This window comes from Argiope bruennichi, chromosome 10 (assembly GCF_947563725.1).
Source record: "Argiope bruennichi chromosome 10, qqArgBrue1.1, whole genome shotgun sequence".
Classification (NCBI taxonomy): Eukaryota; Metazoa; Arthropoda; class Arachnida; order Araneae; family Araneidae; genus Argiope; species Argiope bruennichi.
In genome coordinates this window covers 78,304,463-78,569,577 of record NC_079160.1, presented here as the reverse complement: position 1 = coordinate 78,569,577, position 265,115 = coordinate 78,304,463, and the positions used below count along the sequence as shown (strand labels likewise).

General features: G+C 27.9%; 1 protein-coding gene and 1 long non-coding RNA gene across 3 annotated transcripts; both read right to left on the bottom strand.

Moving 5' to 3' along the window:
• Positions 1-2,201: 2,201 nt before the first annotated feature.
• Positions 2,202-2,725, bottom strand: LOC129989137 (cuticle protein 10.9-like). The gene has a single exon (XM_056097468.1). It carries the CDS (start codon positions 2,677-2,679, stop codon positions 2,269-2,271), a length of 411 nt encoding a protein of 136 aa, XP_055953443.1. The 5' UTR covers positions 2,680-2,725; the 3' UTR covers positions 2,202-2,268.
• Positions 2,726-51,647: 48,922 nt separating this feature from the next.
• LOC129988897 (uncharacterized) lies at positions 51,648-237,404 on the bottom strand. 2 transcript variants are annotated; one of them, XR_008785698.1, is made up of 7 exons: positions 237,333-237,404; positions 210,903-210,955; positions 157,284-159,172; positions 120,608-120,691; positions 106,157-106,327; positions 85,040-85,140; positions 51,648-51,775 (listed from the first exon to the last, which is right to left on the bottom strand). It is a non-coding gene; the product is annotated as an uncharacterized LOC129988897 (long non-coding RNA). The 2 variants fall into 2 exon arrangements; XR_008785697.1 differs by lacking the exon at positions 85,040-85,140.
• Between the last annotated feature and the right edge of the window lie 27,711 nt (positions 237,405-265,115).

Below are 265,115 nucleotides of genomic sequence, written 5' to 3'. Positions count from 1 at the left end.
ATATGTATATAACTTCTAAAACTTTCGCGTTAATTTTTATGTTTATCGCTCTGCAAAAATAATCAGAAAGAAGGGGCAACATCTGAAAAAAATGATGTAAAATTCGGCTCATACATATAATTCGATTAATACAACTGTAAAATTTTAATTAAAAAATATTTTTTTTTTTTCATTTTTGAGACATTAATGAAAGTGGAGAGCTAGTAAACTTTCCACAGATGAATTTCATCAGAAATTCGATAGAAATCTGCAATTTTGGTGACCACACATAAAAATTTCATTTTTTTAGATGTTTGTTTTGATATTTCATCAGAGATGCAGAGAAATTATTTAAAAAGAAACATTTTTAGAATCTAAAAGAAGAGAATTTGGAAATTCAGTAAAATATGTTGAATCTTTTAATAATTATAATACTTCTTACTTGTATGCTTCGCATATTAGAATTAAGGAGCGACGAAACGAAAGGATCTAATTTGAAATTGACCGAATAACAATTTAAATTATTTAATACTGTATACTTGATTCGTATTAATAAAATGACTCGCTTAAAATTATTTCAGGATATTCCTGTGTATATACATATATTCTACACATTTGATTCCAAAATGACGCAATTTAAATTCGATATCTTCATTATAAATAAATTAAAAAAAATTTAGATAGCCAATATTTTTATTAAATTCCTAAACAAATTCTTTACCAGATAATACATTGTTTGAATCACTGTTAGAAATTTTAGACTTACTGATATTTAAGTAACCAATGATTTAAAATTTTTATACCAGTGACTACGATTACTATTCTAGAGCTATTTATATTTTTTTTTTTTTTGAAATTGATATGCAACAGATTTTTATATTTATGTAAAATTTAAAACATAAATTATATCATTAAATAACTTTTTTCAAGATAGATTTATGATTCAAGTTACTCGAATTTTCAATATTTGTTTAAATTTAGTTTTATAATCTAATTAAAAACAAGCTTTTGCAAAAATTTATTTTTATTACTAGTTTTAGTAACTTATCTATCTAAAAAAGAAATGACAATACTAATTTCTAAAGATTAAAATTTAAATAATTTTGAATGTGAAACCGATATTTTGAGAATAGCGTAAGAGTATTTTTCATTTTCAAAAGGATACTAAAATATTTTAATCTGATTAATCGAATTTTTATATTTTTATTGATTCTCTTCATATCCTGGGGAATGTTGCAAGAAACTTTAAACTCCTTCGAACTTAATTTTATATTCGTAATAGTTTTCATCATATACATAAGAATATTTAATTATCCTCATGATCATTGGAATTATTACATTTTCATATTGTAAACAATTATCCTAATATGATCATGAATTTCTCAAGATCTTAATCATATCGGAATATATTTAAATTATATTTCTAATAATTTCTTCAAATTATATTTCTAATAATACTCATAATATATTTAATAATGTTGTAAGAACTTTAGACTCGCCTTTATATTTTTAATAATTCATTTTGATATAATAGTTATTTTTATTTTTTTCTCATAATTTATCATTTTTATCTCATATTTTTAATAATTTTCATGATATGCCTTTGAATTTTTAATAATTTCAAACGTTTCTTTCCTTGATATTTCCAATAAATCTTATGATTAAGAACTTCAATAGACACTTTTAATTAACCCTTTAAAGGGCCATTTTTTTCTAGTCATATTATGTTAAAATATTTTTAGACTTGAAATTAGAATAAGAAAAGGGATTCATTTAGCTTATTAGATAAATTTAATTTATTTAATTAATTAATTTGGTTAACAAATAATTAAGTAACAAATCAAGACACATCATTTGGTGTGAGATAAAGAACTGAAGCATCTAAGTTTCTGTCTTTCTAAAAAAATTGTTAGAACTGATGCCAACCTACATAATTTCATACAAAGATTGATAAATTTGGTGGGAAGCATACTTCCCACGGCCCTAGAAAGGGTTAATAATTATATATTTTCAATCATGTTTATATAGACAAGAGTTAAATTTTATAAATTTTGCTTCTCATTTATGTTTTAATACAATTTTTTCTTTATTTTCTTAATCGAAACTCCGAAGGATATTTCATAATATATTTAAAATAAACATGAATAAACTGTTAAAAATGTTTAGTTGTAATAATATTCCGTGACTTATAGAAAAAAAGAGACAACAATTTATGTCCCAAAGATCTTTATTTGCTGTCAACAGATGTTATACTTGAATCAGACGGTCAGTTTGGCAAACGGTTACAGATCAGACGGTCAATTTGGCTACAGGCACTGCTGCTCTGAGTCCTTGAGCAATAGCAGCTGCTGGTGGGAGTTCAACAATGTAAACAGCATCTGCGGCAGCGTGGTTCGAGGTTCCAGGTTCGTTGCTGCGGATCACGGCCTTGTACCCGTCCTTGTCGGCTGTGTACTCGACATTCCTGTAGACTCCGAGAGGATCCTGGTATCCGTAAGCACCCTTCACAGCTCCTGTGCCGTCAGCAACTTCATTTTTGTGTTGGCTCATACCGAGGCCGTCAGCGAAGGCATATCCGTACTGATATGGTCTTGGTTGAAAATTCTGGATGGGCAAAACTGGAACCACTGGTACTGCTGGTCCTGCGAGGGCCGCAGCACAGAGGGCAAGGACGAAGAATGCTACTGAGATGGAAGACATCGTTGGATGAGGATACCTGGAGCAGGTTACAGCTGGGACGTTTGTGTCTGTGTGTGCTGAATCTGCTGATGTGAGCCTTTTTATACCTAAGAAGGTGCATTGTAGGCTTTCTTAGAAAAGGGCGTGGTTTTAAAGATATGTCTTCTTGTTTAGAAAAAAATAGAAATATTTTACAGAAATTCCAAGAAATTGCTATGGGGAATCCACATGGATGTCAAAAAAGGTGTGTCGAAATTTGTTTTGAGAGCGATATTTTGCATTCTTTTCTATTTAAAAATTCGACGCCATTGACATTACCATTTTGTTTGCTTGGCTGGCGTTGGAGGAAGAAAACAAGGTCTGTGTGCATCTTTTGTTGGAGGTGTCTTCCATGAATCTATAAGCATATTTTGATGCTTAGTGTATTATATTTTGTAAATGTCTTTGTTATTATTCCACCAGTTTTTTTTGCCTTTATATGAAACAGAATTCATTTCAGAGCAATTTTTGTGTTGGGTAGAAGAATTCATTTTCTATAAGTCTGGGAAGATCCTAATATTTTGAGAACTTGACTTTTCACGTTTTTTGGTAATCCGATTTTTTTTACTCAATATTTATTTTAGTTGGAAAATTTTTCAGTGATTGATCATTTAAATTATTTCTAAGAGTGATATTTTTGTGAAATTACTTAGTCATAGCTTTATCAAAAAGGAATGGTGGTGATTATAAGCTTTTATATTGTATTCAATTAAACTTGAGTTAAGAATTCATCGCTGAATTTTATATCCCGTACATTCATACAAATAGTTTCACAATTCATAAGAAATTTTATCTGGTTTCTAACTTGTTCATAATAAATTTTTTAAACTGGAATAGCATTTCTCATTTTAGAGTTATGTTTTTATCCTTTTTAATGCTTATCATTTCACTAATGATGCATAAAAGTCGAAGTGTAAATGTCATATTACGGATAAAAGAAAAAAAAAATTGCTATTCATTATTAGGAATTTTTATACCGGGAGAAGAATTAGTAATTTTCTGTGTGTTTTATTTAATATTTCTTAATATAAATATAATTATTTAAAGACAATAAACCGATTCCCGCTAAATTCCAATAATTCTTCAATTTTGAAGAAACTGATTAATATAAGGAAGAATATTTTTGACACTTAAAGCAAACAAATACAATCTGTACCAATAATAAACTGAAAGTGTGTTTGTGTGTATACGCATGTGTTGACTCTTGTCCCTTGACTTTGAGTTACCAAACTTGACACATATGCACGACAATGAGAATGTGTACCTCTGAGCGTTTTTTTTGGAGATTTTAATTAGAATTTTAATCAAGAATTAGAGAAAGTTTGGCATTTTTTTTCTTGGTAACTTCCGAAAATATTTTCCAAAATTAAAAATATATATATAATACTAGCCGCCTTTGGCGACCAGCAGGTTCACCAATCTTAATGTTCGTTAAAATTTTAATAATTAAATATTTTATGCAATTCCTACTTTAATAGCTTCTTCATTAAAATATTTTAAAACTTCAAATTTGAGAGTCATATAATTCTCTCATAATATTATAAACGCCTTCAGTCATAACGTAATATGTATCTCTCTAATTTTCTGTTAGTTCCCGTAGAATTTATACTATAAATTAAAGTGGAAAGGATTAATCTGCAATTAATATAATAATATTTTTTACTGAAACAGTAATCATATACAAACAAAGTGTTTTTTTGTAATATGATTACTGAAAACAATCACTGAGCGTTTAAACTTTATGGGCACTAAAGAATATCTTTCCTAATTTATGAAATATTTCAAGAATTAGTCAACAAAATATTCTCAGATTTATTATGACCAGAACGATTAATTGACAATGTTTAATTTTAAATGCATCAAACACTAAGAAAATAAAACGAATCGTTTAAAATAAAATCGTTTTCGGTTGAAAACAGGTTAAAAAAAACTAAAAAAACGATGTACTTAAAACTATAAGCGTATACAAAAAATATATAACTAACATAAATACAATTTAATTACAAAAACATGCAACTAACCTAAAAATAATTTAAATCATCCGTTGATAATGGTTGTCATGTCAACAATCAGAACACAATGCGATTGCTTGAATTTTCAACTCCAGTTACGGTAGCGCAAATGCGTGAGTTTTTCTACGCCAGTTGGGTTAACGCTATGCAGATTAGAAATTTTTAATTTCCTTTATTCTGTTTTATTTTAATTCAAAAATACTTAAGAATGAATCTGAAAGATAGATTAATTAACAATGTTTAATTTTAAATCCATCAAACATTAAGAAAATAAATAGAATCGTTTCAAATAATCAGCCGGAAAATCTTAAGCCTAGCCTCATGACTGTTGGGAAAAAAAATTGAAGTCGTACTCATTTGGCGGTGGGGAAAATGAAAAGATTTTTTTGGCGGGAAAGTTAGTTTTTAATTAATAATTAAAATTCTAATTAAAAATTCAAAAAAAAAAGAGCTATCCTATCTTTTAAGTTAGATCAAACTGCACACGGTGTGCAAATTTGATTAAAATCGGTTAAGTAGTTTAGGAGTCCATCGCGGACAAACAACGTGACACGTAATTTATATATATTAAGATTTATAATAATAAAAATTTAATCGCCGTGCAAATTGTTTCCTAAATTTTTTAATTATTTAAAAAATCTTTCCCCTTTAATTTTCAACTAGTACATTTCTGCCTTGAAATTAAAACCGTTTTCAATATTTCATCAAATATTTATCAACTTTCTTCCGTTGTAAGGAGTTGAAGTTGATGGATACTATTTAATATCTGTATAGTTTATATGACAAATAGAAAGATGAAGTTACTTTCTCTCGAAATTTAGAAAACAAATGAAACTTTTATTTACGTTTGTAAAGCGCTGTGATATTATGAGTCTGTATCCATTATTAAGGTTCACTAATAAAGTAAACTTAAATAAGACAAAAAAATGGTGTTAATGTCAGACAAATTGATGTAATCATGCAAATGAAGATATATCTAAACGATTAATACGATTTGCCAGGAAAATAACCAATATTCTAGGCAAACCAGCTGGTCGCAAAAAGAAAATTTTATCTTAATATTTTTATTAATTTGCAGAATAAATTATTCTGATAACCAAAAAATTAGCGAGAACAATAAAAATAGATAACTTCCGATTAATTATTAGTAATAATCAAGAAATTATTAATTATTAGTAAGAATTATTTTTAATCATCTTGAAAGGTAAAAAATATCTTTTACAAATGCAAGGAGGTAAAATTTTTTGAAAACAAAATTGTATTAATTTAGGGTAATGCGAGATAAACATGAAAACCGATTAATTCAATTAGGAAAGTAAATAATTATAAAAAATTAACCTTCTGTAATAAAAGTTTTTGATCAAAAGGGAATTTACTTCATTTCAAAGTTATAATTGTTTAATATGTGGAATTCTGAGATATTCAATATAAATTAATAATTACCAAAAATTTTCTAGAACTTTATAGAATTATATAATAAGTAAGTTAGCGAATAAAATGATTAAACATTAATTGAATTAAAAACTGAAAAAAGTCAAAAATTTGTTAAAAATTTATATACGCTTTTAAAAATGTAATCTAGAAAGTGCTTTATTAATCAATTATAAACTGATTCAAAATTAGTCAGAAATGAAATGTTACTAAAAAAGTTTATATACTTCATGTTAAAATTGTAATAAATATAATAATAATATTAAATATAATATAATATAATAATATTAATAAATATAATAATAATATTAAATATAATATAATATAATAATATTAATAAATATAATAATAATAAATTATATTAATATAAATTGTAATAAAATTTTAATAATATTTAAAGATTAATTATGAAAATATCTGAAGTTAATTTGAAAAACCAAATTCGCATTATTGATGTAAATATGCAACATTATGAATATAAGACTAAACAAAGGTACATGAAATTAGCTTGTTATTAATAATTTTATCATGAGGAAATGCGGAGAAATTTATCAACGATAGCTTGGAGCAACTCAATACAACAAACATAAACAATTAATTATTCTAACTATATCAAATTATTCTAAAGGTGTGGCCCCCAAAGCACACTTCCGTTTATTATGTTTGAAATGAATTAAATATGCTTTATTGTCACTATGTGGAAGTTGCAGTATCAGAAGTGTATTAATTTCATTTTCATTCAGATATTTGAGGAAATCTCACGTTCTATTTCTGATCCACCCCTCCGGAAATCCAGAGCGAATTCCGTTTCCTGCAGCGGCCCCTACGTAAGAAACCCACTTTTAAGGAATATGCCCTCTGCGTTCTTTTTTACGAAGGACGAAGAGCAAAGTTCATTGTTATACTTGCACTTGACAGTGCCGGAAGTTCGACGACCCCAATAAGGAGCGCACCGACCCCTCAATCTCTCAATACGTTACTTTTTTCGCAATAAGCATTACTTTTTTGCATAAAAGGATGTGTTTTATGTTCTCGAGAGAAACATTCGAAGTGCGTTTTATGTATGTCATGGTGCCGATTGGACAATGCTTTGAAGACACTTAAAACGATAAAAAAAAATTGTTCACACGTGAGATATTAGAATAATTCGATAAAATGAATAGATGAATAAAAAAACACTTTTCGAGCAATTTTTGCATCTTTTGAAATCACTTTCATATCAATTAATTCATGAGAAATTGGAGGAATTTTATTGTTTGTTGAAAACAAATTACTATAACATTATTCGAAATCGGAATAGAAATATAATTAATTCTGTTATTTGAATGTTTCATAAAAAAAATTAATTTGTGAAAAACTAGAGTAATTTGACAGTTCATTAAAAAAATTGCGTATGCTTAATCGAATCTGTGTTTTAGACGCATTTTTCCCAACCGACTGAAAAAAAAAATATACGGAATTGCACTTGTAGTCACAAAATGCCGTACAATATCTGATATACTTAAATCACTGTGTTTTTCAGTTAACGGTTTTATAAGTTTCTGAACTGACAGACGATCAACCCCATGATGGATTTCTCCCAAAATTTGACAGATGTCTGCACTATACATATTAAATATGTGTACTGAATTTTATCTCTCCAACTCTCTTCATTTTATAGTTATCGTGCTAACTGTTCGGACAACCGGACAGACTTCCTCTGAAGGATTTTGTTAAAAATTTGATAGAAATATCCGAACTTGGTGTTAAGACTGTACACCAAATTTCATTTGTCAAGCTCCAGATGTTTTTGGTTTATCTTTATTACATATATTTTCTAAAATGATTTTTTCAAACTCAGCGAGGTTTGAAACATGGAGATTCAAAAAAATCAAATGGGCAAATATTTTTCGCCATTACAATATTTTTTCTATTCTACGTATACAAGAAAATAAAAGTGAGTAGGCTTTTGTAAAAAATCGTTGTCAGAATTGTAATAGAAAGTGTAATTTTCAATAATACATCACAGCTATGTAAAATTGTCTGAATATTTCGAATTATAATGATAATAAAAATGGTGTTTTTTTTTTTCAAAGTTTAGACTTTTGTTATTCATCATTGTTTGCTTATATCAAAATCAAATAAATTGTTTAAACAAAAATTCAAAAGACAAAACTTCGAGTAATAATTTAAAATGAATTTTTTCAAAAATCTAGATTTTTTTTTATCAACGGATTCTATTATTTTCCAAATTATAGGCCACTAATAACATTCATTCAAAAGTAATCAAAATGATTTTTTTGTGTGATATTCAATCGGATGTACGAGATTGGGTCTATAAAAATAATATCAATCATACAAACGTGTTTTTTCAATATCATTTTATCACTTAACTTTTGATTTTTCTTCTAATAAGTTCTAAAACTAATTTCCGGGGGGAAAAAATTCGATCTTAAAATTTTTTTTAACGGAGACAAGATAGCTAAAAAGTATCTACAATTTTATAAAATAATTTTAAGTAAAACTAACAAAACTATGTATTCTTGTACTTTTTTTTCAATGAATAAAGCATTAAAATTCCTTTTAAATAGAGTAAACAATGAATGACGTTAAGTTATTAATGTCATCAATAACTTAATGTCATTAATAATCATCAATAATTTAACATTCTTATTCAATATGCTTCATTGCAGAAAATGGTATGAATTAACGAATTTAAATGCTTAAAGCAGATGCAGAATTGATTTTGATTTAATTTAATCGAAATCAAGATCAATGCGTCATCAGGTTTAATCGCAAGAGGTCATCAAAGCTATTTCCAATGCATTTATATTTTAATTTAAGATCTCTTAAAATGACACCATGCGTGTAACCCATAGTATGCATATGTAATGTTTTAAACATTAAAAAATTATTCTATTTTTAGTGGATATAAAAAATCTCAAATATATGTCTTAGATACTCTTTAAATTTCTATGGCATGAAATGTATAAAGAGAAAATATTATAATCACTTAAAAATTCAAACTCGATGTTTTGAACGAATTTTCACGTTTCAAGCTTACGACTCCAAAAAACACATTTTTTAGAATTCTGTCTCTCTGTGAAAATGTTAACTCAAAATTTTTTTGAGGCACATGGATGATAATGGGTATGCAAACTTTACTTTAAATTAAAAAAAAATAAATTCTGTAAACTTTTGAACTAAATCTATTCAGAGGAAGTCAGTCTGCCCCACTATCCAGATCAAGGTAACACGATAAATAACAAACGAAAAGAGCTTGTTGGATCAAATTTAGTGATCAAATTAGCTACAAACTTACAAATGAAAAGGTACAAAACGTCGTTATAACGTAACCGTTAACATATTTGCCTATGCCGCTATGAGAGAACGTAGCGAGACATCTAGGAATGTGACTGAAGTCTCCGGCCGTAGATCGGAGCATGCGCAGGAGAGAGCAGAGGCTTTTATAAAGAACGCTGTTCAATTGAAGTGACAGGTATTCTACTTGTTGAATTCCTCGAACCCAGAAGAACCATTAACTCCGATGTGTACTGTGAGACACTCCGAAGACTACGCAGATTCATCAAGAACAAAATACCGGGGCTACTCAAGGAGGGTCTGGTTCTTCTCCATGATAAGACACGTCCCCAGGGTCACACATGCGGAATTGGCCAAGTTCAAGTAGGAGCAGTTCGACCTACAGCCCGGACATGTCACCCAGCGATTTTCATGTGTTTGGTCCTCTGATAAAACATCTGAAAGGGAATCGTTTAAACTCGGACGGCGAACTCAAGGATGCTGTGAAAGATTAGGTGGCATCACGGCCGCAGGAATTCTGGGAATAAGGAATCCTTCGAATCGTTAATCAATGGGATAATTTTGCTCAGGCTTATGGTGTATACTTTGAATAAAGTCTTCATTTATACCACGGTGTCGTTTCGTACCTTTTCATTTGAACACCCCTTGTATGTTTATTAGAGAGTATGAAAGAAAGTTTAAGGAGGATCATTTCTGGCAACTTAAAAAAAATTTCTTTAAAGTGTAAAGTTACTCTTCGGTATCTTGTATTTTAATAATACAAATTGATAGTCATATGCTTTTTCTCTGATCTTACGATTGTTATTTTAAAAATTATTTATTTCTATGATAACTTCCCCATAAATAAACGTATTTGATATTTACTCAAAGCAGAATACAAATTGAAAACAAAAAACGCATATAATAATAATAATAATAATAAAGTTATAATATTTTTTTACAGAATGAACATCAATATATGGTAAATAAATACATAAAAAAAAATTGAAAATACAAAATGTTTTAATTTAACCTGAATGAAGCATGCATATAAAAATGCTTTTAAATATAATCCTTTTATATGTAATTTTGGAATGAATTGAAAAGAATCGAGATTAATAATAGAAAAGTTCTTGTTCCTCGTGTGTTTGTTAACCAAGTTTGATACACATGAACAATTTGGGTGCAAAAGCATTATTTCATATTTCTTCTATCAACTTCTATTAATTTTTGAATAGCTTGACTCCATTCAAATGGACATTGACTGGCAGAGGGTTGTTCAACTACGAAATGATTTTTTTTAAATATTCTGTGAAGGGGAGGGTCTAAAATATCATAATTCAGTAAATTCTCAAGGGCGATTCTTTTCCTTTGATGATTACAATCTATTCCCCAAGTGTTATGATAGAAATGTGAAGGAAAAAAGTTTTTGGCTCTTTTCAAGGGACTGATCTAAAACAACATATAAATGAAAAGCCTTATAATATAAACCTTAATGAACAAATTTGAATATTACAAATTCAAAGTAATTAATGCAAATTTATTTTAAAAGTAACTAATGTACTAATGCAAATTCATTTTAAATTAAAAAATTTACTAATATAATACAACAGAATATTGAAAACACTAATTAATTTTGAAAAATAATTCTTTATCACAGAAGTGAGAAAAATGATATTTTTATTGCATATCTTATGGACCAATTATACGTTTGTTCTTTTATATGATTTATATTATCAATAACATGCTGATTGTTTATGAGTATTAAGCTCAGTATTATAAAGGGAATTAAGTTCATTGTATTGCGACAAATGAATAAAGTTCAAAGTTTCTCCTTCAAGTTATCGCGCCTTTAAAGGATAATGAAATAATTTCTTAACAATTTTCTTCCTTATCATTTAAATAAGGATAAGCTAATTTGTCTTATATTAAACTAAACAATTATGAATAATACCGAAGTCATGATATCGGTATTAGAATTCACATATTTCTTGAAAATAATTGCTGTTCTTTACATTTTGTTTGTCAGTATTAAACACAGTATTATAAAATGAATTACGTCCATCGAACTTTTTTCACTAGTGCTTTTACAAATCAATTAAATTTTTTATCGGAGTGTATCGCTTTTATAATGGAAAATGAAATATTTTCTTAACAATCTTCTTCATTATCACTTAAAGTAGGATAAGATAATGTGTCTTTTATTAAATCCATCAGTTGTGAATAATTCTGAATTACGATGTCGGTATTAGAATTCACATATTTCTTGAAAATAATTGCTGTTCTTTACATTTTGTTTGTCAGTATTAAACACAGTATTATAAAATGAATTACGTCCATCGATTTTTTTTCACTAGTGCTTTTACAAATCAATTAAATTTTTTATCGGAGTGTAACGCTTTTTTAATGGAAAATGAAATATTTTCTTAACAATCTTCTTCATTATCACTTAAAGTAGGATAAGATAATGTGTCTTTTATTAAATCCATCAGTTGTGAATAATTCAGAATTACGATGTCGGTATTAGAATTCACATATTTCTCAAAATTCTTTGCATTTTGTTTGTGAGTATTAAGCATAGTATTACAAAATTAATTAAGTTCATTAAATTTTTTTCACTAGTGTTTTGACAAATAAATTAAGCTCAAAGCTTTTCACTGGAGTCTATTGTGTTTTTAAAGGAAAATGAAATGACTTCTTAACAATGTTATCATTTGAATTAAGATGAGATAATTTGTCTTTCATTCAATTCATCAATTTTAAATAATTCCGAAGTTCTGATATCGGTATTAGAATACACATAATTCTCGAAAATAATTGCTATTGTCAGGCGAATCCAGTCTTTTTCAGCATTGAAAATTACATATAATCGAAGTTTTACACCCTATCAAAGGGATAATTTATAATGGTTATGAGTGGTATATAAACGTAAGCGCTTTCTAAATGAATAATAATAATAAATCCTGCTCATCAAAAATTGTTCTTACACACTAATGAAAGTGTTACCCACCCCCCCCTTTCTGCATTAAATTGTAGATTTTCTGTAAAATCGTGCTTAGATTTTTATTTCCACTCATGAGAGGTGTGTGTTTCATAGTAAGGTTTAGAATATTCATGTATTAACCATTAGCGAAATATATTTACGAAAGTTATCTTTAACGTGAACGTAGTGTTTTTCATGCATCTAGTGTAAAATGTATGGCGATTAATCACAGATATGCGGTTAAGTACCAGAAAATTAAATATGTATTTTGAACAACTCGTTTTCGAATGATTGAAACCAAAATCTTATTTAGAACTATAATTGCAGTCACAAGATCGCATACCAGATTTCTTGCATTTAAGTCACTGTGATTTGAACTATCTCGTTTAAATGCCTGTCAAAGCACAGACCGACTGCCAACATTTCAGCAAATTTAATTTAAAAGAATTTACACAAGATGCTAAAACTGTAGATCAAATTTTTTCCATCTAGCTTTTTACGTTTGTAGTTATTCCTACAGTGCATCGTGTATTGCGCACGTTTTTATTTCCATTTATAAGCTTCACATTGTTTCAAAGAGCGACCATGTGGGGTTTGTTGCATTGTAAAAATATATTGGTAAAAAATGACTTTTATATTTACTGTAGAATTGTTACAATGTGATTTATGTCAGTGGGATATTGTTTAATTCATAATGTAACCTTTTCACCTTTTTAAAAAAAATCACGAAAGGAAATAATTAAAAAAATTTAAAATAATTTTCTTAAATTATATGCAGGTATTCAAAAAACGCATATTTTTTTGTATAAAAATAAAAAAGTCATGCATTCTGGGGTTTGTTATTATGTTAATTTATATTCTAACAAGCGGACGGAAAAGCTTCTTTTAAATGGATTTCGTTTAAAATTAGATAAAAAACTTATAAATTTGGAGAAACTGCATACCAAATATTTTATTCATACCAAATGTTTTAAATTTTTAAAAAATTGTATTGATTTTTTTATTTAAAAAAATCTAAATCTTTATTGTCTTTTGAATCTAAAAATTAATTCCCACAATTTCGGAGGAGTGCATTTTAAAACAGTAAATTCTGAAATAATTTTTTTTAAAAATTACCTTTTATTATATCGCTAATCTATCCTATACCATAGTTTCTTGCATAAATTTCCATACACACATACTTCATGCTCAAATTCAGCGTATGAAAATCTTTCTCGCAAGGAATTATAGATTTTCTACAAAAAAATAAGCCCCATATTTCCACCGAGATTTTTCAGATTAATGCCGGATTCTTCATAACATCCTCACCATTCAAAATTTCAATATACTAAAGGATTCTTTTTCTTCTTTTCTACCTTTTGAAAATTCAAAAGCTTCTTCATAAAAAACCTTCATAAAGAACATATATAAAAAATAATGCAGTAAAAAAATAAATAAAGGATGATGCCAATAGTAGCATCTAACTCATCAGAGATCGTATCGATGACTGTATACGCCAATGCAAAATTTTTCATTTCAGAGCCTTTTCTTTGAAATATATACCGATGTCTCTTTTTGATCTATAATGTCTGAAAAACGTAGCCAGGAAAAACAGTAGCCTATAGAAAACGGAGGGAGGGGTTATAAAAACTGTAGAAAAAGATGATGACAGGGGAGGTAGGCAAAAAAGTCGGGATCTATTTTTCAATAACAAAGATATGAACTTGTTTTTATATAGTTCATTTTCAATCCCAGTATACATTTATTCATTATTATATGAGGAAAGAAGGAGGGGGGGGGTAGAGATATTTATAAAATTGCTTTGACTTATTTTTTGCTTTTTCGTATACGATATATACAAAGAGAAAATATTGTAACCGTCGAAAATTTCGAATTCAAGATTGATGAATCTCTACGTTTTCAGACTTTCTGAGTCAAAACGTATTTTGGAATTTATGTTTGTCTGTCTGTGAACACAATAACGCAAAATGTTTTTGAGCTAGATGGATGAAATTGGCATGTGATCTCTACTTCAAATTTTCAGATTTCGATCAAATGTTGAATAAAATCCCTTCAGAGCAAATCTGTTTATCCAGTTATGTCAAAGCAAGTTAACATGATAATTACAAAAACGTAGAGAGCTAGATAGATAAAATTTGGTACACGGATTGATTTTCTAGAGTTTAAATATGTATAGAATTTAAAATCAAACTCGTCAAGGTGTTGATCATCTGTTTATATGTACTTCCCCAAACATGTAAAAGAAATAACTCAAAAATGAAGTTATTTAAATTTATGAAATTTGGTATGTGATTTTGGAACTACAATTGTAGTTTTGTGCCAAATTTTGGTTTTAATCAATCCGGAAAAAAAGAGACATCAAAATATGCATTTGATTTTATGGCACTTGTGTATTAACCGCAATCCAATGGATAATTGGTGGAGGCCCACTAATAGATTCTTTCAACCATTTTTCGCCATTGACATACACAAGTATATTTAATAAAGAATACGCTTGTAATTTTCGGGAAAACAATTCCAACTTGTTTTATATGTTAAGGCTTCAAATACTTCTCCCAAAATTTAAGTGCAATGCTTTCTCTCACATACACATTCATGCAGCACTTTTTTTTTTCGTTTTGCAAACTAAGAAAAATTTAATCAGTTGCAAATTTAAAAAAAAAAAAATTAGTCTAAAGTGAAATATTAAATTATTCAGGCTAGATTTAATTGGAATTAAATACAACTAGTATTCTCTGAAGAACCAGTTGATTGCCCTCGTTGTCTAACTAACAATAATGTTCAGAGAAAACCAATAAATTCTTTCTTAATTCGACGAATGTGCCATTTTGCAGTTAAAAATATCGGTGACCCCCCCCCCCGGGGGCAACTCGTAATTGAGGATGAGAAACTTCTAGCATGATGATTGGCTCTCGCCACCTTGGTGGTTCTCGAAAAAGGTGGGGGTCTGGCTCCTCCAGTCAATGATGGAAGGCATTTCCTTAGGGAAGGGTTGTACCGCGGCCGGTGATGGCTTTTAGGGCTCATTCACAGTTCCCACCAGTGTTGCTGTAGCGGCGGTCCGTTCATTCAACTTTTTATCCCTATGCCTTCGCGGTGTGTCGGGGTGGCAGTGATATGATATGATATGTCTATATTGTTGGAAATCACAAGTTAAATTCAAATAAATATCAAATATTATTTTAAGAAAATAGCTTAAAATGTTTTATAACCTTTTTTAAGATTTTCTAGTTCATTTGAATTGCTGTTAAGTGGGTATTGATTAGATTACCCAACATTAAAAATGTATTTAATAATAATTTGATTAATATACATAAAACCACTCTCAATGCGATGAAGCATATATATATTCTATAAATGTAACAATGTTTTGTGCTTTTACCTATGACTTCAACAACTCATTACTTTATTCTTTGCCATTTATTGAATTTGCCCTGCATGAACAAACGTTGATTTTTTTAATAAGTATCTATTAAAAATTCTTTTAATGGGTCAAAACGAATGGCAATTCACAAGAAGTAACAATAAGTATCAAATAAAAGTTCTTTTAATGAGACGAAGCAAATGGCAACTCACAAAAGGTAACAAAGATTTATATGTTTGCTTATGACTCCAACAATTTGTCGAATCCACTCGTCCTTAACTGTACAGTAATTAGATTAACTCAGCAACAAAAGGACTTCGATTAGTTTGATTAATATCGCCGAAATAGCAATCAAACAACTTCTAATGCGCCGAAACAAACGCCCTTAAAAAACCGAGCCACCATCAAGAACTCGGGCTCTCCTGTTGAGTAGCACTTCAAAGAAGGTGCCAACTAACCATCCCTTCTATCTTTCGCCAAGAGCAAAGACAAAAAATTAAGAGAAAGAACAAACAGTAGCAATTAAGGGCAGTGCGACAGGCCCATCAAATTCGAAGATCCATTCATCTACCTCACCGCCCCTCCAGTTAAAGTTACAGGGAATGGGGAAGGGGGCAGTGAAAAAAATCGCCAAAGAAATCGCCTCCTTTAAAAGAAAAGTGCTGGACAAAGAGAAGAAAAACGCAATAAGAACTAAATCTATTGTATTAGTTAATTGGCTCGTGAAGGCTCTGGACAAATGGCCATCCTCGATACTCGAAGACAGAGGCGTCTGTTTTAAGGACCCCTAAAGTGGACAAGGAGCCATCTACTGGGTAGATCTGGACCTCTTTGTCTTTCGTCTCGTGCCTGTTGTCCACCCTCCCTGCTTTGTCGATTGTCGTCTGCTATCAACGTCACTTTTCTAAGGGGATGTCGACTGATGGCAACAGTTTTGTTGGAGATTGGAGATCAACAAGGAACTTGGGAGTTGGAAAGATTTCGTGTATATCTTGTCACGAGCGCGAGTTTTAATGTGTAAGTTTTGTCGATGAAATAACTGATTAGAAATATTACTCGGAAATGTGATATAAACAATGTTGCAAATATCAAACAAGAATTTAAAATTAAACAGTGCCAGAAAAAAAATGGGTTTAATTTAGAGAGTTAATGAATCAGTCATTCGATAACATCGCAAATAATTGCAAATAAATGTTTCAATATTAAATAACTTATTGTTTTTCAATATTAAATGACGACTTATAAAAGAACGTGTTTATGTGCATGTATTTCCACGTTCTACAGAATACATCATTTGACCTAGAGATACTAAATTTGGTATAGATATGTATTAAAAGTTTATAGATATATAGTAGAAGTTATGAATGTTCTAAGCAATTTTTTAAAACTTTAATTAATTAGAAATTAATTGAAATTTTTATGGTTTCCACCATAAGTTTGGTAATCATTAAAAGGAAAATTTTATATGCATGTGTTTCCACATTCTACGGTATATATCATTTGACCTAGAGATACCAAATTTGGTACAGATACACATTAGAAGTGCATTGATATACTTTAGAAGTTGTGAATTTTCTAAGCAATATTTTGAAACTTTAATTAATCAGAAATTAACAACGAGGTTTTCCACCATAAGTTTCGAAAACACTGAAAGGAAATGCCCGTATGCCTGTGTTTCCACGCTTCATAGAATACATCATTTGGCCTGGAGATACCAAATTTTGTATAGATATACATCAAAAGTTTATAGATATATATAAGAAATTGTGAATATTCTAAGAAATTTTTGAAAACTTTAATTAATCAGAAATTAACAACAATTTTTATGTTTCCCACCATAAGCTTCGAAAACATTGAAAGGAAGTGTCTGTCTGCCTGCTTTCATAGAATACATCATTTGGTTTACAGATACCAAATTTAATATAGATATACATAAGAAGTTGCGAATGTTCTAAACGATTTTTTGAAACTTTAATAAATTAGAAACTAACCGCAATTTTGACGATATCTACTATAATTTTTGAAAACATTATGGCACAGATTTAATTTTTTTACATTATACGTTAGAAGAACATGAAGATATACGTTAGAAGTGTATGCACATTATAATTGTGGATGTTCTAAACGATTTTTTGAAACTTTAAAGAATTAGAAATTAACCGCAATTTTGATGTTTTCCACAACACGTTTTGAAAAAATGAATAGAAAGTATTTGTATGCATGTGTTCCACGTTTCATAGAATACATCATTTGGCCTAGAGATACCAAATTTTAAGTAATTTTTCAAAACTAAAATTAATTAGAAAGTAACCACAATTTTGATGTTTGCCAGCCATAAATTTTGAAAACATCATGACACAAATTTAATTTTTATACTGTTTTTAAATTTAAATATCATTCATTTGTGATTTGCAGTAAAGTTTTCTTCTAGATATCGACTATTTCATAAAAATGTTTGATATAATTTTTAACAATGCCTTTTATTGTCATAATGAAATTCTGAATGTTTCCATTGTTTCATTAAATATTTGATAGCTTGATTTTCTTTCAGTGTTGATAGGAAGAAGAAATATTGTATTTTATCTCAACTGTTTATATAGAAATTAAGAAAGTGAAATCCCATTACCTTACCAAAATTACACAATTAATGTTATAAGAAATTATTTAGAATCTCAAGTTTTTAATGACGCTGTAATGTCACTGGACTTGATTTCATTCTTTAAACAATTCCCTTTTTGACAGAATAGCACATAATAATAATAAAAAGATGCATAAGAGGTTTAATGTACATCAAATCTCTTACGAAACTGATATTTCCGGCGTTTACCCACATGTCGCTGAAGACTGCTAGCTGTTAAATAAAGTAGATTTAAGACTGTTAAAATTAATTTTTTAAGCAAATAAATGAAATTTTATATTAAGTATTCTGATTACTAATATTATGAGAGAAAATATAGATAAGTCCGAAAAAATATTTTTTTAAATTTCATCATATTTTAAAAATATTTTATCTATAAATTTACATGTGATCATAATAAACAAAATCTGTCGATATTTTATAATTTAATTTAATTTGTCAACGTGATTTGGAATCATAAAAACTTTTTGGGCAAATTTCAATTCTGTTAAAATGACCAAAACTTAAGAGCTTGATTTTACATCAATAACCACATTATCGAATTTAAAAAAAATCATATGAATCACAAATGATAATCCAAATTGCGAAAGAAATAATACTTATCTGGTTTCATGGTTTCAAGAAAAACTTTTAAAATTTCAACCAAACATCATTTATTCCCACAGATCATTCTAAGTTTTAATTTTGTTTTGGTATTCCTTATCAAAATCATTAGAGTGTACATGATGTCTAAAGAAATGTTAAATATTTTTCTACAATTCCAAAATTATTATTTTCTGTTACGAAAGCTATCCCTCTATAACGAAGCTAAAAAAACTTTTACTCATTTCTGATATCAAACATTCATAAGTTAAAGAATTAATTATAAATGTGCTTCGAAAATTAGTTGTTTTCTCCAAACAAACTCCCCCCCCCAAGGTCTAATAATGTTATTTTCAAAATTTTCCCTCGGAAAACTCTTAAAAATTAATGAGAGAATCGATAAATAAATAATCTAAAATAACATTTCTTTATTTTAAATTCAAAGATGTTCCTTTTATATTAATCCTATTTCCTTAAAAGCACTAATGAATGTAATTTATTTTTAGTCATTTCAAAATAGTTTTAAAATTGGAGTTTTACTTTAAAAAGAGAGCGTGGCGACTTCCGGTAATTTTCGCAGAAGCTCAAAGTCTAGAAGTCCTTACCGATAGGTAATCAACAATGGGAAAATAGCCATTTAATGGTCTATTAAAATTTTAATTTTTTTTTTCTGATTTAAAATTTTATTTGTGAGGAATTTTTCAGTGATGTTTCTCGCGATAATGATATCTATTTTTCTAAAATTATTTTCTGGATCCAGCGTAATTATTAGCTTTTAATAAATATTTATACTACGTCTTGAATGATAGTGATAGTAATTGTATTATTGACAAAAGAAATTACCTGGCAGATAAAGGCTTGTGAAATTTATTATTTTGTTTATGACTGACTGTTGTAGGGTTATTTAAATAATAGAATAAGTATTTAATATGCAAAAAAAGTTTAAATTTGTAGTATATTAAACCTATTTATCTACCTGAAAAACGGAAGAGCACATCGGAATTTCATTCAATGAAATTCAGATGCCCTCCAATATCTGTTTATGGATTTCCTCCAAGTCTGAATGCCATTCTTAAACTTTGTTTTTATTTTTTCTCATATGAGGCATATAAAAGAAAAATACTGTAATCTTTAGAAAAAGACTCAACTCGCGATTTCGAAGAATTCCCATATTGACCAGTTGAAGTTAAAAAGCACTTGTGTTCGCATGTATGCTTGCTTGCGATGAACTAGATAATTGACAACGAATTAATTCAATAAGAGAAAGCTAGATGAATGAAATTTAGAATAAGTATTTAATATGAAAAAAAAGGGATAAATTTGTAGGATATTAAACCTATTTCTCTTCCTAGAAAATTGAAGAGGACATCGGAATTTCGTTCAATGAAATTCAGATGCCCTCAAATATCTGTTTATAACTATTTTTTTTTCTCATATGAGGCATATAAAAGAAAAATACAGTAATCTTTAAAAAAGACTCAACTCGTGACTTCGAAGAATTCCCATAATATTATGCCGTTCAATTTTAATCCTAAAAACACTTGTGTTCGCATGTGTGATTGATTGCTGTGAGTTAGATAACTGACAACAAATTAATTCAAATAAGAGCAAGCTAGATAAGTGAAATTTGACAACTATGGTCTTTATACAAAAAAATGTTTATTCTTATTAAATTTTAAAAGAAATTTGCCTAAAAGAGACTTGTTTGTTTGTGTCTCTTTGTAAGGAAAATAATTTTATAGAAATAGTAATGGACACAGTGACCCTAGCCTTGGTTTCAATTTTGGCGACGAATTTGGTAATTATGGTGAAAAAATGAATTATCCCGAAAGAAAAATCCTGCGATAGTTCGATTAAGAATCGACTTCCAGCTTTTGTTCTAGAACATTAGATGTTCTATCGTGGAAAGGCGCTGGTGTACAGAGACGAGTCAGTCAGTTCTTTCTGAACGCATTGCTCGGTTGCTGTTGTTTTTTATCAGTTTGCTGCCGGTGTGCTGCTGTTTTGTGTGCACTTCGGTAGTGTTTTGCTATTGTATATTCATGTAGAATAAAGACTTTATCCATTACTGAGTTTAGTGTAGTTTTTCACCTTTCACCCCCTGAATGAGTTTTAGTCTTTCTTCAACAATATTTAGCTTTAAAATGTGGCATCGACACATTTATTATTATCCCTAAACGTACGTAAAACTATAATCAGGAGCACCTACACTTCAATGTCCCCGCCCCCTTTTTCTATCATTACATCATCGGTAGATCAGTGTTATATGTAAGCGCAATAACCCAAAAGAAATAAAAATGTAATCCAGCCAAATTAATAAAATTTGGCGTATGGTTTTATAACTATATTTATTGATGCATACACTGGACTCTGTCTTTATTTGAACATTTCGCTAAACCTGTCCATCTAGTACTATGAAATGTTCAGAAAAAATAGAGAAGAGCATTAAAAAGTAAAAATAAAATCCGGTATAGCCTAGTTAGTAGGGCGTTGGATTCACGTCGCTTGGGTTATAAGCTCGAATCCCGCCGGCCGAAGACTCCGTGTACATGGTGGCTGGTGCACGTGTAAATATGTCGTAGTCACAAAGTCCTCCAAGCCGAGGCAATATCCCTTGGGGTATTGGATGAGAGGTGATCGTTCTCTGATTTAGGTCTAAATTACGATCTATGGATGAGCAAATGAAAAGTACGAATAAAGTCCACCCAGTAAAAAGAGTTGTGACGCATGAGTAGTTAAGACGTACAATTTGTCTTAGATGGCGCTACTGAAACAAGAGTCCCTTAAACTCGGCTTAAAATCTCTGACTTCCTCAGCGGGCTTGTCTATGACAAGTGCCTTAAGCAAAAGCCAAAAAGGGTAAAAAACACATTTCTTGCAACAATCAACTATCACGGAACGTTCAAACAATAAGCTTTTCCGATTCTTCAATATTTATTACATACAACATTGCCTACCATACGCTTTGTATATTTGTGCAATAAAAAGTCCAATTTATCTATCAAAATTCGTTTAAAAATAAGCCTTCTATAATCCTTAAGTATGAATATTTTGTGGATTGCTGAAAAACAAATGTACCAAATTTTATCCTAAATCCTTCAAAAGACTAATCGTCCATTTATCTGTTAATCTATATAGATGTGAGCGTGGCAACTCAAAAAAGAAACAAGCTTTATGGAGGAATTTTAGTATGTGCTTTTCAGATCAAAACTCAAAAGCTTTGCCAAATTTTAGACCGAAGTTTTCCCAAGTGTTAGACTATTTGTTTCTCCACGGGATTTTAAACGAGATATCTCAAAAACGTGAAGGATCAGCTGAATGCAATGTATCAAATGATCTTGATATTAAGAATACGCATATGTGTCAAAATTTGCCGAATTAAGTAAAAGAAATGTGCATTATATCAAAATGCGCCTATAAAAAATAGGAAATGAAAAAATTTGGATATGAATTTGGATTGGATTTTAATATGAAAAAATTTGGCACTCACCAGTACCAGGTATATGGAATCGGGTTTCGGATAATCAGCAATGAGAGGAATTTTGATACCAAAAGATTTGATGTGCATCAAGACCAGATATATACATGGTAAGAATATGGAATCAAGTCTCGGATAATTAGACCTGAGAAGGCTTTTGATTCCAAAAGATTTCGCGTATACCAGGAACAGGTAAATGGAATCTGATTTCAAATCATCAGCAGTGAGAGGAATTTTGATACCAAAAGATTTGACGTGCATCAAGACCATGTATACGCATGGCAAGTATATCAATTGCGTCTCAAACCATCAGCTATGAGAAGACTTTTGATACCGAAATATTTGAAGTGCACCAGGACCAGATATACGCATTGAAAATATATGGAATTCGGTCTTAAATCTTTGAACTTCGGTCATAACATAACCCTTCCATAACACTGACCGATTCATCGAATTGACATCCTCTTCGAGGCAATTGGACCCAGCCACAAAGTGGTCAAGCTTCCACATGTGTCTGTTGGGCAAGTGATTCTGTTTCAGCCTGAAAAATACCATTATACTAAGCTCAAAAGTTCATAGATTTATTTCCCCTCATCGAATATAATTAGTACTTGAAGAAAAAGGAAGAAATAGTCTACAGGCTCATTTGGACTTATAAACGTATAGAAAAAGAAAGAGAGCGTCTAGATTGTTGATTGAATATCAACTTTCTTTCCAGTAATTCTTCTTTAAAATTTTAATGTGCTATTGTTGCTGAAACTATTGACAAATTGTATGAAACTATTTGGAAAAAAGAAAAGAAAGAGTTAAACTTCTTTTACCTTAAAATTTCAGATATTTTTCGATTATATTAAAAAAAAACTTTGTCTTTCCAAGAAAACTACTAGAATACTGAGAATTTCCAATTGTTTTCAAATCAAAAACATATTATTTACATTTAGTATGGATACTTTTTAGTTTGTCAAATTACAATGCTTTTATTGAAGAAAAATTATTACTATTGTTCTTTTTTATTAATGTCTTGGATGATAACCTGGCGTAGCTTGGAATGAAAACGCTTTTATGTATAACATTTTTAAAGTAAAAATTAATTTTGTATAAAATATTATACTGCAAATAATTCATTTACTATACCATATCACTTAAATAATTACCTGTGGATCTTGGTCAGTGTAATCGTTAAAGTTGAAGGATATATAAATTTTTTTAGACATCGTTAAATTACAGTTTTAAAGTTTAAAGCGTGAATAAAAATTTCTCAAAGATTTAAAACAGAAAGTTTAAAAATAGAGAAGAATAAATTAGAGTCTTACGGTTACCATATTTCAAAATTAAAAAAATAATATTAAAAATGGGTGAAAAATTACACAATAGGGAATTTGGTATCTCTGAAAAAGTAAAATTTTGAATTTTAAGATAATCTTCATTAATTTTAAAAAAAGAAAACATTTAGAATAAACTCTAATTGAATATTTAATTGAATTTTGCGCTTTGTAAAGATGGCGGTATTTTTTCTGTTAGGAAAAAACAAGTGTCCGCAGTTTGATTGAAGTCAGTTTAATCGCTTAGATGAAGATATGGAACAATGCCACATTAGCTTTAATTTATATTAAGATTGTACCAATTTTAGCCGTAGGTAAATGCCTAATATTTTAGCAATGAATAAATGAATTTTAAACACTGTAGTTATTTTCTTACAGATTTATTAACAGAAAAATGTATGAAAGCAACTTGAAATTAATTGATTTATAATTTTTAGTGAATCATTATTTTTGTATTTATTTCATTGTATCACTTCCAATTCAAACCCTTTCTATTCCAATGTATTTTAAAGATCAAACAGAAATAAATATTTTCGACCCAAAATCAATATTAAAACGGTTCCAGATACAAAAAAGCAAAAAAAAAAACAAAAAAAACAAATAATTTTTAATAGCATGAGTGCCATAAACAATAATATTTTATATTAAAGTTCTAGACAAAAGAGACAAATCTAGAAGCAGTAACTAGTCCCTCGCAAACGAGTGCTGTGTACGCGTCTTTTCGAAATCTTTTTATTTCTTTACCCCCCCTTCCCCCATTTCCACTGTGCCCTCCCCCTCTCGTAATTTTTTACTCCCTATCTCAATCCATGGAACCTTTTCGTCGCTAAGAATTAACCGAATTAGAAGAAGTTTGTTAGCGCCAGGATTCTTTACAAAGGACTCGATAGCAGAAATGCTTCGCCATAAAAACTCTATACGGAGGGGTGAGATAGAGCGGGAGAGGTGGGAGGTCTTAGGATATTTGACACTGTCCGAGACCTTTTGTCTATCTTTTTATTTTTATCGTTTTTATTCTTTTAGATCTCCTCCCCTCCACCCCCTCCAACTGATAAAGCGATGTCTCCACTAATAGTCTCCGTGATTTGGTTTTTCTCTACAATTCCTGCAAGCCAGTTTATAGAAAAAAAAGACCCCCCCCCTCTTTGGATTTTCATTTATTTTCTTGTTTGTTTTCTCTGCACTCGGACCCTGAGTATAGATTCTAGAATGGAAAAAGAAGGGCAAGGGGGAGGGAGAAGGGTCGGTGAGATCGGAAGAGAATTGACCGTATTCTTTTATTCCCTTCGACAGTGCAAATGGAATTCGCCTTAGTTTTAACGTTTTGATACTTTTTTCCGTTTTTTTTAGTTTTCCCTTTCCCTATGAGGCGATTCTGATTGAGAAAGCATTGAAAGAAAATGTTTTTTAGGGAGAATAGCCTAAAGTGTAACTCTTAAGAGTGAGGTTGATTTGGAAGGCCTTTTATTTATCTTTTTTTATTTTTTATTTGGTCTTATCCCACCTTTGTGTGGACATCAGAGAGCTGCAGAAACAAAGCGTCAAAGCGTTTTCCTACAGTCGTTCGATGTATCCGGTTTAGAATTGGACGTCGTGAGGAATGTGAGTTCTTTTAAGTGGTCGCAGGAAAATCTGTTTTCAAAATATCCGAGGCAATAATTTATATCAGCGTAAGGCTTATAATGTTTGTTAAGAGAGTTAGATAATAGCTTTGGATGGTCATTATTTTGTTTGCTTTATAGGTATTCAATCATCCATCTGAAATTTAAAAAAGAGAATAAAGAAGATATGTATTTTTCAATTTACGTCTATTTTCTTTCTTTTTTTCTTTTTAAAGATAGGCCTATTTCCTTCCTTTCTATTTTTAAAGATATGGATAATAACGCAAAGAAGAAAGCAGGGTAATCCAAACAAAATTAAGTTTGTAGCACAATATCCAAGCAATTTTAGTACTAATTACTCTGGTAGCACAAGATATGGTGCGATATCTTGATTATGTTTTTCGATATTCTGAATGTCCAAACTCTGTCTAATAATATTCGTACAGTATCATGAAGATATAGGATTAATATTGTTGGACATTTTGTTTTATTAGCGTAGGTATTAAATTTTATAATAATTACTTAAATTTATTACATTTTATTTATAAATTGAAAGTGAACCATTTGACAAGAAATTGGTCTTGTTACAATATATGCATAAATTATATTTACAAATATTTTATTAAAAAAATCAAATTATTATTATAATTCAAGTACCATAGGAATGAGCATAACTTTATATCATAAATTAGAAATATATTAATCGGGAAATCTGTAAGTTGGTAATTTACGATATTTTTAAATTACATGTTTAATTTAAAAAATAGTTACAACTTAAAATTTTATAATCAGGAATATGAACATTTATTTTTTATATAAACAAAAAGAAAAACATATTAATTAAAACAATTTTTAAAATGTTAATTTGAAATAATTTTGAAGGAATGTTAAAAGAATAAACTTGTCCAGGACATAAACCTGGTTTCGCAGACACCAGACAAAAATCCGCAGTCAGACTGGTGGGTATACGATGAAAAAACCCTTGTAAATTCGACTGCTAAAGAGCTTTACTCTACAAAATTTAAAAATAAATGAATAGATAAATAAAAAAACGAATACATAACGTAGCTTGCTGAAAATTGCATATGCAGTAAATAGTAGCACACGAGCTGGAAAAAAAGTAATAAACAATTATTATATTATTACAAAGTGCTTCAAGAAAACTCGTAGAAGATCGGAGCTTTAAAGGAACATTTCGCTAATTCAGCTCTTGAGTTAATTTTAACTAATATTGATTTCACTATGGACTGAGGCTCGTCTGTGCGTCTCCGCTTCTTATAAGTCATGTGACGGGGCATCAAATATTCTAGAACAAATGCTGAAACTCGAGCCCTAATTTAGCCATTGTCAAGTTTCTAGAATATTCTGGGACCTTTCCTTTTCGTCACCAAGTTCATTAACTCGGAATCCATTCTGTAGGCATTACTATGCCAGTAAAATTATTTTCCTTTTCTGGAAATTTATTGAGTTAGGAAACAAGATTACAAATTCGTAACAATAATTATGTTTTTTTTCAAAAATGTAATTATTTAGTATGAAATAGCGATAGACACTCACTGAGTTTTTCCAATGGATTTCAATTGTTTGTTTCACTGTGTATAAGAACATTCCATGTCGAGTCAAATCTCATGATATTATAACAGTTTTAGAAACGTAATTACTCATGCAATTCGTCTTCTAATTGCGTGTTATTGTTTTTTGAGAGAGAGAGTGTGAGTGAGATTATCCAAATTCTACTCAAAATTCAGCAGATAATAAGCTGAATCTTTAATTTTTAACTTTCAACAAAGGTAGAAAGTCATTAAATTTAATTTATATTGAAAAACTTGATTTTGAAATATACTATTTGAAATTATGTAAATAATATTTTTAAAATCATTTGCTAAATTTAAGAAAAATTGCACAAAATTAAGCTGCTATAATTAAAAAAAAAAACGATTTTCTGAATTCTAAGATAATATTAAATCATTTTTGAGCTGCAATATTTTTAAAACTTCCTTCAGAAAAACTTATAAATTTGCTTTAAATTTGAATTTATTAAAATTCTACTTAAAAAATAACATACGTTATCGAATGCATTTTTCCACTTGAAAAAGTACATCTGTGCCAAAATTTGCTAACCGTAGTTCTAATAATCTATCTTATAATAAAATCAGAGGAAACGCGCACACACATTCACTTTTTTAATATTACTAGGAATAGAGATATTAAAACTAGAAAGATTCCTACAACTGTCCGTAAGACAATTTTCAACAATTTGTTCTTTCGGGTAATTTTTCGACAATTTTGTTTTGTTTTTCCTGAAAATTTTTCATTTTTATTCTAGTTGGTAGATTTTTAGGTTTCCTTATTTCTAAATCTGATTGCCAGGAATGTGTGAAATTCAGACACCCAAACTTTATTGAATTTAGATATCCAAGTCAGAATCACATTCGATTTTCGCCGATCGAGTAGCTATAATTACTTGTTATAACAAATATATTTTTAATATAATAAAATTAAATTATTAAAAAGCAATTTATTCGCAAAACATCAATAGAATTAAATAAATAAAAGTATGTAAGAAGAAAAAATTTATATACTTACTGCTGATAATTAAGATGTGAAATCATTGAAGTAAATTGTGTTGCAATAAAGGCTTAATTTATTTCCAAAATTCGTCATTTAAAATAAAGAGATAATCAGGATTCTGAGAAAAGACTTTTTCATAAATATGCTGCCATAAGTTCGGTATATTTTTATTTTCTCATTAGAAGATATCGACTATCATTTGCTCGATCACCATATTCATAATGTTAATTTATAGTATTTTTCCGTTAGCCAGGAGCAAATGTCGCCAATTTTGAACCAAACTCAAAATTTGGCGTAAGAAATTTGACTAAATTCTACATGATTTGGCGATTTTTCGCTTGCACTCGGCTAACGGATTGTGAACCAAACGCGAATTTGGCGGAATTCCACATTATTTGGCAATTTTTCGTTTGCGCCCGGCTAACGGAAAAGTACCTAATTTATTTATGTCAATTAGCTTTCATAAACATCTTGGCTCACCAAATGAAAATACTATTTCCATAATTGTTCTGTAACAAATATAAAGCAATCTGACTAGTTAGAAATAACTACAAATTAGTAAAATTACTTGGCGAATAAATCTGTCTAATTGCTAAGACAGGGAGCTTTTCCAAAGTACTATTGAAAGTTTTCAGACATCGTCAGAACAACTGATGATACATCTATGGGTATAAAACTTTCGCATGAAATTAAAATTTTCAAAATTAGTACAGGGGTCGTGGCAATGGAATTCTATCATTTCTTAGTGGAGAATATAGAGTGAAACATATTTTTTTTTTCAGTTTCTCTTGAAAATTTATAGCAGTAGATGGCAGACGAATACTAAGGACATATTTGGAGATCATGAGCTTCCACGTAAAACCAAAAATAGTGAATTCATGTAACCGTATGCTCAACATATAATATTTAATTGCCCTTCTCTAAATGAAATCACATGGCAATTCACTTATACTCAATATAAATTGTGGTTCTCTTTTCAAGGGGTCACTTGAGAACTTTCCTTATAAATTTAATATCTTTTCCTTTCATAATTAGAGTGTCATTTTCAGAACTGATTTTCTAATTTCAAGCCAAAAGCCCTATAGAGAAAAAGAGTCGTATCATATGAAGGAGAAATGACCTTCTTACATTCGGAGTAAAGGGTCAAGAAACGAGCTTTCCTTCCATTTTTAATGGTAATGGCAACCCATTATATCTACATATTTTAAATAAGCAGAAAAATCTAAGGATCATTCTCTAAGCACCAATCATAGGTCCGATTTCGCCAATTAAAATTTCACACGAGTGCTGAATGATCCCTGCCCTTTATTATTCCTAATTTTTGAACACATTTTAATTCACTTTATTATGAACACAATTCACTGCACTGATAAAACACAGTCTCTCTGTACAATGTAATTCTTTAAGGAGAAAATCTCGAAAGATTTCTTCAGTCCCATTCACTGTACCGATAACGCCAGTTTTTATTTCATGTGAAAATTCATGACCTTAAGATATTTCTTCAATGTTCGTCTGTCTCTCTTCTTTATTCATTTCAGAGAAATATAGCAATATAATATCTTGAAGTAGCCCCCAGACTCAGCAAATGGTCAGATATCTCCAATAATTTGATATCTTTGCGTGCATAAATAACCTATCTGAAGACTCAATGTTTATTATGTAAATATAACAAAATGGTATTTTCAATTGATGTGATGGAATGTAATCCCTCAAAATTGTTCCACGATTCTAAATATATGGTATAAATAAGGTGGGGGAACTGATGGCCACCAAAATCTACTAGATCTAATTATTATATAAGTAATAATAGATTTGGAAATTCATCTTTTTATTATTATTTTTTTATAGAAATCTCGAAGAAGTTTAGATAAAACTATCAGTGAGCTATCACAGGCACTAAAGAACCTATTGGCTAAGAGATTTTGATGAGGTAAATAACTTGTCACTGTGGTTTGACTATGACTGTGACTGTGGCTTGACTACAATTATGACTATGGTTTGACTATGATTGTGTCTGTGATTTTAACTATGGACCAATTACTCTCTCGTTTGTACGCCTCTGCTTTTTATAGCACATGCAACTAAACAATGAATCTTCAGGAACAAACGCGGGAACTCGAGTTACTATTAGAGGTATCGCTAAAATTCGATTAGTTTCGAGAATGTCGCTATTCGCTATTCATAATGTTTTTGTCGCCAAAGTCGTAGTCAAGATGATAAATAGTCGCCAAGTTTGCAGCCAAGAACGGCGGTCGTTAACCAGGCATCTATTTACTTTTCGTAGGGGATATATTTCTAATATATATCTCTTTCTTATCAAGAAATTGAATGCGACGAGAAATAATATTATATATTTGTAATAATATTAATAGGATTTATGGAAGAACCAAACAAGTAAGACAAACAAAATTTGAGAAATGATTTTATCATCAAAATTATAGATCTGTTAGAATTATAGATGTTTTTCGTTTTTAACAAACATGGACCGGACCTGAAATGTATGAAGAAACATATTTTATCAAATATCTATTCGAAAAAATCTATAATGCAGCTCTATGTATTTGCCCTTTGACATCAAAGTCGAATTATCGTCTTTTCGTTCAAGCGGGCCAAAAAAAAAAAAAAAAAAAAAACCCGCACATTTCTAACGCATAATTTCTTTTCTATACTATCTAGAAACTATATTTTGCTCTAAAATCAGCTTATTTTCACGATAGTGAAAGTAAGATGACAATGAATCGAATTTCAGTGATAGAAAGATCTTTCAATCGATCAGTTAGTACTCGAAGGGTCAGTGAGTGGAGATCGAAAAAGCATATTCCATAATCTTCAACACTACACCACTAAGCATATAACTTATCATTATGAAAAAGTAGACAAAAGAGATAAAGAAATGACATTCCCATTGGTTAAATTTCTTAGCTATTTTGTTGACATTCCCTAAAGATTATTAGTTGTGTTTTCAAAAGAATCTATAATTTCATTATATAGATTTGCCCTTAATCAACAAAATTATCACCTTTAAGTTCAAAATGGTAGGTGAAACCAAAAATTATGAAATGCGGTTTTCCACTATTAGACACTGAAGGAATTGCACTTGACTCTGAAATATGCGAATTGATTAGTAGTAAATCAAAGATAATAATGGTTCAAGTTTCGAAGACAGAAAGTACTTTCAGTCAATCAATTTGGACCCAACTGGTCAGTCAGAAGAAGTACAAAAAGTATTCTGGATTCTTCTGTAAAAGCTAAACATGAAAACATAATTTTGGGTACATATGTTAGAAAGTGGAAGAGGAAAGATCCAACAAGTTAAATTTCTTAAATAAGTTGTTTTACATTCCTAAAAATTTAGATCACAGGTCCATAATTGAAAGAATGTACATGAAACTACCCTTTAACCCTTTCTAGGGCCCGTGGGAAGTATGCTTACCACCAAAATTATCAATCTTTGTAGGAAATTATGTAAGTTGGCATAAGTTCTGACAAAATTTTTTAGTAAGTCAGAAACTTAGACGCTTCAGCTCTTTATCTCAGACAAAATGATGTGTCTTGATTTGTTATTTAATTATTAATTAACGAACTTAATTAATTAATCAAATTAAATTTATCTAAAAAGCTAAATGAATCCCTTTTCTTATTCTAATTTCATGTCTAAAAATATTTTAACATAACATAATATGACGAAAAAAAAAATGGCCCTTTAAAGGGTTAACACCATCTTCAAAATTACCGAGTTTTAGTTCAGGTATGCCGAAGAAATCAGAAATTTTGCATGAAATGCATACTTCCATAGCTAGATTATTGAGGAATCCTATTTTACTTTTAAGTATCCGGAAAGTAAATAATAGTAGACGATATATCGAGTTTCGATGACATAAAGTGCTTCCGATTAATCATTTTAGTCTCAAACGATCAATGATAAAAAGTATTAAAAAAACACACACATGGATTCTCTTTTTTCTACAACGAAATTAAACAAAATGTTGATAAAACACACACCCACGTATTGAATTTCTTTCTTTTACATCTATAAGTTTTAAATTAAAGTTGCAAATACGAAAGATTGTATAGGGTTTGTAATATGAAATTGCCACCTTTTAGTTCAAGCATGTAGAAGATGCCAGAAATTATGTGTCAAAAGCATACTTCCATTGCTAGATTACCGAGGAATACCTTTTAACTTTAAGGTATTTGGAGAGTAAATAATAGAAGGCAATATATTGAGTTTCGATGACATAAAAAGCTTCCAATCAATCAATTCGGTTCCAAACGATCAATGAGAAACAATAAAAAAAACCTAACTCGAATTATTTTTATTTTACTACGAAGTTAAACATAAAGTAGATAGAAAAATACTCCCTCTTCTTAAATTTCTTAAATTTTTTTTATATTTCTAAAAATTTCGGTCAAATATGCAAACATGAAAGATTGTATAAGGCTGTAATATGCAAATGCTATCTTCAAAATTGCCTCCATTTAGTTCAAGTATGTAGAAGAAACCAGAAACGAAGTTAAACATAAAGTAGATAGAAAAATACTCCCTCAGCTTAATTTTTTTATATTTCTAAAAATTTTGGTCAAATATACAAACATGAAAGATTATATAGGGCTGTAATATGGAATTTCTATCTTCAAAATTGCCACCTTTTAGTTCAAGTATGTAGAAGAAACCAGAACTTATGTGTCAAAAGCATACTTCCATTGCTAGATTACCGAGAAATCCTATTTTACTTTAAAGTATCCGGAAAGTAAATAATAGTAAACGGTATATCGAGTTTCGATGACACAAAATACTTCCAATCAATCAATTCGGTCTCAAATGATCAACGGGAAAAGATTTAAAAAAAAGAAAACAAGCTCAAATTCTCTTTATTTTACTTGAAATTGAACGTAAAGTAGATAGAAACATTCCCACCTCTAAATTTTTGTAACATCTTTAAAATTTTTTATTAAAGTTGTGAATTCGAAAGATTGTATAAAGCTGTAATAAGGAATTGTCATAGTCAAAAGGGGAGTTCTTTAAGTTCAAGGGGAGGGAGGGGAGAGAAGGGTAGAAGAAACCAGATAATGCGTGCGAAATGCATGCTTTCCTTATTAGATCATTGAGGAAAAAATTTTACTTTAAAATATCAGGAAGATAAATAATAATAGACGATATATCGAGTTTCGATGACATAAAGTGCTCCAATCAATCAATTTGATCAAAAATGACAAATAAGAAAAGATTTTAAAAAATCTCACTCTAATTTTCTTTATTTCACTATGAAGTCAAACATAACGTCGACAGATAAACACTTCAACATCTTAAATTTCTTAATTTTTTTTTTTTTTTTTTTTTTTTTTTTACATTTTTAAAAATTTCAGTTAAATTTGCAAAGTCGAAAGATTATATAGGGCTTTAATACGTTATCATCATCGTCAAAATTATCACCTTTAAGTTCACTGTGGTAGAAGAAACCAGATATTCTATGCCAATTGCATAGTTTCGATACCGGATTGTCGAGGAAATGCATTTTGCTTTAAAACATGCGCATTTGCCCAAAAGTAAATGATAGTGGACGAAGGGTCGAGTTTTTGTGACAGAAAATGCCTCCAATCAATAAAACTCTCCTTTTTACAATTTCACAGGAAGGGAGAGGGAAAAAAGAAAAAAAAATCTTTCAGAGAATTTTAAGGAATAAACGAAAAGAAAAAGAAGTGCGTTCAATAATCGAAGAAGAGCAACTTCTACACCAGCACACGGACGCAAAAAAAAAAAAAAAAAAAAGACAAATAAATAATAATAAAAAAAAGCAGCATGGTAAAGTAAAATTCCAGGATTGGACTCCGGACAAGAACGCATATTTTGTTCTTCTTCTTATAATGCTAGAATTTAAAGAATAAATAATATATATAATAAAAAAAAAGAACAGAAAGGGGGGGGGGTGAATCCACACACACAGCATTGGATTTCAGGAAAACTAAATAAACAAAAGGAAACTTTTTCGAATTGGAAATGGCAGCGAACCTTTAGGAGGAGGAAATAGGGGGTCTTCTAACCGGTGGAGGGGGGCGAGTGAAAGAGAATTTTACTTCACGTGGTGGTGAACACGTGAGCGATCGTTTGGTGGAGAAGCTGACCAGAGGAACAGACGATGTGGAAGGGAATGCCCGTAGAACTAAAATGGCCTGCGCCAAACCGTTACGGATAATGGTTTCTTGCTGCTTCCCCCCTTTTTTGCCCCTCGCATCTTCGAATTCTTTTTTTTATTTATTTTCCCACCTCCTCTCACCCAGGTCACGTGCTCTTTTGACCATAAAAGAGAGAAGGAGTAAAGAAAAAAAAAAGTCCAGTGGAGGAATTTGAAGAATGAGGCCATCGCGCATGAATACACGGCAATCTGAATGTGCCCAGGAAAGGTGGATGGGAGTTGATGGGGAGGGATGCTGATCTTGAGCTTCCAAGGGATCTTCGGAGGCAGGGGTGGGAGAAATAGCACCCGAAACCGGTCATTCGAGCACTGTATATACATACGTAAAAAAAATCGCCTTGAAATATAACCTCACGGTCTTGTTAGATTATGGATATGTAGAAAAATGTGGAGAAAGGTATTGATTTTAAGAAAGAGAAATCAAATGATACTGGATTTGTAACCTTTTGTTTAAAATGTTTTAAAAGTAAATCTTAAAAAAAATCAGAATGAATTATTTGAGGGTTTAACATATTTAATGATTTTTTTTAACGAAAAAGGAATATAAAGTAATAGCTATAATTTGTTCCAAAAGTTTTACTAATTCTTATCTACGAGTACACAAGGTAAATTCATAGATTCTAAATCAAACATTTATTGACATTCATAGATTCTAAATCAAACATTTATTGACATTCATAGATTCTAAATCAAACACTGAATCAATCTTTAACATTGCTAGCAAATTTTTGCTTTGATGCTGTACATTTTACAAAGACGCTAGGATTTTATATTTTTATTTTATTATTCTTTAAAATAGAAGCAAACTTTTAATTCAAACTTTTTGCCTGGTTTTCTAAAATATTGTGTAAAAAAAAACACTTAATCACTGAATTTGGATCCTATGTAAAACTATAATTGAAACATAGAGTTTGAAACGCAATTGTCTATATATTGACATTAGTATAGTTATTTAGTTAGTTATTTAAAGATAAATGTATGAAGAGTTAAAAATAATTGTGCTGCATTCTTTACTCTCTCTAGTAATTATATTTTTATAAAAAATTTAGAATTATTAATATTTGTCAAGAATAATGAAATACTAGCCGGAATTAATTTAATTATATTAATGTCCATTTTTGAATAAACATTAGGGCTATTTTTTGTATGACCTTGTGATTTCTAACTTGGATATTGGACAAATATGGCATGTGACTTGGCCAGTCCCTTATTCAAATATATTACATTAACGGGAAGATTTTTGATATGCCAGATTTAATGCATATCAGCCTCACATACATTAAGAGATCTTCTTGTGGAATCGGATCTCGAGCCTGGATTCCCACGGGCAACAATGCCTGTACTCTACCACTATACCATCTCAACTACGCCCTAAAAAGTGAGGAAGATGTACCAAATAAATACCAGAAATTAAAATATTTTGAATTTTTTTAATTAAAAATTTTATGCGAGCAATAATATTTTCGAAAAATCTATCAATTATGCTCTGGATTCCGAAAAATCTATCAATTATGCTCAGAATTTCGAAAAATCCATCAATTATGCTCTGAACGAAAAATCCTACTGGTTTTTGAAAATTGGAGATTTGCATCAGATAGATAAATAAAAAAAAATCCCCAAGAAGAAGATATTTTTTTATAAACAACATTCCTCATAATGGCAGGGAATTTTTTGAAAAAATCTCATTAAATTAACAAATATTATTTTAACCCTTTCTAGGGCCATGGGAAGTATGCTTCCCACCAAATTTATCAATCTTTGTATGAAATTATGTAGGTTGGCATCAGTTCTGACAAAACTTTTTAGTAAGTCAGAAACTTAGATGCTTTAGTTGTTTATTTTACACAAAATAATGTGTCTTGATTTGTTACTTAATTATTAATTAACCGAATTAATTAATTAATCAAATTAATCTAATAAGCTAAATGAATCCCTTTTCTTATTCTAATTTCAAGCCTAAAAATATTTTAACATAATATGACTAGAAAAAAAATGGCCCTTTAAAGGGTTAACTTGAACTGATGAATAATCTCCCCCATTTTTTACTTTGTTGTATATGCAATATAAAGGAATATTGTAATCATCCAAAAATATGAACAGATTTTGACGGATCTCCACATTTTAGACCTTCCTGAGAGAGAAAGATATATTTTTTGGAATTAAAAGAACACGATAACTCAACTCGCTTTGAGCTCGACGAATGAAATTTCACATATGGATTTAAGACCAAATTAGTAGATTTCTATTAAATTTTGAACGAAATGCAATCCTATTTAATAACAAGTACAATGTATATCTCCAAAACGCAAAGTGCTAGATAGATGAAATTTGATAGTTTGGTATCTAAAACGTAGATACTTAGCAAGCTTTGAACTAAATTCAGCAAGTGATTGACCATCTGTTGATATGTATTTTCGCATACATGCAAATTAATAACTCATAAACGCAATGTCCCGCTGGTGTGGCGTGGAGAGGGAGTGCCAACTCAGGTGTTGTCCTCGTCATCTGACCGCGCTTCAAAATTACGATTTCCGTCCCCAAACAGCCCTAGTGTTGCTTCAAAAACGGTACGTTAATATAACCAAACCAAACCAAACATAAACGCAATGACTTAAATCAACGAAATTTGGTAAGTTACTTGCAATTAACTACAACTCAGTTCCATGTCAAACTCTTGTTTCAATCGGTCGGAAAAAGGCATCCAAAATATATATTCTGAAATCCAAATTTGACTTTTTGGATATTTTTGACTGCATGCCAGGGATTTATTGCCTAAACTCTCTCCAAGGATCACACGATAGATTCAGTAAAAATACTTGATTCACGCTAAGGATCTATATTTCGTAACTATTATTCGCCAATTTAATGCAAAATAATCGTTGAATTTTCCAAGATTCGCCATTCTGAACTGGAGCAGGGACATCAGAACTTTTTTAGAGAGTCTGCGAGATAATTTAGGAAAGACCACCTTCTCTGATTTTAAATAAATGATTACATTGAAAACATTAATAATAAGGAGAGTTGTATATTCGAATTATAAAATGTTTGTAAAAAAAGGCTACTGCGTTCCAAACCTGCAACATTATTATTCCAAACAGACTTGTAAATATGAATATTTAGATACTGACTGAACAACATTTGACTACGTCAATTCGCCTACAACATTGATTCTTTTGTTCTACTAAACAAAAGAAAAAAAAATTTCTTTTTGACTTTCATACAAGAAAGCAAGCAACCGTAGCAACAACCTTTCTTTGCAGAAAGCTAAAGAGGGTGCCTATCATAATTTCCCTTTGACTGAAACGAGAAGAATATGTTTATACGCGAGTTACTTTTCCCTGCAGTAGATGCAGCCAGATTGCATGCATTCCTAGCTGCATATTCCCAGCTGAATTCTACGCTATTCAAATAAGAAAATACAGGATGGATACCAAAGAATGGAAAAACATGCAAAAATAGATTAATAAAAGATTCTGGATCTGATACACTGCGATTGCATGGCAGAATAGTGTGCAGTAAAGTTTTGAAATTTTTTTCATTCCAAAGAATATCTTTTGATTACATATTTTATCTATCTTTGTTAAGATACTGGTTTTCTGTCTGTTAAACTATTAATATGGAATATATTTGTTTAAAAATCCACTCTGTTTATTGATGAGAATGAAAATATCAATTGAATGTAAAGAGTCTACTATATATTATTGCAAATGCAAACTAACAGCGACAGCCCCCCCAAAATTTTCTCGCTTACTCGGTAATAAAGATATTATTTTCGCTCTCCGTGTAAGATTTTGGATTTTGGGTAAGGTTTCGAAGGTTTTGAATAACAGCAGCCAACAATAGTTATAAATTATAGATCGTAGGCATGGTTCTAACATTTTTTGCAGAATCTTTCATAAATTCTTTGGAAATTTCTTTTGAGTTATAAATCTCTGGCATATGACTAATGCACAAGTACCAGAAAACCGAATGTGTATTTTAGAAGCATTTTTTTAATCACCTATTGAAGCCAAATTTGACATGGAACTATAATTATAATTCGAAGATCCCATACCAAATTATATTTCTTTAAATCATAGTTTTTTAAGCGATCGTGATTGTATGTGAGACAAAGTACAGATCAGTTGTTGGTTTTGTTCGTTACAATACTCGTTTTCTGTTTATTAAATTATTAATACGGAATGTATTTGTTTAAAAATTTCCTTTGTTTATTGGCAAGAATGAAAATATCAATTGAATATAAAGAGTCTACTATTACTACTTACTGCACGCACAAACCAGCAGGGATAACGTCCCAAAACGTTCAAAAATTTTCTATTATCCACGCTCTGTGCTTAGATAAGGTTTCAAATGCCTTGCATAGTAGTAGTGAACATTTGTTATGAAATATAGATCATAGGCATGGATCTAGCATTTTTGCAGAATCTATCGTGTGGTATTTGGAGATTTCTATGAATTAAAAGAAATTTCTGATTGACCGGGATAAAAGTTTATTATTTATACCGACTCTCTAATTGTTTTACAATCACTAAAATCATTTTATCTTCATCCTCATAATAATCTTTTGATTTTCAAAACTCTAGATATTCTTAACAAACTGACTTCTCGTGATTTTAATATTTTATTCTGTTGGATACCCTCTCATGTAGGAATTCTGGGCAATGAGGAAGCAGACAAGGCTGCTAAATTGGCAAGCATTTCAGCGATCACATCTATTCCTGTAGGCGACTTAAATAAGCACACTAAAATGTTTCTTTATTCCAAATGGCAAGCGCAGTGGGACCTTGAAACTAACAATAAACTACATGTTATAAAACCTCATGTACAATCATAGTCTTCATTACCGAATCGAAAAGCAGATACAGTGTTAACCCGTTTACGTATTGGGCATACTAGACTCACCCCATCTCCAATTTTTGCTAGGTGAACAACCACCTCTATGTTCTCAGTGTGACTGTCGAATGTCTATCCAACATATATTGTCAGAATTTTCAAATTTCAATGCTCAGCGTATGCTATTTTTTCAAAACACGAACACTCCATTACCTTTCTTACTTGGTGGCAGGGCCGCGGTGGCCTGGTGGTAAGGTCTCGGCTCGTGAGGCGTAAGATTTCAGGTTCGAGACCCAATTCCACAGAAGAGCCGTCGTGTAAGGGGTCTGTTGCACATCAAGGCCAAACGTCCTTTTGCTGGTGTGGTGTGGAGAAGGGAGTGCCAGCTCAGGTGTCGTCCCCTTCATCTGACCGCGGTTCAAAATTACGAGGTCCGTCCCAAAGTAGCCCTTGTGTTGCTTTACAACGGGAGATTAATTTAACTAAACTAAAACTAACTAACTTCTTACTTGGTAAGACACCATTTGCTTAAATTTTTGCATTTTTAAAGTCTATTAAATTTTATGCACTCATTTAATTATAACATTTGGGTATTTTTGTACACTATCCATTTTTGATTATTGTTCATTGGCATGATTTTAACTCTAATTTGGTATAGCATAGTCAAAACCATGGCTCTTGTGCCAGAAAAATCCAAACAAATCCAAATTTGGAGATTTCTTTTGGGTTATAAATCTATGGCATGTGACTAATGTATAAATTCCAGAAAATCGAATATGTAATTTGGACACTTTTTTTTAATTTCCTATTGAAGCCAAATTTAACATGTAACTATAATTATAAATCAAGATTTTCTTTTAAATCAGTGCGTTTTTAAGCGATCGAGTTTGTTTTTAAGACAAAGTACAAATCAATAGATGGCCACGTCTTCAATAAATTTGGCTGAAAATTTATTGAAGACGTGGAAAATTTGATTAAACTCTATATTTTAGATGCTGAAACTATGAACCAAATTTCATCTATATCGCTCTTTTAAGTTCTCGTCTTCACTTATATGTGAACAGCCGGATAGAGGCACTTCGTTCCAATGGAGTTGTTGAAAATTTGACGGAAATTTACAAATTTAATGCGTCTGCCTCAAAGCATTTTCGAATTCTCATGTTCACAGAAAGACAGGCATAATTTCAAGTATATGTTTAGGGGATTCATGAAGATTTGAAAGATGAAAATTCTTCAAAATCTTGAGTTCAATTTTTTGACGATTACACTATTTTCTCATTGCATATTTCGTGTGCGAAAAAGTCATTAAAAAGAGTACATATAACGAAATAAAAGTGCATAAACCTCTTGCCAAAAATTCTACTTTTCAGTTCATATCTAAAGAAATTTTTGTAATTATTATTTTGATATGAACACTGGAAGAAACTCACAAATGAATTGTTTCTTGGAAAAATTAAATTAGTTAAAAATTAAAAATCACATCCATAAAAACAGCATAACAAATATTGGATCAAGTTAAATTCCACAGATTTATCAAAATTAGAATAAGAATTGTATGGAATTAAAATTGCTGTAATTGAAAAAAAAAGTGTGTGTTTTTTCTCCATATTTTAAGGTAGGGTAGAAATGATTTTTGTGACAAAATATTATAGGAAATTACATCTGAAAAACACTAACAGATTACTTAATCTTTAATTAAATAATATTTAAATATATATATACACTATTTAGTTGTTTTCTCCCGTGATATTTAAAAATTTATGAAAAATCCAAATATGTTCTTCTCTTTAACTTCTTTATATAATTTCATTTGAAAGCAAGAAATCACTTGCAAATGTATATTCAAATATGTAATATACTCTAAATATTTAGATGTGCTTAAAATGATCGTTTAATGTGACGTCAGTTTTAAAAGTTTTTCTATTGATAATCCAAGAAATTATTATATAATGAAACGATTTACGTCATCTTAAATTTCAAAGAATTTTCTTTTATAATGGACTAGTTCAACCAGCATGAGGTTTTTTTTTTCTAATTTTAATGACCGTTTTTAAATTGAGGGTGATACGTAATAATTAAAATGTACTTAAGAATTTTCTTGGACGTAAATTACGCAGAGTGAATAAATGCAGCAATTAAAAATCCTCTGGCCGCCTATAGAGACCATCTTGTATTTGTCTTTGTCTTAACAGATTTTTATTGACTTCGTAGGCTGTTAAAATTTAATATGGAATGCAAGTTGCTAAAGGAAAATATTGTTATATTAACAACTTAAGATAATCCAGTAAGCTTTTTATGATATAATAGTTTTCGAAAATAAGAATATTAATTTCCATAGGCAAATCATAGCGATTATGTATCAAGTGGCTGGCCAAAAACATGCTCATTGCCACAATTGTTCTGGTCGTCTGTATAATGAATGACTCCTCCTTTGATAACTAAATTAGAGAATAGACAGATGGCTCAGTACAATTAGCAGGTCAGAACTACAAGTAAGTTCTTTGGTAATCAATGTAATAAGTCTGTTTCCGCGTTCCTTTCAAACTTTTTTTTATACTCCTCTTATACTTTTATAGCTAGCATCTTCTTTCTTCTGATTGAATGTAGGTTTCGGCGTGCTCTCTACCGAGCATTTCTTGTAATATTTTTCAGCTCCATTAATTAGTTTGTGAAGGTTTGAATTAAATGTAACTGTTAATTAAATACATCTGTTGAATTAAAAGGAACTGTTAATTAAATACATCTGCTGAATTAAAAGCAGATGATGTCATAAAAATGTTTTATGATATTATCGGAAATGTTAGTACGGCGTTTGTTTACATTTGACTGTTGGTAATATGTAATTAGATAGTTTCATCATTCAACGGTATGTAATAAGAGCGGAAGTAAATGTAATGATAACTTGGAAACATTATATTGCACAAATCCCAATTTCACATCACTTTAGTATTCAAAAAATTAGTTTTTTAGTTATATTAATTCTCGTTCTTTTTTTTTTTAAATCTATTTTTGGTTAAATTTATAGTAATTTGCTATAGGAAGGTTCATGCAACAGATTTTTTTAGCATTAATTCGTTAACGAAATTCTGAATACTCTGTTAAATTGCGTATCCGCATATAGTTAGTTTTATAATATATTACTTAATTCGAAAATCAATTCAAAAATTCTTATTTGAAAGTTATTCAACTTTCATAATTCTCTTACAAACTTTTGTTCAAAATTTATCGAAAGTATTTCCAGTTTTATATTATTTTGAAATAATTTCATAAATTTGATTTTGAATGGATGGCGAAATAGTAATATTAAAAAGCTGATAATTAAATAAACAATACTTTTTATTTCCATAATGTTCGTAAAATCGCGTTCTTCAATTCGGCCATTTGAGTTAAACAAAAATCGTTTGCATCGAATACAACGGCTGATGAAACCTATAACATTATCATATCACAATATGTCGGCGAAGAAGTTCTTTCTTTCTTTTTTTTTCCAAATAGAGGAAGTATGAAGCGCCTGTGTTCGTTAAAATTTCCGAACCAAATTTTGTTGTGGATTGTTATTATATATATATGGATTATATATATATATAGGAGAGAGTATTAAAAAACGAACTTTGATTAAACTCTCTTATTTGGAATAAAACTCAAATTTTTCAGCTTAATAGAAAGACGTATCAAAAGCTTCAAGGATATCTTATATCATTTTTTGAAGACCTTTTTTCAAAAAATGGCAATAGATCAAGCTAAGGCAAATTCAAGTCAGCGTAAGGGGGGGGATATGAGGTCTTCAAGGAAACGCCTTTCTATTTAATATTTCATCAGAAGCGAAATATTTTCATTTTCAAAACTATAAAGATATTTTCATCCCTTTGTTATAGAAAAGAACATTGCTAGATGTAGTTGCTAGAAGGAAAATTATGTAAAGTTGAGTAGAAAGCCTTTTCGATATAAAGCGCATGAATTATAAATTTGTTGTTGTTTATATGTTTGACATTATATCAAAGGTCACAGCTATAGTTTAGTTTTAAATATTTTAAATGAAAATTTAAAACAAAAAGCGTATTAAACAGATAAATTATTTGAAAATAATTACAAAAAAGTATTATTATTATAATTACATTAAATTAAACATTACTTATAATATTTATAATTAAATATTATTATTACTTTAAATTAAACATTATTGATAATATTTATAATTAAATTTTATTACAATTTCATTAAATTAATTAGGTATAAATATCCTTTATAATTATTATAATAAAAGGCAGCATAGTAATTTTAATAAATAAAGATAATTATAATAAATTAAGACATTTGAAAATACTTTTAATTTTTCAATATACTTTTTTTATCCCTTATTCAATTTTTTTTTTTTTTTTTGATATTCGATTAATTTTTTTTTGCATCAAGATATTAATTAGTTATGAGAGATTATTTATTTAGTTAATGATTTCAATTGCCAATTTAACTTTTTAATCAATATTTTAAAAAGTTATAATTATTGCTTTTCAGGGAAAAAAATGTTTGTTAAAATTTAGAATTTCGAATATAACATTTTTGAAAGAATTAATTTTATTTCATTCTATATATTTTTGTTTTGTAATTGTTTTAGCAAACAGTAGATATATTTTAGTTTAATAGTAAATTATTGAAAGTTTGGGTTATAAATTTCCTTTTTTTGATGGACTTTAGAATTGATTATCTGAAACCTGTTTATCAAAAAGGTTTATCTGGAATTTTAGAAATACCAATTATGAAGCTGTTATTAATAAAGACAACATTCTTTATGATAAGTTTAAATGAAATAAAATAATTGAAAATTGACGGAAATAGTTTTTTAATTAATACATTAAAGGGAATGATTGTGAAAACTAGTATTTAAATTTTGAATTTAGCTTACAGTATAAACGGAAAAGGGTAGGGTTTTTTTTTTGCCTTTACTTTTAATTTGCAATTTACAAAAAAAAAAAAAAACCTTTTAGATTGAATATTTTTTTAAATGAATAACAAGAATCCTACAGATCGTTGCATTAAATAAATGATAAGTTAAAAAGTTTTATATCTGTTTCCATTCAGTTGCAGTTGAAATTATTGAAACATTCGTGTTGATTGTTTGAAATCTTGTTATGCATTTTAAATGTGATAATATTAGTACTGTGAATCACAAAGTAAAAGATTGAATTAATTTTTCATGAACAAAGTTCATTTCGATGTTTTCCTTCTTTATAGAGTTTCCTTATTATTTGCAAATTATGTAAGTGCAAATAAAAGAAATTTAAACGCAGAAGTAAATTTTTAATGATTATTTTTATTAAGATGAACAATAATCGTTAAAATATCCACACTGATTTTTCAAATTCTTTTATTTCATTTAATAATAATGCTTTTATGAACAATATTGTGGAATTTTGAAATCATTTCCTAATCTTTATATTCAGAATCTAGTCTAGTACTTCCTTTCTAGTTTGAGTTCAATTTTTATTTTCCCTTAAAATGCATCGAAGGAAAATAAGAAAAAGCTTAATTCTATATATAAATAATTGGTCACTAATTGTTTTAATTGAATTAAACAATGTTAAAATATTAAAATTCTTATTGTTTTTTTTTCTGATAATACCATATTCATGAACAAAAGAGTGGAATATAGAAATAATTTCATAACGTTTAAGTTCAGAATAAAATCCAACGTTTCTATTCTTTATACAGCTTTCTTATTGTTTGTCCATGAAAATCTAAGTAAAAAAAGGCTTAATTTATTCATAATTAAATTATCAATTATTGTATTTATTGAATTAAATGATAATTATTGATACATTCACGTTGAGTTTTTTCAAATTCTTGCTGTTTTATTTCATATGACATTATCTTTTGCATGAGCATAAGAGTGGGATATTTTGTAGCATTTGTATTCAGAATTCAACTTAATATTTCTTTTTTTAATAGAATCCCTTTATTGTATTTCCCTATTAAATGTATCCAAGTAAAAACAAAGTAGCTTAATTCTATTATTAATTGTAGCTGGTCAATGATCGTTTTATTGAGTTAATTTTTTACTTGAATTCTTGCTATTCAATTTTCAATTATAATTATTTTCAAGAACTTAACAATGGACACTAAAGTGGTGTTTTAGAACATAAATCTTCTCAATCCTTCTTTTTTTCCCCCGTTAAATTCATTTATTACTTGCAAATGTTAATAAAAAAAGAGGAAACTTAACTGCAGTATGGAATTCATTTCTTCTAACAAGCGAAACCGTATCACATGCTTCACTTCGTTTTGCTGAACTCAAGCATGTAAATAGAAAATTATAACCCCTAACTCCTTTGCAAGGACTGCTCGTTTAAAAACGTGACAAACGCTCCAACACACGCCTACGAATACATTTCTTCCAAAATTTCTCCGACGCAAATGTCTCTTCCTAAGAGTTTTCCAACAAAAACTGAAGAACCAGAAAAAAGGCTCTTTTGTCTATATTGATATGTAAAACAACAGAGAAAGTCTTAAAGTTCCCTCAGGGTCTTCTAGCTATTCCAGCTTAGGGGTCTAAAGAGGTGAAGTCTCGAAGGGGGCGGGGTTTAGAATTAATGGATAGAGAAGACATACAAATGGATACATTTTCTACAGAGAGTTCTGCATTTTTCTTCCTTCTTAACACTTTTTTTTTATCTTTTCCAACCATCCACCAAAGAACTTTTTTTCATCTTACCCCTGGAGGAATTGACGATTCTTTGTGTCCATTTGCCTCTTAGTCCTTCTTAAGCTTTGCCCCCCCCCTCTTTCCTCTTTTTTTTTTCTAAATTTTTTTCCTAAATTCTACTTTTAGTATGTATGTATTGATTGAGAGTTGGGGGTTGTGGGGGGATGGGCCTATAGGAACATGCATCGTTGCACGAAGGTGAAGAAAAAACGTTTATGCTCTAGATTTTTTTTTCTTCCTGAAGAAGATGAACAAACTGCGTTTTTTTTTCTGCCAACCCCCACACCCCTGCGTCCTTTTTTTCCTTTTAGCCAGTTTCCGGGGAGTATTGTCGCTTTGGGGGTATGTTCGAAAGATTTTTAGGCCTCATTCCGAGTTCGAATGCAGAAGGCAAAGACCCCTTGAGCTTATAATGATAACACGGATGGGAGCAAAGGCCAAAAAGTACAGAGTGGGAAGAACTTTTAAAAAATTCAAATCGCGCGGTAATTCCTGTATGGTGGAATTTAAATGTTTTAGAGCTACGGTAAATCCATGCACAAAGAAGACCGACTTCATGATATTCAAGCTGATTTTGTGAATGAAGCTGGGTGTGAAATTCTTAATATGCTGAGTACAGAAATATTTCCTTGAGGCGGGATTTAGGGTACAAATCATGATATCTAAACAAAGAAGAATTACGATGCTGACAATTATTTTTTGCGATAACATAATCATCATGTAAGCCGAGAAGAATTGACAACACTTTGGCTACAGTTGATGATACTCAAGTTGATTTTTGAATGAAGTTGGGTGTGAAATTGTAGGTATGCTGAATACAAAAGTACATCCATGAAGCATTATTTAGGACATAAATCATGTATCTAAACAAAAAAGATTATATTAGTTATGATGCTGACAGTTATTTTTTCTGTTGACAATTAATTATGTAGGCTGGGAGGAATTGACGACAGTTGATGATATTTAAGCTGATTTTTGAATGAAGCTGGGTGTGATATTGTAAGTATACTGAGTACAGGAGTACTTTAGGCATTATTTAGGGTACAAATCATGATATCTAAACAAAAAAAGTTATTAGTTATGGTGTTGACAATCATTTTTTTTTGTTTTGACAACATAATTCATTATGTAGGCCGGTAGGAATTGATGACACTTTGATTACAGTTGATGATATTTTTGATGAAGTTGGGTGTGAAATTGTTAGTATACTAAGTACAGGAGTACTTCCATTAAGCATTATTTAGGACACAAATCATTATATCTAAATAAAGAAAAATTATATTAGAAATGATATTAATAGTTATGTTTTGCGTTGACAACATAATTCCCTATGTAGACCCGAAGGATTTGACGACATATTTTTCCCCATCGAATTCTCAATTTATTTAGAAGCATCAAAGACCGAAAATAAATGTGGTACCTTAAAAATCAAAATTGATGTTATTTATTTTGTTGATAGTCTTCATTTTGGGAATTATTTATTTTATTGATGACATGATTTACTATATAGCCTTAAGAGAATTGTGGTCCTTTAGAAACATTTAGAGCCCAAAAATAAACATTACATCTAAAAAATAAAACTCAAAATTATTCATTGCGATGATAGTTATTATATTTATTTGACTATCATGTTGAAACATTAGTTATAATATTATATATATGGAAAAATGTAGACATTTCTTCTCATCCAGTCTTCCCTTATTCATATGTGAATTTTTTGAATACTTTGACAAGCACAAAGTCTCTTCTAGAATATTTTTGAGATGTAATTCTTAATGAGTAAATTCACTAAATAAACTGAATATTCCCTCACACGATAAAATTATTATGATATAAAACTATTTCATTATGTTTTCAGTTTTTGAGATCTTGTGGAAGGATATTTTTTAAATATGTGGGACATTCGTGCATAATTCTATTTGTAAGCTCTTTGAAGTCACAGTTTCCCAATGGAATTCCCCAAATTTCAGGTACACACATTTTAATATGGTGGTGTTTCTCCACATTTGTTTACCATATCAGGTCAAATCCTTATGCCAAGGACATATGGTAAAAAATGTGTGTGATGTCTTTTGTTTATTAAGGCTGTCCTAAACGTCTATGTACAACCTAATATATCTCAAACGTAGCAACTTCCTATGTCAGTTGATAAGTTGCCTTACTGAAGAACATTCAGGGGAATTCTACCTGGAGAATGACTTCACTTTGAGGCAAAAGAAGAAAATAATCAGCAGTGATCGTTAGAGAATATGATTAGGGAAAAGAGTACTGTTAGAGACTACAGTTTGTTCCTTCAATATCTTCCTCAGTTATGTCATGACATCATACATTAAGTCACTAAATGGCACCTTTTTTTTTGTTATATGTCACTAAATAATTTGGGATTGTGAATACGGTGGTAAAAACGTAAATTTGTCATGAATCCATCTATAAATATTCATGCGGATCTCTTTTTCTTTCTTAATATTTCGCAGAAAAAATTGATCCATCAATTATTAATCTAACAGAAATAGACGGTTTTAATATTTTTCTCTAAATGAATAAAAATATTTTTTTTTTTCATTTTGCTATTAGAATGGAATTATTGAAGAGATTTTTTTATAATTTATTTGGAATTTCTTCATGATTCATATTCTTGATGATTGTTCAAAGAGAAAAGTATCTCGCAAACTTAAAGCTTATTTGAATTTAGAGTGATATTCTTTATTCTGCAGTCTCTTTAATTTTTGATATCGTCTTATTACTTTTATTTGTTTCAATAGTAAGTTTAATTAACTGCTTTATTATTGAAGATTCTTTCAAAAATATGTATTCTAAAATCTGTAATCTTAACAAAAAAAAAATGGGTTATGTATTTTATCGAATAATCTAGAATTCTGTATGTAGTACTTTACTACAATACATGTATTATGGATTCTTTTGAACAGGTGAGGTTCCTGTAAGCTTTACTACAAAACATGCATTATGGATTCTCTTGAATAGTTTAGAATTCTGTATGCTTTACTACAAAACATGGATTATGAATTCTTTTGAATAGTCTAGAATTCTGTATGCTTTACTACAGAACATGTATTATGAATTCTTTTGAGCAGTTTAAGTTTCTGTAAGCTTTTCTACAAAACATTGATTATGGATTCTCTTGAATAGTTTAGGATTCTGTATGCTTTACTACAACACATGGATTAGGATTCTTTTGAATAATCTAGAATTCTGTATGATTTACTACAGAAAAATGCATTATAGATTCTTTTGAATAGCCTCGAATTCAGTATGCTTTATTATAAAAAATAGATTACAAATCCCTTTGAACAATCCACGGCTAACAAGCCTTGATATAAAAATCAGTCATTCAAATTCAAATCATTATCATTGTGTCAAATTTTACTAAACTTGTTTAAGTTTGCATTCTTTCACTGTATCACAAATTAACCACAGAACTTATAGAAAAAATAACTTGCTGAAATTTCAGATGGATCTTTTCTTAAATTTTATAGTTACTGATGTTGCATATTTCTGCAATTTTCTCTTAATTTGTTTTGTTTTTACAAGTCTAATACATCCAATTAAATCATGAATTTTATTCAGTATTTTTATTGGATTGGGTAATATTATAAAACTATCTCGTTATTCCTCAAAACTCTTGATCGATTTTTTTTTTTTTTGATTTTTAGAAAGTTTAGTTCAAGATCTTTAAAATTTTCAAACAGGTTTTTATACAATTTATAAAAAAATCTTAAAGATTCTAAAAATGAATATTATTTTTAATATAAAAAATACTCAATATACATTTATTATTCGATAAATGTATGCTTTATCAAAACTCAAACCATTACAAAATTAACTCGTTATTCATAAAAATTCTTGATTGATTTCCTTTCATCTTCTACAGATTTAGCCCAAGGCATCTACTTTTAAAATTAGTTTTTTTTAACAATTTATAAAAAAATCTTAAAAATTCTAAAAATGAATATTATTTTTAATATACAAAAATACTCAATATACATTTATTATTCGATAAATGTATGCTTTATCAAAACTCAAACCATTACAAAACTAACTCGTTATTCATAAAAATTCTTGATTGATTTTCTTTCATCTTCTGCATATTTAGCTCAAGGTATCTAAACTTTTAAAATTAGTTTTTCAAGAATTTATAAAAAGACCTCAAAAATTCTCAAAATGAATATCATTTTTAATATACAAAGATATTGAATATACATTTATTATTTCATAAATGTATGTTTTATCAAAACTCACACCATTAAACCAAACATCCATCGAAACCATTTCGATATATTCTCTAAAAGGTTTTTAATCCTTTGTGCTTGCATAAAAACACCCGAAGCATATTTTAAATTCATGCAAAAAGGATTTGATAGGGAAAAAATCCCTCTGCTTTTTTTTCCCTTGAAGCAGATCATGTCAAACTCTCCTCTGGAAAACGAACGGATTGAATCCTTTATGCCTACAAGTTATTATTTATAAAAGAAGAAATCCCTTTAAACTTGGGTTACATCACTATATCCCAGTCCCAACCACAAAAAGCTAAAAATATTTGATTTTCTGTTCTTTTTTCCTACATCCCATGTCTCGCTTTCATCACTACCTTCTCTCAGAAATCAAACCCCCATTCGGCATAGAAAAGGATCTTCGCCATTATTCTTTATCGTACAAAGTACCAGTCGAATCGTTTGTTATGTTCCTGTATTTAAAGCAAGGAATGACTCCACCGTTTGGACGGGAGTGGGGGATTGGAAAAAAGCATATTTTCCCTCCTCTCTCTCCTGCTCTATACCCGTGTCCCGTTCTCTAATGATATAAAGCGAATGGGAGGGGTTACTGATTATTAATTTTATCTCGCATCTCTCTCTGCATCCCAGGCAAGATAAGAAGACGAGAGAAGATAACAAAGAGATGCGCTAATGATTCTTGGAGGTAGAAAGGGGCGGAGTTTGCATCCCATCTGTGAGCATGCGCAGCAGCCAAAGACCGTCCTTCCAGAAAGCTGGATTGATGATCATTGCAGACAGAGTAGCGAATGTTTCAATAACAAATTGTGCGGCCCCTGCTGCCGATATTTCTTGCCCTGCGCCCCCCTTCTTCAACATTCTCTTTCTAGAATGCTGCCTGCTGTACATTATTCTGCCTTTTCTTTTCTGTTTTTTTATTAGTATTATTACTTAAAATGTAAGTAGTGCGTGGAGGTGTTTCAGATTCCCTGTTTTCTAAAATGCTGACGCGGTGATAAATAGCGAAAGGGTGCAGCAAGATCAGAAGTTGAAGTACTTTTTTTCTTCCTTATTTTGGAAAGAAAAAGAGGTTTAGTGCATGGGGGCATGGGCGAAAAGAAAAAAAAAAAAGGAAATAGAGTTATTGATTCTGGACATGTAGTGATTGAAGCAGTATTTTTCCAAAAGCAATCTCTTAAAGATTGTCTTCGAATGTCTCTGTGCAAAAAATTTCAATTTTGTGAGATATATTTTTATTTTTTTCCGTTTGCGAAATTTATAGCAAGCATTTAAAGATTTTTCATCACGGGGCTGACCGTCTGTCTACGGTATGCGAATGCGATAACAGTAGAATGCAAAGAATTTACCAAATGAAATTTGGTGCATGGACTTTTTTACTATGATCTGTATTCAGTTTGATTGCAAATGCAGAAAGGAAACTGCCTCAAATTGATATTGTGTTATCTTTATTGTATTATGAAGCATAAAGTGTTTCATAATATGTTATTATACAAGGAAATCGGGAATAAAGTACTTCTGCTGTACCTAATCAAATTTATATTCCATTGAAAAAAACAATATATAAAATGACTGCGTTTGAGTAATTAAAATGTATCAACACAGCATGTAAAAAGGCATTTTAAAAAATCCAAATCTACTTTATGAGAAAATCATAAGAAACTATTTTTTTTTATTTTTATCAAAAGTCACAAAAGAATAATTGCCATAGAGTAACACTCAAAATAATTAGAATCTTATACATATGTAAATTCTTAATAACATCCTTAACTTTTTTCTTCCAATTTCGGACTTTACTCCTTTTAACCAATCTCAACTCCTCTCTGAACGCCTAAATCATGAGAACCTAAAAAAAAATAATGAAACATGAGCATAATGAAAAATGGTAACATAGAGAAATGCATCTATATTTGTAAAAATTTGAAACTGATAATACAATTTTACAACAAGTCTTTGACTATTATATAGTTTTATTATGTTGTGGCGATCCTGCTTCCATCAAAATGACTGTATTCGAAAAACTATTTTCCTAACTGCGCACCGGAAGTACGAAGCAGTTATCTACGATCAAGCGCGCAAGCTGTGCGAATTAAAAAGAATTCTTAGCGAAGTGTGCGAATTCCGGTCTTTCACAAAAATCTGTTGTCTGTCGATGTGTTAGCGTTAAAAATTAAAAGATGTTTATTTTTATATAAAAAAAGTCGTCGCTCATTCTTTATGTGTGGATGTAACTTAACTATCCCAATTTGCAACCTTCTCCACTAAAACATCCCACATTTGGTGACCCGAAAAGTGAAAGGATAACTTTCCCAGTTTTCTTTATGCATTAAATGGCGCCATAGCGCATTTCTTCCTAATGGCGGTAAGCGTATCGTTGAATATTGTTTCTATTTTCACAGCCTAAATAATTTCCATCGGAACTTCTGTTATATAATTTGGATTAGCATTTTCATATTATTTACTCTGATTATCAGTATATTATTTGTATTTTCGTATTTCAAAGCAGTTTTGTGAAATTATATTTATAACGTGCCTTTGATTTCTTGAATAAAACATGCCAGGAGATACTCCAAATTCCGCCAACAACGACGCAACAGTTTCTCGTGTTGGCGTCAAACTTCCGCCTTTCTGGAAAGCTAACCCTGCATTATGGTTTGTTCAACTTGAGGCGCAATTCGCCTTGGCGGGAATTACTGCTGACGATACAAAATTTAATCACGTTATTTCTGCAGTTGATTCTGATATTTTGAATTGTGTAAGCGATATAATATTGAAACCTCCTGATACTGATAAATATCCAACATTAAAAAAACGTTTAATTGAGTTGCATTCTGAAAGTGAAGCTTCGAAAATACGTACGCTGCTACAAGGCCTAGAACTTGGCGACCAACGACCATCTCAGTTATTAGCTCGTATGAAAACATTGGCGGGCGATACTGTTGGCGAGCCACTCTTAAAATCTCTTTGGCTCGGAAGACTGCCAAACAGCACACAAACTATTTTAACTGCTTTGAATGAAGATTTAGCTGGTTTAGCATCAGTTGCAGATAAAATAAATGATTTGGCTGGCCATTCAAACATTAATTCCGTTACTCCTCAATCTTCGAATAATCAAATAGCCCAACTTGAAAAACAAGTCGCCCATTTGACGACTTTAGTTGGCGAGCTTACTACAACAATGCGCCAATCACCCTCTCAAAGCAGAAATAGAAATCGACCTTTTAAAAACAGTCGTAGTTGCTCTCGTGATCGCTTAAAAAAATATAAAGAACCTGCTGATGGCATTTGCTTTTATCATACAAATTTTGGCACAAAAGCAAAAAAATGTAGTTTGCCTTGCTCTTTCAAGAATTCGGGAAACTAAATCGGCGGTCGTCCACTGGCCTTGGCCACGATCGCAAAATTAATAGAATTATGCTGGCCGATAAAGTTAGTAAATGGAAATTTTTAGTGGATACAGGCACAGACGTATCTGTTTTACCAAACAATTATGCTCCAAAAGCTGATTCCTCTAATGAATTACTCCTCTTAGCTGCTAATGGCACAAAAATAGCTACTTTTGGTAAAAAACGCCTTACGCTAGACTTAAATTTACGGCGAAATTTTACTTGGTCTTTCATAATTGCAAATGTGAACCAACCAATTATAGGTGTTGATTTTTTAAAACACTATAATCTTTTGGTTGATGTTAAAAGTGGTTGTTTGATTGATGGCATAACTAAATTAACCACTCAAGGCAAATATGCAAACACAGATTCATTAACTTCTGGTATATCCATTTTGCTTGGTGATTCAGAATTCTATGACATTTTATCGCAATTCCAAGACCTCACTAATCCATCTCAACCAACAAAAAGCAAAGTATCAACTAAAATACATCACTTTATTGAAACAACTGGTCAACCAGTATTTTCGAGACCTCGTCGCTTATCTCCCGAGTTGCTAAAAATTGCACGTCAGGAATTTGAATTTTTAATGTCTCAAGGTATTATCCGTCCTTCTAGTAGCCCATGGGCAAGTCCTCTACACATGGTGAAAAAGTCTAATGGAGAATGGAGACCGTGTGGCGACTACCGTCGTTTAAATTCAATTACCGTTCCTGATAGATACCCAGTTCCTCATATTCAAGATTGCACTCAAATGTTTTTCAATAAAACCATTTTCTCCACCCTGGATTTGATCCGAGCTTATCATCAAATTCCGATTAACCCAGCGGACATTCCAAAAACAGCAATCACAACCCCATTTGGTCTTTTTGAATATGTTTATATGCCCTTTGGTTTAAGAAACGCGGGACAAACCTTTCAACGTTATATACATCAAGTTTTGTCAAATTTAGATTTCTGCATTCCTTATTTTGATGACATACTGATTGCATCAAATAATGTAGAACAGCACAAACAACATTTAAAAACAGTATTTGAACGATTATCTCAGCACGGATTGAAACTAAACCCTTCAAAATGCGTCCTTGGGAAGCAATCGGTAAAGTTTCTAGGTTGTCTAATTACATCTGAAGGCGTGAAACCTTTACCGGAAAAAGTTCAAGCCATTTCTGATTTTCCCAAACCTCAAAATATATCTGAGCTAAAGCGTTTCTTGGCCATGCTCAATTTTTACCGTCGATTTTTGCCTCATGCCGCTCAGACTCAAGCTAGCCTACACGAACTTTTAAAAAACTCTAAAAAGAATGATAAGCGACTTGTTCCTTGGACTGACCTCACTACAGAAGCTTTCGAAAAATGCAAATCTGATATTGCAAATGCAGCTACTTTGAACTTCCATTCACCTAACCAGCAATTATCTATCATGGTTGATGCTTCAGACTCAGCCATCGGATCTGTCCTCCATACAACTACGTCTAATGGTCAACAACCTCTAGCATTTTATTCCCGAAAACTTACGCCCTCAGAACGTAAATACAGTACGTATGATAGGGAACTTTTGGCGATATATGCAACTATCAAACATTTTCGACACTTGTTGGAAGGCCAAAATTTCATAATATTTACAGATCATCGACCTCTTACTTTTGCTTTCACCAAAAAATCTGACTCTTCTTCTCCAAGACAACTAAGATACCTTGATTTCATTGCACAATTCAGCACCGACATCAGGCACGTATCGGGCTCAAAAAACGTTGTAGCTGATACCTTATCTCGTATTAATGAAATACAGTTACCAAAAATAGACTTTTCTGCCATGGCGGAAGCACAAGCATCTGATGAAGAACTTCAGACTATTTTGGCAAAGAATGAACTGTCACTTTGTTTAAAACCTCTCTCAACCGACCCCAATTCATCTAAACTTTACTGTGATGTCAAGCAAAACAAAATTAGACCTTACGTCCCAGAAATTTTCCGAAAGAAAGTTTTTCTATCTTTGCACAATATTTCCCACCCAGGTATCCGTGCCACTAAACATTTGATTTCAGAGAGATTCTTTTGGCCGTCCATGCAAAAGGACATTTCAAATTTCACCCGTTCATGTCTAGATTGCCAAAAATCTAAAATAGCTAGACACACCAATAGTCCTCTTAAATCTTTTCAATTACCTGCAGCCAGATTCGATCATGTTCATCTAGATCTCGTAGGACCTCTTCCACCTTCAAACAATTGCGGATACCTACTTACCTGCATAGATCGTTTCACACGATGGCCTGAGGCAATTCCCATTCCTGATATTTCTGCTGAAACTGTTGCGCGTGCATTCATAACTCATTGGATCTCACGCTTCGGTTTGCCTTCAATAATCACGACAGATCAAGGACGACAATTCCAAAGCAACTTGTTTTCTTTGCTCAGCAAACTCTTGGGTGTCCAAAAGATCCGAACGACCCCATACCACCCAAAAATCAATGGAATAGTCGAGCGATTCCATCGATCTCTTAAACAAAGCCTCCGATGTCATGCATCTACGAAATGGACCGAATCAATTCCTTTGGTTTTGCTCGGACTCCGAACCGCATTAAAAGAAGATCTACAGTGCACATCGGCCGAACTAGTTTATGGCTCAACCCTTAAACTACCATCAGAATTTTTTGAATCCCCTTCAATTAACGTCGAGCCTCATGAGTTCCTAATAAATTTACGGACCTTGATGGATCAACTTAAACCTGTTGCTACTGCACCTCATGACACCAAGAAAGTATTCGTTCATCCAGCTCTGGACACTTGCTCACATGTGTTCGTGCGCCACGATGCTGTTAAAAAACCTTTACAAGCGCCATACGATGGACCATACCTCGTACTCAAACGAACTGATAAAATGTTCACAATTGAAAAGAACGGCAAACAGTCCACGATCAACATTGATCGCTTAAAGCCTGCGTTCTTCGAGAACTCTCACCAGTCCTCTGCACCAGCAATATCACCACCAGTTGCAGTTCCGACTTCACCAAAACCAGTACCTGAACTGTCTCCATCGAGTCCTGTGTCACCTACAAATTCTACTCCAGTACCTTATGTGACCAGATCTGGCCGACGAGTTCGCTTCAACACTCGTTACCTCTAACTTCAGTGCCTGCTGCACTACTAGAGGGGGGAGTACTGTGGCGATCCTGCTTCCATCAAAATGACTGTATTCGAAAAACTATTTTCCTAACTGCGCACCGGAAGTACGAAGCAGTTATCTACGATCAAGCGCGCAAGCTGTGCGAATTAAAAAGAATTCTTAGCGAAGTGTGCGAATTCCGGTCTTTCACAAAAATCTGTTGTCTGTCGATGTGTTAGCGTTAAAAATTAAAAGATGTTTATTTTTATATAAAAAAAGTCGTCGCTCATTCTTTATGTGTGGATGTAACTTAACTATCCCAATTTGCAACCTTCTCCACTAAAACATCCCACAATGTTTAATTTCACTTAAATCTCTTATACATAACTTGATATCAGCAATATAAAAACATGTTGTTTTAATAGCCTTACACATGTTCTGTTTACTGTGCCCATGAACTTCCAAATATATTAAGAACATCAAAGCCCCATTAAAAAGGGTAGTTATTTGATTAATATTCATGGTATTGAAACGTTACTTTCTTATTTATCAAATTACGAACAAAATAAACCTAATCCTTCTTCTTTAGCTTTCAATAATCGTAGAAAATCCCGCGATGAATAATATGATAAAATAATCAAATATTTCAAACCAATTTTAAAATAAAAAAAAGAATTTTTTTAATTTCAAAATTCAGAAAAAAATAGTATGCTACATAATTTGGCATAAATTAGAATATTACTTTTTTGAGTAATTATATTTTTTTATGTTATTGCTAAAAGCGGAAAACGTTTAATTTTTTAAAATTATATGGGATAAACTAAGCAAATCTTCTTAAAAATTTAAAATTTATTCAATTTTGAAAAGTTTTATAAAAATTAAAAAAAAAACAGATTTTATTGAGATTTATATTTTTGTCTATCAGAATTTGGCATCTTTAGGTCAAACAGTTTTGCCTGCGCAGCGCTAGCAGGCATACATATAAATCTTCTTCAATTATTAATAGAAATAATTATACGAACTTGAGGCCGTTAACAATATTATGTACTAGTTGATTTTGACGTCAAACTGCTTATTAATAATATTGATTAATATTAATTTCACATAAATCGTTTTGATATAACTTTATGTCTATGATGTCACCAAGTTGCCTAACATTGAAGCCATGTTATTTTAATTGCCTTGCGTATGTTCTTTTCAATGCGTACACGAACCGTTTTAATAGAGATACTCCCCTGAGCTATTAATAGCGCTCTTAAAAACATAAATGTGTGGCTCAGCAGGTATGGGTTTCGATGAAATATTTGGGAAATGTTTTAAAGTTAAAACGAAATGTTAATTAAAAACAAAATATTATAAAGCAAAAAAGTGATATAAAAAGTTTTAGGCAGTTTTGCGAAGTCCAATAATGATAATTTTACTTTATGAAAAGGAAAATTATAAAAAAAATAAATAATTCAAATTTGTTTTATATAAAAGAGACGATAAATCAAGAAAAGATTGTTTTGTAATAATAAATAGAAAAAGAATCGCAATGTAATTATTACAAAAGAATAATAAATATAAAACAGCTTTATAACAAATAATAGGAATCTGTTAAATATTAGACATTTAATCCAATTCTTTGGCGAAAAAAATTAATTCCCTAGAGAGTAGATTTATGATAGATTTTTTTTTGGGCATTCTTTCTCTTAGGTAAATTAAGTAAAAAGTAATGAATTCAAAAAAATGCTAAAATAAGAAAGGGATGAAAGAAAATCAGGCCAATTTACTATACCCAAAAATTATAAACTTCCTGAAAATAAAAATGATTTCACTGAACAATCCTCTCAGGTATCATTTAAATTATGAAATATATTCAGTTTTATACTTTAGTTTTGAATTATTCTGCTTTTTATTTCTGTATTTTTTATGAACATGCTTCAATTCATCTGACATGTCAATGGATTAGTTGAAGTTAGTGCTTAGTACAATGGATACGAATATGAAAAGCATTAAATTTGTATTTATTTTATGTCTTATTAAAATATGAAGTTTAATAATTTTATTTGAGAAAGTCTTTAAAGCTAATCTACTATAAAAGATATAATTAAAATTTTTCGCAAGTAATAATTTCGGAGAGCCAGTTGGTCGCCAAAGATGGCTAGTATATTTAAATAAAAAAATTTCATTTTAAGAATATTCTCAAGGTGAGAAATAATCCTTTTTTTCCAATTTAATTCAAGTAATTATAACCTCCGACAAACACACATATTTCTAAGTATGACAATTTGTTCCTTCAAATGATATATTTCAATATGATTCTTTTATATCCACATACAGAAAGACCCAGTTTAAGGATATTCAGAGATAAAAATCTGTCTAATAATAAATAGTTAAGATAATCATAAAAGCTCCAGATGCGGAAAGATACATTTTAAGGATATTCCAGGATAGAAATCTGTTTAATAATAAATAGCTATGATAATCATAAAGGCTCCAGATGCGGAAAGATACATTTTAAGGATATTCCGAGATAGAAATCTGTTTAATAATAAATAGTTATGATAATCATAAAGGCTCCAGATACGGAAAGATACATTTTAAGGATATTCCGAGATATAAATCTCTTTAATAATAAATAGTTATGATAATCATAAAGACTCCAGATGCGGAAAGATACATTTTAAGGATATTCCAGGATAGAAATCTGTTTAATAATAAATAGCTATGATAATCATAAAGGCTCCAATGCGGAAAGATACATTTTAAGGATATTCCGAGATAGAAATCTGTTTAATAATAAATAGTTATGATAATCATAAAGGCTCCAAATGCGGAAAGATACATTTTAAGGATATTCCGAGAGAGAAATCTGTAATAATAAAGAGTGCTAATATTAATAAAGGCTTGTTCCTCCATATAAGTTTTAAGTCTTTGCTACATTTTCTCCAATTTCAAACTCAAATTTCTCAAAAAAACTGGATGTAATTATTAAATAGATGTAATAATAGCATAATCATTAATAATACAGAAAAAGTTTTAAGTAAGTTTGCTAAGTCAAAAATTGAAAATTCTCATCAATAATATAATATTATCAATCATCATATCAGTTCGAACAGTGATAAAAATTTCTCAAATACAAGGAAATTATATTAGAAAAATTTTATTTTGTAGAGGCGAATAAAACAGATAGACAAAAAGTAAAAATAAATAAATAAATACTATATTGTTATAATATGATTGTGTTATTTTCGAAAATGATAAACCTGCCTGAAATTCATATATACATTACAAAAGGAATTCTATTTTAAGTCAAATAAAACAGGCAGACGATTGATGAAAAAATGAAAATTATATATATAATTTTTTTGTTATAAAATACTGATATTATATCCAGAAAGTGTAAACAAATTTAGGCACAGAAAAAAAGGGAGATTTTTTTATGAATTTGAATAAAACAAACAGCCGGTACAAGAAGAAAAGAAGTTTATATTGTGATATTCTAATATAACATTTCTATTCTCACTATATTTGATCATACTAAGATGCTTCAAGTTTTATTTGGAATATTCTATCAACAGAAGCAGCATCAATAATATAATAACTGTTGTTGATTTAAAATATTGGCTCGATTGTCCTTTTTGAAAAAAGTCCACAAATTTAAGGCATATAGTATATTATGAAGCGAATTAAAATACGTCATTGCTGTTATCATCATTTATTGTTATAAGATAATGCGTTATATCCAGAAACGATAAACAAATACTTCAAATAAAAAAAAAAAGAAATTATTTTTCATGAATTTGGAAGAAACAGAAAATCGGTAGTTATATTGTGATATTCTAATATCATATTCCTAATCTCACTATACTTGATCGTATTAAGATGCTTCAAGTCCAATTTGGAACATTCTATCAACAGAAGCAGCATCAACAATAGAATAAATGCTGTTGATTTAAAATAATGGATCGATTATCCTATTTGAGAACATTTTTTTAAGGTATATAATATATTATCAAGCGAATTAAAATGCTGCATTGATGTTAACATCATTTATTGTTATAAAATAATGGTGTTATATCCGAAAATGATGAACCAATCCAGGAACATAAAAAAGGGAAATTATGGTTCATGAATTTGGATTAAACAGACAGTCTGTAGTTATATCGTGATATTCTAATATTCCAATTTTCACTATACTTGATATACTAAAATGCCTCAAGTTCGTTTAGGAATATTCCATTAACAGAATATATCATCGATAATATAATAACCGTTGTTGATTCAAAGTATTGAATCGATTGCCCTATTTTAAAGCAGTGCACATATTAAAGGTATGTAGTACTTGATTAAGCGTATTAAAATGCTTCATATCGGTTGTCTTCATTTATTGCTATAAGATAATGGTGTTATATCCGAAAATGATAAACGAATCCAGGAACATAAAAAAGGGAAATTATGTATCATGAATTTGTATAAAATATACAGTCTTTAGTTATATTGTGATATTCTATTATAATATTCCTAATCTCACTCTACTTGATCATACTAAAATGCTTCAAATCCTATTTGGAATATTAAATTTACAGAAGCAGCATCAATAATATAATAACTGTTTTTGATTTAAAATATTGGCTAGATTGTCCTATTTGAAAAAAATACAGATATATAAGGCATATAGTATATTATTAAGCGAATTAAAATGCTTCATTGCTTTTCTATATGTATGCCATTTGAAAAATTCCTTCAATTCGATTATTGGCTTCCAAACGACTTGAGAAAAATCTTGGTAATACGATAAAGTGAAAGAACTTACATCTGGAAGAAAAAAAAATCGTCTACAATTGCGAAACTACTGCTTGTTAGCGCATTTGGAGAAACTACAGAGCCAAAGCAAGGTTAGGAAGAAAAATTACAGAATTGGAAGAAGTGAGTCTAATAAAAATCCAATATCGCCACTCTTTAGAAAAATAAGTTTGACACCGAAAAATATGATATGGAATGTTATCCGACGACAAATTTGACAAATAAATCGAATTATCGGAAACAATGTTGACGGAGGAACAAAAAAATAAGAGGGGGCTGGGGGGTGGAGAAAAATTCCTACGGCGCATGACTCGTTTTGCCCCAGGGGCGACTAAAGCAATCCAGCAAGAGTTGTTGGCAATCCTGCATAAATATCATCGAATCAAAGTTCGAAACCGTGTACCGCTATAAATAATAACAATAAAAAGTGAGAAAAAGATGCTGTAAAGGGGTATTGGGAGGACATAAGAGAAAAAAGCGTCAAGTCACAGCAGATTTCTTGCACAAACAGAGGGAATTTTTTAGGTAGAAGAAGATTCTTTCTTCTTTTTTTTTTCCCCGCCTCTTTTAAAGTCTCAGTTGGATAGAGGAAAGATTTAGGGATTTTTGTCATTTCTTATTCTAAGTTTTGCATCCATTTTTTTTTGGTGTTGTTTTTTGAGAAGTTTGCGTTTGAAGTTGGGGAAAATGTAGGGCAAATGCATAAAACTTCTGTGGAGGAGCGAACCTTTATGAGCGGTTATTTCTCATCTTAGAAGTATCCTTAAAATATATCTTTTTGTATCTGGATATAAAGAAAGCATCCTGAAAGATATCATTTGAAAGAAAGAATGGCATACTCAGAAATGCGTGTTTGGCAAAGGTTATAATTGCTTAAATTAAGTAGAAAGAGGGCTTACTTTTAAGTATGGAAGTATTCATAAGATATCTTTATTTATATAGATAAGCTAACAATCTTTGATGACCAACTAGCTCTCCGCTATTACATCTCCTCAAAAATTTCAATTAAATCTTTTATACGTAAATTAGTCTTACAAGTTTTCTCAAAACATTATTTTAAACTTCAAATTTTGATAGACAAGAAATTCATACTAATTTGAAACCCTACAAAATTACATTCATTATACAAAACTCTTTCTTTATTCAAAATCCTTTAATCTTTAATTTTAAAATGGTAAACAATAAAGTGCAACCAATTCATTCACATATTTGATGAATCGAAGTATGTTCATAAAAAATATGATAAAAAGTAGAATAATTCAGCTCTGAAGAGTAGTACTGAATATATTTCATAATTTGCGCAATATCTCAGAGGTATGTTCAATAAAAAGTTATTTGGTATAATAAAAAAAAATAGTTAGAAAAGAATCAATTTATTTCGATATGTCCAATTATACAGCTGAAGAAATCAACAAGGTTAGAAAATGAAAGAATTTTAAAAATGTTACAGGATTTCTCCTTTTTTAAATAAAATCATTTTAAATCACCTCAGAATTATAAAAATTTCAAAAATTTGCTAAAAGGATTGCTTTTGCAGAGATCTATTCAATACGGAAAATGGTTGAAATTTAAATACTTTAGCCCACAATAACTAAAAGGAAAATATAAGATGAAATATTTATTGTTATTTTGAAAATGATTTTAGTTTGATTGCAAGCCGAGGAAATATACGTAAAAATATATTTAAATATAAATTAGAATCAGAGAAATAATTTTATTGCAACTAAATTGGTCCAAGTAAGAAGGCAATTTTACTGGCACTTAATGTTTTAAGATGGTATTAAAATCACTTTTATGTTACATTACTTGCAGTAGCTATAGAAAAAAAAGTATTAATTTCAGTTTATGTTTAATTCCTTAAAATTCCAGTAAGTATTAAAAAATCGTTCTGAGGTGTACATTCCCTCTACCGAAAGTATATTTGTGCTAAATTTAATAGATGTAAGACAAATTGTCTATCGTGTTGAAAGCCAATCTACATAAACAGAGAGAAATATAGGAAGCATGTAGAAAAATATTGCTTAACCATGCAGAATATTTTGAAATACATTTTTTATTGAAGATTATAATTGTTTGGATTTAATCATATATGAATTCTCTGATCATAGAAGTATTATCAGTAGATATTTTTCTTCTTTTGGGTATGAAAGAGAAAAAAAAAACACCTTCTGAAATATTGCTTTAATGAGCAGAATAGCCCATTATGAAATTAGCTTATTTGTTATTTATAATTGCTTTGATGATGTCATTCATGAATTTCTAAGACTGGTACCACAGTTAAAATATGTTTCTTTTTATTTCGATATTTAAGATGAATGATCGAAATTATGTCTTGAACGAGCTGAATGATGCATTCTGAAGTACATTCCTTTGCTGAAAATTATCATTGCCCTGAATAGATCGTTTTGACCTTCCCATACTGAAAGTGCCAAGAAAAGATATTTGTCTTTATTCAAGGATCAAAGAAGAATCTTCAAAACTATCCCTTAAATAAGAAGAGTGGCAATAATTCGTTTGTTGAGGTTATTATTGCTGGGTGTATGCTGTTTATTAATTTCTTTTGTTTGAAATATAAAAAGTTGTTTCACTTTACTCTGATATAGGTGAAGAATTTTCAAAATTATCGTTTGAACGAGTAGAATGCAATATTCTGAAATACATTTGTTTGCTTAGAATTATGTTTATTCGGATTAGATCAGTTATGATTTTCTCGCATTCGATTTTGCTCTTTGTTCGGTTATCAACGAAGAATTTTCAAATTTCCCTTAAATGAAAAAAAAGAAAAAGTATATTTTGAAATAGTTGCTTATTGACGATTATTTTTGCTTAAATGAAACTGTTTATGAATTTTGTTAATATTGGCATTATTATTAGTAGATATTTATCTTTATTAAAACACCAAAGAAAATTTTTCAAGACTATAATTTGAACGAGCAGAATGAAATTTTCTGAAATACATTTGTTTATTGAGAATTTTCATTGTCTGAATTAGACCAATTATTATTTTCTCGTATTGGATATTGCTCTTTATTCAGCTATCAAAGGAGAATTTGCAAATGCCACTTAAATGAAAAAAAAAAAATGATATATTTTGAAATATTTACTTGTTAAAGATTATATTTTCTTATATTAAATTGTTTATGAATTTTGCTAATATTGGCATCTTCACTAGTAAATATTTATCTTTATTCAAGCATCAATGAAGAATTTTAAAAATTATCACTTGAACGTTCAGAATTTAGTAATTTAGTTTGTTAAGTATGAATCTTATTTGATTTTACCTGATATATGTTAAGCATTTTCTTATTTGATTTTGTCTGATATTTTATATTTTCTTATTTGATTTTACCTTATATTTGATAAGTATTTTTCTTATTTGATTTTACCTTATATTTGATAAGTATCTTTCTTATTTGATTTTACTTGATATTTGATAAGTATTTTCTTATTTGATTTTGCTTGATACAATCATTTTTCTTATTTGATTTTACGTGATATTTGATAAATAATTTTCTTATTTGATTTTATCTGATATTTGATAAGTATTTTTCTTATTTGATTTTACTTGATATTTGATAAGTATTTTCTCATTGGATTTGAATATTTCCACGATGTCAAATACTTATGTTTTCCAAAGATGCTTATTCCTTCAAATTTCTGGGACGATAATTCCTTCTTACCTTTGATATTATGTTTAATTCTGTATTTAAACATAAAAGCCTCCTCAAAAGCGGATGAAAAAAAAATCATAAGTTTTTAAGATTTGACATAAAAATCACAAATGACTAAAGAAATAATGAGATTTGAACCTATGATTTGCAGAAACTTCTGATATTTTCTAGTAGGATTTAGTTTATTATTATTATTTAAAAAACATTTTTCAATATTTTCGGAATAATGCCTTGAAAAGAAAATTATTGAGATATATTTAAGAAATAATTTTCATTTTTTAAAGGTTTGATTTTACAATAAATAAAGAAAAAGTCGCGCTCAATTCTGTTTAGTCTGCTGTTATGCAAATCTGTAACTGTATAAGAAAAATATAATAAAATATTATAAAAATCAAGATAAAAAGTCTGAAATAAATAGATAAAAAGAAATTTGATTCTTAACATTATTTTGAAGAAACAACATTTTACGAAGAAGTAATTTCAGATATATTTAAAATAAATAAATCTTAGCATCCCTAGAAAATTTCAGGACTGTGATTTCTTTCTTATATTTTATCAGGGATAAAGAAATTGTATATGTCTATTCTAATATGAAAGAATACTATCCTATTTAGACTAAAACATTCAACTTATTCTAAGTAATAATCCCAGGCAAATTTTTAGAAGCTGCTACTTTTCAATACTTATTTTGATAAGGTAAAACACTGAAAACTGGAATTCTCACTGTCCCAGAGGACAAGCAGACATTATAAATATTTCTTTTGCATTTAAAATTATTCTTCTAGCATTTATATAGATAAAATAATGTGCTGATTTAAATATTTCCGATTTTAAGAATATTTCTTGCATCACTATATTTTTATCGTAAATGAATTCATAAAAGCAGGGAATGTATAGCAATAAAAATTGTTTAAAAATTATGTTCAGCTTTAAAATCAAATGTTTCTATCTATTTTCAGTTACTTTTAATTTTAAATATTAAGTTTTCTTTAAGGAAATCTGAGTAAAAGTTAGGCACTTTCAGGTAGAATATATTTTTAAATTCGGTTTTATTAAATAACATAACTTTTTTTAATGATTTTATTTAAAAATTGAGTTATATCTCACGTTAGCTTTGTTTAATAAGTTACTAGGAATTGTTACGTGATATGTATTAAGTAATTATCAATATCCTTTAACATATCAACTAAAACAATTGTATTCGGTATGTATTTTTGACTACTATTCAATTAAAAGTAAGTAGTGTAGCTAAAATTTGTGTAATTATAAAATATATTAAATGTATCACTTTAAATTAATAGATATTTTTAGTCATAAGGGCACTCAACGAAGATGTTAAGTTAGGAAAATTTATATCTTTCAGTTTATTATTATATTATTATATACTCGATGCAATGCATTTTGTATCGAATATACCCCTCAGAAGGTACTGCACCTGCTTTCCTTGGTAACGCTGACACGACATCATCATCATCGTCGAATATACCTAAATCATTGATACTCATTTATTTCTGAATATTTTTCATACAATTATATCAAAATTCAAAACTAGTCACATCTTATAAATCCTAGAGAAATTTTCATTAATATTAGACCATTAATATTTGTATAAGATTATTTATTATTAAATAGAAAATTTATTATTAAATGATTACATAGGGGACTTAAAAATGTTTTACTTACCAATAAAAATATAAAGTTTATAATTAACGCAATATATTATAAAGTTTTTAATTAATGCAGTATTCATATATTGAATCACTTCGAAACAAAACTTTCTTAAACAAGCGTTATTTAATCATTATTAGGCTATGCTACAAATTCTTTGAAAGATATCAAAATATATTCTTTGAAATGCACCAGAAAAATATTTTCTTAAAAAGTACCTCAAAAAAATTAATTCATTCATTGTTTTTTTAAAGATTTTTCTTATTGCTCAAATATTGCATTCGAAATTATAATCATTTTATGTAATGAATACCTGAATGCACATTTTTCATTTAAGCTTTAATTTTGGATCAATAGAGCCGAATCTGATTGTAGTGCATTAAGTCAAATTGCACTTAAAAAAATGACGAAATAACTGTTAATAAAGTAAAGAAAAACAAATTAAACTTGAAAACATTCGGCAAAAAGTAGGAAAGAAAAAAATCTTTTTCTTTCAGCACATCTTTTTTTTTTTTTTTTTTTCTTTTTTCCTTCTTTTTCTAAAAATGAACTGAGACTTAACTACGGCGCCGGCATGGACAGTAAATTCACGTACCTCTGCAATTAGGACTACTTGGTAATGACCGCAGGAGAGTATGCGCCAGGCATCTTTTTCTTCTTTTTTCTTTTTTTAAAAACTTTTCTCCACAATGACCCCCTCTCTTTCTTGATGACCGGTTGTGAATTCGAGCTAGTCCGCTTGACCCCCACTGATCTTGAAATTACAGGTTGGTGGGTATATGGGCTCCAAAAGCCAGTGGCCAAATGTCACCTCTTTCCCGTTTTTCTGTTCTTTGCCTTTTACTTATCTTTTTCCTTAAAGACGTCCGTAATGGTACATTTGGGGGTTGAAATGTTTGTGAACAAGAAGGGGAAAAAAAAAAGAAAGAAATCAACTTTTCTGTTGTGCTTCTTCATTTTACTTTATATGGTCCCAAGTCCGTCCCGAATACCATCACGTTCATTTTGCCATAGGTTACCAGTCGTTATCTCTAATTTTTGTAGAGGTCATTAGGGTCATCTACGATTAAATCATTAGAGGCAATCTGTGAGGATAGGACACTCTAATTTGAGCTTTTTTCGCCTTATCGAAACAGGGAATTCTTTTAATAATCGTGCCTCATTAAAGAAGTTTTTATGCGTTTTGTGGTGGTTGTTCGTGGACTTTGAGGACAAAGTTTAATTTTTTTGTAGAAAAGAAAAAGATGTGATCATGAGGAGTTAATGGAATAATCACGTTGTTTTTCAGTTGGCTAATTTTCGAAGTAATCACGCTTTTAGTGAGCTAATTTGGGTTCCAGAAGTGCCATTCTTGTTGGTTCTCATAGAGTCAAAGACTTCAAAACTGCGTAGGTAGAACTTAATGATAAAACTGCTCAAGGGCATTCATAAATAATTTATTAAGATTGTTATAATTTATTTTATTTTATTAAATCCATTTTCTTTTTAATGTGGACTCCTTGTTAATAATGATATATGAGAAAGTTTTATGTTCTATTTCTTTCTCTTCTGAGAATTAATATTCATAATAAGAATAGCATTGCATTTTAAAAATAATAATCGTACCCTATTAGAATTTTTATATCCAATTATTTTTTGCATAACTGAGCGTATAAAGAAATATATTCACAATTGGCAGTAAAAATAATTCAATAAAAAGCCAATAAAAAATCATTAAAAAAAGCAACTTTGATACAGAAACAGAATTTTCTTCTACGTGTAGACAGATTTGTCTCCTCAAATCTCTAAGAGCCATATCATTGTTTAATGCAAGAATTAAAATTAGTGGAATTAGTCTCCCACAAAATTTCTCGCATACTCTTACGTCCCACGGAACGACTTGCACGATATTGGCATAACATTGTTTGGCTTCAATTCAACTTTTCATTGAATGAATCGTGTGATATTTGGCGAGATGGCGTATCGGAAATAGAATTTGTGTCTTCGAGGTGTTTTTCCCAACCGATTGAACCAACAATTTGACACAAAACTGCACTTGTAGTCACAAAATCCCATAGCATATTTAAGTCACTGCGTTTTTGAGTTATCACGTTTATATATTTCTGTAAATACAGACCGACAGAAGGTTAACCTGTAGTTAATTATAGAGGTCTACACTACAGATGCTAAATCTGCGAATTTTATCCATAGTACACTCTTCATTTTATAATTGTCGAGCTAACTTATATTCGAACAGCCGTACAAACAGACTTCCTCAGAACGGATTTTTCTTAAAATTAGATAGAAATCTATAAATTTGTTATAAAGACCGTATACTAAATTTCATCAAGGAGTTTTTGAGTTATCTTTGTCACAGACAAAGATTTCAATATTTTTTTTTTTTTTTTCTAAAAATATGTTAAAAAAAAAAAAGAACTCATGGAGGTCTTAAACGTGAGATTGGTCAAATTCCCGAATTCGAAGTTGTTTTATGTTTATAAAACTTTCTCTATACTACATATACAAGAAAATAAAAAAAAAAAAATGTCTTCATTCCCTTACATAACTGAATGAAGAAATATATTAATTTTTTAATAAAATTATTGAACTGGAATATATCTGGATATTAATGTTTTCAAAAAAGAAATATTAAAACTTAGGAAATTCAGACAAGGGCGAATTATGAATAATAAAAATACATGTTAGCTCAATATCAAATTTTCATTAAATATATTACTTTTACAAGATTACCACGACTCTTTTGAGACGTTTGTAAGCGAAACCTTTCCAAAAAAGGCTATTCCGTATTTAGTTTTCAATGAAGTTGTGTCGAATACACCTACAGTAGATCCTTACAAATATTCACAAAACATACAAGATGATAGATAAATTTTCCATATCCTGTTGAGTCCATTTTTGGATTATCATTACTCTAGAGATTTCGAATTTAGTTTAGATAACTTGAGCTTAAACTGTCATACATTAATCGTATCTTAAAATCCACCAACATTCTCTATAAAACTGACTTTGAGGTTTAAAAAAACCCCTAGAGATTTCGAATTTAGTTTAGATAACTTGAGCTTAAACTGTCATACATTAATCGCATCTTAAAATCCACCAACATTCTCTATAAAACTGACTTTGAGGTTTAAAAAACCCCTAAAGATTTCGAATTTAGTTTAGATAACTTGAGCTTAAACTGTCATACATTAATCGTATCTTAAAATCCACCAACATTCTCTATAAAACTGACTTTGAGGTTTAAAAAAACCCCTAGAGATTTCGAATTTAGTTTAGATAACTTGAGCTTAAACTGTCATACATTAATCGTATCTTAAAATCCACCAACATTCTCTATAAAACTGACTTTGAGGTTTAAAAAAACCCCTAGAGATTTCGAATTTAGTTTAGATAACTTGAGCTTAAACTGTCATACATTAATCGTATCTTAAAATCCACCAACATTCTCTATAAAACTGACTTTGAGGTTTAAAAAAACCCTAGAGATTTCGAATTTAGTTTAGATAACTTGAGCTTAAACTGTCATACATTAATCGTATCTTAAAATCCACCAACATTCTCTATAAAACTGACTTTGAGGTTTAAAAAAACCCCTAGAGATTTCGAATTTAGTTTAGATAACTTGAGCTTAAACTGTCATACATTAATCGTATCTTAAAATCCACCAACATTCTCTATAAAACTGACTTTGAGATTTAAAAAAACCCTAAAGATTTCGAATTTAGTTTAGATAATTTGAGCTTAAACTGTCATACATTAATCGTATCTTAAAATCCACCAACATTCTCTATAAAACTGACTTTGAGGTTTAAAAAAACCCCTAGAGATTTCGAATTTAGTTTAGATAACTTGAGCTTAAACTGTCATACATTAATTGTATCTTAAAATCCACCAACATTCTCTATAAAACTGACTTTGAAGTTTAAAAAACCCCTAAAGATTTCGAATTTAGTTTAGATAACTTGAGCTTAAACTGTCATACATTAATCGTATCTTAAAATCCACCAACATTCTCTATAAAACTGACTTTGAGGTTTAAAAAAAACCCTAGAGATTTCGAATTTAGTTTAGATAACTTGAGCTTAAACTGTCATACATTAATCGTATCTTAAAATCCACCAACATTCTCTATAAAACTGACTTTGAAGTTTAAAAAACCCCTAAAGATTTCGAATTTAGTTTAGATAACTTGAGCTTAAACTGTCATACATTAATCGTATCTTAAAATCCACCAACATTCTCTATAAAACTGACTTTGAGGTTTAAAAAAAACCCTAGAGATTTCGAATTTAATTTAGATAACTTGAGCTTAAACTGTCATACATTAATTGTATCTTAAAATCCACCAACATTCTCTATAAAACTGACTTTGAAGTTTAAAAAACCCCTAAAGATTTCGAATTTAGTTTAGATAACTTGAGCTTAAACTGTCATACATTAATCGTATCTTAAAATCCACCAACATTCTCTATAAAACTGACTTTGAGATTTAAAAAACCCCTAAAGATTTCGAATTTAGTTTAGATAACTTGAGCTTAAACTGTCATACATTAATCGTATCTTAAAATCCACCAACATTCTCTATAAAACTGACTTTGAAGTTTAAAAAACCCCTAAAGATTTCGAATTTAGTTTAAATAACTTGAGCTTAAACTGTCATACATTAATCGTATCTTAAAATCCACCAACATTCTCTATAAAACTGACTTTGAGGTTTAAAAAACCCCTAAAGATTTCGAATTTAGTTTAGATAACTTGAGCTTAAACGGTCATACATTAATCGTATCTTAAAATCCACCAACATTCTCTATAAAACTGACTTTGAGGTTTAAAAAAAACCCTAGAGATTTCGAATTTAGTTTAGATAACTTGAGCTTAAACTGTCATACATTAATCGTATCTTAAAATCCACCAACATTCTCTATAAAACTGACTTTGAAGTTTAAAAAACCCCTAAAGATTTCGAATTTAGTTTAGATAACTTGAGCTTAAACTGTCATACATTAATCGTATCTTAAAATCCACCAACATTCTCTATAAAACTGACTTTGAGGTTTAAAAAAAACCCTAGAGATTTCGAATTTAGTTTAGATAACTTGAGCTTAAACTGTCATACATTAATCGTATCTTAAAATCCACCAACATTCTCTATAAAACTGACTTTGAAGTTTAAAAAAAACCCCTAGAGATTTCGAATTTAGTTTAGATAACTTGAGCTTAAACTGTTATACATTCATCGTATCTTAAAATCCACCAACCTTCTCTATAAAACTGACTTTGAGGTTTAAAAAAACCCCTAGAGACGGTCTATATTCAGAACGCTTTGCAGTTTAACAGTTGGAGAAATTACGTTTTGAGGCTGGATAAAATTATCTAAGAATTCAATTTAAGAATTCGGACAAACAGTAATATCCTTATAGTTATCAGAACTGCTTGTAGTCATGAGCGCGGTAAAAATTTGCGATTGACATCTTATAGAATAAAATTTTTGTTGTTCGATAATGCTATCTAGGAATCCTCAGATTCGGGCAAACAATTATGTTCTTATAGCTATCAAAAATACTTGTAGTCCGGTAAAAATTTGTCTTCGAAAAGATTTGAGACTGAAATCTTATAGAATAAAATTTTTGTTGTTCGATAATGCTATCTAGGAATCCTCAAATTCGGGCAAACAATTATGTTCTTATATCTATCAAAAATACTTGTAGTCACGAGTTCGGTAAAAATTTGTATTCGAAAAGATTTGCGACTGAAATCTTACAGAATAAAATTTTTGTTGTTCGATAACAAAACAATTATGTTCTTATAGCTATCAAAAATACTTGTAGTCATGAGTCCGGTAAAAATTTGTCTTCGAAAAGATTTGAAAATTTTTATTCCTATAGAATAAAATTTTTGTTGTTAGATAATGCAATCTAGGAATCCTCAGATTGGGGGAAACAATTATGTTCTTATAGCTATCAAAAATACTTGTAGTCATGAGTCCGGTAAAAATTTGTATTCGAAAAGATCTGAGACTGAAATCTGATTGAATAATATTTTTGTTGTTCGATAATGCTATCTAGGAATCCTCAGATTCGAGCAAACAATTATGTTCTTATAGCAATCAAAAATACTTGTAGTCATAAGTTCGGTAAAAATTTGCATTCGAAAAGATTTGAGACTGAAATCTTATAGAATAAAAATTTTGTTGTTCGATAATACTATCTTGGAATCCACAAATTCTGAAAAAAATTTGGATTCACAATCGAAATTTTTTGAAATAGAATTTTTGAGGAACGGTAATGTTTTTTATGCATCCTTAAATTCTGAGAAAGTTTTTATTCTTATGGACATTATAACCATTTTTTAACCAGGAACAATTTAATATGTATGTTTTGATACTTGAAAAATGATTTTGATTGGTAATTTTACAATGAAACAAAAATTATAGCTATTAAACTTAAGAGAAGTTAATTTTTTTATTTGATATTTAGACAAAAGTAAATGAATTACACTCAGAAAAATATGATTGTCATCATATTTCTGAAATTATGTATACCAAAATCAACTAGTTAAGTAAAAATTAAGGAGTATACAAGTAAATAAAAATTGAAATTTTGAATGATCATTTTTTAAAATTTGATAAAAATGCTTAAAGTTCGGAAGATATATTCTTTTCAGTATTTTTCTTCGAATATATTAAAAATTCGGCAGACTAACCAAAAGGATTATTTGTGCATTTCTTGGTTGTTTATAATCCAATATTAGAAAGTTTTGCCCTATTTGAGAAAAATATCAAATGCTTCACTTAAGCATCTCCCAAACACAGAATAAATAACCTTCCAGATATTTCTGCAGTTTTAAATATAAAAATAAATAAAAACGAAACGCAATGACTGTTTTAATAATGAAATTTTGACCGTCGGAATTTAATATTTTCTTTCTAAACTATAATAAGTTTATTTAACTTTTTTTTTTTACAATAACATTATGTAGCAATTAGCAATACTAAATATAAATGTTTTTACCTGTACCTCAATAGATTAGAAACTTAAAACTTTTCATTAATGACTTTAGAATATTAATTTTTGTTATTTTAATTCCAGTATTCTTCATTCCTATTTATAACTTGAAATCTACATAATCTAGTTAATAAAGTTCACTGTTATGTTCTGGAGAAAAAATTTTATTTTCGTTTTTAAATGGATCAGACATTCACACACAAAAAAAATCATATTTTGTGTGCTTTTCCCAATTTTTGAAATTTTTTTTGAGGGCTTTCATAAAAAGTATACAATACTCTGAAAATAATTGGCTAATTTTCCCCCACCAAAGTTCTTAAGACATACAGGCTAAAATGTGGAAATCATAAATGACAAAAATAGATTTAATTAAATAAATATGATAAAATTCTTAACGGAATATCTTATTCCAAAATGGCCCTCTAAAGAAAAGTATAGGCTTTTTTTTTGTTTACTAATTTTTGAAAGGCTGAACAGAAACACTGGCTATGAAAATGTTTATTTATCCTCTATCTATGCATGAGATTGCATTCTACTGGATAAATGGAATCTTTCATAAATACTGGCGTACTTTCCTGTACGCATCCTTTATTAATACGAACCTAACTTCTTTGAAATCAAAATTAAATCAGTTCATCACCGGAGATGAGTCCTTTATGATATATCTCCAAAGATTTGGCGTATGTTTCCCTGATCGTTGCATCTGTAAAGGTAAAGGTGATCTAATAAACCATTCTAGGCCGTATGAAACATAATATAACAAAATTATTTCATTTCAATATGTCCAGTTTATTAGCTGTGTACCTGGCGCCAACATATTGCACAAATAAAAGGACAAGATTAATAAAGATTAAGAAATGTCTACAAGAACTAAAATATATTATCCTTTGCGAAAATGTCTGTAAATGTCTTCATTAGTTATTCAGACATTTATTGTGAAATTTTTCACCACCCGTTGTATGTTAATTTCTCTTTTTGTTATGCCCCCATTTTTGTCCTAGACCCTTTTTTTATACCTACTATTAGCCGATAAGGTTCAATACGATTGTTTTAATAATAATAATAATGTAGCACTATTTAATATGTAATCAATAATTAGAAATAATTATTTCAGGAATAAACTAGTGTAAAGAAGAGAAATATTTAAAAAATTTGGGCTTTTTAAATTTTGGTTTACAAACCAGTTGATATTGCTTAAAAGGATATTAGAGTTATGGAAACAAATTCATATTTTACATACATTATTACAAATTTTTTAACCAGGTAAGTAAAATAAAATTCTTGAATTTAGTGCATTTTTGTTTGAAACAACGTAGCATGACAATGTCTATTTTATTGTTCAGTTATCTCCTTCCCATCCAGCTTGATAACATCAGCCGTTGCGTTATGCGTATGGGGATTTTTGCATCATGAAATTTACCAAAAGATTAAAAACAATGCCATATTGCTAAAAACAAAAGCAGAAATTTTGTTTTGAAATAATATCCAAAGAAAACTATATTTTAATTATAGCTTTATTGGCAAATGTATGCGAGTGAATAATCTAGTTTGAATTTATCTCTACAGTAAAAAGAACTTATGCATTTAATTAAAATTAAATCGAATTTTATTAATAATAAAATTATTGAAAAACTGTACAAAAATAAAAATGGTATCATAGAAGAGGCATGATATACGGTATATGCCATATTATTCAAAATGGCATAAAGATATATTACCATACAATAAATCTAAGCATAAAAACATATATTTCGAAGCTGTTGAGGAAAATGTTAAAATTTTGAATAGTTTCAAATTAATTAAAAAAACTAATTAAAAATTAAAAAAAACCTTTCTTAATGAGTGAGTTATTATTAAGAGATAAGCTGTTCAAGAAATAACTAGGGACTAAATTTATAGGCTATAATTCAAATAATCTATTCAGTATTCTGTGCTTGACGAATCATGCCACAGTTTGAATGTTTTCTACATTCCACAATTTTATAGAAATTATACTTTTTAAAAACATTATCATATAAAATTTTATAGAAATAAATTTTTTGAATTTCTTTTACACTTTCCTTAATTTGCGTTCAATTTTCAGATTGTGGGATTGCTTTTAATTTTACAGGATGGATATGATTAAAAAAAAAAATATTTCTCCCCCTCCCCCCCCCAAAAAAAAAAGAGTTTGGGAAAAATTTAAGCAATCCACATGTAAGTGAGAAATATAATTGATGATTAAGAAGTATTTTAGATCCACATATAATTATTTATCTTAGTCATATTATACCTTTTAAGGTAAGCCACACTTAAACAGTTAATTCGAGCATTTAACCTCAGAATTCTACACGATTTTGTCCCAAGAGGTCAATACCCAATGCCAACTTCGTGACTTAAACTTTACAAAAACAAGGAATTTAACACTTCAATCATATAAGTAAAGTAATTCTGCTAGTCAGGCTTTTATGTTTTCGCTTATATAAAGAAAGCAAAAGAAAAAGGGCTGATAATGAAAACGATGGCCGGGGGGGGTCATTTTATGGCTAAGGGGTGAGTCAGTGTGACATACAGCCCCTGGATCATTACCGACTGCTGGTAACGAGTCTGTTTTTTTCCAGACTAAATAATATGTTTCGAAGCTTAATCACTTGCTTAGTGACAAATGGTCGCAGTTAATTTCGTAATTTTCTATTTCCCGCAAACGAAAATTAGACTCGTTACCGTACCTAATTCAAAAGGAACCCATTTTCACTTAATTGCTGGGTCTTTACTTTATAATTTTTCTTTTTCGCTTGAATGTTTTACACGAACAGTAATGTGATTATGTTTCTTGTTACTTCTGCTGCTTCTATTTCCCAGTGTAATGGAACATAGATTCGTCGGCAATTGTATAATAATTCTTTAGTTAACGCAAACCAGTTTCGGAACGATTGGATTGAATGCATTACTTTATTCTCAGTTCTTTCTGTGAATGGTCTGCTGTTTGTTTCAAATGTTCCGTTCAGAGAATGAGAAAGAATACAAAATTCGTTTAATTCAGCGTTTTCGTGTTTCGGAATCAGATTTTCTGTATCAATTTTAATTGCAGCTGTCATTTGAGCGCAAGTTAAAAAAATAAACAACAACGACAAAAAGTACAATAAACTTTATGAACAGCTGCATACTATGTTTTAGATAATAACTGCATATGTAAACGATTTTTTTGGAGGACAAAATCTTATTTGCCTTAAGGTCAACCAAATGATCAAGAACAAGCAGATTCTAGTGAAAAAGGAATAAAGCTACTCCCTTTTAATAATTTCGTTTAAAATTCTCAACTCATCAATAGCCTTTGGAGTTCTAACTATTGCGTACTATATTTCATTCATGTTATATTCAGATGTGTAGTATGTTTTACTTAATGTATGCATAGATGAACGGTTTTTGGAGGGCAAAATCTCATTCGCTTTAGAGTAGACCAACTGATCAAGAACAAGCAGATTCTTGAAAAGCAATGAAAAAGAATAAAACTTCTCCGTTTTAATAATTTCTTTTAAAAGTCTCAAATCATCAATAGTATTTGGAGTTCTTATTGCTTAATATTTTTCATTCTTGTTATATTCAGCTGCGTAATATGTTTTAGATAATTGCTGCATTGGTAAACGGCTTTTGGAACGCAAAAATCTCATTCACTTTAGGGCCAACCAACTTATCAAGAATCAAGCAAATTCTAATGGAAAAGGAATAAAGCTAAAGCTAACATTTAATATATTTTTTGAAATTCTTAAGTTATCAATGGTATTTGGAGTTCTAACTAATGCGTAATATATTTCATTATGTTATATTCAGCTGCGTAATATGTTTTAAATAATATCTGCATATGTAAACGATTTTTTTGGAGGTCAAAATTTCATTCGCTTTAGGGCCAACCAACTGATGAAGAATTAAGCATGTTCTATTGGAAAAGGAATAAAGCTACTTCTTTTTACTAATTTCTTTTAAATTTTCCAGGTTATCAATGATATTTGGAGTTCTAACTAGTAAAGTGAAATCGGATTCATGTCATTTATATGCATCAATTTAGCTTTAAGTGAAATATTTTATTATTTATGAATAGAAAATACCATTTTTTAAAATTTTTGTTTTAATAATTATATATTTCAAACTTTTTGTTTAAATTTATCATTCTTTCGCTACATTTTTAATTATTTGATGATTTATAGCCTCAGAAATATTGACATAAATTTTATAGGTATAAAAGTAATTGAACCATGTACACAACTTATTCTATAAACGTAAAGACAAGCACATTTTCTATATTAGATTCTTGGTCTGAATCTATTTTTCATATTCGTTAATGAATTATGACATTCAAATCGAAATAAAAGCTATACAGTATCTTTTAAAAATAAAATGGATAGTTGCAACTTCAGGTGTCAGGAACTTAAGGATCTCGTCACGATCTTCATGAAAAAATTTCCCCAAAACCCAAAAGAATATATAAATAATTTATATATAGATTTAAAAAATAAAGCTTTAATTACAAAGAGTATTAATCAATTTAGGATTGATTTTTTATTAATTTTTAATAAATTATCAAAAAATTAGTATGGTTTTAATTACTTACTAATAACATGAATGCTTACAGAAATACGAAATAAAATGATTATACACAATCAATTTCTTTCAAATAGTTCTATTATTCAATTACAATTTACAGTTTTAGAATTCCAATTTTTCAAAATAACTATTAGAAGAAATTGAAAAACTATACTTCACCGATTATGCAAAATTCTGTAAACAAAGATTTCGTTTAGTCGAACCGATTATCAGTAAATCAATTTTTTTTTTAATAAAGCCATAGATGTTTTTTTTAAGAAAAGGGATTCAAAATTACAATGAAAGCTAACTTTTACAATGTGACGACTCCTAAAATCTCTTATAGAGATATTTCAAAAAGCTAATTAGAGGGGAAAAATAAATAGATAGTAGAAGAGTGAAAATAAACCATGTCCCATCTTAAATACTTTAATAGTTAGATGAGAAATTCGGTGCATTTTCATGGGAAAAAATAGCGTAAATATATCGGAAAGATCTCTTGTTATTGAGCTGAAGTTATTTATTTGAGAATATGTTGAAATAATTGGAAAAATAATTGGGAAACAGTGAAGGACAGTAATATTTAAATCCTTTTATTAGAAATTGGTTATGTGACCATTATTATTAGAGATGGATGTTTTGACAGCCTTTTTAATATATCATATGTATTTAATGACTTTTTATAATTCCCAGAAAAACTGCTCGGGAAACGAGCAAACCCCCACCCCCTTCTCCTAGTAATTCTCCCTCCAATGTATTAATTTTCAGTTTTAAGAAATGACACCATTTCATCCCCAATTTTTTCAAAACTATTCAATGCTACATTAAAAAATTGAATGTTAGTCTTTTAATAATTATTAATAAAAGTATTTATTGAAATGCTAATACATAGTAGTACTTTCTCACTTATTTTTATGATTTCTCTTTCGGAAAAACTAGATGAAAAAAATGAAATTATAATACTTAGACGTTATTAATCGTCATGAGCTAAAACTTAGTCGTAGTAGTACTTTCTCACTTATTTTTATGATTTCTCTTTTGGGAAAACTAGATGAAAGAAAAGAAATTACGAGTTAAAACTCAGCCTTTATTAGTCATTATGAGTTAAAACTTAGTCGTAGTATAACTTTCTCACTTATTTTTATGATTTCATTTTTGGAAAAACTAGATGAAAGAAAAGAAATTATAATAGTCATTATTAATCGTCATGAGCTAAAACTTAGTCGTAGTAGTACTTTCTCACTTATTTTTATGATTTCTCTTTTGGAAAAACTAGATGAAAGAAAAGAAATTATTATACTTAGTCGTTATTACTCATTATGAGTTAAAACTTAGTCGTAGTAGTACTTTCTCGCTTATTTTTATGATTTCTCACTTATAAAAATTTTCTAGAAAAACTAGATGAAAGAAAAGATCTTTTGGGAAAACTATATAAAAAAAAAGAAATTACGAGTTAAAACTCAGTCTTTATTAATCGTTATGAGTTAAAACTTAGTCCTAGTAGTACTTTCTCACTTATTTTTATTATTTCATTTTTGGAAAAATTAGATGAAAAAAATAGAAGAAATTATGAGTTAAAACTTAGCCTTTATTACAGAAGTTTTTAACTATATGAAGTGATTATGATATATGATAACTTGGTTTTACTGTTCTATGTTTTTGCAACTGAAGAAAAAGTTTTAAATTTAAGTAATTGGCATAGTAAATAAAATCTTCAGAATTTATTAAGGTTCTTTTAAAAAATGAGAATTAATAAATTTAAGTAATTGGCATAGTAATTAAAATCTTCAGAATTTATTAAGGTTCTTTAAAAAAATGAGAATTGAAAAAATTCATCTTTTAAATTGTACTAAAAATAGCCGATGTTTCAATACAAAAGTAACCGTGATTTAGAAATTTTCAGTTATTATCACAAAATATTTTTATACTTTTAAAGTAGAAAAAAAAAACGTTTTCTATTTTCACTCTATTTTTTTAAAAAAAAAGAAGAAAAAAAAAAAAAAAAAAAAAAGATGCGCCGCGCATAAAGTGCAAATATGTTAATAAAAGTTTATAAACGAAGAACAGATTTTATGAAATTTAAACTGTTGACATATAAATAAAATATTGGAGAAAAAATTTAAAACAACAGGCGATCATTTTTATTTAATTGTAATTACGAAAATGATGTTACTGATGCTGTTCGCAATAATAATTCCCATAAATAGACATAAAAATATTTTTAAAAAATCATCCTTAAATAAGTATATCACCTTTCATGATTATTATTAAAGCAGTCTATATTTTAAAAGATGTAAAATATAGCATTGTTTTGGAAGGTCATAAAATACATAAATCAATTGTTTTTGATGGAGAGAATACTTGTTTTATATTCGGCTGATGTTAATTATGAAGATATTTTGATTCTCAAGTATGCTATTATTAAACGATCTTTGATTTTTTTATTAAATTATTAGTTTTTGTGAAATTTTATCTTTTACAGTTGTTTATCAATCAAAGTATTTGTATTATCTGATATTAAAGAACCGGGGATGATTTTATAAAACATTTCCAAACAAATTTTATTGTCGTTTATTATCCAAAAACAGATTTTTCCCCTTTCTTAACCTTTTTTTTCCACAGCGGTTTTACAATTTTTTTAAGGTCTAAGATATACATTTCTTCACTTCAGTTTGTTTACTCTCCTATTTCCAGCGTTTTTTCTTTTTCGTTAAATTTTAGATTATTCCAAAAAAATTAAGCAATGAATGCAAAAGTATTCTTTATGCTATTAATACGCGAACAGGTAATGTTAAGACTGGTACCTTTTGCTGTAAAAGAATTCTTTTGAAAATTTTAACCTAGATAATTTGGTGTGAGTTTCCCATGAAGACTTTTGTTATTTGTCTTTTGAATACCTGATCAAACATTTTGAAAGCTTTTTTATATTATATCATGTCTCATCTTTTTTTTTTTTTTTTTTTTTTTAATTCGAAAATACATACAATGGAATAACATTTTAGTCCAATTTTTTTCACACTAACGGAAAAGGAACTGGTTTTTGAGGAGAAATATATTTGTCTTTTCCGAAATTCAACGATTTTAATAAAAAAGCCTTTTCATATTAATGTAACTCTCCAGGATACAATTTTAAGTACATTTTTCTTTTAAAAATATGCTTGTTTGTTTAACGAGACATACCTATCTCATGTTTTGAAACACTCTGCAACTTTTAAAACAAAGCAACAAAAAAAGTTCCTCATAGTGGACAATCCAATTTCTTTAAACTATCACCAAATACTCTTTTAAACCACGCGCTTTTCGAGTTCAACCCTTTTAGGCCCCAGTCCCCAAACTGGGCCTCGGAACTTCATTGGTTGTCTATTCTTTGTCAAACCCTTTCGTCCCCAGCCTCCCATCCACATTGGTCGTCACCCCTTTCTGTTCCTCATCCTTTTCCAGCGCTCACCTCTTCCAATCCCAGCTCTCCGTCCTCCGTTCACTCCATCCAATAGAGAAAATCTCCCGTCATCCTCCTGACGTCACAACCCATCAGCCAATCGGATGATCCCTTGCTCCTCCTGTTCAACCATCACCTGGTAGGCTCGAAGTTAGGATAGAGATTGTATAAAAGGGAACATTGTATTGAAGTTTGGAAACATCCGTTCGATTTCAGACCCCCTCTTTTCTCCGTGACTGTAACTGGTATTATATTACATGAGAAGTGATTTCTCTCTCTCTGTATCTCTTTTTTTCTTCTTCTTCTTTTTTAAATGTAGATAGGTATCATCGTTTTTTGGGAAATGAAATAGTAGATAGTGGAGTGCTCTTATCTAAGGAATAGGACGAAGTTTTAGTCTCTTGGACTTGAAACTGTATTTTAATATCCATAAGATTGTATGTATTTTTTGACCATCTTGAGTGGATGGACATATGAGAATTATCTACAACAGGCTGCGATATATAAAACAAGATTTTTTTTTCTTTTTTTTTCGATTTCAATGATCAGATGTCTTATCTTCGAAGAGCTACTGTTTTTAATGCTTCAGTTTGTGGATTTTCAATATTAAATATAGAGTACACAATTTATATTTTATATAGGTGTTTTCAATAAAATAGGATTTAATCTAATACTATTACAGATTAATCAGTGTAGGAGTTGTTTATTTTTTCCATCACCAGTACATCTTATTTTAACTACAGAAGTATTGCACTATCCTATTAAAAAGTAGAATCAATATTTTTTCAAATTTTTTATACATTACTAAAAATTAGATATTTTAATTTTTCGATTGTATATTGAAGAAAGAAAAACAACAAAGCAACGAAAACTCAGCTAATTATAAATTATAAGTAAAATAATTCAATAGATTCATTTGTAAAATATTTGTTATGGTTCCAAATAAAAAAATATTCTTAATTATTTTCAGACTATTAATGAATAATTTGTTAAAAAAATTGCTAATACAGTTATGTTTTTGAAATTCTTGAATGGGATCCGCTTATAATGTAGCATTTTTAACTTTGTGTCAAGGATTTACTTTCAGTAAATGACATTGATAATTAGTAGACTTTTGGACCACCTAACTGTACTCGAGATGTTTTTTTTTTATTTTTAACCTCAGTTAAATAATTTAGAAATAACTTCATATCCATGATACCATGAACCGACCAGCTTTTAAAGATATGTTACATTAATTATCTCACATATGCTCCTTTAATTATTTATATGAAGCTTTCTAATAGGGAAAGTCTCGTGACATTACCTCAGAATTAAGAATGTAAATGTAGGGTATATCTATTCTGAAAAATTTCATGGTATTGTGACTTCATTTTTTTTATTTGTCTTGTAAACTACTTGGTAATTAAACAAAATAATCATTCTTTAATTTTCACCAATGGTCGAAATTCAAGCGAACAGATAGTTGATGAAACAGCAAAAACGGTTTGAATTTCAATAAAACAAACTATTGTTGCAAATTAAGCAAAAAATATTTTTTTTAAAAAATTACCAAAATTCAGAAAAAAAAATTACACGACTATTTAAGTGATGTTATAAAAAAAGCAATTTTTTTAAATTTTGAAATGATGTAAAATTTATTTTTTTGCGATAATATTTTCGGAATTTATTGTGGAAAAGCATAAATTTCAGCGTAACTTTTAATTATTAAAATTTAAAAAAAATGTTGTGAGATGAACATTTTCGTTATCAAAGTTGTGCCCAGTTTGGTAGCTGTAGGTCAAACGGTCAAACCTGTAAAAAGCCATCAAACACACTCACATCAGCAAGTACACGATATTTGTTTTTATCAGTAACGATTAAGCGAATATTTTCTACCAAAAACTGTGTACCAAAAATGGAAAATAATAATAACAATTCTAACGATGAGAAAATGTAATGAAAGATCCATCAGTATAATGAAATTTTTCAACTCGTGTACATAGTTGTTGTTAATATGAGATAAAAGTGATTATTTTTGTAAAAATAATTATGTAATCAATTTTATTCATTGACATTACCAGTTATTGTTTCTTATATTGTACTACTAAAAACAGGTGAACAAATTTTCTTTTTGCATTCCATTAGTTTATTGATTATCATCAAGATCCATAAATACGCGATAATAATCAATATGATCTAAAATGAATACATGATGGTTAGTAATAAGAGTCCAGAATCTAAAACTTCAAGAATATCTAAGAAAATTATCTCTTAATGTTTTCTTATTTTTATCACTATTTTTAACCGCTGTTAATAAATTAATTTTTCGATTCAAAATGCTAGGTTCTTAAAACCAACAAAAAAATTATGTTGTTTTAGAAATATATGAGAGAAATTCCGTCAATAAAATAAACTATATTTAAAACATTTTACTATCATATTATATTTCGTGTGAAACGAATAATAATATTTCATTAAAGTAATTTTCTTGGCTTTTTGATGCCTTTTTTTTCTGACGAAGAATTTTTTTTTGAAATTCGGTTTCTATTTAATAAAAATACATAAACTAAAAAACATTTTTTGCAGTTATTTGCTTAAGACAGAATCGTATTTTTAAAAGTAAGAGTGAAATATATATAATTTTGAAACAATCTCACAAATAACGTTTACAAAATTACTATATATTTATTTCTTAACATATTATTTCGCACGGAGGCTCAGAAACAACATGCTCATTGATTTGCTCTTAAGGAAGATCTATAACTTGAAATGCTTTAAAATGAATACTCTAAGCATGCTTTCGTTTTCACATTTCTCGATAATAATTAAAATAATTTAATAAATACAAATTTCAATGAAAAAATTCAAGCATTTATTTAAGACAAAACCATTTATTTAAAAGTATAAGTGAAATAGATTTAATTTTTAAACAGATTAACAAATTTTGTTTACAAAATTTCAATATATTTGTTTCTTAACATTTTATTTGCCAAATAAACTCAGAAACAACATGCTCATTGATTTGCTCTTAAGGGAGATCTATAACTTGCAATGCTTTAAAATGAGTACTGTAAGCATGCCTTCGTATTCACATTTCTGGGTAATAATTAAAATAAATTAATCAAGATAAATTTAATTAATTAATTGAAATACATAAGTATATTATACTCTTGGTTAATACATGTACCCAAAAGACTTTTTGAAAACCCAAAGAAATTTTTAAGATTTTTCACAATATTTTCCAAAAATATGGTATGGATTTTTATGCCATTTTCAAATTCCAAGAACTCTTTTCTTTTTACTGATATAAATTTAATTTCAGTGTAATTTTTTTTCTCCATAAATTTGACAATTTTTAAAGAATATATTTTTTTGCTGAATTTTTAACAATAAACGTCATTGTCACAATGAAATGCAAGCCACTTTCAAAGTTTTATCGGATATTTAATTTGTATTTTTCTTTTGTTATTGAAAATTAAAGTAGAAAAATTCTGCTAATTACTTACTAAGAAGACGCTGTCCAATTTGAAACAGATAACTCGGACACTTAAGCTACTATGATGTCATAGGACTAGATACCATTAGGAGGGTTCACACATGTAAAATGCTATGGAAAAAATACTTTTTTAATGTCTGTCATAATTTGATACTCATAAATACATAATAAGGAAAATATAAAATATTAGAGTAAGAGAATTAATACAGTCCAGACATCACTTACATTTTGTGTGAGACTATTTAACTACAACAATCCGAACATAAAGCCTAAATCTTGCTTTAGATTATTTAATATTAGTGTATGGCTATTAGAATTAAATAAGTCTGAAGAAAATGAACGATTTTTCCGTTTTTTAATCTCTTATATGTAAAATAGAGTAATCAGCGTAGTTAAAGTGAAGTTCATTTTTTCTATTAGATCAGGTTTTTCTTAAATTTATTATTGTTTACAATCAAAAAGAGTATGACTCTTGTATTATTTTCAATTATTAACAATTTCGATCTTTTAATTTCAGCTCTTTTCGAACTCATATAACAGAATTGGGAAATAATTGACGACTTAACAAATCCTTATTTGACTTCATTTATTAGTAAATTTATTTTAATGACTTCATATATTAATTATTGTTTGAATTTCACATTTATTACGAAATTAAATATAATTTTAATAATAAAATGTTACATCAGTGATAAAACTCTTTTCATTAAAATTAAAATTATTTTTTAATTTCTTGTTATATTTTCAAAAGTTATTATTTAAAAATTTAAATTTATATGCTAATTTATTTCAAAAATAACATTCTTGAACTATTTGCCAAAAATGATAGCTAGATATATAATTTATGTCCAAAAATCAAATTTGGGGGGGGGTGTATGCTTGTAGAATGATGATAGAAAATCCTTCTTGATGCGTTCTTGAAAGCACGTATAAAAATATTAAAAAGGCACAGACTACAACAGACGGTTTTTTTAAAAAAACGCTAACTATAAAAGATTCATAGTTAACTATAAAATTTCAAGAAAATGTGCAAGAACAAAATGCCTTTCAAAACGACTCACTATCTTCAAAAAGGCTCCAACAGGAAGATAAAATTCATAAACTAAAATGTTTCCTTCTTTAGTATCTAAAAATACTAAGTTATTCCTCACCCCCCCCCCCTTTTCCACAGTGTATTATAATGTACTAGAGATCTGATTCCCATCCTATGAAAAAATATCTTCCCCCTCCCTCCAAATAAACACCAAAGAAGAATATTTATATAACATTGCATCACTTCAGTAGGTGCTGCAAAAAATATTCTAAAAAAATTTTAAAAATGTCTTCAGTTAATGAGTATTTCAATAAAAAAATTTTTTCTAATGTTCATTTAACAAGCCCATGTATTAGGAAATACAGAGTAGCCAATCTTCTAACAAATTCATAATAATGATGAAAAAAATTATATCTTCTAAAAATAAAAATGAATGTGTGTCTGTGCATTGGCACTCTACAACCAAAGTCGTTGGACCCAGAAATCCCAAATTTTGTCCATGTATATTTTGAAAGGGAGAAGAGGCATATTTTAAAAATTTCAATTAATTAAATTTAAGCTGAATTTATGAAGCGTAATTAAGTGGAAGCTTTATTTTGCAATACTTTCCTAAAATATTATTACACAAAAATAAGCTTTATACAATTTGAAAATTTAATTAATTGTCTCTTTAATGTTGTTAATTTAAAAGTCAGCTATATTTGTACCGAATTTCGGCAATTTTATTTAGTTATTTATTATTATGTCATTCTTGCCTAATTCCCAACAACAGATTATATTGCTGCCCTGAAATTCAAACCTTTTCGATTGTTTCATTAAATATTTAATAGCACGATTTTTTTCATCATTGAAATTTAAAGAAAATGAATTTTGTTTAATATCTGTGTAATTTATAATAATTTTAACGTTTTATATGTTAAGTAAATAAGTAAACTTATAAAACCACAAAAGTTAAAAGATAGGTGACTGGACATTTAGATTTTTAATAACGCTATGATATCATGAGACTGATTTCAAATAGAATGGAATTTATACAATGAACAGAACGTGTATACGATAATTAGAATAACTTTAATGTCTGACAATTTGACAGTATTATGAATATGAATTTATATTCAAACAATTTAACTGAAATTAGGCCTAGCAATACCCTGGCGAACCAGGTAATCAGCAAAGACGACTAGTCAACAATAAAAATCTAAGCATAAAATATTAATTTACTCATAATTTATTTTCCTAATCAAGGGAGTTGCTTCTAGAAGGATGTAACCACATTACCGTGTAATTTACAGAATTTATCAGAATTTTTTTCTTTTTTCTTTCTTTATTATTTTTTATAAATTTAATGGTTTTTTTTTTATTATGAAGCAAATTTACAAAATATTTCATAAAATAAAATCATTTAATCTGAATTATATAATTTTTTCACAATTTATTAAAAACCAATTCTTACTAACTGAAAATAACGGCGATGGATATTTTCAGGTGTCTGCCACTTCCTTCTTAATGTAAAGTTAAAAAAAAATATTGAAAAGGCCCCTAACATCTTCAATAGCTTTTCTAAAAAGAGCCTAACTGTAAAGGTATTTGGTTTCATAAAAGCTTCGCCATACAATGCACCTTCAAAGAAGAAATAAACAGGAAAAAACACTACTTAAGACCATCACCATCTTAAGAAAGATCCCAACAGGAAACTCAGATCCATATCTTCAAAACTTTCTCCTACAGAATCTAAAAGTAGCAAGTCCCCCTCCCCCTTCCCCAACAATCCCGTTGTAATGCACTACTGATCTCACACCCATCCCAAATCTTAACCCCCCCCCTCCTCAAAACCAGGTAACGTTCAACAACAATAATTGGCGATGCTTTTGGCGCACGCGTATCAACCCCCCTCTTTGTTAGACTTCCCCTTCTTTCTTAGGTCCTTGTCCTATGTATGGGAACTGCAAGGACACGCAGGTTGCTAGCCTATACCTTTTCCGGTGCCCAACAAATAAAGATCCTTCTAATCCCGATCTAGTTAAGAGTGTAGTTGGCGTCGTTCACAGATCAAATGACACAATAAAATGCCAATTGTGACGTCATCTGGTATTGTGGTCAATGCTACGACAGTGGTGGAAGTCGATCATGGAGAGAATTGCTTGTTTCTTTATTATTTGAGGATTGGGTTTGTGGGATTAACTGTGCGTTTCCGGTGTCGAGGCTTTGAGAGCTACAGTTATCTTTGGTGGTAGAATGAAATGGTTCGTTGAATAGAAAGTTTAATTTCTTTTTTGAGAAGTTTTTGTTTCATCATTGTTTGAGCTGAGTTAATCACATAATTTACCATAATAACTCAATTCACATTCAAGAGGTAGAGAGATTATTAAACTCTAAAAAAAAACGTAGCAGTTTTTAAAATTGAAAGAAGAACAACATTTTCGTGCGTGTGTGTTCTATAATCGAAAAACATCGGTGAAATGTATGTTTTTTTTTTAAATTTCGCAATTTATGAAATATGGATCCTTGAAAATAGGGATGTTTAATTAATAACCGTCGATTTGGAATAAGAATCAAATTTGTTTAAATAAGATACCATTTAAAAGAACACCCTCATTTTTTCATACTATAGTTTTAATCTATTCGATAAACATTTTAATGTTAGGAGTATTCCTATTTTAGTATTTTTCGGTTATGAAGCAAATTCTTTATACATTCTTATAAAAATGGATACAAAATATTTTTTATCGTTTATTTTATTAAGAAAGATATTCTGTTGATAAACTATAATTCAATATTGTATCATTGCAGAATTTTATCTTTCATGACTTGAAATGAATTTCATATCGTTTATTTTATTAAGAATATTTTTTATCTTAATAAAAATATTTTATCGTTATTAAGAAAGTTATTCTTTTAATACACTAAAATTCAATATTGTATCATTGTAGAATTTTATCTTTCATGACTTGAAATGAATTTCATATCGTTTATTTTATTAAGAATATTTTTTGTCTTAATAAAAAATATTTTATCGTTTATTTTATTAAGAAAGATATTCTGTTGATAAACTAAAATTCAATATTGTATCATTGTAGAATTTTATCTTTCGTGAACTGAAATGAATTTTGTTGCAAAGATAACACCGACTAAAAACGATTTCACAGCATTAGTGCCTTTCTTAACACCATTTTTAATCATTTTTTTATTTTTTTTAGTTTTCATGAGTGAAAAAATTAGTCGAATTGTTTTGAAATTATTTGTGAAAATGGCTTAAATTTTCAAGAGGGGGAAAAAAAAGAAGAAGAAAAAAAAGGAACAAAATTGCAATGATTCTATTTATGTCGCACAAATCTTGTTTTAAAGCAATTTATACATATTTTCTATTTTTATGCGATTAAATTTAACTACTTTTTAGCAGATTTTTTTTTTTTTTTTTTTTTTTTTTTTTTTTTTAGAAAAATAGTGTTTTGAAAATTTTGACGGTCCTTAAATAAAACATACTGGAAATTCTGCAATTCTTGCTGTATTGAAAATTATTATTGTCTTTAAATAAAACTTATTGAAAATTCTGCAATTTAAAACTATAATGATGATGAGGAGTTTGAGATGTAACTGAATATGAAAACGGTTACTTAGACATCATAAATTTTCCACATTATGCTTTTAATTGCATGTAATTTTTATACTGTAATACTGTTTATACTGTTACTAAAGTTGTAATAATTTATTACAGCACACCAGAATATTAGTACATTCACTAATTAACTTTTAGGCACAAGTTTTGTAAAGAAAAAAAAATTATGAAGCATTGTTAAAATCGATTCATCATAATTTTTATTATTTGAAATTTTAATAAACGTAAAGTAATTTATTATAATTTATTTATTGTAAAATTGATAATACTTTTGTCTAAACTCGAACATTTGCTCTCACATATGTATCCGTATTTACACCATAAATATCAATCTTTGTACATGCGAGTTGTTTACCTTTGTTATGAACATACATATAAACAAATCATAAAATTTTAATTAATTTAGAATTTAAATTTTAAAAGTAAATATAATAAACCACTTTCCTTTATGAAAATGTATTGCAATTTCTTAATAATAATAATATGATGTTCCATTAATGTTTAAATTTTTATTTTTAATTATACAGCAGAAAATAATGTTATCATTTCGGAACAAATTTTGAAAACTTAATTTTTTCTCTAATGCTTTGAATTAATGGTTATTAAAGTAAAAAAAAAATATGTTTGGCTTGTCATTCTTTTTTTTAGTTGAAAATATTCTGTGAACAATAATTATATATTTTGTAATAAAAAAGATCTGGAAGTAAATAGTCATCTGAAAATATTACCAGATATGAAAAAGGAAATAAAAAAAAATTACCATACTTCGTATAATTATTTTTTCATAAAGTAAAATGTAATTAAAAAGTAATAATATATCGCATTCTGTGTAACTAATCACTATCAAGTATTTCATTTCAAGTTTTATGAAACTTTTATATTATTACGATTATTATTATTATTTGAATCATTACCGTTATAATTATGACTAAAATTCAAAATATCAAACATATAGGAATTTCTAATTAAATTTTCGATTAAGGCAATGAACAAGAAAAAGGATCAATACTTTCTGAGAATATTTAAAACGTAATTTCCTTCTTTTCAGTCTATGTAGAAAAAAAATTTATTCATGAAATAAAATAAAAACTTCATTCATTTGAGATGGAGAAGGGAGATTTTCTTTCTTTTTTTTTTGCATTTTAGTTTATTATTACTTCACTTGCGCTTCAAAATTACTTTCAACTCTTATTTCCTTCGATGTTTACAGAACAATCTCGCAGAAAATTAACCTTTCCTCCAGCACACACATACTACGCCAAGAAGAGAGTGAACCCAGAGATAAAAGTAATAATAATACAAACACATACAAAAAAAAGTAAAAGAGAGAGAGAGAGAGAGAGAAGGGCAAACATCAAAAGAATGAAGTCGAAATATGCACACACATACCGGCAATGCAAATGAGATACAGGAAAAGCCACGCCTCCCAATTACAACTGGCGCAAATTTTTAAAAGAAAAGTATGGGAGAGAGTTAGAGAGGGAGAGAGGGGAGGCCTAGCCAGGGAACCTTTCTACTCTGGTAGCCAGTTAAAAATAACGAAGAAATATACTAAATGCTGCAGAGCCGAAATATCAAGAGAGTGGTGCAGCGAGCTCCCAGATTTATATGAGAACTTGCATTATAAGTAAAAGAATGGACCGCTGTAGGTGTGTGTAACATAAGCATATTAAATGTATGGCTGTACCTATAGGAAAAAAGAAAGTGTAGGGAAAAAAATGGATTTAAAAAGAATGGGGCATCTGTAGTAAAGATAGGCTTTTTAAGTCGGCAACACCACAGAAGGCTTATAAGAATGAATCGAATTTTGAAAGGTGGGGGGTGGTCACATGACTAAGTGACTTTAGGATGGTGGGTGGGGTGGCTATCGCTTGGCTTTTAAGAGTGAAGAAAGGATCTTTAAAAATAAGACAAATGGAATTCCGAAAGACTCATCGTTCGAACAATGTGCATTATAAAAGAATTATAGGATGCTGATATCATGAACGGTGGAATTTTTTGGGGGAAGGGAGTAATGCATGAATATAAATCATGTATTGTCTTTAACCTTATGAGAGATGGATTGTTTTTGAGAACAATAAAGGGAGGATATCTGCTGATATGTAATATTTGAAATTTGTTCCCTGAATGCAAATTGTTTAATTTTCAAACCTTTTACTGGGCACAAAGTTTCTAAGGGTTTTTTTTCTTTCCTTTTTTCCCACTCACGATTCCATTTTATTCTTAAGACTTCCTCTAAAATATTCTTCTAACCATATAAAAATATGTCCCAAATGCGCAGGTAATAATGAAAACAAAAATAGATGATTATTTAATTCTTCACGCACAAAAGATCAATTAGGTATAGCTTTTTAAATTTTTCAGTAGACTCTTCAAATAAAAATGATATTTTCAATGTTTTTTATCTGTATTTCAGAAGGGAATTTAAAAAAAATCCTATAGATTTTTTTTATGATCTTAATACTAAGCACAGAAGTTTCTTTAATTATTTATACACAAAAGGGTAATTAGTATAGTTTTTAAAATTTTTCATTATTCTCCAAATAAAAGTGGCCTTTTCAACTGTCTTTGTGCTTTTTATTTTTCAGAAGCTATCAAAAAAAGATCCAGTAGATTTTTTAGGATCTTAATATCAACGAAATCTCTTTTTATACATAAATGTAAGGGAACAGAAATATATGCGGGGATCTTTTTTATGATTCATCGGGATAGATTTAGTTTTAATTTTGAAAATGTTCAGAGCGCAATGAATTGAAGATCTTTCTATATCGTAGGATGTTATGATATTATGCTACATAATATTGACAAAGAAAAATTAAATTTTAAGACAAATAAGTTGGAAGCTCTGATTTTTTTTTTCTTTTTGCCTGTAATTATAAATGATTACAATAATTATTCCAAAACCATAGTTCCGTATTTGTTAAAATCTGATCACATTTTATTCAAAATGAAAATTATAAATTATCTGATAAACTTATAAATTATCTGATTAAGAGCAACAAAACAGTGTGATTCATAAAACTGATATTATCGAATAAACCAACAAGATATACGATGATACCTTGATTATTAATTATTTCGTCACCCGATAGAGCTTACTTCCGAACATCCAACAATATTTTAAAACGTCTGAGGAGGAAAATTTTAAAATGAGGTAATTTCCACAATAACTTCAATCTTAGATAAAATATTATCAGATAAATAAACCTACATATATGACGAATCAACGAAATTAAAAGTGGAAAAAAGATCCTAATAAATCAAAATTTGGAAGAAAATTATTTTTATACAAGAAGATAATAATAGCAGATTTATTCTTACTTTTTCCCCATTTTCCCTATCAAGTTATAATAAGGAGATTAATATCTGTATTTTTGGAATTACGTACATATTAAGACAATCTTTCAATTACTGTAACCGTAATTGTTTGGTAAATAAATATTGTGCTGGTAAAGGAAAATTATTAGTACATCTGTACTACTAATAAAGAGGAATATGTGTGTATTGTTAGTGTTTGACTTAAACAAATCACTGGACTTAGAATTACCAAACTTACCAGAAAATGATGAAAAATTCTTTTTTTTTTTCAAAGTTATTGCCAGAAAATATCCGAAATTAAGGGAAGGGGGAAGAAAGAAAGCTGACAGAGAAAAAAGAATTCTGGGGATTAAGACGTACCTAAATAAATAACAATAAAAATAATATAATCATAAAAATATGTCCATGCTGTAAAAAAAAATCATTAAAATAAGAAAGAAAAATAATTTTTTGTAGACATTTACATGTAATTATTTTTTTGTTATTTATGCGTAATTTAAAATCATTTTTTAAAAAACAGATGCCATTTTTAGCTATAAATGATGAAAAGTTAGCATTAAAATGTTTTTGATCCAATAATAATTTCCAGAGTTTTTGTCAGAAAATATCTATATTACAAATCAAATATATATATATATATATATATATATATATATATATATATATATATATATATATATATATATATATATATATATATATATATATATATATATATATATATATATATATATATATATATATATATATATATATATATAAAATAATCGAAAGTGAATTTTTTTTTTTTTAAATCTTGGATTAATTTATGCACACACATACGCTTGCGTCCCTGTACACGCACGTACACACACCACACACACACACACACACACACACACCACACACACACCACAAACATACAAATACAAAAAAAGGCTGGTAATTGATACAAGTTCAAGTCTCAATGGCATAGGACAATGATATTCAGGAAGATTAAATGTTATTATAGTTGGTTTTCAAAGTTGAATATTAAAAAAGTCGTATCTTTCATGCCAAATTTTTGGTATTCTTATTTTTAATCACAGTTGACTTTGAGTGATTAATTTTTACATGTTTAGACTTAAGTCAACGGTGGTAGGCAAGAATAAATAATCCTACATGTGGTATAGAACACACACACATATACACACGGACACACACATACCAAAGAGAGGGAGAGAGAAGAAGAATATTATCACAAGAATGCTGTAAAATAAAAAATAAAAAGAATAATAAAAAGAATGCTGTGAAGAAAATAAAAAGTATAGTTAAAAAAAAAAAGAAAGAAAGAAAATGAGTTTGTAATGACATTTATTTAAATTATAAATTAATTTCATTTCAAATTCAACTTATACTTTTAATAACGATTCAAACTTTCTTTGTAAATAATATATTTATAAAATGCTTCGCAGTTAAATTCAAATTCTTCAATATATTTAAGAGTGAACTTCCCTATTAAATTTTCCTGAGCTGACCAGAGCGGCGATTTTTAGCCATAAAACTAAAACAAGCGAACCACAACGAACCCCATCACAATGACCGATGGACAAGATCGTCTTTATTTCTCAGAGCGGAGGGCGTAATTAGGCTGATATTATCAAACCAGGTGCTATGTAAATGACCGCGGAACATCCGCTCACGCAAAAGTCCGCACACTTCCGGTCATTAGGAAAGTGGGAGGGGGAGGGGGGATGGTAGAGACGCATTCCGACGATGCGGTCACGTGATCATAAGTCACGGACCGGAGCTTCACACGCCCTCTCACGGATTCGGACTCGGACGAAGAGAAGTAGATTAATTTTGATAAGTTTGATAAAAGGTGGTCTTGCATGGCGATTCTAACCGACGTTCACACGGTCTACATAAAAAAAAAAAAAAAGATTTTTTTAAATTATTGCTTTTTTTAATGCCCTGATTTTAAATAGAAAGGAAAATTAGACAAGTTTGAATTTTAGTAGACAAAAAAAAAAAAAAAAAAGTCTGAAAATTCGAATTAAGAGCATCTTTTTTTTTAAAATTAGTTCATCAAGAAAAATTTCGCTATTTCTTAAAATTGGAAAAGATGAAATAAAGATTTATATTTAGAATTTTTCTTTTAAAGTTATAAAGTTTTAATTTAAAATAAATAATTAATAATATCAATGACTTTAATACTGAAGTAGTAATAATGATAATTTTACTTGTTAATTTCGATAAATACATGGCAATTCTAACCGACGTTCACACTGCCTATAAAAAATAAGATTTTTTTAAAATTGTTTTTTTTTTAATGCTCTAATTTTAAATAGAACGGAATGTGACTAGTTCGAATTTCAATGGACAAAAACAAACAAACAAACAAACAAAGATCTAAAAATTCGAATTAAGAGCATCTTTTTCTAAAAATGAGTACAACAAGAAAAATATGAATATTTTTTAAATTGAAAGGGAAGAAATAAAGATTTATATTAAAGTTTTTTTTGTTTTAAGCTACAAAGTTTTAATTTAAAATAAATAATTAATAATAATGATTTTTAACACTAGAGTAATAGTGAATTATAATAGTAAAGTAATAGTAAGTTAAATTATAATTTTATTTAATAATTTTAAAAATAATAATTTCGATAAATATCGGCAGTGCATTTTGCGTTTAATGTAGTCATAATTTTTATAGGAAAATTTTTGTTGTTTTGTAATTCTCCCAAAAGTAAAGAGTTTTAATTAATAAGGAGTCCTATAGATGCAATAACTAAAAATACCAGATGGGGAATATTTAAATTACAAAAATAATTCAGAAAAAAATTTATTTAATTTTTAATTATGCTTCCATATAAATTAAAAAATAAATTTGAATTATAGACATTTTTAGCATTATTTTAATAGGCAATTTATGGAACCAGAAAGAAACTGGCTTCGGATTTGAATTGAAAATCATCAAAGTGAAAAATTTCTCCATAATTTTATTTCAAAAATACGTTTATTCATGAAATAAACTTCACAGAAATTTTGTAGTTAAAAATTAGGCTCTGTTGATCAAGATTGAATTTTATGATTTTAAATATTAAACAATATAATTCACTTAACTTATTAGGGAGGGGGAGGAAATAAATTTCAGTAGAAGTTAAAAATGCTTAAAAAATAATTATTTTTTATAAAATATACTTTTGTAGAAATTTTTAAGCAAACCATGTCGTTAAGAATGATTTAGATACAAAAGAAACAACTTTTTTAAATGATTTTTTTTTATTTTGCTATTTTAAATATTGATCAGCATAAATAACCATGTTATTTAAGAAAGGTTAAAGGTTTTATAGCACATTTAATGTAGTTCAAAATTGATTTATATATAAATTAGTTTTGAGAGTTAATTATATGACAATAAAGTTTTATCTGATAACACAAAATTTAATCCTAAGTTTATAATTTTGCGTCTGGAAATAATAATAAACAAAAAAAAAAAGTGGACTGCTACGATCCGCGGAATACATACGAAAAAAATTGAGTGGCCGGAACATAGGCGGGAACTATGGTTGAGTTCTAACAGCCATCACCGGCTACAGTACAACCAACCCCGTGGGAGGTACAATCCATCATTGTTGAGGGTAATCAACCCATACCATTTCCGTATCCATCAGAGTGGTGACAACCAACCACCGTTTCAAAAACTTTTTATCCCTATATTTGAGATGGCCCTCGATGGAAGTGGAAGTATTGATAAGAAAAAAAATATTCTCTTTAAATTCCACCTATTAATTTTTTAAGAAATAGAATGTATATTTCATGAATTAAAAAAAATTATCAGTTGCTGACTAAGAATGATACTGACTTGGGAAATTGTATTTCTTAATATGATATTGTATAATATAACAAAATCTTCAAGAATCGTATTTTCCCCATAATTATACATATCTCGACACATTATAAAAGAGAATGTTTGTGCGTGCGTATGTGTTTTGGAACTGATCAGAACAAATCATATGACCTAGAACTACCAAATTTGGCATAAATATATATTGAATTTGGAGTGAACTGAGTTTGGCACCTCGAAGTGATTTTTTACAATTTTAATAAATTGAAATTAATCGAGATATAACGTTTTATTAAGATAAAAAAAATTATTGCACGAATCTTATTTTTACTCATCTCAAATTGAAAAAAAAAAATAAAAAAATACTTTCGATTTAATCATCGAAGTTTTTTTTCCCTAAATTTTGTCATGTTTTATAATTTTTTTCGCTTATATTTCAATAACTACTTTCGTTTTCGCAAAAAATTCAACCTATTATCACTGTTTCATGAACTGGAAGAGTGAAATTAATATCAATTTATCTGGAATGACATAATAAATAATTAGAAAACTTTTAGTAAAATTACAGCATTGCCACTTTTTTATATTTTTCAAGGAATCACAGAAGGATAGTGATAAGAAACCGGTGGAAAGCTTAATTCGTGAGGTAAGAAATTATATATAGTTAAAATGTTCTGCGATATTTCAGGGAAAACACAAAATATATTGCAAAATATCGCAAAGTATCAAAGTAGGGAATTTAAATTCGAAGAAATATAAGAAATATTCTATTTCATTCAATGATTTTTGACATCATATATTTTCGCCACTTTAAATGGTTAAATTTCTATGTAACGCCACCCTGACACTTGCTATACCTTTAGAAGTGAGTTAATTAGGATTAATGTAGGGCCTGATGCAATTATATCTTATGATTGGGATTTCGGGAACTACGGATTTTATCGGACAGTCGCAGTGCACTCCAACGTCTTAGTGGCTGGTACTCTGCGAACGATGAAACCAGCGTGTCTATTCTGCTCAAACTGAAGATGATCTTTCAGAACTACGACGTCCACCTTCAAATGGATCCCATCACACGTGAACATCAGTGGTAATGAGGTCGCTGATAGACTGGCCAAAGAGGGTAGAAAGAATGAAACTGACTCTTCGCTTACTTATCAAAAACTATACTCAAATGAAGGATCTAAACTCAATTTAATATGGCGTATTCCACCTTCGCATCAATGGTACATGGGGACACCCCTTGGTATTCTGCTGGAAATCAAATAAGACCGTAACTCCCAGACTGCTCTGGCTAGACAAAAAAGTGGCCACCTTAAATATCTTTCCTTTGAAAGTGGTAGAAAAATCCACCCCACTTGTAAAAAATTTTGTGACCATCCAGGTTCATTGGATCATATTCTGGGTCGCATCAGACTTTCTAAGAAAGATTTAACTTCCGATCCCCTTGTTATTATAGATTTATTGGTGGTCAACAACCTACTGGAATTGATTTGACATATGCCAGATATTTTGAGGATAAGTGACAACAGCAAATTTAATTGTATTCAAGTTCCATTCAGAAGCATCACCGTATCATAACTTTAAAGCATATGTAGACGTCGAAATATTATCTAAGCCGGCACACTCCACTTTAAACTTACATGCCACAACTCTTTGACGTCAGATTTAAGGAGAACCACGATTATATACAAGACGGGTTTGTCGTTAAATGCAGATTCAACCCTGATATCCTCTGGTCCGAAAATCGATAATTCACCATCAAATCACTGTGGCGTTTTGTAAAAGAAATGAAAAGAATATCAAATTTAAAATAAGAACTGCAAAAGATAGTTGCATTTTTATATTAACTAATCACCTTTGGTGACCAACAGTTCACCTATAATATTGATTGTTTTACTTTCAATTAAATCGCTAACGCATAATTTAACGTTATTGTCTCAAGAAAAAATATTTCATTGCATCAAAAGGTTTTGAATTGAAATCACTTATGCATAATTTGACGCCCTTATTGCCTCAAGAAAAAGTATTTCATTGCGTCAAAATGTTTTCAATAAACGTCATTAAGTTTTTTTGCTTACATAAGAAAATTTAGATCTACAGATGGTCAATCTTTGACAGATTTGGTTCAAAATTTGGCAATTATCTACATTTTAGATGCTAAAACTGTGATTAACATTTTTCTATGCAGTTCTTTAGATTTTGTCATTATCATGTTCATTTATACTCAAACAACAGATTTCGTTCAAATTCAAAGTTTGATAGAAATCGGGAGAATTGATGTTAAGATCAAATACCAAATTTTATCCGTCTAGCTCAAACATTTTGAGTCATCTTGCTCATAGATATACAAATAGAGCAACAGACATAATTCCAAAAATGGGTTTTTCAGACTGAAAGTGGCGATTCATCAAATCTCGCATTTTAATTTTTTCACGATTACACAATTTTCTTTTTGTATATTTTATATATAAAAAAAGTAAAAATCATCAACCCATAAAACGAACTATACTTATGCTGACAAGGGCAATCGATGATAAATAATTTTTCGTTACGGAATATGTGCTTTGACCTTCGCTATCTTTCACCCTTTACTTTATTTTGCATGCGAGTCATCTAATTTCCGGTTCACTTTTGATGGTTTTATCTGCTTTATCTTTTCTGATCCAAAAATAACCATTCGGAATTATAAATATAACCGTTTTAAAGTAATATTCATTCTGGAGATGGCTTGAACCGAAATTAAGTCCTAAATATAGAATGTAAAAAGTCATTCATTATCTCACAAGCAACTAATGGTTATTATATTTTCACCGGTGAGAAAAAAAATAGACCTTGATTTTTCCATAAATGCTAATATAAGAATAACACGAATGACATGTGGTTAAAAAAGATTGTGCTTTTATGTTAAGCAACAAATTTTTCATGATTGGCATCAATAGCTATACGTCGAAAATGTTCAAAATTACCTTTTGTTCTGAAGGTCTGTGACTCACTTGTTTTTGTTTCAGGCATAATTTTGAATAATTTACCACGATAATTTCGGGAATTGCTATGAGATGAAAGTCATTTTTTTATCATTTTAAAATTCAATCGATTTATCTATACATTAATATTAATTTGATTAACTTTGAGCTGTAATCACGTAAGAGTTCACATACATTTTCTAGTTAATACTTTTATTATTTATTGGCAGGAGAAATACATGGCATATAAATGAATAGAATAACTATAAAAAAATCATTTTTGTTGAACAGCAGTGTTTAAACAAGAAATAAAAAAACTTAAAAGAAGTTAATCTCTAAGTTAGAACCAGCGCAGCATGATAATATTTTAGACCTAATTCATCTATCTTTACAATCTTTTTTTTTAATCCTTTATTTAAATAGTAAAATTAACATACACACACTTATATATGTCATAATTTTATAACAAATGTGTACATTAATACAGCAATTAAAACTGTGAAAAGCATTATAGTAAAATGTACTTTACTGAAACAGAAATGGCATCACTCAAAAACTAATTTGTTAAATATTAGAGTAATGCAAAAAGTTTTTTTTTTTTTGTGCTATGATATGATTTAAGGTTATTGAAGAGACATTTTAGATCTTTTGGTAAATTTTTAATTGAAAAGCTAATTATTTGAAAAATCCCTTTCTTAGCGAGAATTTCCTACCCAAGAAGTAAGTACGTGCCAAATTTGGTAGCTTTAGATTCAATGGTGTTTCCAAAGAGCATTTTTTAATGACGTTTGCATTGTACGTTACATATTGAGTTAGTTTTAGTTTAGTTATATTAACGTCCCGTTGTAAAGCAACACTAGGGCTATTTTGGAACGGACCTCGTAATTTTGGACCACGGTCAGATGACGAGGACGACACCTGAGCTGGCACCCCCCCTCTCCACACCTCACCAGCGGGAGGGCGTTTGGCATGACGGATTTAGCGCGCAACAGACCCCCTTACACGACGGTTTTCGGCGGAATCGGGTCTCGAACCTGAAACGGTACGGCTCACAAGCCGAGACCTTACCAACAGGCCACCGCAGCCTTTCGTTGCATGCTGAAGCTTACAGATTACATAATGATTGTAGACTGGATATTTCCAGTCTAAAATCATTATCACGTTTAAAAAACGAATGTTACCATAATACTAATTTTTTTAAAAGTTTGAAACCTGAAATTAAATATATTACAGTAATGTAATATTTTAGGACTGATTGCATCAGCCGTTGCACTCTAGCTAAATGATTTTTTTTAAAGCACGTAACTTACAAAAAATATGCTTGCTGCATGTCTGCTATATACCAACTCTTTATATTACTAACTTTTTACCTTTTTTTGCGCAACAATTTTTACATCTTTGTCAGATGCATGGTTGGATATGGATAATATGTCAGATTTTGTAAATGCAGACATATAGGTTTAAATTCAAAAATGATTATTTTTCGTTTAATCTCCCCCCCCCCGCCCCCAACTCAAATCTTTTAGAATTTCGAAACAAATTTTTGGGCTTTAATTTTATTTCCTTTTTATGCGCTTTATTTACAAAATGATAAAAACTAACAATTGCGCGTAGTAACTGTTATGATAAAACTACCATAATACGTGTTCAAGTAATTTTAATTTATCACACGCCAAGATTTTAAAGTGTGATTCGAAAGTTCTAATTAGCTGACATGAAATGGATAAAAAAATACTGATAATTATTATTTCGTATGTTTTATTATCAAAAAACAAAGTAAGTAATAAAAAACAGGCAGTAAATTATTGAAATAAATCTACTACATGTTGAGCTTTGGAACAGTTTGTGCAATTTTCAAACATCCTAATCAATTAGTATTACAATCAGATCATACATTACATTCATTTTCAGTTCCGTTTTTTAATTCTGTTAATTTATTAGTTTTTGTTTATTTTTTAGTTTATTGTTTATTTCTGATAAATTGCAAAATAAAAATAAATTGCTTAGAGAAGATATTGTTGTTAAATAATACTATCATTTTGTGATTTTTCAATTTGCAGACGATTTTTGAAATGAAATAGAATGGGGAAAATTAATCATTAGAATTCAGACAAAAATTTTGTAAAGATATTATACATACACTTCTGTTATTTCATTTTTGCTTGGAATTTCTCAGGTATCGCATTTTTAAGTAATTTTCGATTTAGAAATATGATTTATATTGTTTTCTTTATTTCACTTTGCATTCATTTTCATTTTCTTTTTTTAATTTCGTTAATTTATTAGTTTTTGTTCATTTATTAGTTTATTGTTTATTTCTAATAAATAGCAAAATAAAAAAAATGCTTAGCGAAGATATTGTTCTCGTCAAATAGTGCTTTCTTTTTGTGATTTTTCAGTTTGCAGACGATTTTTGAAATAGAATGGCAGAAATGAATCATTAGATTCCAATCAAAAATATTATCTATTTCTGCTATTTCATTTTTGCTCGGAATTTCTTGGCTTCTGTTATTTAATTTTTAATTTTGAAATGTGACTTATGTCTTTTTTTATTTCTCTTTTTGTGTGTTTGGAGAAAACAGTCGGTATGATTAAATACTAAATAAATTTTTATTTATTTATTGATCAAATCTTCTTTAAAATATTCAGAACCTTGCATGCTTTTGATTATCGTTTGAACAGAAATTTTCTTTTAAATACTTTTTTTTCTCTATTATGAATGTGAATATATGTGAAAATATTCATCACAGAACTAAATTCAAAATAAACTAAAAATTAAATCTTTGTTTTTATAATTCAAAGCAAAATCATTATAAATAAAAACAAAGAAAAGCAGACAGCATAATTGAATTTTTTTATCAATATGGCCTATCTGATCTTTAATGAAGTTATTAGTCCTTTGAAGTACCGCCAATTTTTGATTTAATGAAATTTCCTAGGGAAATATTTTTCAAATCGTTATCTATAATGACAATAGTTCAGTCGAATGACTACAGTTTAGAGATCAAAATATAAATTTACGAAAACACTTCAGCATTTACTATTTCTTTTAATTGGTTCATTTGAGACAATAGATACCAAAATATAGTAATAACGATCATTTGAAAAAAAAAAAAATTAAAGATATTAAATTTTTTGTTCATTTGACCTTGAAAAAAATAAATTCTCGTATTAATTTAATTTTTTTAACAAAAAAGAAGGTTATAGCAAAAAGTCTAAATTGCTGGCATTAACATTTCTGAGAAAATAATCTAAAATAAAAAAAAAATGATAAACATTTCCTTTTCGTGGAATAATTTCAGATATTAAAATATTTTTTTCCGCTCAAGTTATTCGTTTATAATTTTATTACTCCTTAAAATGCAGTATTTCTTCTAAATTATTATAGGATTCAAAAGAAAATTATTGAATTTAGTAAATTTTCGTCAGGAATCCATTTTAAAACTGCAATTTCAGGTGTCTAAGATGACTCATGACGCAATATTCTTGTTTCAAATCTTCATTAAAAAAAAGAGGTAGAAACTCACCATAAAAAGAGTTCGTAACCGTTGGGTTTTATTGAAAATTAATTATATTTTTTAATTAATTGCTTATTTCAACTTACAGATAAGCCAGCGGAAGTGGTTTTCCTGAAACTTTCTAGCATATTCTCTAATAAAAGTCCCCCTTCCCTCCCCACTTATAACAGTGGATCTTGCATGTCAGGAATGCTTTGTATAATATTGAGGAATAATAGTTACGGAATACAGATCTTTGACGTGAAGTTAGCATTTTTCTGAATTTTAGCAATTTTACTAAAAAGAGTGGGTGATCTTTGGCGGTTATTTTTTTGTGTGCCATTGATCCCTGGCATGCGGCTAGTCAGCTATCTGACTCTCCGACCCGCCACGAAGGCACACGGATTTCAACCATAAAACTGAATCCGTAACAGCAACACTGGCCGGAACTGTGGTTGAGTCCTAAGGGCCATCACCAGCCACGGTACAACCCTCCCCGAAGGAAGTACGTCCCGTCATCGATGGGAGGAGTCAGATCCCCCACCTATTTGTGTACCCTCCAGGGAGGTGAGATCCAACCACCATGCCGGAAGCATCTCATCCTCATTTCGAGGTGTCCTCCCGGGGGTCTGGCATGCGGCTAATACAAAAGTGCCAAAAAATATTAATAATAAAAAAACATGTGTTTTGGATACCTTTCGTCCAACTGATTGCAACCAAAATTTGAAATAGAGATATAATTGTAATCATGAGACTGTATACCAAATTTCATTTATTTAGTCCTTACAGTGTTGAAATATTGCATTTTGCATGCATATGAAAGTATAGACAGACAGACGATCCATTTTTTAAAAATATTCTTATCAAAATGTGACCTCAGTATACGCTTCAGATGTTAAGACTTGTAAACCAAATTTCACCTACCCAAATTATTACATTTTTGAATTACAAACTTTTTATTATACATGCAAAAGTATAGACCGACAAACGGTCTCCTCATCCTTGTCGGATGTTGTTTAAAAGTAGATACTGATTTATATTTTAAATGCTACACTTGTATATTATTTTTTCCTATCTAGCTCTTTACATTTTCTATTAGGTTCGGATATTCGGATACTATTGGATAGACATGCATGGATTTCGTTCAAACTTGAACAGAAACAAATTTGGGATTATTGCTTTATACTAAATTTCATCCTCCCAGCTCAAAGCGTTTTTGAATTATAGTGATCACAGACAGACGCGCAGAGGATATGGAGATTCGTCAAAATCTCGAGTTCGAATTTTTTGATGATTGCTGTATTTTCTAATTGTGTTGTTTGTGAGAAAATAAACGGATGGATTTTCCAAATTCCGACATTAAATCAGTTACTATACTGTTAATGCACTTTTATATATTTTTCATTTGATCTTTTTTAGGTTAAATTTTAATTTAAAATCGACTATTATTAAACTTTAAATTTAATTTAAAATGAAAAAAAAATTATCAATTATGATTTGATTTTATGTATATATGATTTCCAGACAAGAACTTACCATAAGTTCATCATGTGAATCTTGAGCCATAAATTCTTAAAAAAAAAAATCCTTTTGGCAAGCTGGAAGGCAAAGGTAGATTCCTTTTCATCTAAGTTAATATCTCAAGAATAAAATTTCAGGTAAAATTAGGGCCTGAAAATTACTTTTCAAACAATAATATCCAAGATATTGCACTTATCTAAAAGTTTTAAATGCAAACATTATTCGTCTTAATGAGGCTCTAATATCGCCAATTTAATTAATTTTTTTATCTCCATTGTTAAGGAAATTATAGCAAAATGAAAATTTCACCCCCACCCCCACTACCACCATTTCCACTTTCTTCGAGTTAGAAGACTCATTTACGAACTCATCCGAAGTTTCTATATTTTTAACAACATATTCCAAGCCGGTTAAAATCCAACTGGAATTGCTGCAGTAATCTTGTTCACAAGATAACTTGGAGAAAACACACACACACACACACACACACACACACACACACACACACACACACACACACACACACACACACACACACACACACACACACACACACACACACACACACACACACACACACACACACACACACACACACACACACACACACACACATATATATATATATATATATATATATATATATATATATATATATATAATTAACTTGATTTAAATACAAAAGTATTAAAATCAGTTTAATAGGAAAATAAAAAAACCAAATAAAAATTAAACATAATTTAAATAAATAAATTTATTTAAATTTTGATTCTAAATTAGTTTTAATTTTAATAAAAAAACCAAATAAAAATTAAACATTCAGAATCCGGCCTGAAGACTTTTTCAAGGGTCACCCTCAGGCAGAGATTCAAAGAAAGGGATTTTTTCTGTGAAGGAAATGCAGACATTAGTCTAATAATGATTCCTCGTGATATATATATATATATATATATATATATATATATATATATATATATATATATATATATATATATATATATATATATATATATATATAAACTTTTGAACGAATGATGATTTTAGAATTTTAGATTCTAGAGGTGATGATCTGTGAAGACATGCAGAATTTTTCCTAATATTGTGTCATGAGAACCATTGCAATGGGTAATCTTATAGGAATCTATCTAAAATCACAGCCAGACAAACACATCCTCAGTTCACAGCTCAAATCATTTCACAGAATATAACCTCTAAAATATTATAAATATATGATTATTTTATTAGTAACAATAAAAAATATTTCACTATATCGGCTTGAAACAGTGCTTGACAATCGGTGGTCTAGTAATTTATTCTGTAGGACTTATAGAAAAGAACATATAATAGATAAATACACTATAAAAGTACCTCAAAATGCACTTTTTGCATTCTAAAATTTCCCGGGGCGATCCTTGGATCCATCTGACTGGAAGTATTTCATATCCTCCGGAAGATTTTCACTCTCAAATCGGGAATGGTTCACATATGGTTCGATCTCTAACTTAGTGGTCCACAGTCTTTTATTTAAGAATCATTGATCTACAAAGAAAGAAGGTTACATTTTTCAAAGATAATTATGAGCGATAATATCCTTTAAAATTTTTCATTATATATTATTTAATAATTTTTTACAAATTTGTAAAATGTTAATATTTTTTTAATAATTCTAACTGTATTGGAAGAACAGGAAATACTGACTTGTAATTCTATATTTAACTTACATTTTCTCTATTTTTAACTTCTGTCTTTCTTTTAACCCTATCTTAACCTTTTTTAACTTTATGTCTTTGGTTTTGTCAGTTTTCCTTCTAGAAAAACTTTTTTTTTAAAAATTTACTAGAGACATAGCATTTTTGATTTAACCTCTTCATCGTCTGCACCGCATCTAGCGCGTTCAATTGAGACATCTGCAAGGCGACCGTAGTACTCTTCAGGGGTTCTTCTATATTTTAAAAGTTTTAAACGTTTAAAACGCTTTATGAATATTTACTTGTTTGAGTTATTTTTTTTTTCTAAAGCGGTGGGAAACAGAAATTTTTGAGAACAGGAGAGGACGGCGAAAGGACCAATTTAAATTGTATTAATACCATTTACATTATTAGCTCAGTGTTTTTATTAAATTATTCCAAATGGAGAATTTAATAACGAAAAAACTTTTAATTGGAGTAATTTCAAATGAAGCAGATTAAATATTAATTTGATGCTGAATCAATATGTTAATTTTGAATAAATGCTCCGATTTAGCCGAAGTTTGTTCTTTCAAATTAAAAAGTTTATAAAAGGACCATTCTATCGTATAGTTTATTTTCATTGTATAGTTTAATATTTTCTATAAAAACTTTTCATGATCAAAATTTTAGAAGGTTTTGATTATGAAAAATATGAAATGATTTGAAAAATGATATAAAAATTATTGTTTCGTTTCTTGAATTTAATTCTAGCTCTCATTTAATTGAATACAGAATAATTGAAATTGTTTTTGAAAGTTATGATAAATTATATTGAGAAAAAAAACACTCATCAAATGTTTTAAATTTATTATTTAAACTGCAGGTTATTATAATAATAATCCTTTATTAGAGGTATTTAATCAATTTTAATGCATTATCCAACATGTTTATTTCGCTCTGGAAGCTTTTAAAAGCGGCCATGTGATGTGGAAGAAATATATTATCATATTGCAATAATCCAGAGCTCCTTTTTAATAAAGACTATTCGATTACGTTTTTAAACAAGCAATCATGGAAAATTATCTTAAAAAAACAAAATAATTGTTCTTCTGAAATCAACAACATGGTAATGTACGTTTGCCAAATCACATGGTTGCTTTTAAATGATTTCGAGAACGAAATAAATATATATGATCAAACAAGCCAAATAATTGATAATCGTTAAGTAACCTCTGCATGTCCCAAATTCCAATTTACATTTATTAAATTCTGATTTAGTGTCGCATTTTCTTTGCTTGATTACTCATGCCTAACTCTAATTTTTCCTCTGTGAAACTACGATACTGTCAATGAATAATAATAGGCACTCGCTTGTTAATATCAATGACAAAGGCTGAGTTTCATTAATTTAATGTGTTGCGAACCTTGTGCAAACATGTAAATCCACTTGCATCGTGATAAAATTATTCTTTCTTCATCACAATCTCATTTGCGTTTTAATTTCTTCACTAGTTTGCTGTCTGCTTTAATGCAGACGACAATTTCAGTTGTGAATTGCAAGCAGGGAGTTGGCAATGCATTGTTTGCGTCAATTTCATGCTCTAGAGCATGACCGGAAATTATCGTCTGCGTCATTCATTCGGCTGTGTATGATCGTTACCCAGGTTTTAAAGTCGTTTTCTCGAAATGTCATTTTGAACAATAATGACTTTATCATTAAACGAAAGACTAATAATATTGTTTTATTATTAAATTTCGCTTGAAATAATAATGAATGACAATGCCCTTTCGCGAGAATTTCAACGCAATTGAGAGAATTACCTGTTTTAATAAAGCATTGTCATACCTTGTGAAATGTCAGATGATAACATTTTTGATAAGTGAAGAATACATTCTTGCAAAATCACGAGTTCACGTAATTTTATTTCTAGAAGGTTTTTTTTAATAAGGAAATTTTGATTCGATATGAGATAATGCATCTAATGAAAATATCTTTTATTAATGATTTGCATATAAATCCACAAAATTACTTCTTAGCCATTAAGCTTTATATAAGGAGTATTATTTTGAGTTAATAAAAAATTGAAACTAAGCAAAAAACATCAGAATGTTCGGAAAATGGATAAATATTAATAATTTGTGAATTATTGCGAAAAATTATAAACATTTGTTTAACATTTCTTGGTTTCGTTTAATTATAATAAAAATGTAAAAAAAAAAAAAAAAAGTTGATTTTTGGACGAAATTTGCAATTTCGAATTAACTGTCACATGACGAATAAGACATTTGACGTGGAAACAGTTCAACGCAAAAATGACAAATCCTCATGATCCTTAAAATAGAGGATTTAGAAAAAATGAATCTATTTTATATTTATTCGAAAAAAACCATGCTTTGATTTCAGTGATGCAAATTTAATTTATTTACAACATACAGAAATTGTAATTTTTAAAATTTTTTAATAAATTATTTAGGTTGGTAAATGATAATAAAACTATTAATTGCTCAAAAAACACAACCAGTGAAAAAAAATAACAATAAGAAATCGATTACAAAATTAAAAATTTATTCATTTGTAAAAACCTAATTTTATGTCTTTCAGCAAGAATCTTATTTATCATAAGATGATTGAAAAATCAGCTGACGATTTAATTGTTATTTACAGTAAAAATAACTGCTTACTTTAAATCAGAACAACTTTTTTTTTTTTTTTTTTTTTTTTTTTTTTTTTTTTTTAATTTCAGACGATAGTGAATTGCTTTTTTGATTCACGGGGAATCGGGTTTTGGCTCGACTGCAGCTGAAATTGCCAATCCTTTTGAATCGCAGAATGTTTTACAAATTATAAAACTGCATTGTAAAATTAATATCTTTTTGTATAAAATTCCGTGCATATATTTCTGTGCAAATTTATTACTGTATAGGTATTGTCTAATAATATGTAATATTAAAGAATAAACTTGCTATTATTTCTTATATAAATCTAAATTTATGCAATCCTATAATTTGATTTTCAGTCTTCATAAAGAGTTAAAATTTTAATTGTTTCAATATTTTTTGCATAAGATAAGTCGTATTGGCATAGCATTTGTTGCACCACCGTCTTAAATAATAACATAGCATTTATGACAGTGATACGATTAAATTGTTAAAGAACGAAATCTATTGATAAAATGATGTTTACTTTCCTTATCGTTTCTTAGTCATTATTGATTTTCTTTAGATTTTTTTAAATTGGAATTTCATTAATTCTGTCTGTAGGTGTAAAAAAAAAGCAAGAAATAAATTATATTTATTTTAAGTACTTTATTTGTTTGTGATATCAAAAGCTCAAGCATGCACAAATCTTTAATTTTTACCTATTATTTCTGCATATTTTGAGATATACAGATTGTAGGAGTATTACTTTGTCATGTAACGAAAAATGAAAAAGAGAGTGTCAAAAAAATATTTCAATATTTTGATCAATCTCTTCTTTTCAGACCTTGCTTCTATTTGCTTGTGGGTATAATCACACCAAAGCAGAATAAGTTTAACAGTTTAAATTTTTGTGTGTGTGTGTGTGTTTTTTTTTTGAAATCGTAAATTTTATAACAAAGAATTGTTGCGGAAGCTAAAAGCCATGGAGTTTTCACCACGCTATTAAAAACTTCATGATTACAGAATATCCCATGTAGTGAAGCCCCAAAGTATACAGTTGTCTAGCCCCCCCCCCCCGAAATCTCATTTTTTTTTTGTGCGATACAAAGTTATTTAATTTTGTGTTTTTCTTTAATCATGAAGGGATGACTTTTTTTAAAACAAAATCAATGTTTTTTTTTTTTTTTAATCTTAAAACATTTCTATTAATTACCATTTGCAAATCTTATAAAATATTTTTGTATAATTCAGTATGCGATTTTCTTATAAAATACATATATTAATTTTCTATATAAAAAATATGGCGCTTTATAATTAAAAACACATTCTATCCTTTTAATTATAATTATTTAAACTGTGTTAAAAACTCCGTCATTCGAAAAAATTTAATTAATGTCTTGTTTAAAAGGGATTTTTAAATATTAACTGTGTATTTTTTGTACGCGATATATAGAAACTAACATTTTTCGCAGTTATTAAATGTTTTATTACACTACTTTCACAGATTCGGTGCTTAAAATTACTTATATAAAGTTTAAACTAAATTCAATTAAAAAGAAATTTAGTTTAAAAAGTTGAGAAGTGAAAAAGCGCCATCGAGATTTGCATTAAGCTAAGGATTCTTGATGGCTTATTCTAGGCTTTTGTATAGGTTCGAAGACTTGTGTACCTAACATGGCATATTGCAGAGTGTTTAAAAATAGAACGCAGACTCTGCAGTGAGTGACGAAGAGGCAAATAACCACCCTACCCTCAAAAAATGCTAACAGTATCTATTATACAGTAGAGGGAATTTACGGTTTGAAGAAATTGTTATAGATGATGTGCCTCATTTATTTTAAACGAAGATGTATGTATTATTAATTAATTAATAAGTAATTAAATATGTATGAAAAATGTGTATTTTTTTTATTAATCCGTGCAAAAAAAGAACCAGATTTTAACCGATAAAAAAAGTATTAAATTTAAGAAAATAAATAGTGAAGTTTTAGTCTTTTATTATCTTTCTTATAATTTAATTAACAAATTGCTTTTAAATAAATTTCTTTATAACGAAATTTTTAAATGGAATCATGACACTTCCTTAAACAAAGACTCGAAATTATATTACTTTCGGCTACTATTACTTCACTTTGTTCTGACCACCAAAGACCAAACCTCAGAAACTCTCTTTACCGTTGTAAAGTGGCTTCTGGAAATCTAATACAATGATTACTTCGTCATAGCTGACGAATGGAAAAGATATTAAATCACACAGCGTCTGGGAAAGAGAAAGACAGAAAAAAAATAATAAAAATTATAGGAATCCTTTGTTTGTTTTTCGGCTACAATTACGCCCCCTGGTAGGCGGATAGCGTTAAAAACCCCCAACCTGTTGATATGGCACGGCGGTGTGGCTCCTATGATTAGCCCTCAAATTAACTATCACTTTTCGCTTGACAAAACCTTCAAGACGCCAGCAAGGGGAAGAAAGAAGGTCAGACAAGGAAAAAAAAAAAAAAAAAAAAAAAAAATGCAGAAGTAAAATAATTTGGGGATGGGGAAGTACTATTGTCTGTAATTTCAGAACAGTACCGCGCTTTTTACTTACTGACGGAAACGCTTTGAACTGTTTACACGAAGAATAGGATTGAGTTTCTACTTCTCGCCATGTTTGGTCACAAACAAACAGATGCAATTGGAGGGCAGTGATAATGAAAACTGTGCTTGTAAACCGTGTTAAATTAAAATAACAGAAGTCTTTATTGCTTAATATTACTAATAGTTACAAATGATTGTGTTTATATTATAATTTATTATTGTGTAAAGACACAGAAAGAAAAGAAAAGAAAGAAATCCTTTGGGAATCCCTGGTCAAGCGAACAATGAATACAATTATAAGAATGAACACTTCTACAATATGAATAGCAAAAATAGTAATTTTACTTGAAATAGCACATTGTTATGATTGCTAATCCAAATGGTCATACTAGAACAACAATAATAGTCTAATGAATTCATTCAATTTATTTTCATTAGTTATTTCTAGAAGCAGAAAGAAGTGATTTTGTGAGATAGATATGTTGTTATTGACATTTTCCCAAATTAATCCAAATCAATCTATTTGGAAGACCCTGATGAGGCAAATTTTTCTATAATTTTACGTCGAATAATATGAATTTTTTTGTCGTATCATTGTAATCGTCAATCCAAACTAGTCTAATTAGACCAACAATAGTCTAATTCATCTATTTTGTTTAATATAAGAAGCAAAAAGATGCGATTTTTATGTGAAATAGACCTGTAGTTATTGACCTTTTCCCGAAATTAACCCAAATCAATCCATTTGGGAGATTCTAGTGCAGCGAATTTTTCTATAATTTTACGGCGAATAACTTGATTATTCGACGTATGGTTCTGATCGTCAATCCAAACTAGTCTAATTAGACCAACAATAGTCTAATTCATCTATTTTGTTTAATATAAGAAGCAAAAAGATGCGATTTTTATGTGAAATAGACCTGTAGTTATTGACCTTTTCCCGAAATTAACCCAAATCAATCCATTTGGGAGATTCTAGTGCAGCGAATTTTTCTATAATTTTACGGCGAATAACTTGATTATTCGACGTATGGTTCTGATCGTCAATCCAAACTAGTCTAATTAGACCAACAATAGTCTAATTCATCTATTTTGTTTAATATAAGAAGCAAAAAGATGCGATTTTTATGTGAAATAGACCTGTAGTTATTGACCTTTTCCCGAAATTAACCCAAATCAATCCATTTGGGAGATTCTAGTGCAGCGAATTTTTCTATAATTTTACGGCGAATAACTTGATTATTCGACGTATGGTTCTGATCGTCAATCCAAACTAGTCTAATTAGACCAACAATAGTCTAATTCATCTATTTTGTTTAATATAAGAAGCAAAAAGATGTGATTTTTATGTGAAATAGACTTGTTCTTATTGCTATTTATCCAAATTCCAAATCATTCTTTTTGAGAAACAATGATGTAGCGAATTTTTCTATAATTTTGCGTCGAATAATCTATTTGACATATCGTTATGATCGTTAATCCAAATTGGTCTAATTAGACCAAAGATATTCTTATGAATTCGTCTTCTTTGTTTAACATAAGCTTCACAAACATGTATTTTTTTATGTGAAATAGGCACGTTGTTCCTCAAATTTATCACATCAATCTAACACATGCAACGATATCAGAATTATACTGACTTCATAAACCCACGACCCCCCCCCCTCAAAAAATTTACAAATAATAAAGGAAGTGTCAACATTCCTCTAATAGCAAAATCCAACTACGCTAGAATATTAGAGGGGGATTACTTATCGTTTTTAAATTTTGGGAAAGAATATAAACACGATGTTCTGTGTAAATTTAATGTAATGCATCGAAAGTTTAACAGAATAACATTATAAATTCAGAAATTCAAAAGTCTCATTTGTTTAAAATCTTTCACAAACTGATGAATAGAAGTTATTTAGCTCTAAACTATTTTTTTTATATATTAGTATTAAATAACTTTTGCATAAAACATGCTTGAGTAACATGTTAACAGGATTAAAAAGTGAACGAAAATCGAGAAATAACTTTCAATTAATCCGAATGTGAATTTTTTGGATGTCGTTTGGTGTGTTTAGCGGTAAAATAATTGCCTAAAAATGATTTCACTGCAAAATTAAAAAATAGGAATAAAAATTTTATTACCACCCTCAAAAAATAGAATTTTTAATACCCCCAAATAGTAATAAATTATTAAAAGTAATTTTAATAATTTAATTGTTTTTTTTTGGAGAGGAGAAAATAATGAGGGTTTTTTTTCTTCCTAAATTGTGCCGATTTGAGTCCTGTGAATTATTTTTTTTAAAATCGAAGCTAGATTATCGATGTTATTAGAATTGTTTCATATCAACATTTGACTTGATATTTTCTTCTGAAATGACCATTTCTTAAATGTATTGGTTTTGCGTTAAAAAAATGCACAAAAAATTATTATTATTATTTTTGTGTGTATGTGTATGTGTGTGTGTGTTGTATGAGTATATATTTCTGGACTTCATGAGATTTATATAGTCCATCAGATTTTTTAATACACTTTGGAGGAAAATTCCTAATTATTTTATCATTAATTATGGAGATGTGAGGGAATTGAAGTGTAATATTAATGTCATCCGACATTAGACTAAAGAAAAAATTTACTTTCATAAGTATTAAAAAAATTAAAAAATGAATGGAGCCCGTTCCTTATCACAGAAATATACCACATTAATTTAATTTAAGAATTTATTTTGCATTTTAAAGAAGAAAAAATGATATCACAACGTAAGAAAACATGAATTCAGACAGCATACTCAGTAACATACATAAATAACTTCAATGACCAAAAATAGAAGAAATTAAAAATTTTCCTATTTTACGAATTCTATTGAATCATAAAAATTATAATTATCACACAAGACTATAGTACATTCGATAAAAGCAAGATATTGAATAAATAATAATTATATGAGTTAATGTATTGCATTAATAATAATATGATTCATCTGTTCACAAACCAATAAAATAGTATTTAGCAATCGTTACATTCTTTCATTTTATCTACCCAATTATTCTACGCCTAATTACTAATTACCTCACTTAAAATGAATTAATTATAACTAAATCATAAATTTCAACTTAAAATATTTTATGAATTTTCTTATATAAAAGAATTTATGAATTTCTAATATAAATTATATAAAAGCGCTTATTAAAATCTATAAATAGAAATTAGCAAATTTTTAATTTTTTTAATTTCACCTTAAGAAATTTAGTAATTATTTAAAATTGGCTTATTAAATTGCTAGTTTCACTTTGAATATTTTGAATATAAATGAATACACAAATAAATTATTGCATTGAAAACTAAGCCAATTCATTAAAATAATTTTTTTATAAAAACGCTGATATAAGCCTACGAATTAGTATTTAAAAATTGTTTTAAGTTATAGATATTACCATAAATTAATTCATAAAAAATTTTGATCACATTTCGTTGGTAAAATTTTATCTTGGGTAATTACAACTGCATTCTCATTAAAAAAAAATTGCGTAATCTTTAAATACATTAATTAAGATTGATAATAATTATACGTTCCATCAAGATTTTAATGATCCGCGGTCTTATAAAAGGAATAATCAAATCTTAATAACTGTCTGAATATGCAGACAGATAATATAAAAATTTCGTGCAAATAACAAATTAAGCTTTTTTGGTATTGCATGCCGATTAATTCATTAATAAGTGTAATCTAAGAAGAAGTTGTTTTGATATAATTATTAATATCATTCTTATCAGATGGCAATTTTCACCATTGGAATGTGAGGTAAAAACAATTAACAAAAAAAAAAAAAAAAAAAGAAGAAAAAAAAGTAGTCACACAGTTTTATGTCATAATGTCGAAATTCAATACAATGTTTTTTCTCTCGGCATTTTGTTAACACAGACAAAGTGACATTAAACAATATAATTTTTATTTATATTGTAACGCCATTCGAGGATACTCTATTTATTTATTTTAGTCTTTCAGATTCACAAATGCTAAGCAGCAGGCGTATAACTATTGTATATGTATTAATTTAGTATGTGATCATATTACTGCAACTGTAGTTTTTGTCAAATTATGGTTTCATATGTTGGTAAAAAGTATCTAATATATATACAGCGTTTTATAATATTTGTGTATTAACAACATGCCAGGGATTAATCGTCAAAGAATAAACTCTAGATTCATTCAGTATAAATAGCTAAATTCATGCCGCAGGTTTCTCAACTTACTGTTCGTTAATGGCATGCAAGACATTCGCAATCTTACCCAAGCTCAAACATTTTATGGGGGGGGGGCGATAACACCTTTTTTTTTTTTTAGATACATAAGAAACCATTTCACCAGTTCCAGTTTTAAAATTATTTATGATGTAATACTTATAATCTGATAACAATTCATAATTGCGAGGTTCATTCTTAAACAGCTCTCGCGTTGCTTCAAAAATAGGCATTAATGTAACAAAACCAAAGGAAACAATTTTTACTGTTTGGTAAAATTAACATCACTATGTAGGTTTAAAGTAACACTCAAAAAAGAGCATACTCCCATACTGTAAAATTTTCATCTCAATCTATTTATAAGAAGTCTGCCTGCCCGACTGCTCGAGTACTATTCAATTCGACAACTAAAAAAAGGTGTAAAAATGGATAAAATTCGATACATAGGTTTAGTTTAATTTCGGTTAGTATCTAATGATAGATTTTCATAAAATTTTGAACTGAAATGTCAAAGCGTTGGTCATCTGTCAATCTGCGCTTTCTCATGAATGTAAAAGCTATGTTATGCTATGTTATGAAAAGCTAAAAGCTATTCAATGTTATATGTTGATATATGTCAAAACTAGAACAAAAAATGAACTTAGGATATTTTTTTTGTCAGATTATTTATACAAAGATTAAAATTTTTATCAATATAAAAGGGCAAAAAGTTAAAAAAAAAATAAAAATGTTATGATTTCCAAAATGTGCGCATTGGGTAAAGAATTCAAGAAAAAAAAAACGTAACTTTTATGTGGTTTATATTTATATCTGCGTTTAAACACTTTTATTTATCTAATTTTATATTTGTTAAGATTGTATCACGTATTTTATTTTTCACTTACTTTTTGGTGTGGTGGAGTTTTGAAATTTGGTACAGTTATACTTCTGCACTTCTTGTTGATAATGCTCGGTATTAATATTTTCAGAACTTAAATATCAGCTAATGAATTTAATTACTTGTGGTGGAGTTTTGAAATTTGGTACAGTTATACTTCTGCACTTCTTGTTGATAATGCTCTGTATTAATATTTTCAGAACTTAAAATATCAGCTAATGAATTTAATTACTTGTGGTGGAGTTTTGAAATCTGGTACAGTTATACTTCTGCACTTCTTGTTGATAATGCTCTGTATTAATATTTTCAGAACTTAAAATATCAGCTAATGAATTTAATTACTTGTGGTGGAGTTTTGAAATCTGGTACAGTTATACTTCTGCACATCTTGTTGATAATGCTCTGTATTAATATTTTCAGATCTTAAATATCAACTAATGAATCGATTAAATTACTTGTGGTGGAGTTTTGAAATTTGGTAAAGTTATACATCTGCACTTCTTGTTGATAATACTCTGTATTAATATTTTTAGATCTTAAATATCAACTAATGAATCGATTAAATTACTTGTGGTGGAGTTTTGAAATTTGGTACAGTTATACTTCTGCACTTCTTGTTGATAATACTCTGTTTTAATATTTTCAGAACTTAAATATCAACTAATGAATCGATTAAATTAATTTTTTTACTCCATACTAATGACGCAACTTGACAACGAATTTGTGAAAAAAAAAGTTCATTTCAATATTTTCTGATATTAATGAAAATAAATTATTAATTCAATACTAAAATTAACTAATTAATATACATTAAATTAAAATATATTAAATAATTAATAGAAATTAACTTAGATTGAAATTAATCAATATAAATTAATCAAATGCTAAAATATAGGTAAAAGTAATAAAATTTTTCTTTTTAAACTTCTAATAAAAGTGTATTTTCAAAAACAACATATATCGTTTTTTTTATCATTGGACATTTTTATACTGAATAAATGTTCACTAAATAAAAACATTTTAATTCTTGTCACTACATATACATAAATAAATAAAAAAAAAACAATTTCACATCAACAAAATAGAACATTGATTAAAAATACTAATTCGTTACCATTAGGTCTTTCTTTTCTATTTTTAAAGTTTCTGCCTCAATATGTTTCGATTTACAAACCATAATGATTTGGCATTCTTCTAATCAATGGATTTTTCACTACAAAGATTTCTTAATTCTTACAACGTTGCATTCAAAAACAAAGGAAATCTTATTCTACTCAGCAAAAATTGCTATCGATAAGTATAGAAATTAAGCATCGTTGCAATTTCCCAATCAATGTTTTTCCTTATTATATTCCAAAGTCACAAAGCTTTTGGATTTACAGATACATATAAAATAATTATGCATACAATTGATCATTCACTTACGCTGCTGGACATTAAAATGTGTTTTTTTGAAAAGTAAATATCTTCGTGGAAGTGAAAGTATGCGTGAGACATAAAACTGGGCGTTCTCAAAAGCGAATGATTGGAAATTTTTCCACGAAAATGCTGAGAATTTTAGAGTCGGACAGTCGGGTTTTATCACGCGTTAAAATGATTCTTTGAAGTCTGTGAGGTAAGCACTGAAGCGAATGACTGAGTTTCAAAGGTAGCTTTTTGGATGTTTAATTCGAACTTTTGTGTTGTATAAGAATTCTGAAAATGCAGTTATATAATCATTTACGGAAAGGAGTGAATGATGCATATGTAATGTCATATTTGGGTGGCGTTTCTTAAAGAACATTGGAGAAGACCTTGACATTCCAAGTCTAATGGATTTCACAAAGAATGCTCCGAAAATTGTTCTTCTACGACTTATAGAATGGCTTTATAAATTATGTATTTCGACCTTTTCTAGTCAAATCTTTCAGTTTTTGTAATATTCGTTTTTAAAACAATTGATAAGTTCATTTTGATTAAAAAAAATATTTTATAGCTATTCTTATCTTTTATTTTATTTATCTTTTTTCTATTTTTAGGTTGCTAAGTCTATTAAAAAAATAGAAGCTCAAGAGTTTATGGTACAATAGAATTTGGTTGCGACTGATTTTAGGCATGTCTTTAAATTTAAATTTAATAAATTGACAATTATTTTTTAAAAAAATCAAATAACTGAAAAAACAAGACTTTTCACTTTAAATGCAATATTTTACATAACTGCTAGAAAAATTATCTTTTTTTTTTTTTTTTGAGAAATATGAATTTGTAATTCATTAGTCTTAAACAAAAGGGGTGACATTTTTTAAAACTTCCTAAAAAAATGAATCGAACTCAGTTAATTTTTATCTAACAACTTGAACGGAATTAAAAATATCTTTTAAAACACACCTCTGTATTCTAATTTTTGATTTCAAAATACTTTTAAAAAACAAATCCTAATGAATTGTTGACAAATAATAATATTTTGCATCAATTTACCATTTCAATTGTATTATTTTGCTTGTACGCTTTTTATTTATTTTAATTTACATCATTAAACTAAAATCGCACTTCTTTTATCCATCTTAACTTACAACACTAAACTAAAATAAACCTCATCAAAATCCTTTCTTTTTAAAAGAATTTAGTTGCCTATTGTTATTCTTCTTTCACTGAAAAAAGCATCAGTACATAGCATCATTACATAGATAAAAGCATCAGTAAAAGCATCAGTACATAGATAAATAAATTAAATGTCATTTACATATTCATGACCGAAAATGGCTGAACTGTGTCACTCAGCATTCGACGAGCATTTAGTTAAACCGATTGGTGAGCGGTTCATGATTTTCAGCTTTCTAACCAACTTGATGTGGCAGAGAGGGCGGTAGGGGATGCCCCCCCCCCACAACGGTTCTTAGAACACGAGATCCGTAATGAATCCTGTAATCATGGTATTTAGGCACTTTGGCGACTTGTTAATGGCGAAGTTGGCGTGGAGCGGTGATCTTCGCAAAAAGCCGGACTCTGTAATTATTGTAGCTTTAATTACCTCCAACCAAATGAAAGAGAAAAATAAAAGAAATGTATGCCCGGCATAGGAAGATGGAAGACGTGAGGGAGGGAGGTCGGGTGGGTGGTCAGTTTGGGCCGAAACGCTGGGGGTGAAGTACATATTTAATTTGCTTTCTTTGTCCTGTTTTTTTTAGGTTTGATTCCAAAAGGTCAATTAAACACTTGGCATGCAATTTCTAAGAAAGTAAAACAGGGCTGAAATAAGATCAAAATATCAATCTGTTTCGCAGGTGCTTCGGATATAGCTGCGGTCGTCATGGTAATTTTGAATTGCGATTAGATGAGAAAAATGATGCACAAATGGACAGAAAGAGAATAAATAGAGGAAACGAAAAGGAGGGAAAAAATCAATGTATGGGCAAATCAATGTAATGTCAAAAAAAAAAAAAAATCAGTGTAATGTCAAAAGTACAATGTTGAGGCAATGTACTTTTTTCAAGATGTTAGAAACTTTAGTTAAAGAAATATAATTAAAGAAAATCACCAAATTTTCGTCGGGTTAATGGAAATTACATAACATGTGCAGGTTGTTTCATATTTTTTTATTCTGTTAATATCACATCGGGTTAATGGAAATTACATAACAAGTGCAGGTAGTTTCATATTTTATTATTCTGTTAAAATCAATCATATTAATTAAAAATTCTCTTCAAATTAAGCTTCTTCTGTCTCGAAACGAAAACAGAATGCCCAAGAGCCAACCATTAGGTCTCGAACACCCGTTGATTCATTTATTTATTAATTTTTTTAATTACAGATATGATTATAATAAGACAAGAACAACTTACCTTTTTCAGTTTTAGCCGGAAGAAGCATTATGAAAGGCACTTTTGAAAACTATCTTACTCTTTATATCAACCAATTATGACAATCTAAAACAGGAAAAAAAATTTATAAAATGTAATTGCATGTCATTTTACAGACAGAAATGAAAAAAAAAAAAAAAAAAAAAACCCACTTTAATAAAATTACCGCACAATAGAGGAAGAAAAGCAATTCAAAATGGGAGCTAGTAACATGCTGTCTAAATTAACACTGTATGCTTCGATTTACAAAAAAGTGTACCAAAAGCGAATCCCTTTAAGTGCTATGTAGTGAAATTATTTAAGTTTTATTACAATAAAATTGTATATCAGAAGAGAATTTACAAAAATCCTTTTTTTATATATTCTTGTGATTATTATTAAAAAATAGAAGTTCCTAAGATATGTCTGTGCTAATTTTATGTAACAAGACTTCTTATTTTTCAAAGCAAATATAAAAAATTACAAAAATGCTTATAAATAACTCAAAAAATAATAATTTAAAACCATTTTAAATAATTATTAAAATAAAATTTAATTATGAAAAAAGTTTATCTTCTTCCAAAGTTAAAAAGTAATAAATAACTTTGATTATCTATTATATATATATATATATTTTAATTAAGTCAATTATTTGAAAATATAAAAGATACAAATATTTTTCGGTATAATTTAATTTACGAATATTAACTTGTATTCTAGTATTTAGCATTCAGTAAGAAAGATACATACAATTTCTAGCAGAAAGGATAAAATGGATATGACATAGTGCTTCTTCCCAATCTGTTGTCTTTCTTTTGTAATGAATTATTAAATATCTTAGCTTATTAGAGCATAAAAAGTATTAATTTATAAAAGAAACGAAAAATTATTTATAATTAAAAAAATGATTAATGATATTTAAAATGATTTAAGCGGCATTACTTCAAAATGACATGTCCTTATAACTATATTTAGTGGGAACCCATCTACCAAAAGAAAATATGTAAGAAATTAAATTTTTATAGTGCTTAAACCACACATTTAAATACTTGATTATCTGATGAAATAAATAATTTTGGGGGATGTTGAGAAATGTATATAAGTATTTAGATTCTTATTATTTTAAACCACGCATTCAAATACTTGTCTGCTTGTGTAACATCTAATGAAATAAAATATGCAGAAGAAAATACAAAAATAAATAGAAAAATAAATACAAAAATAAATAGAAAATACAAAAACAAAAATAATAGATAGGTCATAAGGCATAGACCATGCGTTTAAAGTAAACTCTACGTTGAAAGGCCGATTTTTTCAGAAATTATGAATTTTTCTTTATTTAATGTCTTTAATGTTTGAGCAGATTTCTTTATAACACAGTTAGAAATTTATTTCTAAGTCTATTTTTTGAAAGTTACACTAATTTCTGTAATTCATTCACATACGGTTTTAGTGCTATTTTACATTTTAGATGATATTTTTCAAATTCTAATCTCTGATTAAAATTTTCTTTCTGAAAGCCTCATAATTTAAAATCTAATGCATGCATTTTGTTAAAATTTAGCATACTAATTTCTCAATATGTTCTGCAGTTCCTAAACTAGAGAATAAAATCTATTCATTAAGAAATATTTTATAATTATTTTAGTGCTATGCAATGCGAAAAAATTTTAAATTTCCTGTTTTTTTTATCAATCGAACCCCAGTATTTAAAGAATAGATAGAAATGAAATTTACTTTTTAGTTCAAGAACTAGATAATATATTTCTAAAGATATTTTCAAAATTTTAAGCAAATCATTTGATAAACCTATAAACGAGAAGAGTTTTGCTTTATACTTCTTTTTAACCCTCCCAATAAAGCCCTTTATTTCCTAATTTCTGAAGCACTTTTGCCACTTCATGTATATTTTGGTTTCAAAGATGTTTTTTTTTAAACCATTTTTATGCAAATATTCAAAAATATAACTAAATTCTCCCCAAACATAGTCACATCACACATATAAGTATTTAGGTTGTTATAATGCAGGAATCATAAATTTAAGTATTTGGTTAATTCTGTAATATCTAATAAAATAAATAATTTCGACGAATGCAGAAATATATATATATATATCACTTATTAGTGCGAATTCTAAAATATCTATTCTTGTTTAGCAGCAAGTATTGACAAAGTGGAAATCTGAAAATATAATAATTTCCTTTTATCTCAAAACAATTTTTGATAAATTTTTAATTTTTTGTGATAAAATATTTAATTAAATGAGCGCAAAAATTTTCCAGATTGTTGAAGAAACTTTACAAAATATTGTTACAGCTTTTCTTCTATAATCTGTTTTTAAGTATTTTAGTCATTGTGGCAATACTTTTAATTATTTATATTTTCATATATTCTTCTTCTTTCAGTGAAATAAATTGGATCGATTCTAGTAAATAAAATGGAGTTGAAATATTTCTGACCCAATTTGAAAGAAAGGTGTGTGTACGAGAATTTAAAACCAACCCTAGAAAATTTCGAAAAATTAAAAATTGTGCACTAGAACTTAATAACAAACCCTTGAAATGTTCGGAAAAATTGAGCTTAAAGACTAAAAAATAATGGCAGATTTCAAAGAAATGTACTAGCTGCATAAGGTAATATACATTTAAAAGATAAAATGTAACTGAATATTTTGCGATTTCTTCCGTTTTACTTGATTTATTTTTTGGTGATGAAATTTATTTTGTTGATGATTTTTCTGTTTTCGTTGCTGTGTCACGAATACTATAAGGAAAATATAGTTTGAAATTCTGAACGCTTATAGATTTTACAAAAGAAAGAAGAAAAGAAAAAAAAGAAAGAAAAATCGAATCGAATCGAATACGCTTATTTTTCTTTCCAATTGAAGAAAATTCTCATTTTTTTAATATCTAATCTTAATTATCAAATGATTTTTAAATTTATTACATATAAACTGACCATTTATGCGAACAGACGAATTAAATAAATAATTATTTCTTTTAAGCGTATATTATCGTCTGAAATTGGATATGTGTTGATATTACCGGTATAAAGATTGAACACCTGGTTCACCCGCAGTTAGTGAAAGCTCCCCTAACCTCCTGGCTTACCATCTGTTAAGCATACGGAACCTATCTTCTTAACTGTAGAAATAACTGAAGGGGAAGCAACTGGAATCAAAAACTAAACAAGAGAAACAGGCTGGTGGAGTTCTCTGTATTTGTTGCCACAGAATCGGCACTATTTCCTTTGCTTTTCGATTTCCTTAATTACTGGGAGAGGGGGGAAGGGCAGAGCAATTTGAGCCTTCCACACTCCCCTCCCCTTCCAAACCAGAACCGCAACTGCATTCTGGACGGTCAAACAACAATTAACGGGGAAAAATTTTCCGCGAAAATCTTCCGAATTCGAGGTTTAATTACAGCAATTAGCCGGGGGTGGAGAAGGTTAGAGAGAGAAGTAGTCGTAGTTTTTATTTTTTGGCTTTTCCCAAACGATTCCCGTCATTGCATTCCGGAACACATGTTCCGCAGTAAGGGGGTGAGGGCAGGGTGTCTCGCCTTCGAGTTTTCCGCCGTGCAAATGCATGTATGATGGCTACTAATTACTATGGGTTCTAGGTGTGTGCAATGCATCACGGTCAGAAAACTCAGTTTTAATGCCTTCCTGCAGTGGCGAAAAAGCTAACAGAGTTGGCCCAGAGTTTTGTTGGAAGCCACCACCAGAACTTCTCTAATTACGAAGCAAGAGTTAATTGCAGACAAAGGGGCGTTATACGTTTCTTTCAACATTTGCGTGCAATAGCTGTTTAATGACTGTGTTGGTAAGTTTCTGGACGAGGGGCACGATGATGGGGGGTGAGGTGGAGGAAGCTTTGGGTTGATGAGTTATTCAAGTGGTTGATATATTCGTCGATTTTTAATCACGCAAGCAAATGAGAATAATTGCTGTTGCTCATGAAAAAATTTTTGTTCGAGTTTTGATGAAGAGACTTTGTCTGTTGTTTGCTCATTATCTAAGGGTGGCGGTGATAAATCAATGAAGTGGTGGTGGTGATATAAGTTTCGAAATAACTCATCCGTATGAAAAATAAAGAGCCAGACATGCACTTAGAAGAATGACGTAATTACTTCTGATTCCTTTTTTTATTAATAAATATTACAGGGAAATACTTTATCTTCAGAGGTGAATTAGAGATTTTGAAATTGCAACAGGATCACAAAAGTATGTGTCACAAAATATAAATAAAGAGCAAAATATATGTACTTAGAAGAATGACTTAATTACTTCTCTTTTTTGTAATACTACAGACTAATGCTTTATCATCAGAGATGAATTAGATATTTTGAAATTATTCTGTATTGCTACATGATCACAAAAGTCTGTTTCACAAAATATAAATAAAGAACAATATATATATATATATATATATATATATATATATACTTAGAAGAATGATTACTCCTTTTTTTTTTTTTTTTTTTTTTTTTTAATGTTAAAGACGAATGTTTTATCATCAGAGGTGAATTAGATATTTTGAAATTATTTTGTATTGCTACAGGGTCACAAAAGTCTGTGTCACAAAATATAAATAAAGAGCAAGATAAATATACTTAGAAGAATGACTTAATTACTTATGTTTTTTGTAATGCCAAAGACGAATGTTTTATCCTCACAGGTGAATTAGATATTTCGAAATTATTTTGTATTGATACAGGATCACAAAAGTCTCTGTTTTATAATGCTAAAGACGAATGCTTTATCCTTAGAGGTGAATTAGAGATTTTGAAATTATTTTGTATTGCTACAGGATCAATAAAATCTGTGTCACAAGAATAGGATCTTTGAAAGTGTATGTAGCAGAGTTTTATAATTCGAAATCTGTTCAAAATAATTTTTACCGAATAACTTGAATAACTGAAATTAAAAATGAATATGGTATAAATATGACTACAAGATAAAGCAAATCTTATGGAATAAAAAAAATAACAATAACATTTTTTTTATTGTTTGAAATTTATAAAAAGAATAAATAGTAATTAATTTTAAGAAATGAAATCATAAAAAGCGCAATTAATTTCTTAATGATTTAAAATTAGTCAATTCCAGTTCATTTTACTAAACAAACAATACACAGATGAATATTTTTATAGAATAAGTTGCCTGCTCGGATATCTTTCTCATCATCTGATTATAACTAAAAATTTCACTATCCATCCCGAAATAGATCATATGTTGCTCGTGTGATGGAAGAGATGCAAATTTTGAACTTAACAGAAGAAGAAACAACAAATGTTTCAACAACAGCACCTGACAAAGGAATTGTTATTCAAAAACATTGTTAATGCGATAAAGTAAATACATAGGAAAAAAATTTTCATCTTCCTTTCAGAGTTAATTACTTATGAATATTCTATTCTTTTAAGGATTTTATGTTCTCGCAGTGGGGTACTTGTCGTTTAATTTTAATTAAAAAAGGGTAATAAAAATCCATTTTTTTTTTGTTTTTGTAGAACGATATGCTATTCCGAGTCTTTTGGTGGAGTTCAACTTTATAAACCCTCATTTTTGTGCAGTACCTAAAATTATGTGCAAAAAAAAAAGTATAAAAACTCAATTTTGTCTTATTGCTGGTAACCATGATCAATCTTTTTAATTATATGGATAATATTCAATCCATATCATGCAGAATAAGAGTAGAATTGTCCGTATCATCTACACCGTCTATAAATTAAAGAGAATAATATGAGCCATAACAATCTTCCTAAATAAAATGGCCAGTATTCAAAGTGAGAATAAGAGTAAGATTGTCCAAATCATCAATACCATCTTTTAGTTAAAGAGGACAATATAAACCATAGTGATCTATCTAAATTATAGGCGAGTACTCAAACCAAATCATCCAGGATAAGAGTGAGATTATCCAAATCACCCAGATTATCTGTAACTCAAAGAGGACATTATAAATCATTACCATTTTTTATAACTATATGGTAAGTATTCAAACCAGATCAAGCAGAATAAGAGTGAAATTCTCCAATTCGTCCTTAAATAAGAAAGCAATGCAATGCGGTAATACGAACCATTGCCAGACTTCCTAAGCTATATGGTGAGTATTCAACCTAGATCAAGCAAGATACGAGTTTAATTATCCAAATCATCATTATCATCTTTAAATCAAAATGTACTTAACGGATGATTACCATTCTTTTTAAACAATGCAGCGAGTATCCAAACTAAATCATACAGAATAAGAATGAAGTTATCCAAATCATCCAGATTATCTGTAATTCAAAGAGGACATTACAAATCATTACCCTCTTTTAAAATTATATGGCAAGTATTCAATCCAGTTCAAGCAGAATAAGAGTGAAATTCTACAATTCATCCTTAAATAAGAAAGCAATGCAATGCGGTAATACGAACCATTACCAGACTTCCTAAGCTATATGGTGAGTATTCAACCTAAATGAAGCAAGGTCATTTAATTATCCAAATCCTCGTTATCATCTTTAAATCAAAATGTACTCTACGGATGATTACCATTCTTCTTAAACAATACAGCGAGTATACAAATTAAATCATGAAGAATAAGAATGGGTTATCCAAATCACCCAGATTATCTATAACTCAAATAGGACATTACAAATTACTATCATCTTTTAAAACTATATGGTAAGTATTCAATCCAGATCAAGGAGAATAAGAGTGAAATTCTCCAATTCATCCTTCAATAAGAAAGCAATGCAATGCGGTAATACGAACCATTACCAGACTTCCTAAGCTATATGATGAGTATTCAACCTAAATCAAGCAAGGTCATTTAATTATCCTAATCATCATTATCATCTTTAAATCAAAATATACTCTACGGATGATTACCATTCTTCTTAATCAAGTCCAATCGAGTATCCAAACTAAATCATGCAGAATAAGAATGGGGTTATCCAAAATGTGCTGGATAATGATTTTAAATGTTTTGCATATTTAAGATACACAATTTTCAAATCAACAAATATTTTAAAAATGGACTTTTATTATTTACAATCTAAAAGTATTTGTTAATATAAAATACTATTGCTAACCTCAGCTCGACCCAAGAGAACGCAGTTCATGCCCTCGATGTTCCATCATTTATCACAACCCCTTCCAGATTCACCTCTTGACACCCTTTAGGTTCCCTGCATTGTTCCTCATACACCTGTGTAACACTTTCAACCCTTTTTCTTCCCTCCGCATGCCCATGCTCCCTCTTTTCACCCTTTCCTTTCGCACCCCTTTCGAAGCGGTTGTCAACCCTTCCGGCACCAACAGACGGGGAATATGCCACATATAAAGGGCGATGATTGGTATGCATGTAGCATTTTGTAAGAGTCGTTGATCTTACTAGGTTGTTGGTTGGAACAAGATGGTAAGTATGGTAAGTCATAATGAGTTGTGGCATAAATTGAGAATTTGTGATTGTTTCGATGATCGAGGTGGTATGTTTTCGTAGTTTTCGATGGTGAATTAATTAAACAAAAGATCATGATGATAAAAATCTATAAGTGACGTGTGTACGTGTTTATATATATAAAAAAGTGTCCGGCAAATAGTTTCAGAGGAAGAATGTTAAACTAAGATTGTTATTGACTTTTCAAAAGTTGTGTACAAATGCATCCTATTTAAAATGCCTAAAGTCTTAACTTTATAAATTCAAAATTTTCTAATTCAACCAATAAGAATTCTAGAATTTTTCTAATTTATTTTTTTGTCTTATTGTATTTGTTTTTATGTGAATTAATTTATTATCAGACAGTAAATTTGATAAATTTTGTAATGTAAATCATGCAGATATATTTAATCTCTATTTTCAGATCTTATGTTAGTATTATATCTTCCAAAAATTTCCTTCTTATTGAATTAATTGTTTTATATATTATAAGAATTTTTCATTTTATATATTATTCAATTATTTAATTTTTTTTAAATTATTGTTTTAATTTTACTTGTTATATATTTTATATTTTTTTATAATTAATTATTTTGAAATTTTTTTCATTTCATATATACATATATGTCAATTCAATGTTGTTAAAAGAAAATAAAATTGCATTGAATTCACTTTTTTTTTGCCTAAATTGTATATACCATGGATATCTTTAAAGAAAATAACTCGCACCTACGAATAGGAATCCCTGAAAAGTATCAGGCAGTCTTGGTTGAAATTGTTGCAGAAATATGCAACTATTTAAACAGAGTAAAAGTTTTAAACAGTTGTAAAAGTTATTGCACAGAGTAGAAGTTGTAAACGTAGTACAGAATAAAAGTTATAAATGTAGTGTATAAATATTGATATAAAGGGGTGCAATTCATAATGCGTTTGAGAGAGGTAAGTGGTTTTGTTTGTTAAAGATTTTTATCAGTTTAGATGATATTTTATAATTATTTCCAGTGAGACTTGCCTAAAATTTTTTCTCGAGAGTCGTATTAAAGATATCTTATTTCCCTCCCCCTCCGATATAAAATTTTAAACCACTTTTTGAGGCTATGAAGGCCATAAGTCCTCATATTTTTATTTTCAACATCCCACACATAAAATTGTATGCTTCGTAATGTGATAAAAAAAATCCTCCTGTACTTCTGTATTATTAAACGTATGTAATTGAAGAACATTTGTTGCAAAAAAGCCTAATAGCGTCAGATATTTCGCGATATTTTTTTTTGTTTTACTGGTTAGTTACTGGGATGCGGTTAGTACACATATACCAGAATACAAAATATGTATTTTGGATAAATTGAATAGCAACATCAAAGTAGAAATACTTATAAATAGCAACCGACTTTCTAAACTAGTTTAAGCTTTTTATTGTTTACATTGACATCATAATTTTTTAAAAGAAACAAACATAAAAATCAAAAATTTTATGTTGAAAATAATGAAAATGTATATAAACAAAAATATATATATATATATATATATATATATATTTTAAATCAATGAACCAAGGATATATGTTACAAAAAAAATCCCAAAAATTTTACTCGAAATAGCAAAATGTGCCGTTTTTTTCTTTTAAAAGGCTTTCCTTATCTCTTCTTTATTTCCTTTTGCTCATGGTTTTGTCACACAATAAAATCTTTTGAAGTGATTTAAAATAAAATCAGATATTTTGAAATAGATAATCTTTTAAGTTATGTATTTTAAGTAGGCATTAGCATTTCTAGCATGCTGATAGCTTTTAGTAACCTTCTAATGGACTTTTTTTAAAGAATAAAATATTATTTTATTTCAGTCTCTCAAAACACTCCCCAATAAACACATAAATTTATTGAAATGATAAAAAGACGTGAAAGATATATTTTATTCAATTGTCTGATGTTATGATTTGATATATGATTTGGGATTTTTTTTTCTAGTTTTCATAAAAACATTAAAGTGTCTGATAAATTGTGAATTTTTTTTTTAGTTCACTCTAAAATATAATTTAATTGAATGTATATTTACCATTATCACTTCATAAATCATACAATGATGGATTTTGTTATCGAAACAAGAGAAAAATAACTAAGAAAGAAAAAGTCGAGAAGCTATAATATGTACACGGTATATTATAATATGAATAAAAAAAGTACTATATTTCCACAAGATGTATTTATATGAAAAATACTCTTTTTGTTATCATATATAATTTTTTACCTTGTTTGTTATTGTTATGTTCACAAATTGCATTGCCCGAGAAAAAATGAAATTTCCACTTAAATTTGAATTCAGGTTTTAAAAATTGCTTTTGTGTTAAAAAAAAACTTATTCTACATTTAATTCTTTATCAGTTTTAATTAAGAGTGCCTGAAGAGACTTTTTAACATGAATTTTTATAGTTGCTTCAGAAATTATTTGCCGATGTAACAACATTAATTAAGACAACATTAATTGAATTTCTTGGAAATCCAAATAATCTGGAATTGTGCTGTTAAAAATGTTATTTCTAGCGCATGCTATTTTATATTAATACTAGTCATTTTCATTTTTATGAAGCAATAAAAACAAGGCTTATGCTAAATCCTACTAATTTCATTCTAATCAATTGTTTAAATATTAAGGAACGTTTCTTTTTTTAAATCCAAAAATTACTTATTCTTATATTAAAAGACAACAAAATTTATGCGATTTTTTGAAGATGAATTTTAAAAGAGGAAGAAAGAAGAAAAGAAGAAATTTGAAGAAGATTTTTAAAGTTACTTTAGAAGTTATTGACCAAAATTAGGGCATAATTTAAGAATGTTTACAGCCATTGGAAATCCATTTGATTTGGAATTGCACTGCTAAAACTGTCAATACTAGAATTATTTGCTTTTTCTTTGTTTTATTTTTTGTTTGTTTTAATATGTTTTTATTTTTGTCAAAAACGAAAGCAGCAGGAATTTGCTAAAATGCCTGAATAATTGTTTAAATAATAGAAAACGTCTTTTTTTAATTCAAAAATTACTTATTACATAAAAGGACAACAACATTTATAGTATATAATGCGATTTTTTAAAGTTGCTTTGGAAGTTATTTGTCGATATAATGATGTTAATTAAGAATCTCTGATGCTCTTGGAAATCCATATGATTTGGAATTATGCTATTAAAACTGTCATTACTAGCGTATGTTAATCTATATTATGCTAATGCTAATTGTTTTGATTTTGGTCAAAAACGAAAAAAGCAGGAGTTTTCTAAAAAAAGTCTGAACAATCGATTAAAAAATAAAAATGGATTTTTTAAAAATTCAAACATTACTTATGCAATTATAAATGTACTATAAAACTTATAGTATATAATGCGATTTTTTAAAGATGAATTTGTTAAGCTGTTTTAGAAGTAATTTGTTCGTTGTAACAACATGGTCTTCTGGAAATCCATGTAATTTCTAATTACGTTATTAAAACTGCCATTGCACTATATTATACTAATGCTAGGTAGTTTCATTTTTTGTCAAACGAAAGCAACAGGATTTTTCTAAATGGTCAATAATAAATAATAAAAATAGATTTTTTATTGAAAAAATTACTTATGCCTATATAAAAAGACCATAAAACGTATAGTATATAATCCCATTTTTTAAGATGAATTTTTATAATTTCTTTGGATCGATATAATGATGCCAATCATGAATATTTGAAGCTCCAGGAAATTTATATAGTTTGGAATTAACTGATAAAACTGTCATTACTATTGTATGTTATATTATGCTAATGATAATTAGTTTTCTCTATATAAAACGAAAGTTTCAAGAATTCACTTAAAAATCTGAATGATCGTTAAATAGATTTTTTAAAAATGGATTGACTGTCAAATAATTGCTTTTATTTAACGATCGTTTGAATAAAAAAAAAAGATTTTTTTTTAAATAGATTGACTGTTAAATAATTGCTTTTATTTAACAATCGTTTGACTAATAATAAAAAAAAGATTTCTTTTATATATGTATAAGAAAAATTACATTAGTCTACAGAAAAGGACTACAAAACGTATAGTATATAATGCGATTTTTTGAAAGATGAATTTGTTAAGTTGTTTCAGAAGTTATTTATTTGTCGATGTAGTGACATTTATTTCAATTGTTTTTCTCTCTCTCTTTTTTTCCCCTTTGTTTTATCAACTCGATGAAAAGACAATTGTTACAATCCTAAAGAACATGTTTAGTTCTCGAAAACGGTGTTTATCGTACAAAGATGCTAATCATGTTTCAGCAGAATTCTTAAACTGATCAGCAAGTTGCTTATTTTAAAATAACTCCACTGATTTTTGCTCGGAAAAACTTTTCTCAAAAAGAATGAGAAACGCTTTTTAGTGCTGCTTCAAGTCGAACAAAATCAGCTTTGCACTTGCATTTGCTGATAACTAGATAAAAAATGCAAGATTTTAACTTGTGCCAAATCTTGCGTACATTGCCGTGATTTGTCTTTGATGTTAGCCGCTGCTCTTCATAGTTCTTAAAGAGCGCTGCTCTTCATAGTTCTTAAAGAGCGCTGCTCTTAGAAAAAAGAATAAACCGAGGCTGCTTTAATACAAAAGATCAAAGGAAACAAAGAACGGGGTTTGAAGTCTTTAAAACAAAATTTTCAGTTTTGCAGAATACGCATCTGATATGTATCGATGGATATCTGAGTATTTCTATGTTAAGCAAAATGAATATCGTGGAAGATATATATTTTTTAAAACTCCTTCACTATAAGATTTTTTTACAAATGTTTTTGTTAATTCAAAGTTTAGAGCATACATGCGAAGTAATTGCTCGTTTGAATAGCAAAGAAAAGTGAAAAATATTTTCTACATTAAAAACAAATAAAGAGCAAGAAAGTTAATAAAAAGCACTATTATTTGTATCAGTTTCATTTTTTTTATACAAACTAAAAATAACTATATTATGCAATGCATAAAAATAATTTTCTGTACAAAAACATCATTAAATTATTTTTATTACAGACTTATCTTTATTATGCAAACACTACGAAGTTAATTAAAAAATAATTGCATAATTCGTACTTTTTAATTTCATAATTTGCATCTTTTACACCATACATTTGTTTTTTATATGTAATGTTTCGTCTTTTCCTTAATCATTTTACAATTTGAATGCAATTTTTAACTTAATACTTTATTTCTTTTTCGGAATTTTATTAATATTCGCTTAATTCTCCATATGTATTTTTTTACAGTTGCTTTACATTCTTATAATTCACTATTCGCATTGTTTTTATATCCGGAAGCGTATTCCATAATATTCAATACATTTAAAATTTCTATAACTCCATTATTTTCAATAATAAAATAATTTTCACTACATTTAAAATTTCTTCGTATTCATCCCCCCCCCAATTTCGGCCCATTCTATTATTTTATTTCTGTTCTTTTTTTATAGTTTTATTTTTATTCTCTCTATAAATCTATCCGTATTTTCTGATTCCTTTAATTTGATCTTAAGAATGCAGAGGAAATTATATACATAACGCGAATAAATTTATTTAGTAAATGTAGTGTAATTTACAAAAAAAAAAAAAAAAAAAAAATCAAATTAATTACATAAAATATAAATATTTGTAATAATTCACTCCACGGTCACTGTTCTTTTAATAGTTTGACGCATTCTTTTTATAGTTTGATTCGTGTTTCCTTTTTAATTTCATTCCTATTCTTCCCATGATTTGACTTAAAGAATGTGGATGAAATAATACAAATAGTCTGAAAGAAGTTATCAAGGAATATGGAGTGATTTTCAAAAAGAAAAGATATAAATTACTTAAAATACAGTTATCTTTCATTTCATAATTACTGTTCTTTCTACATTTTGATTTGCATTTTTTTTTTATAAATTTTGTTGTTATTTTTCTATGATTTCAATCTATTTCTTAATATAATTTCTTCTGCATTATTTCTTTAATTCTTCTTCTTCTCCCAATCTGATTTGAAATCTTTCATTTCAGAATTCTCATTATTTTTTTATAGTTTCATCTGTGATCCTTTGACATATGATATCATATTTTGGCAATGAATTTCTTCGTACTCTTTCTATAATTTTAAAGTTATTTCATGTATCTTATCCTTATCTCTATAACGTTTCCATAATTTGTTTTATGCTGTTTTATTTCAATATTTGCAAATTTTCTTATTTTTTCTATACTTGCATTCGTTTTATTGTTTGTATCGTCTTATTTTTTCATTCCTTTAGCTTTCTTTGAATAATTTTATCAGATTTCTTTTAACCCTTTCTAGGGCCATGGGAAGTATGCTTCCCACCAAATTTATCAGTCTTTGTATGAAATTATGTAGGTTGGCATAAGTTCTGACAAATTATTTTAGTATGTCAGAAACTTAGATGCTTCTGTTCTTTATCTCAGACAAAATGATGTATCTTGATTTGTTACTTAATTATTAATTAACCAAATTAATTAATTAATCAAATTAAATTTATCTAATAAGCTAAATGAACCCTTTTTCTAATTCTAATTTCAAGCCTAAAAATATTTTAACATAATAGGACTAGAAAAAATGGCCCTTTAAAGGGGTAATGTATAATTCACATTTTTTAAAAATAATTCTTGCTCTTTGTTCAGAATTCGCTTTTTTCTATAATTTGAATCATTTATACTTCGCTCCCTTCTCTCTAAATCTGATGTTGTCCTGGAATCAGGTTAGTGGACTTCCTGAGGGGTTGATTCCTTCTTCCTGACAACGAAAGTAAATGGAGGCAAATTGTTTTAAAAATGTCCTGAGCAAAAAAGCTCAATTCCAAATAAAAAAAAGATATTTTAATGTTAGTTAAAATGCAGAAGAAATCGCTACATGATATTATTAACTTTTACATCAGAAATGAAGGATTAAAACATGAAATCAAAAAAATTTAAACAAATTATACACTTTCTTAAAACCTTTAACCTTTGCTTAAACGTTTGCCAGTTTTTTCATCTGATATCGCAGAACGCTCCATCTCTAATTATAAAAAACAATGCAGGTTTAATCCGTGTATTACTTAGGTATTCAGACGATTGCTAGCAGAGAGAAGAACAATTTCCTTTACTTGAAAATGATGAAGGAATCGGAAAACTATTCATTTGTATTGCCATAAATAATATTTCTAAAAGTAGTTTTAACAAATAATATTGTTTTAAACTCATTTGATGTTAATTAAAATTTTACTTTTCCTTATTTGCAATCATCACATCGTCAAGTGCAAAATAAATACTTGCCACAACGTAATAAATATTTTCATTAAATCATAACAATAAATTAAGTAATATTAAATCCTTCGAAAAACACCGACAAAAAAACACCTTTAAATGTTACTGGTCAAGTGACTCGCTATTTACCAATCACAAAATGAATAAAACACAATGTTTACATACATTTTTTATATAATAAATATATATTCTACAATTTGAGTCATATTCATTTATTTCAGCACCCAGATTATTTCTATAACTTTGAATTAGTTCCTCAAAATTTTTCAAAACATTTGTAATAAATTTTATATGGAATTTGATCCAAAGTAGCATTTGCTCTTAGCTGAAATCCATTAAACTTCAAATTCTACTTATCGCACAAGCCGTGTCCACTAAGAACGCCATCCAGCGCCACCATCTGGCTAATGTCCTTTCTAAATCCGTTTAAGGCTCAACAGGACAAATTATTTCCCCTATTTCCCTCTCATTGTCTCTGTCACACAGTCTTGAGTTTCCCCTTTGGAATCCATTAAAAGTGCCCCACCGGAAATTCGGAAGTGACCTTTCCGGCTAAGATCCGGGTAATTTTAAAGTCGAGTGGCGAAGATACGTGACAATTAAATCGAAAGGCAGGATCACCCCGGAAGCTGTGGTAATCGCAGAAAAGGATTTGTGTGGACATCTCTTATTATGATGATGGTGTTGTGTGCACTGTCCGTGAAACAGGTGCTCTGTCACTTTTGCACATATTGTTCATCGGAATTTGGTCCGTTTACGGAACTTCTTGCTGATGATATTTTGGTTGAATCAGGACGTAGCTGCTTGAACTGACTTTTTGGTTTCTAAAACTTATAATTGATGACATTTTTCCGGTTTCATGTAAAAGGACATGTTCGGCTATTGTTGATTTTCGTGTGAATAAATGTTGTATCAAACACGCGATAGTAATAACGGTGATTAATTTTCAAAATTCATTGTTGGTATTTGTACTTCAAATGGTATTTTGATGTTCCTTTTGGAAAAATGATTACTTCCATCACGATATAAGCATGAAAACTGTCAGTGCTTCGTTAAACCCAATCATCAGGGGTTGGAAAGTACTTTTGCATAATTCTTTTTATACGGCATAAATCAAAACATTGCGAAAAAAGAAATATTTAATTTCAAAATTTTTGATTCTTATTTTTTTTCTTTCTTAGAATAAATTATGAAATTTCGTGTAACTTATTCTGGGAACTCAAAACCATATTCTTTTTTGCTTAAATATGCAGTAGCACAATAAATTAAAAAAAAATTATAAAATTTCTCATATTTCGTAATTTGTTATTAAATCATAGTTGATTAAATGCTTAAAAAGTTTTCTTTTCCAAAATAATATGCACTGTTATTAAAGGGATAGTTATATTAAAAAGCTGTAAGAAGCTTAACATTATATTAAAAATTCTGACGTGAAAAGCACTAAGTTTTATTTTCTACCTTTTGAAAAATTGTATTTTCTTCTACTAGCAGAATTATTGCAGCTTAATTATATTTATGGTTCTTATATAAAATGTAATAATTTTATTTCCTATCGATAGATAAATTAGTTCAAAATTAAATAAAAATGTTATCTAGTTAATTTACTTTATTATTTTATTATTTATCTTGTTTTATTTAGTTATAGTTTTCCTCTTTTTAGTTGTTATTTTGAAGTTCATTATACTATAAAACTCACCGCAGACATTATTATAAGCTTTTTATATTCTTTTTACATATTCTCTCTCTTTCCCTCTCTGTGTGTGTTTCATTGCGGATACTATTAAATTCTTGTTCTTGCATTTTATAAAATTATAAACAAACTTTGCTTTTTTATTAGATGCATAAAAATTTAGCTGAAATATCAATTTTTTATTTTAAGAATAATTCAGCAGATATTAAATGATTTCAAAGGACCAAATTAAATTAGGAAAATATTGTATATAAGCGTAAAAACTTGAAAGAGAATTTTATTGATATTTTTCTTGAAAATTAAAAAGACCAATTTTTAATTAAATTTATTACACTTAAAAAGTGAAATTCAAGTATGATACCTAAAATATAAGTTAATAATAGTATTAGCTATCTTTAAATAAAATTAAAATAAAAATATTTCTTTCATAATTTATTATTTAAGTAAAAGTTTATGTTGTACCCTCAAATATATCGTTACAAAACTGAAATATTTTGCTCACTGATAAAATTATCAAAGAAATGAAAATAATTGATAATGTAAATGAAAAAAAGTATAATTAGTTAACTGTGAATAATTCATTTTGGAAACATAGAATTGGCGTAAGAGAATTATAATTTTTTAAATGCGAAATGCAGAACATATTTTTTCAGATGTTAATACATAATAAAAAGGATTCAGTTGCTTCTTCAAAAATATTTTTATTAATAAAGAATTACCGAAAACGAAGTATTTTGTTTTCATTTAACACTCAAATAATTTCATTCGGGGAATAGAAAAACATTTATAATTAAGTTTCTAATATTTTATGCATAATAAAAACGCTCAAATAAAAACGGTAGTAATTTTTTTAAAGATTAAAATAAGGACAAAGAAGTAATTTTCGATTAAATATTCAATAAATGATTTGCTAAGAAAAGTAATTCGTTAAATAAAGTAAAGTAAAAATAAAGTATTTTTTTTATTATTATTATTTAGAAATTACTAATTTACAACTAAAATGCTAGAAAAATGTTATGAACCGAAGAAATTTCTTTTTGAGTTCTATTTAATAAGACTCAAAGATTTCAAAATTGAACCTGAAAGTTCAAAAAACACATTAAAAAAATATTTCAACAATGATAGCATCAAACCATTCATAAATTCATTCACATTTTACCAAATAATAGTCAGCGTATGAAATTCAGATTCAAAAGCTTTATACTGAACTTATTTCTTACCACATTTTTTATACTTTTTACGTTGGCAGTGTGCTATATAACCGAAACAATTATTGAATCCCCAGCCCTGAATTTTTGTTCTTGAAGTGAAATAGAAACGATTTACTGTACCTTATAAAGTCATCTTCATCATTAAACATTCGTTCTTTGACTCTCATTTAGGGGGAAATTGAGCAAATCGTCTTTGCAAGGCTGATCTAAGAGAACAATCCCCTATTTTAGAAAAAGGGGTCTCAGTCAAAAGTTATTATCATCAATCATTATTTGAAGGTAATAACTCCAGATTTCGAATTTGATCGATCCCATTTCTTTTATCATAAAGCGTGCATTATTCCTCCCTCAGATCTAAGTTTCAAAGAAAGTTTCAAATTTTTTAAGAGTAGAATATGATAGAAAGAATGTATTTGTGTCTTTTGTGGAAATTTAATAAATTTTCCGCATTCCATATACACAAAAATCAGTTGTTTATGGGTTTCTTTTTATGGTTTCTCAAAATTTATTTATTTCTCATCTGATTATTGTAGAGGAAAAAAAAAGAACATTTGAATCTCTAATAAGAAATAACATATTTATTGTAATGCTCATAATTTATTTATATTATTTTCTTTATAAATAAATTTACATTATTTTCAATAATTTATATCATTATTATATTTAAATCATTATATTAACTTCATCATTTATATTATTTTCAAAAATTTACTCTTAATTATAGTAATGATGGTTTATGGTTGAGTTGGTTCTGTTTTTTTTTCAGCCGTCTTATCTCTAATTAGTTCTATATTCTATATATAAAGAAATCACTTCGTTATGGTTTTCTTTTTTATGGTTCTTAAAATTTATTTATTTCTGTTCAAATTGCTGCACAGAAAAAAAAGGAAGATTCGAATTTCTAGTAAGAAATATCCTAGTACTGTAATGTTTATAATTAATCAATTATTTATATTATTTTCAAAAATTTGCTCTTAATTGTAGCAATGACGGCTGATGGCTGAGTTATTTATATTTCTATTCAGCCGTTTTATCTTTAATTATTTTATCTTAAAATTTATTTATTTCTCTTCAGATTACTATACAGAAAAAAAGAAAGAAGATTAGAATCTGTATTAAGAAAAATTACAGTATTGTAATGTCACTAATTAACTAATTATGAACACCATAATTAATTACTTATTTATATTATTTTCAAAATTGTACTCTTAATTATGGTAATGTTGGTTGACAGTTCAATTAATTATGTTTCTTTTCAGCCGTTTTATATCTGAATAGTTCTATGTTCTATGTACAAAAAAAAAATCATTTTTTTATGATTCTTAAAATTTATTTGTTTCTCTTCAGATTACTGCACAAAAAAAAAGATTCGAATCTCTAGTAAGAATATAATAGTATTGTAATGATCATAATTAATTAAGTAATAATATTATTTTTAAAAAATTCACTCTAAATTATATCAATGATGATTGATGATTGAGTTACTTATACTTCTTTTCATCTGTTTATCTGTTTTCTTTCTATGGCTCTTAAAATCTATTTCTGTTCAGATTACTATACTGAGAAAAAGAATTTCGAATCTGTAGTTATGAAATATCACAGTATTGTAATGAACATAAGTAATTAATTATATGCTTGCGTTAGTTATTTATATTATTTTCAAAAATTTACTCTTAATTATAGCAATTATGGTTGATGGTAGAGTTACTTATTCTTTTCAGCCGTTTTATCTCTGTTTAGAGTTATATATAAAGAAATTACTTTTTATAGTTTTCTTTTTATGGTTCTTTATTTATTTCTGCACAGATTACTGTTCAGAAAAAAAAGAAGATTTGAATGTCTAATAATAAATATCATAGTATTATAAAGGGCATAATTAATTAATTATATGTTTACGTTAGTTATTTATATTATTGAAAAAAATTTATCCTTTGTTATATCAATGATGGTTAATGGTTGAGTTATTTATGTTTCTTTCCAGTTGTTTTATCTCTTATTATTTCTATATTCTATATATAAAGAAATCATTTCTTTACGGTTTTCTTTTTATGGTTCTTAAAATTTATTTATGTATGTTCAGATTACTATAGAAGAAAGAGTATTCAAATCTCTAGCAAGAAATATCATAATATTGTAATGCTCGTATTTAATTAATTATTTATTTTCAAAAATTTACTCTTAATTTTAACAATGAGGCTGATGGATTACTTACTTATGTTTCTTTTCAGCTGTTTTATCTCTAATTAGTTCTATATATAAAGGAATCACTTCTTTATTGGTCTTAAAATTTATTTCTGTTCAGATTATTGTATAGAAAAAAAGACGATTCGAGTCTGTAATAAGAAATATCATATTATATTAATGCTCATAATTAATTGATTATTTATATTATTTTCAGAAATTTACTCTTAATTATAGCAATAAGGGTTGATGGTTGAGTTACTTACGTTTTTTGTCTGTTTTATCTCTAATTAATTCTATATTCAATAAATAATTTTTTTATGGTTTTATTTTTATAGCTCTTATAATTTATTTATTTCTGTTCAGATTACTGTTCAGAAAAAAAAGTAGATTCTCTACTAAAAAACTATCATAGCATTATAATGCTTATAATTAATTAATCGTGAAGTTTATAATTAATTTATTATTTATATCATTTTTTAAAAAATCAACTCTTTATTATAGCAATGAAAGTTTGTTCTTGAGTTACTTACGTTTGTTTTCAGTATTTTTATAAGGAACAAAGTAAGTTTAAATGTAAAAGTTTAAAGATGAGTTTAATATATTCTATCCATCGGAAGCAATTAATTTATTTATTGGAAAACTTTGATGGACAGAGGACAAACCAACGGAATAATTCGTAGTTTTGCTTGAAGTTGGTGATATATGTCTTCGAATTTTATAAATAAATTCATATTATTTTCAATTATTTATATCATCATTATATTTAAATCTTTATATTATTTTAATCTTTTAAATCATTATATTATTTTAATCTTTTAAATCATTATATTATTTTAATCGTTTGAATCATTATATTATTTTTATTACTCTTAATTATAGCAATTGAGAGTTTAGTTACTTATGTTTCCTTCCAGACGTTTTATCTTCAATTAGTCCTTTATTCTATATATAAAGGAATCACTTCCTTATGGTTTTCTTTTTATGATTATTTTATTTAAGTAAAGAAGTATTAAGTTAAGTATTAAGTTTAGAAGTATTAAGTAAATATTAAGTTTAGAAGTAAAATTTATTTACTTCTGTTCAGATTACTGTGCAGAAAAAAAGAAGATTCGAATCTCGAGTACAAATATCATAGTATCATAATTTATTAATTGCGAATATTATAATTAATTTATTATTTACATTATTTTTTAAAAAAATATTCTTCATTATAGCAATGATAGTTGATGGTTGAGTTGCTTATATTTGATTTCAACCGTTTCATCTCTAATTAAGGAACAAAGTAAGTTGAAATGTAAAAGTTCAAGGATGAGTTTAATACTTTTTATTCATTGGAAGTTATTTATTTATTATGGAAAACTCTGATCTGTGGAGTACAAATCAATTGAACATTTCGTAGTTTTGCTCGAAGCTGGTAATATTTCCATTTTTTGGTTCCAATTTTTGACAGATAAACAAAATGTATTTTTCATGTTCCTATTTCCTTGAACAAGTGAGCTTTAGTGACAATGATAAAACTTATTAGAAACTATTTTTCTAGCGTACACATAAATAATGTATTTAATGTCATCACAAAATTCGTCAGTATGAATCCAGTAATTGAAAACAAAACAAAATATCTTAAAATATACTTAAAATATTTTGTAAAAATTATGAAAACTGGAGAAAAAGCTTATGAAAATAAATTTGTTATTACTGTGAAGTTAATCTTTTGAATTTTTTAAGGTGGAGTAAAACTGATTTCGGGGAATAATTTGCTCCGATATTGTTTAGAATAAGGGTCAACATTCTGATTCATTTTTAGTTAAATATCTAATTAATTTTCTAAAATCCTTTTTAATAGACATCTACTACCTAAGAAGCAATAATCCACCAAATTTAGTATCTCTAAACAATAGCAAGTCTAACGATCTGCCCTGCGAAACATTTTGAACAATGTTTTTTCCTAAAATATGCCACAATTTACAAATTTTAATATTCTTTCTTATAAACACAATCATGTGAAAAAAAATTGATTGCCAATTCCCATAATATCCGTTTCAAAATTCAGGTAAATCAATGAAGCAATAAAACAATCATCTTTCATTAAAGAGCTTTTGTTTTTTAAAATGTATCATTTGCATAAATTCTTATAAACATTTTGAGTATTTATGACATAGCATCTATAGTTTTCAATCATTAACAATGTGTAATGCATCAGATTATACATTATTTGTACATGCATCATAATCAGATTATTAAATAATAACTAAATTACTAAATACAACAGCTAAATTACATTCATAATAGTTCATTTTCTTTTTTTCCTTTTGCTGATTTCTGGAATATTTTTGCTTATTTTTGGTATTTAAAAATAAATGTCTGTTGTGATTTGGTGTCCTATTTTTTTACAAGTATTTTATATAGATACTTACATTTTATACAATTATTTTAGTGCAGATATATTTATACTGAATAGAAATACTTAAACTTTAATTCCAAACAATTTACATAGATTTACCAAGATAAAATTACAGAGTACAGCCAATCATCTTCTGATTAATGATTGAAACTTAATTAATGATCAAAAGAGTGTCAATCCATGTTAATTCAGTTTTATAGAACTGATATTAAGATACAATTACAGAGTACAGCCACTCGTCTTCTGACTTACGATTGCAAATTTATTAATGATGGAAAAATTGATTATCCGTGTTAATACAGTTTTATTGAACTGTGCCTTAATTGAAGCTGTGTTAATGTCCCGAAAATTAGAAGATAATTGAACCGATCATTTACAATTTTATCGGCACTATGATATCATGAGACTACATTTTTATAAGCACTATGATATCATATAGGAAAGGTTCAAGCACACAATAGAAAGAACTTAGTCATACATTTAAAATACCACGACTTTAAAATCAAACAATTTTGAGGAATGATGGAAATGAAGATGCATCTAAATGATTTATCAGAAATCAAATATAATTGATATTTCAGACGAACCAGTTGGTCATCCTAGGCGAATAGGTAATAAATAAAAAAGAATTAAGATTTTTATTTCTATGTTTATTTATTATTCTATTCTTATGAAAATTTTATAATTGATTTATAAGTAATATCATCACACGTTAGTATACAACTAACCTAAGTTGAAATGCAAAATATTTCATAGAATATGTCTTATAAATTTGATGTGAGATCAGCATAAATAAATCAAGACCTTAAATGGGGATTATGAGAAAAAAGGCAGAGAGTTAATGAGAAATATAAAGATTTATAATTAAAAATAGATCCAAAGATTGTAGCATATTTCATAAAAGTTACAGACATTGATTATTCTTTTGTAGAATATATACTTAATTTTTTAGATTGTTTATAAAAAAAAAATTAATAAGTAACTTTGCTCACAGATAATTTATAATGTCCTGGACAAATTTATCAGCTATCTTAGGAAGATCCTGCAATGAAAATACTTCTCCTTCGCACTGCAAAATAATTTTAATTAGAATATGATCACAAGAGTTTTAATCTGAGAAGTAGGCAATGGTAAAGCTTACAAAATTAATTTTGATGAAGGAAACTGCTGAAGGTTTTTAAATTACATAAAAAGAGTGTTTCTATACAATGTGTCTGAATATTTTTGATGGTTGCCGTAGTTAAATAATGGTCATAACATGATTATTCGAATTATTTTATCAGGTAAGAAATATTTTTACAGATTTCCCATATCTCACTTACAATAAAAAATAATTGTAGACTAAAAATTATCTTAGTAACTTATTATAAAATACTTTTTGTCAACTTAATAATAATATAAAACTTTTAATACTTTAAGTCTTAATTAAAATTATTAGGACAAAATAATTTATTATTTAGAGTATTAGCATAAATGCTATTTTAAGATGTTTAAAATAATTACTTTGAACTCCATTATAAATAATTAGATTTTTTTTAATTGGAAAGCATAAAAAAGCAGAATTTAAATTAATGCAGCAAACAATTTGTTTAACTACTTTTTCTTTCAATATTTGTAGAAAAAAATAGAATAACAAATATCTATGCAATTTATGCTTGCACATAAATTTCTACTGTACTTTTTTATACAAAGAGATATAAAAACCGTAATATAAAAAAATTATTTTTGTATAAATTTCACAATCAATCTAAATCATCAGCTAACAATTCAATAATTTTTTTTAGAAATCTTATGATTTTGGTATTGTAATTTCGTACTTGTAATTTCCGTTGTCAAATAGCACACGAAGTAAAGAATTTTCTGATAGCAATACTAATTGAAATAACAATCTTAGTTCACTATGAAGTTTATTTACTGTTTTTTTTCATTATGTAGTTTATTCTTGTTACACTTGTTTGTAAAAAAATAAAATGAGCACACTCATTGTAAAAATAAAAACTTATTGTACAAAATAAAAAGAACACACGTGAATTTATATAAGCTTTAAAAGAACCATACACTTTTACAAGTGAAGAAATGTGATAATCGAGATAAGATTAGAATTAAATGCAAGTCTATAGCTTAATTAGAATTGTGAATCTCGATAACTCATTATGAATTTTTCGTAGGATATTCTAATTACATTTATTTAATAAAACAAAATGTATTTTTTAAAAAAAATCCAAATTGTTATAATCCTTCTTCATGCACAAACTTATTAAATATTAACATTTCTGAAACTTAATGTAAGCAATTATGTAATGAATACACTTTTCTTTTTTAAACAATCTTAAAAGCACAGCAGCAATAATTCAACAAATAAATATTTTACTAATTTAATTGTATCTTTAAAATCTAAGATTAAAATCTTTAAAATCTAATTTAATTAATCAAATCTAATTAATTATCTTCATCTTTAAAATCTACGTTATGCGTATGTGGTTTTAAAATAAAAAAGAGATATCAAAAATTTATATTCAAACAAAATTTCCCTATTATGTCCGTTGTATAGGACATAACACGGACAAGAAGCCGTGGTTGATGCACAGAGAAAAATGTAATTCACTCTCCAACTTTATGCATTCCTTCATTGTAAAAGTATTATCAAGAAATAGCATAATATTAAAGGGCGATTTTAAAAAGTACATCTTTTTTATTTATATGTAATGATATATTCAAGACATATGGATTTAGAATTGTGAAGTTTTATATTATAATAATTCCGATTAATTAGAGACCTTAAATTGTAAATACTTTGTAGGTGAGACAATGATTTGAAAAATGTTGTAAAATAAAATGGCAAATATTTTTATTACCAGAGAAAAAAAGTAGCAAAATGCACCTGAGAGACTTATTTTATTTACTCTTTTTTCAATCTGAAAAAAATCAATAATCGACATTTAAAACAACTATTGACTGAAAGAATTTTTGTCAATGATGTTTAAAAGATTCATTTCAGAGAAAAAAAATAAACAACCAAAAAAGTTTAAGGAATTTATAGTTTTACGAAAAAAAAAGAATCAGCCGACAATATTTTAAAAATGATTTCCAAGGAAAAAAATCCAATCTAGAATTTTAAAACATATTTTTCTAAGTAAGAAAAATCAACCAATAAAGCTTAAAGAAATTGTTCCAAAGAAGAAATTTTTAATCAACAAGGTGAAAAAGATTTATTCTTCAGAATAAAATTAATCAATGTATCTTTGAGAATTTACAACTAAAAAAGAGAAAATTCAATTATTAAATACAGAAAAATAAAGCTTCAGAAAGAATTCATTCTATAATTGAACTTCCGAGAAGAAAATTAATGAACGAAATTCAATCCATATTTTTTCCGGGAAGAAATTCAACTCAAACAATTTTTATAACTAATCATCGAATTTATTCGTTGAAACAGTAGATGGGTGATAACTCTACGGGTGATACATATCACAGTGTCAGTTTATTAACTTACTCCTACGCCACTAGAAAGTTGGACAACTTGCATCTGCATAAGAAACTCTTAGGCACATACTCTCCATCAAAAACTCATTCCTAAATTATCGAATTCCCCTTTAACATCCTATACATTCCATGGCTAATTTGGGGGATTAAGCTTCAGATATGATATCAAAATACCTATCCATACATTCTGCCCACCCCTCCTATATATATCTTAGAGATTATGAAGAAGATGGTTGCGCATCCCAAAAATTACCCTTCTTATTAAATAAAAAGGGCACAAAAATGAAGTCCAAATTAACCGTAATGCATCATCGTTCTTTTCTTGGACCTCAATTACTTGGCCATGTAATTTGAGCTTACTCCAACAGGCCATCAAATCTCACTTATAACCCGCAAAAGTTTCCCCCCAAAAGTTCAAATTAAAGAGTAATTACGGTTAAAATACGCCTCCGTTGCTGTATGAGGGGCTTTCCGTTATTTTTCGCTAAATCGATTTATGTAGTAGTAGAGTACGTAAAATTGGAGGATTATCGTTAGCTTAAATCAGTCCTTTTTTCCTAATATGTTCTTGCTTTTGGTTTCATAATTAACCTTGGTGTGGGTCTCATGATGGCATAGAATTGAGTTTTAATCTCTCAGTGTACGTTCCAGTGTCATATGTTGTGTCGAAGTAAAGCTAAATGGACCTCTTTGTGGGGATATATATATATATATATATGTATGTATTTCATAAAACCAAACGATCGTTTTTGAGTGAATGTTTGCATAATAAAAGCCTAATTAAGTCAGCATAATAATCTTTCAATTAAAACATATCTCTTTTCTAAAAATTCTATTATTTTTAAGTTTTAGCGAATCTTTTCCATCTAATTAAATGAAGAAATTTGGCCATAGATAGATCTTATGCCAAAAACACTCTATCTGCAAAATTTGAGATTAGACTAAACCATCTTTCACCAATAAAACCTCACTTATAAACATACTCATGATTGAATCATATTGTCAATTAATTCCATATTATTTTAATGGTCTGTAACGGTTTGTTTGTTCAAATCAAGTCCGGGTCACCAATATGGCGGTTTGTTATGAATGAGGATAGAACCTAGGACCTTGCGGTTCGCAGCCCAGTAATATGACCACGACACAAAAGCAAATGCTCGGGTAGTGTACCTGTTAGCTGGCTATAAGCTTTCACCACAGGTCTAATATGTGTGTATGAACCCTTCTAATGGGAACCAATCCCATGACATGATAACATTATTAAAACAGCAATTGTCTGGTTCATATCTCATTTAAATTTCGCGATATTGTAATTTTACTTTTTTATCCATTATATAAACTATATAAATTTTATATAGAATATTTCTTTTTTAACTTTCAATGAAGAGAGAAAAATCACATGATTAAAATGAAAAATCACATGTTTTATGAAACAATGATAATGATTGAGATTTAAGGTTTCATGAAATAATGAAAATAGTTCGTATTTTAGGTTAATAATGAAATGTGTTTCTGAAAATTAAATGAAAAATAGTTTTAAAAATTGTTAATATTCAGATAAAGATTACTCAGTAATTAAATTAATATAATTAAAAAGAATTTTAAATAAAAATAATTTTTGTGTATTAATATTTATAAACACACACAAAAAAAATTCTCAAAATTCAGCTTATTTTTTATTTAATTAAAATTTCAAAGAATTTTTCAGAAATACCTTACTTTCAAGGACTATAGATCCAAATTTGGTAGCTATAGGTGATACGGTCTCACTTGTAGAGCACCAACAAACACACACACACACACACACACACACACACACACACACACACACACACACACACACATATATATATATATATATATATATATATATATATACACGCGCGCGCGCGCACACACACATTCCTTTTTAGTATAAGTAGATATTAAAAAAATATACTATTCATGAATTTAAGATAGCCTTAACATATTGATAATCAGTTTCCTTCTAATACTAATTTTTGAGCGGTTTTGATTTAATTTTTAATTAATGGATTCCTTAAATTAGTTTGAACTACGAAATATATCTTTCGTTGATTTGAGAATTTAAAAGTCACGCTGTCTTTAATATGACGTTTATTAATTAATACTAAGCTACGATAACTTCTGCAAATTTGTATCAAAGCTTTGCATTAACTATAATATGTTCCAAAGTGGCCAGAGTGTAAACTGTACTACACGATCTAATAATCAGTCAGTTCTTATAGAAAAGTAAATCAAATTAGTAAAGTAATGAACCTAACTAATTTGAGAAGATGTTAAATACGTTTTAAAATCTTGCTTTATCATTTTGTATAAACAAATTTTTAATTCTTCAATTAAATTCTTAAAGATTGCATTCTGTTCTTTTAATGAATAATAGTTGAAAGATTGAGAAAAATATTGTAATCAAGTGAATACAATATTTACTGATATGCATACAGTTGTGATCAATACATTACTGATATGCATACTTCAGGGATCTGGAAGCAGTAAGAAAGGATTTTTTTTGAGAAAACAATGGTAGCAGGAGGAGAAAACTTAAAGGAAAACTTCATTTCAGGATAAGTGTATTTAGAAGTATTTTTGGAAGATTTCACAGTTGAAGTTAGCATAACAAATTTGGTCTTTCACTGCATTAATATGAACTGAAAAGTAATGTAATACATTACCTCGCTTAAAATTGTATAGTATGTTATAATTTTGTAATAAAATATAATTTTTTTATATTACAAGATGCTCTGATTTTTGATACATTTACATGCCGATTTATGTTTCTTAACTTGAATATGGCTGTCACATCTGTTCTATCAGAAGTGATGGGACACTTTCTACAAATCCAGAGTATGGGTCCTTTACCAAAACTTTTAAGACATTATTTGGAGATAAGTGAAAATTAAATCAAAACCAATTGTATGTTCAAACGGATATTCCAATTTTTATCAAAGAATGAATTCTGTATATAATTAAAATCATAACTGAATCATTGTGAAAGATTCTTTATCGGATTTTTTTTTCTTTGTAAATAATTCCTACCCAGATTCCAAATAAAATATCCTTATATTTTACATCTACAGTCTCAGATACTAGTCACATCTTGTCTTCCAGCGTGGATCTTCGAGTGGTATTACTGGACATTTTCTATGAATCTAGAGCAAGCGTCACTTGCCAGAATATTAAAGCATATCTTTAGGCATAAATAAAAATTAATTAAAAAACAATTAAATGTTCCAAAAGACATTCGAATTTTTGTGAGAGTGTGGTTTTTGCACATAATTAATAATGCAACAGAATTATTTTTGATTTTTTTTTCACTGTTTTACATTGATGTGATTTTACTGTTGGTATCGAGCAGCTTGGTTAAAAACCATGGCTCCTACGCTAGAAAAATCCAAACAATCAAATCAGAATCAAATTAATTATTTTGGAACACATTCTTAATGGGTAATTTTTTAACAACTATAAGCAATTTAATTGGCATTCCTGCCAAATTATAAGATAAAATACAATTACCTTTTTGACTTTGAGTCTAAAGTGTATTGATAGCGTCATATCTCCTCTTACTGTAAAGTTTTCCCGAGTATAGTGATTGGACGTTTTCTATGAATCCAGGGCAAATGACCCTTGCCAGAATTCTAGGGAATTATTTGGGAATAAGTGGACATTAATTCAAAACCAAATGCATCTTCCAAATGGACTCTCAAATTCTTGTGAAAATGTTACTTTTGTATTTAAATAATATTGTGATTGGATAATTTTGAATGAATTTCCGTTTATTTTTAAATAATATCTAGCTACAAATGCCTGCTATGGATTGGTAAAAAGTGTCCAATTACGCCACTACTCCCTAGAAATAGAGTTTATAAAATAATATCTAGATAGAAGCGCCTACCCTGGATTGGTAAAAAGTGTCCAATTAGCCATTACTCCCAAGAAGTAGTGATTTTTTGAATAATATCTAGGTAGAAATGCCTACCCTGGATTGGTAAAAAGTGTCCAATTAGCCATTACTCCCAAGAAGTAGTGATTTTTTTGAATAATATCTAGGTAGAAATGCCTGGATTGGTAAAAAGTGTCCAATTACGCCACTACTCAATAGAAGTAGAGATGTCGCAATGAGTTTTATCTTAATGTTGCAGATTAATGTAAAATTTGCTGCCAAAATTTCTTAGCTCAATATTTCTTTAGAAAAAGAAATTTATATATTATATATTTGTAATCTCAAAATATTATTCGATAAGCTAAAATTAATTTTAGATGCTTACATTAAATTTTTACAAAAATAAAATCTTTGATATTCAGTGAATGTTATTTCTAAACGATTCTTATGGTCAGGTTTATTGAATCATCAATAAAGAAATATTCATTTCATGCAGTTTATCAAAATTTATTTAAATTTATCATTTACGAGTGTAATATGGCATTTATATGTTGCAATTCTTTTATTCATTCAAAACTATCCTTATGGTCAGCTTTATTGAATCATAAAAAAATGTGATTCAATATGATTAATTTCATATAGTTAACCAAAATTTATTTAAATTTATCATTTACGATTGTAATATAGTATTTATATGCAGCAGTACTTTCATTCATTCTTAAAGATTTTTATGTCAGCTTTATTGAATCATCAATAAAAACAAATATTGATTTCATATAGTTTATCAAAATTTATCATTTGCTAATATAATATAGTATTTATATGCAGAAGTTCATTTATTTTGTGAAAAGAATAGGTATTTGTCGGTTGTAACGGCGACCAAAAAGCGTCAATAAAATTTTTTTGCCAATTTGAAGATTTCAAACGTCAAACTATATAGCATGTGATTTAGTGCACTTGAGTATATTTGAGCATATTTTTATAATTTAGCGAAATTTTTTCTTGGCTCTTTTTGGTCGTCGTTAAAACCAAACTGTAAATAATTCAGATGGAAAGATCCTGAAAATGAATAAATTTCTACCATCAAAGCTTATAATCATCTCCTCCTAAACATGGCAAAGCGCTGTTCAATAAGATTCGGCGATGGGTTTTACATAATATTTCTCGACACCCATTCACAATGGACCCTTCGATATTTGCATTTTAGCATTTTTGCCGAAAAGCCCCTGCTCATTTTGTCCTCGTTCGAGCGTGACTAATAACTCTTACTTAAGAGAAGCCCCTCGTTCTCGAACATTTCAAGTTTCACAATAGAACGGTTTCTCTCCCACACACCACCAGAATTTAAGAGCCTTCTTTTCATTACTACTACTTCAACTTTTTTGTTGCACCCCTTTCTTTCTCATGGGTAAAGATAAAAACTGTAAGAAAAGAAGAAAAAAAAGTGGCGCGTTAGGTAGATAGAAATACAAGGAACGTTTTAATATTTTATTTTATTTTTTATATTTTGCTTTAGTTTTCGCTATCGTCTTATTTCAGCTCCTTTAGTAAGTAGCGTTCCATCTACCTCCCCTTCACACCCCCCGAAAAAATTGAATTTTCCCTAGTTAGAATCCTGGATGGATACAACTTCTCTAAAAAGCTCTTAAAAAGTAAAATAAAATAAAATAAATAATAAAAAAGTTTAAAGAAGAAAAAAAAATATAGAAGAAAAAAACCCTCTCCGCTTTAGTTCAGCCTTCCACGCTAATAAATATAGAGATGCACTCTTTTAAAGGAACTAACACGAATTAAGGATGCATTTTTTTCTTTCTTTCTGCATTCTGCCTTACCCCTTCCTCGTTGTTGCTCCCCCCACATTATTTGATTATACCTTGGAAAAGATGTATTCGGCTGTAACACGCGTATATTTATATTAGTCGGCTATGTAAAACACGAGGTACAAGCTTGAAAGGGGTACACACCAACATGGAGGGGAAGGGGGACTTGAAAATCCCAAAAGACAGTTCTAGCAGCAACTGCTAATGACTTGAAGTGGTATCAATATGCTAATAAGATGCTGGAACGTTGAGAGAAAAGAGGTTTTAAACTTTTATGAGAGAGCCATGTTAAAATGGATAAATTTGCAAGACTTGTAACGACAGAAGAAAAAAAAATTAGCATCCATCCTTGCCTTCATATACATATGTTTATGGATGGATTGGCTAGGCATTCTGTTGGGGTTGGGGTGGGGGCTTTAAAATTCCATCTCCATCACCAGAATCGGTGACCTCTTCGTTTCTGCCAAACGATTCTTCGATGATACCATCCTCTCTTCGGTTCTGCAGCCTCCCCTCCTCCCTTCCTCTTCACGATATCGTTTTCACCAGGTGTTACAGCTTTAGATGCCTCTGATGCTTTTTGTGTTGCTTTTTATTATTGTAAGTACTGAAACTTCTGCCCTTGATGTTTGCAGATTTCTTTCTGCATGTTTTTGAAAAAAATAAGAGATTAATTGCTGTTGAACGCATTCTTCGAATAAATTTCCACGATGGAATAGCTGTAATGGGTAAAATGATTGACGGAAACATCGTTAATGGCGGTATAGCAGGAGTAGCCATTCACCGAAAGATTTTTGGATGTTAAAAAAAGTTTTTTCTGATGCGCTTATACAAGTTTGGCAGTTAATGGGTATTCTCCTGAAGTTTTTAAATATTTTTCAGCAAGCAATGGCAAATGGTTCGCAATCGTTTGTTATTCTTGATTAAAACTTCCGTAACAGTTTTAATCCCGCAATTGCATTTTTTGAAGTCTTCTGAAATTTCCTTCTATGAATCTTGGAATTAAAAATAATAAATAATAAAATAATCCAGGTGATTTTTATGTGTGCTGACACTGCCATTTTTTCTTTGTAAATAGAATGAATTTTCGAAGTCTTCTTTGAAGTCTCAAATTTCCTTCTATTAATCTCAAAATGAAAAATAATTAACAATAAATTCCTCCTTGTGACTTTTATGTGTATTTTACTGACACTGCTATTTTCTGCTCCTTTTCTGACACTGCTATTTTTAAAATAATCCTTTTCTTGTTTTAGTTTTAGTTATTGAAATTATTCTACATTTGACCATTTTTTTTCAAGCCACTACGCAGCTTCCTGAAAGACTCACCATGATTTCTTAAAGCAAGATTAAATTAGTTAGAGAAATAAAGATAGCGATATGGAAGTGGCATTATTTCCCATCATTTTCAAATAACAAAAATAATAATTAATATTCCTTAGATAAAATAGGAATTATTAAAACGTAAATTGATAATACTTCTTACAATTGTATTCAGAAATTTAAATACTGATGATATTATCTTATAAACATGAAAACAGTATATCTGGTACATAAAAATTTATTAAGTTTTATAATATTTTTGAATATGGGCAGTTCTTACACATATTTTTTTCAATTTTTTTATATCATTGTATAATTATTAGTATGTTTGTTAGGTTTTTCTTTCAAACATTTAAATCGCTATTGTGGCCACAGATTTTTACAGATTTAAATTCTATGCCATTTGAAAGTACAAGATCTAAAATATACTATTTTTCGTATTGCATTAATAATCAATGAAAAATAACTATTTTTGCATTATTTGAGCTATCTATTGGAATAAAAAAAAATGTAAGAATATGGCTATTATTGAAAAGAAAAAGTTTTCTTTTTATATAACATTCAATGATTCGTTAATAATAATATTTTAAGACTGACATTATATTATGTGAAAATAAATAAGCTAAGCTTAAAATTATTAAAAATTCGATTTTTAACATTTCATAGGATAAATAAAAATATAAATCTTTCGCATTAAGAAAAAATTAACACTTTAATTTGTTCAGTCACAAAAATATTCTTTCCAACTCTTACAGTTATATGATTATCTTAATTTCGCCATCTAAACTCACAATCATTGTCATTTACACCCAAAAAAGTAGATCCAATCCTTGGAATTGATTTTGACTTCCAAATAGCAAATAGAGCAAACTTAATTCTATTTTCTCTCCATTTCAAGATGAAGAGAAAATTAGAAAACACTTTTGTAATGACGTGCAGAGGCATAATAAGAAACAATTTATTCCTACATTTTATAAAAACCTGATTGAAATTTCTTATTACTTCAAAATTCAACAATGTAGAAAATGAGCTGAATGTATATAGGATTCACTTAACAAATTGCAGCCTCTTTTGAATACAATACACGGCATATCCATTCTTATTAAAGCTGAGCCATCCAATCATTGTTCAGCAATCTTTTCTTTAAAACAGCAGCGCCTGTTTTCGCAAAAAAATAATCTCGCTTATAAACTAATTTTTTTTTTCTCTCTCCCGAGGACTTATTAGATTTCCTACTCAGAATTGCAAAAAAATTTAGCAATCGTTACTGGATCCTGTGCAGACATTGATATCGATTGATTGCTCCAGCTAGCTACCTCCCTTTTTTAATTTAATGAGAATAAAAGTCCGGTTTGGCAACACTTATCGCGCGCTACAAGCACGCCCCCACCGAGAAATGCAAAAGGCATATGTTTCCTGTCAATGATACGTTGTATCTGGCATTTATTTGTCATGCGCAGTCCGGGTCATCACTCAGTCTTTGCAGTGACAAATAGCTTCCCGAGTAATGTTTTTTTATTGTTCTTTTTGCGAAGTCGGAAATGTAGTTGATGATGCAGGGGAGAGTTATTTCGACTAAGCGATAAGATGGCAAATTAGTCGAGACGCGAAATGTAAAATGCTAATCACTGATATTGATGATGGCGGCAGTGACAAAATAACGCGTATTGGTCGGTTGTGATGTATATTTTTTTTATGGAGGAATATTTCATGCTTTAATTTTTTATGAGGTCGTTTCCCCTCTTTTTTAGAAATATTCATATCGATTCGAGAGATAATGTTAAATGCGTTCACATTATCCAAAAAGATTGGCTTCGACAAAAATATTAAAGATTTTTGAAAAGTAATTCTATGCTTTAATCTTTTTTCTTTTTTTCTTTTTCTAATAAATGGCTATCAGAATTCTGAATATATATATATATATATATATATATATATATATATATATATATATATATATATATATATATATATATATATATATATATATATATATATATATATATATATATATATATATATATATATATATATATATATATATATATATATATATATATATATATATATATATTGTAGTTCATTGTGGCCCATGTATAAGATTTAATGCAAAAAGAAATCAATTTGTAAATTACTTCTTAAAAGCTTCATTGTATTACAATAATGTTGCTAAATAAACTTTCAATAAATAAGTTATCATTTCTTATACATAATTAGAAAAAAAAAATTAATGAAATGAAATATATATTACCAAAATATTTAAGTTATATTTTTATTATTTATTACAAATTTCAAGCTATAATATTTTGGTTTGTGTGTCATCCCACTTACCCGGAATTACATATTTTTTACAATCATTATTTTTAATATTTCATGGAATTTTACCCAAATAAATATGAAGAATATTAAATAAATAATAACTTATTTATATAAATTATATAAATAAGTTATGAACATAGTTATAAAAAATACAATAAATAATTCATTTAAACAGTTCCTGGTCGGAAAAATGCCCAAGTTATAAATTATATAAATAAGTTATGAGCTTAATTATAAAAAATACAATAAATGATTCATTTAACCGGTTAATGATCAGAAAAATGCCCAAGTACCGTACATAAGCCATATGCTTCATAAGCCATATATATATATATATATATATATATATATATATATATATATATATATATATATATATATATATATATATATTGTTTAAGACATATTTGGAGAACATAAAATTTACAGTAAATTACTTAAAAATATAACGAAAGATATATGCCAAGAAATATTTTTAAGTAATTTACTGTAAATTTTATGTTCTCCAAATATGTCTTAAAAAAAATTATAGCCATATATTTTTATACAAACGAAAAATATATGCAAAGAAACATTTCTAAATAATTCACAATACATTTTAAGTTCTGTACATATACCGTAAACAAAATTACACCTCAACTCATTTGTTATCATAGCACAAGCCAATCACAAGATTGAAATGTTAAGGCTATTTATTCTCTTTCTGCCTTCAAGATTTGTTGGGATAATTAAATAATCAGATACTATTTATCAAATGCTTACATTTCCAATTATACGACAAAACTGTTAATCTCTTCTGATAACAAAAATGAATGAGTGTATATGTTTATACTCTACAAAACAGACCATTAGACCTGGGACCACAAATTTGGTACATATATAAAGTGGAAAACTACCTCTAGGTGCGGTAATTTAAAAATAGTTAATTAGAAATTGAGTGATATTTTTGCATTTTTCCTTGATAACTCCCGAAAATATTATTTTATAAACATAATTTACACATAATTTTTAAACTAAAATATTTTTATGATAGAAATTTAATAGAGCAATTTTTTTCTTCTGAGTTTTGGAAATTTCTTAAAATTATTTTTTATGCAATTGTTAAGATTATATTTTCTTGTTGAATTGAAATTCAAATCGTTTTCATTGTAATTTCATATATTTAATCAGGTTATTTTCTTCTTTAGTTGAGAAGCTAAGAAAAAAATAATTCTGTCTAACATCTGTATGATTTACATAAGGAATAAGAAAGTGAAATAACGCGAGCTAGAAAGGTAAACTGAACAATTATATTTTAATAACACCTTGATATCAGGGGAATTGATGCCATTAGAATGATTCATATAAACAATAAAATAAATAAATGACTAATAAAATAACACGGCCTTATTGCGTCCCAAAATTTAATGCTTGAAACATACAGATTTAATTGAAAATAAACCAATATTCCTGGCGAATCAGCTGGCCACATAAGGTTGTTAGTGTTGAATAGATGCATCACTGTGCAACGTAGGATCAGTGCTTATTTTTGACTATCAACAGTTATATTCTTTCTTACACTTTTCAATTATTAAAGGGTATACATTCGTTCATTTATTTTCTTTAAAAATGAAGAAAATAATTTATAAAATTAAAATAATCAACTTACCTTTACTGAATCATCATTCCAACTAGGCATGTTAAAAACTTTGTTCTTCAATTCTTTCTTCCTCTGAAGAATAATTCTGAATTATTTTGTATATGCAGCCACAGAATCTTTTTAGTCAGTGAAAAGTTTTTTATGGTCTTTCTGGAATTTAGAAAGTTCTATTAAGGCACTCCTGGAGTTAAGATAATTTTATTAAGGCATTTCCGGTATCAAGGCACTTGGAACACCATTTTCGTATAATAAATCGCTTTTGATTTCGTCGAATATATTTTGAAGTCTTCAAATGCCGTACAATTCTATCAAACATTTAATTGCGCATGTTGTCCGATGGGATAGACTTACAGGTTTCCATATAAAAACTTACATACATGATGACATTTATTGGAAGTGTTGCTGTTGCTTCATGGTGATATGAGTTTATTACTAAAACTTTCTTTTCACCGTTGTCATAAAATTTGGTTGCTGAAAGAGTTTTCAAGTTTTGCATATTCAAACATCTTTATATAAATAAATATTTTGCTGAAGCTCCATTTGTTACTTGATATAACATCATACAAACATGAATATATGTCCATCAAGTTTTTCTCAACATATATTATTTTTCAGCGAATATTATAACCAATTCATTGAATAATAGGCATGAAAAGCTGGCCATTTATGATTGTCACACATTTTTGCATCTCTTCTCAGTTTCCTGAGTTATTAAACAATATGTATGTTTGACACCAAGGGCAATTGTTTTTCGTGTAGAAAATAGAATTTCTGATAGCATCATATATTATGAAATGAATTATTTCATAACTAGTAAAATAATACATTCTTTATTTGTGCTGGTTATCGACAGTTAGAACAAGAGTAGCATGTTAATATGTTCATTGAACCTGAAAAGTCAACAAAACAACAATAAATCATTACAATTATCTCATAATCATTGGCTTTGTTTTCTAGATTATATCTAGAAGAAATATATGCGTCTCTTAATTTAACTACTCGTAAGTTAGATAAAAGAAATAAAGAGTTTCAAATGTTTATAGCAGTGTTTCTTTCATGACGATAAAAATTCTTTGCGTGATTTAAATGAAGTATCTAATTTAATATATTCTCTCAATATACTCATGTATATGTCTTCTATGAAATATAATTTTCAGATGTTTTTTTAGAATTCAGATCGTCTATTTTCTAAAATATTGTTTTTCTTGCTTTTCAGATTACAGTGAAGAGAAAATTGCAACATTATTAAACTGTACTTGATTTCCATCTAACAGTTTAATTAATTCATTGTTTTCAATTCTTTAGTAACATGAGAAAATTCATTTTAGAGAAGAACGATTGAAAATTCAGTTTTTATTAAAAAACAAATAAACAAAGAGTAGATTCGTAAATCAAATAAATAATAAAAAGTTCCGGATGTTTATGGCAGTCCTTCTTTTACGACGATAAAAATTCTTTGCATGATTTGAATGAGTTATCTAATTTAATATATTTTCTAAACATACTCATATACATGTCTTCTCCAAAAATAATTTTCAGATCTTTTTTTAAATTCAGATCGTTTGATTTTCTAAAATAATATTTTTCTTCCTTTTCAGATAACAGTGAAGAGGAAAAAGCAACATAATTAAACTGTGTTTGATTTCCATCTAACAGTTTAATCAGTTAATTGTTTTTATTTCATTAGTAACCAGCAAAAATCCACCATAGAGTAATATTATTGCAAATTCAGTTGGATTGGTACTTATTGCAATTTGCTATACATCAGATTAAGTACCATAAAACGTAATCATTTAGCTTCTTCTGCTATGTATAGAGGAAATAATTTGATTTGTAAATTAAACTTGAGGTAGTATCTTGGAGTACTTTTGTTATGCCAGTGTCTTGAATTGATGAATCTAAAAAGAAAAAAAAATTGTCGTTAATATATAAGAAAGCGAGTAAATAAGATATTTAAAATTATTGTTTAAATGAATACTTGAACTTATCCAGGTGTTAAACAATTGTTTCAATAATCATCAGAACTTTACATGTCGTTACTGTCGAATAAGTTATTAAAATAATGGTTAGACAGAAATATGCGTTGATTCGTGTTAATAGGAAAAAAATATTTGTTTATTCGAAACATTTGTCTTATCAATAAAATATTCAAAAATTTATTGAAAATGAAAGCATATTTTATTCAGCAAATTTCTATTTTACGGTTTTCTTCAAACAAGAAGTATGACAAGTTTTTAGAACAGAAGGAATCTTTATTTTGCTTCAAAGAACTGCAAGTCAACATTTTAAAATCAATTCAAGGTTATAAGAAATTAAATTAATTTTTTTAAAATATTGGGTAAAGAAAGAAAAAAAAAGATTTTATCATAATCAGAAAATTTTTAAAGCTTTTACAAAATTAAAAAAAATATATCGTGAAAACTTTTAAAGAAAGACATATCACAATTTTTATTGAATTATTTATTACAAGACGTATAAAATTTAATCAGTTTTTTCCATCATATTTAAAAATGCCAGTTTGCTCAATTTTGAAGTTTCAAAACCTGTTTTGAACAGATAAAATTAATAGATAGTTCTTTCAAGCACTTTAACTCAAATTTAGTCATTGATGTATGAACAGCAGCATTTTTTTAAACACCGTATTTTTTCTTGACGTAATTTTAATAAATTAAGTCTTTTACCAGTTTTTTTTTTTTTGGACAGAGGTTAAAATTTACCCTGAAATTTCATCGCGAAATAAATTAAATATTTTAAAAAATAATATAAACAAGAAAAATTACTGTTACTACTATTTGAAAATATTTTCGAAACAAAAATTGATAAACTGAAATATAGATAGTTTTTCTAAAGAATATTCACATCATTAAATAATCAATGATTTAAAAAATATCATGCTTAAGATCAAAAAACATCTTTAGGAACTTTTAAGTATTTAAATTTTAAAATATGAATCAAATCAACTTGTAAACTTTGATTAAATTTTAACCATACAATTTCTAGACATAACGTTTTAACCCTACAGTACATCGTGTAGCCATTTGCTGCATTTTTTATTTCTATTTTATAAGCTCCAGGTGACTGTTCCAAAGAGTAACAATGAGTGTTTGGAAATCCCTTTTTTTAAAAATACCTTTTGGTAAACAAATTGCAGAAAAGACGCTATCACCAATATATGGCAAAAGTGGTACTAGAATCAGATTTAAACTGGAAACTTAGAAAAATGCCAAAATGGTTGCTGTGTAAATAATTTTACCATTAAAAATGATGTCAAAAAATATTTTTTGCATTGTAAAAAATATATTGGTAAAAAGGAATTTTTATTTTTAGTGCAGAATTGTTATAATGTGATTTGTGTCACTAAGATATTGTTTATTTCAAAATGTAGCCAATTGGCACATTTTAATTGTTAAAATATCACCAGAAAAAAATAAATACTTTTAAAAATAATTTTCTTAATTATATGCAGCTATTCAAATGTGCATATATTTTTCTATAAACAAATAAAAAGTCAATCATTCTAAGTTTAAGTTTTAAGACATATTTCAGACGCTCTTGGGTGGGTGGGGAAGAGTTGGAAAGCAAAATTCCTTTAAGTTTCTTTTTAATTTTAATCAAATCCTCATTGTTTGATTATATATTTTCAAAACGCCATTTGTACAGATACATAGTTTAACAACAAATCTTGTAAGAATCTTAAAAAAAATAGCTCATATTTAATTTTTTTATAAAATAAAAAAACTTTTGAAAAAATACGAAAATTAAATAGTAGAGCATTAATCAATAACAAGCATTTGCTTCATATAATTTAACTTCTGAGCTTCTTATACTTTTCTGAAGTATTATTCTTTTTTTTTTCATATGCTGAGAAATTTTGATTCAATAAAAAAAATCTATAATTCCGTTATGAATTTTGATTAGCCACACAAAATAGTTTCTGACAAATAGTTTCTTTCAATCTGCATCAATGGCAATATGTATTAAAAATGATACAATAAAGCCAGAAAACCTTTAAATTTAAAATGTATTAAAATATGCATCAAATAAATTGTAAACATTGTTTAAAGTTTAATCACTTCATTCTTGAAGAGAAACCTAAACCTACTTTTTGAATTTATAGAAATAATATTCTTCTTTCATAAATTAAAAAAGAATAATTAAATAAAAAATTCTACTATTTCAATTGCAAATTTTGATTAGCTGGGCCTACTTTTGGCAAAGTAGTTTTTTTCAAACTGCATTAGTGGCAATGTGTATTGGAAATGATACAATAAAACCTGAAAACCTTTAAATTAAAAATGTATTAAAATATGCATCAAATCAGCTTTAAACACTATTTAAAGTTTAATCACTTCATTCCTGAAGAGAAACCTTCTTTTTGAACTTTAAAGTTTCAAAACTGGTTTTAGGATGAGTCGGAGCAAAAAGCCATGCTCGTTCAAGTGCCTTAATTCAAATTTAGTCATCGTTGTTTGAGCATCAACTTGTTTTATTTTGAACGCCACGTATTTTCTTGACACCCTTTGAATAGATTAGTTTTTCAGCTGGGGAGTTTGTGAGTATCTAAAGAAGCAGGCAAAAAGCTCTTTAACTGATGAAATCTACTGGGCATCTTTTCACCGTTGCATAAGCTTGCACCGTTATGATACTGGATGGAATATTAACGGTGCCAGACACTTCACGTGACTTCTTGCCTGTAAAAGCAATCGCGATTTTAGCAGGCAAACAGACATACTTAGTGAGATTAAGTAACACTCAGGAAACAACCAGCTGAAATGAGAAACAGTGACTTGAGCAGAAAGGCGTGGAACACTTTTTAGGGCAGGCACCGAAAACCTGACCCAAGTTCGAAGAGAAAATTCTAATTTCCGGGGCTGTTGATTCTGAAAGAAAATCGATGGGAAATTTCTTCCAAGCTGCGTGATAAGTTCTGTTCGCTTTCGTTTTAAAATTAAAGTTTTTCGAAGAAACTGTATTTTTGTCAAATAATCTGCCATAGTTTATTTTACGGACATTTTTTTCCCTTCTTCTCCTGCCTTACTTGTTCTTCCTTTACGTTCTTTCTTCCGTTTTTTTTTATTTTGCATTCAGAAATCTGTCCTCATCTCTGCTGCAGCCAAAAAAAAATTCTTATTATATATTTCTTTTCCATAAAACGTTATCTCTAGGACGCTACTTTTTTGGAAGTGTTTCACTTTCTTTTATTATTATTATTTTGCTTCCTTCGAAAATATATTTCCTGCCTTCATTTTAAACAACGGTCCTGCTTAAAAGTAAGAAGAATATAATAATAAAAAGAAAGAGTTGGGAAGAAAGGTGGAGAGAGAGAGAGAGAACACATACGTATATGAGTAAGAAAGGAGAAAAGAAAACTTATATTGGAGAGAAGGGATTTTTAAATTAATATCCGCCTCTGAAGTGTGGTATTGCTAAGCGAAAGTTTTAAGAAAAATGATATTGTAATGGAAGAACATTATTATTTTCTTCCCCCATGCCTTATATCCTCTCGAATGCATTATTAAAAATCTCGCATTCTGGTAGGTAGAATTCAATAGTCAATGACAATGTTTCGTAACTGTAGAGCGGCAAATATGCATTCTATGTTCGGTATTTCCCTTCACAGGAAGCTCCGCTGAGAAAACCTTAATAAAAATAAACAAACTAATCATTACATTTGCTCTCATAAATTTTTAGAGGACGGATCATAATAAATATAAAAAATAAATAAATCATTATTAACCAGTGGGAGTTGTCCCTCGTAAACTTTCTCGCATACTCTCTAATACTCATACCAAAGAACTCTTTACATGGCATTAGGGTACAATAGTTACGAAATATTAATTTTTGGTGTGAAATTAATATTTTTCCTGGGTCGGTCGTGTCATGCTTGGCGAATTTTTTGGCGTGTGTGTTAAGAGCATCCAAATATGCATTCTGTGCTCTTTATTTCCCTCCGTAGAAAGTACCACTGAGAAAGCCTTAATAAAAATAAACAAACAATTACATTTGCTCTCATAAATTTTTAGAGGACGGATCATAATAAATATAAAAAAAAATAAATCATTATTAACCAGTAGGAGTTGTCCCTCGTAAACTTTCTCGCATACTTTCTAATACTCATGCCAAAGAACGCCTTACATGGCATTAGCGTACAATAGTTACGAAATATTTATTTTTGGCGTGAAATTAGTATTTTTACTGGGTCAGTCGTGTTATGCTTGGCGAATTATTTGGCGTGTGTGTTAAGAGCATCCAAATATGCATTCTGTGCTCTTTATTTCCCTCCGTAGAAAGTACCACTGAGAAAGCCTTAATAAAAATAAACAAACAATTACATTTGCTCTCATAAATTTTTAGAGGACGGATCATAATAAATATAAAAAAAATAAATCATTATTAACCAGTAGGAGTTGTCCCTCGTAAACTTTCTCGCATACTTTCTAATACTCATGCCAAAGAACGCCTTACATGGCATTAGCGTACAATAGTTACGAAATATTTATTTTTGGCGTGAAATTAGTATTTTTACTGGGTCAGTCGTGTTATGCTTGGCGAATTATTTGGCGTGTGTGTTAAGAGCATCCAAATATGCATTCTGTGCTCTTTATTTCCCTCCGTAGAAAGTACCACTGAGAAAGCCTTAATAAAAATAAACAAACAATTACATTTGCTCTCATAAATTTTTAGAGGACGGATCATAATAAATATTAAAAAAAATAAATCATTATTAACCAGTAGGAGTTGTCCCTCGTAAACTTTCTCGCATACTTTCTAATACTCATGCCAAAGAACGCCTTACATGGCATTAGCGTACAATAGTTACGAAATATTTATTTTTGGCGTGAAATTAGTATTTTTACTGGGTCAGTCGTGTTATGCTTGGCGAATTATTTGGCGTGTGTGTTAAGAGCATCCAAATATGCATTCTGTGCTCTTTATTTCCCTCCGTAGAAAGTACCACTGAGAAAGCCTTAATAAAAATAAACAAACAATTACATTTGCTCTCATAAATTTTTAGAGGACGGATCATAATAAATATTAAAAAAAATAAATCATTATTAACCAGTAGGAGTTGTCCCTCGTAAACTTTCTCGCATACTTTCTAATACTCATGCCAAAGAACGCCTTACATGGCATTAGCGTACAATAGTTACGAAATATTTATTTTTGGCGTGAAATTAATATTTTTCCTGGGTCGGTCGTGTCATGCTTGGCGAATTTTTTGGCGTGTGTGTTAAGAGCATCCAAATATGCATTCTGTGCTCTTTATTTCCCTCCGTAGAAAGTACCACTGAGAAAGCCTTAATAAAAATAAACAAACAATTACATTTGCTCTCATAAATTTTTAGAGGACGGATCATAATAAATATTAAAAAAATAAATCATTATTAACCAGTAGGAGTTGTCCCTCGTAAACTTTCTCGCATACTTTCTAATACTCATGCCAAAGAACGCCTTACATGGCATTAGCGTACAATAGTTACGAAATATTTATTTTTGGCGTGAAATTAGTATTTTTACTGGGTCAGTCGTGTTATGCTTGGCGAATTATTTGGCGTGTGTGTTAAGAGCATCCAAATATGCATTCTGTGCTCTTTATTTCCCTCCGTAGAAAGTACCACTGAGAAAGCCTTAATAAAAATAAACAAACAATTACATTTGCTCTCATAAATTTTTAGAGGACGGATCATAATAAATATTAAAAAAAATAAATCATTATTAACCAGTAGGAGTTGTCCCTCGTAAACTTTCTCGCATACTTTCTAATACTCATGCCAAAGAACGCCTTACATGGCATTAGCGTACAATAGTTACGAAATATTTATTTTTGGCGTGAAATTAATATTTTTCCTGGGTCGGTCGTGTCATGCTTGGCGAATTTTTTGGCGTGTGTGTTAAGAGCATCCAAATATGCATTCTGTGCTCTTTATTTCCCTCCGTAGAAAGTACCACTGAGAAAGCCTTAATAAAAATAAACAAACAATTACATTTGCTCTCATAAATTTTTAGAGGACGGATCATAATAAATATAAAAAAAAATAAATCATTATTAACCAGTAGGAGTTGTCCCTCGTAAACTTTCTCGCATACTTTCTAATACTCATGCCAAAGAACGCCTTACATGGCATTAGCGTACAATAGTTACGAAATATTTATTTTTGGCGTGAAATTAGTATTTTTCCTGGGACGGTCGTGTCATGCTTGGCGAATTTTTTGGCGTGTGTGTTAAGAGCATCCAAATATGCATTCTGTGCTCTTTATTTCCCTCCGTAGAAAGTACCACTGAGAAAGCCTTAATAAAAATAAACAAACAATTACATTTGCTCTCATAAATTTTTAGAGGACGGATCATAATAAATATAAAAAAAAAAAAATCATTATTAACCAGTAGGAGTTGTCCCTCGTAAACTTTCTCGCATACTTTCTAATACTCATGCCAAAGAACGCCTTACATGGCATTAGCGTACAATAGTTACGAAATATTTATTTTTGGCGTGAAATTAATATTTTTCCTGGGTCGGTCGTGTCATGCTTGGCGAATTTTTTGGCGTGTGTGTTAAGAGCATCCAAATATGCATTCTGTGCTCTTTATTTCCCTCCGTAGAAAGTACCACTGAGAAAGCCTTAATAAAAATAAACAAACAATTACATTTGCTCTCATAAATTTTTAGAGGACGGATCATAATAAATATAAAAAAAAAAAATCATTATTAACCAGTAGGAGTTGTCCCTCGTAAACTTTCTCGCATACTTTCTAATACTCATGCCAAAGAACGCCTTACATGGCATTAGCGTACAATAGTTACGAAATATTTATTTTTGGCGTGAAATTAATATTTTTCCTGGGTCGGTCGTGTCATGCTTGGCGAATTTTTTGGCGTGTGTGTTAAGAGCATCCAAATATGCATTCTGTGCTCTTTATTTCCCTCCGTAGAAAGTACCACTCAGAAAGCCTTAATAAAAATAAACAAACAATTACATTTGCTCTCATAAATTTTTAGAGGACGGATCATAATAAATATAAAAAAAAATAAATCATTATTAACCAGTAGGAGTTGTCCCTCGTAAACTTTCTCGCATACTTTCTAATACTCATGCCAAAGAACGCCTTACATGGCATTAGCGTACAATAGTTACGAAATATTTATTTTTGGCGTGAAATTAATATTTTTCCTGGGTCGGTCGTGTCATGCTTGGCGAATTTTTTGGCGTGTGTGTTAAGAGCATCCAAATATGCATTCTGTGCTCTTTATTTCCCTCCGTAGAAAGTACCACTGAGAAAGCCTTAATAAAAATAAACAAACAATTACATTTGCTCTCATAAATTTTTAGAGGACGGATCATAATAAATATAAAAAAAAATAAATCATTATTAACCAGTAGGAGTTGTCCCTCGTAAACTTTCTCGCATACTTTCTAATACTCATGCCAAAGAACGCCTTACATGGCATTAGCGTACAATAGTTACGAAATATTTATTTTTGGCGTGAAATTAGTATTTTTACTGGGTCAGTCGTGTTATGCTTGGCGAATTATTTGGCGTATGTGTTAAGAATATCCAAATATGCATTCTGTGTTCTGTATTTCCCTCCGTAGGAAGCTCCACTGAAAAAACCTTAATAAAAATAAACAAACTAATAATTCATTTACTCTCATAAACATATAGAGGACCAGATCGAAATAAATATATAAGAAATAAATCATTATTAACAGCGAGAGTGGTTTCTCCAAATCTTCCTCGTATACATTCTAATAAACTTGTCATGCTAGAGAACCCCTTACAAAGCATTAAAGGACAATACTTATGAATTATTAACTTTTGGCGATAAATTATCATTTTTGCTGACACCTATCGTGTCATGCTTCGAGAATAATTTGGCGATTAAGACTTATTATTTGGTGAATAATTTGGCGATTAAGACTTATTATTTGGTGAATAATTTGGCGTATGTGTTAAGAGTACCCAAATACGCATTCTGTGTTCTGTATTTCCCTCCACAGGAAGCACCACTGAGAAAATCATAAAAAATAATCATTATGTTTCCTCTAATAAACATTTAGAGGACGCGATCGTAATAAATATAAAAAAATAAATCATTATTAATAGCGAGAGTGGTCTCCATAAATCTTTCTCACATACTGTCTAGTCTTGAAGGAGAACGTTTTACATCGCATTGGCGTACAATAGTTACTGAATATTAACTTTTGGCTTGAATTTAGCAACTTTATTGAATTTATCGTGTCGTGCTTAGAGAATCATTTGGCGATTAATCTCTAGTTCATGTTCATCTTTCTAGTTCATCTCTAGTTCTAGCTCATTAATCTCTAGTTAATCTCTAGTTCATTCCCTCCACAGGAAGCACAGCTGATAAGGTCTTAATAAAAATAAGCAAACTAATCATTACATTTTATCTTAAACATTTAGAGGTTCACAATAAATATAAATATATATATATATATATATATATATATATATATATATCATTATTAACCAGCGGGAGTTGTCCCCTCAAAACTTTCTTGCATACTCTCTAATAAACTTGTCATGCCAGAGAACGCCTTGCATAACATTGGTTTACAATAGTTACAAAATATTAACTTTTGGCGCGAATTTAGCCTTTTTACTGGCGAATTATTTATCGATTAATCCCTAGTATGTCTTAAAAGTATCTAAAAATCGAATTTGTGTTTTACATATGATTTTCTCTACATATTGAAACAAAAATTTCACACAAAACTGCACTTGTAGTCACACATTCTCATACCAAATTTGATATATTTAAGTCATTGCATTTTTGGAATTATCGTCTTCACATGTTTCTGAAAGTACAGACCGACAGACAGTTAACCTTTAGTTGAATTTGGTTCAAGATTTGACAAATGTCTACACTACATATGTTAAACCTGAGTACTGAATTTCATCTGTCTAGCTCTCTTCGTTTTGTAATTATCGAGTTAACTAATATTCGAACAGATGGACAGACGTATTTTCCCTGAAGAGATTTTACTCAAAATTTGATAGAAATCTACAAATTTGAAGTGGTTCTGCAAGTAAAAAATCATTGTGGAAATTTCAATAAAAATAAACAAGCATTTAATCGGAAAAGTTTTTCCTCATAAACACCTATCAGAGTCAGTTTATAAATTACCATACTGATAAATAGAACCCAAAAAGAAACGACACAGCTTGATGATACCTTCACCTGTAAATGCCTAAATATATGCAAAGTTTTTTTGTTTTCCTCAGGAAAAGTCTTTGCTGAAATCTCAGCAAAAATAAATAAAATAGTCCTTCTTACACGCGTCTGATAAAATAGGTTTATAAATCATTCTTAAAAATTGCAATGGAACTTAATAGCTATTATCACTAATTAGAAATATAAAGCAAGCAATATTCCAATATATGTAGATTTTTCTGTATTTGCATCCCCAGGAAAAATTATTGCTCATAAAAATAAACAAAATAAACATCCAGAAATTTTGGTCTATAAATCAGTAATAAAAATAGCAAATAAAATCTAATATAACATGGAAAAGTTTGTACAAACCTTAAAACAAAATTTCCTAATTAAGTAAAAAATTTCCTATATTTGTTTCCATGATAATCTTATCTTCATTATCACATAACAGATCCGATTTCTAGTTCCTTAATAAAAATGGCAAATAGCATTCAGTAGCCAATAACACCTCCAAACACTTAACTCCAAATTTATTTAGAGTTCTCCATATTCCTTTCCATAAAGGAATAAAACAATGCAAAACAATAATGGCAATAGCACTTATACCAAAAATATTTATCAAAGTCATTCCAAAAATCCTTATTAGCAACAACAAAAATAAACCAGTAATTATTACTACTGTTTGGCAACATCTCAACATATAGCACTCCAAATATATGCAATTTTTTCTTTTTTTGTTTCCACAAGAAAAATTATTGTGAAATTAAAAAAATAACATTTAATAACACGATATTGCTAGAGTATCAGTTAATAAATTATTTATAAAAGTGGCAAATTTAATCCAACATTCAACCACAATATTTATTAATATTAATACCTAAACATATTCTTTTTATCTCTATTTCTTTTCATAGGAAAAATCATGGAAACATTTTTAATAAAAGTAAACAAAATTATCATAACGTTTATTCTCCTAAACATTTTACAATATCAGATTAAAAATTGTTAGAAAAAATAAGGAATGAATTTTAATAACAAATGAATTGCAACATAGCATTCTTTAGAGTGGAACGGTATTTCTTTCTTTCCATAGAAAAGGCAATTGTTAGAAGCTAAGAAAAAAAATAATTAATTACTCATTCTGTTTAATTTTACAGACATTAATAAATTTTCCAAACACATTCTTATTAAAAATTGGCAAATACTATATACTTTATCTTATTAAAAATTGGCAAATACTATATACTTTATCTTATTAAAATTTCAAAGATACTTGTATATACTGCATACTTAGACAATTACAAACTAGAGAATATAATTACTTTCATATAACTCTATGAAATTTGGTATTAAGGCATATTAAAAATAGCAAATAGAATTAAGTCACTGTTTTGTAAATGTGACATGGTGCTCAGATATAAAAAAAATATGGTATAGAAATGTGACATGGTGCTCAGATAAAAAAAAAATATGGTATAGAAATGTGACATGGTGCTCAGATAAAAAAAAATATGGTATAGAAATGTGACATGGTGCTCAGATAAAAAAAATATGGTATAGAAATGTGACATGGTACTCATATAAACACCTGCCGAGGTTTGTTACTGTATGGCAACTTAAGATGATTTCTCACTCACTGTGAGTTTAAATTTTCAGTATTTCTCCCCATAATTAAAAATTTATTAAATATAAATGAGTTAATCATTATGTTTACTTTCAATAATATTAATAATATTGACATATAAATTATTTTTAAAACTGATAAATATATTTTAACTATCAATTATATCTGTAACTTCACAAAGATAAATGAAGCAGAAGAAAAATAAATATATGGAAGTATTATTTGTATATGATAAAATGCCCATGTTTCATCATCTGAGATTTATAGCTCCTAAAGTGGTAAATCTCAGAGTTAGAAATTTTATCTCAATTGAGAAAAATAACAGGAAAAAAATCCAATGGCAAAAGTATAGAGCATCATCTATTAAATACAAAAAAAGGTTCCAAATGTATTGTTATACTAATAAGAAATCTTGGAGTGTTTATTTCATCATAATCACAAGTATATCAAGAATATAGCAGATAAGTACAATGTTTTAGTATGTATGCCACTTAATAAATAAAGCTAATGATTCAGGAAGAAAATTGTTCGATGCATCAGGATATTATGAAAAAAAAAACATGAAAAGTTGTTGAATGATTTTATGTCAATTATTACATATTATGCGTGTTTGAAATACCTTTAGCAGCAGTTTTAAAATTGATATATTTGCCCAATTCCAACTGACATATTTTTACATATACAATTATTAAATATAGATATGGTGATAATTTATTTCAATAAGTAAATAATTTTCGTTTGCAAAAGCTTCTTTTTTCGATTAATATTGGTTTTTGACATTGATGAAATATATCTTATTCTGAGAGAAAATTTCAGAATTCATTTTATAATGCAGGAAATATATTCTTGAATTTTCACTTATTTCTGTACAATGCATACAACAATTGAAGGAAAATAATCATTAAATTTACTTTCAGAGACAACAATACAAATCTGGCAGACAAATTGTCACATAATTACATCATCTATTATTTTCCATCCGTGAAATCTCTATTATTAAATAAATATTTAAATAATCATTATGTTTATTTCCATGAATACCAATGAAACGTTAGTGAATAAATCATTATTTTTATTACACAGGAAATTTGAGTACTAGAATATGAATAAAAATAATTAAATTAGTCATTAAAGTTAATTTTCAAATATATAATAAGTTTATGGATGGATTGGTAATAATAGTCTTTTAAAAACTACAATAATCTCGGAAATTACTTAGAAATTGTCAAATCAAATATGTTTATAATTTCCGTTTATTCACTCAGGAAACACGACTGATTGATATTTGAAAGAAAACAGATTAGCTTATTAAATTTATTTCATAAACTTCCATTTAATTTTGATAAGGAATTTATTATTAAAAAACAAATGCTTGTCAACAGAATTCATTATTCCATGACTGTTTAACTATTACAGAATAATAAGTGAATACATTTCCTCTCCTAGAGAAAATATCAACTAAAAGTTTAATAAATAATCAATAAGCAACTTGTTCCATGTTTATAGATACTGAGACAAAATCGAGTAAATAAATCTTTCCTTACAATAAAAAAAAGTAATTTTTAAAGTTTCCAGTGTTTGCTGAGATAATTTCACGAATTCACTTGAGATATTTACATTTCTAAGAAGGAAAATGTATATAATTTACATACATTTCTTCATATGACTTCATATGAGATATTTACATTTCTCATAATCATTTCTCACATTTACTCATTTCTCATATTTACATTTCTCGCAATCACTCTCATGCAATTCATTTACATACATTTCTTCATATGTACAAAAAATGTATATCATTCATTTCATTTAAATGTATGAAGCATGTAAGTGCATGTAAATGTACAAAACGACATGTAAATGTATGTAATTCATTTGCATACATCTCTTCATCTTATTTCATCTGAGATATCTGCATTTCTAACAATGTAATTATGTAACAATGTACTGTGTATGTAATTAATTGATATGCATTTCTTCATCTATACATGTAGATGTATGAAATTCATTTCATTTAAATGTATGTAGAATGTAAGTGTATAAAATGTTCAGTACATGTAAAAGTATGTAATTAATTTCATATAAGTATGTGTAACATGTAAGTATATGGAAATGCACGATACATGTAAATGTATGTAATTCATTTACATACATTTCTTCATTTAGCTTCATCTGAGATATTTACATTTCTAACAATGTAAGGGTACATAATTCATTTATATGCATTTCTTCATCTCTGCATGCAAATGTATGTAATTTATTTCATTTAAATGTATGCAAAAAGTAAGTGTATGTAAATATACAATACATGTAAATGTATGCATTTCATTTCATATAAATGTATGTGAGATGTAGGTGTTTGCAATTCATTTACATACATTTCTTCATCTAACTTATACTGAGATGTTTGTATTTCTGACAATGTAAATGTCTAAAATGTATCCCAAATGTTTGTTTTGTGAAAACTTTTATGTTATTTATTACTTAGTTTTGTAGCGATGATTTTCGGGCGAAAATAATTCTATGTCTTGAAAATAATGCTATAAATATTAATATTCACTATTTTTAGCATGCAACTTTATTCATTTGGAAAAGTTGGAGAAACTATTAGTTACTAACTTTCTATCTGTATGGTATAGAATTTATATTTTTTAATTTAAAATTATTATATTGGAAATTGCACAATATCTGGACATTTAAGTACTGATTAAAAATACGCCAGAAATATTATGAATTACAAACAATTTTAATCATTAATGATTCCTATAAAAATAATAATTAATCTAAGCAATGTCTCTTAGATGAATGTGATATTTTTTTGTAAACAGAGTATAACTTGGTTACTAATACAACCAATATTTACACATTACATTGAATTAAAAAATTATGAAATAACAGGACATATACAAATGCAATGAAAGAAAGTAGTATTTACAAGAAGAAACAGTTAAAAGACAGGAAATATCAAAGAAAAATGAAAATAATAGGAAGCATTCCTTTCTTAGAATGTGGATAATAATTCATTAATCTTAACTATGAGCATCCAATCCAAACTTTTAAATTGCTGCCACTTATATAGATATTGTTAGAAATTTGAAATTATAATATTCCATATTGTTTCTATGGTATTGTTTTCAGTGATTTTCACTTTTAACAGCTAAATTTCTGTATGAAAAACAGAAAAAAAAGAATTATTTTCTTTCTTTTTAGTTTTTCAAGCAAAATATATTACCAATTTCTTTTTAAATATTATTTTTAATGTTTTTTTATGGATTTAATTATTTATTATATTAATAGTTTTGAATTTTAAATTTATTTACTCTCCTTCATATGATACTATTCAAGCGACATACACAGTTAAGCACAATTAATCATTTAACTCTTAATTCAGTACTGAAGAGATAAAAACGATACATTGGGATTGAAAACACACTAATTTGTAAAATTTCTCAACTCTAGAACATGAAGAACCGAAGAAAAAAAAATCCATCTTTAAAAATATAGAACAATTCAAATTAAATAAAAACATGAAAAATAAAATAAATTACTGTGAAAAATTTGCTTTGAAAATTCTGAAATGATCATGATTGATAAATAACAGTCTTAAATAAATGAAACGAAGCATTACGAAAATTAATTTCTTAATTTAAAATACATAAAGAAAAATGTAGAAATTCAAGGCAATAAATATATATTTTTCTTCGAAAATTTTCTTCAACCATCATTGTGAATAGATGAAATTATTTCCCCATTAACTTATAGAATATTTTTGTACAGCAATATCGTATGTGTCTCAAATGAAGTGAAAAAAGAATTGAAATAAGATTTATTTGAAGGCGATAAAATAGCTGATTAACTTCTAAAGATAAAAATTCATACGAATAAAGGGTTAATTATAAAAATTCCATTATAATTTAAACTGAATTCCTATCAACACGACTAATGAAAATAATACTTAAAAAAATCATTCACATATTTTTTTCAAAATATACAAAATAATTATTATATCGAATCAGATTTTCATGGAAATCTTTAGTTTTAAGAAAAGGTAGTTATTTAGAAAGAATTACGTACTAAAAACAAATATAAAATGATGGATTAAAATACGATTCACTTTAGCTTTTTATATGCCCATTATTTTTAATTCTTTAAAGGGACATTTTTTTCTAGTCATATTATGTTAAAATATTTTTAGGCTTGAAATTAGAATAAGAAAAGGGATTCATTTAGCTTATTAGATAATTTATTTGATTAATTAATAATGAAGTAACAAATCAAGACACATCATTTTGTTTGAGATAAAGAACTGAAGCATCTAAGTTTCTGACTTACTAAAAAACTTTGTCAGAACTTATGCTAACCTACATAATTTCATACAAAGATTGATAAATTTGGTGGGAGGCATACTTCCCACGGCCCTAGAAAGGGTTAATTCATATTGCTCATTAAGAGCAGATGTTTTCATTTATATCATACTTATTTACTGAAAGGCTGATTAGTGATATATTCCTTCCATATTATCAGTTAGTGTTTAAATTATCTTCAGAATATATAGATTGATACACTGTATAGAAAAATCATGTAGATAAGCCCCCATTTTTCTCGGTTTTTAAAATATCTTGTCAGTTATATTAGTTGGCAAGATATTTTATTATAAAATAATTATTTGATTATAATATTAACATTAATTTTACTGAGGATAAATTGCTCAAAAAAGTTCATTAAGCATACAAATGTATAAATAAAACAAAGCTAAATAGAATTTATTAAAGTAGACAAGTTTTGATGTTTTCAAGCAATCTGTGTATGTTATTTTACATTGATATCAGAAAGTAAAATTTTACTTATTATTAAACTGCATTATTATTTGTTGCATTAGCTTAATATTATGTTACAGCTTAATTTGCAATAAAAGGCAATATTAATTTCATTATTGAATTACTCATGGCATACACTCGTAATTTCTTCATTCATTTTATTAATTATCTTGTAATAGAAAATTTGTAGGTTTTTAATAATACGGAAAAAATATCCAGTTTTATTTGATAAAATACATTAATTAATAAATAGCTAATACATCCTTCTGAAAACAAAATTAACCTTTTATAAATAATTTTTTTTCCTTTTAAAATAATTTAAATTAGGCATTTTTAAAACTAAAATTATATTTATTTTTTAGTGCATCAAAATTAAAACACGTAAAACCCTTCTAAAAATTTGGAACAAATTTTTGTGAGAATGCAATTAAAAAAAATATTTATGTTCATCAGATTATAAATGGACAAATTATTTATGAAATTCTAGAATCATTTGTGAATTTCAAAATCGATTAAAAATGTTTGTTCACAGTTTCATCCATTATAATTATTTTACAAATGTTGAACATGTTCCTTGCTTATATGTATTAATACATTCTATTATGAACTATTCGGTTTTTTTTATTAAAATATTTAATTCTTTACTTATGCAATAGAGAGAAAATAAAAACAATAACAGAAGATTATGCGAAGCCAAAATTTCATGAAATTCAGAGAAAAAGTCATTCGCATACCATACCAGAAATATATTTGTTTTCCTAGGTAATTTATTACAAAAAAAAAGTACTGAAACAAAAGGATTTCCTATTACAAAACCAAATTTAGTAAAAATGGTCAAATGAATAAATTTATTATTTGAATGTGCTTTTAGAAATTTTATGTCTTCTAAATTTCATAATGAATTAAAAATTAAGCTAAATTTTCTATACATTGTATTTTGCGTAGCTAAATATTTTCTACATTTTAAAAGAAATTTTTACACTGTTTAATCTAGAATGGAATTTCCAAATGAAACACATAACTCAACAATATATTGCGAAAACCGTCACATAGTCGTTATGCAATTATATTAAGAAGAGGAAAGAAATGAATAAATAAAGATATTAAGAAAATAAAAGATTAATTTTTCTGCTTGACAAATGCATTTGAAAATACCTTAATTCGTGGTCATGAGATACATCTATTGCACTCATTCAGTTTCACTTTAGAATTCATCGCACATGTTATCCGAGAGGAAATGACGGGATGTCACAACGTGGTATGTGACACCACATGTTAAGACAATGTGCTGTAAGACGTCGCAGACTTACACAGTAACGTTTGTGATATGTCTGTAGTATGAAATAATTAACATAATTAGATTTATTTTAATCTTATGACAAGGCCATAATATTGTTTGCTTGCCAGAAAGAAATGAAAAATGTTTCAAAAACTGTCAAAACTTTTTATGCTAAGCATAGATTAAAATTAAATAAATTCAGGTATTATTAATTTAAATTTTTTTTCATAACAAAATCAATATTTAGCATATATTTTGAATTATTTAAAGATATTTCTGTTTTTAAAAAGCATTTCTTTTTTAACAAATGAAAGATATTTTTATATTTTATATTGCTGATGTTTTACTTAGTAGTAGTATAGTTATGTAGTAATTTTATATACTATAATCTATTCCGATAGATCATAACTATCATTTTCCAGCAATATTCGTTTTAATATATTTAAATATGTCCAAGATATATGCAAAAACTGAATGAAAAAATGAGTTAAGAATTTCAATTTTAATTAAAACATTAAATCAAATGGAAATAAAAGATTTTTTAACTGGGCAATTGAAATAATCTTATCAAAAATTTTCATAGGACTAATTAAAAATGTAATAAACAAGTTATTTTTATAATTACTTATTGAATATTCCAAAATAAACCAAAAAGCACTTTTTAAAAAATAATTATAAGTAATGGCAATATTTGTTAGAATCTATTTTAGAATTTAAGCATGTTATTATTACAGACATAATATCAGTTTGAAATTAATTTCAGAAATATTTATATTGTCATTAACCCAGATTTTCTTAATTGTAAAACAAAATAAAAATAAAAAAGAACAAAAAAATGAAGACGTCTGCATTAAATTCAGAATAATCGCACGAATTGAAAAATTGAAACAATCATATTAAAGATTTTCATAGAACTCATTAAAAAGATAATAATCAAATTATATTTGTAATTAATAATGGAATATTCCAAAATAAACAAAAAGAATTTTTAAAAAGTATAGATAATGGTGATATTTGTTAGAATCCATTTTAGAGTTTAATCATGTTGTTATTACAGACATAATATCGATTTGAAATTACCTTTAGAAATATCTAGTTTGTCATATGAATCCGAGATTTCCCTAATTGCAAAATAAAATAAAAATAACTAAAAAATAAGGCATAATATATAAAGTAAGAATAATTACGTAATTTTGTTTTGGTCGCTTATAGTGAAGAATTTAATCAAACGATATCATAATGATACTTCTGACTCTTTTCTGTGGATATTAGGTACAAGTGGAGTTATTAAATTGCCGGCATTACTATTATTATTATTGGCTAAATATCAAATTAAAATTTCTAACAGAAATCTTTATTTAGCGATATTAGTATTAATGACAGAATCATAATAAAATCATAAAAAAATTAAAGGAAGGAAAAAGGAAAAAAAATGAGGAAGTCTATATTAAATTCAGAATAATCACGCAATACTATTTCTTAATCACTTATAACGATGAATTTTGTTAAAAGATGTCATAATAACCTTTTAAACTCTTGTCAGCGGCTCTTAGATACAGATACAGTTATTAAATTGCCGGAATTATCATTATCGTTAATTATTATTACAGGCTAAATATCGAATTAAAGTTGCTAACAGAAATCTTTGGCGAAATTTTTATTAACCACAAATTTACAGTAAAATCTATAGAAAAATTAAAGGAAGTTAAAAAGGGAAAAAAATGAAGAAGTCTGTATTAAATTCAGAATAATCACGCAATACTATTTCTTAATCACTTATAACGATGAATTTTGTTAAAAGATGTCATAATAACCTTTTAAACTCTCCCTCATCTACAAACAGGGTATTGTACCATTTATTTGTTACGGTTCTCGAGTCTGGGGTACTGCTCTAAAGAAAAAAATAAATTGTCGGCTCTTGAGGAAAATTCAAAGGAGAATACTGCTACGAGTTATTTCTGGGTATCGAACGATATCTTATGAAGCTGTATTTTCTATCTCTGGCTTTCCACCTATTGGCATCTTTATAAACCATAGTAATGAAATCAAGAACGCAACGAAGAACCTGGCCCATAAGAGTCTAGATGATTTCCTTCAAATTTCTGAACTTCCCCATCCTGCTGAAAGATTTCCTCTTAATGTAATTAGTTATCATAATAATACTGAAGACAACTTTCCCGTTGTCTGTTTTACAGATGGTAGTAAAATTAACAATAAGGTTGGGCTTGCATTTGTTGTTTTCCAAGATTACATAGAAATTGAAACTCTTCAATTCAGAATAAGAGATGAATGCAGTGTTTTTCAGGCTGAATTGCTTTGCATAGCCCAAGCAGTTTCTTGGATTTGTGACAATGAAAACCTTTCATCAAAGTTCTTAATTTGCAGCGACTCCCTTTCATCTTTACACGCCTTAAATAACATCGATTCCCTAAACCAAATAATTGTTAAAACACAATCCAACCTGAGTTTTCTTCAAGGCAGAGGTGTGCAAGTTTCCTTTTCTTTTGTTAGAGGTCATACAGGAATCTATGGCAATGAACGCGCCGACTGGCTTGCCAAAGAAGCGACGAAACTTGTTCATTCCATTCCTATGAGCATTCCGAAAACTTATTTAAAGAATGTCTTTAAAGATAAAGTTATATCTGAATGGAATACTTTATATCAAGCATCGACTAATGCACAGCTCACTAAGGAATTTATTCCATCCATACAGAGACGCCTAAAAGCTCACTACTTTGAGTCAAATTTTAAGCTTATCCAGTTTCTGACTGGGCATGGAAACTTTAAAACATATTTAAAACGATTCAATTTGTCGCCTACTGATAGGTGTTCGTGCTACAGTGGTGCAGTCCAGGATGTCAAGCATTTGATATTTGAATGCACCAAGTTTATTCCGGAAAGACGTAAACTCAGGAACTGCCTTCGAAAGAACAATATAGCTTGGCCTCCTCATTTATCTGCCTTTGTACAGTGTAAAGCATCCTTCATTTCCTTTTGTACATATGTTAATAGTATTTTTCCCCGTATGATTTAAACTTTACTTCAGTGTGTTTGCCTACTTATATTTGCATATATACTTTTGTATTTGTATTTTGAATATTTTAATTGATCATGCTTCTTCAATTGTTTTATAGCATTTACTGTATGTTTCTATTACTATGTGAGCAATTTTGTTTCATTTTTGTTTTGTTTGTGTATCTACTTGTTTTCCACTATTTTTCTTTCTTCTTTTTTGCATTTGTGCCTGCGACCTTATATTTGAAATTTATTTTACTCTCAAATGCGTACTGACTTACATCTGTAAGCCTTGTGGTTTACTTGTTGGCACACAAGGAGTTTATCCATAGAGAACAAAAAAAAAAAAAAAAAAAAAAAAGCTCTTGTCAGCGGCTCTTAGATACAGATCCAGTTATTAAACTGCCGGAATTGTCATTATCGTTAATTATTATTACAGGCTAAATATCGATTAAAGTTGCTAACAGAAATCTTTGGCGATATTTTTATTAACCACAAATTCACAGTAAAATCGATAGAAAAATTAAAGGAAGTTAAAAAGGGAAAAAAATGAAGAAGTCTGCATTAAATTCAGAATAATCACGCAATACTATTTCTTAATCACTTATAACGATGAATTTTGTTAAAAGATGTCATAATAACCTTTTAAACTCTTGTCAGCGGCTCTTAGATACAGATACAGTTATTAAACTGCCGGAATTATCATTATCGTTAATTATTATTACAGGCTAAATATCGAATTAAAGTTGCTAACAGAAATCTTTGGCGATATTTTTATTAACCACAAATTCACAGTAAAATCGATAGAAAAATTAAAGGAAGTTAAAAAGGGGAAAAAATGAAGAAGTCTGTATTAAATTCAGAATAATCACGCAATACTATTTCTTAATCATTTATAATGATGAATTTTGTTAAAAGATAACCTTCTAAACTTTTGTCTGATACAGATTGAATTATTAAACTGCCGGAATTACCATTATCTTTAATTATTATTATTGGCTAAAAATCAAATTAAAGTTACTAACAGAAATATTTATTTGATGATATTAATATTAAGAACAAATTCACAATAAAATCGATAACAATGCCAAAAAAGTTATAAAAGCAAAAAAAGAGGAAATCTATATTAAAAAATACGAAACAATCGCTTACTTTTTCCTTGCTTATAATTCAACTAAAAATACCACGATGATGAGTTCCAGATTCATCAGAAAGAGGAAATGAACGTTTTTATCTCTTATCCTAACAAAAGAAATAAGGTCTCAAAAAGCGATGAAAATATCCACTAAAGCTATTTTTGCTTATGAATTCTTAATGAAATTATAATGCACTGAGTAGATAATGTGCTATTAATGGATATTAAAAAACCTTAATGATACTAAAAATATTTTAAGAAGTTAGATTCTTCCCTTTATTAAGATACCCAGCCACGATATAATAACATCATTTCGTCTTGGAAATTTCTAGAAAATGATAATTCTTTTTTCTTGAAATCGATCTTTTGTAAAGTTCGAGCTGTTTTCAAAATTAATTCATTTTTCTGTTTTATAGAAATTTTCTGTTTGAAAGCAAAACATGACGATCGCAGTTTGAAGCAATTTAAAATTTTAAATTATATTATCATAGGCCCAGAGAATTTCAAAAACATGTCTTTTTAAGTAAATATCATTACATAAATAGGATGGAATCAATTTTCGGATATTAAATTTGAATAATTTTCTCTTTTTTATCTTATTTGAATTCACACTAAAGCGATGTATTCAGCTGAATTATAAAGAAAAAGGATTTAATAATTTTAAATTATTTCTTTCTATTAATAAATTTAATATCTGGCAGCATGAAAAGAAAATTAAAAAGAATTTTTTTTTCATTTCCCTTCATGTCTTTGCAAATAATATTTTTGCTGAATTGTATAGAATTTTTAATTCTCATTTTTCCCTAAATACTTTTTAATATTTGCTGGTATGCCCCGTTAATTTTTTTAATAAATATGTTATTATAAATTAGGCATTTAAATTATAGTTCTTTTTTAAAAAAGGTTTTGAGCCAAATATAATATTGTAATATATTTTCTACGCATTATTTTATTGAAATGATTGCTACAAAGTTTTATAACTAAGTCTTAAATTAGGTAGCATATTGCAAGTTGTTACTATGAAACCAATTGAATATATGCAAATTTAAATTAAGTTTTTTATTTTTATATATTTTTATTTTTTTCATGTCTGACTAAATAAACTTAATAATTTTGATCTAATATTTGTAACGACATTTAAAAAAAAATAAAAACGCACCATACAAAGTAATCATTTTACATTATTTACCTCTTAAAAATTTATAAATTGCTCACTGTAAGAATATACACCATACTAGCATTTATGTATAAAAAATATAAAGCTAATGGTATTTTTATATTCTGAATGAGAAGTGCAGAAATATTAGAATCGAAGTAATTATATGAAAAACATCAAAATCAGAAATTTAAAAGGATTCTTCAGATAAAATATAGAAAGTTGTCATTCGCTCAAATTTATTTACTTTAATTTCGATTTACGAGTTTAAATTCGATTTTTAATCAAAAGTGTAATAAAATGTAATTTTCAATATTTTCTTTTAAATGATTGATATTTATTCTAGACTTTATCAAGGTCAATTTAATTCAGAAATATTAAATGTATTTCGATATCATAAAAATTAAATTGAACATGAGAAATAAATTTTTTAAAATAGAAATATCAAATTCTTTTATTTTATCAATATTTCTTCCATAAATTTGATATTTATTAACTGAAATGTTTTTTTTTATTAATGTGCAGTTTCATGATAAACTTCATAACTAAATGCGTGAAACTGTCTCTCAACAATGAAAGAAAACATTAATACTTTCTTTGTAAAATAGTCACGTGAATTCTATTAAAAAGAACTTTTATTTAATTGTTTTTTTAAATATTTCTTCTTCTTTTCCTCTTAATTTCCTATAGGAAGTTATTAGCTTATACTTCCTATAGAAAGCTTCCTACACACTTATGTTAATTTCAGTAAAAGCACCAATGTTTTTTTAAGCATGAATGCAAAATTTTCATTAAGTAGTAATACATTAAGCATTTACCTATCTTTAGTAATTAAAGTAATTTTTAAATTGCACAAATTAAAAATATAAATATTTATATAAAATAAACGATCCGGAATTTTTAAAAACATTAATATTTGTATAAATGTTTGTTCGCTTTTATTTCATCATGATTTATTAGTTTATTTCCCCGAAAATCTATATAACTTATTCAGAAAATGCAAGGCAGTGTGTGACCTTTCTTGGTAATGTGTCATCTTCTTGTTATAAATATGAAAGCTCAATTGATATAACAAATAAAATCTTTACCATTGAACCTCAGTGCAATAGTGGGAAGGGGCATTCATATTTTTTAAATTATTACTGAAGGAACTTAAATATTAATATCTTCTTAAGTATTAATAACCTCAAAGCCGCCATTTCTTGCTTTTGTAGATGAAAGTATATTTAATTATAGTTTTTTAGTACAGAAAGTATTCAGTACTCAATAATTATTAGTCCATTTTTTTATTTCTTATACATGACAGGCTTTACCGCTTATTTGAATATTTCACTTGATTTTTATACTTTCACTTTTTAAATGATATAGTTATTTTTCTTTATTTTTATCTGAAAATCATGAAACAGGAAAGCATGAGGCATTATTTAATTTTAATTTAAAAACAGTCTATATTTTTGTCCACTTACTAGAATATTTATCTCCATGAATTTTTTTAATTGGCAGAAATTTTTTATTGAATTTTCAAGTCTTTTTCACTGAAGCTTTTAATATTTTATTTGGATTTATAGTTAAATGAAAAGCAATCGAAATTGTGACATTTTTTTTCTCAATATATGATTATTTTTATTTGAAAGTATTTGATTTTGAACAATGTCGAAATTTAAAAAGTTTCAATTATACCTATTTAATTACTTATAATTTTGCCTTTACTTTTAATATTTCTTAAATCAATTTTTAAATATTCTTTGTTGTTAACCTCTTTATTCTTGATTTTTTTAACCTGACAAAATTTATTTATTGAATTTTACTAATTGTTTTTGGTTTACAGGTACCTGAAATATAGGTTGGCAATTAAATCTTATAAGTGTAATCACGTTAAAAGAAATCTGCCGTCCTTCTGAAGGAAAATATTACCATTTATTGATATTTGAATAGGGACATAACGGCTCCGTAAAGAATCTGATAATTCTCTTCTTTTGCCAAAGAATTCATAATAAGGGCAATATTTAAAGTAATAAGGATTTTAATTTAATGTATTATTCTGAAATCTACATAATAATTTTACTATGCTAGAAATTTTAATGAAAATATAGTTTGAAATCTTGTTAGTTGGAAGGATCAATATTTTTAACCATCATTGTTACGAGAAATCTGTTTTTAAATCATTTGCTATATGAACTGAAGAAAATATTTCTAGCATTAATTCAATATTAAGAAAATGTTATTGAATGGTGCCCTCAAATTACTTTTAATTAGATGAAGAAATTATATAAAATAATATGTATCATATAATAATACATATTATAAATTATATAAAATACTCTGAAAAGTACAAAAAGTGTTAGTAATTCGAATTATAACGGATTTTCATTTAATGAGCCTTTAAAAAAATAGGTGGTTATATTTCCATCTGCTGTAAATTTAATGCTTTAATTCGTGATTGGAATCAGGTTATTATTTCAATATTTACTCTTAAAACCAACATTTTAAAATTTAATATAAAAGTAATGAAGGTAAGTATTAATATTAAAAGATATAGAGGAAGAAAGTATATTTATATACTTTATAAAGAAAAGTGTATATTACTAAGTATATATAGGGTAAAAATTAATATTAAAGTAATAAGGGTATAAAAATATTTCGGACAGTGATATTTGAATAATTAGGCCAATTTTTCTAAAAAAAAATTAATGAGATTTTAAATTAACTGAAAATTAATCAAAATATGTGCCTATGGACTATGTTTCCACGATACAAGATTTTATACCAATAAAAATATAGAAATAATTTGGTTTTATTAATTTTAGAATTAAGTTAGATTAATTTTTTTAAAATAAATTTGAAAATCTCATATTAACTTCGACATAATTTGAAGCTCAATTTCAATTTTTATTCAAACAAATGCTTCAAGTTCAATATCAATTTTTATTCAAACAAATGCTCCAAGTTCAATATCATCTTTTATTCAAACAAATGCTTCAAGTTCAATATCAATTTCTATTCAAACATATCCTTCAAAGATATTTCAAATAATTTTTATTATTGTCACTTCATTCCCGTTTTCTTAGGACCACGAACATAATTTTTGCTTCTTTTCAATTTATTCCACAGTAATTTTTTTTATTTAACCCAATTTTACTAAAAATTTGAATACATTCTTTTGAACATATGAGTATTGTATATTATTGTATATTGTTATTATATATTATTAGTTTTTATTCCATCCAAAAATTGACCAAATTGCACTTTTTAAAAGAGTTTCAAACTTTATTTGCAATAACTTTCTTCATTTTTTTAATTTTTAAGAATTTTTTACCTTATTTATTTTATGAATTTTATTGAATGTAAACGGATTTTTTTAAATTTTAATTAGATATTTAGTTAATTTAAAATTGCTAACATGTTAAGTTTTTTTTAATGTTTTTATATTTATTAGTAATATTTATTTTCAATATTAAGTTTTTTAATTGGCAGAATTTTTTTTATTGAGTTTTCAAGGTTGTTCGCTGAAGCTTTTGAATTTTTATTTGTATTTTTTAATTAAAGCAATCGAATTTTTTTTATATTTTTTGACAATATATGAATTTTTGACCCTGATGTCTAAATTATCTCGAAATTTAAAAGACTTCAATTGCACCCATTTAATTATCGTTTGATTTTTTCTTTGCTTTTAATATTTTTAAATATTTTTTGTTATAACATTCTTTATCCTTGAATTTTTCTAAAATCTAACATCATTTATTTGTTGAATTTTACTGATTTTTATTGGATTATTTTTCAAAGTGTTATTCCATTTTAACTAAAATTTGAGGTTATTTTTTCAAATACTTGAGTAACTTTGTCCAATTTACTATGAATTTTACATTATCTTAAAATATCATAAGGTTTCCGTTCAATTTTATTAAATTGACTATCACTAAATTTTTTCCTCTTACATAAAAATATTTTTAAAAATATGTCTTTTTTTATTATCTATGAAAATATTCACAATGATAATTTTTCCCTCTCTAAAATAAATGCATTTATAAAATGACTTTCATTTTATTATGACAATACTCATCAATTAAATGAAAAAAAAAATCCAAAAATATCGTTGAAAGTCAAAAATTTTATTTACGTTTATGGATTGTTAAACGAATATTTTGATTTTTAATTTGACCTTAATTTTAAAAAATCACGTAAAATTTTGGCATATTTTTTTAAACGGATGTTTCAATTGAGACTAAAAATTTAACAATTTATATATTAAGAAATTTATTATTTCCGATTTACCAGTTTAATTGCCAAAAATTGTTTCTTTATTTTAACCATTTTTAATATAGTTCTTTAAAAATTCTAAATTTCTAATTTTTTAGAAAAAGTTACTAATATTAGTTGTTGGTTGAATATTTTTATAAAAATTAATTATATTTTTAATTTATTGAAAATAAACAGATATATTGATATATTATTTGTTAAATATAACATACTGGGCCAGAAACATTCTGATCATTACCGTATCATAAGATATTGAAAATTTGTCAAATACTTTTCAATTTTGCCAATTTTCTTGTGATTAAACATTTCCTTTTAATTATACAATTTAAGTAATTATATTATCTTTGAAAATATTAATAATTTTCTAATTTTATACTTAAAGAAAGATTATATGCTGGTTATTATAACCACATATCACATTACTAAGTTCATTGATTAAAATATTTCATAGTCCTCATCTTTAACCAAACCATTTTGGAATGCTGCATAAAAATGCACATTTTCTCACCCTCATTTCAATATCAAAGTAATGCTATGATGCCATCAAATTATAACATAAAACTTTTGCTCACAAAAAGAAAATATTAAAAAAATAAAAAATAAAAAAAATCCCAAAACTATCAGTAATTCAAATCCCAGGTAATGCATTTTTTCCCAAGCTCTTTTCTACATCTCTCAATTCCACATCTTTTCAGTGGCTGTAATGTTTTCTGCCAGATTCAAAGAGATTGGACGTTAAAAACGAGTCGCATTATTTTTTTTTCTCTCCCAGAAAAAAGGTTCGTTTATTTTTTTTTTTACATCTTACTTTGATTATTTTTTTTTTTTTTTTTTACCCTGAGCGCGTTCGAACTAATCAGCCAATCGCAAGTCTCCGTTGGTTCATTAAAATATGCACCGAGCAAGAAATAAATTTGCTGCTCTTTGATATATACATCCATCCGTACGTATTTCAGCCCTTACTCGTTTCTTGTTATTATTTTTTTTAACTTCCTTTTTCGTTAGATATCTAAAATACCTAGTCTCGCATGTTAAGATGGAAGTTAAAAAAATATTTTTTTAGTAATTATGCGGACAAAGCCGACTTGAAAATATATATTCCTTTAGGTAGGAACAGTTAAAAAAAAAAACTTTTTTATCCCCCCCCCCTTTCTATCCTTCCTTCTACGTTGAAAATAATGAAACGAGTTTTCTACAAAAAAGATTTTCGAAATTACGTTTTATAATTGCAAAAGAAGCGCGCCAAAGTATTTCTTATTTTGTTATTTATTATTATTTTTTTTTCTTTTACTTTTTTTTTTCAGATTTTTACTCAACGGTTCGGTATTTTCTTGTTTATTACTTTAGGTTCAATATATTTTAATCATCAATGGAGTTAAAAAGAGCTTTTCAAGACGCTGGAAAATACAGGGTACAGGAGACGCATTATAATAATGATGCCCACGTTTGTTTTTAGAAATGGGAGGGGGAGGGCTTAAAGCAATTTCTCACTCCGAAATTTTCTTTTTTTATTTTTTAAATTTATCCTTGGCGAAGATTTCACTGGCGTAATGAATATATTTCACCATAATTTTATTCCGAAGTTTTTCCCTTAATAAACCAGAAAATACATTTCGTCGAAGGAATTAAACTTAATTCCGAAAAAACTTCTGCATAACGAATCGTTTATCAAAAATTCTTAAGGCGGAGGAGTTCAGTTTGTTTTAAATTATTTGGGCCTCGACACACTCAGGAAAGGATTCTTGATAGGAATATTTTTGTTTAATCTGTAACAGTCGAGTTTTCCACTTGCGATTGGTTCTTTAATTATTAAACATGCTTTTAAAATTGGGAACAAACTCCTGTCTGTTACCGGCAGATGTGGAGTATGAAATTAACATTCGCCGGTGAACTATTTTTATGTAAACAGATCATACCGAACGATGTCTTTAATCGATTTAGTAAAATATACGAAGGCGCGCTCGACTATTTAATTGAAATTCTTCAAAACAAATCAAATATTCTAGATTCGAAGATCGTGGTACCTTTTGGAGCATAAAAATAATTAGGTTATGCGATGTGTTTCGTTGCATTTCTGATATTAAACGTGATTGCACGATGAATTAATGATGAATCTATTCAGTTGGTAACAATCTTTCAAACGATGAATATAGAAATGAATTGATTTTACTCAAAGCAATGAAGATTCATTTCTTTTAGAATACTGTTTAGATTCTTTATTCGCTTCTTCATTAAATTATAAATTGAATGTTTTATACAAAATTAAATTCAATTTGCAAAATGAATTAAGAAGGCCTGAATGCTCTCAATTTCCGAGATATAGTCGTGTTAATGAATGCTGTTAATACAAGAATTTCAATATCAACAATGCAGTTTTGTTATATTGATAGCTAAAATTAAATGGTAAAAAGTTATGTATGAAAAGAAATTTGCAATCGCTCCTACCAGAATTGGAAAAAGAGTTAAAGCAATACACTTTAAAAGTATATAATGTGAATTTCTTTTATATCCTTGATTAAGTGATGTTGATAATACAGCTTATAATTTTTCTTGCAATGATTGATTTTTCAAACAAAGCAATTGAAGTCATTTAGGATTATGATATTTTGATAAAGTGCACAACCTTAATTGCTTTTACGTTTAATAATGGGACATATGTTTATAGACTCTTTTGAGTATGCTTAAGTTGTATCGAATTTAAACGTTTTCTTTTTATCAATAGAGTCTATTTTTCAAAGCATATTACTTTCAAACTTGCAATCGCTCCAATCAGAATTGGAAAAATCTGAGTTCAAGCAATTCACTTTAAAAGTATATAAAGTGAATTTCTTTTTTATCATTGATTCAGTGATGTTGATAATACAGCTTATAATTTTTCTTGCAATGATTGATTTTTCAAACAAAACAATTGATGTCATTGTGATATTTTGATAAAATGCACAAACTTAATTGCTTTTACGTTTAATAATGGGGCATATGTTTATAGGCTGTTTTGAGTGTGCTTAAGTTACATCGAATTTTAACGTTTTTCTTCAATTACCTCAAAGCATATTACTTTAAGAAATTTTAAACCAATTTAAATTTTAGAAAATTGACTTAGGAATGATACCAATTTTATCCTGAGGTAATTTTTTTAATAAACTTTTGAGAGAGATATTTTTTTTAAATAAGAAAATAAATTTAATAAACTTTTCAAACCTGTGCATTTAGAATAATTAAATAAATGAAAGAACTTATTTCCTAATCCAGGAACTATCCCTATTTCATAAGCTTTTATTTTTTTACAAAAAATAAAAGCTTTTGATTCCTAGATGTGCAATTAGTTGTCAAATCCTCCCTGTTTTTTTCTTTTTTCTTTCTTTTTTTTAAAAATCTCTATAAACTTTACTTTTGTGTATATTGTCTACGAGAACAAAATTAAGTCCAATTCCTCCACCCAAAACACTGCCCTATTTGTGCTAATTTTTACTTCATATGAAAGTTTATTATCCTTAATTATGTCATCAAAAGTCACCTATCTTCTACCACCATTCATATTCGATAAAAAATTTTAAAACCCTGTTTTATTATATACTCTCTTTGGAAGAAAACTTTGATACAATCCCCCAGCTATAATAACAGTACCGATTTCTCCAATGTATAATTCACATGAAAGTTAAGATCCTCAGATAACTCATACATGTTTGTCTACCACCCTCTCCCTTCCAGTTTCGAAATGTATTAAAAAAACAACTAGCCAATCACATAGCTCTATGCTTATTGAATATGTATAATATAAAATAGCATTTCCATTTGATTTGGTAAGATCTAATTCATCGAAGTTGGTTGACATTACTAAATTAGTACTATTGATAGAGTGGGCAAACACCCGGTCTCCATAGGCGACTACTTAGCTTTAAATACAATTTTATAATAATGCTTTACCTTAATATAACCACGCGAAATGAAGTATCAAGACTATGAATATTTTCATAGCGCTCATGTGACTACATAAAAATAAATATTAGATTTTTTTTTAATTATAAATATTTTGATATATTTTAAAATCATTGAGCTATTTTTTTATAGTTTGATAATGTTTACTGTCTGATATTCTTTCTGCATACAACGTGATGTATAACAGTAACGCACAAGAAGTAGCGAATAATATTATCAAGTCAAGATTAATATTATCAAGTCACGACTAATATTATCAAGTATCGAAGAGAAAAAAGATAAACGAAGCCTAAAATTTCATCATTTTACTGTGTTTCCATTTTGAGGTTTGAAACTCTTTGGTTTTTATATTGGTTATTTTTAATCGTGTGCTATCTTTTCGCTTATTGCAATCAAGCATTTGCAATAGATACAATTGAAAAATTTCAAAGTAAGGAAAATAATTAAGTTATGAAAAGAAAAACATATTTTTAGTCTTTGAAACACTAAAATTCTGAACACTAAATTTTTTTTCCTATTTACTATATTCGTTCCACCTTTGGCTCTCCATTTGTTCACTAGAATATTAATTTTGTTTACTCACAATTACATATTTTCATGGATGCATCGAAAAGTCAGTTGCTATATATTTATGGACTTTTGACTAAATTAATATATCTACTTTTTTATTTGTTAACTATCTGCTTCGCTACATTTTTTTGAAGCCCTTTGTATAAACTCTTTGTATGCCAACTAATATAATACAAGGCTTACAAACGCAAGTCAATACCCAGTTAATAATAGAAGGAAATTTAAATGGAAAATGCAAAAATGGAAATCAAAAGGAGTAAAAAACACGCACGAATCTACATAAATACAAACAGAAACAAAAATTGCTCACACGAAAACAGAAATAATTATTAATTTAGATTATGCAGAGGGAAAGGGCGAAAAAGTGATTAAATAAGGTATTCAAAATGCAATTGCATAAAGCGTAAAATTATATATATAAAGAAACACATAGAAATATCCTTTAATCAATAATGGAAAAATATTGTTAATATATGCATATAATGATGTAAGTATGATTTTTCATGAATAAAGGCAGAAAAAGTGGAGTCCAGGATACATTGTTAATTCTTATATTAATATTGATATAAATGCTTCCTATAGTTAAAGACCGATAATTAATTTTAATAAACTGTTTTAACTAATATTAATTTTTTTATGAGATTTTAATGAAAAATTCTTCTTGTATTAAAAAAAACATTATAATTGCAGCTACAAAATAAAATAAATACGCATATAATGAGGTTTGATAACTTAACAATTTTTAAAAATTTATTTAATGACATTTGAATAAATTTTTCACAAGGATATAAATTAGAAAATATATATATAAAAATTAATAACATATAAAAAAGTACCAATAAACCAGAATTTTTTTGGTTATTTTCAAATAATAACAGAAGTAGAATAATGCAATAGGTCTACACTAATATACTCAGAATTTAAATGCCTTTCATGAGAGAAAAGTATAGAGCAAAAACTTCCAGAAAAGACAACTTTTTAAAAAAAAATTTTTGTTTATTTTTATTTTTTGTGAAATATTATCTGGCATTTGAAAATCTTTTGCTAGAGTAAGAATAAAAGTAAAAAAGCAAAATAAAAATAAACAGAAGTACCGAAAACGAAACGAAAGCATTTTCATAGCTCATGAAGTAAAATTTAAATGGGGCGAAACGTAGTTTTTCATTATCTACTTTCACAGCATGGTTCCTCAATGTCTGTTGTTGACGATAGGGGGCGCTTCGACGATTACGTTTCCTGGTCTATTGTATGCTGCCAAAATGTCTGTCTGTATGTCAGTCAGGCTCGTTCACTTAATTCCCTCGATTTAAAGCACTCACGAGAAAAAAAGGAAAGAAATCGTATTGATATGCCTACATTTGTACAACTACGCTTTTTTCCATTAAATTCTTTTCAATGCTTTCCTGGTTGCATTGTACTTTTTAAAAAAAGGAATTTTAGAATAATTTATTCAGGTCTCTTACATCTAAATTTATTTTGGAAAGGTTTGATTGGATTGCAGAGTTTTTTTTCTACCAACCAATCCAAATTTTCAGATACTTTGAAAAATATTTTAGGGTTTCTTTTAATAATCACTTTTTATGAAAAAAAAATAATATAGCAGAAAAATATGGTTGCTGAATTCACTCTATTTTTTTACGTATGCTAATACAGAAATAAGATTTGCATGCTATTTTATTAAATTTTAGAAAAATGATGATTTTAACAATTTTTTAAAAAGTTTGCATACTTATTTTTGTTTATTGTTTCTGTACGTAAATTGAGTGCATGTTTTTTATTAAAATATACATATGTAATTTTTTTTGTTAATGAATAAGTAATGTTATTTATTATATTAAATTTAAGAACTTCAATTTGTAATAATTCTTTTCTACCAAAGGTTAACAAAGTACATATTTTTTTAAGGGGGGGTGGTATTAAGTTCTTTTCAATGGAATATTGTTAATGCTTCATTATTCGAATACTAATTGTTAAATATATTTATAAAACAAAAGTTTCTAGTAGTGAACAAAAACCTCAAAATTTCATCAAATTGCAGTAGACTATCTCTACTCTCGCTTGTTTATTTCCTTCAATTAATTGTTATCTTGCTGATGTTCGATTACCAAAAGACCAATGTAGCAGGCAAATGTTTTTAAAATTGTCATTAAAACCAAATCAAAGTTTTTTAACCCTATTCCTCCAGTAACTTATTTTCTGGAGTCTTCTACAGAAAATAAAAAGGACACCTGGTTTTCAGGTGGAATTTTTTTTCCATACGTTACAGATTTCATAAGTTTACAGAAATGAAATGTTTATGAAAGAGTTAGAATTAAAGCATCTCTAAGTAATAATAGTATAAAAATAAAATAGGTTATAGAGAATTACTTGGGATAGTAAAAATGCCATATATAAGTGTGATTGTGTTATTTCAGAGCATGATATAATAAATTATGCAAAGAATATTTTATTTTATAATATAAATTAAATTGGTATTTAGTTATTTATTATAGTTTTGATTTCTTTATTATTTCTAGTGCAATTCGTATAATTTTCACGATACCTACTGTTCAAATAGGTTTAATTTGTTACGGTTCAAGTTCAAGAATATAACGTTGAAACAAAGGTCTGTTTACCTCCAATTCTTTGTCATTATTTTTATTCATTTGTCTTCTTATATTTTAAAGAATATGTGAAAAAATACGTTAAAGTATAACATGTCCACAACCAATGCATTCACCCAGAAAATTGGCCTCTAAACTTTCTATACACTGCATTAAATAAGAATGTCCCTTAACCAGGTGAAGATACTTTTAATTTTAACATAATCTGTAATTTTAACATACTTCCTGGATTTGGATAGAGAAACTTTAATTTTATTCTGGTGAAGATATTTAAATTCTAATATGCTCTGTTGTCCCCATCTCTGGAATGTAGTATTAAATTAACCAGTAATTTTCTCTTTTATTCTCTATGTAGCAAATGTTTAATCCTAACCATATGTATTGACGTGTGAAATAATACTTTATATAAGTTTATAAATTAAATAAGTTGAAATATATAAGAGCAATGTCAAATATTATCGAATCGTAATTGACTAAATGAGCTTTAAATTTAAAGAAAATGGTAAAAATGCTTAACAGAAACAAAATGGTTTTAACAAAATTATAACAACAATTTAAGCAAAATGATACAAAAAGTTGATTTCATCATTATACGGAAAACTAATGACAATGACTTCAGCACCGTTTAGTTCTTGAGAAAAAAAATGGGTATCCAACAGAAAAGCGAAAAAAAAAAAAAAAAAGAACTTCCTCAGCTCCGTATCTGAAGAAAATAGAGGATACTTTAGATAAGTTGATAAATAAGTTGAAATATATGAATGTAAATTAAAATGTTATCGAATATTCATTGACTAATTATCCTTTAAATTAAAACAAAGGTAGAAATGTTATTTCTATGCAATAAATTAATTTCACGATTTTGTTCTTGAAAACAAACTGGGTATTCAGCAGAGAAGATAGAATCAACCCCTCATTCTGAACTTTCTCATTTCTGTATCTGAGGTAGCCTTCTTCGATAAATGATATTTTAGATAAGTCGATAAATTAAATAAGTTGAAATATATGAGGATAACTCGAAGTATTATCGAATATTAATTGACTAATTAACTTTCAATTTAAACGAAATAATACAAATGCTATTTCTACACCATAAGTTGATTTCATCATTATATTAAAACTTAATGGGAATAACTTCAACACTGTTTAGTTATAGAATATAAACTGGGTACCCAGACTAGAAGCGAGAATCAACCACTCATTCAGAACTTTTTCATCTCCGTATCTGAGGTAGATTGATGATACTTTAGATAAGCTGACAAATTAAATAGGTGAAGTATATTACAGCAACTTAGAATATTGTCGAATATTAATTGACTAATTAACCTTTAAATTTAAACAAAATAATACAAATGCTATTTCTGCGTAATAAGTTGATACTATTGTCATAATGAAGGATAAAAGCAATGATTTCAGCTCCTTTTAGTTTCTTAAAAATAAACTGGGTATCCAGCAGAGATGCGAGAATTAACCTCTCATTCGGAACTTTCTTATCTCAGTATAAATGATACTGTATCCCTAAGGCCACACTTAATTGAAGGTATTCCGATTATATTTGAATGACCGCATAGCCGCAACAGTAATGGCGGGAACTAAGGTTGAGTCCTAAGGGGCATCAGCGGCTATGGTACAACCCTTCCTGTGAGAAGCACATATCATCGGGAGGAGGTAGCCGCCCTCCCCCCACCTTTATTTCTGTACCCATTCGGGTGGCGAGAACCACCCACCATGCCACAAGTTTTTCTTAATACTTTAAATAAGTTGAAATATATGAAGATAACTTATCGAATGTTAATTGACTAATTAACCTTTAAATTTAGGGAAAATAACACAAATGCTCACACTAGATAATAAGTTGATTTCATTTTCATACTGAAAATTAATGGCAAGGACTTTAGCAACGTTTAGTCCTTGAAAATAAACTGGGAACTCAGCAGAGAAGATAGAATCAACCTCTCATTCGGAACTCACTCATCTCCGTGTCTGAGGTACCCTAGATGATAGATGAAACTTTAAATAAGTTGATAAATATAATTGGTTGAAATATATAAGGGAAATGTATGAGGTTAAATTTAAGTACAAATTAATTAACTGTTTACATTTAATTACTTATTGGCACAAATGATATTTCTACACAATAAGTTGATTTCCTTTTGATACTGAAATATAATGGCAATGACTTAAGCACAGTTTAGATTATTGAAAATAAACTGAGTACCCAGCAGAGAACCCCTCATTCGGTACTTTCTCATCTCCTTATCCGGCAGATAGATGATATTTTAGATAGCCTATAACCGGCAACTCCGAACAGCCAGAAGGCACGCGGAAAAATCTGAATATCTGGAGAGCCACAACAGCGACACTTGCGGGAACTGTGGTTGAGCTTTAAGGGCCATCACCAGTACAACCTTTTCCTAGGGAAGTACGTCCAGTCATCGAAGGGAAGCAACTGACCCACAGGGTGCGAGAACCAACCACCATGCCGGAAGCTTCTCGTCCTCAGTTATGGGGTGCCTCTTAGTGGGAGTGATACTTTAGATAAGTTGATAAATTAAATAGGTTGAAATATATGAAGGTAGTTTAAAGTATCATCGAATATTAATTGATCAATTAGCCTTTAAATTTAAACAAAATAGTACAAATGCTAATTTTACATAATAAGTTGATTTCGTTTTCATACTGAAACATAAAAGCAATGACTTCAGCACCATTTTAGTTTCCTAAAAATAAACTGTGTATTTACATTGCATGCTCTCTTACGCTACGAGAAATTTCTGAAAAAGCTCAAAGAAATTTCTTAATACTTTAGATAAACTGAAATAAATTGACAGAGAACTTCAAAGATCAAAGGGATAAAATAATAATAAAAAAACATACGAATCGCTGGCATAAGGCTTTCGGTTTGTTAAAAGCGAGGAGTAACTTGACAGAAACATTCCTCAAATTGTTTCATTGCTGGATTTGAGTCTGTGATAGCATCAAAAAGAATAACATTTCGCCTTCCAATTGTGACATATAAATGGCAAGGAAACCTTTTAGAGTGGTTGAATTCGAGCTCGTTTATTGACGGCATTCTAGGCAAGATTCGAAACTGAGATAAGGGAAAGGGGATAAAAAAATGAAAGAAAAAAAAATATCCCATGCAAACAAACAAACAAACAAAATTGACGAAAACAAAAATTAGGCAACTCCCAAACGTTTACGTTTAAAAAGCGAACTTTTTCTAGACCTAGGGTGAATAAAAAGTTCTGTATATATGTATGTATACCGCAAAAAAAAGAATAAAGAGGGGGACCTCTTTATAAAACGGGGCATGTTACATGCTCTCATTACATATTCAATGCTTAACACGGGACAGAGAGATCTGAAGGCTGTGCTCGCAGAATAAGAAATGATTCTATGCACACGTATTTAAAAATTCCTACTCTCTTGGGTATATTCGAAAGGCGTATGTTAAAACGGAGGGAGAAAGAAAATAATGCTGTAAAAAACAACCTCAATGAAAAAAAGGTGGGGGGAGGGCATTAAGTACAAGCAACCCGAGAATAAAGAGGGGGGTCGGCACAGAAAGAAAGAGAATTAAACAGGCATCGAACGAAATAGATGAAGAGGAGAACGTATATATTCTCGAGGAATACGAAAAAGAACGCCTATCAGGATTTTGTTTTTATTTTTTTTCGACCCCAAGAGGGGAGGACGGAATTTTCTTTTCCCCCAGCCTACCTTGCTTCGTTAGGCGGCCTAGGTTAAGGAGTGATGGAGGAACAGAGAAAGAAATCATTAGTTCAGCCTCTGACAGTCCCTAGATGCTTGCCAGCATCTTTTAACTACATGCAAAGCGGTAACCCCTTTTTTCCTTTGATCTTCATTGTTTGGCATCGATATCGCCTCATTTGGCGCGTGCATCGAACTTGGCGGGCTTTATACATTACGTCTTTTGATAGAAATTTTATCCAAAAGTACACAAATTATTATTATTTAGAATTTCAACACTCCTTATTGGTTTCAATCAGTCTCTATGAATGAATTTTAGAATTAAATATATTTAGTGGAAGAAAAGAATGTGCATGTGTTTATCTGAGGGTTACAGTTCTTTTAAGAGTGATAATTTGTTTTTAAATAAAAAGGAATTCATTTTTATTTCCCAATTTTTGGTTGTGAAATTTAATATTTTCGAGTTGTTTAGCCTTTTTATATGTCTATTTCAGCCCTTTTATTTTTTATTATTCTAAAGACATGATTATTAAGGGTTTTCTCCCAGCCTGCGTTTCTCCAAAAGAAATGTGGAGAAGGCAAACTACTTCGTATAAGCAAACTATTTTGCAAATTCAAGTCACCATAGACAATAATGAATGAAATATGCTACAGATAATTAATTGATTATAAGCAAAGAAAGCACTCTGCTGAATTGTGTTATTCGGAAATTTCGGGAGTAAAACAAAAGAATAATTTTTAAAAAATGTATTTTTTATTTTTCTGCTTTTATTAATTATTATTAAAAAACTTGACAAAACAACAATTTTAACAAAATCTGACAACAAAAAAAGCAATTTTAACAAAACCCGACAACAGAAGTAACAATTTTAACAAAACCTAACAACAAAAGGAATAATTTTAACAAAACCTGACAATAAAAGGAACAATTTTTAAAAAACCTGACAACAAAAGGCACAATTTTAACAAAACCTGACAATAAAAGGAACAATTTTAAAAAAACCTGACAACAAAAGGCACAATTTTAACAAAACCTGACAACAAAAGGAACAATTTTAACAATGATGAAATATCATAAATCCTCATTTTATGATATTATATTTAATGCGCACAACTATGATTGGAAAGAATAGATTAAAAGCAAAATTAAAATACCATCTTCTTGCCCAAAGAAATTTACAGGAGATACGAAATTCTATTCAGAAATATTGCTATTCGATAACTTTTTAGGTTTTATTCTTCTATTTTTATTTTATTTTTTAAATTAACTTTAAATTATATAACTGCGGTAATGGGAATAAAATTTTATTAAATACTAATATTAATATAGATGAAAATGAGTCAATTACTTAACGATGAAAAATATTAGTGTAAAATGCAATTACAAACAGTTTGTCAATGACAAAATCGTTGCACAAAAATAAAATTTCCAGATTTGAAATATTTAAAAAAATATTTTTAATGGTGTTAAAAAGTTTTTACATGCTTTAAATCTGTATAAGGAAAACTTTAGCATTTGGGTTCATTTTTAATTAAAAGTCTTATTAATATTTTTTAAAAAAAACCTTTCTTTATAGTTTTGAATTTTCAAAAAATAAATACCTATCTAGTGTAATTGCTTTAGCATACAGTCTGTTTCGTAGCGTGTTGCGAGTGATATTTTTACCTGTGTTGCCATTCCACCATTTATAGATAGTATCGCAAAAAATAAATCCAGGTATGAATTGTATAAAGAAACAGCGAAATTACAAAATAACTAAGGAACTCTGAATTAAACAAAATTAAAATATACATCTGTTTTTTAATAGAGCTTTTAATATCATTATAAAATCAATGTTATTTTCTGTGTTTGACTTTTTAATACCATTAACAATAGATGGATTTAAAATACTCAGATTTTGAAATATCACCATCTTTTTGAATACAGCGTTTCTGAACGGTTCACTAGAACTATATTTTATCAAATATGCCCATGTATAAAAGGTTTCAACTGTGTTTATTTGTTCTCACTCTCTCTCTTTATATAAATAAAGAGATAGATAGATAGACAGGCAGATAGATAAATAGATAGACGGACCGACAGACAGATAGATATAGATATGTGTAAATATTTCCGAGGTTAAAACTTTTTAATACCATTAACATTAGATGTCTTCACAAATAACTAATAATAGATGGATTGATATATATGTCTGTATATAGAATAAAAAGAAAAATGCATATAATTTACGTCGTACGGTTTTTGGAATTCTTATATTAAATCCCTCAAAATATTTTAGGACACTCAGCCTCAATTAGAATAATATCATTGCAGAACATTTTTGAAACATCGATTAAAATTACAGAAATAGATGCACTGAAGCGAAATACATATCAATGGAAAGATTAGTTTTAAATTTAAAGACGGAGTAAAAATAATTTTTGTGCAATGCTGTGTTCCGAAATTATAGGGTACACATAAAGTAATTCTGTCCTCCATTTTATCTTCTACAGAGATTTGTAGAAATTTTAAGAAAGGGCAATTAATCCTTCTAGGTGATAAGAAAAATATCAACTAAATTTTTCTCGATTCCCTCATAGTGAGAACTATAAAGGTGTAAAGATGTAAAAAGGAGTATAAAAGTGTGAAAGTATAAAAGCAAAAAAAGTATAAAGGGTCAAAGTATAAAGTAAAAATATGTTATATAATGATGTCAAAGTATATAGAACTATAAAAATTACAGATAAAAAGATTTGCTCATGTTTCATATTTATACATAATCATATAATGTGAATGACAGGCTGATTATTTTTTGTAATTTTCCTGATAGAAATAACAGTTTAAATTTGCCGATAGTAAGGACGAAGATTTATCTCATTCTTAAATATATGCATCTATAAAATCAGATTCTCTTAGATATTTATTTTATATTTTTTTTATAACAACAGCGATTTCAAAAATTTTTCTTGTGTCTATCATAGAAGAAGAATTTAAAGAGTGTGTAGACATAAATCTTTTTTTTTTTAACTTGGAATTCAAATAGATTTTTTATCATATTTAAAATACTTTGTATATACATTATTAAAATACATTTTATATTGTATACAATAGTTTACATGCAAACTGTTGAAGACAGATGTTAAATTGAATAATTCATGGACAAATTAATCATATTTCCTATTTTTTTTCAAAATACAGATCAAAAACAAATTGTAGTTTGAATAAATTATTTTTAAAAAGGATATAAATAAGGGCTTAATTATACAAAAGTTTAAGATAGAGAAATGGGGAATTACAATCGCACTTTATATAATATAATATCACTTTAGAATAAATGCTTTTTCAATTTTCAATGCTTAATCTGAACATTTTAACAAACAAAATAAGTATAATAATTCGATATACCATACCCAGAAAATTACGCTAAACATATTTTATCAGCCAATATTCTTAAAACTTCTATAACTGAATTTTTTCATTAAAAATAATAATTATTCATTCTTTACTATCTTTTTTTCATAGTTGTATCGTACTGTGTATAGTTGTTGTAGTATTATTTTGTGAATTGTATGTGAACTTTAGCATATTTTTTTTTCCCTCAATAAATCTGTCCGCATATATCCATACATTTGAAAGATTCTAAGTTAGGGGTGGCGAAAAGAAAGAAAAGAAAAAGTTTTTGAAACAAAAACTTCGAAAAATAATGAATTTAAATTTTTATTTTTAATGGCTAATGACACGAATTTTCGTAGAACTTATCCCTCCACAATAAATACTCTGATGACTAATATAAACTATTTTATAAATAAAATAGGCATAATTATTTGATACATTTTTCTTGATGAAGTATATATCGAACATATAATATCAGCTAACATTCTTGAAACTGTCCTTGGAAATTGAATCAATTTTATTGAAAATATATAAATTATTTAGTCCACAGTTCTTTAACTACCATAACAAGGGCTTTGAAATATAATGGATTTTAATTTTATTATTAATTAATCAGTCGGAAAAAACTTTGGGGTTTGTGTGTAATAACACATGCATTTTTAGTGTATTTTTCTTAGCAATACCTTCTTTTACTAAAATCTTTAGCTTGAACGCTGAGATAAGCATTCAGTGATTCAGAATTTTTAAAAATTCCATGCCTTTACACATTTTCAATAAATGATTTCCTTTCGATTGAAAATAAGTATTTTGATACTGTCTCAGTCAGAAAAATTCTGTATTGAATTTTATTTTATATTCATTTTATTATTAGTCAAAATTTCTTAGATTTGTTATTGTCATTGCATTAAACAAGTAAATAAGTGGAAATTTCGCCCTGCGTAAGTTTAAAAAAAATGCAAAATTCTGAAGTTCTGAATTCATTATATTTTTTATTAATGTCATAAGCAATGCCTTTTATTTAGATATCAATCAATTAAAAATAACCTTTAAAAAATTCTTATGCTATTTATTTTGTCTCTCATTTTTAGCATAATTCTCATCTGTAATTAAAACATCGAAAGCAATTAAGAAATATTAATTGACTGCAATAACTTGAAGTAAATCTCCGTCGAGATTTATTATATTATACATGTAATTTTTGGAGAATTATAGTATTAAGTATATTTATTTGAGAACAAAAATGTTTAGCATGATATTTAACGTTAAATGGCAGTCAGCCATATAAGCATCAATTATCTATTTTTTATTGAAACTTTTTAGGATATTAAGGTATAAAAATTTATTTTATAATGTTTAATAGAAAAATAAATATACGCTTTTTAATGAAAAGAGAGTTATGTTTATTTTTCTATAACATTATTTATAGGGTTTATTGATAGGTAAACTTTCTTTTATACCCTAACCAATAAGGTTTCATTTTAATTAACTTGTCTTTTTTTTATTTTTTATTTTTTACAAAATTTAGTTTTTTACTAAAAACTTAAAAATAGAACATACCGATATTTTAATTCATATTTTATTGAACTTAATGATTAAAAACGGTTTTTGTATATTATATTTTACACAAATATATAAGTGATAACAATGAATTATTTCAGTTGGATCCATTCATGTCCGAGTAACATGTTTAATTTGTTTAGCCAACTTAGGATCCGTTGCTTTAAGGAAAAAAGTTCAGCGTGATGGCAGAGAACAATATAACAAAGAATGCAGCTAAGCAGTTGATGTTAAATTATGTTCTTTTTATGACTTTAATTACTTAAATTAAATCTAATATAGATGCAATTCTATATTTTATAAAATCAAATCGTGAAAAATGCGCATGTAGTACATTATAATAGCTAAATTTAAAATATACACACAATTTTTACTTCTATCCCTAAATTACATGCCATTTATCTAAAATTTATTTATTTAAAATTTCGGACGGGAATTATTTTTTTCTATTTTTTTAAATTTCTATTCAGCGTTGTTTTATCAGTTATGAAATTTTGAAATACATTTCATTGATGCATCCAATAGTTTTTTCCCTCAAAAAAATATAGAGTTTAAGTCATCTTATAATTTTAGCATTAGAAACTTAAGTTAATTAAGCCACAAATTTTTTTTGTAAGATATATTTTAATTGGATTGTTTAAGGAACATAAAACTTTTATTGACAGTTCTGAAGTTTTAAATTGACAGGATAATATAAAAAGAATCATTAGAGTTTGCTTTTATAGCTTCTTACACTTTTTTTACACAGTATATTATATAAATTATTTCTATATTGCACATTTTAAACTAAGTATTTAATATTTTCAATGATTTAATCCTTCTCAATAGTTATTTTTATATAATTTCTGCTTTATTTCAGTAAATTTTTCTTTTCAAAACATATGATTATATTTTCAAAAGAATTTTTGAAAAATAATTTAAATGAAATACAAATTTTTGTTCTACATATTTGGTGCAATATTATATAAATAAATGAGAAATCTTTTTAAAAAATTAGAATGCCAAAAGAAGATATATTTGATTTTTTAATAATTATTCTCAGATTTAAATAGTTAAGATAGGTATAAAAATTATTGTAAATTAATTTTACAGTTGTCACAGTTGTTTTATACTATTTGTGGATATTAAAGGTGTAGGCATATCTATTTATTAGATTAATAATTTTATTCAATATTAGAAATTCTTTCAAGCCCTTTAATTTTTCTATAATTACCAAGTTTTAATCTAGTTTGGCTGTTATTTCTGAAAAAGAAATTATTTGTTCTTTAAACTACCTCAAGATAAATATAATTCGTATTTTTACAAACGTATATTACTTTATTTTAAAAATTTTAATCTGTAAAACTTCACCAATAGTCTCTGATTGTATAAAAAAAGATAATTTTTGAAAAAAGAATATTTTAGGAGGGTACATCTTTTTTTTATTAGAAGCACTGTGCTCATTTTATAAAATTATTTTTTAAAAGTTGAATTTAAAAGATTGATATCCATCATTTCATTTACAAGTTTCACATTCTCTATTTAAAGATAGTTCCCACAGTAGAAAAAGGGTCATTAGCATTGAGAATATATCTGTAAAATTATCAACCTTAAACCAACCTTTTCAAACCTTATTATCTTCATTTGATTTTTTGATTATGGGAACAACGATAAGTATTCTACTAGAAGATACAACAATTAATAATTAATATTTATTCTTTTCCTGCATATTGCAATTAGTTCTTTGTCCTATGAAATGTAATCATTTTCCATAATTTCCTTATATTCAATTAAATTTCTTTTTGATAATATTTTCGTAATCAGTATGTATTTCTTTAATTGATGAAGAACACTTTGTTTCATATCACTTGTAATAGGTTTTACAAAATTTCTAAGTATTTTATTTTAGTAATAATGACGTATTTTATGATTTAAACCAGAAATTAAAATATATATATATCGTTATATCTTAAGATCTACTTCTTCAAATTCTTCACCTAAATATAATAAGAAAATCTCAGTTAAACATTTCTGGGTAGTAATTGAAACATATTAATTAAAATAAATTTTTAAGAATTCAGTATAATAAAATAAATAAATGAATTCAAATAAATTTCTAGCAATACGTAAATATATTATACGTATTCTACTTGTTTAGTATGTGCATCCGAATTTTTTTTTTCCATTTACTATTTAAAAGATTAAAGTTATGACGGAAAAATTGTAACTAAACCTCTTAATAATACGATAAAATGAAGTGTAGATTTACAAATATATATATATATATATATATATATATATATATATATATATATATATATATATATATATATATATATATATATATATATATATATATATATATATATATATATATATATATATATATATATATATATATATATATATATATATATATATATATATATATATATATATATATATATATATATATATATATATATGCTTTTACTAGCTAAATAAGTGAATAAGAACGTGATAAAAATTCTGAGCACATGACAAAGATTTACTATAGCTGCACATAAATTGTTCTAAGCCCTGCTCTTTTTAAACTATGGATTGACCTCAAATATGGTTGGATACAAGAATTTTGGAGCTCGAAATTTGATGCTCGAAATACTATACCGAAATCGGCGGTTTTCACTATGTGAGACCTCATTATATTGATAAGGACGTATAGACTATTAACTAATGACTACAGTTTAATTCTCCTACGCCAAAATGAACAAAAATAGGAAATCTAAAAAAGTAAACGAAATAATAATCAAAAATGAATATTGAGATATTTTATAAGATATATTCATTTTAAATTTTTTATTCAAATGTTTTACATTTCAGCTGCCTTTTAAATTATTACTTATTGAAATTGAAAATAACTGAACAATATCATTAGTAGAATGTTTCTAATACTTCCCCTCCCCTCCTTTATAGGGGGATCTGTTGTTTTACAAATTAATAATTGCAATCTTTTTCTAATTTTTACCATCCATTACATTATTTTTTGTATTTTTTGCCAATAAATTTTAAAGACCGTTTAATTGCACATTAATTATTTAAACTTTAGAACCTGTAACTTATTTTCTTAAATTGAATAATACGTAAAAATTAGGAATTTTCAGCATTTTAACTACGTAATGTTCACATTACAACATTCTGATTCCTTCAAATGCAAATAATTTAGGAAAATAATATAGCATCGTTCAATAAATAATATATGTTTTGCAATGTTATGTAGTTCTTTCTTTTACCAGTCACTACGCCATATCTATTTGTAAATAAATATTTTATGCTTAAAATTTGCCAATATATTTAATTCTCAACTCTCACTTACTGTATGAATTTACTTAATCACAATTTACTGAAATAAGAACATACCATGTGTTTAGTTAGATGATAATAAGTTTTACAAAAGTCTTTGGATATGTACATCAGTTTAACCTTATAACGACGGCTAGGGTCGGTTCAGGTGATCAGATACTTATCATTTAAAAACGAGGAAAACTTTCATTGAAAAAAGTTAACATACAGAATAGTTGCTCTTGCTCGATTAAAGATCGTTTTCTCTTTCTTACGAGTGTCTAATAAATAATGTACCAATGAACTGTGTAATACGGGAGATGAAAATTTTTTCGTACCTAATTAACTTTAGCTAAGTGTTTTAATTTCAGTTTTAATTTACACATTGTATGATTTCTACATTCCATCAATAACATAAGATATGTGCATTAACTGTTAATTTATAGCAAAATAATCTTCATCTTTTTCTGAAATTTATTCATCTTCTTATAAATTAGCTGTTTCTTTTAGAAGAGAAGCAGAAATCTTCTTCAAAAATTATGAAATAATTTTATAAGTCATATTTCTCTTCTTGTACTACTTTCTGATAATTTCTTGACAAAAATAAAATTCTTGAAATTAAATTCATTTTCTATTGGAATTTCAGACTCCAGGGTTCATAATTTCATCTCTCTTCATAAATATCAACATTAATTAAATAAGATCCCTTCTACGAAAATCAAAAATTTCAAGCTCTTCAAATAAAATCAGGTAAAGTAGATGATACGAGATATCCATGCATATTGAATTTTTCTCCATTTTAATTAACATTCTTTACGTCAAGAAAGCTCCCATCTCCATCATTCATTCAATTTTTTTTAATCGAAAAAATCGTCAGTTTCTTTCCTCATTGCCATTCGATAAAAATAAAATTTACGAAAGAGGAGGTAAAAAAAATAGATAGATAAAAATTACCGCTGCTACTGCTGCTGTTCAGACTAGCTAACCTCTGGTCTCTATATTTTTTTTATTCACTATTTTTTTTCGTGTGGAGGGGGGAGAAAAAGAAAGAGTCTATATTCGCCAAGAACACGTTCTTGAAAGTCCCTCCTACAAAAAGTCCTCTAGCAGTCCCAACACGAGGTCCGTGGACCCATCTTCAGTGGTTATTACGATTAAAGAAAAAAGATTACAAAAAAAGTGATTTTAAAAAAGTGCCGTTGGGGGGGGGAGAGTTAAAGAATTGATCAAAGCTTTAACTCCCCCATTTTCCTTCTTCAAATGATTTTTGCTCATGTCTTTGGAGCCCCCCCCCCCTCCCTCCTTTCCAACCCTTCAACTCCTCCACACGTTTTTGTCTATATCTCTCTTACATCTATCTATCTGTCTATCTTATTCTTTCTGTTGCTACTACTGATAGGCGGAGTTCACGCGCATATCTTTGAAAGGGTAACCCTAGCAACCGATGTGTGTGTATATAGATATATGCATTTTAAGAGCAAAAGACTGTGTGTGTGAGAGAGAGAGAAAGAAAGAGAAATAATAATAATAAAAAAATGTGTATTTCGAACATTAGAAAAGGGGGGGGGGTAAAAAAACGTCAAAGTTGTCGATCGTCCACCGCACTTTTAATAACTTGGGATTTTCTAGTTTTTCTTTTCTTTTTTTAAACATTTTTTTTTATTTGAAAGATTTTTTTTCACCTTTCTTTCTCTCTTATAAAGGGGCAGTTTTCTTATAGGGGAATGAAAGGAAAAAAAAATATATATATGCTGCGACCTCTCGAATATTCTCCAGCGAATGAGAAATCTTTCTTTGACGTAAGTAATTAGGTTCAGGCTTTTTTGTATATGTTGTGAGTCTTTATTTTTTTCACTATCCTTCACAGAATTTTTTTTTATTGTTATTATTTCCTGGGCCTTCTCTTTTAAAGTCTGGTAACCATGGAAACAAAAAAGGCTCGTGAAATCAGGGCTGACACTGTAGCTACTTTAGGCGAAGGGGGGGGGGATAGGTCCACGATCGGGCTTCAGTTATAAATTAAAAAGAGGAGAGAGAGGAAGAGAAGGAGGAGGAGGGTGATTCGAAACGATGAGGGAGGGAGAAATTATCTCTTCAAATTCCCTCACCCCCAAAAAAGGGTTGTCCTTCGTTACCTGTTTTAAGAATATGTTAATCAGTTGAATGTATGACACTGCGTGAAGAATAAATGTAATGATATGCATTGGGAAATGCGATGCAAATATATTTAAGTTTTCTCGATGAGTTTTTTTAATGTTCACTGATAGAATGATTTGCAAAATAGTCTGATACATTTATAAATATGAAATATATTATTATATTAGCTTTAAATATATATAATTTATAGTATTTATTTCACAACCAAGTTTCGTTTTAAAATTAATGGAACTCCCAGATTACCATATTTGGGTGATTATGATCCACATTAAATTACACAGAATTAATTTATTATTAATTAAATAACGGAATTGTTTAAAAAAAGTTTTCATCAAATGGGCAATAATTCAATTTGTAAATGAAAAATTCTTCAACCGATTATTTTTTTGGACAAAATGTTTTAAAACAAGTAAATAAATAATTTTTTTTTTAAATTGATCCAAATAAATAACTATTATTTATTATTTAATTCATAAATACATTGAATTAATTCTTTTTATTATTAAATATAAGAAAATTAAATTTGTTTAATCACTTTCCCTCCTACGGAATTGTTATATATAAGTTTTTTAATTACCTGCGAATCTATTAATAAGTTAGTTTATTCAAATGTAAATACTCAAATACTGATTAAATATTTAAATACAAATAATAATTATCATGTACGATTTTATTAATATTTGTTCTAATTCGAGACATAAATTATACAATAGTACGGGTGAAGCGCAACACTAAATTTAGAGTTTTCCAAACTGATACTTTATTTAAGTGTTTAAATTAATTCTTCTTTTACATACAAATGTTTAATAAACTTCCATCCTTAAAAGCCTATAAACTTTTTTTTAAGAATTAGTAACTTATTTAAGATTAAAAATTAATTTAATAATATGTAATATCTAATATCTTGTTCCACATCTCGCTGGATATCTTACCTCGTTCTCTAAAATTTGTTTACTATGGATACGGTGAATAAAAATGAGAATTCAAACACTGAACTTAAGATGAAGGAATTTTCAAAAAATGATGCTAATAAAATAATATTGAAAATATTGATAATCTTCATTGGAAGAAAAAATTGTTGCTATCTTTGCTTCTATCTTCTTTTTTGCTTCTTCTAAAATTGTTGCTATCTTTGCTTCTATCTTCTTTTTTGCTTCTTCTAAAATTGTTGCTATATTGCATTCTATCACTATTTGCTCTAAATAGATTATTTAAAAATTTAATGTATCAAATAAAATCAAAAGCAGAATATTATTTCATGTTAGTATCATTATGATGTTTTATATTTAAAATTTATTCTTCGTCAACTCCATATGCTACTATCTTTCAAAGAGATTTGGCTTTTATCATGTAAAAATTGTAATCACATTTAATGTATGAAATTAGATGTTGTGTTATGACGTTATTATGGATATAATAGTTTTTCATATTTGCAGGAATGTCTAGAAACTAATGTATTAAAAACATTTAGATTATTTATACAAAAAAATGCTAATTAAGGTGTATGCACACACTTGAAACTTCGAAAACCGTTCAAAATATCGAATATTTTTTTATTTCTTAATAATGTTCTCTGATCCTTTAGCTTTCACACGATACCAAGATGTTGTCAATATTCAAAATATTTCTCGAGTTATAATTATTTTTCTTGATGTGCTTTCATTAAAAACTCTAGTTACGGTGTTTTTAAAACTCATTTTATGAAGATTGATATTTTTCCACTATGTTGCTTCATTCAAACAATCATAACTAAACCAGAAATGAACCAAATGCAGTTATTTATAAATCAAAATAATCTGTATGATATAGCGGATGTTTTGTGCCTCAATCAAAGTTATATTTATAGAAATAAATTTTTTATAGCTATTTAAATGTTAAAATGACAGAAAAAATCTCGCTTTTTCTATTCATTGTTGATGAAAAAATTGTTTAAAAAAAACTACATCTTTTTTTAACTTGATTGAGGCAGACAACATGAAGATTAATATTAGGCATCATTTCCAACTAGAATTATGTGTCTGTACAAATTAGAATTTAAGATATCATGTTTCAAAAAATAGGCTAATTAGCTCATTAAATATTATTTAATTAATTAATAATTAAAGTAATATGGTTTTTCTCACTGAAATGAGTTTAAACATATATTAATGACCTACTGTGAAAAAATTGGATTTTTAAAGTTAAAATTTTAAAAAAAAATGTCAAGTGTGTACGTACACCTTAAATTTAGAGTCATTTTTCTAGCATTTACTCTGAGAATAATATTCTTTAATTATATATTAATTTCCTGGAAAAAGCAGTTATATTTAATCAATTTATCTGATAGTTATATGAATTAGAAATATGCACTTAATACCAAGTTTTGAAAGCTGGTATATGTAGTGAAATATTATCCTAGGAAAAATTTATATATTTCTGTAAATTTAAGTACTTTTATTTCATCATTTGCGTTGTATTCTCCCACATATCTCTAAAGGAAAACTATTAGATATTTCATGATAAAAAAAAAGAATAGATAATTTTGAAAATTAGGAAATTTGATTCTGTACGTGTAAAACTACAAGGGTAATAGTTTTTATTTTACATAATACTTGGATAGATTTTGAAAACGACAGGAAGTGAGGTGGTGGAGGGAGTTAACAATGAAGTAATTTCGTAAACATGTAATTCCAGATGTTATCTAAATGAAAGCTTCCTAAATTTTGCCACCTTCTTGTAACAACATTTTTCTTCCTATGCAATGAATTAATAAACTTAAGAGCATGCATTAATTTCAATGAGTTCTCAATAAACTCGAAAATAAATATATAAGTCATTATACAATGCAGCTCATTATTTATTTCACTCTAGAAAGAAACTGTAATTCAAGTATGGATATAAATTTTAATTACAGTTTTTGATTGTGGGCCTAGTGATTTTTTGGCTTATTTACAAGTTAAAAACCATATAAAGCTTTGAAGAAGGGGAATTGAAAATGAATGCGTTCAAAAATTTAACATTTTGAAAACTTCTTATAATTTCTATATTTTTGAAAAATGCAAAAAGATATTTGCATGGTTCTTATATACATTTGAAAATAAACAAAAATCATTTGTAAAATTCCTAATTTATATAGTAATAATTTGTAGCAGGAATGAATTCGTACAAATTTTAAGAAATTCGCAGAATTAAACGATTTAAATTTCGGCATATTCATTCAGGTAATGAGAAAGTGACAGATTGTTTTACAGCTACACCATATATACATTATTTTCTTGTAATTGTATATATTAGTTTATAATTATCAATAAATATTATATTCATAAATATGATTTTCTTTAACTTGTATATATATATTTTGAGAATATATTATATTCTTGAGCATATTCAGTTTAGTTTAGTTATATTAACGTCCCGTTTGAAGCAACACTAGAGCTATTTTGGCACGGACCTCGTAATTTTGAACCGCTGTCAGATAACGAGGACGACACCTGAGCTGGCACCCCCTTCTCCACACCACACCACACCAGCGGGAGGACGTTTGGTCAGGACGCATTTAACGTGCAACTGACCCCCTTACACGACGGTTCTTCGGTGGAATCGGGTCTCGAACCTGAAGCCCTCCGGTTCCGAAGCCGAGACCTTACCACCAGGCCACCCCGGCCCTCTGAGCATATTCAGAACTTCGTAATTATTTTTTGATTTTTGTATCTTTTAAAGGCATAAAGACCGCAGTTCAAGCCTTTTTGAACGTATTATTAAGATTACTATTAATGATTTTAATGATGACTATACTAACGTACTATTAATGATTCTTGTGCAAATACATTTCTTTCTCGGAAAGTAAACGATTTTTCTTTCATTTACTGAATTTCCTATTATCTATATCCTTAATGACTTAAATAAGTGCAATTTAATAAACTACTAATCATTTACCAATACATAAAAATAAATAAGGAAATATATATTAATAAGAATAACTTACTGCATACTAATTTGCATCTATTCCAACTACAGATTCATAGCTTTGCTGTATTGCTGTAAAATAAAACAAAATTTTATTAATTTGAAATTAAATGAAATATGTGAATATTCATTAAAATTAATGCATACCTATTTTTTGAAGAAAAAATAGCATGATATTAGCATGAGTTTTCATGCTAATATCAGATGAAAGAAGTATTTACAGTAAAAATAATTTAATCAAACATTTACAACTCAAACTTAAATGTTTGTTTGAGACTTCGAACCATAATAGTATCCTTTAAATTCTTAATTCAGTGATATTAAATTATTATTTGTTTGCATCTTTGTTTGTTTGTTTTTTCAGAATCAATTTGTTCTCTTTACTCATATAATATAGTCAAAATCTCAAAAAAAGTATTTTGTTTAAATATTCTTTTCTGGGAATTCATCATTTTAGACAGCAATAAGATATTATACCTTAATTAAAAAGTATTTATTTCATTCAAGTGACAAGGTTTTTAATTTTCTCTATGTTAAAGAGGTCAACTTTATAAATTTCAAAAATTTAAGTTCTGTACCAATAAATTAAAAATAATAACTAATTTTTATCCTGTAATCTTTTTCGAATTTTTGGTACAGAAAAGTTTTCTGATGCCATACTAAACCTATACATGTTTACATACATATTTATATTATACACATATTTTATAAAAATATTAAGAGATAGTAAATGAATAATGTATAATAATAATAGTAGTAAATTAATAATGTATAATAGTAAATGAAATGAAATGAGATAATTGTAAACTATTTTTAGAATCAACTTCGTACATTAAAAATCCTTGATTACCGAGTCTTTAAAATCCTGACAATAAAAAACTGAATATATTTTTTGCTACTTTATTTTACTATTTTCATCTAATGTTATTATTTTAGGGTAATTAAAATTGTTAATATTTTTATTTATGGTAATAAAAAGGACGATTACAGATTTATTGCTTTTTATGAAGAAATTTTTTTATATTTATTTTGAAATTAATTGTTTTAGTTGTCGTAAGCGTTTCCCCCTCTTTTTTTCAATTACTTTTGAGTCATTTTTATTGGTGAATTAAGATACATTTTTAACATATGTTTATAACTTTTATTGTCTGGATGGATATTGCGAACTCAGATAAAATAAAAAGAGAATCATAGCTAAAATTATTTGAAAGTTGCTTTTTTCTTAATTTAATCTTTTATAAATTGTTAACTGATTAGTATTCTAGAAATTTTAAATCGATTTTTTTTCACTATTTTCAAAATTTTACTTATTTTAATTTTTTTTACAAACATTTATATAAATAAATTTTCAATATCTAATATTTGCTCTCATTTATCTTATTTTTTTTATCTAAATTTTTAAAGTGCAAATTTTTGGAAAGCCTCTTCGTTTGTTTCTAATATCTATCTAAATTTCTTGACATTTAATATTCTCCTCTTCGCATTTCAATCTGAAAAATAAGGAAAAAGAATCGGAATATTCTTACCATTAAAAATATACCTATTTTGCAAAGGAATAATTAATGCATGCACATTTGACAATGACAATGTTTTGACATGTTTACTCTTTTAATATTAGGATAATCTTCGTAATAAAGATACTACAAAATAACTTGAAAATAGTTATTTTGTAGTTTATTTTCCTCTGAGTTTTTGAACTGATTAGTTACTTTGGATTTTATTACCTAATTATCTACTAAATATTAGATATGTTTATCGGTAAAATAATACATGATTTCCTAAAGTAAGGTTATGCAGTTTATAATTAATCAATTATTGTAGGTAATGTAAAAGTAAAACTTATTGGGGAAGGTTTCAGATTATTTTTATTTTGTTACCTATTAATTTTAAAAGAAAAATTTATTTCTAAAAATATTTTTACCTAAAATTGATTTGAAACCTTGAAAGTAAGTTTTAAACGGCAGAATTATAATCATTTCGTGTTTTGAATTATAGGATCATAAATATAAACTTCAGTCATTCTGTTATCTATAAATTCTTCTTTTTTTTTGTGGAAAATCTTGATTTAAAAACATTTTGGAAGGTGCGTTCTTTTACATTCTTGGAACTGTTTTGTTTTCACTTCTATGATAATTAGAAGTCAAATTAAAAACATTTTAATATAGTTTTACAACTGAAAAGAAAACTAAATATTACTATAATATAAATAAACCTTTTCATTGTTTTTATTTAGGTTATTTAAAGTTATTTGCTTCGTTACGATATACTAAATATTATTTTGGAGTACTTTCAGCATAAATTTATTAGTTTTTGATGGCATTAAAAAATTTATATAATTATGAATCACTGAACAATCTTCAATTTTGCTGATCCTGAAATCTTTGCCAATAAACGCATAGAAAGGTTATAAATGAAATCAACGAAGAACATATGAACAATTGATGAAATCATCTCTAGATAAGTTACATTTTCAAGTTAATTGACTGAAGAAATATTAAAATTATTACCAGGGTTAAGCTGTATGAAATATCTCAATAATAACTCACTAGTCACGAAAAAAATAAACAAAAAAATCTCTAAAATTTAAAATTTTGAATTGAATTACATTCGATAAAAGAAAGAAGTATTAATTCTGGAGGAATTTACAAAAAAAAAATCATTTTATTTTCTTGGTTTCTTTGTAAAAATAGTATTTCTTTTAAAAACACAATTTTTAAAAATGTGTTTTTTAAAATATTTTTTATTTTATTTTTAAACATGATTACTAAAAAAAAGTTGAAAATTTATGCTGAAATTTAGCTTGCATTCTGTTTCTAATATAGTAGGGGAAATGAATCAAACTATACTCAAACAAGAACTATTGTAAAGTTATGCAGATTTTAATTTCGAAAAAGACAAAATTCGAAAAAAAAAAAAAAAACCTATTTTTTTATATAAAAAAAAATTGTATTTTGTAATTTATTAATAATTTTTTTTCAGTCTCGAGTTAATATATCTATGATAAGATACAGAACAATATGCTATTCTGGTTATTGGGCCTGAATGAGGATGTTTGAAAAAATGTCACGAGCAAAAAAAAAAAAAAAAAAATTGCAAATGTTTAAAAATATTTTAAATATTTGAAATTTATTTAAACAATAAAGTTATAAAATCAAAATATTTAAATTAATTAAATAAACATAATTAAGTTATAAGTTTTTTGTAATATATATTAATATTTTGCAAGCATTTGAAATTGGTAAAATTTTTCTGAAAATATCATTATTTTAAGGAAGATCTGCTAATGTGATTGGATAACTTAATTCGAATCTCGTTTTGTTTAAAATAATATAACAATTCAATATAAAACGGTTATAAAATTGATTTAAAAAAAGAAAAATTAAAATGATTTAAGGATAATGATAACAAAAGAATTTGTTGTAAGTGACATTTTTTTTTTTAAATTTTAACATTTTTCTTTAATCAAAAAGATGGTATTTTATTCCTAGTAAATACTAAACAAATATAGTAAGTAAAAAAAATATTATTTTAAAGCTAATTTACTTTTCCGGCAAATTTTTACTCAATGTAAAAAAAAATTTGATTCAATCATTTCCTCTTGAATTACCCAAGCTCTAATCAGTAAAAAATAAATAAATAAAAAAAACACCTTGAATTTAATTCCTGGGTGTCCTCAGTTGAACCTCTCCTACACACGCACATCACCATTATTGTACAGCTTCCGCGCATGCGTATCTCATCTAATAGCTTTACATTTCATTTGGACATTCGAGAAGCTTACAATTGTTACTGGGATTTTAAACTAATGAAATGCGGGCGCTGGACCATTCATTGCAGAACATACACTAAAGTTTTTTTAAAAGGCTTCTCATGTTAAGAATCCACGAAAGTGCAATTCTGGAAAGTTAATCCTTCTACGTAGGATTGAAACAAGTTTTACAAGAACTTTAACACTCCAATTGAAGTTTTTTTAGCTTGTTGAAAACAAGAGTGCTCATGTAAGCGTAAACTGTCATTTTTCGACTCATTTCACACGACTTCTTATGAATTTAAAGTTACTATTTCCTGTTTATTACAAAAACTGAATTTGAAAGAGGCTTTGATGCCTTGTTTGGATGGGATATAAATTTTTTATCTTAAAATGGGATTCCAAATATATCACATATGAAATATTAATGCTGTGTAGACAGTAATTGACTTTACTTATTTTTGTCGCTGAGGATTCATTCAATAAATATTCAAATTTTGAATAAACTTTTTTTGATCAAACAAAAAAACCGAAAAAAAAAACCCAACCTGAAATGTGGTTTAGATTTAAAGATTACGTTTCACAAAATATTATGGTAATATTTTTTAAATGCGCTTCTGATAAGATTAATCTCTTTTGTAGACATTAATTTGTTTATATATTATAATAAGTTTTATCACTTTCTTGATACCTTGAAACGTATTTACAGTTAGAGACATATAAGTTTGACAAGGAGGGAAAAATAGGTTATGTATAATAGCGCCGAGTTAAGAAGTCCAGAAAATTGATCCTAATATGCTTAAAAAGTCATTGATAAAAGCTGAAGAACAATTGAATTGAATAATTGAAAAACAGTTTTATTGCTAATTACGAATAACAGATATTTTGTGTATTCAAATACTACATTTGAAATGAAAGTTATTTCGATTCAGGAAATTCTTTCTCTTGAAGATTTAGAAACAAATGTTTTATATTTCGCTATAGCTTACTTCTGAAACAAATATCTTATTTTTTCTAAGGACTATCATGTCCATAATAATGTTCGATGATGAAAATTTCATGAAAAGATGTTGAATTTCATTAATAATTTTGCTGTAATAATTTGGCAACTCAAATTTCAATTTAGATAACTAACAATTTTGTAAGTTAATTTAACATATAACAATTTTATAAGTTAGCTTAATAAACAGCTTTATAAATTAAAATCTCCTCGACATACTTCAATTGAATGCTTTATTCATTATTAAATAGATACACTTTTGGTCTATAAAATTTCTCCAATATATTTTTTAAAAAGTTTTCGAGTTTACATTTTAAAAACATTCTGGAATCGATATTTAGTTAAAAAGTTACTTACATGTTATGTGTTGCGAAATCGTATATATCTCTTGAATTTCAAATGTAAAATTTTATCAAACTTAGAATACATTGGGGAAATTAACTTTTTTGATCTTTAAAATAAATAATATTTTCCATTTACTTTAAAAGTTAATCAAGCTAATTTGCGAAATGTAATAGACACAACCACAATTTTTATTCTCTATTAAAAGAAAAGAATACTAATAGAAATTTACAGAAATATAATTCTAGCTTTCTCCAATTTCATATATGTTTTTTTTCCTAACAACGAATAGATTGTAAATGGGTCAAATGTTTCCAGCCGCCATGAAAAAAGTAATTCAAGTAGCTTTGTAAGTATATCAACATTTTTGTAAGCTCTCACCCCTCCAAAGAATCACTCCAATGTATAAAATAAAATTCATGACTAAATATATTTTAAAATGCTTCATTTAGAAAAATGCATTAGGAACATAGTTACAAAGATTTTTTATTAAACACAGACAAATCAAATTAAATATTGGTTTTCAATCTCTATCAATAATAAAGGAAAATGTTTGCGTCTCTGTGTGGGACTATTAGAATTCTGCATAACATTCTGTTTGATTTACCAAATTTTTGAATTACCAAATAAATGAAAAAGAGCCTGAAAAGGTGCAAATACACTACTTCTGAGAGTTTATTCAAATTTATACAGAATTTTAATTAATTTAAAATTAAGCGAGTTTATGGCATTTTTTCTCAACAGCTTTCGCCGGTATTATTATACATAAATAATTTTTACACCGTTTTGAAATTGAAAAAAAAAAAAAGAAAGAAACTTTATTTTCGGCAATAACGATTTTTCAGAATTTCGGCAAATCTTTGAATAATTTTTTTACAAAATATTTCTTTGTTGTAATCCAAAAATTACGGTAATATTTTTGTTGTTCAGTTTTTGAAAACTAAATAAGAAACATTATGCTAATTGACTCTGAAATTTACTGAGGATTTTTCAAATAAAATGCCACAAATTATTACCCGTAGTTTGAAATATATTACCCATATACTTAAGTTCATAGTGATATTATGATGTCAGGAGACTCATTTGGAGATCCATGTTCACAATAGAAAGAATAAGTGTGTTACTGCTAAAATAGCAGAGCTTTAATGACTGAAAAGGTCAATACAATATGCATTAAAGGTCAATACAATAATGATCAATTACAAAGCACCATTTGTAATTTTTTTCTTTTTTTGAAAATGGCATTATAAAAACAAAAAATACTCTATTGTCATTATGCTTTAAATAGTGCTTTACTTAAAATACTTTAAATTAGCCGATTATTAATAGGATCTCAGCACTGCCTCATTTTTTTGTTGTCACGTTTGTTGTTATGTCCTCTTTTAAGTAATTGCATATTTTCAAAGCTCGAGTAATAAAGTAATTTCATATAAATTGTCCAATAATTTAGGATTCATCAGTTTCATTGCATATGAATAAAACTTAAAAGTCTAGTACTTAGGGAACAGAGTAAGGCATCTTTATATTGCTTTAAATTAATAACTTTTAATGATTTTTTTTTTAGTTATGAACTGCATTTTGTGAAATTATGTTTTTTAAACTAGAATAGAGTTTGCTTGGATTGCAACATTTTAAATTGTTTATTGAGAAAAGAGTGCTTTTAAACTATTTGTAATGTGAACACTTTTGGAAGGCTTTCAAAGTATAATTTAATATTTTTCAAGCTATGAGAACAAAGATGTTTTTGTTCAGTTTAATACATACCTTTATATTTAATTACGTCATCATTTTTAATGAAGAAATAATAAGGTATAAATAAAAATATATGCACACCCACAAACACCCACACACACTTTATATATATATATATATATATATATATATATATATATATATATATATATATATATATATATATATATATATATATATATAAAGAGAGAGAGAGAGAGAGAGAGAAGTAATTACATAAGAAGGCGACAAAAATAAGATAGATTATCAGAGAAATTCTATAATGAAATATTATTCGCGATTCCAATTAGCCATAAATTGCCATCGCATTCCAATAAACCCATTGTTTCTATTAAAAAATTATATATATTTTGAATTTTCATTTCAATGTTCCATTTTTTTTTCTAATTTTTTATCATTATTTTACAGCATTTTATCAATTTCATAAATTTAATTTCACTCAGATCATTACAAATTTCAAACATTCTAATATATTGGAAACCTATTATCTTATTCAATCGTTTAAGCTAAGATTTCTATTTGTTTGGCGTTGATGAAATATGTGATGAAATGGCTCAATCGATATCTCATTATCGGTGAAATGAGTGACACCTATTTAAATTCTATTTCAAATATCTTCTCTATATCTCTTAATATTTCTATAGCCTTGTAATTCATAAGTTCACTGCCGCATATAACCGCATTTTGGCTCATATAATGGATCCTAAAGATGCTATGCCAAAATGAGATTTCCAGCTGAATCGCTTTATCAAACAAGATTTTGTGACATAAAGTGACAGATTCTATGATTCAAATTCTCAAGTTTATATCGTCTATTTCATTGTTACAGTTTCTTTACTAGTCGCCTTTGGAGGCCAACTTATTCGCCAGTGATATTAATTATATTTAATTTCAGTTAAATCGTTTGGATATAACTTCATATCCATTCATATCCATGATTCCACAATTTGTCTCATTCTATTAAAAACATAAACGCGCTGTCCATATGTCCTTTAAATTTCAAGATATTATAAATTAACTTTTTTATAGGCAAATGTTAATTAGAATACTTCTCCTTTAACAATGGCAGAAAATCGCGAAATCAGATAGTTGAGGAAATAATAGAAACGGTTTGAATTTCAGACCAATAATGCAATATTTTGGCGGAAATTAAGCAAATATATATATATATTTTTTTAATTCTGAAAATTTGGAAAAAAATCATGTAATTACTAAATTGGTATCATTAAAAAGATAATATTTTAAATTTTGAAAGGTTATAAAAATATTTTGGTGCAAAACCATTTTCAGAAGTCATCAAGATAAAGTCCCAAAATAAGTTAATAAGTTAAAATTCTAAATAGTTTTTTTAATAAAATTTCCCAAGGTACAGATTTCTACCCTCCGAGGTATATATTTCGCCAAATTTCGTAGAATTATGTCAAATGGTATGGACTGTAGAGCTCCAATGCATCGGGCACACACATGCGTTAATCTTTATTATTAGTAGATATATTTGAAAGTTAAAAAACGAATGTTGGAATCATTGGACCATTGTTATCATACCTAGATTTTAGCCTGGATATCCTTTGCATCTTTTATATGAATAATTGTCAACATTTCAATTTGTTGTCTACTATAATATTCAGTTACCTAAATCAAGATTATGTTTATTCTAAATTTATTTGCTTTATCTTGATAAAAAATGCGATAAAGTGCATCGATCGACAATCAGCTGTTATGAATGAAACTCACTGAAATTCTATTGCATGTTGGCGATTATATGTGTTAACATTATTACTCATTCAATCTAATGAAGCCTTGCAATTCCTTAGTCCACTACAGCTGGTATGTTTGTTTTAAATTTGTTATTTACTTTAGTTCGGTAAAATAAAGCCTCAATCGACAATCAGCTGTTATAAATGAGACCCATTTAAACTCTATTGCATGTTGGCGATTATATCTGTTAACATTATTACTCATTCAATCTAATGAAGCCTTGCAAATTCCTTAGTACACTACAGCTGCTATGTTGGTTCTAAATTTGTTATTTACTTTAGTTCGATAAAATAGTGTGCCTCAATCGACAATCAGCTGTCATAAATGAGACCCATTTAAATTCTATTGCATGTTGGCGATTGTATTTGTTAACATTATTACTCATTCAATCTAATGAAGCCTTGCAATTCCTTAGTCCACTGCTGGTATGTTTGTTCTAAAATTTGTTATTTACTTTAGTTCGGTAAAATAAAGTGCCTCAATCGACAATCAGCTGTCATAAATGAGACCCATTTAAATTCTATTGCATGTTGGCGATTATATTTGTTAACATTATTACTCATTCAATCTAATGAAGCCTTGCAACTCCTTAGACCACTACAGCTGGTATAGCTACATAATGGGCAGGATAATGGATCTTAATGAATAAAAATAAAATCTACAGCTCAATCATTTTCCCCAGAAAAATTTTAGTTTGCTTTGAAAAAAAATGGATGTATTGAAAAAGAATACTCATCCTACAACGATAAAAGATTCCGTGATTTAAATCCTCACATTTATACCACCCATTAAATTTTTCTCCATCGAGTATTTTGTTTCTTTATATTTGGAAGTTAGAAGAAAAAAACCCCAAATAGCAGAAATTCAATAGACTTCCATTATTTTCATACCTAGCTTTTGATTTGGATTTCTTCTGCATCTCTTTATCTTACGAGGCTTTGTTGTATGAAGAGCAAATATAGAAAAAAAAATGCACGTTCAATATTTTTCCGTTTAAAATATTTGTAATCTAAAGTTCTACTCCACCCAACAAATAGAGATTGAAAGAAGACACACAGGGGAGGTTTCGAACAAAACCGCTATTATTCCAGAGGCACGTAGTTCTTCCTCCTCCTTAATCAGGACCACAATCTGAATACCTCCTTTTTGTCGATCCTATTGTTATCGAACTTCTAATTATTTTTGTGTTTTGATCTCGAATAGGGACGGAAATGAGAAAGAAGAAATGAATGAAAAAAAAAGAAGAAAAGAAAAAGGTGAAATTCTTGTTGGGAGAAAATTTGTTTTGAGAGCGAGATGGAAGAGAAAATTTCTCACTTATCATTGGACAGTGTAAACAAATCCCCTAAGCGATGCGCGTGTGGAAACTATACGCGAAGAAGGAAAAAAAAGCGAAATAAAGTATTATAATAATAATCTTTCACTCCCAGAAGAGTTGGACGAAGGCAATTTATCGCTACTTAAAAGAAGGAGAGTCTAGTTCCCGAAATGAATTTTAAGCTGCTCCAATATTTCATACACACGCACACACTCAAAAACTAATCATAATTTCAAATATGCTTCGCGTCACTGACAAAAGGAAGTATATACCGGTGGAAAAAAAATAAGCAAACAAAATACATTTTTAAGTAGATCCGGACAACAAAAGAGAAATCTTTATCATTAGGATCATGGCTGACAACTTGTAAAACCCTTATTATTTAAATTCACTTCCTACTACTCTTCCCTGTGAACACCATCATTCTTATCAGCAAGAGTTCTGTTGTGTGTGTAGCGACTGAAGCGCCACCGATGGCGGAGCGTGTAATCTTCCACGCGCAGATTATGCTACATATTGAATGCGAAAGCTCGTTTTCCTTATTTACTTAAAAACTCCTTGCTCGTGTGAAATATCTCCTGACTTCTTATTGGCCGAAAGAACGAAGGGTTGTTCCTCTAAGGCAGGCATTCTCATCTCTCTTTTGTACTTTTTCACTCTCCTTATTTATGTTTTTTTCTTTTACTTCGTCGTCGTCGTCATCTTCTTCTTAGTACTTTTGTTTTCTCTTTCTCACCCCTTTCTTCTCCTTTACTCTCTTCGTCTTCTTCTTCTTCTTCACACTTTTTTGAAGTCATACCCGGATTGAGTTCTCGCCACGACTCTCGAGTTTTTCCGCCAAATATATGTTTTTTTCTCTCCTCTTCGGCGTGTGTATGTTTTTCGAAGTTGTAGCGGGCAATGAAAGGGAAGGGGGGTACACAGTGTGAGAAAAAAAAAGAAGAAGAGAGTGGTAAAGGGGGTGGAAGGCCGAGATGAATGCTGAAGCAAGGAGCAGTTTGGAGAAAATTTAGAAAAATGTTTTAAAGAAGTGAACGTTATTTCTCCCGCGGTATTGTCGCGCGGACACATAGCTCTTCTAAAGAGAATAGTTGAGAAATAAATAGTTTTCTCTCTGGCGTTCGAACTCTTCGGGACTCTCTTTTTTTGGAGAAGAAATGGGCCTCGAAGGGGTCTTCCAGAGGTTCTAACGTGACTTTTATGGAATGAAAGGAGGCCGTTCTGCTCCCAAATGCGCTGTTGCAACTCAGTGATCCATCCTGATTCAGTTTGGATGATGGTTTCTTCGGATTGCAGGGGAGAGTGGAATGCTGGATAATGGTTCATTAGAAGCCTTATGGATCATTAATTGTGATTTAATGCTCATTGGATTGCCTGATTTTTTTTTCGGGAGCTCATCATTATGCTGGGAATGAAATGGTGGGCATAAAATATATAATACTTTTAAGGAAAGATAATTTATTCTAATAGTGTATTAATACTGATAAAGGGGTAAATAAATTTTATTGAATTATAACTAAATGATTTAGAATAGATTTCCATTGTAAAGTTACATTTTTCAGATAATTCATATATTTTTTTTACTTTCGAATTTCAACTTTTTTTTCTAGTAGTTGAAATGTTATATCAGTAAAATTTCAGAATTATGAGGCTTAAAGATTTATTTGTATGTTGTCTGTGTGCTTATAGAAGATTAAAAATCATGAAAACTGCTGTATGTGATAAGTCGTTAAATCTACAACAACCAAATTTTCATATAATCATTTCTTGAGCAGTAGAAGCTCACCAAGAAAAGATTTTTTCTCAAAAATTTAATTAGGTACTTAATTAAATATTAATCTAAATATTAACCTTTTCCTCGATATCTTCACAATATTGGCCAATGATTTTTACACAGTTTTAAATTCACTCAAACACACATACATATGCTCACACACGTACGCACATACAATCACTTTTCAGTGATATCAAGTTTATGCTCAAAAAATTTTTTTCTAATAATTATTCAAAATATAATTTAAGTATATTTAATAGCAATATTCTTCATTGCTTTTACGATTGAATTTATACAAATGTGACGATATTAAATACAATTCTTACACGCATTATGGCAACGTATAATATAATATAAAGATAAACTAATCAATCTTAAAACATTAGCATGCTAATATGCCTCCGACTAGAAGTATGAATACTCTTTGATTTTTAAATTTTATTTACGTTATTTAGAATCAGAATAACAAATTGAGTAATTCATATAATGCAATTAGACTCCTGCCACGGATTTAATTTGTCATTTTACCACACAATAGATAGATTTTTTTATTGCATGATTCCATATTTAAAATTATTAAAATCCCATATTAAATTATTATTAAAGGAGAAACACAAAAGTAAGTGAATTATGGTAAATAATAGACAGAAAATTTCATTTTCTAAAGAAAATAAATGTTGAAAAACATTTCCCTTTGGTTCTTCTGAGTCCCTATTTCGACTTTTTTTTATTTCCTGTTTCTGTAATCTAAAAGTTAAACACATACTTAGAAATGATTGTGGATTAATATTTGCCCAGTTGTGGATTAAAGCTTTCTTATTTATAAAATTTGTCAACTTTAAAGTGAAAAGCTTCATCCTTCAAATGGTATGATTGCTTCACATAATTCGTCTGCTATCTTCGACGGCAAAAATGACAATAAAGACTTTGACCAAACGTAGAATTTTACATATAACAAATGTTATTTGTTTGACTTCTTTATACTTCGATGAGATATTATAATTTCGATCCCTACTATTATGCAGAAAAAAATTATGCAATATTAAAAAAACAAAAAAAAAAAAAAAAAAAAAAAACGTGCGATTTTATTGATTACTTATTAAATTTTATGTTCATTTTTTATATTGTTTTCTGTTTTCTTGAGAAATGAATAAATAACATTTAACCATATGAAGATAAACATGACAGTGATTCATCCTGATTCAGTTTAATTCATGGTTTCGGTAGAAATGAAATATGATTGGAATAACGGCTCATTAGAAGCTTTATGGATCTTTTTGCTCACTGGAACAAAGCTTCTTTTCTTGGCTCATAATTATGATGAGAAAGAACCATCCTGATATTCCAAGAAAAATAATTTTTAATAGGGAGATTATATTAAAAGTAAGATTAACAGAAAATCATCCTGATTCAGTTTAATTCATGGTTGCGAAGGAAATGGAATGTGATAGAATTAATGGCTCATTAAAACCATTATGTATCTTTATTGCTCATAATTATTGCCAATTGGAATGAAGTGTCTTTCCGTAGCTCATAATTATGATAAGAGGGAAACATCCTGACAGTCCAAGAAAAATAATTTTTAATAGCGAAATTATATTAAAAGTAAAAAAAAAGTAAGATTAAGTGAGATTCATACTGATTCAGTTAAAGTTCATGGCTTCCGAAGAAATGGAATGTAATAGGCATAATGGCTCATTAGAAGCTTTACAGATCTTTATTGCTCATTGGAACGAAGTTTCTTTCCGTTTCTCATAACTATGATGAGAAGAAATCATCTTAACAGTTTAAGAAAAATAGTTTTTAATAGAGAGAATATATTAAAAGCTTTTATGCCTCAATTAAGACAACAAAAAATATGTGCATACATATTGATTATATGTTAAATCTTATGTGCACTTTTTCATTATTTTCCCTTCTCGTGAGGAATAAATAAATAGTATCTAATCATATGAATATTTACATAACAGAGATTCATCCTGATTCATTTTAATTCATGGCTTTAGTAGAAATGGAATGTGATTGGAATAATGGCTCATTAGAAGCTTTATGGATCTATTGCTCATTGGAACGAAGCTTCTTTTCGTGGCTCATAATTATGATGAAAGGAAATCATCCTAATAGTTTAAGAAAAATAGTTCTTAATTGAGAGAATATATTAAAAGCTTTTATTCATCCATTAAGAAACAAAAATATGTGCATTCATACTGATTATATGCTAAATCTTATGTGTACTTTTTCATTATTTCCTATTCTCGTGAGGAATAATTAAATAGCATCTAACCATATGAATATTTACATAACAGAGATTCATCCTGATTCATTTTAATTCATGGCTTTGGTAGAAATGGAATGTGATTGGAATAATGGCTCATTAGAAGGTTTATGGATCTTTATTGCTCATTGGAACGAAGCCTTCTTTCCTTAGCTCATAATTATGATGAGAGGAAATCATTCTAATAGTTTCAGAAAAATAATTTTTAATGGAGAGAATATATTTAAAGCTTTTATGCATCAATTAAGACAAAAAAATATGTACATTCATACTGATTATATGTTAAATCGTATGTGTACTTTGTCATTATTTCCTATTCTCGTGAGGAATAATTAATAATCATCTAATCATATGAATATTTACATAACAGAGATTCATCCTGATTCATTTTAATTCATGGATTTTGTAGAAATGGAATATGATTGGAATAATGGCTCATTAGAACGTTTATAGGTCTTTATTGCTCATTGGAACAGAGCTTCTTTCGTGGCTCATAATTATGATGAGAGAAAATCATCCTAATACTTTTAGAAACATAGTTTTTAATAGAGAGAATATATTAAAAGCTTTTATGCATCAATTAGGACAAAAAAAATATGTGCATTCATACTGATTATATGTTAAATCTTATGTGTACTTTGTCATTATTTCCTATTCTCGTGAGTAGTAATTAAACATCATCTAATCATATGAATATTCACATAACAGAGATTCATCCTGATTCATTTTAATTCATGGCTTTAGTAGAAATGGAATGCGATTGGAATAATGGCTCATTAGACGGTTTATGGATCTTTATTGCACATTGGAACGAAGCTTCTTTCCGTCGCTCATAATTATGATGAGAGCAAATCATCCTAACAGTTTGAAAAAAATAATTTTTAATAACGATATTATATTAAGTACAAAATTAAATTAAATATAATTAATAATGATAAAAATATTACATGGAATATTCTTTTCTTTACATTGGTTGTTTGACATGATCGAATAGCACAAAAGGAAAGGCACATGTGAAATAAATGGTAAGATTTGGTATTCATTTTGAATGTTAGAAATATCTAAGGAGTTCGATTGTAGTTTAGAATTCTACTTAAAATTCTAACTACTATCGAATATAAGATACTACAAAACATTACCTTTAAATATAATTATTATTAAAATGATAAAAATTAACATAATATAAAATATTATTATGGCATCTTAAAGGTTTAAGTTGAGAAAGACTTTTTTTCTTTAAATTTAAGACATAATACATAGTTCAGAGTGTTTAAAATAGGATATAGCTTAAATTATTTTATTATTATCATTATAGCTTATATTAATAGCATTGTTGGCTTTACCCAAGGATTCTTATGAACAGCAATTCCAATATTAAGGAATATCTAAGGAGTTCTATTATAGTTTAGAATTCGATTGGAAAAAACTAGCATAAGATAAAATATTAGTTGAGGCAACTTAAATGATTATGTTGAAAAAATATATTTTTCTCAAATTTAGAACCTAATACATAATTCAGAGTGGTTTAACATAGGATATGGCTTCAATTATTATTATTATTATTAGTAGTAGTAGTAGTAGTACTAGTATTAGTAGTAGTAGTAGTACTAGTATTAGTAGTAGTAGTATAGCTTATATTAATAGATCGCTGGTTTTACAAAAATATTCTTATGAACCGCAATTCTAATATCAAGCAATATCTAAAGAGCTCAATAATAATTTAGTATTTAATTGGGAAAATTAGTTTAAGATAAAATATCAATTATGGCAACTTAAATATTAAGTTGGAAGCAACTTTATTTCGTAAATTCAAGGCATAATACATAGTTTAAAGTGATTTAATTTGTTTATTTTTTTTCAAATAAAATCAGGAAAAAGCACACATTTCTATATCGTTGTTGAATTATTTCCATTATATAATTTTAGAGTACTCCATTTTTTTCCCTTACATATAACTTAAATTATTTTTTTATTAAAATTATTATATCTTACATTAAAAGCATCTTTGATTTTCCTCAAGGATTCTTATGAATAACAGCTCAACCAATCTTATGAACCAATGTTAAGGGATCAAGAAATTCTTTAAATTACTGTAAACTTCTAGTTGGAAAAATAAAAATGATTTTTGCGGTTTATTAGTGGATGCAGGTTGATAAAATGTCTTATGTCGTTACATTATCAAAATCAATTTATGGTAAGAAAGAGCTAAAATAAAAGGAAATGTAAAAATAATAATATAATTTATTGCAGAAAGTAATGTATATTTTTACTTTTTATAAGTAGTAAAATAATGCGTTACTGTGTAGATAGTACTTAAAAAGAAAATATTTGTATTCAGACAAAGAGAGGGAAAGTGGGGAAGGTTAAAAAGGTGAAAAGAACCCATTCCTACCATTCGTAGTGTCATATATTTTAAAACATTGCAAAAAAAAAAAAAATAGACAAAAAAACTTTTGACAAATTTTCCTTTTGCTTTAAAAAAGCTTCTTCGTTGTGTGTTTAAACTGACATTTAATTATTAATCACGATTTTTAATGTCTATTATATTTTTGTTATACCTAAAATTTATAATTACTCATTATTAATAATAATTCAATTATTATTCCCCATATACTAAATTAAACTTGCGTTATCTGGTAATTGTCTTCCTCTGTAGATTATCTGTGTGTGTGTGTGTGTCTAATAATAATTGTCTTCCTCTGTGTCTGTGTGTGTGTGTGTGTGTGTGTGTGTGTCTATAGTCTAGAACGATTTGAACTAGCGCTACCAAATTCGAAACATATACTTTGAAGGATGGGAATATGTCCCTAGTAAATATTTTTTCTAAATTTTAATGAAATACTAAACGAAATTTTCGCTTTTTCCCCATTCAGTAAAATTCATTTTAAAATTATCATGTTAAATTCAAAATTATGATTCATTTCAATTAATTTATTATAATTGATTTTTTCATATTAATAAATTTAAAAGTGGAGCTTGATTTTATGACTCATTCTGAAGTATTTATAATTTATTTTAAATTAGAATAGTTTATTATCAAATTAGTAAATGACAATATTAATTACTTTTAATTTCACCAAATTTTTCCATAACTTCGCCATTTATAGTATTAAATACGAAATATTTTAAGGGAGGTTTCAATGCTACACATTTTTAAATGCTACACATTGCCCATCTCACATGAAAATCAATATAAAAAAAATAATATTTTATATCCATTTCGAAAAGAAAATTGTCTCATATTTCTAAATGTCTTCAGATTTCAATGTTTTTTTTGTTTGTTTGTTGTTGTTGTTGTTTTTATCAAAATGTTGAAAATTCATAGGTTTAAACATCAGATAAATTTTTAAACAATTCCATAAGATAATTCCATAATTCAATTTCCATAAGATAATGAATAGCATTTATAGCAATCTCATGCTATGTATGGTTACAGTCTCAATATGAAAATGTAGTTAAAATCCATATATGTTAGTTTTGGAAAGCAATATTCCCTTTTCTATTTTAAAGCCATGATAAGTCGTTTATTGTAAAGTGTTGTTCATTCTCTGGATACAAATTATACCTCACTGTTAATTAAAATTTCATTTGATATATATTAAGTTCACATTTATTTGATGGAAGATTTTAATCATTTCATATTCAGCCTATGCCTCATTTATTGATTATAAAATTCACATTCACAAAGTTATTCTATGCCATTTTTTTTCATTCTTTTCCACAGCAGACTTTGTTTATGAGATTTATTAATGAAATGAAATACATTGTTATTTGAAATTTGGCATATAATGTTCTGTTTATGAAAATTAATTTTGGGAGAAAGGTCGGAAAGTCGAAGAAGTGAATTTTACTTGGAAAGAACAGAGTACTAGGAAACCCACAATTAAGAAGTTAATATTTGGATCTCAGACATCTGATTGTCATATCTCCATTCTATCAAATTAATTTGCGAAATATGTTGTCGCATTTGTCATTGTGTTTGTTCAAAAGTTTCACGTGAAAGTCAAAAGAGGTTGACGATATTTCGCAACATTCCCTTCTAAGAACCAATTTTGAATCAGAAAAACTACACCTCCGACGCCTAGCTGATCTTCACAAAGTGCAATTTAATAAATAAAGCGATTTCAGTTCATCTACATGAAAGGGAAATGTTAAAAAAAAGTATCTGCTGACTAAATGCATCGAATCTCACACGAAAAACTACGAAGAAGTGTTAAAAATGTTTTTTCAAATACTTTTCTTTAAAAAAAAACAGTAATAAAATTAAGAAAAGTTCGTACAGAGAAAATGGAAGCAAGTTCTTTCCAAAAGGCAAAGTAGCAGGTCTTCGTTTTCGCATCAAGGCTCTATTCTTTAAGCAGGGGGGGTACCCTACGTTTTCCAATGCATGCAAAGTTTTTACTTTTACGTTTTTTACTCCGGCATTGGGGGGGGGGGAGACGGCAATCGTAATTAGCAGTGACATTCGCACTTTGGGTGCCCAAATCACACGGAGGAAGTCATCATCGTCTCGGCAAGAATCCATTCCTGCTACTAAACTTGCTCCAGAAAGTAGGTTCGGCAACTACATCAGAAGAGCTACTGTCTTGTCGCCTTTAAGGACGTGATGAGGAAAATAAAGGAATAAAGAAGTGAAAAAAATGTATAAAAGAGAGAGAAAGAAAGGCCGAAAAAATTTTTTTCAAGAGGACAATTTGCATGGGATGTCAGCGGGAGTTTCTGTTCCGTTCTTTATAGAAGAAAGGAAAAAGTAAAAGGAAAGAAGTAGAAGGGGAAAAATGTGTTAGGAAAAGTAAAAAAAAAAGAAGCAAAAGGGAGAAAGGACTCAAGAAAGTGATGTGCGTAAATGTGTCAGAGCTTTCTACTGGCTGTGATGAAGAGAACTCCAGAACAATCAATAATTTGCGTTACAGTCCAACATGCCACTTTGAGTTTCCCAGATCTAAGAAAGGTGTCAACTCTTCAAGAAGGAGAGGAGTGAAAAAATTAGCGGAAATGCTCCGGATGGCTTTAAATTTGTTTACTGAATGGAAAGGCAAGACCATGCTGAAGAATTTGCTGTTTGAAATTAAAATGTCAGTTGATATTGGAGTCTTATAGCTTTGAGAGAGAGAGAAGTTTTGAATTGATTTCTTGTAGGCAAACACTAGAATCGTATTGAAGTGTTGCTTGCTTTGTTTGTAATCGGAGATTAAAACATCGACATTCCAACTCTCCCCCCCTTTTTTTTGCTGAATGTTTGTATTCGTTGAATAATTTTTTTTTTCACTCTCTCTAGAAATTGAAGGAAAAGGTAATTGCTTTAAGACAGCTGAATGTGCTGTTTTGACAAGTTTAAACAATCTTTATTCAAAGAATAAAATGTTATGTGTTTTTAGATATTGATCAAGTAGGGTTTGGGTTTTTGATTTTCATTGAGAAATTTATAGAAATTAATTATAAGAATTGATTTTTTTTGCTTAATTTATTCCTTTTTCTATTTTCATGTCTTACTTGATTATTTAATTCAATAATAAAAATTATATTCAGTTTGAGTAATTAAATTAAAGACTTTCAAGGAAAAAAAAATCGCGAACAGTTTTTTTTTAATTAACATTATTTAATTTCTGTATTTATTAAGAATTTTAAGTCTATATTTGGATAAATAAAAATGTTTTCGACTTTCATAAGTATAAGTAAATAATATAAAATGAATAAAAGTATTTTAAATAATTATTGAGTTTAAAACTTTTGAAAAATATTTTTATTCTCAAAATATTATTGAAAAAGTTTTATACGCCATTGTTTCACACTTAAATAAAATAAAATGTGTATAAAATGAAAAAAATCAAAATGGTAACTTTAAATAAATAAGAACTGAGAATAAAAATAAATAAATAAAAGGCTGGTCAACGTACACTAAGAAAAGTTTGAAGAAAAAATCGTTTAGCTAAAAGAATTTTGGAGCAATTAATCGGGAATTTTGCATCGTCTTCAAAGAATTACAATTAAGGCATTTAATATGTATCAATAAAGATATTAATAACAGAATTTAAATCTAAAGATAAGCATTTCCTCAATGACATTCTACAAACGTTCTTGAAAAGTAAACGAACATTTTCAAAGATAATTTTTTTTAAATGGCAAAATTAAGCATCAATTAATGATAACTAAAGGCTGTCCAAATAATAACTAAAGGCTTTTAAAATAAGATTTGAATTTGCCACCATTCGTGCTGTAAAGTATTGGCAATCCTATTAAAAAAACCATTTGACAGTTGATAGTTTAGGGTCAGTAAAAAAGGAAGTTTCATGTGTTCATTCCTGAACAATATTTCAAAAATAATGAAAGTCTGGTGTCTAAAGTTTAAAAATTTGAGAATTGGCCCCTTAGATCGCGTGATTTTGCACCATTGAATTTCTTTTTATGGGGTTATTTGAAATCAAAGGTCTATGCTAACAAGCCCACAAGTATACGCGATTTAAAGAAGAAAATTCAACGCCACATTCATGCAAAATGGTCATGGAAAATTTCGACAAAAGAGTACGTATGTGCTAGCAAAGCCATGGAGGCCATTTGTCCTGTGTGTTATTCCACACATAACCCTGCCCTGTGTACTTTACTATTCATTAAAAATATAACAATTTAAAGAAAAAAAACAGTTTTTTTTAAAATTTATTTAATTCAAATATTGCGTTAACACGTTGTTGCGTAACGCTCCATTTTTACTTATCGTCAACTATGAACTGTCAAATGGTTTTTTTTAATAGGGTTGCCGAGACGAATAGTGGCAAATTCTAATTTTGCATTAATTTTGGGACACCTTTCACTCGATTAACTATTTAATCGAGAGGAAATTTTAAGTCAAATTTATTTTATTATCTATTTTTTCCTTAAAATATTGGTTTAAATAAATAAATAAAGCATGGTCAGAAATATTTTTAAAGAATTATTCAGCCTACTGAGTTAAAAAGCAAAATCATATAATTATATCAATTGAATTTTGGAGTCTAAATATAATTGAAAATGATATTTTGAAAGCTCATTTAGCTGTGTAGTAATAATTAAGTAATTTAACGCTTCAATATTTAAAAAATGGGATGAAGTATCTCTTTTACTGAAAAGAAATACATTATGTTAAACACGTAGAGCTGAAAGAACAGCCGTTGTGTCAAGTGATTCAAATGCATATATTTTCATTTAAGTCTCCACATCTTATATTGCTCTTTGCAGGGTATTGTTTTCACTAAAAAGTCAAGGCGTTATTTTTTTCTCCACAGCACCAGGCGACACTAAAATACTTATTTTTCGTTCAGAAGAATGAAGCTCGCTTTAAACTGATTGGAATTCTCCCGAGACTGATTTACAAGATGCATTTTCGTGCAAGAAGAAACTGCAATATCAAGTTGCAAGTCTTTTTCTTCCTTTAAAAAAAATAACGGACGTAAAAAAAAGGGGACGTCCCATCCTGCAGCAATAAATTCACTTTCTTTTTAATTTTCTCCATGTAACACCCAAGGCATCGCTTTCTCTTTAATTTGATCACCATTCTAGCAAGCAGTTCCTTCTGCCAAGACGCTCGAAATGAAATTTTATTTATACACGTTTCAACGGGTGCTTGCATTTTTGCTCGAACTCCTTACAGTAATTGTGTGTGGAAATTGTATATTTCTTTAAAGAAGAAATCAATACTGGAAAATTGTCTTCATCAAAAGAAAGAGGAGAATTGCATTTCATTATAAGTCAAGGAAAAAAAAAATGTGTTCGTTTCAGGGAGTTGGTTCAGTTCATTGCTAGATGCCTTTGGGACTCGGCTGCAGTTACAGTTAAAATTATACCTGAAAATTTTTATTAAATGGAATTATGGGAAGGAGTATTATTTAAAATAAAAGCATATGAATATACATATACATGCGTAAAATAAGTTTTTATTGGATGATGTTTATATCTTCTAGAATTTTATTCCAATATCTATCAGATGATTTTTATTATTGTTTGCAAATTCTAACATAAGAAAGGCATGGCTAGTTTTAAAACATTTGGCGCCTAATGAAAAAATGATAATAATAAAAGCATCATATAAAATAGGAATAATTTTCTCAAATGGAAAAACAGAATAATATTCAAATGTGTTCCTTTACTGAACGATGTAAATTAAATTTACAATAAGTGGGAATTTTACTTAATGAAATATTTTTAAACTGTACTTGATTTGGAATTTGGTGTCTGGGATTATCTAAGAGTTATTTTTCGCTTTTTAAGTATTTGAAATATTTTATTTTGAAAATTTAATCTGCGGAGGGTTTCAAACTTCTGCTTTGCAATATAAGTATTAAGCTTTTCAAAAACAATTTCTGTAACAGAAAATTTGCAGTAAAATGAGATAAAATGTATCTATTCAATTTTTATGATTATTTTATTATTTGAAAAATCATATTTCCACCTGCACTGACTGTTTAATAATAGCTTTTATTTTCAGCGAACTGATTTGCTTTAAATGTAAAACATCTCTATCGTAGGCATGATTTTATTTTCAACCTTTTAAGATCTAAATTAAAACATAAATTTCAAGAATTTTTTAAAAACTTTTTTTATTTTATTTAGAAAAATTAAGTAATGAAATCTGTTTGTTTTAACCTTTAACATCAAACAATTTAAATGATAGGTTTCTTCAATAAACTTCTTTTAAATTACGTTAAAACTAAAATGAGTAAAACTGCGAAATGAAATGAAATTTTTATACTTTTTTAAATTACTGGGAGAATGATAAAAAGTTATTTCCAAAATCTTTTACAGACAAAAATTAAATCATTTATTAAATAAAACAAAATGTCAAAAAATAAAATTAAGTCAGATCTTGCATGAATTCAAAAATAATATTAAAAAAAGACAAAAAAAATTGTAACTGTAAACCTTTGACTTTAAAATATAGTTAATGGTTAATTTATTCGAGTTGAAAATTCTTGTGTAATTTGGAAATATACAGAATATATAGATCTACTTGTTAGATAAAAAAAATAATGGAATGTGTCTTATTTAACCATGACAATAAATTTGTAGCTGTATTATATATGCTGGGTATCTGCAAGATAATATGGTATTTTACATAGATTATAATTTTAACTCTATTTTTAACTACTGTATCAAGGTAAATCGAATGTAAAATCGGTCAGACTTTACATGAATTGGAAATAAATTCGATGAAAATGAAATTTATATGAGCATTGAATTGATAACAGTTTTATTTTGATGTTCAGAAAAATAGGTTTTCAGCTTTAAATTATATATTCTAAAAAGTAAACCGCATACTTCATTAAAACCATGAGTAAACTTTATTTTAGAATTATTACAAAAATCACACAAGCAAATTTTAAATTAAAAATTGTGCTATGATTTTATAAAAATTTAATTCTTTTATTAAATATATACCAATTAATAAAATTTTATTTGAAGAAACCAAATAGATTGTAAGTTTTCTTGCAAAATCAATGTGGCATGAGTTGCCATATATCAAAATTTGATTCTCCAATAACACAGCATTCTAGCTTCTTAACTACGGCATTAGGGAATGAATCAACCGTGTTGCAAAAAAAGTAAAAGGCATTTAATTTACATTACATCACCATATTTTATACAAAACAGTATTCTGGTAACATGATTAATATACGTTAGGATAAAAATGCAACTTGAAATATGAAAAAAATCTACCTTATAATACGTCATTCTGACATAACACCTATAGCAAAGGTTGCACATGATGGTAAAATGGATTAATTGAACTATAAAAAGGTCGAATAATTTCCTATATATTGCATAATTTAAACCAAACGTTATGCAGGTAGCCATTCAGCGGGGTAAGATTCATGGCAATTCTTAAACAATACTGCATTCTAATATACTTCCCACAACATATTTCTACAATTCATGGAAATGATCAACATTGCTATAAGAAGTTTGAATATACTTAATTTTTATTATATTACATGATTTTTTTTTATAAAACATTCAGAAAACCATACAATGGGTTGGAAAATATGTGCCATACTTAAAAACAATATTGAATGCTAATTCATTTCTTATAACAGGGTTTCAATACAATATCCAACGGAGTAACTATGTTAATAAGAAATTAAACGCATTTAATTTTTAACAAAACGGGGAATTCAAAAATAAAATTAAAAATTAAAATTTTGAAATATAAAATCATTTAATGAGTTAATTATTTTGACTACTACACGTAATAGTTAACGTTCTGATCAATTTATACTAACAAAAATCAAATGCTTTTTTTTCTATTTATTCATGGAATTCTCAAAACTAAAGTTTCTTCAAAATAATTAAAATTTTAATTATTATTAACCTCCAAACTGAAGTTTCTTGAAAATAATTAAACTTTTGTTTATTTTCAGTACTAAGTATGATAATTAATTTTATTTTAAGCTTTTGAAGCAAATGAAAACGTTCTGATACAATTTATATTAACAAATATCAAATGCTTGTTTTCTATTCATTCATGGAATTCTCCGAAATGAAGTTTCTAGAAAATAATTAAAATGTCAATTATTTTCAGTACTAAATATATTAATTATTTATTTCAAACTTTCATAAAGAATGAAAAGTACATATACAATTTATTCTGAAAATGATGAAATGCCTGTTTCCTATTTATTCAAGGAATTCTCCAAACTGAAGTTTAAAAAAAAACCTAATATTTCTGAAGTTTTTTTAAATATTTCTTAAGTTTAACTTCTTGTTAAGATCAAATGCTTGTCTTCTATTTATTTATAAAATTCTTCTAACTGATAATTTCGTGAAAATAATTCAAATTTTAATTATTTTCAGTACCAAATATAATAATTAATTTTATTTCAAACTTTCATGAAGAATGAAAAGTTCATATACAGTTTATACTAACAAATATGAAATGCCTGTTTTCTATTTATTTATGGAATTCTCCGAACTGGCGTTTCTAGAAAATAATTAAAATTTCAATTATTTTCAGTACTAAATATAATAAATAATTTTATTTCAAACTTTCATAAAGACTGAAAGGTTCGTATACAATTTATACTAAAAAAGATGAAATGCCTGTTTTCTATTTATTCAAGGAATTCTCCAAGCTGAAGTTTTTTTTTTAAAAAAAAATAATATTTCTTAAGTTTCTTGTTAAGATCAAATGCTAGTTTTCTATTTATTCATAAAATTCTCCTAATTGATAGTTTCTTGAAAATAATTCAAATTTGAATGATTTTCAATACTAAATATAATAATTAATTTTATTTAAAACTTTCCAAATGAATCAAAACTTTTATATTCATTTTATACTAACAAAGATGAAATGCCGGCTTTCTATTTATTCATGGAATTCTCCAAACCGAAGTTTCTAGAAAAACGATGTTTCTTAAGTTTCCTGTTAAGTCTTTTCTTAAGAATTGTTCCCAAAATCTTGAAGACCTTCAAGAGGAGAGGTTCACGACTTCGGAATCTGAATTTAGGACATGAAGAACGGAGAATCGGATATGAAACACCGGGACCCAAAGGAAATCGGGGTCTTCTGCCCTACTTTCAAATACTTTTACTCTTAAAAAGAGGAAGCAGGATCCGCTGACGTCACATCCGCGTCATCTGCATCGACGATTCACGGAGTTTGGAGAAAAAAGTTTTTCATCGACATAAAAAAAAAAATACTAACATACTTTTTACTACAAACTATCAGTTTGTGTATTTTTGTTTAATAAATAATAGTTTATCAGTCTCAATTGTCTTATATTTTACAGGTGAGAGAAAATTTCTTAAACTTTAACTTTATTAATTCAATAAATAATATTTAGAAGAAAATGTATTCTTTTCATTTTAATAGAAAAAAAGTATTAAATATTTTTTATCAAAATCAAAATAATTAATCAGATAAATATAATTTATATTTAAAAATATTTTTAATTATTAATCGTTAAAAACATTTTAATTATGTGAAATACTGATTATAAATCGGCCGATTTTGATTAATGCATTTGATATAATACTTAAAGATCTATACTTTATTTGAAAGAATATTTGTTTTCAATCTATGCTAAAACATAGAGAAAAAAAAAAATATCTTAAAGGAAAAAAAAATATTAGTGAAAAATTCTATTCATACATTAAAGCCACTTTATTTTTTTTATTTTTTTTAGTTAAGAAAATCGACTACCATATACGATAATCCAGTATAGTTTTCATATTTATAACATAAAAACAAAATGATTTTCACAATCGCTAACAAATCACTATTATTTTAAACTTATTATAGTACGGTAAAAAGACATTTTTTTCATATATGTTTTTGATTGTGTTTAAGAAAAATTTAGTAGGTTTCCCATATTAGTTCTCTTTTAAGGAAAAAAAAACTAATAGCTTTTATTTATAATTTTTTCAGGAATAGTTCTTTTAATATTGTTTTATGTTCAAATATTAATTTAAAATAATTAATTTTCGAACGTATAGATACATATTTGAAGACTTACCTTAGGCAAAAATTGACATTTTCAAAAGTGAGGATTTCGACATAATTCTCTAGTCTACTTTCTACTAGAGCTAGAAAGAAAGTAATGGAGTGATAATCTTTAATTTTTTTTTAATAATCTTAGAAATTTATTCATGATAATTATTATAATAACATACTGTCATAAAAAAACTCAAAAACATCATCTGAATAACTTTAATTCATAGACATGAAAACAATAAAAAGAAGTTAATAATTTTAAAATAAGAACCCCTATTTTCACAATTCATTAGCACCTGTCTAATTTGTGATTCTCTCTTACTATCTAGTTAACTCACAACTATTCTTTAATTAGATGACCCCTTCTCTACTACTTAAGAGATAGTTAAGAGAAAAAAAAGAGTCATAGACTTAGATAAAGGGTCCGAATTAAAGAAATAAATCTCTCAAATTTCAATATCCAGCATTAAATAAAGACAAACAACTAGAATTATAATAGTAAGTGAAAATGTAATAGCTAGATTTTTATTTTTCTCTAAATATTTTAATTAAAATTAATATATTAATGTTATTTTTTTTGAGCAAGAAAACAACTGTATTTTGTTTTCCTCTAAATATTTAATTAAAATTAATATATTAATGTTATTTTTTGAGCAAGAAAACAACTGTATTTCGTAGTTTAATCTATATAGCAGGTAAAAAACAATGTTAAAAATATAACTAAAGTAGACAATATGTTGCTAGTATAAAAGTATGGAAAACGAATTCCTTTTCTAGCCTTTACTTACTTACCATGGATTATACCTTAGACTGAACCAATGCATACATTGATTTCTTCTTGTTTATTTTTTTGTGTATTCATTTATATATTTTCTTTTTCCTTTAAAATTCTTTCATTTTATTTTTATTTTCCGTTTTCTATGTTTAAATTACCTATTTTTTCGTAAATTGTATTGCTTATTAATTATGTTGAATACTACTGCTACTGTAGAATATTATGTAGGCTCTTCTGCTTCAGCTATTTAGACCTTCTCCACGTTTTCTTTTTAAGCCTTCTTCTTCTTTATTATTATTATTATTATTATTTGTTGCGGCTTTTTTTATTTTCTTTGGTTGTCTTTAGTTTCTTTTGTTTCTGATGCAAATGCGTATGAAAGATTTTTTTTTTGAATGCACATTCCTTTGACTGCTAATTAAATTATATTTTTTATTTTAATTATAAGCTTTTTACCGGTGTAACGCCACTTTTGGCACGAACCTAATAATCCTCAGGTAAAATTGATTCTTGAATCATGATATTACTTTTTAAAACAATTTTAAGAAAAAAATTTCCTTAACTTTGATAAACATTTACTTCCAAAATACTTTATACTTTAAATAAAAAAACACAAAGAATATTAATAACTGGAATGTATCAATTATAAAACATTTTTAAAACGTAGAAGAAAAAATTTATTTATCTACATGAATCTGTTTCATAGAATAGCAAATGAAAATGTGGTAGTTATATTCTGTTTTTCTTTAATTATTTTAATTAAAGTTAACATATTAATATTTTTATAAGCAGCAAAACAATAGTATTTGGCAGTTTTATCTATATAGCATCTAAAATTGAATCTTGAATTATGGTATTATTTTTTTAAACAATTTTAAGACAAAGTTTCCTTAACTTTGATAAACATTTACTTCCAAAGTAGTTTAATCTTTAAATAAAAAAATAATATTAATAACTGAAATATATCAATCATAAAACATATTTAAAACATAGAAAAATAATTTCTATATCTACATAAATCTGCTTTATAACTATAATTACAATAGTAAATGAAAATTTAATAGTTATATTTCAATTTTTTTCCTTTAAATGCTTCAATTAAACTAACATATTAATATTTTTAAGCAGTAAAACAATAGCATGTTGCAGTTTAATCTATATATCAGGTAAAATTGAATCTTGAATACTGATTGTATTTTTTTATCACTTTTAAGACGAAATTTCCTTCACTTTTATAAACATTTACTTTTTTATCTTTAAATAATCTTAAATAATTAATCTTCTAGTAATTTTTTAAATCTTAAAATAAAAAAAACATTAGGAATATTAATAACTGGAATATATTAATCATAAAATATATCCAAAATGTAGAAAAATAATTTCTAAGTCTACATGAATTTGTTTCATAAATTGCAATGATGGATTATTATCTTCATGTATTTCTTTATTTTTTATTTAATTATACTTGATGTTCAATAGTTAAACTCTAAACTCCATAATATGAAAAAAAAGCACTTAGTTTACATTTTTTTTGTTTAATATTAGTTAAAAGCCTTCCTTAATGTCAAAATGCTTCATCCATTCTTTAAATTAATGCACAAAATGTAATAAAGAAAATGATTTTAAAAGCATTTTCCCCAAACGTTGTTTTCTTTAATTTACTAACAAAATCTTTTATGTGCCTCTAGAGATATTAAGCATAATGGGAAAACGGGGAAAAAAGCAAATATAAAATCGGCGATTTAATTTATCGAAAAATAATCACGAACTCAGAACCAGTCTGGAATTCATTCTATTGACGTTTTTTTTTGAAGCGTTTTTGGTGGAACTGGATTCCATTTTCATTAATCTATCTTAATGGTCGCAGCAATGAAAAAGGTGCAATTTTTGCCATTTTTTTTCCATGGAAGAAAAATTTCCTCAATAACAGAATTCCTAAACTCAAACGAATCATTAACGAATTTAATCTGAACAACTCAGAAAATAAAAATGGCAAAAAAAAAAAAAAAAAAAATGGCGCAAACTTTCCATCAACAAAGCGAGGAGAATTACTGTTCAGTAAATGAATTAATTCGAGCCAATCGAAGTTTTAACAAAAACAATATTATTTAATGGTTTTTATTTAGCTACTGGTTTTGAAATAAGTAAATAAAATAAAGGCAGAAAAAAATGTATATAATAAACCAATGAAACTGTCTCTACTGAAAAATTACCACTACAGAGGCTGATTTAACTCGGTAACGGAATGGGTCGCATAATGGTTTTTGGAATTATTAAATTTTGTTACTTTTATGGTTTTTACCCTTTTTTTTTATCATACATATATATGTTTTTCACATACCGGCGCCTTGCTTCTCTACAATTACGATGCATTGATTTTACATCATCTCACAGCCTCCTTATCGCTTGTCCTGGCGGAATTGGATTTTTTTTTTCAGCCAATCCACCATAAAAACGCGCCACAGGAATTGATTGGCGTAACCCGTTATCATTGCTTCTGGTTTTGCTGTAAGAGGGCGCTTTTCACTGTATGCGTCTTGTCCAATACAAATGCAAACATATGTTTAATGTTGTTTTGTGTATTTCCGATTTCGATAATATTTTTTTTTAAGGAAAAGAAAGTGCTTAGTATCGAATCGTACAAGAATATTTTTAAGAGTTTTCATTGTGAATGCATTTTTACGCTCTGCTTAACACTTCAGTATCACAGAAAATTATTTATGACAGTTTTTGAAAAGCATTTTAATCAAGCGTATTTTAAATTTTTGATGACCCGTAACTTTAAACGTATACATTTTTATAGTTAATTTAAATTTTAGAAAAATAAAAATAAAATAATGTCTTACTAATAAACTGATTGATTTAATGTAAATGTGGCGGCCATTGAGATCAATCGGTTATTATTAATAATAATCGTGATAAATTGATTTATTACTTTTATAATTTATTAATAATTATTATTATTTAATCAGATTAATCATAACATACTTATTCTTATTTGAAAGGAAAAAACAGTTTCATTTAAATCTGTACAATAATTAAGTAAATTGTTGATATTTAATTGGTTTACGATCTTGATTTTAATGATTTATTTTAAATCCTATTTAAATGATACAGTTTCGGAATATTTCTTGTTATTTCAATCCCAATAAAAATTGAAGGAAATTTTAAGACATTTTAATAAGAACAAATCATTTTTATCTTTTAATGAACGCTATTTTCATTTAATTATAATTTTAAATAAAAATGATTATTTATAATAAAAATAAATGTGATTATTCATTATAATTATTTTTATTGATTTTAAAATTAATATAATTCGATATACGTGCCAAATAAGTCATTGTTTGCGAATGGAGAGACACAGTATAAATTTAACAAAATAAGAAACAGATTTTTAATATATTTCTTATTTATTGCAAAGGAAATGTCCACTATTTATTATTAATTACATGTGACTATATGGGCTGAAATCATTGAAAATAGTTTATTTTTAAGGATTTTAGGTCTTTATATATTCTTATATCTTTTTTTTTTCGTTTTAATTTCTTGACGATATTTGTAGAACATTTGGTGTCAGCCAGGAAAGACCATTTCCATTCATATAATTTTATAAGACATTGAAAGTAGTTTGAATTTCATTGAAACAATGAAATTTATTGCTGAAAATTATTCAAAATCAGTGTTTTTAAACAAATGCCGAAATTCAAGAAAAGTTTTCACGACAGCTAAGTTGATATTAAAAAGACAATTTTAAAAAAATATAAAAATCGATTTTATCCTATTAATTAATACATTAATAAACCAGATTAACATTCAATTAAATTCTAATCCACATTTCAAAAACAATCGCTTGCTCTATGATTTAAAAATCGTCATTTTTTTTAAAAAATCATAGATAGTTGTGCTAAATTTTATAGCTTTAGGTTAAACGATCTGGTCTGCAGAGTTCACACACATACATACACACACGCGCGCCCGCGACGAGCGTATTCTCGTTTGTTAGTGGAAATAAAGACTGAACATTTCTTTATAAATATCTTCGACCATTCTAATAAACTGGAAAAATAAAATATGATGTTAATTAATTTTTTAATTAAAAAATTTAACGATCTGAAATTTTCTTGTATATTTTTTCTGACAATGATATTTGCGAATATTATTTTCGTAATTAAAATTTTTGTTTTTATTTTCGAGATTTTTTTAAAAATTTTATCCGGAATTTAAATTTTTTCCCTTTTTTACTGTATACTTCCATTATCTTAGCATAAAGCTGTAACAATTTCTAAAAAGGATTATGCTTTTAAAAAATTTAAACAATTTTGATGCAGATCATAGGGTTCAAGAAAGATAAAACAAATCAAATAATAACAATATATCAATAATTCATCCGAAACAGCTATGAAATATATATGCCCCTACCCTTATTATGAAAGTTTAGTTTATAACCAACATTGAACTAGTGGAATATGAATCCATAGCATCTGGTAGACTTAAATGAAAAACTATTGAGTCATCGATTAAAGACTTTTCACGCTTCTAAATTACATGCATTAGATCTTGATTATTAAATGTAAATTAAATTTTAGTTAAGAGTAATAAACTAAATGCAAGTTCTGAGTCGCTGAACGGGTTAAAGAAAGAACAAAGTGTTGACATCAAAACACACATCATTTTATTATCATTTAACAATCGGAATATTTTATGCCAATATCTACTGATAAATCCACCAATTTCAGCCATTAACTATTTATTCATTTTAAGCAAAATCCATACTTCCACGACACCTAACACAATAGATAACTTGCCCTCATTCCAGCTGACGACTGTTTCAAGCCCTTAACTGACCAAACCTCCTTTTCGCCATTACAACAGCTACCTATATCCTTCTCTCCCTAACCCACTTAGAAAAGCAAAGCCCACCCCCTAATTTCTGGCGTTCCTTGGGGGGGAGGCTAGAGAAAGAGAGAAGGGGGGACCGTAATCGATGGCCATTCCTATTAAGGCGTGTGTCTTCATTGCAATATATAAAAAAAATTAAAATCGATCCAGTGGGCTCTGTCCTTTTTTAATGGGAAGACATTTTTCAGCGGGTCTCTTTTCTCTTCTTTGTATTCTTTCTCTTCTTTTTCTTCATCTTCTTTATGTCCTGCTCTTTCTTCCCAGAGGCGTTGGCGGCCGCGTATTAATTGGATCACGAAGGATCGTCTGCCTGATTCTCTACTCCCCCCCCATCCTCAACCATCCCCTGCGACACCCCTCCAGAGCTTTTTCCGCATTGGTCGAAGTGTACCGGATATGAGAAGAGCTCCCTACCGGACTACAACCCGCCCCCGCAAAAGTCCGGCCCGTTCATTGGGCGGGGAGAGGACCCCTCGTTTTTATCCGTAGAGGGAGTTAATTTCATTGTGCTAATTTCGAGTGGGGTAGTCGGTAGTTTTGATGCAAATTTTAACACTGGTAGTGCTTAAAAAGGGAGAATAGATAGCGGTATCTGACAAAAGGCATGTTTTAAGGACTAAGTGAGAGGGAATTGGAAGGAATATTTTAAAATGTGTCTTCAATACATTTCATTTGGAGGAGTACTTTGGAGTATAGAGGTTTAAATTATGTATAATGTAAAATAAAAGTTTAATTCACTTCATTCTAATTGACAGTTATTTGGGAAATGTTCAAATATGGTTAGAAATAATCTAACGTCTTAATAATTGTCTTTGTGATTTCAGTGTTAAAAATTACAGTTTATGAATTTGAAAGATATTAAAAAAAGAAACAGGAATGATTCTAAAATTATTACAGAAATTTTAAGGGTATATCAGATGAAAAAAAAAAAAGGGGGAATGAAACTTTGGATGCAAATATTTTAAGATATGAGTTCAGTAGTGATGACAAAAGTAGTCATTCATACATTACATATGAAGTATACTACAAGAAAGTATACTACAAAGAGTTCAAACTCGTGATTTGGACGAATCTCCACGTTTCGAACCTCTTTGAATTTGAAAAAGGCGTTTTTGAAATTATATTTGTCTATCTGTCTATGAACGCAATAACTCAAAAACATTCTGAGCTAGTTGAATGAAATTTAGTACATGGATTTAATACCCCGTTTGTAGGTTTCTTTCAACTTCTGAATGAAATTCATTCCGAGGAAGTCTGTGCGGCTGGCAGAGTACAAGTGAACACAGTAAAGTATGTAAAATGAACAAATACGAAATACAAAGGGCTAGATAAATAAAATTTCGTAAACTGGTTTAACATATGTTTGTGAACAAAAGAAAATCTGATTACAAAAACGCTTTCAATTAGACGGATGAAATTTAATATATGAATTTAAAACCAAATTTGTATATTTCTGTCAACTTTTAAACGAAATCCATTCAGATGATTCAACCAGTCTGCCTGTATGGGTGTTCAAAACAAATGAACTCGATAACTACAAAACGTAAAGAGCTAGATAGATGAAATTTCGTGACCATATTTAGCATTTAAAATTTAAAGTAATATCAAATTTTGTGCCAAACATGTCAAAGGGACGATTGTCTGATGATCGGGATTTCCGCATATATATAAATAGAATAATTCAAAAGGACAGCTTAAATAACTAAAACCAGTATACAATTTTGCGCCTGCCTACAATTACAATTCTATGTCAAATTTTGGTTTCAATTGATAGAATAAAGAGGCGTCGAAAACATAAATTCTATTTTTAGGTATTAGTGTATTAACCAAATGACAGAAATTAAATGTTCAAAAAATGCCAAAAATCACACAATAGATTCAGTAAAAATGCTATATTAATTCCTAAGATCAAAGTTATGCAAGACATATACGGTCTTACCCAAGGTGGCCAATTTTATGTTGGGGGTGGCAACACTTTTGGTTTGAATGAAGTATAATTTTTTATCATATTCCTTTGATTATAAGAAAAATCCATACTCATTTCAAATGCTTTTGAATCCCATTAAAAGCAGGAATATTTGAAAGTTTTTATATGTTTATTTAAATAATTAATTCTGATATTTCCTTTAATTTTATCATTCTATTGTTAATTATCTAATTGTTAAATTATTAACCTTTCCTAAAATAAAGAAAATAAATGTAAAACATGCAAAAAATAATTACTGAATTTTAGTCAAATATTAGGAAAAATTAATTAATCAATTGCAAAAATGATATTTATTTATCGGTAGTAAAATAATTTTCTACTAATATTTGCTTACGAATCAAGAAAACAGTATTTTATTTTTATTTGCACTGGTGCATCTTTCTTATTCTTGCTTATTACCCAGAGCCGTACTATGTCAGAAACATATCGAAAACCTTTCAGTTTAATAGTAAGAAAAGTTTTCATTACAAGGCTTTAAAATACCAAAAGCCATTATGCATTTATATCTGCTATAAAATAAAATATAACTATCGCATTTTAATCCAATATCATAATTGAACATCTTATTTCCTTAAATATGGAAAATATCCATAAGGATGAGATATTAAAATAACTGAGTGTTTATAATAAAAATAATCCGCAAAATATGCACTTTTCTTCATTATAAAATTCCACTGGCTTATCAATTTATTAAATTGGATAAAAAATAATCTCGAATGTTTTGTAAAAAATATTTATTTTATTAAACCAAACAAGAAAAAAACATACCTAATCATATCTAAAGTATATAAAACGAGAGCAAACTAGAACTAATGGTATAAAACTGGCTATTATGAAATAATTAAAATTAAAGCAAAACATCCCTTTTGAGCATAAAAATATCATCCAAATTTCAATGCTTCCGATCATAAGCTTACAAGACATCGAAAGCAAAATCAAGCATCCAATTTATCAAAACTTAATTTGAAATAATCCAATGTATGCAAAATTCTATCCAATTTGGGCGATATTTATTGCGACATAAATAATACGTAAGCAGATAAATTATCGCCAATTTCTTCTAATAAGCTTTGAAAAACGGTACAAAGTACACAATCTTCTTCTTTTTACCTTGTCAATTCACATCTGGATGAAATTGAAACAGCCTAATCTTATTGAAAGGGATGAAATGAACTATCCTAATCCTATCAACTGTAAGAAATACTTATGTTAGGCCTTATCATTGGCAAATTGTCAAGATGAAGAAAATGTTTTTATCAAAAGGGTTGATGCGGAGACTGAGCTCGTATTTGATACTCGTATTTTGATTTTTTTTTCCTTGGTAAAACATTGATTGCAGTAAATCGGGATGGCATGTTTTGATTTAATCATGAATGGATTTAATCAAAATCCACCAGATGGCGCTATTTAATATAAATTCATCTAGCTTTTCTGATTAAGATTTTTAAAATTTTTATTATTATTTAACAATGACAAAAACCTTTGATTTCCAACAGCTTCTTTTTGATAGATTTCTATAGGAAGACTACCTATTGCTATGGTTCTCATAACAAGACTTCAAGGAAATTTCTTCAGGGTTTTTTTTTTTTTTTTTTTTTTTTTTTTTTTTTTTTTTGATTATGGTCTCTAGATCCCAAAACCACCCTTCATTCAAAAATTTGTATAAAATATGGGAATAACGATTTGCCCATGTTATCTTGTAAAAAGTAATTTTGTTTGGATTTTAACTGGCTTGGAATATGTTGTTAGAAATGTACAAATCACGGACGAGCTCATAAAGGGACCATCTAACTTAAAAGGGAAGGGATGGTGAGGAGTGAAATTTTCCTTTCGCTATAAGTTTCTTAATAATAAAGCTATAGAAATAAATCCAATTAGCCAAATTAGCGCTTCGTTAAGACGAGCAACTTTTTGTATTTAAAGTTTTTCGGCAGCTGCAATGTCTTAAAAGTTAGGGGCTGAAAAGTGATTTTCAAGTCCTAATTTTGACTGTTTCTAACGTCAACAATTTTAACAACAACTTATGTTGTCAGATAGTAATTTAGACGTAAAGGAATCTACCTTTGCCTTCCAGCTTGCCGAGAGGACTTTTTTAACAGGTGAATAAAGTTATTTTGAAAATGCGATTGATTTGACTATCATAATCAATGTTAAATTCTGCTTGGTTTAATATTTAAGTAATATCTTAAAAGAAACTTACAAACTCATGCAACTAAATATATATATATTTTTTCATTAGACGAAATTCTTAATACATTTAATGTGCAAATGCATGTCAAATTTTTTTTTCAGTGATCGATTATTTTGATTCCTTTTAACAAAAGAATAAAAAAGTCTATTATTATTGTTTTTTTATGACGAAATGTTTTTATTATCATTATAAAGAATATCTATTTGAAATTTCATCAAACATTTTGTCTAAACTTCATAAAAATATTAAAATATATTTGATACAGATTCTAATATTAAAAAAGTATTATTTAGTTAATTAAATATATGATTGTTATTCTTAAATACATGTTTTAAATTGAAATGTTTTTATTTATTGAACTATAATTAAATATTTATTAATTCATTTATCTACTTATTGCTTTAAATAATATAAACATAATGTTAAATGTTTTATGAAATTCTGAGAGACATTTCATTTGAGTGCTTAATAGTCTATTTTTATCTTTAAAATATTAGCACAGGAATTTTAAAATCGCATATGTAAAAATAATAAAGAATTTCTGGTAATGAATAGGATAGTATTATTTGGAAAGTTTCATTATTTATGAAATAGTTAACCATTGTTATCTGATTTTTAAACCGTAAATCATTGATTTATTATTCTTTAATTTCAACGTTAAATTTATAAAAAGGCTTTCCACCAAATACATTACTTTTGTCCTTGGAAAAAAATATTATCATTGCAATATATTTTGTTATTTATAATTGAAGTACAAAACAGTATATTTTTTTAATAAAGAAGAAACTAAAAACTTATTGAAAGAGAAACTAATTTTTTTGAAATTAAATAAATATTTTTATGAAAGGATAGTTCCTGTTTATTTACTTCATTTAAAATGTATAAAAATTGAAAAAGTGACATCTTTTCACATCTTTGAGTGCAAACGCATAAAATTCTTTTCATTTTGTACATAATGGAACCTCATATGTAATGTCACTCATATTAAATGCGTATACCTTTAGAAGTCGAATACAAAACGCATTTTCAATTTATACCGCATCTGATAGAAGTCCATCTACATCCGCCAATGGCAAACACGCATATAAATAAATAAATAATAAAACCTTTATACTACAATGACTTGCACATGTGCAGAAGTCTAAAAATTATCAGTAATCAATGACATCACAGTCTCTAACAAGTTGCTACACAAAAAAAAAATTTATTAAAAAAAATATTTAAATGCATAAAACAGAATCTATGAACAACCGTAATAGAAGATTAAAAAAACTCGAATGAAATCTATGAAGAAAACAAACCTTCTCCTCATTTTCTGACCCTGTTTCCTACCATTGCGTGCTTAAATCACGTTATCTATGGAGGGGAAAAAAAGAAAAAGGCGTTAAGAAAAAAAAAGAAAGAAAAGGAATAGGAAAATGTTCTATCTAGAAATCAAAGAACTTGCAACCCCAATCTAGTTTCACACAGGCAAAAGTTGGTTTCTCCTTTAAAAAAAATGTAAATGTTTTTTCCGTCTTTTAGCACACTTTTAGTTACTTTTTTCTTCCCATCTTTTTCTCTCTTGCTGATAAATAGGAAATATTTAATTTTAGAGGAACACCTTTGTACTTTTCTGTATCCCTTCCACCCAGTGCACCCATGGTAAAGCAGCAGGGAATCGATAATTTTTCTCCCCTCACCCCACCCCCTTTTTTGTAGTCATCAAAGGGAAGAAAAAGTAACCAGATATTATTTGAGAAAATGGTTTCGGTAGTTTTTCTTTGAAGAAATGGATTTCCGTTAATTTTTTCCCTTCGACTTCTACCCCTTCTTCGCACCTCCCCCCCTCCTCCTCTCCAGAAGTTCAGAAGCTAAGAACGCACAGCGAAAACTTACAGCAGAAGGAGGGGGGGGGGGGAATGTCAATATATCTGTTTTTAAGGTCCTCCACCAGCGGAAAACTTCTGATTTCGATGGCTAAAGAATTTAGATCTGAATCTCATCGCTATTCATGAATTAATAGGTGAAGGCGCGACCCTTACCATTTTGTTTCTTTCTTTATCGCAAAAGAAAAACTGAGTACTTTCCTTCGGTTTAATAAAAAAATTATACAGCAATCGCAACCGATAATCACATTCTTTGCCTTTGCTTTCCTTAAATGCGTTCTTTGGAATTCGAATTGGATTAGATTTGAGTGAAATCAGCACTTGAAATAGAAATAACTCTCTATTTGACTGTTGTTTTTTAAAACTAGTAATAAATTAAAGGATATTTATTTTAATATGATTGCGTTTTACGAATTGTTTGTAGTATTTGTAGGAAAATTATAGAGGGAACTTCCATAACACAGAATAATGATTTCTTCTGTTATTGTCATCTTTGATTTCTTTTTGTCAAATATATGTTAAATATTTGTCTCATTTAGATTTTCTTTCCTAAAGCAGTAACTTTGAAGAATTATCATGTAAAGGTCAGGAAACAGGTTTCATAATGACACCATTAAATTTTATTGTTTTAGAATATAATTAACCGTTTTTGAAAGCATGTTATTGTCTTCAAAAACTGTTTTTAAACTGAATAAATCTCTTTCCCTTATACTGAGTTCATTACCCTTCGAAGATATATTTTTAATGTGACCGCATTATAATTCCTTATCTTGGCCTTCACGATCTCGAGATCGAAATCCCCCTGATTTTTGGCTTTGGTAATATATAAAAGGTTTCCTAAGGGCAACAAAGAAAGGGCTTTACCATATTTTTCCTTTTTATAGTTAAAAAATGAGTTAAGATAAAATTTCTTAACATTAAGTAATATTAGAGCTATAATATCAGATATTTGAATAACTGAAAAGCTTTCAATAACTGAGGAATTTCTATGTTTGTATTAATTAAATTGATAAATGAAACTATGATGTGCTCATTGTTTATGTAATAATTATTCAGAATATTAATAAATTTTACTGTGTATGATCTTTGTATACAGAAATACATTTTCTGTTTCTGAATATAGAGAATGAATAATAAGTTAAGATAAAACTTCTTAACACTAAGCAATACTTGCGCTATAGTACCAAATTTTTGAATAACTGAGGAATTTTTGAATTACTGAATAACTTCCAATAATTGAGGAATTTCTATGTTTGTATTACTTAAATGGAGAAATGAAGCTATGATGTATGCCAATCATTATTTATGTAATAATTATTCCCAATGTTAATACATTTTACTATGTACACACTTGTATGCAGAAATACAAAATGTATTTCTGTATAACCTGTTTCAAATACTTTCTCAAATTTCTTCACACAGTAATCGAACCTTTATAACTTGAAGTGAAATCCCAACTTCTTTGAAAGCTTCTATACACTGTACCACCTGTCACTTTACTCGCTTACAATCTGCCAGTATGCAACCTTGACACAACTCTAACCCTCTCACCCCTTTCAAAAGGGTGCGTGCGCAAAGGATTGGCATGCTGCATACCACAAGATGCCGCCAACTCAGCGCAGCTGTTACGCGGGTCGGAAGGGTTGAGGGGTGATTTTTTTCAACATGCACTTCTATGCGTAAAAAAACCCTTTATACCCATTTTTGGGCACAAAGGGTTTGTGCAAGGTGAATTTCTATTCGATAAGTGGGGATGCAGGTTTACTTGGTCTTCAGGGTTTAGCAGTGGAAAATGATTTAGAAATTTTTTTGATGTGTATTGGAATTTTGTTTCATTATAGTTTCTTTTAGAAATTATCTTTCTTTTACTGATTAATCAATGAATGATTCTTAATTGTTACATTACTTTCCAAAATTAGAAGTTATAATTTTTCATTATGCTTTAGAAGCTCAGATTCTAGACTTATAATGGGAAAATTCTTCAAATATTATTTTTCGTATGTAAAATTAGTTAAAAAACAACAATTACAGAATAGTTTCTAATCATTATATAGCAAAGAAGTGACATGATCCTTAACCTTCCGTCGGGCGCAATGCAAATCCTAACACGATCGGGCGCAATTCATCTAAGAGATTAATGTACTCAATTAATGCAATTTTGGAATCTATGTTAAAAAAACATTAAACAGAACTTTTCACTTACATTTGAGTATATTTAGTATGGTATTTGAGTATATATGAGTACTCAATTAATGTGACTTCATCTCACAGATTAGTTGCGCCCAAAGAAAGGTTAAGATTATTTAAATTTAAAGGGAAAATAAGTTAATTAAATCTCAAAATATCAATATTCCATTTTTTTTATTTTGATAAATTATTGATGATGATGATGTCGTGCCCGCGTTACCACGGAAAGGGGTGCAGTAGCTTCTGAGGGTAGAGACGCCTGAACATCCGAGGGCAGAAGTCTGACTTCTAGCTCACATGAAGATGAAACTCACACTATCGCTTGTACAACCCCTTTTAACAGGAGGGCACATTCACACACCTCACAAATAGAACACAGGTGAAGAACAGCCATGCCGGAACCAGGATTCGAACCCGGGACGCCCAGATCACGTGGAAGATGCTCTACTCCTATGCCAGGACGCCGGCATAGTGTGTGATAATTGTTTAAATTTGCAACAATGTCTTCAAAAACCTAGGGATTCATATTGGAAATATTCTAAAACAATATGTAACAAACGAAATGAAATAGTAAAAGAGATAAATTTTTAAATAACCTAAATAAAAAATAATGAAAGGATCTTATTTATAGTTTGTTTAGACTTTCATTTTCTATAAAGAATTTTAAATTCTATTAAGATTCCATATTCAATTGTTAAATACTGTTTTGAAACAGTAAAAGGACAGGCTTTTCAGGTAAAATATTATAAAAGAAAGTTTTTGATTTTCGTTCAAAATTAGATTTTTTCATGTAGGCGGATAATCTTGGGCTACATAAAATCACGTTGCATTGCCACATCTAGATGGGGAATTCATCTATTTCCGGCTGATAAATTATTAGATGAAACGTAAAGCCAAATATAATAGTGCATTTCAACATTTTGATTGGTTGGAAAGATTTATAGACGCAAGAACCATATTTTGACATGTTGAACCAAACTCATAAAAGATAAACATAATTGCAATAGCTTCGGAAAGTATTGGAGTTAGAGTTAATTTGCGTTTTGTGACATAAAAGCCAATTTTGGCTATGTTGCGCCACACTCATGGTATTAAAATATTTGTATCAATTTATAATAAAATAAAAACATTGGATGCCTACGAAATTTAAAAGTATGTCTTAAAATAAGAAAAATGTACCAATTATGAAAAATGCTCAACAATTATGTAAGGTTAAGGACAGTACTAGAAAGTGCAGGTAATGTTTATATAAGATTATTAAAATAAATATTTTCTTAAAGCTAAAGAGGTTAACATGCGGAGTTTTGGAAAACAACTCACTCAAATAAGGGGGAGGTTTCTAAAGAAAATGTAAGAAGCTGTAAAAAAAATCCTGAACATTCTACAAGAATGTGTAAAATAGACATTTTTGTAGAATGTTCACGGTTTTAGAGCAACTGATTTAAATACAGCATAATTAAATTTTTACAGAATAGATTTGTTTGACATTGATTTTTTTTAAATCATTGAATGAAATTTTCAGTTACTATACCGATTCCAATGTCTGTAATGATGATGAATTATTTTCGGAAAAAAACTAAGAAAGTAACAAAATGGAAAACTAAATACAGCAATATTCCTCCAAAAGACATATGAACAATAAACAGAATTATTTTCAGATGAATAAATATCATTGAAAACTGATGAAGAAAGATTTTTTAATATGATACATTATAATTTTTGTAATGAGCATATGTCAATAATATGTTCTGCTTTAATTATTTATCAGAAAAGTAATGTTGTTTTCACCAAATGATGTGCAAACAAATGTTAAGAGTAAAACTACATAATTATAATTCCAATTTAAAATTAATATGAACTTTTCAAAAACCTTCAGAAGAATTTTTTAAAAGGTGATTATTTTTATAGAAATTAAAATTTTCGAACTATTTAAAGTTTATCAAAGAAGCTCGACAGTAAATATCATTAAAAATGATAAAAATAATTTTCATATAGCACATTAGAATCTATATTTTAATGCGCATATGTCTATAATATGTTCTTCTTTAATTATTTATCAGCAAAGTAATGTGCTTTTTACTAGATGACATGCCAGTAAATTCAATGTAGAAATTGAACTTGTAAACTTTATAAAAACGTAAGAAGAAATTTTTAAAGAGCTGACTCTTTTAATTAAAATTAAAATTTCTGAATTACTTAAAGTCCATCAAACAAGTTCGCAGTAAATTTCATTGAAAACGAATTTTAAGAAAAGATTTGTTTTAATATAGTACATTGTAATCTATTTTTTAATATCCATATGTCAATAATATATTCTGCTGTAATTATTTACCAGAAAAGTAATGTTGTTTTTACCGGATGACATACCAACAAATGTAAGATAGAAACTATACTATTAAAATAACAATTTAAAATTAATATTGGCTTTATAAAAACCCTTTGTTAAAGGATAACTCTTTTTATCGAAATTAAAATTTTTGAAGTATTTAAAGTTTATGAAACAAGCTCGATAGTAAATATCATTAAAAACTGATTTAAAAAAAGATTTTTTTTTTTATTTAACACATTATAATCTAGTTTTTTAATGCACACATGCCAATAATATGTTATATTCTGATTTAATTATTGAACAGAAAAGTAATGTTGTGTTTACCAGATGATATACCAGTAAATTTAAGAAAGAAACTATACCATTATAAGACAAATTTAAAAGTAATATTAACTTTAATAAAACGGCTCATCTTTTAGGATGTTAGCTTTTAGTTTTTGTCTAAATTATAATTTTTGAAGTATTTAACGTTTATCAAAATATTATACTTTATTTTAAATCAGAAATCTTTATTAACATGCAAAAAAGCATAATCCTTTTGCCAAAATGTGTATAAAACAGTTGCCAAATGTCTGTACCGACTACCTAGATTTCTGCAACTAAATTACCATTAACCAGGACGATAAACTATCCATAATCGTATCCATCCTTTGAACTCCAACAACTCCAACTCTTGGAGTCATCAATCGCTATAGAGAAAGTGCATCATTAAGACCTACACCTTTGCTTTAAACGACTTTATCCCAATTTGCATATGTCCGTTAATCCACGGTCCACCACTAATAGCGATTGTCCGTCTCTCGTGTCCAAGGAGGGTGCTCGGACCCCAGCGATTTTAATGACAGGGGCTTGGGTGTGCAAGAGTTAAATGTGGTGGAGTAATTACCGTTAATTATCGAAGTTGAGAGGATGGTGGTTATAAATGCGGTCAGTGGCTAATGGGCAACGGGAGGATTGTTGACGGACTGCTGAAAATGGACAATTTATGCCTGGTGTAAGGGTCAGGTTATGAGTTTGTGAGGGTTAAAGTAAGGTCAGATTTTGATGCCAGAAAGGAAGGCTGGGTTAAAGGGAGATTTCTAATAAGTAAGCAAAAGGGGGGGAGGGAGCATTACTGAAAGGCAGTCAATAGTTGTTTATAGAAAAAACTGCCTTCTCTATCATTTCAATGTGTTAAATCTTCCTAAATTTGATCCTAATATGATTAAAAATATATATAATCACTAAAAGTCAGTCTAATATTGAGTTTATAGGAAAACTGTCATCTGTATCATTTCAATTTGTTAAATAGCCCTGAATCTGATAATAATATACTTAAAAAATTCACTTATTGGAATAGAGTTAAAAGAATTAAAGAAACAATCAAAAACATTTAGAATTAACTTGTAAAATATAATAAATAAAGTCTTGGGAAAAAATAATAAAATATCAATATAGACAGATTTAAATCGATAAATAATATCATTTAAGAATAATTTAAGGAAGTATTTCATTTCTTACAGTTAAAATAAAATTGTTTACATATCGCATGAAAATACCTCAGGTTTATGCATAAAAATCCAAAATATAATATTCAGTTTTTTAAATTTTTTTAATCTTGCAATAGAAAGAATCGTTTATATGCAGTTAAAAAAATAAAAATAAAAAATAAAATGAACATCTAAAAAAATTCATATATATATTTTTATCTTAGAATGCTTTAGATTATTATGCCTATTAATTTATTATTTAGAATAATATTTTTATTCAGATTGCAATTATTACAAGATTACTATTTTTATTCAGATTGCAATTATTATAAGATTACTATTTTTATTCAGATTGCAATTATTATTAGATTACTATTTTTATTCAGATTGCAATTGTTATTAGATTAATTTTTTTTATTCAGATTGCAATTATTATTAGATTACTATTATTATTCATATTCATATTATTACTTAGATTACTATATGTCTAGTAAATATTCTTAAGTAATCTCTTCTTGACAGTTCTTGCTATTTATCGTAATCTCGTTGAAATTTTTCGAAGCTAACATTGTGATTTAAAGTGAATTATTTTTATAATAAAGGGATTGCTTTCCTTATCATAGAAATTTGGCTTAATTACCTTAATCGGAGCATGAAATTTACATATTTACTTCAAAATAATTATGCTACATTACGCAATACTGGTAACTTCCAAACGGCAACAATTATTACCAATAGTGCTTGGAATAGATTCATAGGATTTTATTTCTCCATTTATATATGTTGAAAGTTTCTAACACCTATATAACTTCCATTATTGCTTCCTTAAAAATTATTTATAACCTTTGAAATCTGGGGGGAATTCTTGAAATTTGTCGTTGATGGAATTGTATCAGTTTATAATGAACACGTTTCACTTACCAGTTCAGAGATTATTTCCAAACAATTACAAGTAAACTATAAATGTTGCTTTGTAAAAAAGCACATATTCATCCTTTATTGCTCTTAAGACACCCTGAAATTTTATTTTCCCATCTAGACCTGCTTAAAATTTTCATTAATTCGAAATTGCATTTATTTTACCTTACTTTAGAAAGAACACATTTAATTACTTAATGCTGATATTATTTCCAAACAATTATTTCTTTAATTGGATATTCTCCAATTTCAAAGTTTATATATATAATAATGATACTTTGATAAGTTTTTAAATTCTCGTGAATTCTTAAATTTTGTTTAAAGAAATTGCATATATTTTATTTTAAGTGAAATTTTAATTCGTGCTTGGAACAGTATGGCTAGCATTTTGTTTCTTGCACCTTAAGATATGGTATCAAACCACCAAACCAAACTTTTAATTTTTAACGTTTTTATGCATTTTGTGTCAATTTTTTCTGAAGTGCAGGAAGTCCAAGGTTTGAGATTCATCTAATTACCTTATTTTTAGACTACAGAGAAAGGATCCCTTTAATTTATTATCAGGAAAAATTCACTGTTTCTTTCCTGTCATCTTTTTTGTTTTCCTACTCCTTAAAGGCTCCGCCTAGATTAAAAACCTGAATTTGGAAAAAAAATCTTATTTTTATTTTTCTTGCAGTTTCAGAAAAGTAGTTATGTTTCTGTTTCCAGTGATATCTTTATTTTGTCACTATGTGAATTTAAAGCCAAGTTATAGAAAACTATTGGCAATAAGTGACGCCTATTTATAATCTTATAAAAACTTAAAATGCATTTTCAGAAAAAAAGAGTTTTTTCATAATACTACTAGAAAAAGTATCATCATGCCTCAAAAAATAATCAAGATATTTTAATGAAATTTATAATTAATGACCTTTATGTTTCGCAGAATGTAATGAACTATGAATTTAAGTATTGAAGGCTCAAAAAGTGGATTTAAAATTATTTGATGTAAATATTTTTGAAATAAATTGCAAAATCTCTCAGATAATTCCTATATTACAAACAAACATTTTATTTTTGAATATATTTCTCAAATAATAGTTAGCGACACTCTTAGATATGTTGCACATGTAATGCTATAAAGAAAAAGAAAAGAGGTGTAACATTTTTTTTTCACTAGAAAAATCCTATTTCTTTTTTAAAAAATAAATACTAAAATTTACATTAAAATATATTTTTCCTTCAAAAGCTACATATATATTTAAATAATTTAATTCTTATTCATCATTTTATCTTTATATTAATAAAAAAAAACATCATATAAAAAAACATTTTTTTTTAAAAAAATCCTTTACGAACTTAGTCGATATTTTAAAAATCAATCTTTCTCCCATAACCTTCCTCTAACTTTTAATTCCATTTCAAATACAATAATTCGTGTGTGCCTACAATACAACCCCCAAAACAGCAATGCCTACATTTCTGTGCAATAGTTAATGCTGCAATCTGCAATCTCTCAATCAAGCGGACTCCTTTGGTATTGGTGGTTGCCATGCATATTCATAGCATTTTAGACCAGCACGCACAATGTTCATTAAGATATCCCCTTTTAATGCCAATGTTTTACCTGTGACAAACAGCATCCGTTTTGGAAATCTAAACCCACGTTTAAAGTCTCCATTTCTCAGCTTGAGGTTAGCCATTAACAGTGTAACACGAATCTAATGGAATAATTAATAGGCTGTCAGTGTTCGATACAACTTGAGAGTAATGGCAAGTTTTCATCGCAACTTTCGTATCTAATTGTGCTGTTCTGAGATAGGATTGATATGCATATGCGTTATGGTGACATAATTTGGGCTTTTAATTGTGATTACTGTCGAAGTTAAGTAATAGATGTTCTTCAGAACTCTAATTTTCCTTTTAGTTTAGAATTTTCTGTATGTTTTAAATCGTTGTTTGATTTTATCACAACTTTCATATCTAAATGTGTTTTGTTGTGATGAGGATGGATTTTTCATACGCATATTTATTGTGGAGACAAAAATATAATTTTTTGGTCTTTGATTATTTTTTTTTAGTTTTAATTACAGATATCTTCAAAATTCATATTTCTTTTATTCCTTTTTCTAGATAGCGGAATTTTATTTTCCTATTCAATCACAATTTCAAATAACCTATGCAGATAATAAGCAGAATCTTTCTTCATCAGCTTTTAACAGTAAAATGAAAGGTCTCTATGAAATATTTGATGAAACAATGAAATTACTTCGAATTTCTTTGCAATAAAAGAAAAAAAAGCATATTATGAGATAATTAAAATTAAACCAAACCAGTCCTTTTGAGCATAAAATATCATCCAAATTTTCAATGCTCCTGATCATAAGCTTGCAAGACATCTATATCATCTTTCGAAAACAAAATCAGGTATCCTATTTATCAATGAGGGGAGTTATTAAAAAAGATATTTTATTAAAATAATTTTCAAAATTAAAAAAAACAATTTACCTAAATTAGCGTCATTGCAAAGAAAGATTTTTGAAATTTAAAATATATCACAATTTCTTTTCGATATATATATATATATATATATATATATATATATATTGAATTTTGAAACTGTAGGTTAAATAGAAGATTTGTAGTTGTAGATCTGCAAAACGCCTATATCTTCCGCCTATTTTTTTTAAAAGTATTCATAATTAATGCTTAAAGAGAAACAGTATATTAAACTAAATATATTAAATTAAAATACATTACTTTCAATAAATATTTGACATTTTTCAACTGTAAAAGTAAGTCAAATACTGGAAGTGTCTATAATTCCTTATACAACGAAATTAGAAACTTCCGAATATGAACCAAATTCATTATAATTAATAATAAAAAATTCTCTAAAATAAATTACAATTGAACATGCTACTTTGAACGAATCTTCCCGTTCCAAAATTCATGAATATATCTATTTTAGAATAAAAAATAACCCATTTTATTATTATGACATATTAATTATTTATTTTTCAGAACGGAAAGGATCACCCTAACTTATTTTAAACTTGTAAAGATTTTATTTCATCTTATTATTCTTTTACCTATAATTCACCTTTTTTTATGCCGGCAAAAAAAATTCCCATCTTTTTGCATATTGAAAAGAAATATTTTTTTTTATTTTACATAAAATGGCAGTGAAAGAAAAAATAAAATGTGAAGAAAGTTTCTCTCTTTCTCTCTGAATAACATTAATCTGTTTTTCAATATTTTAAAAAAGTAGTTGAAATTGATATATGGTACTTAGTATATTAAATTATAAACACATATTCAGTAATAAATTCTTTGCATATAGAAAGATTTTTTTCATTTTTTATTTCACATAAAACGACTGGGAAAAATTCAAAAATGAAGAAAATTACACTCTTAATACCATTAATCTATGTTTTTCAATATTTAAAAAAGTACTTTAAATTTATATATCATATTTACGAGCAATATTTTAAATTACAAACAATTATTCAATATTAAATCCTTTATATATTGAAACAAAATAATTTTTATTTGATGCAAAATGAAGGTGCAAAAAAAATTCAAAAGCGAAGAAAGTTTCAATATTATTACCATTAATCTAAGTTTTTCAATATTTTTAAAAGGCAGTTTAAATTCATATATCATATTTAAGAACAGTATATTAAACTAAAAACACATATTCAATAATAAAATAATTATTTAAATGAAAATGGGTTTAAGAGAAAACAGCAAGGACCAATAATTTTTTATACTGAGATCCAACAATAATTCTATGCCTTTGCGTATTGAAGCAGAATATTTTTTTATTTGAATAAAATGAAAGTGGAAAAAAATTCAAAACTGAAGAAAGTTCCACTCTTAATACTATTAATCTATGTTTTTCAGCATTTAAAAAAGTAATTTAAATTCATATGTCTTATTTAAGAAAAAAATACGTTAAATTAAAAACACATATTCAATAATAAATTATTTAAATGTAAATGGGAATTTAAGAGAATATTGGAATAGTCACTACTTCTTCATACTTTATATTCCCAGCCCTTTGCATATTGAAGCAGAATTTTTTTTTTATTTCATATAAAATGATAGTGGAGAGAATTTTAAAGTGAAGAAAATTTCACTCTTAATACCATTAATATATATTTTTCGATATTTTTAAAAAGTATTTTAAATTCATATATCATATTTAAGAATTGTATATTCAATTTAAAATATGTCTTCAAAAATAAATTAATTGGAATTTAAGAGAATACTGCAAGGCTAAATGATCCTTTATACTGAGATCTTAAGTATAGGAACAAAAGATAATTTAAGTTAGAAATAAATGGGAATTTAAGAGAATATTGCAAAGATCTATTATTCTTCATACTGAGATCTTAAGTATAAGAACTAAACTTAATTTAAGTTAGAACTGAACTTAAGAGTCAAAGAACTAAGTAAAATGTTCGCCATTCTAAGAACTGGTGAAAATCTCCATTTAAGAATAAGGAACAAGTTCTCTTTATTAATATTACATATTAACTATTATGCAACTTCGTTCTTCAAACCAAAATTTCTGACTGAAGTTAAACTTCATTCGGGATCTTGAAGATTGTGTCATCATCTTATAGTTCTTTTACCTGTGACCCATCCTCTTTTTATACTGGCAATAAAATCCCCCCCCGCATAACCGAAGCAGAACTTTTTTATTCGAACTTAAAATAATAATAAAAAAGAGTTCAGAAGTGAAGAGAACTTCTTCTTCAAGTGAATACTTGGTCCTTGGGGAACTTGAGGAGTGGTAGAAAAAAAATCACAAAAAGAAAAGGAAATTCCAACATGCTAATAACAGAGAACTTGTAACTTTTCGGTGAGAGGGAGGAAAAGTTTCGAAACCCACTTTACAAAATTTGAAAATTTCCTGAAGAACTGAATATTTCTACATGTGCGGTTCCACTTGGAAGGAAATGCGGTTAATGTTTGAGCTCGAGTGCTTAAAAATTAATGCGAGTCGCCGAATGAAAAAAAAAAAAAAAAAAAAAAAAAAAAAATCGAAATTTTTTTTTCAGCTTTTACCAAATTTTACTTGTGATAATGCATTCTCAAAGGCCTAGAGTTTAGTTACTTTAAAAGTAATCGGCAAATCAAGTCACGAAAGATTTTTAAATAGAGAGAAGAAACTAATTTTGTACCGCTTCAAGGATGTTTTTGTTTTGATTCTGATTCAAGCTAGAAGAATCATGCTATGCTTCTGTAATTCACAGATTGATTTTTATTTCAAGTCTTGATAAACAATTCTCTTTGTAAAACATTAAACTTACTCAGAAAAATCACATGATTTGAATGAATAAATGTGGGAGGTTACTTTAGATTGCTTTCCCAAGAACTTTAGGAATTAAACGTAAATGAATTACAAGCGTTGTATTTTCATCAGGAGCATTCCGTATTATATATCAAAAAGTGAGAGAACTCTCACTTCAAAATTCTTGCACACTGTCATAATATGGCTCATTTTTTATTTAGCTTCGTTTGTATAGTGAAAGAGCATCAATTTGCATTTTGGTCTCTTCCAGTGGACTATTAAATCCAAAATTCTGCATAAACCTACAATTTTTTTTGAATCAATATAATTTCTTTCAAATGTATTGATTTTAAATATCTTTCTAGCAATCGACTGACAGACCACAGTTAAATTATCTGTGTCTTGTTAAAAATAATACTGAGGTCTCGAAAGCACGTACCAGTTTATTTTTATAATCAACAAATTTTAGAAAGCAGAAAAAGTGAAAAATTGATCTTTTCTTGGTGTATTTTGTTAAATGAAATTATTGATAATGATAATTATTGAAAAGCTATTTATAATTCTTATCTTTTTATAATAATTCACAAAATTTTCAATTATCTCACAGTTTTAGTCCCATTTTTGATAACCCAAAAGCACTTGCAACCGAAAGAAATTAAAGAATCTTTGTGTTTGAAACCTAACTTAGAATTCCTAGATCACGGCCAGCATTCTGATGACGATTAAATCGAAAATAGCTGAATCAAAAGATGGCGGAATGCTAGTCATGAGTTGCTATTTTTCACAGTTGCCAACTATGTCCTCTAGGAGAGGCCTTAGAGGAAGAAGGGCCAAATGACCACTTTCATATGAAGCGTGAAGCCCAGGAACCTGTGAAAATTCTTTTCCAACAGGAGCTGTTAGATGAATGATCTGTGTAAAGCCCTTTCTTGGGCAGGAGACGATGGAGGGGAGGTGATTTCCTCTAAAGTCCCTCCCCCTGCTCCTTAAAGCCATCTTCAACACCTTCAAAGATTGATCCACCTTTCGGACTTGGAGGATTTTACTTTTCTTTCCTTTTCCTTTTTTTTTTTTCAAAGACTTTTCGGACAGTGGAATCCAATTGAAAAGTTTTGTGACAATCCGTGGTAGTACTTCGTTAACAACTTCTGCCGTTTTAACAATTCTTCCTTCCCAGACTTTAGAATTCTTTTTAACATTTTTTAAAAAGAAGCGAATGCTGTGTGGGGTCAGTCGGAATCTTCCACACAACTTCTATTTCAAATAGCTAAGTTTTTCTTTATTTCTAGAAGTTTCCATCGATTTCTGTACTGTATCATCGACATCGGTCATCAGAACCTCCCTCCTTCCCTTAAACTGCAATGTCCTTTGATGCATAACACGAAAAGAAACGGATACTCAAAAACGCTATTTAATTCTTTTTTTTTCACAGATGGTTGTTGGCTATTTTTTCTTTCTTTCTTTTCCTTTCTATTTTAAAACTTTTAAGAAGAACATGTTCTCTAGAAGTATACATTCACTGTATTCCTTGCCAACTTACTAAGCTCTTCTTTCTTTTCCCCCCTTCTGTAGGTGAAGAGTTGGAAACTATAGATACAACTTACAGCGCAGAGAAGAAACTTTGTCCTATGATGAAAGAAGAAAAATGGTCGAAGTCTCACTGAGAAACAGATAATCTGTGCTTTCTTTCGAAAATATTACTTTTTTTCGACATCATATTTATATAAAAAATATGATGTCGAAAAAAAACAATAAAATGCATACATCAAAGGAATGATTTTCAAATGCATCGGTATTTCCAATGTAATATCTTATTTGAAGGCGAAGACATATTTTAAAAATAAGGCAAATATTTTGAGGATAGACATCGAATATAAATATTCAAAATGCATTCAAGTATATTATTTGAAACTGGAAATAAATTTATAAATTGTTATAATATTCCATCATGGCGGAAAAAAAATTTCATTTGAAAAATAAATAGAAAATTCTTTAGAATTTTGAATTTTACAATCGGTTTCAAAATATTTACAAGTTTCTTTCTTTACGTAAGTGTGCACAGAAAAATAAACCTAATAATAAGTTAGTATTGAAATTGTTATAATATTAAATTTTTTATAATATTTAAATTATTATAACATTCCATCTTGGAGGGGAGGGTATTTTCCTACGAAAAATTAATAGAAATCTTTAGATTTGTAAATTTTTCAAACGATTTTAAAATATTGATGTTTTTTTTTCTTTATGTATTACTGTGCACAGAAAAACAAACCTAATGATAAGTTAGTATTGAACTAACTTACCGTTAATAAGATAAAAGTTGGTACAAAAATTTTCATTTGAAATACAAAATTTTATATTTATATGGATACAAAATTTTCAAATATTCGACATTAAGTCAAAGTTTTCGACTTTCATCAGTTCTGAATATTAAATACTGATTGTTACGATTAAATACTGACACTTTTCTAGACCTTGAAGGTAATATTTGAGTAAAATTTCAATGATAGTGTGCAACGAAGGTCATTTATAAAAATATTCCGAATATTTACTATTGTATGCCCATATTTTTAATATAATTTCCTGAATACTAGATATTGTTATGTAATCGATAATTTAATAATTTCGTTTATATATGCTTATCTCCAAATTAAAAAAAATTCATTGTATTAATCGCCAGTCAAATTTTTTTATATTTTTGAAAAAAGTAATATCACTTATATGAACCAATACTTTTCTCATGTTTCATGCCATTTTTTAGTTATAAAAACTGGTCCACTTTTTTTTCTTTTAAGTTAAAACACAAAGCAGTTGTTTATAGCCATTTTTTATAATTGTGAATATGTATTCATAACGTAAAATTATTTTGGAAGGATTTTTCTTTTATTATTTATATAAGTCACTCAAGAAAAGCTTGCATTTTTTTAAAGATTTAATTTGTTGAAGAAAGGAAATTAATAAAAGATCATATTCAACCGAAATTATTCCATATAATTGTCGCCAATATTATATTTGGTCATTTTTTTTTCAAATTTTCACTAGCTTCATTTTTTTATACCATCTGAGTTTCTGATGAAATCTAAGAAGTTTTTGAATTAAATAATCTACTTGTTTGACTCAATTAAAAAATTAAAGTTATTAAATAAAAAAATCAAAGTCGTTTTATTATTTTTATAGCTTTAATAAATTTTTATAATTATACTTTTAAAGAATGGTTATTTTCCTCAAATTTTAAAATATTGAATGCCCATAGTATTTAATAATTTGTATTTTTTTCTTTCATTAATTAAAAAGAGCAATTCAAAATTCCATTTTAATAAAAAATTTTCAATCGATTACGATAGCTAAATATCCTTGCATCGATAGAAACCGCTCACCACTGTACGAACTAAGTCACTGTACCTTACATTTTAAATAACAACTCTGCCAAACCGTGCATTTTCGAAAGAAATAAGCAAAGAAAGAAAGAAAAAAGAAAGAACTTTTCGAATGTTTGCAGAAAAAAAATCTTTACCGTGCGTTTATTCCTTCTTTCGAATCGTAAATAAATAAATAACAATAAAAGAAAAAAAAAGCAAAGCAGCATCAACCCTACGATGTCTCACAGTTCTTTAAGGCTGAGAGCACAGAAACGATCTCCGGGATCTCCTGCTCTAAGCACACTCAAAATCGAACACAAGTTTCATAAGTGACTGGGAAGACTCAAAATTTATTTCAATCTGTGGTAGTATCAGTACACCGGTTATCTGCGGTGGCTTTCTTCAAGTTTTATTTTGTGTGTATCAGTGGAAATAGTGTTTGTGGTAAAGCAAACACGAACGCACAGCACATGCTCTTAGGTTCGACGGCAGAATGTTTTTGCATATTTCTTGATTTATGAAGTATCTCCGGTTTC

What these genes read in the sequence shown, in the direction of transcription:
- LOC129989137 (XM_056097468.1), bottom strand. Translation starts at nt 2,679, where the DNA reads ATGTCTTCCATCTCAGTAGCATTCTTCGTCCTTGCCCTCTGTGCTGCG.